Below are 288358 nucleotides of genomic sequence, written 5' to 3' on the forward strand. Positions count from 1 at the left end.
AGCAAGGAACTAAGAAAATTATTATTTTTGTGAAATGAGGAATTTATAGTTATGGTTTAATGGAAAAAGACAATTTGTAATTTTGAGGTAGCTCGATGGGGCTCGAGCTCTGTGAGGGGAGGGTTATGTCGCGGGTTGAAATTTTGCAGGGTTGTTGAAATCAAATTTAGGGACTTTACTGACGGGACTCTGGGCTGGCTGCTCTGTTCACTCGTCAGCGCAAGTGGCGTGACCATGTAATTGGGGCACGGGGCCGGCGCGGCGCGCTGCGGGCTTGCAGAATTTTGTTTGTTTGTTTGGCCGCGCGCTGGCGCAGCCACGGGCCGCAGTTACTGGGGCGCGCTGTCGTAACAAGCCGCGCGGTGTGGCCTGCACATCGGGGTAGAGGGGGGTAGCCTTCCCAGATGTTCTAGTTAGTTGTTTAGTAAATTTGACTTCAATAACGAGCTTTTGTTATGGTAGGCGCGGCAGGGCGCGCGAATTTAAGCGCAAGTGAGTGGTGACTCGGGGCTCACTCAGGCGGAGGCTATGCGTCTCACCTGTGGTCACGAGTTGTTAGTTCGTTCGTGATGTAGGAATTCAGGCTCACTCAGGCGGAGGCTATGCGTCTCACCTGTGGTCACGAGTTGTTAGTTCGTTCGTGATGTAGGAATTCAAGCTTTCGGGCAGAAGCTATGGCCGACGCCAGAGGCCACGAGTCGTTTAATTTAAGTTAGGTCATAATGTAGTCATCTTCAAGCTTTCGGGCGGAGGCAATGGCCTTCGTCACTAGTCGTTTAGTTATAATTTTTAAAATGTAATGTTCGTTCGGATTTTAAGGGCAGGAGAGGCCCCTACGTTAGTTTTAAGTAATCGATCAAGAAAGGCTTTTCGGAAAATGTGAGTATGGACTTATCTTTGTTTTAATTTTAAGTATTAATTATGATTTGAGGTATTCGGAAGGACTAGGGAAGTGTTTAGTGAAGTTCTCTCATTCTCTCTCTTGTAAGGTCGTTCAATCGTTAAGGAAGTAAAGAGATTATTGTTTTAAATTGTAATCCCGCTATTTAAATGTTCTTTAAAATGATGTTGAGTATTTGACTTTAAGAATAAAATAATTTTAATTAAGTATTATGTTATTTTGCAAAATCTCCTTAGTTCAGCTCTCACCAGACATCCTGTACGGGATGACGAACCTATGATCCTAGGTACAGTAAAGTATTTTATGAAGTTAAGACTAGTTGATGCCAAGCGAGTTGTTTCTATGTAAAGAGCTACGATTCTCTCCCCCCTCTGAAGGTGGATCGTGACAATATCAAAGAAAACTTGCGGTGGTTTTCTCCGTGTGCTCCTGATTATTCTTGTCAATATTATGGTGGATTTCTCCGTGTGCTCCCGTTTATTCTTGACAATATTATGATGGTTTTCTCTGGGTGCTTCTGATTATTCCTGACTAGACATCTGATGGTTTTCTCCGAGTGCTTCTGGTTACTGATGAGGAATTGATCTCTGCATGAAGAATTTTTTACTTAATGAGTCATGTCATTTTTTTATTCAAGGTTGCATTTAATTATTGAAATTCTGTCAATAAATCAGCACTTGTAATATTTTTATCAGGTGGAAATTTAAAAAAAAAAAAATATCATTACTCAGTCAAATAATCTCTGAGAAATCTAAGAAGCACTAACAGGATGGACGAACTTCCTTCTCCTTGGAGTCTAGCGAAGCCATCCTTCTTTTGCGATCGTTAGTGAGCATCCCGCATCCCGCATAAAAGAACTAAATATTATTTACCTGCAAGTAACATGTGGCGACATCTGTTGTTGAAAAGCAGAACTACTTGCAACAAGTACCTTTGAATGAGATAAATTAATTCTCGCTGATGAAATAATTAAAAAATTCTATTTAAGTAATATATCTAATTTAAAACTCTTAGTTTGCATCTGGCATTAGTCTCAATAACTAATATGAATCCTGAAACGGGATTTGTTGCTGTATCAAAACGTCATCACTGTAGATACTGTAGCAAGGTGTTTACCTTGAGAAAGAATGCTAAACGACATGAGAGAAGCGAGTGTAATTTGGGTCCTTGTCAAAAACCATTTCATTGCAGTCAGTGTCAGAAATCCTTTGGTAGAAGATATTACTTGGATAGACATTACAAGACCTGTACAATTAAGATGAATAAAGATAACGAAGACTGGGCTACAACATCGCTGAAGAGGAACGAAGGCGAAAAAGCTAATGCTAAAATTACTGATCTAGATCAAGATAATAATTTAAAATTTAAAACAAACGAAGGAAGTTGTAACCACATTAGAAATGAAAATATATTTACTCCAATATCTAGTCGTCTCCATGAAAATGTGAAAGATGGAGAACCACCTGAAGCTTACAAGGTCGAAGACTTTGATGAATCATCTGAGGCTGGCATGATTGAAGATTGTGGTGACACATCTGAGGCTGACATGATTGAGTACTGTACTGAAACACCTAAAGCAGGCAAGATCGAAGACTGTGATGGCAGTCTGAGACCAAAACGATGGAAACGACGTAATAAAATAAATTATCCTGATCAAGTTTGTGGTGCTGACATGATTGAAGACTGTGGTGACACATCAGAAGCTGGCATGATTGAGTACTGTACTGAAGCACCAAAAGCATGCAAGAGCGAAGACTGTGATGGTGGTTTGAGACCAAAACGATGGAAACGACGTAATAAAATAAATTATCCTGATCAAGCTTGTGATAATCACTGGCAAGATGACGAAAGTGACCTTGTGGTTGGTGTTAAAACGATAGACACCAAAGATAATATTTATTATAAACATGCAAGGATGATGAAGGCAGCAGAAGAGATTGATTATACCTCATGGGAAGATCCTAACATATTGGTTAACAGGCTACGACTACTACATGGATCGCTTTGTGCAGGAAACTATTCGAACATTAAAGAAATATCCTTCATACTCAAAGAACTGAGGGAAGCTGGCTACATACAATAATGGATTAAATTAAATGTATGTGTATAAACTTGAAGATAAATTAATATATTTTTTTTCCAGATGGAAGCTATCATTTATCGAAATCTGATTTCTAAATAAAACTTATAACTTAAAGGTGTAAAAAACGTTACCACTGCCAGTCAAAATGTATACTGATAAAGACATGTTAGTAATCATGCCAAGTTCGATAAAAGTAATAGGAATCAGTTGGAACCAATTGAAGATGGAGCTCTTGGAGCAATTGGAGCCTTTTGAAGCATTTGGAGTCTTTTGGAGCTGTTGGAGCCATTTGGAGCATTTGGAGCCTTTTGAAGCATTTGGAGCTGCCAAGCATTTGGAGCCATTTGGAGCTGTGTTAAGCATTTGGAGGCTGTTGGAGCATTTGGAGCCTTTTTTTTGGAGCTGTTGGAGCATTTGGAGCTGCTGGAGACATTTGGAGCTGTCAAGCATTTGGAGGCCGTTTGGAGCATTTAGAGCCATTTGGAGCTGTGTTAAGCATTTGGAGGCTGTTGGAGCATTTGGAGCCTTTTTTTGGAGCTGTTGGAGCATTTGGAGTCTTTTGGAGCTGTTGGAGTCATTTGGAGCATTTGGAGCCTTTTGAAGCATTTGGAGCTGTCAAGAATTTGGAGCATTTGGAGCTGCTGGAAACATTTGGAGCTGTCAAGCATTTGGAGGCCGTTTGGAGCATTTGGAGCCATTTGGAACTGTGTTAAGCATTTGGAGGCTGTTTGAGCATTTGGAGCCTTTTTTTTTTGGAGCTGTTGGAGCATTTGGAGCCTTTTGGAGTCATTTGGAGCATTTGGAGCCTTTTGAAGCATTTGGAGCTGTCAAGAATTTGGAGCATTTGGAGCTGCTGGAAACATTTGGAGCTGTCAAGCATTTGGAGGCCGTTTGGAGCATTTGGAGCCATTTGGAACTGTGTTAAGCATTTGGAGGCTGTTGGAGCTTTTGGAGCCATTTGGAGGCCGTTTGGAGCATTTGGAGCCATTTGGAGCTAAGAAGTAGTCGTTGTACGTCTATGCAGGGCTAAATTTTTATAAGATTGCTGGCTTTCGCAAGTGATTCTGTAGTAGGATAGAAATTGTGTAATAAATATTATGTTTTTAAAAGACTTTTAGGTGTTTTATTCCTCGAACCTTACACTTTTCTGGTACTTTTTTAAAATTAAAGTTGTTTTGTATCGACAAGGGATCTAACCATGGACCTTAGTCGATCTAATCAGTATATAGATTACAAATTTATTTAATGAGTTTTGAACTTTTTCCCGAATCTCTAGCATTACAATTACGAATTTCCAATATGGTAGTCTTGACGTCTGATAGGATGATGGTAGTAGAGGATTTAAAGTCTCTTTATGAATGTTGAACATGGTTTATTGGAATTATTATTTTTTTTCATAAAATTAAATGTTTTGCATCGATCGAGGATCGAGCCAAGGACTGGAGCGGATCGAATCGATATGTAAGTTAATGAGTGATTTATTTAATGAATTTTGGATGTTTTCCCGCTTTTCTAGCTACATTATTACATGATTTCAAGATGGCGGTCGAATTTCATGATGGCGGGGGCACCTCGGTAATAAATGATTACTGCACTGTAGCGGGTTAGAATAAAATTATCTAGATGGAAATGTACTCTATAATACAAGTACACACACAAGATGGCGTACTCCAGCAGGTGGTATCCTCTGGTAGCATGTACTGAACATAAAATGTCGGATCCATGATGGTCGACAAGGACAAAGTCAAATTTCCAGGACAAAGTCAAATTTCAAGGTCAAGGCCAAATTTCAAGGTCAAGGTCAAAGTTCAAGGTCAATGTTCAATGTCAACAGTTGAGGACACGAGTATAGTGACCAGATAATTATACTACATGGTATCGGCACACTCTAGCTGACGAAAACAAGATGGTGGTCTCCAGCGGATGAAGACAAGATGGCGGACATGATGTCATACCAGTTGATGATATATACCTTGGTACTGGTGGTGGTAGATCAGTCTAGGTAGCTTTCATGGAGGAAGGATCGACCGTTTACTCTCGCCGGGAATCGAACCAAGGACGTACATCGGTATAATCAAACAGAATTCAAATACGTTAATTTTTTGATGAATTTTGGAATTTTTTTCATTAAAATCGGATAATAAATAAAGATTTTCAAGATGGCGTCCAAATTTAAAGATGGCGTACATGACGTCATACTGCCGGATGATATATGCTATGAAAAAAGTGGTGGGAGTCAGTATGCCAGCAGTCACTGTGAGGGAAGGATCGGTCGCCATTTTTTAATTTTTTTGCCCTCACCGGGTTCGAACCGAGGACTCCGAACTCCGTGTCGTAAAAGTTTATTTTTTAAATATTTTTTATTAAAATTTTATTATTTGAATTTTTTTATATTTTTTAAAAAATTTTTCATTAAAATCGGATAATAAATAAAAAAGTTAAAGATGGCGGCCGTAACGAAAAATGCATCGGTGACGACATAATCCAAGATGGCGGTCATGGTATCCTTATTCCTAGAAATGGCTTATAGGCAGCTATCTCTTAGGAATTTTAAGCCAGTTTTAGGAATTAGGGTTCTTTCTAGGGCAAAACGACTTTTGAGGATTTTTCGAAATTCTAATTTTTGGATTGTGGAATTTTTTGAGATTTTTTGGCGGAATTTTTTTCACAGAAATGGAAATTTTGACGAATTTTGAGGAATTTTGGGCAATTTTTGCTCAATTTTGGCGGATTTTGACACATTTTGAAGGTCAAATGTCATGGTCAAAGGTCAAGGTCACAACCATCCAAGATGGCCGCCGTGACGTCACAATCCAAGATGGCGGATAACACCACCGACCACACACCACGCGCCAGCGCCGTGCGCCCGGAAATACTTTCCTATACTACTCTTCACCCCATTTTACGGTACATCTGTTATTAGTGTCAATTGAGAATTTATTTGCATTTTCATAGTTGTTAGGTGCACAAATATAAATATTATATCTTGTATTAATGTACTTTTTAATATTAAAATTTCATTAGTTTTATTATTGAACGAGACTGTGCACGCACTGCACACTGAGCGTACTTTGATGTGGGACAATAACCAAACGACTCGTAACAATTTCGCTTTGCGTCTCTCCTTCAACGCCTTCCCCTGCGCTTCCTCCCCTACATTATTTCCCTTCTTTATCCCTTATTCGTCGTTCCTGCTCCCTCTCCTTTCACAAGCTCCGCCCAAGTGACCGTCATCTGCGATCGGGTTCTGCACACATTGGCCGTAGTGTTGTTCCAGGCGAATTCTGAACTGATACTAAAGTACTTGATAATTGTCAAGTGTACTCGTTTGACGTACATGATACAGGCGCGTATCAATGCCAAAGTAACAAGTTGATACTTTTCGACCCACCTCTAATGCAGGCATCTTTAATATTTTTTTTAAATTTTGTATATCTTAAGAATATTGCAATTAATGAAACAAATTAGTATGGCGAATGCATGTTTGTATCCTAAAAATTGCAACACAATTGTAAATACATAAGCTAGGATAATGCTTTAAACTATATAAGTAAACATCGACATATATAATAAAGCTAGCTAAATAAGAAGCTATGTTCGTTAAGTAATGCGTTTCTAATATCAATAATAATAATAATAATAATAATAATAATAATAATAATAATAATAATAATAATAATAATAGGTTAGTCCTTTAAAATTCAAGTCAACTAACGGTACAGAGGTTTTTTTAAAAAAAAAAACTTCTTAGCAATAAAACAGAAGTATAGGTATCTAAAAGCATTATCTTTAATAGAAATTTATTGTGTTTATTTGTAGTATCTATAGACATACTATTTTTCGAATAGTAACACGTGCTCACGTTTACTATTGTTCATATTTATTTAACTTTGCGTTTACGCGCATGTACCCAAATTTGAGTTACACCCTCACTTTTGGGGAAACTATAGGCCTAATACTTTGTTTCGTTTCCTTTCAATCTTCTATTGTGATTCTGGCAATCATATACCGCACAATTTGGGATTTTTACCTTTCAAGTATTCAAATTCCCGTTAGATACCATACTAATCCAGCGCCAATATCGTCTGCAGTATCTCCAACGTAACGTATGTACGCAGAACGAGAAAAAAATGTCGGCGGTTCTGGCAGACTTGTATATACTGGCCATGTTACGCTGTGAAGAAGATAATATGTGTTCCAGCCTTACGTTTACCGCCAAGGTCATACGGAATGGATGACGAAAAATTAATATCGTTAGTTAAGTCCTGTAGCTGTCTGTACGACAGAAGTAATGCTGACTTTAAGGATGCAAACAAAAGGGATCGAGTGTGGGCGACCATTTCAATGCACATGGGTGTATCAGGTAAGTTGAATCAAAACTTAATTTTGAGTGCCGTAACGTATGTAAACTTTTAGAAATGCCGAGTGCAACGTAAGCATAAACGAATGAACCGGGTTTGTCGGATTGACGCACGTAAACATCGCAAGCGAGCTATCAATGTTTAAATATTTATACAAGACTTAAATTTGATTTAGTTTTGGATTCAGTTGGCTTCCAATTGATTTTTTTATCAGATTCATTGTGTTGCAGCCATATTTTTTTTAAAAATCAGTTTAAACAATTATGCTTGTGCGATGCTAGTTAGGTGTAGCTGATGGATAAATTTTGGGAAATCAGAATTACCTAAATTTTTATTTGCCACTGTTTTTATGAATAATATAATCTTATTGTGGTTCTTATGACTTGATGAAAATCTTTAAAGCCTTGATGGAGAGGTAATTTTTGTATTTTAAAATTTCTTGTTTGTTTCATTGATTTTGTTAGGTACATAGGTTATTTGTGTAATGTCAAAGCATATTTGCTCTTATTACATAAAAAATTTTCTCCAATATATTTCACAATAGAGTTGGAGAGGTAGTATTGGACGGAATATGACTTCCAATTTTTTCTATCAAAATTTGTGGTCAGATAACCTCAAAAATGTTTTTAATCATGTCAATTTATGAGAGTTTATTTTTGGCCAAAGCTATCACAAACTTTTAATTTTAAATTTTAGACAGCCATCAATGAATATAATCATCTGCCCTTGTTTATAACAACTATGAAGAGTAGTTTACAACATGATACTTTAACAATATTTATGATTTTACAATCATGGGGATGCTCAGATCCATACCACACCTAAAAAAAATTTGTATGGGACATGCACAAGAATATGGTGTTTTTTTTTTTTGCCCAGGAGGGGGGGGGGGGGGACCTTCACATGCTAGTTTTGCTCTTCCTGGCTTTATGGCAGTAATAATATAATGTCAATACTACTCTTGTATATATATTTGAGCAAAAATAATTGCCATTATACCATTAAATTAATATAATATAGTCAAACACTAACTATCATTTCCCTCTTCACTACCACAAACACAACCACACTATCTCTAAATTGTAACGGGAGTAAATTATTTCAGTGTAATGAAACAAACTGTCATTTCTCTCTTGACTACTGTATTCATTACTATATATATTCTGTATCCCTAACATTGTAACATAGTCAGTTCTCTGTACTCTTGTCGAACCACTCACTTCAACAAACATATGACTAGGCTATTGTCCTTCAATTAACTATCAATGTTTACACTTAGTGTTACAACTATTTCCATCATTCACTCAAAAGACACATCATAATGAAATTGAAACTTTAACAAAACCGTATTTATTCTGCATCACCTATCCAAGTTTATCCCTTTATCCTTATGGCATGATCGTGTATATTATGATTATGATCCTGTGGTATGTGGCTTGCGGTTTTAAATACGTTGAAAGAACCTGAACACCACATAAACTTTAATATCACAATATAAACTTATGAATATGGTTTTCTTTCATATGCATTTGACAATCATAATTAATTGTTTTATCATTAGGTAGTTTTTGTTTTGTCCAGGATCTTTCAATGTAGGTACTTAATTAAAGCAGCAAGCAACATTTAACATAGGATCAATATATACAGTATCATGCATTTGGATACGTGATACAGAACTTTACAACAAAACGTTTTTTTAACACGTCAATTATTGCATTAAAATATTGTCACCAAAAAAAGTGTGATACAACAATGAATTTTGATTGTAAGTTGAATACAAAAAAATATTTTATAGTTCAATAAACTTTAGATCATAATTCATTGTTATAGACCTATCACAAGTTTTTTTATGTCCAGGATATTTCGACCAACGCACACATAAATTTTGAATTATTAGCAAGCATTTAATATTATTTCATTTAAACATTATATTTGATATAATGTACTCTAAATTCACGCAAATAACCCCAGTGGGTATATCAAGAAGTTTATTATGTACCAAGAATTTATTTTCCTAATGCAGCACAAGGCTGCGTGTCGATCTAAAAAAAATTTAATTTGAGTTGTCAAATATTCCGATGGTGTAAATTATTCTGGCACAAGTGAACAAAGTACATTAATAAACATATTAGCATACATTATGTTGCATAAGCACCTTTAAATGGCCCAAATACTTCTCTGTACATTAAAAATTACATACAGTTTCGTACTCATTTTGGTGTCTTCCTTTAACGAAATTAGATAAACAGGGAATTTAAATAACAAAATATATTGATAAAGTCTGTGACCAGTGCCAAATGATGAGACTAGAAAAGAGGAGTGTTGTTTTATGTTGTGGTGGCAGTGAGTAATGCTAGCACAAGGTGATTGTATCGTATGTTGTGGTGGCAGTGGTAAATGCTAGCTCAAGCTGATTGTATCGTATGTTGTGGTGGAAGTGCTAGTGCAAACTGATTGTATTGTATGTTGTGGTGGCAGTGGGAAATGCTAGCACAAGCTGATTGTATAGTATGTTGTGGTGGCAGTGAGTAATGCTAGTGCAATCTGATTGTATTGTATGTTGTGGTGGCAGTGAGTAATGCTAGTGCAAACCGATTGTATTGTATGTTGTGGTGGCAGTGGGTAATTCTAGCGCAAACTGATTGTATTGTATGTTGTGGTGGCAGTGAGTAATGCTAGCACAAGCTGATTGTATCGTATGTTGTGGTGGCAGTGGGAAATGCTAGCTCAAGCTGATTGTATCGTATGTTGTGGTGGCAGTGAGTAATGCTAGCGCAAGCTGATTGTATTGTATGTTGTGGTGGCAGTGGGAAATGCTAGCTCAAGCTGATTGTATCGTATGTTGTGGTGGAAGTGCTAGTGCAAACTGATTGTATTGTATGTTGTGGTGGCAGTGGGAAATGCTAGCTCAAGCTGATTGTATCGTATGTTGTGGTGGAAGTGCTAGTGCAAACTGATTGTATTGTATGTTGTGGTGGCAGTGGGAAAACCTAGCTCAAGCTGATTGTATCGTATGTTGTGGTGGAAGTGCTAGTGCAAACTGATTGTATTGTATGTTGTGGTGGCAGTGGGAAATGCTAGCTCAAGCTGATTGTATCGTATGTTGTGGTGGAAGTGCTAGTGCAAACTGATTGTATTGTATGTTGTGGTGGCAGTGGGAAATGCTAGCTCAAGCTGATTGTATCGTATGTTGTGGTGGAAGTGCTAGTGCAAACTGATTGTATTGTATGTTGTGGTGGCAGTGGGAAATGCTAGCTCAAGCTGATTGTATCGTATGTTGTGGTGGAAGTGCTAGTGCAAACTGATTGTATTGTATGTTGTGGTGGCAGTGAGTAATGCTAGCGCAAGCTGATTGTATTGTATGTTGTGGTGGCAGTGAGTAATGCTAGCGCAAGCTGATTGTATTGTATGTTGTGGTGGCAGTGGGTAATACTAGCGCAAACCGATTGTATTGTATGTTGTGGTGTCAGTGGGTAATACTAGCTCAAACCGATTGTATTGTTTGTTGTGGTGTCAGTGAGCAATGCTAGCACAAGCTGATTGTATTGTATGTTGTGGTGGCAGTGGGTAATGCTAGCGCAAGCTGATTGTATTGTATGTTGTGGTGGCAGTGGGAAATGCTAGCGCAAGCTGATTGTATCGTATGTTGTAGTGGCAGTGGGAAATGCTAGCTCAAGCTGATTGTATCGTATGTTGTGGTGGAAGTGCTAGTGCAAACTGATTGTATTGTATGTTGTGGTGGCAGTGGGAAAACCTAGCTCAAGCTGATTGTATTGTATGATGTGGTGGCAGTGAGTAATGCTAGCACAAGCTGATTGTATTGTATGTTGTGGTGGCAGTGGGTAATGCTAGCGCAAGCTGATTGTATTGTATGTTGTGGTGGCAGTGAGTAATGCTAGCGCAAGCTGATTGTATTGTTGTTGTGGTGGCAGTGGGTAATGCTAGCACAAGCTGATTGTATTGTATGTTGTGGTGGCAGTGGGAAATCCTAGCTCAAGCTGATTGTATTGTATGTTGTGGTGGAAGGGCTAGTGTAAACTGATTGTATTGTATGTTGTGGTGGCAGTGGGTAATGCTAGTGCAAGCTGATTGTATCGTATGTTGTGGTGGCAGTGGGAAATGCTAGCAAAAGCTGATTGTATTGTATGTTGTTGTGGCAGTGGTTAATGCTAGCACAAGCTGATTGTATCGTATGTTGTGGTGGCAGTGGGAAATGCTAGCTCAAGCTGATTGTATCGTATGTTGTGGTGGAAGTGCTAGTGCAAACTGATTGTATTGTATGTTGTGGTGGCAGTGGGAAAACCTAGCTCAAGCTGATTGTATTGTATGATGTGGTGGCAGTGAGTAATGCTAGCACAAGCTGATTGTATTGTATGTTGTGGTGGCAGTGGGTAATGCTAACGCAAGCTGATTGTATTGTATGTTGTGGTGGCAGTGGGTAATGCTAGTGCAAGCTGATTGTATTGTATGTTGTGGTGTCAGTGGTTAATGCTAGCACAAGCTGATTGTATCGTATGTTGTGGTGGCAGTGGGAAATGCTAGCTCAAGCTGATTGTATCGTATGTTGTGGTGGAAGTGCTAGTGCAAACTGATTGTATTGTATGTTGTGGTGGCAGTGGGTAATGCTAGTGCAAGCTGATTGTATCGTATGTTGTGGTGGCAGTGGGAAATGCTAGCGTAAGCTGATTGTATCGTATGTTGTGGTGGCATTGGGAAATGCTAGCTCAAGCTGATTGTATCGTATGTTGTGGTGGAAGTGCTAGTGAAACTGATTGTATTGTATGTTGTGGTGGCAGTGGGTAATACTAGTGCAAGCTGATTGTATCATATGTTGTGGTGGCAGTGGGAAATGCTAGCACAAGCTGATTGTATTGTATGTTGTGGTGGCAGTGGTTATTGCTAGCAAAAGCTGATTGTATCGTATGTTGTGGTGGCAGTGGGAAATGCTAGCTCAAGCTGATTGTATCGTATGTTGTGGTGGCAGTGGTTATTGCTAGCAAAAGCTGATTGTATCGTATGTTGTGGTGGCAGTGGGAAATGCTAGCTCAAGCTGATTGTATCGTATGTTGTGGTGGAAGTGCTAGTGCAAACTGATTGTATTGTATGTTGTGGTGGCAGTGGGTAATACTAGTGCAAGCTGATTGTATCGTATGTTGTGGTGGCAGTGGTTAATGCTAGCACAAGCTGATTGTATCGTATGTTGTGGTGGCAGTGGGAAATGCTAGCTCAAGCTGATTGTATCGTATGTTGTGGTGGAAGTGCTAGTGCAAACTGATTGTATTGTATGTTGTGGTGGTAGTGGGTAATGCTAGTGCAAGCTGATTGTATTGTATGTTGTGGTGGCAGTGGTTAATGCTAGCACAAGCTGATTGTATCGTATGTTGTGGTGGCAGTGGGAAATGCTAGCTCAAGCTGATTGTATGGTATGTTGTGGTGGAAGTGCTAGTGCAAACTGATTGTATTGTATGTTGTGGTGGCAGTGGGTAATGCTACCACAAGCTGATTGTATCGTATGTTGTGGTAGCAGTGGGAAATGCTAGCGCAAGCTGATTGTATCGTATGTTGTGGTGGAAGTGCTAGTGCAAACTGATTGTATTGTATGTTGTGGCAATGGGTAATGCTAGCACAAGCTGATTGTATCGTATGTTGTGGTGGAAGTGCTAGTGCAAACTGATTGTATTGTATGTTGTGGTGGCAGTGGGTAATGCTAGTGCAAGCTGATTGTATTGTATGTTGTGGTGGCAGTGGTTAATGCTAGCACAAGCTGATTGTATCGTATGTTGTGGTGGCAGTGGGAAATGCTAGCTCAAGCTGATTGTATCATATGTTGTGGTGGAAGTGCTAGTGCAAACTGATTGTATTGTATGTTGTGGTGGTAGTGGGTAATGCTAGTGCAAGCTGATTGTATTGTATGTTTGCTAGCTCAAGCTGATTGTATCATATGTTGTGGTGGAAGTGCTAGTGCAAACTGATTGTATTGTATGTTGTGGTGGCAGTGGGTAATGCTAGCACAAGCTGATTGTATCGTATGTTGTGGTGGCAGTGGGAAATGCTAGCGCAAGCTGATTGTATTGTATGTTGTGGTGGCAGTGGTTAATGCTAGCACAAGCTGATTGTATCGTATGTTGTGGTGGAAGTGCTAGTGCAAACTGATTGTATTGTATGTTGTGGTGTCAGTGGTTAATGCTAGCACAAGCTGATTGTATCGTATGTTGTGGTGGCAGTGGGTAATGCTAGTGCAAGCTGATTGTATTGTATGTTGTGGTGGCAGTGGTTAATGCTAGCACAAGCTGATTGTATTGTATGTTGTGGTGGCAGTGGGAAATCCTAGCTCAAGCTGATTGTATCGTATGTTGTGGTGGAAGTGCTAGTGCAAACTGATTGTATTGTATGTTGTGGTGGCAGTGGGTAATGCTAGTGCAAGCTGATTGTATCGTATGTTGTGGTGGAAGTGGGAAATGCTAGCGCAAGCTGATTGTATCGTTTGTTGTGGTGGCATTGGGAAATGCTAGCTCAAGCTGATTGTATCGTATGTTGTGGTGGAAGTGCTAGTGCAAACTGATTGTATTGTATGTTGTGGTGGCAGTGGGTAATGCTAGCACAAGCTGATTTAATTGTATGTTGTGGTGGCAGTGTGTAATGCTAGCACAAGCTGATTGTATTGTATGTTGTCGTTTCAGTGGGTAATGCTAGTGCAAGCTGATTGTATGGTATGTTGTGGTGGCAGTGAGTAATGCTAGTGCAAGCCGATTGTATTGTATGTTGTGTTGGCAGTGGGTAATCCTAGCGTAAACTGATTGTATTGTATGTTGTGGTGGCAGTGAGTATTGCTAGTGCAAGCCGATTGTATTGTATGTTGTGGTGGCATTGTGTAATGCTAGCACAAGCTGATTGTATTGTATGTTGTGGTGGCAGTGGGTAATGCTAGCGCAAGCTGATTGTATTGTATGTTGTGTTGCAGTGGGTAATGCTAGCGCAAACTGATTGTATTGTATGTTGTGGTGGCAGTGTGTAATGCTAGCACAAGCTGATTGTATTGTATGTTGTGGTGGCAGTGAGTAATGCTAGTGCAAGCTGATTGTATTGTATGTTGTTTTGGCAGTGGGTTAATGCTAGCGCAAACTGATTGTATTGTATGTTGTGGTGGCAGTGAGTATTGCTAGTGCAAGCCGATTGTATTTTATGTTGTGGTGGTAGTGTGTAATGCTAGCACAAGCTGATTGTATTGTATGTTGTGGTGGCAGTGGGTAATGCTAGCGCAAGCTGATTGTATTGTATGTTTTGGTGGCAGCGGACAACTGCCAGTCGCGCTGGCGCATGCTGAGGGAGAAGTACACTCGCGAGAAGAAGAGCGAGTTGAGTAGCTCGCCCGAGGAGATTGCAGCACGTCCTCAGTGGCTCTACATGGAGCAGCTGGCCTTCTTGGAGCCACACATCCGCCACAGGAAGTAAGTTTCCCACCCCACCGGCCCTGCTGTAATGGACCCAGCTCTTGGGTTTTATATAATACTGTGTCCATTTGGGACCTACCCCAAATCCAGGGATACAAGTCATTTTGGCTGACCCTTATACCACGAAGGCCCACAAATTGAGGAGGAGAGTTATATCTTATGAAATAATACCATATAACTTCTGTTGTCATAGTTCTGGATGTTTACTTGAAACTGTCATGATTTTCAAAATAGTTCTGAAAAAAAAAATTGATGTAAAACTGCACAGTTTGCATATTTATGTGACATAACTCTAAAAGACAATGTGTAATTTTTCTGCAATTTATGCTTTTGATCAAACTGACACAGTAATAATAAACTTTTTTGTCATTGAGAAATTTTTACCAGAAGCAGTTATCTAAGCATGAGTTAATGCTTCATGTGTATGTGATGTTAATCTCTACTCGATCACACCAGACATGCTAGGTAGCACGTTGGGTTGAGTTGAGTATCGTTTAGACATTCTGAGGTTTATGAAAGGAGTGTACGTTGAAATGGATTTAGTTTTCTTAAAATTATTTTTTAGTTGTTTAAGATTATGCTGCAATCCATGGGGTGCTGTCGCAAATGTTTTTCTCACAATTTTAATTGGAAACAATAAAGTCTCATGTGGAAACCGTGTACAATCATTTGAAATGTAACTTACTTGCAGGATTACATGCTACACACTTAATACTTCAGAAAGCATTATACTGACAGGAAGATATGAAATAAAACTCACCTTATACATTGCTGTATAGAACATATGGGCATATTTTATAACTACACAAAAAAATCAAACTTAAAGATGTACAACAAAGTCAATACCAGTTTACATTTTACCTGTAATGCTACAAATATAGTGTACAAACATAAGAGGTATTTTTTTATGACATTGTGAACATTATGTATATTTGTATTGTTTACAAACAATTTGTAAAAGAATGGTTGGGAACACTTAGCTTTTCCAGTCATCACACCAAGCTCCATATAAGTTTGAATGTTGGAGAAAGGGTTTGTCAGGTTCTTGCACACTAAAGAGGCCTGTAAACTTGACTTACCACATTAAAAAGTTTTAAACTCTGTTTTCAAGGGGGCAGTTCACACACATTGTCACTTTCCCAAATGTTAATCTTGTGGATATATTATTGCAGAGGGTGTCGAACTCTACTTCCCCCACCCTCGGCTAGTCCGTATGTAGACTGGGTTGGCCATAGAAAACGGTGAGTCGTGAGATGGCTTCCAGACGGCACTCCAATCTCTTGGGACAAGCACGTGTTTAAAATCTCCCCCTCCTTCCTCAGCCACCCCCTGCTGGGCGCAACTTGCTAGAGCGACAGCGTTGGCAGTCGCCCCTTGGTTCCCAGTCGTCACCGAGGCAGCAGGCTGCTCTCTCACCAACCTCAAAGCACGCTCTTATACAACCAAAACAAAACTTTTCTTAATGAATTATAATTTAATATTATTATTTCATCTAAATGTAATAGAAATTTGGGTGTAATTCAATTCATGTAGACATTATTTGTCAGCTATGTAAAATTTCTTAATTGACAAGTTAAAAATTTAAATAATCACAAACATTTAAATTAATACGCGTCTGTTTTCTTTATGCTAGATCCAACTGGAGAAACGTATGTAGTAATTTATATGTATTGCTTAATGGTGTATTAATTCATTATATTAGAGAAATTGATAACGTGAACATTAGTCAAAACTACGTTGTCCATTGGTAATTATAGTGACTAAAAATTTAAAGCATTGATGAACAGTGCTATGTTGATAGCCACAGTACTGGATTTTACAATCAATTTAATGAAAAATATATGCTCAGCATAATTTTTCCGACAGTAATATATGAATTTGGAGAGCATTGAAGCTAATGTTTTGCCACACTGCAGAAAGAAGTTGAATATGAACATATATTTACTGGTGATGAAAGTATAAAAAAATAATATTCTTAAAAGTTTTGTAACTAGCTATCTGGAGCTATATCTAATGTAATTTTCTTTGTCAATAACCCAAAGAAATAAGTGACATGAGTTCTGCAGATGCACCCCAAAAATAAAATACCAATGGTGCTTCTTCTAACTGTATGTACAAAAATAAAATATATATAGAGGATATAATTTCCAAAAAAAATTTATTTTCACCCCTTTTAAAATCATTTGTGTTCATATATGTGGGAATGCTAGTTCGATTGAAGTAAAATGGAAAAACAATTACTGACACACAGTAGGTCTAAAGTATAGTTTCTTAGAAACTAAAGTAATTAAAAAGTTGAAGAATGTTTACATCAGAAGTTTTCAATAACCTTATTTCTCTCACTATAATTAATTATGTTAGACAGTATTTTACGTTGCATGACACTAATCTTTGCAAGAAAAATAAAAAATAATGCAGGATTGAAAACTTTCTTATAATTTAATCTTTTTGTTTACATATATATAAAGTACATTCATAGAGGTAGTTGAGTTGGGTATGCTCAATTCCAGAAACCTTTCCATGACATTATAAAGTCTGTAATAATTATAAGTTTAATGTTTTGAAGCTTTTACTAACGTAATTATAACAATCGAGTACACAGGCCTACGATAAAGTCACGACTCATCAAACAAGCTATTTACTAAAAACTAAATGCATTTCATTCATATAACTTGAATGTTCTCAAAATTTCTAAATTCTTTTAGGCGGTGTCAATTTAAAACTCATTTCTGTTGTAAGTCTTTTCCAAAACATTTGCCATTTATCAAAAACAAATCTTACAAAAAAGACAATGAATTAAAACTAAATTATTAACAACACATTGAGCCTTGTGATAACTGACATGTAACATACAACATTTGCTGTTATGGAGAAAGAAATCATTAATTCCCAAAACTCTCATTTAATTATTTGAATAGTTGAGCACTCAAAAACAAAAAAATGGTATTTTTCAGAGGAAATGCACATTTAAACATTAACTGCTCTGAGACGATGTTACATGAACCATTAACAATGAATTTCCAAAAAAAAAAAAAAATATATATATATATATATTATCATAACAAATGTCTCTGTAGATAACTTGGCAAAAATACTATGATAATTACCAAACATATCTGATACCAAAATATAGAACACTTTCAACATCTTTGGTTGTTACAAAAATGACTTTACAACATTAATTTGTTTTACAGTAACATGACATAACCATGGTCATCTAGTCACGCAGGCCTTGTTTCTCTTTACTCCTTTAAATAACTTGGCTTCAAATCTGATAAGCCGAAAACGTAACATTAAATCTGAGACTGACAAACATGAGCATCAGGAGACAGTGATAACTCATATATACAAGACCTTATCCAGAGTATACTCACAAATGTTCCTTACAAAATATTGAGAAAGTTTCTGTACACTATAAATAACTATGCCTTGCAACATAACATTACATGTGAGGGTATCAACATACCACATTCAATTGACAGCATGTTTGCATACTGTCATGTATATTTCATAGAAATTTGCATGGCACTATGCACATATCTTCTCTTTGAGGCCAATAAAAAGATACAGCTGGTCCTGAAGGGTGGAGAAAAAGAATTTCAGAATCATCATCATCTTCTTCTCTGAAGATAGTTTTTACTATTCTCCGTTCACTCTTACCTGAGTTTTGGAATAAACAAAGCCTCTTGTAAACAAACATTTTCATTGGCTGCCGGCCGCCGCGCACATTATTTGTGCGCAAGAAATAGTCCCTTGGTTACGTACTATTTGTAAGTATTTTTACACTGCCTTTTTTATAACAATTGTTGTTATATAGCATTATAGCATTTCACCATTAATATACAATGCAGTAATGTGTCAGCAAGTATTTACTTACAATTATGTTAGCAGACGCCATGTGTACAGTGTACAGTTGATGCCCGGCCCAACAGTTGTATTTTGGATTTGCGCGCGCACGGTTTGTTATGGCTGACGCCGGACCGAGTTTTGTAAAGCACAGAATGGGAAAGACTTTGAAAAGTGCACAGAAAATTATTGTGTTGAATGTTTTTAAAACATTTTCAGACAAATATCCGGATTTGTCATGTGAACGATATCGTGAGTTTAACTGCAGAATATACGGGTGTTTCGAAGAGCAGTGTGCTTCGTGCAAGGAAATAATTACAGGACACTGGGACATTAAACAACTCCCGGGAAGAAAAAGAAACATGACTATCCTGTTATCAAAACTTGTGATGATTTTGTGAAGACAGCTATTAGGCGTAAAGTGCATAGTTTTTTCTTCGCAAATGAACCATCTACGCTGAACAAAGTGCTACGGTGTGTTAACGATGACCCTGAACTTCCTAATTTCAGACGAACAACATTTTATAAACTGTTAAAACTTATTGGTTTTCAGTATGTAAAGAGAAGCAAAACAAATGTCATAATTGATAGGGACGACATTTCACTATGGCGAAGAAATTATTTTAGCAAAATCCGTGGTTACCGACAAGGACGCAAAATATACTATTTAGATAAAACGTGGGTGAATGAAGGGCATGCTACAAGCAAGTCTTGGAAAGAAGAGAGAAGCTTTTCTCTCTGGACTGTCTACAGGACTAAAAAAATCCAACAGGTATGGGGCAGCACCTTATATTGCTTCATATAGGTAGCGACAGTGGTTTTGTGGAAAACGTTGAGTTAATTTTTCAGTCAAAGAAATCCGGCGATTATCATGAAGAGGTGAATGGCGACGTTTTCCGGGATTGGTTTGAAAAAACATTGCCAAAATTAGAACAGAACAGTGTTGTTATGGACAATGCGTCCTATCACAGTGTAAAGTGTGATCGTGTGCCAAATCATTCGTGGAGAAAACAAAATATTATCGAATGGTTACAGTCAAAAAATATATCCTTCAGTGCAACGTCTGTGAAAGTGGAGTTGCTGAATTTAGTTCATACAGTACGTTCATCTTTTACTGCATATGTGATTGACAACATCGCCGAGAAAGCGGGGCATACTGTACTTAGGCTATTGCCGTATCATTGCAACTTGAATCCAATCGAACTCGGGTGAAGTCATATTAAAGGTTACGTGGCACGTAATAACAGAACATTCAAGCTAAGCGAGGTACGTGATTAGGTAGCCACAGCTTTGTCTCAGATTACTCCAGAGAAGTGGAACGACTGTATTGGGCACGTTGTAGCCGTGTCTTGCACGCTACAACCACAGTGATTCTCTTGTAACAGATGGTTACGGCTCATATATCAGAGCCACAGAGTATAGTGTCCGTTGGCCCGGGGAAAAGAAACCCAATAAACAAAACACCCATATAATTCTCCACTCGCCCTCGGCGACATCTCTTTTATTTTATTTTTAATTAACACTCAAAAGCTCACGCATTCTACAAGGCCTCTCAGATGGGCTAACATGAGGTGATTAAATTATGTTGTCACATCGCAAACATCATCAACGTTATCACAAGGAATGAGCATAATAAAACAATATGGATTACACGACTAAGGCGCGGTGCACACTAGAGCGATACGATAGACGATGCGATAAACGATACGATACGCGTCGCGACGTGAATACGACATGGTTCCATGGAATGTGTGGCAACTATATGGAAGCAACGTAAGTAGGTGCACACTAGCGCGATAGCGATACAATAGCGATACCGATCGGCGTCGTATCGTGGAGGCTACACAGCATGCTGGTCGCGCCAGGCAACAGTAACAAAACATGGCGTGTTCACAGGAGGATGTTGTTACGATGATTGCATTTATCAAACATGTAGAAAACAAGCCTTGTTTGTGGAACTACACCCTCAAAATGTATTCTAGGACACATCTGACTAGTTTGGCATGGAAAAACATAGCAGAAGAAATGAAAGACACAGGTAAATGACCCATCAGGGTCAGGAAAAACAAAAAAAAAAAACCTATTATCTTGCAGCACATCTTTCTTTCCTCCGTCCCTATATGAAGGGAACGACTACGTCAGGGAATGTAACCGTACAAGAAGGGGATCACGACAAGGAATCAGAAAATCGTCATGCATGGCAGATAGACAGTGATTTACAACAATCAACAGATAGTGTCATGGAAGAATCATTGGGTATGCCAGAGGGTACACATTAAGATGTGGATTCTGAAATTCTTCAACAACCCCACGTGTCAAAGAAGAGGAAAGTGGTAACCCCTACACACGACATGGACAAAGCATTTGTTGAATGGCTTGCCTCGAAAAAAGAAGAAAGAACTAGAAAACTGGAAAACGAAAGCGAACGAAATGATTCTGACTGGCTGTTTTTAAGGTCGTTGCTGCATGATTTCAAGAAACTGGATGACAGGCGCAAAATAAATCTTAAAGCGAAATATATTCTACAGCTGAACGAACAGTTGAATGATGCTGAGAGAGAAGCATCAGACATGTTTTCTTCACAATGTGATCTGTCTGCTTACAGTACTCCACATGAGATACATTGTCCTATTCCAACCACTGTACTCTCAGCCAACAACGTTCACACAGTTTCACACAGTGATTGTTTACCCAATAACATCGACAGTTTCATTAACTGTATGGCGTTAACATTTGTGTTATGCAAGTAGTGTTTTTTTCTTTGTTTTGACTATATTGTATTCTCTTCTTTTGCTATACATAATAAATGAATGTATACACTATATACCGCAACTTACTCTGTGACCTCTTAATGGCTAATATAATAACATAGTTTACTTACCTTAATGTAATAAGTAATTTCTCAGCAGGTGAAACAGCAAGCCTGTATTTAGTGTCTTGGCTTCGCAGTTCCTCTGAAACTAGTTACTCCAGAATGTGAAACGTTTCTGTGCTCATCCTATACATTTATGAAATTTTTGTTTTGTTTTGTCGTAGTTCTCGGCCAACCACAGCCGAACTTTGTTTAATTTTCATGACATTATACGGATGTACCCAGTACTTCCTTGCCCTTTTCCACTTACGAATTTTTAGGTACCTGTAAGCCCCTACAACATCCTCGTCAGAAGAACTCATCATTACAAATGAGGCCTTCATCGCTTTCTGTATTGCCTATAGCATTGCTCTGGTGTGTACCTGAGAGTTGACAAAATAAAAGTTGCGTCGCGCAAAGCGATCCCACGCTTATCGCATCGCCTATCGTATTGCTCTGGTGTGCACCGCGCCTAATGAAGGCCTGTAATATGAAATGACTAGGATGCAAATACGCCAGTTACATGTGTACATACAATCTACTACAATATATATATATATATATAGTTACGATTTCCCTGCGGGTTCATAAAGGATAGCCCAATTAAAGATTTTATTACACTACACAGTTTTATTTATTACCACTACTTGTGACTTACAAATAATCTTCTAAATAATTAATTACACTTAAATAAATGTCAATTCCCTGGTCACTCGTTCCGCACACCTCGCTGAGCCGCACCTCTGGCGCAACTCACGCCGCAGCACCCCTCGTGGGTCTCCGCCGCAGGACTCCATCGCCACGCTCCGCCGCCGCTGTCACACCCTTCGCCGAGATCCCACTCGACGCCTCACTCGGAACTTCACTCGGGACTCCGCCGCGCCTGCGACTCTATTGCCCGGAAACTCCGCCTCTGGAAAGCTCCCGACTCCACTGAACTCACTCCCTGCCCTGGAACCTTCGTCCAAGGACTTCGCCACTCTGCCGCACCCGCGGCACTATCGCCCGGAAACTCCGCCGCGGGAGAACTCCCCACTGAACTCCTCCTCGAAGGTCGGCCCAACCTCCTTATATAGCCCTTGGGTTCCCGTCCAGAACAATCGGGCATGTCTCCGAGATATCGCGCGACCTTCGCCGTCAAAATGCCCAGAAACGCATCGTGAGTCCTCGAAGGACGCGGCGGCTGCTCAAAGAACGCCGATAAACGCAACAAGCATCGGGTTCCCACAAAACGCGCCGATAAACATGTCTGAATCCTTTTATTCCGCAGTGCGGCCTCTTTTAAGTAACTCGATCTGAGGCAGGTGCGCGCTGCGACAGTCAGGATGTTGCGAGACAGTATGACACGAGATACCAGGGAGAGGATGCAGGTGGAAGGGGGCGCAGACAGGCCGAACGAGTGCGGCGATGCCAAGCACTGCAGCCAAGCGCGATCGTAACTATATATATATATATATATATATATATATATATATATATATATATATATATATATATATATATATATATATATATCACAGTAAGAAATTACGTTTAGACGTCGCGGCCACGACAATAAATAATCATACATAGACTCTCAAAAGACTCATAAGACATTAAGTACAATAAACATAGACGTGGAAAAGTCAAATAGGCATGAGGCGTGCGGATCCAAATCAAACGACCCTACGAAACAAGCCCGCAATCAAAGAACGTTAAAATTCCCGGAAACCAGAAAAAGACGCAAAAAAAGATATATAAGGCAGACATAATAACGCATAATTACGGAAACATTGCGCAACGGACAACTGCTCATGGTAGCAACCGGCTAAACAGCAAGTAATCAAAAGGGCAAATCAAGAGCATCCCATTATAACCAAACGATATGGCAAAAATACTGCCTTACGAAAACGAAACATGACTTGTCCAAAGTGAATTTCTACAGGTGGCGGCCGAAACGGAATTTAGAAGAGTAGGCACACAACGATACGTCACCTTAAGGCATGGCTAATGGCACGGCCACCTCGTGCGACGACAATCCTAAGAATATACCAAAGCATTACCCCTCAGGCCAGCTACTGCCGAGCTCCGCACACCGCATCCTACTCATACTAACTTGTCTAAGAGCAACTAAATAATGAATGAGACCCAGCGCGCGCAGCCACTTTTAAAACCTCGCAGGTGGCGCTGAGGTTACTAAGGTGCTAGAGGGGAAGGAGGAGTGGGGAAGAGGGGAAGGTCGCCGATCCGATGCATGCGCGAAAGTCAGGGCCAAGCGCCCGCTTCAACGTAATGATAGAAGAGGAAAGAATGTGGGAATTGAATGGTATCAGTGATATTGTCGTTGACAGTGTTATAGTTACTCTCGGTGACAGTGACGACAGTAGTGACGAAGATAGTGGTGGTAGGTCTGATTCAAGTCTGGAAGGGATAGCACCACTGCCTGATAGTGATTAGGTGAGTACCAAATCGTAACACTATCATATTGTCGTCTTAGGTTACGGTGCTATTTTATCGATTATTCAAATAATAAACATTGTTTGCTTTTGTGTCCTGAACGGTAACGGCACCATTTTCCTGTTATATTACGTCTCCATTATTTTACTAGCACCGACTGTACTGAAGTGTGTGTGTTGCAACTAGTGCTTGGCGCGAAAGATGAATTCAGCCTATCACTTGCTGATGCGGCACAGTGATACGGCGGTGTTTGTTTATTTCAAAACTCAGCTAAGAGTGAACAGAAAATAGTCCAAAATATCAGTAGCATCATAATTTGCAGCCACATAGATATTTGAAGATGGCCAGACACAAACCCAATCTGAGAAGTTTGAAAAGAAAAGATTAGTGCAGACTATCAGTGCTCCTAATTTCTAGGTTGTTTGTCTGTAGTGGTTTGAAATTATGAAAATTTCTGTTACCAGGAATATTCCAGGTTGTTGAAAATCGTTTTCCAAGTTTAAGTTGTAGTTATTCAGTATCTTTTTTGTCAATAAAGTGAAAGTGAATGTTTTCAGTGTTCTTTTCTGGTAGCTGTAGGCTTGTTTTCCTTAAAACTCTTTTTACTGTTCCTCCTAGACCATCACATATTGATTCCATGCCTTGTAGCAAAAAATTAGTATTCAGCTTTCATATTGAAGTGCTTCAAATGCTCAGATAGGTTCTTAAAACTATTTATTTTTATATTGACAAGCACAGCCATCAGTGAATAATGGACTGTGTCTATTTATAAATGATTTATTGCCAGCCATTTTGTAATTTCCTTTTGGACATAGTTAACAAATATTATCTTTGAAAGATTTGTGCAATGGGAGTGCATGACTTGATGTAAGCTTTTGGACAAACGCCATTGGTAAGCACATGTATGTCTGTAGAAGAAAATTACAAAAAACCAAAATACAAAAAACACAAATCAAGTTTTTTGTCTTTTGGTTTTTTGTAGTTTTCTTCTACAGACATACATGTGCTTAGCAATGGCATATGTCCAAAAGCTTACATGAAGTCATAGTTAACAAAACTTGTATCATGCTCAAGATCTTCACTTAAAAGACAATGGTTAAAAATCAAAATATTCTCTACATTTCTTAAAAAAAAATGGCTACTGGATGAAGAGTTGTGAGAATTGGTGTGGGACTCATTCAGGGAATTGCCTAGAGTAGGTCACACTCGTGACAGGATGGGTGGTCATGGCCATGACAGGTGCGGTGGTGCAGAACATCGGGTGACGCCATTTGGCATGGTGGTGGAGAGATGAGTGGTTGGTGGGGTTGGAGGGTGACAGGGTGACGGGGGTGGTAATGTGGACTGCCTGCAGGGGCTGGGGTCTGCTGGCGAGACCACTGGAGGAGGTGTCTGTGGTTCGTGCTGGCCACATGTCCGTGTGAGAGACCAATTAATACCGTTTTGCCTTGGAGGGACCTCGTTTAGCAAGGCTAACCTGGCTGTCAACTTTGAAATGAGGATAGTAGTTGGTTGCAGATTTCACTCTGATACGCACCATTTAGTTGGCCTGCCGATAAAATGACGAGATAATTGCATCTGCGAGTGACGTGGGCGAGCCTCGTCAGGGTGTGTGAAATATTCAATGGACTCTGTTCATTGTGAACCCGCGAAGGGAGTGCTGGCCAAAACAAGAACGAAACACAGTCTTACGCTTTTCCTGATTCACATACTATTATAGTGACGAGCCTCAAAGGACTCAAGCTAGTTCATAGTTGCTTGTAAAGAAACAAAGAGGGTTCCATGCAAATAGCTTTATATTTTCTAATAACAGGTCATAACACATGCACATAGAGCACATCTGCACAGCAGACACAAAGAAATTGTACGTACAATTCAAATCTCAGCCCTGGATATTACGAACGTGACTAATAACAATATTAAGAGCTGCAGACATTACAATCCCAAATGATTAATAAACAAAAATTAAGAGTTTCAGAAATTACAGTAATGATTACTAAACCATGAGGCCTCATTAAATACAGGAAATACAAATCATAAATATAGAATGAAAATAATGCAGAGATTAATGATTCATGCTAGGCCCGAGCCTTGCGGCAATGACCCACACAGTTAATTTACAGGTCCCCTTTAGACAGTGCATGTTGAGTCCCACTGAACAGTTCAAAGTGACAGGCCTCTAAGACCTCGCAGCAACTAAGTCAAAATGAAAGCTAGCCTTTCCGGCAACGGACAACTGAGCAGGTGGAGGTTTTTGCATGACTAACGGAAGACTGAAGAAACATGGCCCAGACAGACATTAATTAGAAATGGAATTTAGAAGGACGGTGCCAAACGAAAATTTGTAATATGGCCGCAATCTATTAAGTCAACTTACATGGCACGCCGTCCTCGTGCCCTCAGTCCAACAGGGATCCCCTGCTGCTACCTCCACATGTTGGTCCGTTCCCCGCTCGCTCAAGCTTCACGTTCACAGCTCGGCGAACTAACAGCGCAGGCGCGGAGGGGAAACGTTGCCACGCAACCAAGACACTACACCAGGGGAAGGGGGAACAAGGAGGGGAAACATCTCAGTCGAGGCGTATCTCTAAAGCATTTTCGGCACGCCGTCGATGTCTTTCCTTGGCGACCCCGGCGCCGGCTCAATTGTCAGTCATGTTTGTTAGTGTCTATTTGATACAACAGACATTGATTTCATTGAGAACATCTATAGCCAAATTGTGAATGGATGTTATAGCCCAATTGTGAATGGATGTTTGTATGCCATCCTGACAGGATGTCCTTAGTCTTTTTCTAAGATCCCCTGATACGGGTAGCACATGAAAAGAAAATTCATAGGACAATTTGTTTTAGTAAATGCTCTGGAATAATCATGTTCTTTAAAATTCATAACTATCAAAGCCAAAACAAAGTTTAGTGTGCAGGAAAAACTCTTCAACAAACTTGTAGAGAACTAATAGTAAGGCTTAAAGTTACTTAACACTAATATAAAAATTAGAATACAATCCCCTTAATCTTATAAAATATGTAAAATATTAAGACTATAGTATTATAATAATCCTGTCTGCTATCCCTGCGCGACACTTTGAGTAGACAGGGAGTAAGAGACCATGTTCTCCATAAAAACATACTATGTATATATTTAATTTTGTTAAAAAGTATTATAATTCAAATTTTTAATTTTATTTATATTTTAAATTTAAATTGAATTTAAATTTTTTTTACAAGTTCTTCATGATGAACTGGTAAATAACTTACTGAACAAACAGTGTTAAAGTGACCCCTGCATAGGTGGAGGAATAAATCTCCAGGAAAGAACATTGACCGGTTCACAAGTGCCGGAGCTGATAACATACAGACTTCCGTCATCGTGCAGTTTTGCATTAGGGTAGCGGCTCCGAGGGACTGCGGACCACCCCTTGCTATGGCGTGAGGCATTGATGACGGGAAGAAGGAGGGGGAGGGGTTAGTAGTTGGTCACGTGTCATATAGTTTGCGTGGCACAGTGTCGGTCTGGAGCCTGTAGTAAAGGTCTCTGGTAGATGCTGCTCCCTAGCAGGAAGAGAAGGAGTTGATTGGTACTTAGTACCAGAGAGTGCCACAGTTTGCGCATGCGGGCAGCACGGGTGTGTCCCGGGTGCCCTGGAAGGTAGGGGATGGCCGGAGAGGTGGGACTTCAATGCTCTTGTCCCAGGGTCTCAGAGAGACAGAGGTAAAAAGGGGGGGTGGGGGGTGGTGCTAGTGCAATGCCACGCTGACGGACACTTTAAGGTACGATTCCTAAGGCGCGACTCTAGCCGCGCGGTTATCGTCGCGCGGCTAGAGTCGCGCGGCTCGTGAGGTTGCCCCATTCCTAAGAAGCGGCTGAAAACTATACTTCATGCGGTGCGACCACAGTGCAGTTCCAGTTGTTTGTAGCAATGGATTAACGTAACGTTGTTAAATGGTTACTGCTGGATGAAGAAGAAGATGAAGAACTGATGACGTTGTTACTGAGTCACAACATCAAAAACATTGCTGCACATGTGATTTTTAAAGCAAGACGAGAAGAGGGATTCTACACAATCCTTATTAACAGACACTTAATGAAAGACGACGAGGGAGTTTTTCCGTTTAAATGTAAGGCAGTTCAATTATATTTTGGGACTAGTGGAAGATGACGTCAAATGTAAGTCGTGCAACAAAGTAAGAGAACCAATAACACCTGCAGAGAAACGGGCCATAACATTAAGGTAAACTGTTGAACTTAATTATAAATTAAATATAACAAAAGCACTCATGTCAATATTAATTTTAGATATAAAATTTAATTTCTAAAATAAATATTAGTATCAGGAATTGTAACTTTCAATTGCCATATTAAGTAAAGCGAATAAAATTGCTTAAAGTACAATTATCTTGCATAAAGTAGTATGAGAGAAATATAAAGACAAAGCACGCGGTCAATACAACTGTGGAGATGACACGAATTGATAAGTTTTGTATGTTATGACATATTTAACATATACGTTTCGTTTGTTTCACTGATAATAGGATTGTTGTATTGGAAGGAACCTTGTAACAATGACTGCGATTGGTGTGTTTCGCCACTATTTGTAACATCATCATAGTAATCACTCGCCGAATGACTAGGACATGAAGTGTCCGACAAAGTGGATGAAGATCGTACAGGAGCTCCTAAAGGAGACAGGTTTGTGTGCTGTGCCATCTCAAGTGCTCTTATTTCTAATTCTGACACAACACTGCAGATGCGCATCTTAGCTTGTGCACGTAGAGAGGGTGGTAGCTGTTTCACTGTTAGCGACATACTTCTGAAGAACACATCAGTTGCATCATTTTCACGTTCCGTTATTTTACTTCGATTAAGAGCTTTCAGGATCTCCTCTCGTTCATTGGATCAGCCCACACATTTTCCCGTACATTTTGATCCTTATACTGTGGATGCTTTAAATCATGCAAGCATGGATGCTGGCCAACTAACTCAGCAAGCACTACGTCTTCTGTACTTGAAAATGCCATTTGTATGATGAGCAGCTCGGTCCGCGGCGCGCGACTGAAGCGACTGGACTGGTCCCGCCACCAGTCGGGTCGCGTCGCGCTGCGCAGCCGCGCGCGGCCAAACTACATCATGCTGCGCATGCGCAGATGCTCGTGACGCTCTGCCGCGCGGCTAGAATCGCGTGAGTCGCGCCTTAGGAATCGTACCTTTAGTCGGCGTGCTTTAGGCGCGCCAAACTGGATCCATGCTCATGTCCAAAATCACAGAGCCCAGCCGATAACCAACTGCCATCTTTGACAAGGCGCACTCCTGTAAACTAATTTATGTTTCTCATCATTAATTTTCATTAACTATGTTTTTTTTTTGTTTTCTCGTGTGAAGTTATGTCTTGTCGATGGGTTGTTCTATGTGTAGGCCATTGTTCTATCCTAATGTCCCTAGCTCGGAGCAGCTGTGTTCAGTGTGTCGGTAGCTGTGGTGGCAAGGGGACAGCTCGAGACTGCCCCGTCCGTCCCCCAGCCGCAGGTTCGTGGTGCGCAAGGCGCTGCAGAGCGGCGACGACAAGAAACTGGTGCGGCAGCTGGAGGCGGAGGAGCTGGAGGAGAACATAGAGGTGGTGCCGGTGCTGCCCGAGGAGGACCTGGACGAGGCACCGGCGCTGGATCAGCGGGCGAGTCGCCCCGAGCGCTCCACCACGGCCGTGCTGTGGCGCCTCATCGACGAGCTCAGCTCCGCGCAGGACGACCGCGAGGACCGCGACGAGCTGTTCGGGCGCATGGTGGCGAGCGAGCTGCGCAGTGTGCACGACCCCAGCGTCAAGAAGAGGATGAAGTTTGAGATCCAGACCATCCTGTTCGGGGACCCCGAGTAGCGCACCACGCCGGTGAGGAGCTGGGGTCCAAGAAGGCTGAGCTTGTCTCATTCTGTTTCCACCATATTTATATGCTACTGAGTGGCCATTCAAAATAATAAAAAAAACAATATTTTAATACCAAATTCTTACAGATTGTAGAATTTTATTTTATTATATTTTGATTAGACTCTGCTTTTGTTCATAATAAAATTTACATACTTGTTATCCTTTACTTTTATTCTTTTAGATTCACCAGTTTCGGAATAGATTTGCACTTGAGTATTTATTTTAGTTTTTCTAAGACTAGTATTTGTTGTTGCATTATTAGCTCTCTTAGTAACATACCCTCTTTTATCGCATAATCGTCGCACGCGCGATATGTTCGCACCCATATTTTAGGCCATCAAAATTGGGATAAAAAAACTTCTCGCGTAAACTCGCATGATGTTTTTGGTCCCGCTAGTAGATGCTGAGCGCTTTGTGTAGGTATCTTTTCCGAATAAAACGATGTTTTTTAAAGTATAAATCTAATATTTATTCGGTCATTAACACTTAATTAATTAACGGAAACATATGAAGTTGTCTGACGTGTAAATTTTCTTATAAAGACGTTTTTAAACGTTATTTCCTTTATCTGATCGTCTGCGTCGCCGCGGTGTAGGTATCTTTTTCATATAAAACAATGTATTTTAAAGTATAAATCTAAAATTTAATTTCGGTCATTACCACTTATTAATTTAATTAACGGAAATACAAAGCTGTCTGACGTGTAAATTTTCTTTTAAAGACTTTTTAAACATTATTTCCTTCATCTGATTGTCTGCGTTGCCGTGGCGTACCGCTTATAAAAATGTAGCCAGCGCATCATTCATGCTTGGTTATGTTGCTTCCTGTATAGAGCGCGCACGTAGTCGAATATCGATATCTCGCCAATTGGATGCAACGCGCGCTCTCTGTCAGGTGCCGAGTTAACTACATTTGATAGCCCGCATTCTTTCGTGGCAAGTGTGTACTACGATACGTTAGTTCACATCAGATTCAAGTGGGTTGCGTTCGCATTAGAGTTTTGGTTTTTCTATTTAAAGTTGAAGAAAGGTTTTTGTTTAATGAATTATTAATATAGATTGTTTGGCGTGCTCTTGTATACTCCACCTTAATTTAAATAAACGTACTTTCCATGAATGGGTTTTTGTTTTTATGAATAACTTTACCTAACAAAATTTTTTTCCGCATAATCATCGCACCCCTACTTTTCAAACTTGATTTTAGAATAAAATGTGCGACGATTATGCGAGAAAACACGGTAGTTTAAGTGTATGCTGAAACTGTCCATTTATTGTGCAGTATATCCCACATTGATACTACAGCTCTGTGAGATGGAGTGTAATCCATCTGTACTCAAAAATTCAGTATTTTCCACAGTAAAGTTAATTAAATCCTTCAGAGGTATTAAAATATAAAATCATCTTAAACTATGATTCTATGGTTCAGTAAGTGAAAAATATGTATGCCATACCTGATTTATTTCCTAACTAGCTGAACCCGCCCGCTTCGCTGGACGTGAAATAAGGTAACTGCATTGAAGGCAAATAATAAAGTAATGACTGTTATACGCAAGAACCCATTAAAATTAGTATAGTAGTTGTGTAGAACACCGCGTATAAACAGACAGACGGACAGAAAAAGAACTACTGTTTTATTATAGTAAGATAGATAGATTATTCTTACATGTTCGCTAGGCATGGTCGGGCAGAGAAATTTGACTTCGGGTGGGCTCGGGCGGGTAATTGTCCAAAATTTTCGGGCTCGGGCAATCTCGGTCGGGCATCAAAATCAGTTAATGAAATAAATTTTGAACATAAAATAGTCGTACTTAAGTTTGCATTGACAAACCTGAACTGTTTTTATTTATTTACTATACCGCACTGATATGAAAGTTAAACATTAAACTAAAAAATAGAGTGCATATTAATCTTGGAAATAAAGTGCTTATTAACTAAATTGTGTTTGGGTAGCTGCTTGAAGGTTCATTGTCACTGCTGATTGACCTACACTTCCACTGGTATCCATTTTGGTAAAATAATGACATGAATTAAATAGAAACAATTCACAACCACTTTCTGCAAATGCCACGCAACTACAATGTGTGTAATTAAAGTCAGCTTATAATCCTTCTCGCGCACAGCAAGCAGCTCCACCGGCCTTGAACACTACTTTGTGACTATTGAGCAGTGAGCATCGCCGTGCGTGCGCGCGTGTGTGTGTGTGTGTGAGAGAGAGAGAGAGAGAGAGAGAGAGAGGGGCGGGCGACCAGCTGCATCGTTAGTCAGCCAGCGAGAGTAACGGTAAATGCTGACCTTGACCACTTCCGCTTGCTGCAGGGCTCGCTCTCATATCTGTCTCCCCCTCCCACAAACACACTTGCTGACCGGGCACCTTCTTTATCTTATCTCTCACACACACTCACTTCACCGGCTGGTGCTGGGCCGGCGGCGGCGTGGCATGTTCCTGCAGCTGCCGCGCGTTCCAAAAAAAAGAAGCTTTGTTTACTTGCGCCGTGCGGTATTGCCGTTTTCCAAGGGGCCCGATATTTTCGGGCACTGAAATACCCGCCCGGAATTTCGGGTATACTTGATACCCGAAACACTGCCCGAAATTTCGGGTACCCGACCATCCCTAATGTTCGCATCCATGCAGTATATGAAAAATCTGCATGCATAGCCCTATACCTATAACTATACGTAGCTGCTGCCCACGACTTTTTCCGCATGGAATTTTGTATTGTCTTGCACCATTTAGAAATTTGAACATTATAACATAACAGTTGATACAGTTGTAGTAGTTTTCTTATGTTTACAAATGATAATTTATCTCACCTCCATTTCAGTCTTTGCAATAAAAATATGTTACTACCTAAATTTTGGGTAAATATGTTTCTACTTTCAAATGTAATGTCGGGAAGACACTTCATAAAATTTCTTTGTAAACCACATTTACTGTTTTCCCGTCTTGAGCTAGAATGTAAAGATTGTCTGCATTACTGACCCGCGAGCTAGCCACATACATCTGGCCGTGGGAAAAACAATCAGATCTTAAGTCGACACCAGCTGCCTTAAAGCTCTGACCCTGAGACTTATTTATTGTCATCGCGAAACAAACTGCTATTGGAAACTGTGTGCGCTTGAACCCGAACGGGAAGTTATTCGGGATGATCGGTATGCGTGATATGAAAACAGTTTCACCTGAGCCACATCCAGTGTCGGGTTCCATTGCACAATTTTGGGGGAGTAAGGTTCCTCAGAAGTATTATTGGAACACCGACTTTGAGAACAATTTTGTGAACAGGAAGACCACTTGCAGTGAGAGAACTCAAAAACTCAATTGGATAATTAGTGGTGTCGTCCTGATTAAGGACGCTGTTAAACGATGTGTAAACCACTTCAGCCCCATTCAATTCGTTAAAAAATTTTTCATTGATTGCAGCAGCTTGGTCATTTATTGGAGTGAGTATGGTACGTTCACATAACCACGTATGTTCCTGATGTATGTTTGACAGATCCCCGAATACCGAACGCATGAGTTCGTCTTCCGAATATACGACTCTGCCAAGTATTTCTGGAAGCGTCACCTGACCGTGTTGCTCAGGGAGGGCACCTTCTCCAACTTTTAATAGAACACCGGAAAATTCTTGCGCATGAGAATTACCACCCAGCTGTGCTCTCATGTTAATAGTTAGTTGCAGTTTTTTTATTTAATGCCAGAGGTAAGAATTCTTCAGTGAAGCTTTGATTTCATCAGCTCTAGTCCCTCGACTTGCAACTGGTAGAGTTTGCCAAAAATCTCCAGAAAAGAGTAGTGTGACAGTCCCCATGGGCCTTTCATTGCGCCTAATGTCCCGTAGTGTCCTGTCCACAGCTTCAACTGCTTTTTTATTTGCCATCGTGCATTCATCCCAAACGATTAGAGAGCAATCTTGTAACACTTTTGCCATATCACAATTTCTTGTTATCGACCATGTTGGTGATTCATTAGTGTCTTTATGAGAGCAGATTTTCATGAAATAAATCATTCAACGATAAAAGCTGTTTATTTAATTTAATTAAGCGGATGGGTTCGCCCCAAGGAGAAAATTGACGTGGCGAGACCTCGTGGACATAGAGAAATGACACCCACTCACTATTTATGTGTCTATGAAACATGATTTTTTTCTGCAATTTAAATTTTAATATACAAAAAGGGTATTGAAAATTGAAACAAATATGGCGACACTACAAACTGTCAGGATCTGTATTTTTTTCTTACTCTCTGCTTAGTTCCTTACTATAGCAAAACTTAATGGCTTCTTATAATGATTATATTGTATGTCATAAATTTAAGAATTATTTTCTTTCCTTGAGCCGATTTTGATGAAAAAAGCTTATATTTCTTTTCCTGCTACGCTCAAGTAAACTTGAAAACCCCATTAAAATTCGTATAGTAGTTTTGTAGAACACCGCGTACAAACAGACAGACAGAAAAAAAAAACTACTGTTTTATTATAGTATAGATTGGGGAATGATGCAGTTTTTATTTAAATCAGATAATATTGAGTTTGAACCACTAGTAATGGGTATTCAGAATAAATAAGATCTGTCACATCATTAAGTTCAATATATTAGAAGTTTTTAATAATAAAGCAACTTTTCATGACATACGCAACTTGATTGTCTTTCAGAATGTGATATGATAAGTAAAACCATAAAATGCTAAATATAATAAGAGAGGATACAAGTTGCATTGTTCCTAGGCTCGTCCAGGGTTGTGGTTGAAAGTGCGTGTCCTTGCCAACTCATTCTGAAGCCGTCTCCCATGTGGTGAGTTCCCAGTTACTCGCTCGGGATCCAGCTCCCTGACTGCCTCCACAGTGATTCTTAGGACCTCCCGTCGGACGTCATGTAGTTAAATTTTCATTATTTTCAACGTCTTTTTTTTTAGCAAGGAGTATTTAATGTTTACGTTCCTGCTGAATGCCACAGAATAGGCGTTTAGTATTTTATTATAGACAAGTGATGTGATATTTCAGATTTCGGTTCATTTGAAAATACCAGTGAAAATCGCACAATGTCAGATGTGTGGCAGTATTTCCTTCTTGATAAAACTGACAGGACGAAAGCTGTGTGTGTCTTGTGCGGTGTAAAAATATCACGAGGAAAAACTGGAACTACAAGTGCCATGAAAAAACACTTAAAAATTCATTCTGCACAAATTGCGATCAACCGAAATCGTAACACCGCAACATCAGATCAAGAAGATGATCCCTATCGGGTTGAACCCCAAACAGTTTCAGTGCATAGTGAGGCGGGACCTTCTAGAAAACGCGTGTCAGATTTTTTTCAGCCAACCCTAGCTGAATTTATGAACCAGAAAAGCAAGTTTAATATGAATGATGCAAGAAGCAAAAAAGATTTCACAGATGATATGTCTTGATAATCAGCCATTGAGTATTGTAGAAAATAAAGGCTTCAACAACCTTATCAGTTACTTAGAACCACGTTACAAAATGTTTTGTAGGAAGCAAATAGCAAACAAAGTGATCCCTGACATGTATGCAAGTGAGAAGAGTAAAGTTGGGGAACTTCTTCAGCAAGCAGACTTTATATCCCTTACTGTAGACATGTGGACGTCAACAGCCAATGACGATTTTATGGGTATAACAGCACACTTTGTAAACAGTGACTATGTTGCATGTCATTTTTTTCTCGAAGTTAGACCTTTTCGTGAAGTTTTCCGCAATGCCGAGAACCTTATTAGTTTCATTGAAGAAGTGTGCAGGATATGGAAAATAACTGACAAAATTTTTGTCATAGTACGAGACAATTCTTGTAACTTTACAGCAGCACTTAATTCCTCACATTTTAAACACATACATACCTTGTTTGGCTCATTCGTTGCAGTTGGTCGTGAAAGATGGCATATTTGATTCCCAAACACTGTCTAATTTGTTTTCTTTGTGCCGTCGTGTGGTTGGCCATTATAAGCACTCAACTGCAGATTCCAAGGTGTTGAAGAAATGTCAAACCACACTAGGTGCTAAAAACCATAGGTTAATTCAGGACGAGCCAACTCGATGGAATTCTTCACTGCTAATGGTGAAATGCCTCTTGGAGCAAAAACAGGCTCTGACTTTGGCAGCAACTGAGTTGCCTCGTTCGACAGAAAACATTGCACTACAAGAGTGGGAAAAGTTGCAGAATGTGGCTCAGCTGTTATAAATCTTCTATGATGCAACTTTGACAGTTTCTTCAGCATGTGTTACCATTTCAGAAGTTATCCCTTGTCAATAGCATTTTGCGACACCTCGAAGATCTGACATTGCCTGGCTTCGGTGGTGTGCGTAACAATTTGGTGGCATTACTAAAAAACGGTACAGCACAATGGAAACACTCAAAGTGAGTAACTTATTACTTGAAAGTATTTGTTTGGCCTAAAATTACATCAATTAAGTTTAATATATAAAATTATGTTGTTTATTTTTAGGAATATTCTGTTGCTGTTTTGCTGGACCCTAAAATTAAGGGCAAAGCATTCACCAGTAAAACAAACCTGGAGGCAGCCAAACAGTTTCTCCTGAATGAAATGTCTAACAATGAGGTTGAAGATTCTGAAGTTGCCAAAATGAAACCAAACACAAAACTGCAGTAACTACAACAGTGAGTAACTTAACTTGTTTTTAAATTGCTAATACATAATTACTGATAAAAGATTAGTAAATTAATAAAATTATGCTTGTCTTGTTAAACGTATTCTGTGTTGCACATGTACATTAGGTGCAACTTTTTGTTGTGTATTTTGTATGTATAATGGAGTCCTATAACTGAATTAGTGTATTAAAATTTTTATATGGAAAATTGTTTTTGACAAATCACTCTCAATGTGTATCAAAGTTCATGATGTCAAATAAATAAATAAATATTAACTTCTTTGCAGGCTGAAAATAAAAATCATGGTATGTGGAAGTATTATACAAAATTGCTGGATGCTGAAACTCAGGCTGCCAGAAGTCAGGAAGCCATGTCTGCAAAAGAAGAACTCTTCAGATATTTGGCTTCTACAGCCAGACCAGAGTGTCTTAGGATATTGGAAATCACAACATGCATCATATCCAAGACTCTCTAGGGCTGCAAGGAAGTATCACTCATGTCCTCCAGCCTCTGTATTTTGTGAGCGTCTGTTCAGCATAGCAGGCATCATACAGGACCAGAAACGCAGCAGACTTGATCCACAGAGATTAAATATACTCACCTTTTTAAACAAAAATTTGAACCTAATAAATAGTACATAAGTAACTTTTTTTTTAAATATGTAAATAATTTTATAAATACACATGTGATATTTTTAATACATAGGCCTATGTAATTTTTTAAAGTAAATGTGATATTTTTTAATAACATGTGGTGAAGTTTAGTGTGGGACTGGGATTCGAGATTCGATGACAAACACTGAGGATTCGTATTCGACCAAAATGTAGATTCGTCCCATCCCTAGTTTATTTACATCCTGTTTTATAATAAATTTTTCTTTGCCAAAGTCACTAATCCACAGTTAATAAAATTTTGTTATTTTGGTATAAGTAACTGTTCGTTGTTATTAGTAAACAAAGTAAGTCGATCCTGTATATAATTTATATTTGTTGTTTTGAAAGCTTGGAGTTGTGTAGATTGCACCTGATAACACAGAATTGAGACATTGTTTAGTTCTCCGTTTCCTTTTCTGGCACAAAATTTTTTCCTTACAATTTTTGTGATCGGCAAATACATGGTAATAGCAGTTTTTCAAATATTCTTGCAGCATTAAGGGAACTACTGCAATCTTTATTTGCCGAAGTAATAGCTGTCTGTACCTCTCTTCAATTGTGGAATCAACTAGAACAATTGGCACCTTGCAGGGATGATGTGATTGGTATCCTTTGTAATAGCGCATAGTCTATGTTCTTGTCATATAGTTGACACACTACAATTTCACTTCATATCTACCATATGAAACACCTCACTAAATCCTTAAATATGAACTGGAATCAATATCACTGTTAATGTACAAATAATGTACCCCATGAATTGATTTACTTTTTTTGAAACATTTTTCAACAATGTTTGTTCAATTCTTCTTAAAAGTTCCTTTATAATTTTTCTAGTATTTATGTTGTCTAGATTTGCTTCCTGTTTTCTTTTTTTTTTCTCCTTTTTTTTTTTCATACTTAAATTATATGTGAATTCAATGCATAAAATGAAATGTAGATAGGAAAATTTATAGATGTATACAAATATTGTCATAAATCTATTTTTATCGAATCAACAAACATAGGCGAGAGCTAATAACTTTGATTTCGTAAATAAACTCTATCTAGTATTGTTACTTTTGCATCTCTCAAAGCCTTTGGAACTAAGAAAACCAAGCGTTTATTATGTCAATGTGACAAAAAAGTTTAAATTGCAGATCAACAGCATTAAATGACAGGTAGTTTCTTAAGGTACCTACGTGTTAATATTGGTTTTACACAGGTGGAATGTTGAATCGTTCCTCTGTGACATTCTGAGTTATAATGTTGGTGTTGAGGCCGTGTCTCAGTTCAAGAGTGTGCCCTGTTCCTCTCCCTCCCCCTCTCTAGCTAATGAACTGCAACTTCACAGTCCGCTCTCTGGCTTACACACACAGAGTTGAAACATATTATATTGGGAAAATAGAAAAAAGCTTAGATACACATTTCCCGCAGAATAAATGTTAAGCTCTTGATAAAGAAAACAGTTTTGGAATACTTTATGGTTTATATAATTATAGTTGTTCCAGACTTCGGGAATTAACAAATATGTGTCCAAAGTTGCAGTGAATTGATTTCATAATTATGACACTATAACAATGTGTATGATGATATGTTTATTAATTCACCAAAGTTCAGCCAGAGCTTTCCTATTGTAACCGGTAGACTTAAGTCTCAGGTAACGTAAGTCATATACACGGTGGACGGCCGTGTCCACTTGCGGTTGCTGAAGACGTGCTGGCACCGTACTTTGGCCTCCCTGGCTACCAGCCTCATGAAACCACTACTGTATAGAATGTTCTATCCCTCCAAGTTTGGGCGCGGGCCGCTGTCTTCTGCCCACCGCCGTCGCCGTCTCTACCAATGACATCACTGTGTCCAACTGCTGATCTGGTAAACCTCGGCACATACAGACTTAACCTCTGGAGTGTGAGACGCAGCGTCCGAAGAGTTTAAGTGTTCAAGGTGTTTGGACTTGTGTTGTGCAGCTCATGGAAGAAGCTGTTATACACACGAGTGGGATTTGCTGTGGACTTAGTCATAGTCTAGCGAATATTTATGTATGGGCATATTCTTGTGGTGAGGTTGGCTATTGTGTATGGCAGTGTGCAACATATCAACTGGACATAGAGAGAGAGAGAGAGATTGAGATTGAGACAGAGACAGTGAGAGAGGCGGCCTAGAGAAGACTGACATTACCAAGAATTCTGAGCTTGATGTGCTTTAAGACCACAAGGATCGTGTTTTCAACTGTGGGTGTGTTGGAGTACAGGCTTCCTGTGGACAGAACGAGTTCGTCGTGTATCGTCATGATGGACACCTGCCTGCCTGTCGGTGCTGGAGTACTCGTCGACCGAATACGTGGTGTTCGAAGAAGGAACTACGAGCTGAACGCCTCCATCCACTGGCAACTCATTTCGTGTATCGTCGCACGACCTGCCTCTGCAAGGCGAGTAACTCAGCACTCAGGCGGGGGTTGATTACACAATGTAAAGACTTCTCCAAATAATCATTTATAATAATTTACCTTTTCACCTGTTACAAGAATTTTATAAATAGCAGTACACTTGATGTTTCATAAAGTAATTCATTTTTGTATATGGTGTTACTGTTTTGATATTCTAAATGTTTTTAAATAACATCTTTACTGTTTTTCAATTTAAATGTGAGCCTGAATGGTTAACAAGTGGCCTACTTGTTTTGCAATTCAAGCTATTTAATTGGAGTAATGGTTCTTCTTAATGTTTTTGCTTGGCCAGTTTGCATTTCCCATTTTGGTTCAGCTCGCTCAGTATTTTGGTAATTTTAATTGATTTTAAATTTCTGAGGGCTCTTTGTAATGAATTTTAATGTGAGCATTTCATTATAATTGTTTGTTTATTTGTTCACAGAAAGTATTTGTGCCCTTAGAACTATTAATATTAAGACTTCAAGGAATATTTTGAGCTTGTATATTTTTACCTTGTGTCAAATAAATTTTGTAATCTCGTATGCCACTTCCGACTTGACGCAAATTTTCCGTAACATTAAAAATATTTACCAACTTAAACTTATGGTTCAGAAAACTTAATAAGTACCCTTTATAACAGTGCAGTGTTAGAAATTTAGCGAAAGAGTACTTTTCGACAAATTGAGATTTAGCCTCAAGCTCAGCAACAGCAAGGAAATCTGTAGACAAGTACAAAATCTAATTGTGTACAGAAAAGTTGTAGCTTATTACATTAGAAAATAAAGTATTCATTACAATATAAAATAGGCTTGGGTCTGATTATTTTAAATTTGTGTACTACTACTGTGTGATTTCAAGTCCTAGGTAAAAAAAAAATTACTTGGTGGGTTAGTTTACTGCTTCAAAACATAACCAGTAAACGGAATTTCGCTGCACAATTTTTTTTCCCACAGGGACATAATTTCTTTGTGTGAGCGAGGACTGCGTCAAACGTGTCTTCACCCGCTTGCCTCTTCCCACTGTCATTCTATCTCTCTGCACACCATTCTTCCTCCTTCCCCCAACCTAACCCTACATCCCCCTTCCACCACCTTGCAGCGGCAGCCCGGAGCTCCGCCTGACTACATAGTTCGAGGAAATAACACTCAGCACCACCTCGCAGAGCCAGTCTTTCCAGCAATGAAAGTTTTACATGCAGTGCTAAATCTAGCACTCCAGTGTACATGTTTTGAGTCAGATCGAGTCAAAACCAATAGGATACAAGAATACATACATTACTTAGTGTATTGTCACTGAGTATCGTTTCAATTTTGTTGAAATTCATTTATTAAATACTAGCTGCAATATCCGGCATTGCCTGGGCTGAACACAGGGTGTAGTTAGTAATTGTCTTCTTAATTTGAATGTCAAGTGTGAAAATTAATTTATATCACTTTCAGCCAGTTTATAGTTATTTACCTGGTCTGTATGTAATTTAGACTTTATAAAGCAATATAGAATAAAGCTGAAAAATAAGAGATTACTAATATTGAAAAGATTCCATTATCTAGCTGATGCTCGGCCTGCATTGCAATGCCTCATTCAGTTTTGTTTTGTAATACATATGTTTGAAGTAGTTCCACATATACAAATCATCTATCCATCTATGTATCTCTATCTCTATTTATCTCTTTATATCTACATATATACTTCCCACTATCTCTATCTAATATATAAAATTCTCGTGTCACAGTTTTCGTTGCCATACTCCTCCGAAACGGCTTGACCTATTTTTATGAAATTTTGTATGCATATTCAGTAGGTCTGAGAATCGGCTACTATCTATTTTTCATACCCCTAAGTGATAAGGGTTGTCCACCCCTAACATTTTTTGTTTTATTTTTTGGACAAAATTTTATTATTTTATTATTTTATAATGTGGCATAAAAATATGCATACAACCCTAAATTTTCACCCTTCTATCACCAACCCCTAATTTTTAATAGAATTTTATATTTTTCAACCCCGTTCGATAGCTGATCAATTAACACTTGATCAACTTTCCCCGCCTACAGCGAGCTCATTACCTGGATTAACACATAGACCACATATTAATATGAAATTCCATCCCTAAGGGAGTGAAAAAGTGATAATTTCATTTTATAACAGAAAAAATCATAGGTCATAGATACACAAATAGTGAGTGAGTGTCATTTCTCTGTCTGCCACACAATCATACACATAAGTAGGTCTGGCAAATTCATATTTTTCTCCTTGGTGAGACCAGCCCGCTTAGTGGAGCTCGCAGCGGCTAGCAAAATAAAGGTGCTCATAACAGTTTAGTTCTTAACTTCGTCAATAGATAGAGTTAGTTGCCTTGAATTTTAAACGCATCATCGTTTGATGCGTTTGTGATGTCTTTAATTTTCGTTTGTTTGTGCCGTATGCATTCCTATACCATGCATCCGATTGCTATGAAATTTTGGTGAGTTGTTATGCGCATGCCCGTGAAGGTTTCTGAGATGCTATAACTATTTTGCAATAGTTGGAGCACAAATCGTTTCAAAAAATGTATTTTTTTTTTCATATTATATAGCGGCACTTCGTCTGTTTTTGTTGTTTAAGTACGCATGCTTGAGACAATTTATTTAAATATAAAAGAGAGACAGAGATAGAGTGATATATATAGTGAGATAGAGAGAGAGACAGAGATAAGTTGAGATAGAGCGAGGTATAGAGAATGAAATGGGTTAGATAAAGAGATACATAGATGTATAGAGCTATATAGAGATTTATATATAGAAGAGATAGAGATAGTGTGAGGTATATATGTAAATATGTAGATATAAAGAGATAAATAGTGATAGAGAGATACATAGATATATAAATATGTAGATAGAGATAAATATATGTTTAGAGAGATGGATATATGATTTGTATATGTCTAACTACTTCAAACATATTACAAAACAAAACTGAATGAGGCATTGCAATGCATGCCGAGCATTAGCTAGATAATGGAATCTTTTCAATATTAGTAATCTCTTATTTTTCAGCTTTATTCTATATTGCTTTATAAAGTCTAAATTACATACAGACCAGGTAAATAACTATAAACTGGCTGAAAGTGATATAAATTAATTTTCACACTTGACATTCAAATTAAGAAGACAATTACTAACTACACCCTGTGTTCAGCCCAGGCAATGCCGGATATTGCAGCTAGTATTTAATAAATGAATTTCAACAAAATTGAAACGATACTCAGTTTCAGAATGTAACCAAATGTAAACTCATATCTTAAAGACCCACTGATAAAGCGTTTGATTAAGATTGTAACAACCCCGGTTACTGCCCTAACGACTTGCTACATAGTTTAACAATTTATTGTGTTGTCTCATTATATTTCATATTCTGGTTAGTTTTTCTACTAACATTTAAATATCATACCTCTATTTTTTTAAGAAGTATTCTACTGTTTTCCATTTATTTTATAATCATAATTTACATTGTTTTATGTTTTTTAAGGTGTTTTGACGATTGGTTGACTTTATGGCGAATAGGTCCTGTTTTTACCAGTTTGTATAGATTTATGGGATTTAACATAATTTTTAAGTAGTGTTTGTGTTACTTTGTTCATAAATGTGAGTAATAACGTAATTTTCTTTCGCAAATTTAAGTTCACCATGAGTATTTGTCTGAAGTTAAGCTGATGCAATTGTGTGGCCTGTTGTGGAGAGTAATTACCGAGACACACAGAGTTTGTACCGTGAGAAAAAAACGTTGCTGTTGCCATGCGCCATGATAAGCTGTTAGTTTTTAATAGTAATTTTGTGATTGGTTTGAAATGTCACCAATTCACGTGACGTTTTCTGAATGTAATCAGTGTCAAAAACACTTTGCTACAACCACAGTTGTCGGTAAAGCCCACAAGACTTTAAGCTTTAGTTTTAATGTTACGAAATGCCAAGGCCTTCGGCACTACCGGGTACTGTGAGTTTGTGAGTAACTCAACTACCAACTAAACAAAAATATCCATTCTTCGGTACCAGTGAACAGTAAACTTATTGCCCCAGAGATCAGAAAAGAGGTTATGTATGCACAACGTTCATGTACTTGTCTGGGTGGTCGCAAGATAGCTTCCACAACGACCGTGAAATTTCTACTAATATCTGTTTGTGTCGCAGAGACAATATTTCAGTAACGAATTGACAACAGTAACAATTTCTTTGGAACTAACTTGATTTTCCAGTGCCCAATTTATGAATGTTCACTTCAGGCCGAATTTAGCTAGCCCGGGAGATTTACCATTTGTTCTTAGGCTATATGTCGAAGGTAAACACAGCTGGCACCAAACTAGGGTGTTTAAAGCTAGCCAGCACTGGTTGGCATTACGATTGGTTAGGTTGATGCCTGTATACAGTACGTACAAGAGATATTGACAGCTTGCTGATTGCATTCAACACGCAATATCTCTCTGTCTCATGCCAAGTAAACTATGTTTGATAGGTCACACACTTTCCTGGTTAGTGTGTACTACAACGCTAGTCATCTGTATTCTACATTAGTTCCGCCTCGCATTTGGACGGTTTTTGTTGTCAATATTAAGCTGATACAAAATAATTTTTCCCCCCGTAAAATTTACTAGTTAATGGGCTCAACTAAAATTAATATTCAACGCAAAATTAAAATATTTGTCTGATGTGTAAATTGTCTTTTCAAAACTTTTTAAACATCTCATTTTTCGTAAATTAATTATCTAATATATAAAATTCTCGTGTCACAGTTTTCGTTGCCATACTCCTCCGAAACGGCTTGACCGATTTTTATGAAATTTTGTACGCATATTCAGTAGGTCTGAGAATCGGCTACTATCTATTTTTCATACCCCTAAGTGTTAATGTTGTCCACCCCTAACATTTTTTTTTAAATTTTTTAGACAAAATTTTTATTTTTTTTATAATGTGGCATTAAAAAATACATACAACCCTAAATTTTCACCCTTCTATCACCAACCCCTAATTTTTAATAGATTTTATATTTTTCAATCCCAGTCGATAGCTGATCAATTAACACTTGATCAAACTTCCCCGCCTGCAGCGAGCTCATTACCTGGATTAACATACAGACCACATATTAATATGAAATTCCATCCCTAAGGGAGGGAAAAAGTGATAATTTCATTTTATAACAGAAAAAATCATAGGTCATAGACATACAAATAGTGAGTATCATTTCTCTATGTCTTCCACACGATCATACACATAGTAAGGTCTGGCAAATTCATATTTTTCTCCTTGGTGAGATCAGCCCGCTTAGTGGAGCTCGCAGCGGCTAGCAAAATAAAGGCGCTCATAACAGTTTTGTTCTTAACTTCGTCAATAGATAGAGTTAGTTGCCTTAAATTTTAAACGCACCATCGTTTGATGCGTTTGTCATGTCTTTAATTTTCGTTTGTTTGTGCCGTATGCGTTCCTATACCATTCATCCGATTGCGATGAGATTTTGGTGAGTTGTTATGCGCATGCCCGTGAAGGTTTCTGAGACGGTATAACTATTTTACAATAGTTGGATCACAAATTGTTTCAAAAAATTTGTTTATTTATTATTATATAGCGGTACTTCGTCTGTTTTTGTTGTAGGGCCTATAAGTGCGCACGCATGACACAATTTATTTAAATATTAAAAGAGACAGAGATAGAGTGATATATAGAGTGAGATAGAATCATACAGAGAGATAAGTTGAGATAGAGCGAGGTATAGAGAATGAAATGGGTTAGATAAAGAGATATATAGATGTATAGAGCTATATAAAGATTTATATATAGAAGAGATAGATATAGTGGGAGTTATATATGTATATATAAAGAGATAAATAGAGATAGAGAGATACATAGATATTTATAGATGTATATAGAGATAAATATATATTTAGAGAGATGGATAGATGATTTGTATATGTGTAACTACTTCATGGTTAGTGCAGTCCTCATCACCGTTGAAATTTTGCAAGTACTTTAAATATCAAAAATTGCCCTTTTTTTTCAAGTATATATATTTTACAGACTTGAAACTTCACAGTAATGTTCCTTATGTTACGCAGGATGACATTTTCCGAAAATTAGATCCCATAGCATAGGTGGTTAAAACCAGGCAACAGTGGGTACTTTGTCTGCATGAGAACAGTATTTTGCATTGTTCATGCCTTCTGCGTCTCCATGGCAACAGGCATCGCGCGGCAGTGGCGTACCCACAACGAGGGGCATGTATTATGAGCGGCGCAAGAGTGATCTGCCTGTAGACTGCCGTAGCGAAGTACGGGTACATCAGTTTTATGTTGCGTGCACGAGTCGGGAAACCATCGGTACATTATACAGCATTGTAATAAATTTTCACGGAATTTTTTATTATTTACCATTACTGTAAATGGGAGATGTGGCATAATTCTTTTTCCATTAGTATAGCCGTGCGAAGCCGGGTCGGGCAGCTAGTATCTTCTATATATAAGTCTCTATATAGCTCTATACATCTATAGGTATATCTCTTTATCTAACCCATTTCATTCTCTATACCTCACTCTATCTCAACTTATCTCTCCATCTCTATCTCACAATATGTATATCACTATATCTCTGTCTCTCTTTAATATTTAAATAAATTGTGTCATGCGTGCACACTTATACAACAAAAACAGATAAAGTGCCGCTATATAAAATGAAATAAACACATTTTTTGACACGATTCATGCTCCAACTATTGCAAAATAGTTATACCGTCTCAGTAACCTTCATGGGCATGCGCATAACAAATCACCAAAATTTCATCGCAATTGGATGAATGGTATAGGAACGCATACGGCACAAACAAACGAAAATTAAAGACATGACAAACGCATCAAACGTGGTGCGTTTAAAATTCAAGGCAACTCTATCTATTGACGAAGTTAAGAACAAAACTGTTATTAGCGCCTTTATTTTGCCAGCCTCTGCGAGCTCCACTAAGCGGGCTGGTCTCACCAAGGAGAAAAATATGAATTTGCCAGACCTTACTATGTGTATGAGAAATGACACTCACTCACTATTTGTATGTCTATGACCTATGATTTTTTCTGTTATAAAATGAAATTATCACTTTTTCACTCCCTTAGGAATGGAATTTCGTATTAATATGGGTTCTATGTGTTCATCCAGGTTATAAGTTAGCTGTAGGCCAAATTTCATTCAAATCCATTCAGTAGTTTTTACGTGAAAGAGTAACAAACATCCATCCATCCATACTAACAAACTTTCGCGTTTATAATATTAGTAGGATCTTCTGAAATAGATTAGTAATGAGCCATGGATATTTTCTAAACTTAACTGCAAATTTAACTAGCAAAAAAATTGTTTTATCTGTATCTTGGTTCAAAAATTTATTTGTAAAATCATTACCTTAACTACATTTTCGATTATCATTCTTTAAGTTTTCTCATTTTATTGTAGGTTCGGCAAGAAAATAAATACATTTACAAGGACATAAGTTAATAACTAATATATTTCATAAATAATGTATATTCTTTACTTAAAAAAAAATCAATAAAAATGTTCTGTTCCATTAGTTTTATTGCCATATTGATTAATCTTTGTTTAATCATTTGTCTGTTGAATACTCGCAGTCTAAAAAAAATAATTTTGATTCATTTTTTAAGGTGAAGATTATAATCAGGTCCTAAAAAACCGGAAAAAGTTACAGAATTCCATTTGAGATTTTGTGTGATCACCCTGATTATGTAAAATGAACATTAATAAAACTTGATAAATTGTGGAAAAACATAAAAATGAGGTTTCTCTGTAAAGTGTTTGCAAAATAATGGTATGTGATATCATGCTTATTGCACATGTCAAATATGTATAAAGTTTTAAGAAAAATACTGCAGTCATCCCCTCAAATCCAAAGAATTTAACTTTCAGGCCAATTCGATCTGAAGCTATTTCACTCGACTTGGCTCAAATTTTCAAGTCTCAATTCATCTTCACTTTGTCTTATTGTTTACTGTATTGTGTTCTCTAGGCTGCGTGTAATGAAGTTCGTTTTGTGGGAAGTGATGAATGGTGTGAACAAGTAAATGCTAAACAAGTTATAGAGGCACTTCACAGCAGCATCAGAGGCTGTGCTAGAAGTTTATTTATGGAATGAGTGTATTATTGATCTAGGACTTGAATTTGTAGCAATATTTGTAATAATGCATTTGTTATTATGAAAGTAAGTTTTAGTTATTTTACCAATGGTTTCTTCTTTATTCATATGAACAGCTTTATGCACTGTATTTGTTAATTGTAATTATTCTGTTTCAGGTTTTGGGTGCCAGATAGATGTGTTATGAATGCTTCCCTTGACTGTGCTGAATACAAGAGACTACAGTGTATATTGAGTGTGCAAACCAGTAGACTTGGGTGCAGAAGATCTTAAGCTAAGAGGTGCAGCAGACTCTCCTGTTGCCCATGAAGTGGCCTCAGACACACACAAAGAGTGGCTTTCTTTTTTTAAAGAAGAGCCTTTCTTCAGAAAAATTTGACAATGAAGTGTATATACCATAGACAATGACTGTATCATATAGTAGAACAACCACCCATTTACAGAGTTTAGTCAAACCTCATTTTGGAATTCATAATTGTTTAGTAATAAACTCTTTAAAATGCAAATTACCTACTTCCTCAGCCCTTGTGAAAAACTATGAAACAATTTTTACTGTAAGGAAATTTTTTTCACCAAATATGTTATTTAAAACTGTTTTCAATGATAGTTGTTCAAAAATTGAACAACTGTGAATTTTCAAAAATTCTCAGAGAAAATACACCAAAGAATTTTTTTGTATGTTTGCAAATCCTGAAACGAAGTGGATTTCTTATAAAGCTTGAACTCATAGTAAATTCTTTCAGTAGTAAATAACTACAAAAAGTGATTAATATTTACAAATGAAATTAGGTCATGAATACAAGATTACCACCTGCCAGTCCTCTCAAATGTAAGTTCTATAAGTGAACAAAATTATAACTATTGTTATGTTCAATGACAAGTTTTCCATCAAACCAACTGAAAACAAAATCAGATGTGAATATTCCATGCAACCAAAGTAACCATCAGTTCCCCTGCTTCTAGCAGGATTAAATGCCTTTTTAATTGTATTTTTAATCTGTTATTGAAATACATTATTTCAGTAGAATTACATGTTTTATACAGACACTATTTTTGAGAAAACATTCTTTATTCACTCAGCTCATAATTGCAATGATCCCTTGTTTGCTGTCCGCTTGTTACGTCGAAACTCAAGAGCTCGGCCATCTTGGCGAAGGCTGATTGTACCCGAAGCCACGCAGCCGGACCGAGGAACCAGACTAGTGCTCGACTTCCCTTGCGCCAACTACAAGACTTGTGTAATAAACATTGACTTTCTTCTGAATACGCAAAACATCTTTAAGATCCTCAATACGCTTATGGATTGTTTATAAGTAGTGAAAAATGTAGGGGTGTACTGGAAAGGAAATTTGGTTTGGGTACAAATTCAGTAAGAAAAATCAGATTTCACTCGGGAATCAGGAATATACATTATAAGCCATAGAGCATTCCAGTAAAATTATATTTTTTTAAATGTTTTTACCACTCAGCATTAAGTTCTATAAAAATACAAAACTGGTGAATCACTACATTTATGAACCAAACCTAAAGAAACTATACAAGAAACACCCTTGTGAGCTACATCATCTTGCAATTTGGATATCACTAGCTATTTTAAAAGAATATTGCTGCGGGATTGCTTGCAAACAACCCGGCTTAGACCATGTTTACTTTGCTGTAATTGCCACCGGTAACTGTCTCGCACCCGCCGGAACATTAAAAAAAAATACGCGCTACACTGAAATAAGTGTGGTTACGTGTGCCTTATTAATGTGATTAATATGTGATGGATTAAAACGGCTATTAATGGCACGGCTGCAATATTTTAGCCGTACCATATCCTTACGTGCGGCGCGTAGGGAACCAGCGAGCTGGCAACAGCGCAGTGACTCACCAGTTCTACATCTGCTGCGCTCTGTACTCCCCCCCCCCCCCCCCCCCCGGCAATCTGATGGCCTTCGTGACGTTGAGAAGGAGGAAGGGGAAGGAAACATTTAGAGCGTGAGAATGGCCAAGGGAGGGATTCCAACCAAATGTAAACAGAAAGGGGTTCTGTTCTGTCCAGACACGTAAAACAGGGTACACACTAATTAAAGTTGACGTTTCTTTTACGCTGCGCTGCGTGTCTTACCTCAACAGAAAACAAGACTGATCCACGCCGTGTTGCATTTGTTGACTGCAACTGTTCTTTTATTTTCCGCCACTGACGAACACTTTTTTCGTGCACTTCAAACTCCCTGTTCCCATGCTCTTCAGCATAACCAACAACTCTTAATTTAAACCGCACAGTGAAGGATTTATATTTACCCATTCTGTACTCTACACTACAAAACTCGACGCGAAACTCATGCCTTGAACTTGCGTGCGTGTTGGTCAGCTGTGTTTACCGTTACCGTGCTTTGTTCAGTTCAACGAATTTCCCCACCCTTTCAGGACAGGAGAGAAAGGACAGCTCAAGGTCACGGCTTTGTTTACAGAGCTGTCAACTTTCCATTCGTACTGCGTCCTTTAGGGGTGGTCAAAGTTGTGTTGCCCGCCGTAGACGACTGGTGCGGATATTATGCGAATTTTAAATTTTTTCTTTTAAGGATATATAAATAAAGGGTGCGGACATTATGCGAGGGCGGACATTACGCGAGTGAATACGGTACCACTGCTAACTTGCATAAATTTGGCAATACTATCTCATTTTGTTCCTACCACTTCAGTGGGTTGCCAGTTCTCTCGAATAGCGGCATATTTAAATATGTTGTCACCTGTATTCTGATGAGTACCTACAAGAGATTTTGCAGCTAAATTATCAAATTCATGCCACAAATAGGAGTGGCTGAGTCATTAGTTGATTCAGGTGTTTGTGGTCCTGAAAAATAAAGAAAAAAATTCCCAAAACCTTTAGCAAACATTTGAGATGCTAATTACAAGTAACAAACCAGGTTGCCTATTTATAGTGGAAAATAATAAAGACCATGCTGTAGGCCTATTAACAAATACACTGCTATGTACTGTAGAATACCACATAATAAATATTACACCCAAAGAACATTAAATTTAGCAAAAGATTTTACTGCCATCTCTTGTCAGCGGTAGCATAACTACGCCCCTTAGTAACACATGGGCCAATCGCAGCTTTCCATGATGATTTTCGTTAATTTTTCTTTCTTGATTTTTCAAAAAAAACTATGGCCTTGAATCAAACATAACTATGTATTTCAATTTCATTCAAGTAAACAATAATACAAAAATAAAATTCAATGGAAATAAAGGAGCAAACTATTCAAATTATGTCTCATTCAGCGCTGCATTTCAGGGCCAATTTTTTGCCCGTTTATTTGTAAATTTTGACAATAATCATAATGTGTATCATTTTATGGGAACTATTTTATTGGAGTATGTGAAATTTTTTAAATATTTTCTGTAATAACATTTTTCATAAACATAAGTTGTCTTCTTTTGTTGTAGGCTGTTGTTTTTAGAAGCTCAAATTTTTTTCGTGAGAATCTTTTTTATTCTTGATGATTCCGGGAAAAATATAATTCCCTCCCGACGGGAAATAGTCATGCCCTGCCGAAAGTCGGGATCCTGCACATTCCTAGAAAATGTAAACTCATTCCTCTGCAGGCATAGGCCAAGCCGGTTATACGGTGGCCCCGATCGGATCATTGAATGAGCTGGGAACTTACTTGGTGCTGGGAAAACCATGAGAAACCAGTGAATTTTTAAAGCCATCAAAAATTATTTGTTAGTTGGAAAGAGCTTGGTTAAAAAAACTGCTGGTTGTACCTATAAATACCGGCACTTGTATCATTTTTGAGCACTGTTTACTGGCAAACCTCCATAGCGGATGTGAAGAGTGCGACCATGTTAATGTAATACTATGGGTTGCCAGCGATAAGCCAGAGGGGAGGAAGTTGCTGCTCAATTTATTTTATTCTCCAGTGTTTTTTTTTTTTTTTTTTACATCTGAAGGTTTTCACCAATGGTAATAATAAACAGAAGCCATAACTGAAAACTATTATCTTGAATTATGTAAAAGACTGGAGGCTCTATTGCAGAATAATACCAAAAAAATAGTGTTAAACTTGGAAGAATCTATACTAGTGGATGGTGTCCTAATATCGCACACCCAAAACAATACCGCCACAACTCAAAAATGGTCAATTTCGAGTTATACCAGTTTTCCGTGTCGAAAAGTGGCCTGTTTCCCGGTGAAAAACTGCCACATCTGTATCTGCTCAAATTTCATTGTTTGATGAGATGTGTCAGTTTAGAATTCTTGTGTTTTTGTAGGTTCTGCTAACGAACACTGCCACATTTTGTTTTATGGTTATATTGCACATACACTATTTGTAATAGTAAGGTTGCTCAACACTTCAATACCGCCACATTTTGAAATGTGGCAGTTTTAATTTTTTTTTTTCCTATAATTGTAGCATGCCTCAACTAGTGATGTGGCAGTTTAACAATGTGGAAATATTTAGATGTGTGCCATGTGTCTAAATATGGCAGTTTTAATCTGTGAAGAGAATTTCACTAGATGCCACATTTGATGTTACGTCAGTTTAACACTGTAGTGCACATTTTATTATAAGCCACATATCTACTTGTGGCAGTTTCGCATTGCTGCAGATAATATTGCTGTCTGGATGTCATGTCATTTTATATTCAATTATTTACTTATCTTTGGCAAAGCAGTTGAGATATTTATAGTACGTTTTGTAGTAGTTAGTACCACAGTCGATAGATAGCACTCAGTTGTTTGAATCAGTGTTTTCATACTCAGAATGACTTTTTTCAGAAGTTGGTATTGTGAATTAATAACATTAGTTATATGTTTCTGTTTATTATGTTGTTATGGTGTAGGTACGTATATTATTTTGGTACATCGTTGTGAATGTTATGAAAATAGATTTTTTCACGTAATAATAGGAATATTATGACGTCTCGGGGCAGATACCTCGTGAGCTTGATATTACCCGATGTTAACAACTGTGAAAATGCAGGTAACTTGTTTTATTACAATATTGCTACTACCCCAATTAGCATAACGGCTGTGGAGAGAAGCACATACCATGTTGTTTTAATGTGAGGCTGTGTCTGAATTGAACATTGTTATTATATTACTAATTTTTTACATAGTAGGAGCCTACTTGTGAAAATGTAATACAGTAAAAAGATATTTCAGACCTCATCTGTGTATAAAATCTCAATTAAATAGGTAACAGTTGGCAAACATTTTTATTTTTTACTATAAGGCAATATGAAAAAAAAAATGGCAAACCTGTTGTGTTATATTATTCTGCAATTATTTTTACAAGAAAATAAATTAAAATCTCAAGATTAAGGCAATCTCGGTTGAAAAATTAACATTTTTTCTTTCCCTGGCTCATTATGAATTTATTCATTTGTGACTTGTGTATAATTTACCGTCCATTCATTCTTCTTTGATGGTTATAACAATACAGCGTTTAATAATTTGGTAATTTAATTATATTTCACAAGTTTCGTTAGGTACCTACAAAAATTATGAATCCTGAAGACCATAGTAATTTTTTGTAGACAAAATTATGTCACTAGGAAATTTTTTCAACAGGAGTTATAGATGATGGGCCAAGCACTTCAGTAGCTGGAATAAATGTTTTCAAGAAAGTAATTGATTTCTGTGAAAGTGATTTTGATTATTCGGATGCAGACAAGGACTGGATCCCAGAACCTGATGACTGTGACAGCGAAGAGAACACAGTTATATAAAAAAAGACATAATGTTTTGAAAGCAAAGGCACGTGCAACTAAGGAACATTCAGAAGAAACACAAAATACAGAGGCTGGCACACACGAGAGAGGATAAGTCAAACGAATGTCTAGAAAAAGGAAAATATGTTACGATTCCTGGAAGAGAAACATACTAAAAAGAAAACATAATACTGGAGAAGCATACATCACTCCTAAAGGAAATGAAGTCCAAGAGAAGAAATTACAGCCAGCATGTGGTCCCAAATGTAAGCAACATTGCTCTTCAGATATATCCGAAGAAGAACGCAAAGAAGCACTTCATAGCTACTGGAATATGGGTGACATTACTCTACAGCGTGCTTTCATAGTAAATTGTACTACTGCCATCACACCCAGGTATAAATATGTTCGGGAAGGTTCATCTCGAAAAGACAATAATGCTTATTACCTCATTATTCGTGGGGCTAGGAAGAGAGTATGTAAAAAATTCTTCATGGCAACATTAAACATTGGTGACCGGACCATCAGAACTGCTTTGTTAAAAGGAAACAGAGATCTTCTGTCTGTTGAGGGAGATCTAAGGGGAAAGCATGGAAAACATAAATGTTTGGATCCAGATTTAGTTCAACGAGTGTGCGATCATATTAACTCATTCCCAAAGGTAGAGTCCCACTACTTGAGAAAGAATACCCAAAGGGAATTCTTATCTGGAGAACTCACCATTGCAGAAATATACAGAATGTTTCTGAAAGCTTGTTCAGACCACAATACCAAGCCATGCAAACTAAGCACATACACAAACATTTTTAATGAAAAGTTTAATATTGGCTTCTTTGTTCCGAAGAAGGACCAGTGCACATTGTGCGAAAAATATTAAAACTGCAATGAGGACGAGAAATTGGCAATGCAAAATGAGTTTAATTCTCATAAACGTGAAACTGAACTTTCCAGACAAGAAAAGCAGCATGATAAAGACATTGCTAAGAATAACAAAGATTCAACATGTGTTGCCACCTATGACCTACAGGCTGTCTTGACTACACCTTCACCACAGGTTTCCAACTTTTACTATAGTCGCAAATTTTCGACTTATAATTTAACAATTTATAATATGGGTACTTCTGAAGGACATTGCTATTTGTGGAATGAAGATCAAGCCTACAGAGGACCTAACGAAATTGGTACAAGTGTTTATTTGTTTTTAAAATCTAATTGCATTAGAAAAGAAACCATTTTCTACAGTGATAATTGTAGTGGACAACAGAAGAATAAGTACATGGCTTGCCTGTATCTTTATGCAGTATCTAACCTGGATATTCCTTCTATTACTCATAAATTCTTAATTGTAGGCCATACACAGAATGAAGGCGATGCCATGCATTCTCTAATAGAAAAACAAAACAAAAAAAGAATTTTGAATGGTGGCTCTATTTACTGTCCGCAACAATGGGTGACAGTAATTCAGAATGCCAAAAAGAATGGAAAATCTTTTGTGGTTAATGAGCTTGTATCAGAGGATTTCATAGATGTGAAGAAGCTTGCCCAAAATATTGGAGACAACTTCACAGTAAACACTGATGGCTGCAAAGTTTTGTGGCATGACATTAAAATAATTAAAGTGACTAAACACTTACCCAATTTGCTACAGTACAAAACTTCCTTTGAACAAGAGCATTTCTTGGAAATTAACCTGTCATCAAAAACAAGGATCAAGAACAAGCAAAGATCAACACTCACATTGGAAAAAGCTTTCTCAGAAAGTCCTGGGATACTGGAAGCTAAAAAAAAAGGACCTGGTGCAACTGTGCAAATCAAACCTCATTCCAAAGAGTTATCACATGTTTTACGAACATCTGAAAACCAGGAAGAATGCTACTGTGCCTTATGATTCTGAGTAATTTATTATTGTAACTTGTTAAACTCTGAACTATAATTCAATATGAGAATGTTTTATGTATTTGCGTGTGACTATAATATGCTTTGTGATGTCAGTAAATTGTTACTGATGAGTTTTCTAATTTTTTTTAAACTTATTCTTAAAATGTTATTTTGGACTTTTATTTTGCTTTAGTAGCATAAACTGATTAATTTGGTTGTGTACCAGTCAAAGTTGGACTCCATACTACAAAACATTTGATAAGCATTAATATTGTTTATTTGTTTCCATAATTCATGATGTAGTTTTACTTTGTCTGGTGTTAATTTTTTTGTCTCGTTCATTTGATTTGTTGCTGTTGTTAGTTCCAATTACTGGTTCTTATTGTTGCAGTAATACTTACATCATGTTATTTGGACATTGTTTTTTTAATCTTGAAAAATACAAAGACAATACATCAATATTTTTAATTGTTTAGAAGTTAGAACTAAATTTAATGTTACAGCAGTATGGCCGTATGGCCGTATTTTAAATTGTGGCACTTCTCCGCCCTAAATAGTGCCAAAACAATACAGCCATATTTTGAATTGTGGCGCCTTTTCATTAAAACTTGACATGTAGTGTTAATGCAATAAAGCCATATTTATAATTGTGGCACACTTACTTTGAAAATGTTAATGTAATACTGCCATAATCACAAATGTGGTAGTTTAGCACTTGCATTGTGATACCTTTAACTGCCACAACAATAAAATAAATCCTCTCAATAATGCACCACAAACAATTTTTATTGTACTTATAGCCATTGCAATATTATATACCTGGCGAAAATATTGAGCAATTACATACAAAAATGTACTTAATAGAGCAAATTAAAATTTTCAATTGTGATTATCTCAAAACTGTATTTTTTGAGATGTGGCAGTCTTGTTTTAGGTGTGCGATATGTAGGTTTTTTTAAGGGCTACCCTAAGAAAAGAAAATATTTATATTTATTAAAATATTACCATTACAATTAGTTTATAAATACATTTGTTCTAATGCCAGTATTAAAATGATTTTTAGTGAATAGTAAAACAAAAATAGCATGAACAAGTAGGGAGGTATTTTTAACTCCGAATTCAAAATGTGGGGATTACTCTCATTGAAATATTCTCTATGAAGAATTTAAACCTAGGAACATATTTCTATATTGCTCTACCAACAAAAATATTGGTAAGAATTTTAATTGTTTGTTAATTTATTATTTTAATATGTACACTGTTTTCCTTAATGCCAGCTGCTGAAGTAATTTTAGTTGTGCCCTTGTGGTTTGCTGCATTACCTATTTTTATCAATACCATATTATCATTAGTTTGCTGTTGTCATAGTTTAAACAACATGCAAGAGCTAGTAAATTATATTCAGAAAAAAAACACTTTAATCACAGAAATAATATAGTCTTACCGGAATACAGTTGAAGTGAAACTTCATGCCGAGGTGGTAACAATTCTCGAGCATTACGAAAATTCTGATCGCAGGAGAGGAAATAGTTTGGTATGTGGTGGGGGAACCGGGAGAGGAGGGGAATATTTAAGTATGTGGTAGGGGAATTGACAGAGGAGACAGCAGGGAAAGGTATAAATGACGCAGCATACTGGCGCTCTTGTGCACTTACAAGTGTGCGGTTGTTTCTTGGGGATGGACGTCGCGCTATCCCCACTCCGGGGCCGTTGGTGTGGTCGGTGATCGCTAGAGCAGCCTTGAGCGGGCTCCACGTGGCGGCGTGTGGCTCAGGTTGAACCCTGCCTTGCTGCAGGGATAGGCAGGTCGTGGCGGTAGGGACCCGCCTACACCTGATGCCACCCCGACTTTAGGGAGTATTTGGGCAGAGGGCATCACAACGGGGTTTGAGCTTATTGTTGTGCACCATGTCACGGGCCATGTTCGGACAGAAAATATTGTTCTTTCACATATGTATTATTAATTTAATTACTTGTGTAAATAGTTATTGTTACAAAATGTAATGTGAGTATTGTTTTAGCTGTGTAAGTAAATATTTCTGCTGGTATAATGCTTTTCACACCTTGGTTTGACATGCATAATTATTTGTCACAAATTATTATTTGATAACTAAATCACACACCGCATTATAGTTACGTGCCCATGAGTATGTAAATATGTTAAGTTCAATTAAGAGGTGTGAATATTTCTCGATCGGAGTGTAGCTGTGGGTGACTGTGGCACAACAAAGTACCATTGAGCTTAGGTCGTATTCGTATGCCATGTCACTTTCACATGCCAGATACCTACCTCAGACTACACACGTCCATTGGGACAATTAAGCTGAATAAACTACCTAATTATCTGCAAGCTTCAAGTTTAAGAATTATTTAAAATCAAATTTGTTTTAAATGTCCGAAAAATAAATTTTAGTACTTTTTTTTACTCAAAGAATCTGCAATTTATTTATTTGTATAGAAAAGAGCTATTTTATTTGAGAACATACCCACATCCTTACTATTCTCAATTATTATCCCTTATTCTATTAAAAAAATATTGTTATTTATCTCTAACTATGTATAACTAATAAGCAAGAAGTTTCGCTTCCGTCACACATGGACTCCACATACATATTTTTATTTTACATAATATTAAATGGTTTATTTGTTTTAGTTCTCATGCAACTAACATTATTAGCTCAGTTACATCTATTTTTATTAGGTAGAAGTAAAATTTTATGAATTTTTTTTAGAAAAACCTTAAAAATCCTGGGAAAGAACATGAAATTTGGTTTTGCAAATAGAGTGGCCATTCTGGTTACATACAAGTGAACCGAGGCCAGCCGTCCAAACAGCAGAAGAGAAGTCGGCCAGGAGGGAGAGAGATAGACGTCTGTACAAAAATATTCATCCAGTGTGACAGTAACCATGTGTTTGAAAAGTTGCTCTCTTAATCTTATCGTAAAGACATTTGAAGATGAAAATTCTTTAATTTTAAGTCTAAGACCAGGTTGTTTCATGTGAAATCAACCAATATAAAATCAACCAATTATCTGACTTTGATGTCTTAGATTTCCATGAATTTTGCTACTTACATAATTCCTATGAAGTATATCAAAAATAAGTTTTATTTAAATTTTTTAAGTGAATTTTTTTTTTTTTTTAATTATTTAAAATGATAACATATTGCAATTTAGGGTCAACATTGGTTCAGTAAAATGGCTTTTGATTTATAAAATTTATAAAACAAAAGCTATTTTACTGAACCAATATTTAACTTTATTTAATATTATACCTAGAAATCTCAAATAGGGCTCATTCACAAGCTCTCGAAAATAGCTACAATTTGATATGCTACTGAAGTAAAAAAAATCCTAAACATATATAAAATGGTTATTGAAAAAACTTAAAACAGGGTTCGTAATCAAAACTTAAGGAATTTTTAAGGACCCCTTTAAGGATTTATGATATACATGAATAACTACAAATATTTAAATTAAAAAAAGGTATTATTTTTGAAGTCTCTAGGTAATACCATACAGGAAAACTTACGAATTACAATTTTAGGAAACACATTTAAACTACATCTCATATTGGAGGATAGCCGATAAATAAAATTAAAATACTCGTAAGTAATACACAGCTATCATACAATATAGGTACATTGACCTTATCAACACATGTAAATGAAATAGTAACTAATATATCATTATGATGTTCATTTTCAATACAAATTGCACATATTTTAATGATAGAAAGCAAGGAAAATAATAGGCGAAAAATAAAACATTTTTTCACAAACATTTTAAGTTGCCTAGATATATAACAAAGGTATTAGTTTTTCAATTCTTTCACTTTCTATTCTATTTGTTACACCAGAGATTCAACTGACAATTTTTTATCTGTAGCAGTTTTTCTTAAACCATTAGACTTGCAGCACAGTGTGATTGTTCTTGTAAGTTCTGCTGCTTCGCTCAACTCATCAGCTGACTTGATAAGTTCATTAATGTCTGCTTCTAAACAAATCTTTTTTTTGTGACCTTCCAAGTCATATTGTAATTTTCTCTTTCGTTCACAAATTACAGTGTAAACTCTATATAACGACACTTAACAGACTGAGCATTTTTCGGCGTTATAGAAGTGGTCGTTAAATGGAGAGAAATGAAAGATATAATTTTACTATTCTATAATAATATGTATTTACTAATATAGTACACATTTTACACACGAACATTAATATTCATACAAATAACATTATAGGGTATATAGTCTGTTATTATTTCTTTGTTTTTACATATTGTAGACACGGTAGAGCGGCTGAATCCAAAGCGTCTTCCAACATACTGATCTTTTCTCCCGCCTCTATTGAGCGTATTAATAAATTTTTTTCGTCAATACACAAAGATTTACGTTTACTCGACATGTTTACAGTTCGAAAGTCTGTAAGTAACTGCGATAATGATAACGTGTAACAACTTGACAAAAGTCTAGTGACCTAGGTACACATGTGCAAGTTCATCATACAAAAACAAAAGACAAAATTTCTTAGAATCTCCGGTACGTCAGTCGAAATAAACACATGCTAGATAATACAACAAAAAAAACACCAAACAAAAGAATGTACACAGCTGCAGTTCTTCTCAACTTCGGCAACTTAGAACTGCTTAATGATTTATAATGCAGTATTATTGTCGTTAAATAGAGTGAGCGTGATGCTATATTAAGGTGTATTATTGTATAGAAAACAAGGTAAACCAACCAAAGTCAAGCAATTTCGACGTTTTAAGGAGTTTGTAGTTAAATTGAGTGACGTAATAAAGAGTTTACACTGTACTCCTTTTTTTTTGCATTTACTTCTCGCTGGCAAAATGAGCCATGTACTTTAGTCTAGCACTACTTGCAGATGCAATCAATTCGTTTGAAATTAAAACCTTCGATAGGCCTCCACAAAACTTTATAAAGTCCTTAACAATCCTTAATGAAACACATGAACACTCTTTGAGATGCTCCACTTCCATATTTATATTAACAGAAAATCCTATTTCTACGGTAGCCTGCTCTTGAGATATCAGCAGCATTTTCACTACATACCAAATATCTGCATATCTTTGACAAGTGTCTGTAAAAAAATTCATCAAGCCTACTGCTATTATCTTCAACACAAAAGTTCTGGAAAGTAGTACTTGGACAACTTTCAGTGAACTCCTTGAACTGCAGCAAAAGTGTCTCAGTTCTCTACTTTTACAAGGTTGCAATCAGCCATGTGAGAAAGTACTCTCTTCATTTTTCTTATGCAAGCTCTTTTGTCAGATGTTATTTTCTTCAGATCCAAGCATGAAAGATTCAGTTCAATTGAATATTTCAGTAGAGATTTCTCCAAAATTTTATTTACAAGGGCAAAAATGAAAGACATTCCTTCATACTTCACTTGAAGTAATTATTTTCTTGGATGGCTTTGGTTTTCACCAATTCTTTAAGCATTCTGTCTGCAGTGAAACCTAAACTAAATTTGGAAAGATAATTCTTGACATCATTGCCAAATTCAAATCCTGCTAATTTTACAGCAGTTTTGATACAACTCATTTTTTCTTCCTTTAAGACTGACGTCGTCCGGGCCTGCGGCCCCTTTGAGCCCGATATGACACCGCCCGACCACCATCTCTATTCAAACCTCCCGCTCGTACGTGCGTGTGTGCGTGTGTGTCTAGCCCGGCAAGAGGGCGCTTAGAAGCAGTGCGGCAACCCCCTAATTTGCTAAGTTTTAATGTTATTTGTAAACCTTTTGTTTTCATTCATCTTTGCCCCAGTGTTTGTGCAGTTTACTTGTGTATTCTTTAATTTAAATATGTTACTTGAAAGAACCACAGACGTTGCTCGGGCGGACCCGAATAGGCACGGACTTGGACGAGAGTAGGAATGTTTTTATATAAATTATCATTAACTAAGTAAATATTAACGAACTTTAAATTGCCAGTAATTTTTATATATTTTTTAATGTTAATCTGTAATTTACTTAACTTTCGCCGGGGCACGGAATCACAGAATGTAATAACGGTAATTGTGTTGGCGCGGAGGCGCCATGTTGGTCGAGACGAGCAGAGCTCTCGCCCCAGTCCATCTTCATCACTGACCGAGAGCAGACGCGCCAGCACCCCAGGGACCTCAACCGTTGTGAACCACTGATCAAGTAATTCTGTAGCTTTAATTATTCTTAACTCTCTTTCGTTCGTTATTCCTCGGGGCAGCTCTCGGTCAGCGGGCTGCATTAATAATTAATTGTCTCAGTCGAGTTTTTTAACCATTGTGTAATAAGCATACTTTATAGCATGGCCACGTGTGTGGACCATGCCTTCACTTAAGTCGATTCGTGCCTCAGGCTTTTTAACCGTGTAAAGTGTAACGTGCGTGGAGGGAGGCGTGTTCGTGGAATTAAATCTGGGTATAAGTAAAAACTGAGTATTTTATTTAACCACGTGGTGAGTGAGCCTACTTAGCCTAGGAGTGTGGCGTGCCCGACGCCTAGAGCGGGCCAGGTCTGGATAGATAGGGTAGAAAGGGCTGGTAACTCGTCCCCACTTGGGCTACGTCACGCCCTGAGAGAGAGACTCCGCCGGGTCCACGTGCCCTTCCACGTGGTGGCGCCCATGCATAACATCTTAAAATCACCGGGAACGTGCGCACAGCCCTCAAGACATTGAAAGTTGACAGAACATTTCTAACCAATCATGTCAGATCTGTTGCAATGAAAGGCACTATTGGTTTATCAGACTGATAATAAGTCAAAAAAGACTGCATGATTTTTGCAACACAAAGAAAGAAATTCAATTTCACTGGCATACTTGTCAACTTTCGAAATTCCCAATAAAGTAGAAATATAAGAATGGTTAATTTTAGCGTAAATCAGACACTGCAGTTTGGTTAGTCTATGATTAAACCCGACAACTTACTAAATATTGTACATTTTATATTATATACGGAAGTCAAAATCCTACTAATATTATAAACGTGAAGGTTTGTAAGTATGGATGGATGGATGGATGTTTGTTACTCTTTCACGTAAAAACTACTGAATGGATTTGAATGAAATTTGGCATACAGCTAACTTATAACCTGGATTAACATATAGACCCCATATTAATATGAAATTCCATCCCTAAGGGAGTGAAAAAGTGATAATTTCATTTTATAACAGAAAAAATCATAGGTCATAGACATACAAATAGTGAGTGAGAGTCATTTCTCATACACATAGTAAGGTCTGGCAAATTCATATTTTTCTCCTTGGTGAGACCAGTCCGCTTAGTGGAGCTCGCAGCGGCTAGCAAAATAAAGGCGCTAATAACAGTTTTGTTCTTAACTTCGTCAATAGATAGAGTTGCCTTAAATTTTAAATGCACCATCATTTGATGCGTTGGTCATGTCTTTAATTTTCGTTTCTTTGTGCCGTATGCGTTCCTATACCATTCATCCAATTGCGATGAAATTTTGGTGATTTGTTATGCGCATGCCCATGAAGGTTACTGAGACAAGGTTACTGAGACGGTATAACTATTTTTCAATAGTTGGAGCACGAATCGTGTCAAAAAATGTGTATTTCATTATATATAGCGGCACTTCGTCTGGTTTTGTTGTATAAGTGTGCACACATGATGACACAATTATTTAAATATAAAAGAGAGACAGAGATAGAGATAGTGATTGATATATATATATATATATATATATATATATATATATATATTTTGTGAGATAGAGATGGAGAGATAAGTTGAGATAGAGCGAGGTATAGAGAATGAAAAGGGTTAGATAAAGAGATATACCTATAGATGTATAGAGCTATATAGACACTTATACATAGAAGATATAGAGATAATGGGCAGTATATATATGTAGATATAAAGAGATAAATAGTAGGCTTCTGCGAGCAGAAGATTTTCACTTCGAGTCGAGCTCGAGCGAGTTTGCTAAAATACTCGCGAGTATCGAGTCGAGTTCGAGTTTTTTTTTTTCAGTTTATTGCACATAAATTTACTGTGATGGAGTAATAAAATGTGAGAACTTTTGAGAAAAATATGGAAATAAAAAAAGAAACCATTATCATTGTTAGCCTACTAAATAGATAGACCTACATTAGAGGTCTGCGAGCCTAAGAATTTTACTTTGAGCCAAGCTCGAGCGAGCCTACTTGAAAGTTCTCGAAGCTTGAGCTTTTGTGATACAGTTACACTTTTGGGAAATTATTTTTACCTTAAACTTAGTAGGTATAATGTTTGAATAAAGTATTAAAATGAAGTGGGCTTATTAATTTTGGGTAACTATTTACAGAGTGCTTTTATAATTTGCACTGCTAGGAAAAAAAACATGTTTTCCATTGAATCTAACCTGTTTCCATTGGTTCATTAGTACATAACTGATATAATCCAACTAACATAACCACAGTTTACAAGTACGTATATGTTTGTGTAAATGTAACATAACTTTGGAATAATTTCATCCTTGTCAATTTTTCTGGAGTCCTTACTGAGCTTCAACTAACTGAGCACCAAAAATCATGTTGTTTGAAAAGTACATTCACATTGTTTCAACATTTCCACTTTTCGGCACAAAAATTCTGAGAGAGATTGTCATAGAGTATTAAATTCTGTTCTTCAATCTATCATGCAGAAAAATAATTTGTTCTGCACGTTCAGGAGTTAAATTAGCTCTACGATTGGAGATGGTGTTTACAGCAGATGAGAAGCATCTCTCGCTGGCAACCTGTGTGGCTGGAATGCTTTAGTAAAATTGTTGGTAAATACATATGTAGAGTCGCTGTATATGCGGAAAAAAAATGCTAAAATTCCGAAAATACTTTTATTCTATGCTCTTTCACTTCCTCTTTTCAAATCAACCGGCGGAGATAAGAAATTCCAAATACTTTAGGAATATCGAATTTTTTAATTTTCATCACAATACCTGGGTATTCATGCGGCGATCACCATTGTTTCTGGTTTACGAGTATCTATTATGTTTCTTATTGGACAATTTTGTCACGTGACAGTTCCGTGATTGGCCAGTATTCAAATGAACCAATACGTGATTATTTATTTATTTATTAATCCGTCGGAGGTATCGCGACGTAGGTGAACGACTACATCATTTCCTTCTAATGGCAAAGGAAATGTACCCGCCTCCAACTTAGGTGGGTTTTTAACGTTTCTAATTTTAAAGTCTTATTTTTTATTTTGATATTGTCCGGGTTTGTTAGGTCAGGTCAGTTACATTATAAATACTTTAAAACTAAAGAACCATTGAAATTAATTCACATTATTTTTTATGTCCGCTTAGTTTGAAAGTATTAATAATGTAACTGACCTGACCTAATCGACCATTTTATTTATTACGCATTCACGAACACACGGCAAAATAACAAAAATGGCGTCGGTCTAATGGTTGTACAGGTGTTGTATTGCAAAATTAAAAAATTCTATATCTCCTAAAGTATTTGGAATTTCTTATCTCCGCCGGTTGATTTGAAAAGAGGAAGTGAAAGAGCATAGAATAAAAGTATTTTCGGATTTTTAGCATTTTTTTTCGCATATACCGTTACTCTACATATTTACCAAATTGTTTAACCTCGAAATTAGTGTCAAATATCTGTAACTTGTCATTAAGTTTAATCAATTTAAAGTAATAAAAATAGAAGCATTTTACTTAATTCAATTTACACTTGCAAAAAAAACTTACGCACAATAAACCTACATGGAAATTAAAGTCTTTTTCAATGTCCTGTAGTCTGAAATATGTTTACTCATGTCATCAAATGTAGAGCTGTACTGAAGAAGCCGATTTTGCCAATATTTAGTTGAATCGGCATTTCTGCCAACTTCCAATACTCTTGTTAATTTTCGGCCGATATTACTGAAAAACGAAAGAGACTGCCATAACCTAAAAATCCACTAGTACCCTTTTCACTTTTCGTAGTAGTACTGCATTCTTTCAGATCGCATTATTTCTTAGCAACATGTGCCAACCGTACATATCAAGATTTAACATCCTTTTTTTTTAATATGTCCTAAATAAATACATTACCATCACGGTAAATACACATCTCGGTTATTACGGCAACTATAGTGCAAATGTGGTAACTATCATGCTTCTGCAGTAGTTATGGTATCCACAAAGAATCGTTAGTTCTTTTTATGGTAATTATCTTAAGATAACTATTGGAATTGTACTGTAGTTATGGTACATCATCCATATTTCTTCGTAAGTTGTTGTTCATTTGTCTTTTCTTCATATTTATATTTACGTGCGCCATTACTGGCAGGAACTTTCATAAAAATTTTAAACGGGACTTTATATCACACATTTTATGGCGTAAATGATGAGACCCCGGACAATTTAAACGCTTTTTACAGTAAAATGCGGGAAATGTTTCCGCATAAAGCGGGAAATACTTCCGCATAAAGCAGGAAAGTGATACATTAAAACTATGCGGAAAATTATAGAAGTAAAAAAAATTCATCACGGAAATTCGTAAATCCCGGGTACGTAAAAATGATGTGTTCATGTATACGGTCGATCATGTTACATTATAAAGTAAAGGATAATAGTGTTGTAAGACTTTTATTCCCTTATAATGAGAGTCTTTTTTTTTCTATAGGTAGAGTGCAAGAAAAGCTCGCTCGAATTTCGAGTTGTTGAAAAGCCATGTTCTGCACCTCCCTTTGTTACACTAATAATTCTATCTCTCTCTTTCTTTAATTTATTGTTGAAGTAGGGAGAGAAGGCAGTACAGGGTGGAGGAAAAAAGTGTAGGTACTGTGTTGTTGATACCTTCGTAAACTTAATAATATAACATTGCATAAAAACCTTAGAAACAATGCTCTAACAAATAAACAATAGTAGACGGTAACAACTGACGAATCCAATCTGTAGTTTACTATGGAAATATATAGTATTTTAATTATGGAGTAAGAAATTTGTATATTATGTGGATAGGAAATTGATTATTTAAAGAGTGGTGAAAAATCTGAAGTTTAATAGTTTGAACCATAGATAGTAAACATAACACAGCAACACTTTCAATAACAAACATACACTGACATACATAACCTGAACCTGACTCTTGATACATATGAAAATTAACAATATTATTCAACGATATAATTAGGAATCTTTTGTAAGTTTGAAAATATTATAAGAAATGTATATATTCATCCTTTCCAAGTGTGTATAAGAATTTAAGGTTGGTGGAGTTATAACAATTTTAATACTCAACAATAAAATATGAATTTACTTAAAAATTCTTAATTTATATTGTGACAAATCTTTCCTGGAGATTATTTGCAGTTCAAATGTCTTAGGATGTATGTTGGCACAGATCACACCCAAAAGTTCAAAAGTGATTTAATTAAGTCCAGTAGTTGTTTCAAAATTTATATCGTTCATAAATCAAATGATTTCAAAGTGAGTTAAAAATTAGAGAGTTTAATATCAAATTAAATTCTATTTTAAATAGAATTACACGGCTTTAGTTCAGCGGGAGTACGATTATCTTAAAAGTAGGACTTCTGGGTGTCTAAGTAGAATTACTTCTCTTTATATTATGTTATATACACAATCTAATTGAAGTTCAGTTTTATCAACTTTTGCAACAATATAGTTTGTTTGGCTAGAAATCTCACGTATTTATAAGCATGTAAGCAAATTTATACTGGCCGCTTAAGCCTTGAACAATGGCGACACTGCTTAATTATGGCGTCCCTAGCTAAGCAATTCTTAAATTGGCTTATAATTGACATAACTGCTTTAAATCCAAGTAAATATTACTTACAGTTCGTTAAGATATTTAGTTGTAACAATTTCATTAATGTACACAACCGACGATACCCTAAACTCATATTTTTAATAATTTTAATTGTTCAGGCGTCAGGCCTTAGCCTACACGTAGTAACGCCAAAAATCACACTTTTTTAAGTTACTTCCTGTTCCTGTGTGGCTGAGATACGTGTATACCCAATATATATGGTTCATAACATCCTTTCATGGCCTTTGGTTACAACAATACGGTAAGGAACTAGAATAAAATTAATTGAATTTACAAATTAAACAGATGGTCAGAATAAAAAATAAACGGTAAAAAAATTAACGAAAATTACAACAATGCAGATGAAAGAAAAAAATATTAATATTATTAAAGTTCCACAGATGAAAAGTTTATGGTTGTCATAAGGCGAAATATTTACTAAACATTCATAGCAGATATCTTAATAAACACGAAGATGTCTGTGCTATTACCATGTAATAGTACAGCCACGAGCTCGAGTTCGAGTATTACTAAAAAACTCGACTCGAAACTCGAATTTCGAGTACTCGCAGGTGTCTAATAAATAGAGATAGAGACATACATAGATGTAGATAAATAAATATGTATAGAGAGATGGATAGATGATTTGTATATGTGGAACTACTTTAAACATATTACAAAACAAAACTGAATGAGGCATTGCAATGCAGGCCGAGCATTAGCTAGATAATGGAATCTTTTCAATATTAGTAATCTCTTATTTTTCAGCTTTTTTTCTATATTGCTTTATAAAGTCTAAATTACATACAGACCAGGTAAATAACTATAAACTGGCAGAACAACGTCTGTCGGGATCTGAAAGTGATATAAATTAATTTTCACACTTGACATTCAAATTAAGAAGACAATTACTAACTACACCCTGTGTTCAGCCCGGGCAACTTCGGGTATTGCAGCGAGTATTTCATATACCCTTATACAATATATAGCTATTAACTGACCTGAGAAATCTGCATTGTAAATTGCATAGTTTAACACATTTTCTTATAGTAATTTAAATTTACACAATATTCCTACCATTATCAATTTGTATCAAATTTATTTACAACACTTCTGAACTAGCTTCTTATAGTACTTAACACAAAATTGCACCAATCATCAGTTCATTTCATAAATTTATTTACAACACTTAAACTAGTTATTTTTTTCTCAAGGAAAATGCTTTAGGGATCCTGCAGTTGCTTTCTTAGCTCTTTGAAGAAATTTATCAGAACATTTCTGTGATCATAGCAAAAACCCACTTGTCTGGATTTGATTACAGATATGCTTTCTAGACAGTTATTTGACAACTGAGATCTGAACTGGGTCCGGTTTTTCTTCACCAAACTAAACACCCGCTCACACTCTGTATTACTGTGGAGGATTGTGAGCATGGAAAACATTACTCTAGATAGTCTGTCAAATTTTCGTTTCCCAGTAATGCTTTTCTTGTTTGCAACACAGGCCCATTTTTCAACAATACTGGCACTCTGCGTTAAACAAGAAAGGTCTTCCCGCTGAAGGGAAATGAACCAACCGACTGTGAAGTTCATTCATGCCCATGCTCCTAGTTTCATTGTCTTGCATTGGTAACAATTCAGTAAGTACTCATCAAAAAAGCTGACATTTTCAATGCCATCAATGATTGCAAACTAGCTTTCTTCAAAGGGAACTTATTCACAATAGTCACATGAAGTGATAAAATACTTTTTCACAGATTCATAAAAAAACTTTTTTGTCAGATGCTTTTAGTTCACTTACAGTTTGTGAAGTTTGGAAACCAATCACCATATCAGAGTATCTTACCTATCACCATAACTTACCTATGGTTTTCAACAGCATGATATATAACTTCAAGAACATCCTCATTCATGATAGCAGCAGGCTTCACAAACTTAGAAAATAGCTCTTTCAAAAAGTTGCAGAGCATGTGTCTCAAAATGTGAATTTGTGGTTCTGATGCCTGAAGCATTATGTTTACCTTCTCAAATATTGGTATTACATGCAACAAAAACAAGCAAAAAGCTCTATTTAGTGGCAATGAGAGAAAGAGAAATAGCTTTTCTTCACGACTTAAATTCAGCGTTTGACTTTTCAAAATAATGCTAGAATTGTTTATTGACATGAATGCACGAGCCATTTTCTTGCCATTATCAGCTTTTCTTTTACTCGAATGTTTTCTTTCAAAATTAACAGACTCTATTGTTCCAGATGGCTTGATTGTCATGCCTGAAGGATATGATGGCTTACCGACTGATGTGAGGTTCTCTTTGGGCAACAGCGTAGAACTCTGTGGTTTCTGAATCATGCCTACCGCCTCTCCAGATTTGTTTTCTTCTTTCGGAATCCTGTAAGATGTTAGTGACGAACACTGTGATTTCTGATGACTGACTTCTTTTTTGAAGAAACTCAACAAAGGCTCGCACTGGTCTACAAACCTAGTCAGACTTCTTCCCAATGACAACCACCTGGTGCAAACATGTTTCAATATCTTTTTAGCATCTTTGTTATGTAGATTTGGAAATTCTAAGAGACTTTCTTTTCGTTTGCTACTTTTTTCAAGGTAATAATAATTGTCTATTAAAATTTCGTCAACTTTTACTGCCAAGCTACTTGACCCTTTTTCCGCAGCCAAATTAAACAAATGGCACAAACATCTCATTACAATAAGTCCCTCCTGATTTACAATTAGTCCTCCCTGCCACTGGCTAGACTGAAGTTCATCACGACCTGGTCTGAGGCCAGGCGACATACACACGGATGTAAAAACATTTGGTCCTTTACATTCCACAGCCGCAACTGAACTTGCCATAGCTGATGTTTGTTCAACAGTTGATAGCCTAGTCAGACCTGTGCATGCATCTCTTCCCCCCTCGTATAGCTAACTGTATGCCACTGCACATTTTTTTTTACCAAGTTGAAGTAGACTTCATGGTGTCATGACAGACTTTTTTTTTTTTTGCCTTTGGCAATTTCGCGCTAGCTGAAATTTACAGACTTGCTATTCAAGACCGGGGCAGTAAAATTAACATCATACTAAATGAATTTGCGCAATCTGAAGATGTGCTAAGTGAGGGATTGATGTAATGTGTGTTATACCTGTTCTCTCAAAAGCTATGCTGATGCAGTTTTCATGAGAAATATTAGATTAAATATCTAACCATCAAAAGTATTTTTGTTTAAAATTTTATAACATTCATTTGGAATTCTTATTTGCCACCAAATAATAAATTAATACGCAGTAATAAAACTAAACAGAATGCAAACAATGTCGATAAAGCATTGGAAAACCAGAGCCTATCAATATACATACACTACATATATTTTGTTGTCTAGTGCATACACAAATAAATTATATTTTTACATTTTTTCTTATGAAAAATCAGCTTAAGCATCACATTTCGCCATATATAATCTCAGAAATCATCCCCACTACTCACATCTAGTTCTCGACTGTTCTAGAATATTATGGAAAATTCTTTGTTTTGGTGGCATTGTTTTTTATACTTTAACTTTTCACACTTCACTATTCATTTTTCAGTTTCTACTTATTTTCTTTATTCATACTCTCTTTCCTATGAAAAATCAACTAAAGTGCCACACCCTTATAGCTTAGTGCACGATGGAAGACTCGGGACTACTACCACACACAAACACCATTTGTCTGTTATGTGTAGTTTTGGCTGCAGAGTGAAATATAGATAGATACACAAATGTCCAATTTTTTATATCAACCCTCAACTTTCATTCTTCCCTACTTTTAATATACAATGCTATACTGTCAAGAATCATGTTGTACTTATATTATTCTGTTATTTTTATTTAATAATTATATAAGGGTTATTGTGTTTATATACTATTTTAAATGTTTGTTTGTGTCCTGTTCCTGTGTTTTTTGTTTTTAAATTGTGCACACCCTAGAAGTCTTTTGACTGTTGGTGTGCATGATACAAATGTAAATAAATAATAAAAGTATTTAGTGTGATCTAATGAATCAATTCAAGTATTATAATATTGAAGCACACTTATCTGTATTTTCCATGCTGATTTCTCCCATACTCAGTCAAACTGATATCGCTATCCATGACATGTGTTTGTGCTAATTATGAACATAAATAAATAATCTGTATTCTTGGTATAGCTATATTTACAAATTTCACAATTTTCAAATTCATATTGAATTGACAAAAATGGTAGCATGAAAAGTTTTCTGCATTCCAAACCAAACTGTCGTCCTTAGTACATGCTTTTGGATAATCTGCCATCCACAATATATACAGCTTTATCTTAGTAGCAAACAATATTACACAAAGAGAATCAATACATATTATTGAAACACTTATAAGAGAAACTGCTTTTCTGCAAGATAAACAAAATGAAATTAGCTGTTTCTGTAAGTAACGTAACCTTACAATAGGTATCTCACCTTGAAATGAACTGTACCTGTGTCTTACAGTGATGTGGTGCATCAATATACTGTATATCTATTACAAATGGAAACACTTGGAGGCAAGATATGTTGGTAATGACTTGACACTAAAACACTAAACCAATAAATACAACTGCAAATCAAAGGTCTTAAATGATTTATGTAGGTAGAACAAACAATCAAAACAAAATAGTACAATTTGTACTATCCTACTTGAAACAGTCACACACACTTCCAACTAGCACTGGGACTGATATGAAGTTTGGCTCGCTCAGAAAATACAATACCCAAACAAACAGCAACTGTCTTAAATCAATTATTTAAATCCTCTGTGTCAGTTAGTCGTATGCAAACACCGGTAGTATGGTGGGCCTCTTATTCCAAATGTCTTTATTACGATGTGATATTCAGTATTTAGCTTAAGTTGCACAACACTGTAAGTTCTGTGATAATTTAAAAATGTAGGCAGACTTGAAGTAATTTCAATAAAAAACAGTTTGTATTAGCCATTACAAATATAAATTTACTTTTACGTTTCACTAGTTTTGAATGAACGGCTGGGCATCGTGTTTGACTAATGGAGGCTGTGGTACAGCAGAGCCCACGGTGCTCTCTTCACTCAGGAACACTACAAAACACAATACTGTTTAGTACTGCCCTGTTACACTTCAGTAGCTAAAGGATTCACATATAAGTGATAGGTAGATGAATGCTAACAATTTTCTAACTATTATCCACAAATTATATGGCAATTCTGTATGCAGTGATGCCAGTTTTAGATGAACAGTCTAGAAGAACCTTTTTTAAGCTAATTAATTTCTTAACAAGCATTAGTTTAAAATGGTGAGCCCTGATTGGCTAGTGTGCAGTAGCGATATGGCGCCAAGCGCAATAATCACTAAATCACACATTTCTTAAAACATAAACAGTACTTGTATGTTTACTATTATTAAAACCATTAATTTTGGTGCAGTTTATGTTTTAAATATTATGCCAAATAAAAGTTTAGTTTATTGTCGCAATGAACTCTTACTCATAACGATCATTACACGTCTTAGAATATGACGACTTAAGATAGTTGTTTATATTGTCGGTAGCAATACTGGAGCAGTTCAAAATGTAAATAAATATATTGATTCCACCTATGTGACTGTTTCTTCACATAGCCCTAACTAGTAGTAATTAAGAGAAAATTAAAAATCACAATGGCGTGTGTGACCCCACCTTAAGTCTGCATTAATGCTAACCTGCATGTGGGCTATACTGCAAAAGCATTCTGCTTTATTAAACTGATTTTTTTTAAATTTAATTTATTTAATTACTTGTAAATTCAAAATTATGTTTTCCATGTATTGTCACAACCAATATGCAAAATTACATACTAAATACCGCTAAGTTTACAAGAAATTTTCATTTTGGTTTGTGAATTTGTTACCAATTCTGCACTTACAATATTTTAATCCAGCGGCAAGCAAACAAAACAAAATGCATTGCCTGATTGACTACTATGTCTTAATACAGCTAAGAAATACTTTAACATCAGAGAGACCACCAAAGTCGAGGTCCCTGCACCGCAAGACTTGGCGAAACCTTCCTGATTGTGCAGTCTTGAGAGGATCCTGCTTCCCAAATTATATATATATATATATATATATATATATATATATATATATATATATATGCATACACATCAACATAACACGTGATAAATTCTGTTGGTAAGAAGTGTAACTACTAGGCACATGTTTTGTGGATGAATAAACTCTCGCTGATGAAATATTTGAATGTGCAGGTATAAGAGCTAAACCACCGAGGAACAGTTTTTAGATTGTGAGTGTGTTCGATCTTGGATAGGTAAACTATTTGAATCATGGAAGAAACTAACGATGATTTAACAAGAACACTCACCATGATTCCGAAAGTACCATATGTGTGTTGGTATGGCAACATTTTTTTCACTAAAACAAACAATACTTCATATCATGAGAAAGTCAACTGTTAAAAGAGCCCTTTGCAGGAAATGCTAAGTTGTGTTAAGTACTGTAGTCAATTAAAACAAAGTGATAATTTTAAGAAACACTTCAAGGCTTGTGAAGGTATCCTTTTTCATCTGCAGAGAAAATGTTAATGTTCGAGCTGAATCTCCATGGAATCTACAAAATTCATCATCCTTGGACATCCACAGATGACAATGTAAGGTAATGAGATTGCAACGACAAAGAAAGGAAACATGACATCCTGCACCAGGAATAAAATGTTGTGAGTTTCCTATGATTAAAATTAACCTTTCCTTCAGAATTCAAGAATACTTCTGAAATGCAAACAAGGATTAAATAATTTTTTGTGAAGTTTCAGTGTTTCATCTTGCACTTACACTTCACACATTTACTGTATCATCTACACAAGTCATTCATAAATCCTACATCAAAAGATTATCTTTTAACAGAAACTATAATATTCATGTGGGTAGGTAATCATCACATATCACGCACAGCCACTATATTTATATTTATATTTTATATACATAATCACAGTCCCACACTAATGCTCATAGTACAATTCCCAACACTAAATAATTTTTCAGTCTCAATAAATGGACATCTGGAGACAATCTATTTTGATATCTTTATTAAGAACTTTTCATACATTTAATTAATTTTATTTTTATTACATTCTTACTTATTTTTTATTTTTTTAACTAGTTTTAGATTTTTTTTTACTTTTCCATACTTAAAAAATCAGCAACTCTTTTTCCTATGCCCCTCCCCCACCCCCCTCCACAGGCCAGGTTGCACCTGAAAACACATGGTTAGAGAGAACACACACAGCACACACCACACAGCATTGGGTGACCCTTCCTTTACTTATTCAATATGTATCGCTACCGATTGTTTAGCTGGACGGCCTTCCAGTACAATTCTGAGAACTCCCCTACAAAGAGATGCAGAAACTTTCTTGGCCACACATGTAATAAATAAAATTTACACAAAACAAGAAAATACAATACAACTACTTATATACAAAACATATGATGCATATATAATCACAAAATAAATTGTATCAGGAAGTATTTAAGACAAAAAAAAATGAATTTAAAAAAAAGTACATGTGATACACATAAAACAGCTAGAGATTATATAAAGTATCAGGCTTTCCAGAAATTTTCTTAAAACAATTTTTTTCTCTCCAAATAACCTACAGAAATTTAAAATTTGAAGTTTATTACTTAAACCAAAATAAATCTGGAATCAACAATATGTTTTCCTTTGTAAATCAGTAAACAAAAATAACCTACTTAAATTATTTTAATTCTAAATGTATAACCAAATGTATCCTTTGAAAACCACTTCACAATAAATAACCATATGGCCATAAGTACATATCATTTTCTGACTATAAAAGAAATCTACAGTAACAAAGTGCATATGTGTTTGAATCGAATGCATCAACCAATTGGTGCTGTAAAGGAGAGGAATGATAACTTACAAACTCTTCTAAAGAAATGATGTGCAAGAGGAATATATCTATATCCACAAAGTGTGATATTATGACTCCAAACTTTCAAAGTCTAGAACTTATTGGAAGTGTGATCAAAATTTCTAGTAACAGGTTCCTCACTGATCACCCGAAAACTAGCCTCTGGATCTGCTAGCTTCAGCCCGTGGGTCGGTTTCACTAACGACCCCGTAATAAACTATGCCTGTACATTCAAGATGGTGGCTGAGCATTCATACTTCTCTTCAGCTAAATGATTTTCTTTCAAATTTTCATACTTTAAAGCTAAGTACACCAGTGTAATAGAAGATAGATGGAAAGTAGACGTTTATAAGTGCGCTTGATAAAACTATAAATATCACCAAGATTTATTATCATTCATTACTTTGCAGTGTCACAATTAGATATGCTGAGCAACTAGATGAAGTAATTGTTAATTCTTTAAAATATGCAAGATTGAACGTTAGGTAATAATTCAGGTAACTTGAATAATGCCCAAAGGATGACATAGAATTCCATCAAAGGACACCAACATTTATCTTCCAAATAAACTTCAGTATGCATTGAACTAAAAACTAAATGTGTTTAATAAACTTCTTTATAATAAAGGTTTTTGTACACATTGTTGCACTCATACCATATCTTCTGGCATGTAAGACAATGATTCAATGCACATTCATTCAGTGGCTGTTATTGACCTCAGCACTTCTGAAAGCCTTCCCTTCGAACTGCACAATTTATTCACAGAACACACTGCTGTGAATAACTCGATAGTGTTGAGTTAGTCGATTCCAGAAATATGCCGATGCCAAAGTAGATTCTTATATTTCGATTCCATCAGATTCCATACTCCTTGAGATCATGCTAACCAAATTCCTCCAGACATAAAAAAGGATACAAAAACCTTTTTCGTTATTTTACATATGTAATTAAAAATTCTGGTGTTTATTCATCAATAATTATAAATAAATATTTTATATATAAAAATATATAAAATATTTATTTATAATTTTATAATAGACCACTTAGACAAATAGGGCAAAATAATTTTAAGTATCTTAGGTTCTCAAAATAAAATAACTTGTGTATGCCAGTGCTGTTTTTTTTTTTTTTTGGTATTAACCTCAATCACTTTTTTAAATTTATTTTTAAATTTTTCTTAACTATATTGAGCAAAAAAAGTAAAATAAGTTATGTTGCATACATTTTATATACTTTAATGTACTGTGTGTGACAAAATGCATTTTGTGAATAAACTTAACAAACAGGCTGCAACATTGCTGTAACAATTTTTAAATTAATTGAACTTAATTTTGATGAAAATTGTAATCATAAAAATTTTTAATTGTCAAATATGACAAAGTAGTATTTTTTAATTGGGAAATTAAAGCTTTCGTTCACTTTATTTAATCTGTGTAATTTAATAAGTTCAAACGAAAATAATTTTAACATATGCAATGACAAACTAGGATTAATTGAAAAATATCCGGTATCTGAATGGATTTCCTACTGACAGAAAAAAAAGTTGATCAAAATTCATGATAAATTAACTCCCTCTTTAAAACTTAATCAAAACCCCTTGTTAACAGAAAAAAACTTCTAAATAACTGGTTCAATACATTGATTACTTGGAGAAATAACCAATTAATGGTGGGGAAACAGAATAATCCTAGCTATTGCCACACACCTGATCAGACCAAAATCCTAATTGATCGATACTCTTCAACTGCTCAATTTTGCAACAGGGGAAGAATCAAACCAGTATTCTGAATCCTTTTAAACCACCGGGACTGTCAATCCAAGACTACATACGAGCTACACCCCAGCAGGCTAGAACAGTGCGGTCATTAGTCGCTCGGTGCCGTGTGTGCATGCAAGGTCTTACAATCACCCTTTTAACTCTCTAACCAACACTAAGTATTGTTGCCATATACCGTATTCACTCGCGTAATGTCCGCACCCTTTATTTATATATCCTTAAAAGAAAAAATTTAAAATTCGCATAATGTCCGCACCAGTCGTCTACGGCGGGCAACACAACTTTGGCCACCCCTAAAGGACGCAGTACGAATGGAAAGTTGACGGCTCTGTAAACAAAGCCGTGACCTTGAGCTGTCCTTTCTCTCCTGTCCTGAAAGGGTGGGGAAATTCGTTGAACTGAACAAAGCATGGTAACGGTAAACACAGCTGACCAACACGCACGCAAGTTCAAGGCATGAGTTTCGCGTCGAGTTTTGTAGTGTAGAGTACAGAATGGGTAAATATAAATCCTTCACTGCGCGGTTTAAATTAAGAGTTGTTCGTTATGCTAAAGAGCATGGGAACAGGGCTGCTGAAAGGGAGTGTGAAGTGCACGAAAAAAGTGTTTGTCAGTGGCGGAAAATAAAAGAACAGTTGCAGTCAACAAATGCAACACGGCGTGGATCAGTCTTGTTTTCTGTTGAGGTAAGACACGCAGCGCAGCGTAAAAGAAACGTCAACTTTAATTAGTGTGTACCCTGTTTTACGTGTCAGGACAGAAAAACCCCTCTTTGTTTACATTTGGTTGGAATCCCTCCCTTGGCCATTCTCACGCTCTAAATGTTTCCTTCCCCTTCCTCCTTCTCAACGTCACGAAGGCCATCAGATTGCCGGGGGGGGGGGGGGGGGGGGGGGGGAGTACAGAGCGCAGCAGATGTAGAACTGGTGAGTCACTGCGCTGTTGCCAGCTCGCTGGTTCCCTACGCGCCGCACGTAAGGATATGGTACGGCTAAAATATTGCAGCCGTGCCGTTAATAGCCGTTTTAATCCATCACATATTAATCACATTAATAAGGCACACGTAACCACACTTATTTCAGTGTAGCGCATATTTTTTTTTAATGTTCCGGCGGGTGCGAGACAGTTACCGGTGGCAATTACAGCAAAGTAAACATGGTCTAAGCCGGGTTGTTTGCAAGCGATCCCGCAGCAATATTCTTTTAAAATAGCTAGTGATATCCAAATTGATTTTAGATACGTTTTTTGCCTTTTTAGTAATAATTAAGACACAAAATTTTGTAGTTTTTATTTTTCCTCGCATAATGTCCGCACCCCATTTTTTTGGCCAAAAATGTGGTCAAATTACTGCGGACATTACGCGAGTGATTACGGTAGTTGCTAAAGACAAGATTATATGGTTTTATTATTAGTTGAATTTCTTATTTAAGTGGAAAATGATTTTGTTAGTGGTTTTATTTAATAAATCCTGTATGCCTATGAGCAACTGACACATACTGACACCTTTGTACATTGACTTTTACTCAACAAAAACTATTTAAAACTGTTCATCTATGGGTAAATAAATACTAAAAATTATTACAGTTGGCTGAAAAACTGCAATTTGATTTGTCATGTTGTTTCCAAATACCACGTTCATTCTGTCACGAGTGTGGATAACATTTTTTTTTTACAAATGACAGCAATAAAACGACAACAAATGGGAGGAATAATTTAACTGTAGTAAGATATTACTATATGCAGGTACTCCTTTTGAAATACAGCCTTCTTGAGAAAGTACAAGCACCATTTCCTTCTGATGCATCACCAAACATTATTCTAAAGTTCAACCACTTACCTCTTATCATTCGAATCAATTTCATATCTTGTAAACAGTTATTAAGTAATTGATTGTAAATGTGCATACAAAAGCATAACTTCGATATAACAAATGTAACAATGTATGTGATCAAATCTGAAGTCATGATGTTAAAGCAACATACTGGAGCTACAGGAAGGTTTCTATGCCTGTAATAATCCATTTTACAGTGATTATGTCTTGACCCCAAACATAAGTACAGTAAACTCCCAATTATCCGGGTTAATTGGGACTTACCACTACCCAGATAATTGAAATCCTGAAAAAAAAAGAAGTGACAATCATTTCATGGTAAGGGCTACCCTCGAATTTGGGTCAAACCATATATTTGTCTTCAGTACAATTCTGTAAATAAGTAAGTCTTTGTGTACTGTGTCTTAGCTTATTGGAACGTAAACAATACAGCACTGTGTCACCATACAGTCTGGTCTTTCTCTGTCTGCTGGAGAGGTGACAGCCAACCCCCCCCCCCCCCCCCCCATTTTTGTTATTCTTTTCAGTTCCTTGTCAAACCTGTCAAACATTAAACCTTCCAATCTACACAGAAAAAATTAAAAATAATTTAAATTAAAAAACCACAACAAATGTACAACTAGGCGTGGGCAGTTATATAAATAGCTTGCAATACATCACTACAATTTTAGAAAACAATACTTTCTATGTTTTTTTTCTACACAAATTGTACTGAAAGGCCTTCCTGAATCACTAAATGAACTTCTAGCACTTGGCCCCCCACCCCCCCTGCCCGCGCAGAGCCAACTAGTTGCTGGAAACTGACACATGGAAAAAGTAAACTCTCACAAGTCCTTAAAACCTAAATATAATAACCTGGATACTTAGAACATAGATATCGTCACTTATTTCTCTACCTCACGCAACACTTCCTGAAGCGTAGATATTAAAACGTAGAAAAAGCTGTCCCTTGCAGAACACGCACTCTCTTCAGATCGGAGTGCACTCGCTAGTACGGCATGTAGTATGCCGTTCTAGCGCGGTAGCCTCTGCAACATCAGAAACCATAACATTATGCCCGCGGAGCAGGAAGACACTCCGTCAAATTAAGTCAACCAAAATCATATTAATATAGAGAAGGCAACGAAAAGTGAAAATTCACCAAAAACTTTACCTCATTAATAATAATAATAATAATAATAATAATGATGATGATGATGATGATGATGATGATGATGATGATGTCAGTAAAACACAATTTAGACACTATAATTTCTACAACACTTAGATTATTTATGTGATGACATACTATTAATATTAGTTTTCTTGAAGTATCACAAAAAAAGTTCACAGCAATTTTTAATTTATCATAAACATTGTAATTAATTGAATATTCCAATCACAAAAGAACAGTACGGTGAAAGGCCTTAAATCTGACATGTTCAAAGTTATCAAATTATAAACATAACATAATAAATTATATTTTAAAAATATTCCATTTTAATAAAAGCAAGTAGATATTTATATCCATAAAACCACCCTTCGTTTTGCAAAACATAACCCTCCCACCTACCTCAGCCACTCAGAATACTGGAGTTATTTTCATTTGGTGATTCAGCTTCATAATCTGTGGCTGGGGAAAATGTAACTGACTGGGGTGGAAGTGTTGAGGCAGAAGGGCATATGAAGGACAATAACATCCTATTGGGGAAAGGGGTGGGATTGATGGAAAACAGCCTGCCATCACTAGAGGAATGAGAGGGGCTGTGTACAGTACTGGTCTTGTGGCCTGGGCCCTATTTCATAAAACTTATTAGTCTCATAATTAGGAGTCAGGAGTCATAGAAGTAGCAGCTAATTATAAGTTTGGTTTCATAAAACTAGTAGTGTAAAAAAGTAGCTAGTAGTGTAGGACTCCTAATAATCAGTGATAAAATGAGTTCAAAATCAAGAGTGTTTCATAAACTTCAAACACAAATATATTTCACTGATTATTAGCACTGAAATTTATCAATCTTGGCTTTGTAATAAATCATTTTAAGAGTCATCAATTTTTAGAGAACAGCAGTGGTATCTGTTTGTGAAGTACAAAAATTTAACAATGAAAATGGAATCTTCAGATTCTAGTGGAAGTGAAGATGATGTAATAGTAAGACGTCCAAGACATTTTCAAGAAAGGAAAACCTAAATGTAGTTAGAGGAAACATATGAGTACAATGAACGTTTTAGGTTAACACGTAGTGTTTTTAATTATGTGTTCACAAGGATTTAACCTTTTTTATTCCATCCAACAGCACGGAACCAGGCACTTTCACCTAAGCAACCACTGCAAATAGCACTACACTGGCTTGGTAGTGGTGTGCAATACCACTGCATAGCAGACATGCACAATGTTTCTAAAAAGCTACTGTCTGTAGGTCAATTGGCTTAGTCTTTGTCGTTTGTGACTAAACCGATTGCTACTACATAATCACGAATTTCTGTCTAACATAACTTCTTCACATCTTTTGTTAAAGTGCCAGAAAATGCTCCAAACAGAACATCTCTATTCTCTAAATTTTTTCATATTTCCTGTTTTTAAGTTCTCTTTTAGCCATTTTTACACAATGTTCAAAAATGTAAACATCAAAATATCACCCACCAACATCAGCTGACTATTAAACTAATAAAATTAGTGAACTATTTTAGCAGTCCTTCAACTTTTTTTATGAAACACAAATTTCTACACTAATAACTACTTTTTATTTCACTACTATTTAGGAACTAATATTATTACTGTGTTTATGAAATAGGGCCCTGGAAGGTTTTTACAGCGAGGTCCAGTGGACACAACAAAGGAAGCTTTTATTTTGAATGCTGAATCAGCATGGGGCCTCCAAGATACTGGGTTATCTTGCCTTCCTGCTTGAAGTCAGCTTCTGCAGTACACCAGTGACCACAGTTTATTTTGATCCTCTTTAAAAATGTCTCGTTCCTTATCCAACAGGTTTTAATTCATAACAATATGTTTTCTTCTTCTAGGTAATAATCTGCCATCATGTGCTATAATTTTGGGTATAGCATACGATAATTTGCAACATTGGTTCCATAAAGTGTGCCATAATATCTGACACAATGTACCCTATCTATGGTTCAGAATACTATTGTTATGATACATTTGCATCCATTTGTTTTGATTAAAGAAAAAATTAAATAACTAAAAATTTGCGTATATTCGTGAATAGATACAAACATTTGGGAATAAATTCATTTGCAAAGAAATTTGTGAGTGATTTGCTATTCAAAAACCCATTAAATATATTTAACTTTCATTAAAATACATTTGCTACTGTTCAATAGAGTTTGGTAATTTTTCGCGAATCTGTGAGTCACGATTTTTCCGGGTCTCTATTCATAAGTGGTGTAAAGCTGCATACGTTGAAGGTAATACCTACGGTTAATGAGTATTAGACAACTTTAAATCCTGGTAGTTTCTTTTTTTTTTTAAGTTTTAAATGTATATTGAGTCTGTGTTATTTTTCTATAGGTCTATTTTTGGTTAAAATGATCATCCCTGTCTGCTAGTAAAAAGAGGGATGGAAAAGGTTTGGAATTTCGGCAAAAAGGACTCTGTTTACGTTCTGACACTTCCTGCCGTTATATTTCCATCTGGGCAGCTAGCGGCTGGCTGGCGCAAGTCAAGGAGAAGGAAGGGAAGGGGAGACTTCGCTTTTTTGGTGTTGCCTGCAATTTTTCAAAAATTTACCAACCATTCTCTTCACATGGGGCTTAAAGTGAAGTTAAAAATACGTGTGCGTGTTGGTCGCCGGCAATATACCACGGCATTTAAACAGAAGTCTATTGTAAGTTCACCAGTTAGCCGTTATTCTTTCCACAGTACCAGTACCGAGATTATATTTACGGTTCTCAGTGCTGGTTAAATTGCCGAGAACCAGTGGAACCTACAACCAGGAACAGGAACCGACCCATCACTATTGAATACTAAATACCAACCACTTATCTATATATATAAAAATGTTATGTTGGTTTGTGTACGCTTCAAAAACAAAAAGTTCTGCACCGATCGAGCTGAAATTTTACCATTATATACAACCCGCATCAAGGATTGTTTTTATCTACTTTTCACGTCAGCAACATACTCGCGACCGCGAAAAAGTAACTGCGCCATTTTAGTAATGTGTTTTCTCACCATTAAAAACAAAAAACATGCATTTTCTGTTATGGAAACGTTTCTCCATGCCAAAGGATTTCTCTTAGCAATGGAAAAAACTACGTCAAGTGAAGCGAGCGGAAAATGGCTATATACAATGAGAATGCTTTTATTGTGAGGTGCAATAATTAAAAAATGACTAAGCGTACCGGTATGGGACTAATTATACAATATGAATGAGGTACTTTAGTGTGATCGTGTCTCGATTGAGCTGCGCCGTTATCCAAATCATAAGTAGAGGTTATGTTTTGTATGGGTCTATCACCACTTGATGTGGGATTGCATGTAGATGGTTCTAGGCCAGGGGTCGGCAACCTGCGGCTCGCGAGCCACATGCGGCTCTTTGGATGTGAAGCAGCGGCTCTTTAGTTCCGTACCAGAAATACTGCATCACCAGGTTATTTATACAGAAAATACTTTTTTATTACAAACCAGTAGTAAGCCTGGTTTTTTTTCCATGCTTTTTATAATTATTTTACTAAACAATATGTCATCAAGCAGTTAAATTATCAATTTAAAGTTATCCATCCGCCCGAGGTTTTCGTTTTACTAGTACTTATGGGCCCACCCAACAGATAGCGCCACTTGACGCGCAAACATGGTTTCAGTTTCCAACATATCAGTCGCACTTTTATATCTCCCTCCTTGTTCTGTGGTCCGTTGGAAGCTCTCGAATGACGCCGTCGTCGGATGTTTCTATGTAGGATTTAATTCGTTTCGACGCAAGATAGTTTGGCGTCTTCACCAGTGCTTTGGCTGTGACATATAGTTTGTTGTTTCAAGTAGAAGAGATAGAAGCGAATTATCTTCTCAGAGGTATGTATGTACATATATAATAATAATAATAATAATAATAATAATAATAATAATAATAATACCGAAGTAAAGCTAGGTAACATAATAAGTATTCTATTTTTAATATACATATTATACATATTTTTTTTTTAAATAAGATACCTAACTCCTGTTTTGAAGTCAATAAGAAGTGTCAAAAAAGAAATAAAGTACACTTTTTGATATTACCGCGAAAGTGTTTTTATTAAAATAGTAAATAATTGCAAAACTTGTCATCTGCTGTTTTGGATACCTAAATAATAATTTTAAAAATTCTTTATTACAGCTTCACCGCAAGCATGGTATCTACAAAAAAATAGAAGAACTGAAGAAGAGCATCGAGAATTCAATCGGGATTGGACGGAGTCGTTCGCTTTCATATGCAACTCAGATGGCCTTCCGACCTGTCTCATTTGCCACGAAAAACTCGCACACAATAAGAAATCAAATTTAGAGAGACACTTCACTACAAAACATACTCAGTTTGCTAGTAAATATCCAGCCGGTGAAGAACGAAAAAAAGCTGTTGACGAGCTCCAAAAACAAAAACGGCAATCAAGTTCCACGTTAAGTAACTGGACGCAATCTACAAGTAATGTTAATCTGGCAAGCTTCGCGGTATCACTATAAATCGCAAAAAAAGGCAAACCATTCACAGATGGTGAGTATATCAAAGATTGCTTCATACGTGCATCTGAAGAACTGTTTCGTGATTTCAAAAACAAACCAGAAATCTTGAAAAAAAATAAAAGATTTGCCACTATCCACTAAAACAGTACAAGACAGAATAGCAAAAATGTCTTCAAATGTAACATATTTGCAGGTGGAAGACATTCAACTGGCTTCTGCCTTATCACTTGCTATAGATGAGTCTTGCGACATAAAAGACACGGCACAAATTGCCCTTTTTGTTAGGTATATGTCTTCCCAAGGTCCAAAAGAAGAACTTCTAGGATTGCTACCACTCTCGGGACAAACTAGAGGGGAAGATATAGCGAATGCCGTGCAAAAATGCCTCGAAGATAATAAGATCGATTTAAATAAAATCTTTTCAATAGCAACTGATGGAGCCAGAAGTATGACAGGGAAAAATAAAGGGACAACAACGATTCTTCAGAGCAAAATAAACCACGATATTCTTACGTTTCACTGCATAATACACCAAGAAGCACTTTGTGCCCAAACATTTCCGGCCGAAATAGTTGAGGTCATGAATTTGGTAATCAAGATTGTTAACAGCATCTTGTCAAAAGCACTCTACCATCGTCAGTTTAAATAATTCTTAAACGAAATGGAGACTCAGTATTCCGACCTCCTTCTTCACAATAAAGTGCTATGGCTTTCCAAAGGTAAGGTGTTGAAACATTTGGCTTTGTGCCTGAATGAAATAAATACATTCCTCAATGAAAAAGGCATTAATCACCCTGAATTAGAGGATGGCAAATGGTTGCAAAAATTTTACTTTATGGTGGATATCACAGCGAAATTAAATGAGCTGAATCTAAAACTGCAAGGAAAGGGAAACCCAGCCTATGTTTTGGTAGAAGAATTGGCTAGTTTCCAAGAAAAATTAATTATTTTTGCAGAAGATATTCAGAGCGGTAAATTACTTCATTTTCAATTTCTAAAGCAATATCGCGATAAAACCAGTGCAACTGTTGACACGAAATACTTCAGCACAGTTATAAAAAAATTAAAGATGAATTTGCTGACATTTCAACAATTCAAAACCAACAAAACCACTCTAGCATTCATAGTAAATCCTCTCAACACAAATGGTAACAAAATCCACATTGAGCCATTTGGAGTTGATACTGGATCTCTAGAAATGCAATGGATCGATTTAAAAAGTAAAGCTTTGTGGAGTGGAAAATTTACAGATGAAAAGCAAGTTGGAAGAGTTGGAGGTCCAGAAATGTATGTACGTAACGCAACAAAAGTGGACAGCTTTAAAAGAAATGCCGCTAGTTGAGGCACTTATATTCGACGCATGGAATAGTCTTCCTGATTGCTACAGTGAGGTGAAGAAGTTGGCATTTGGAGTGCTGACTATCTTTGGATCGACATATTCGTGCGAGCAAGCGTTCTCTTGCATGAATATAATTAAAAGTAAAGTAAGAAGCCAACTAACAAATGAAAGTTTAGAGTCGTGTTTGAAACTTAAAACAACCAGTTATGAGCCAACGCTCCGATTGAATGTGTTTGCGCAATTAATTGTTATTGAAGTACAAGTTAGTGCTGTAAGTAAGTGTTTAATTGTTTTTATTTTTTACTAACATAGGTAATAAGTGATTATCTAATAAGACCATATATATATTATCCAATTTGTTGTGAAAAAACACTACTTACATATGAATAAATTTTTCTTATGAATAAATAGATTAGTTTTTTTTATCAAAAAACTTTATTTATGCAAGTACTATTTATTGTTGGCAAGAAAAATTTTTGTGGCTCTTTAAAAACTTTGAAATTTTGTAAATTGTAATTTTGGCTCTTCCGACTCAAAAGGTTGCCAACCCCTGTTCTAGGCTATTCATTTTTTTAACTCCTTAGACCCTATACTTTTTTTTTTATTTAATTAATATGTTCTATCGCCAATAACAACAATTGCATCAATCGTAAGTAGAGGTTATGTTTTGTATGGATCTATCACCACTTGATGTGGGATTGCGTGTAGATGGTTATTGCATCCAAACCAAATTCGCGCATTATTCGCAATTATATTGACCGCTTGCTTTCCTTCATCTCCCACAGACTTATGGGAAAAATATCAATCTTATATGGCTGAGGATATTTTGCATAGAGTACGCCTTGAAAATGCCAATATGACCTTAGAATTAACAGAATGCATTTACAACGAAGCATTGATAAATATTGAAGACAAATAAAGTTCTTAGTCAATTAGTAATGCCAGCACCAACCCAAACTGCGACTGCTGCATTTGATGTAGATTTACGCCGTGAACAGAGTTATAACATTGATGATCTTCAGACATATGTCCAATCGAACATTCCCAAATTAACGCATGAACAGAAAGGCATTTATGATAGCATAATGCAAATGATAAATGACGGAATTGGGGGAACAAGGAAAACATTCCTAATTAGATTGATTCTAGCAACGGTTCAATCAAAAAATGACATAACCTTAGCTCTTGCTTCGTCTGGAATAGCTGCGACATTGTTACCAGGTGGAAGAACCGCGCATTCAGCTCTAAAGTTGCCATTAAACATGCAAATCATCGAGACTCTTACGTGCAATATTTTCAAAGCATCCGGTATGGCACATAAAAAAATTGCTTGGAGCTTTTGATCGATCGTTACGAGATTTTCGTGGAAACGTTCAACCATTCGGGAATGCATTGATATTGCTCGCAGGAGATTTTAGGCAACCATTGCCTGTAATTTCTCGATCAACACCAGCAGACGAAATAAATGCTTGCCTGAAATATTCAACACTATGGCGGCATGTACGTACATTGCAGTTGAGTACGAATATGCGTGTCCAGTTGCAGAATGATCCATCAGCTGAGATATTCTCACGACAGTTACTGGAAATTGGAAACGGACAGCTGCCAGTCCATGAGACGTCTAGACGAATATCATTTCCCGATCATTTTTGTAATTTAGTAACATCGAAAGAAGAACTGATCGAAAAAGTATTTCCTGACATTCAAAAAAATCATAGAAATCACGATTGGCTCAGTGAAAGAGCTATCCTTGCCGCAAAGAATAAAGATTTCTATCAACTTAATAATGTTATTCAATCCAGTATTCAAAGTGTTGAAATTACATATAAGTCGATAGACACCGTTGTGTAAGCAGACAAAGTAGTTAATTATCCAACGGAATTTTTAAACTCACTTGATCTGCCAGGGATACCACCACACATACTTAAATTGAAAATATGTGTGCCAACTATCCTCTTGCGGAATATTTATCAGCCAAAACTCTGCAACGGCACACGACTTTCAGTTAAGAAATTAATGAATAACGTAGTGGAAGCAACAATTTTAATGGGGCCTTTCAAAGGTGAAGATGTCCTCATTCCTCAAATACCCATGATCCCGACCGAAACACCATTTCAATTTAAAAGATTGCAATTCCCAATTCGATTGTCATTTGCAATAACAATCAATAAATCTCAAGGTCAATATTTATAATTGTGTGGTTTTGATTTTGATGCGATTGCTTTTCACATGGACAACTGTATGTTGCGTGTTCCCGAGTCGGAAAACCAGATGGTCTTTTAATCTACGCATACAGTGGAAAAACAAAAAATATTGTATATCCACAAGTATAGCAAAATTAAACTTATATGAAATGTATTCTTCGTTTTGTTTCTCATTTCTCAATTATTCAATCACAATGTGCCACAGCGAAGTGTGGCAGGGTACAGCTAGTATTACATAAAAATAAAAGTATTATTGTAAAGCTTTATTACTTCTATGTTAAAAGTGTTTTTCCTGAACATAATTTAGTAGCTCTTGAATGTTGTTTGACCTATGACTGTAGCAATCAACAGCAAAATATTAAGAAAATACATCACTGGTATACATAATACAGCAAACCGTAAGGGCACAATTAATATTACTTCAAAAGCAACAGTTTACACATGATAATAATATTAAATATAAATAAACTTTATAATTAATATAAATAATATATAATATTTAATATAAATGACTTTGATAGCTAAAATTCTTCATTGAGAACCTTTCATCACAATAATCAGCACATTGTAAATTTTAAGTTGTAAAAGTACCTCTACTTGTTAGTAGGGGTGGACGAATATAGATATTTTCGTTTCAAAGCGAATTTGAAGCAAATTTTTATAAATATTCCCGAATTCGAATCAAATATTGAATACTAGGCCAAATCAAAGAATTTCTTAAATGCAAACACCAACAATGCAACGATCTTATTTATAATTAATGTACAAATCTTAAAACCTACAAGCTAGGTTGAATATAAAAAATACTGTAAATGTAATTCGCAGATGCACAAAATATATGCACATTTAAATACAAGAAATTCAAAATATTAAAGTACATAATAAACTACAAGTTTGGTGACAGAAAATATTTTTCAAAACTTATTTAAATTGTCATGCAAAAATGTTAGCTCCTGCACGTGTTGAGGTGTCAGGGATTGACGACGTGCTGTCACCACGTTTCCGGAGGAACAAAATACCAGCTCACTTGATACACTTGTGGCAGGAATACTTAAATACTTCAGAGCAACATTTGCCAGTTCAGGATATTTAAGTTTTCCTTCATCTCTCCACCAAATGTAAGAATTGCTTTCTCTTGGTATCCTTGGTTCCTTCAGGTAACAATCTACCTTATTATCATTTGTTGATTGTTTATTTGGGATCTGATCAAACGCTGACCATAAACGAAGTCCAGAACTTGAAGGTTAGATTTCCTCAGAAGATCTCTCAGGTTCATTCCGAGGAAGGTTTTTAACTTCTTTAGAAAGGGTAAGTGAAGCAAGTACAGTGTTGAGCAATGCACTTTTGAATCTAGGATCGCAAAGCATTGCTGTGCAATATACAGCATCTGACTGAAACAGGCCGAACCTAGATTTGAGAGACTTCTCTAAACACCGAGCAAATGTAATGGCATCTTTCTTGGCTGCAATGTAGTCAACTAGATGTGTGTTTAAACAATGGAGAATTGGAATTACAAGTGATGATGTTGGATAATTTTCCCTGCTGATATCACTTGTAGCTTCAGCAAGTGGTCCAAGAATTTCAATACATAATTCCTGCCACTTGTTTCATTTCCAACTGTGTCAACATGTCAATATTGTTGTAAGAGTTTGCAAGTTCTGCTGCAACAGCCTTCCTAACTTCATAGAAACGTGACAACATTTGGTATTCACTGCACCATCTGGTATCGACATACTGAATTAATTCCAGCACAGGGAGCTTCATTTCTTCCATCTGGCCATGAAGTCTTTTTCTTGCTTGCGTGCTGCGACTATAATGTCCAACTATTGCTTTGGATTTGCCCAGAAGAATGTTTACACCAGGATATTCAGTTTTGGCATTACTTATAGCCAACTGCAATGAATGGGCGAAACACTGTCGTGAGATGAATAAAGATCCAGCTGCTGCACGGAAATTAGCAGCATTGTCTGTGACGCAGTATATAGGTATACTGCCTTCAAGACTGATACCCCATTCAGAAATACCATGTTGCACGGTTTTCTTCAGATTTTCAGCACAGTGAGCATCATTGAGTGGCAAAGTGTTCATTGTAAATGACACATTCTCGAAATTGGGTCTCGGGTAATGGCATGTCAGACTAATATAGCCATCGTGTGCCCTTGATGTCCATGCATCGGTAGTTAGTGACAAGGAAGCAATCTCCGCAAGATCAGAATTTAAACGTGTCTGTAATGTGCCCTTGATGTCTGTGTACAGTGTTGGTATGTGGTTCCTTGAAAATGCATTTTGACTTGGAACTTTATAGTTGGGCACAGCTACTTTCATAAAATTTAAAAATCCTTTGTTTTCCACAAACTCATAGGGTAAGTAACACATGGGTATCATCTCGGCAATTGCCTCAGTTATCTTCTTCGCTGTTGGATTGTCTGGACTCATTGGTAGAGACCTGAAAAAGTGGGGTTATTTTTTCTCAAAAGTGGTGTTATTTTCCCCAAAATTCGTGATATAAAAGCGAGGTTATTTTATTTAAAATTTATTTTTGATTTGACATCGTGGATGTTTCAAATGAAGTATTCTAAGTATTCTGAAGTATGTCTGATTATTTGATTAAACAAGTGTTATTTTTACTTTTGAATACATATTCTGATAACACACAATTGCATAGAAAATAAAAAATTTAAATCATCATTTAACAAAGTAAGTACTTACTGAATACAAGAAATTTCACTAAAGGAATTTTGTTATAGAGCACTTTTAAAATGGAAAGGCTAGTAAAAGGGTAGGCCTATACCTACGATGCTAAATCATTTTATTGCATTAGGATATATTTTTACATTCATTCTGCATTCCAAGAAACCAAATAAGTTAGTGTCAATGTTTGTGGGGTAAAAAAACATAACCTAACCTAAAATGCTACAGAAAAAGTAAGTTGGGCCTAATTACTCTAATACCACAGTAGAGTGGCCTATTAAACATCAAGGAAACTAATTCACACACTTTTTGTAAAGAAATTGAGATGTCATATTTTTGTACTTTGAGTTTTGCCTACTTCGAAGCAGTAAAAATACTAAGTAAAGTAGGCCTACAAGTTACCAACTTGCCACCATATTTTTACTAAATAGGCTTAAGTTACATTAAGTTACTTTACTAAACACGTGTATATCACAAATATAATAAATATTTGGTGAGTTATTCACCGAAATAATTTTAGGAAACACTTTTAATATTGCAGGTATGTTGTGTACAGATCGAGGCGGTGTTTTCACACATATAAAATGCAAAAAAAAAGAAACGGAGGAGGTTGGGGAATGAGTTGAGTTATACCCGGCTTATCAATGTGTATGGACATTGGCATTATTTTTATTAAAAGAGCGAGTTTCACCGACTCTCCGACATGGTTAGGCCTATGCACTGTAGGACCTAACAATACGTGATTTAATGACCTAGAATTAATAAAAACAGAAGAGCTTAACTCACAATGCAACGGGGAAAAAATCCTACCTTCAACGAACTCATTTAACCATGACTTTAAATGTGGGTCTTCTAATTTCTCCAGCGGTAAATTTGCCTTGGCGAATGCCTCTGTCGTTTTCATTGTCATGTGTTCAATGCCGATTTTACGTTGATTTACGCTGCCGAAATTCTCGACAACAGACGTCTGGATTTTCCTTTCAGAAGAACCATTCGTGTATTTTCTTTAAGAGTTGACATGTTTTTCACTTTTTGTGTGTTTTAAAACGGAATCTTCCCTCTCAAATACCACTCTGCAGTTGCAGTATTTACACATAAGCGTTGACGCATCTGACGCATAAACACCGCCACTTTTGAATTCGTCGGCTCGTTGCCGTACACTGACTGGAAGTTTTGGCATCTTTAAACTTATAATAACGGCATGAAACTTTAGATAAATCACTCGTATGCAACAATCACGTCAAAACCCAAGAAGTGAAATCTGAAATGGCGATCGTTTCGCGTCGCGTGTGGATGTTTTACTCCAAATCGATTAGACGAACTTATTTAGATACAGCGACTTAGAGAACACGTATATCAAAGAAAACGATAAATATCGATGTATTCAATAGGAAATATCGCCAGCTCGTAAATTCGTTAAATGAATCGTGAATTGTTATTTGTTTAAAACAAATTCGCGTTATTGACTCAAAACATAAAAAATCGCGTTTCTACTGTGAAATAAAGAAATTCGTGTTATTTTTCGGGTTTATCGCGATCGCGAATTTTTCAGGTCCCTACTCATTGGTAAATGCTTCTGGAAAGCACATTTCAGGGACAACTGATTTTCTTCTTTTATCACTGTGACAGATTTTTCATGACTTTTTAGTTCATTTAATTGTACAGGATGCTGTTTCATATGATTTTGTAGAGTTGTAGTAGTACCTGTTGGAATTTTATATGTTTTTTGACATGCTTTGCAAGTTGCTTCTTTCCCATTGGCACTCTTGGTAAAAAAACAACCAAATAGGACTTCTTGGTTTTTTGGCAGGCGGCCCCTGATTTAAACCAGAAGTGCTTTCTTCCATTATTTGAATATCAACTACAATTAATGTAAACTGCTAAAAATCTTTCACACACATTTGCTAATACATAACTTAACCATCAACGCAACATTCTCCATTAACTTAGGCCTTTTGAACCATTGAAAAAAACTTAGTCACGTAACATTTGCTATTTGTATACAACTAAATACTGTATGATAATATTTTATACAACCGGCTGAACTTTCTACGTTGTTATCGTATAATAATAATAATAATAATAATAATAATTATTATTATTATTATTATTATTATTATTATTATATTAAACAAGAACGATTGAAGGTAAATATTAACTTTTTTTTTTACTTTTGGCCTTCAGCTTATGCACACAAATGTTTAGAGACAAACTACTTATTGTTTATTACATTCCTTCCAACATAAAAAAAAATATCTTTACTCTTTGCACAAAAGCAGGCCCAGCCTAAGAAGTGTAGAAAGTGTGTGGGTGAAAAACGGAGTGGTTGTATGGTCGCCATCTTTGTTTACGATTATTCACGAAACTCATTTTTTCTACTGTTCCATCCATGGAATATTTTCCCCGTTTATTTATAAATGAATTTTATTCAATAATCTTATTTCATTGTATTCAGTGCCGTAACTGCTGTTTTATAAGTCCGTTGGTGATATTGTATCCCGTTAAATCATTATTGACGTAATTTATGCATGGAAAAAGAGCTGTTGTGAGGGGAGATTAAGACTAATACCGAAGTCGGGAATGAATCTGGCACGTTTCTAAACATGAAAATAATTCATTGGGAGTTGCTATTTGCCATTTTCTCAGCAAAATATGATAATGACAATTATTTTACTCTAAGCCAATTTAAGTTGAACAAAGTATAACGAACATACTTATATTATGGTTGAGGTTAGTTTTAATGATCAGGCATATAGGCTTAGGCTAAGCATGTGTGTTCTTATTAACTTAAGTTAACTCCAAGTTGATGTTATTGAACGTAGGCATTCTTTAACTTTTAGGCAATGTATGTATAGTAAAAGATTAGCTTAAAAACTCTTGAAATGTTTTTTTTATATTTTTCGAACTTGGAATAATTTCATTTTTTCGAGTACGAATTCTCATGTAACAAATGTTTGACTCGAATTCGAACTTTCGAAGCTTCGCCCACCCCTACTTGTTAGTCCTATTTTTTGTTTACTATCAGGAAAAAGCAAATATTTAATGTAGTAACAAATATATCTTGAACTAATTGAAATTAAATAATCTTAATAATACATAAAATACATAATAATACATAAAAAAATTATATTAAGACACTTAATAAAAAAAAAGAATTACGGCACATTCCACTAGTCTAGTTTATTTCACCTTCAACAAAAAAAATTTGGTTTTACACTGCAATAGGACTTCCAGTTGTAATGAAACTGTTATTTATTGAAGGTATTGAATGTGATCCATTTAATAATATTATGAGCTTAAACACTTGAGTATTAACATTACTCTCCAACCCAAATATGTACACAGAAACTACCAATAGTTGATAGGGCTAAAATAATAAGTCAATGAACATATGCTATACAAAGGAAATAGTGTGATAGACTTTAGGTTGACAGTTTTATTAATACAAAACTAAGCAAATTAATGTATCACACACATAAAAAAAAATCTAATGCCATTCAAGATCAACTGAACAATAAACATGTATCACACTACCTAGAGTTGCTTATATGATGGCACACTACTGCAAATGTCTGCAGAATTCTTAATGTTAAAGAGTGAATTCACCACAAAACAATAATATTTAATAGTTTATGTGCTTAAGTATCTCAGAGAATGTTACTTTAACATACTTGATTAGCACAGACGTTTGCAAAAGGGTACCGCTCTAGACCACTGATTTATGTGTAGTTCTACTTGTTATAAAATAAGGAAATGTAGTTTAACGTACATAAATTTACTATTAAAATATGTTTTGAGGTGTTTTCATTAAATTAAAATATGTTTCAATGGTCTCTGTGCAATTTCAGGTTCTTAAAACTTGATGGCATCACTGGAATTTGTAGGTCGGTAAATAAAAAATGGCTTCCGTCTTCATAAACAAGCGCACACATGAATGACTCCATTTAGCAGCAATAAGAATGCAGTAAATCACTGCTGTGATAAACTCCGTAATTTATGGGTCAAAATTCAGCCTCCCCGATACACGGGAGACAATTCCCCAAACCTCTTGACCCAACGCTTGCTCCCTTTTGCCCCAGATCACATCATGCAACAGGCCGGATGCCTCAAAGATTCCACTTAAAGTTTCAAATGACCCGTTGCCAATGCGGCGGCCAATTACATGATGCGACTCAAAAATGCCAGCAACAAAGACATTAAGGCCTGTTTATTATATACGTAATCAGAATCATATAATAAACACACATAGTCAAAAACAAAAATAAATAAATTCCATCGTCCCAAAATAGCTGCAAAACCAAGGAATTTAAAAATGTAAACAAAGTCATGTGCGGCACTAGAGTGGGCTTCCAAACGTAAATAAACAAAAGTTTCAGTGCTTCTGTGAAGGTTTACAAAGGCCTAAAACCCTCTACCCTTACAGAGTCTTTCACATGACAAATCAAAGAAATACAGTCAAACCTCTCTGAAACGACCCCTCACGGTTCCCAGGAATAGGGTCGCAATAAAGGGGGGGTCGTAATAGATGTTTTCCGAAATTTTCAGTTCATTTCAAACCCCCTCCCCCCTTCCCAAACCGCTACTCGCTAAGAAACCAGCCGTATAATAATGGCAGGATGCTGTCACTCACAATGCTAGACAGCTCTGCTTTAAACCCACTTCAACCTTCATGACAAGTCCGTCGCCCTACAGGCCACCTCTAAAGAAAAAATGTCAAAAGACAGTTTATTTTTACTTGTTAGTTTACATGTACGTTTGCTGCTTGCCGTAGTTAAATACACTAGAACCCCGATGTCACGAACCCCGGATTTAACGAAGCAGTGGTTTTACGAATACATTCTCGGGAACCGTCAAAATATTGGACATTATGACCAAAATGTGAAAGTCAGAAAAAAAATTTAAAAAAAAAAAAACCAAATGAAAGATCATTAAAATCTGGTAATTTTAACACACGGCGTATTTTTTTTGTCGGCTTTAATACTTTCAATAATGTTCATGTAAGAATAACAAAAAAAATAGTAATGGGACATTTCCTTTAAAAATATGGCAGCGGTAGGTTCTGCAACGCGAGTGGGCGCACACTAAGCTCGCCCGGCTGGCTGGCGGCAGCGGCTTCATGACGCCCTCCCCTCTGTAACATTCTTCAAGGCTAGCTCACACAAACCATCTAGTGTCCTCCCTTATAACACCCCAACTTCCCTCGCCTTTGAAAAACCTTCAGTGAGAAAATGCTCTTTTCACCCTCCCTTCTCCCGTAAAATTTGGCTATTATGAATGGGGTACTAAAGCGGTGAGGGAGGGGTAAGATCGTTGTAAATATTTTTGGACCCCTCCCTCCACAGCAAACACACTCAAAAAAAAGTATGTCAAAATATGTCACTTTTCACACCAAGTTCGAGTTCCGTCATCTCTGACAAGGAATTTACAAGCTTTCAAACTTAAATATAAATGTATTTTAATAGCAAGGGTCCAATGAAAAGGAATATACCGAATAAAACAAGTTGGACCCCCTGCTGTCACCAAACAAAGCATAAAACTGCCCAATCCGTGGTCGCTTCGTTATTGCTCGCGCGAGAGGCGAGACGTGGAATGTTAGAAGAAAGATAAATGCGGGAGAGACAGACGGCAGCCAGTGTGTTTCCTGCGTGGGGAATAAGAGGCGTAGCCTTTTTTATATGCTGGGTGAAGCGACCTTTTTCTATCAACCCACGGGAAAAGATAATTGCTTGAGCTGTCAAAATAAACATCGCTGCGGCAGTTAAAACGAGTCGAGGCGGGCATGCATCCAGTCGGTCGCTGTGTATATCTACTCGAAAAACATAACATCTCAATTCATAACAAGATTTCTTATAACCTACACGTATTGCCGGATGTTTTTAGCCTGATCCATGCAAGTTCTTTAGCCACGTTTTGAATGAAAACAACTGACGGGCCAGTGTTGTGCCCTGTTTTGCGGACACATAAAGCTTTTATCAATTTGCTGACAGTTTTAATATATTTTTACTCTCCTCGTTAAAATGAAGCAGATAACGTGATTGTTAACAAGTACAAGCAGCATCCGAGATCGGCCGCAGCGCACGGTACGGGGAGAGGGTGAGCAAGGGCGAGCGAGCGGCTGACTACCATGTTCACACGCTGCGGCCGGAGGGTTTTTCCTGCATTGTATTAATAGTAATTAATATTTAATGATATTTTATTTATTAAGTCATAATACACAAAATCGGGGGGAAAAAAAGAAAAAAACTTGCATAAGTCATCAACAATAGTTCACAAATTCAAGCAAGAAAATATACCAAATCGGACTTCAAAAACTAAGCAAACATTGTCAACCAATAGTAATCAAAATCAAGAGAAATCCAGCAGGTAGCTTTGCCTTAACTGCAGACCACACTAGACACTTGCAAAAAGCTAAATGTAAACACATTGCCACAAAAACCTTTATCTGCACCCTGCCGGCAAAGGGACGTGGAATGGGGGTTGTCAAGCGCTGACAGCGGTCGACAGGAAGTGATATCTATTTTTAGATATGCGCTGCCTACGGCAGTACAGCACTCGGCAAGAGAAACGCATAACACGCTACTCACCCCAAGTAACTTATTTTTTGTCCGATTTTCTTCATTTTTTCGGCAATTTTTTCAAGGTTCCTCGAAATCGGGTTGTAATAGAGAGGTGGTCGCAATAAATGGGGTCGCAACAAAAAGGTTTTACTGTATTGTTCAGTGTGGGACTTCTGTTTATCATAACTATCTGTGAAAACCTTCAAATGTAAAAAAAAATTTAAAAAAAAAAAAAAAAACACTATAGATGGAAAGAAATTGAGTGGCTATTTGACTAATCCCACCGCACTCCATAGTGTTATAAAATGTCACATTCCTCAAATCCTCTGTTGAGGTTCACTGGTAAACAGAGCTTAAAAATGTATTAAGGATGCATTTGTAGGCACAATGAGTAGTTTTTCTAATAAGCTCTTTTCAACTTGCTACACAGATAATTCCCAATGGCTTCCAAAAATTGCTTCTCACAGATTTCCAGGCACAAAATAATTCACGGCTAATTCACGGTTTCCCAATCCTCTCTGTCGGGTGGCAACCCGGCTACTTGCAGTTAGACGGCTACTTGCAGTAATATTCTTCCCAATAGCTCTCCTGCCGTTTAAGTTTCTTTCCAAATTTTGTTACTTCTGGAAAAAATAGCATTTAGACTGATATTCCAAAACACAAAAGTAAGGGTTTTGGAGTTGAATATACTGCACCTGTACCCCAACCAAATTCCTAGTGCATGATGGGACTTGGCAAATCCCTTATGTTTAGGCAGCGGATTTTGGTGTCTTATCCGTTGCTGTCTGTTACCCAAATTACATGCACGTGCAGAGCTCACTTTTTCTTTGATTTCGTCCAAATGGCTGAACCGTATCTGGCACCATTAACTCATATATGGTCATTTTTGTGATCGAGGGACATACCAAGCATGTTGGTGTGCCAAATTATAGCAAAACTATCCTGGAATACATCTAATGCTACTTTAAAAGTACTTGAGAAAATTAAAATTACACCATTTAATTTGTGCAATAGTGCTGCTATCCATAGGATATTTAGATAAGCAAATGTATTGATAGTTTCCAAACATGCGCAAGAATGCACTGAAATGAGTTTCTAGCCTCGTGAAGGGCCTGTTTATTAAAATGGTTGCTTTTTCGTAATCTAACATGTAAAAGTTTGGACATGTTCTGGAATACGGTCTCCGAGTTAGGGTACGGCTGTATCCCAACAAGGTAGTGCTTATTCGCTACCTTACTCAAATGTCTTGGAATACCACCCCTAGTAAATTGTGATGATAGATATTTGACCAAAAAACAAATGCAAAACAGCTACAGTGGTAAATTTACAAAATTAAAATAGCACTTAGATAACAGTAATGACAATGAAAACTGAATACCGTATTGGCCCGAATATAAGGCGACCCCGAATATAAGGCGACCTGCAGTTTCAGGAGGCCAAACAAATGTAAAAATAATTTTTGGTAGAAATTAATGTGAAAATTCATTAGACATACATTTTGTGTTGATAAATCGTTTTTGCATTTATGTATAACAATTAATTTATATTTATCACTTTACTTATTTAAAATAAGTTTGAATGGCCTACCCTAAAAGTCAAAAGAAAACAATTAGAAAATATTTACACTTTTAAATATTACACTAGAAATTTTTTCGTGTTTACTCTAATGAAGCTGCATAATTGTCATCTTCAGAGCTGTTTATTTGTCTAGAGCTCGTTCCCCGCCGTTCCACCGATGTGTGATTGTTGATTTTTCACAGTTTACTGTATCTACGAATTTAAAATTTTTACAGCATTTAACTTTCCGTTTGACTTAAGCTACGTATTACCACAGAACAAGGTGTATTACTATTTAGTAGTGTGTTTAACGTAAAAAAAGCAAACAAATAATGCATCTTGCCGGAACAAAACAAGTGGCTAGCTGACATGATGAAGCATACGGCCATGAATAACTTCGGTTACGTGACCGCGTATATTTGTCCATATTACTCTCTGACAGAGAGAGTCTGTTCTATGAATTTGAAAGAATAATCTATTATAATTATGAAAGGTTTTTACATAAATAAAGAGTGGATTATTAAAATAGCTTTTGAAGCAACGTACCAAATTCCTGTTAATATGGCGTCTTCGAGCGTGTTCGGCAATGTTCGTTTTACAACAAAGAAATATTGTGGAAAGACAGTTGGCAGCCGTGAATTTCCATACATTACATCCGAAATGTTTGTAAACGTAAACAATCGTTCTGAAAATAACTGTGATATTTTAGTACAAATATTTCAGTTAAAAATCTGAAGATAAATTACCGTAAATGTTAACACGCGATTGTACACAAAGTACAAATATGAATTGTGAAATAAAAGGTTGCCATTTTGAGATGCTTCAACATTCACGTTTTTACTCAAGAACAAATATTTTAATTTTCAACTTCAAACAATTGTAAATTACTGCAATATTAGGTGGATTTATTGTTTTTACCGTGTGAGGTAACAAAGTTTTAGTTAATATAAAAAATCGTGAACGTTTTGTTAAACAATGTTTCTACTGTAGCTTTCAGCTTGGAACTAATGTTTGCGGTTCTGACGTCTTGGGTGCGAAAATAAGGCGACTTCCAATTTTTGCATCTCTCGTTTATGTAAAAATGGTCGCCTTATATTCGGACCAATACGGTAACCATTATGGCATGTGAAACAGAACAAAAATCAAGCATCATCTATTGGTCGAAATAAAAAACACATTGACACGAGTCAGATCGATCAGGCTAAAGACAATGTAAGAGTCACAGTAAAAGTTTCCTAACACCTGAACAATGGAGCAGAAGCAAAATTTTGAATTTGGAAGTCAGGTTTACACACCAATTTCATAAAAACACAGATCCCAAAACTTTTAAATTTTACTAACCACTTGAATATGATAGTCAAAAATATTCTAGCAGTCCTGGGGGAAAAATTTTTTCATCCCAACCATGAAAGAACTTCGAAATGGAGGGTGGGGGAACCAAACTTACAGAGATGCCTGTAGTCAACTGTAGTGCTACATCGTAAGACATATGCTAGAAATTACACCAGACATCACACGTACAGTAGAACCCTGTTATAATGTTCCTGCATATAATGTTTTCCTGCTTATAATGTCATATTTTTAAAGTCCCAATATTTCCCCCATAAGGACAATGTATTTATTTCCTGCATATAACGTTTATAAATAGTGTAATTTCCTGCTTATAATGTTTGCTTTCTAACATTCAATAAATGGGGAAAAAATGTTTTAAAACCAAATTATTCCAACACTTACGATAAAAAGTTTCCTTTATGTATGTTTATGTTTACAATCACTGCCATAAAATACATGAAGTTTGTTCAAATACAATTTTATGCAATATACTGAAGGTACACAATGTTCATAGTTACGTGTCAGTTGGCACCCTTAGTCAACTCTTCTCTTCCTTGCCATTCCAGTGGGTATTCAGATGCACGTACATAGTCCTACGATATTTAAGTTGCCAACCATTGAGCGAGGGCATAACTAAAAGTGTTTTCTATTGCTTACAAATAATTTTTTTTTTTCATTCATACGTAGGAATCCCAAAATTAAACATTTTCAGGTGGCGAAGGAGTAGACGTTCTCACTCTTAATGTTGTCATCATGAATCGTGAGACAATTTTACAAAAAATGTGGCAGTGTATCTTTAAAGACAAACAAAATTTAACCAGGGAACAAGACGAAGTTGAAAAATTGTTGGCTTGTTTCAGAAAATTTATGTATCAAGTATACTATCTTTGGTTTTAACATTGAAGTTGTCTACATAGCTTGGTGAGTCCATTGGTACCAAGCTCGAACATTGTTAAGTGCCAAATGAAGATTTCCTGCTTATAACGTTTTCCTGCTTATAATGTTTTTTTCTTGTGCTCCCTTGAAAAACATTATAACAGGGTTCTACTGTATTTCCTTTCACAAGTAACAGCTGGCATTAATAACCACCAGCACCAGAACAAATACTGCAGTTAATTTCAAAAAGTAACAAACATTAGTGTTTTTAAAAAATTATCCAATAGTAAAAAACAATATTCACTATTTTCAACTATATGACCTAAAAGGTTTCATAGTATTTTACATTTACATACATTATTGCATTTATAACAATAATTACCAAATTATGTAATTATCATTGCATAACCTACACACCCTCACCAGAATAATACTGTTACAAAATATTTACACCTAAATTGCAATAAATTACTTTTTGAATACACAATGTTAATAGACAGCCACAGGGAAAACCAAATTTGAGTACACAATGGCAATACACTGACATACGAGGCTGTTTTAGCAATGAACAGGTGTATTCAGAGAAATATCCATAACACATCTTCCTCTACTTACTCCCACAGATACGTGGTGTCGCTGCTCCTAACCACAGCCAGAGCAGTACATCCCCAGCGCGTCATTTCTTCCACCAGTCACCACGTTTGCATTATAAACATTTATAAGGTGTTAGTTTCTAAACATGTCCATAGCCACGCACTGCCCGACATAGTGAAGAAGTGTGGCCTAGTAAAAGCTGAGTGCGTACCTTCCTCTTCTGACGGGTCGGTAGCCGAAGTAGAAGGCTCCCCTGGTGCCTCGACCCCCGCGGTAGCCTCGGCCCCGCGGCGGCCGGTTGGTCATGCTCAAGCCCGGTCTGTTGGTTCGCTTCGGCATCACCTGCGACACACGACACTCTGCACCTGCTACGGAGGCTCCCAGCACCCACCAGTGTTGCTTTACATGCAGGGTGGCAAATATACATGTGTGCTTTAAGTAACAGTACAACCCTGTTATAATGTTACCACCTATGGTTTCCCGTTAATAGCATTGTAGTTATCTTTAAAAGATTTGTGCAATGGGAGTGCATGACTTGATGTAAGTTTTTGGACATACGCCATTGCTAAGAACTTTTTCTGTTGAAGAAAAACTAATAAATAAAATAAATAAATAAAAATAAAAATACTCAAAAAAAGATACAAAAAACACACAAAATTAAGCAAACAATTGCTGTTGTCAACAAGGATATGAACACCACAAAATATTCCGAAACAGGAATATGGTCAGCAAACAAAGAAAAAACAAAGAAAAATGTACTAAGAGAACGAAAAAATCCCCACAAATGATGACAACACAAAAATATTGAAACCCAAAATAATTCAGCACAACAGTTGAAGCGAGACAAAAAACATGACAAAACGAAAAAACAAACAAATACAATAGTTTTACCTAAACAGAAACAAGCGACGTTTCGGGAACTGCTATCTGCTCCCGTCCTCAGGCAGAGACGCACATGGTACGGAAACACAGTCGCACCTGTGTTTCCGTACCATGTGCGTCTCTGCCTGAGGACGGGAGCAGATAGCAGTTCCCGAAACGTCGCTTGTTTCTGTTTAGGTAAAACTATTGTATTTGTTTGTTTTTTCGTTTTGTCATGTTTTTTGTCTCGCTTCAACTGTTGTGCTGAATTATTTTGGGTTTCAATATTTTTGTGTTGTCATCATTTATGGGGATTTTTTCGTTCTCTTAGTACATTTTTCTTTGTTTTTTCTTTGTTTGCTGACCATATTCCTGTTTCGGAATATTTTGTGGTGTTCATATCCTTGTTGACAACAGCAATTGTTTGCTTAATTTTGTGTGTTTTTTGTATCTTTTTTTGAGTATTTTTATTTTTATTTATTTATTTTATTTATTAGTTTTTCTTCAACAGAAAAAGTTCTTAGCAATGGCGTATGTCCAAAAACTTACATCAAGTAATAGCATTGTAGATTTCAAGTCTTGACATTTTCTCTATAAGGTCAATGTATTTACATCCTGTTTATGTTTCACAAATTACGAATTTCCTGCCAATAACATTTGCTTTCTAAAATTCAATAAAAGCAAAAAGATACTTCAAAAACTTAACTGCTCCAACACTTATCCCAGTTGTGAAGTCAATTAAATATATTACACCATTAATTTATTCTAAACGTATTTTTTTGTTTATAACCACTGTGATAACATAGGTGTAGACTGTTCAAATAGTATGCAAAAACAAAACATAAGTGTGTCAGAAAACTAACGCTACATGTTAGAGCTGGTTAACACTGTGTATTCAAAATATTGAAGGTACATATGTTCGCAGTTAGGTACATGTCTAGTGGTACTTTCGTCTTGGAAAACAAAGTAACAAATCATTCCATTGCCATTCTGGTGTGTTTTCAGAAGTACATACATAATTCAATAATAATGTTACGAAGCAATTTTTTTTAATTATAATTAGTCAGGAATTTATTTTTCTTCATCTTCTTTTTATTTATTTCTATTTTTCTATCTAAATCTATTTTATTTCTATCAATATATTTCTCAGATCTATAATTTCTTTTTGGAAATGTTTCTATTTAATGTAGCTGGAATAAACCGTAGTTGAGGTAAGATAGGCTTGGTCACACTGGTATCATGGGTTCTGACGGTTGACGGTTTCTTTTGTTTGTGTTCGATCAGTTATGAAATTGTTATGTGCCAGACAGCATGCAGGCAGTGTACTTGCGAGCAAGAGCGAGAGAGAGAGAGAGAGAGCAGGCATTATGCTGAAACACAGGACTGCATAATGGAGCGAGTCGTGCACCAAGGCGGGAAGAAAATGAGGATTGATGCTGGCCTCGCAAAGGGTCGGCAATATATCAGATACTGCGCTGGGAATGACTCAAGGAAACAGCCGAACAAAGATTAAGTGGGAGGTTACAGTGAGCGGAAACAACCCGAGGTTGTCGCGGACGTTGCCATGATTCAAAAGAATAGAAAATATAATAATGTATGATTAACGAAACATGACTACTTCTACGAGGTACGCAGACTGACTAAATACTAATTACTTGAGTTGTAGGGATCACATCCCTTGCCTAGCTGATTACATCTTTAAACAACGACCGGAGTGAAGTCTTGATGCCGACGATGTGGTGTGGTCAGTCTGCTGTCGCGGCGCGCAGTACCTTTGAGGCAGCAGCAACCCGTGATTAAAAGACGACGTCAATCAAAAGGGGGAGGCTTCGGTTTCGGGACAGAAAGGTTCCGAAGATTACTGAGGGGCTTGTCGAGAAATACTGACTTCCATATCTCGAAGTTGGTGGTACTGGCCGATGTCAGTGCAGCCTACTGACTGACACAGGGCGACTGCTAAAGCATTGGGCTTATGGAGAGGACTAGTCCAGCGCTGTGGTAGCCTGGGAATGAACTACGGGGTACTGGTTACTGCGGGAGACGCCAGGGGGCAGGTGTTTAGCAGGCGTTCAAACACCCAGGGGAAATAATTCGCAACTCTGCCGCTAGAGGCCATAGGCAGTACTTAATGAGACTGGAGTCGTGGCCTTGGTACAGGCCGATCCTGGCCGGGGTTAGTGGCCGGTCAGTGCTCTGGGCAGTGTTCCCAGGAAAGACTAGAGACGGGGTGGGGTGGAAACTGCGATGACAGTGGGAACGAGGCGTGACTGGACGTTGGTGAAAATAACTCGAGATCATGCCATGGAGTGCTCACGTCAGCAAGGTCTTAGAAACAGCCTGCCCTGATAGCTTGCAGGACATAGCACTTCTTGTCACGACTCTGAGGCGAATTTCAGGGGAACGTATGTGCACCAAAGCAGGGCTAAAACGATAGACCTTGAAGGGTCATTAGATGGTTGGCAAATTAGATTTATGCTGGGAAAGAATGGGGAGACAGGTCTGACAAAGATAAAACTTAATTGTACAGGATGCAGAAAAAGTTCTTGCAGCAAAAAAAATAAAATGACTGGTGACAGAATTTTTCAAAAATTAAAATTTAGACTTGTGCCAAAAATACTAGTTGGTGGCACACCGGGATACTCCTCCCCCTCCCTCAGGTGGGAGGTGGCACAACAAGCCAGTGCGACTACCTGCTTTCAGCCTACTAGCAGTTAGGTATTGGTCCTCTAGGAGAGAGACGATCGACACACCCTCCACCTTCGAAGGCACTCGCGCAACCGAGTGCCCAGCGGCACCACTCCGAGTCTATACAGTGCTCTTATCCGTTATTTGCTATAGTGAGTGATGTTTCAGTTTGAAGTAATTCTTAAGTGGAAACGATTTTTTGACCTCTTGAACAGCCTTAAAAAGCCCGTCTAGTTAGGGGTGTATGTGTGAGGCGGGATGATAAGCACGACGCTCGCTGAAGCTTCTAGCACGGTGTCGTCTCTAAGCGCAAGATTGTGAACTGATGCGCAGTCTTCTCGTCCTCCATAGGACGACTGTGAAATCTGTGCGGCACAGAAATGAAGGTAAAGAGGTGTAATGCAAGTCCCTTCAGTGCTTTCAAGAATTTTACCAATTATTTTATGCCTAAAAATTACACTGAAAACTTTGCCGTTGCACTTCGTAACGTTGCATGTACTCAACCTGTTTTCATGATTTTTTTTTTTTTTTTTTTTGCAAACTGGACATCGTGCAGGCTCAATTTTGTGAATAATGAAAATAATTACTCTGTTATGTAATTTTTTGTATTTTAATCATATCTAAATGCAAATTGTGAGAAATGTGAAACTTATTTGTAATCTAAAGTGAAGTGCTTCAAGAGAAATTACATGAAAATTGTTGGACCCGTTTCCGAGATTCAGATTATTTATTTATACACACTCACACAAGAATTGCTCGTTTAAATATATATATATATAGTATTCAGGGGGTTACGGGGGCGATAAATTGTTCTAGCTAGGATTCATTTTTAGAAAATGTCGTTTTATTCGTGTTTTCAATAATCAACTTTATCGATAATCAACTTAAACATAAATGACTCTTCCTGACATCTATTGGCAAGTAATAATATCATTTTTTTTTTAATTGGGAGCAACTAACTGACTGGAAAACGATACAGAGTCAAATGTATGGCTTTTACCAGTATTGCTTCCATATTATTGCCTAATGGATGTACTTCTCATAAAACTTTTAGACTCTAAGTACCACTGACACCAGATTCAGTCTCAAGTATTAAACCTAACTCTTCTAAAGCGAAAAAATTAGCAGAAATAGATATTTTTCTTATGGATGAAGCTCCAATGCTTCCAAAATATGGTTTGCAGAACATTGATAAACTTTTACGATCCATAGGAAATTCGGATCTCCCTTTCGGTGGAAAAGTAATAGTACTAGGCGGAGATTTTCGCCAATGTCTGCCTGTACAGCCACGTGCAAATAAAACTGAGTTATTAGATCTTTCTATCAAGCGATGCTCCTTATGATCAGTTTTTAAGACTTTTAAACTAGAAGAAAATATGCGCGTTGATATAGAGCAACGACAATTTGCTGATTATTTACTAAAATTAGGCAACGGCGAACTGACCCTAAATACTATGGAAGAAATTGAATTTCCACAGAATATCATTTCAAGCAACAATCTTATTGATGAAGTATTTGGTAACTGCTTAGCCAATGGAAATTATGAGGGGATGAAAGACAGAGCAATACTCGCACCTCTTAACAAAGATGTTGAAAAAATTAATGATGATATAGTTGCCAAACTTCCCGGAGAGTACAAAATCTACTATAGCCATGACTCAATGAAAGATCCACCTGAAGGAGCAGTTGAATTTACAACAAAATTTCTCAATAGTGTTAACATTTCAGACTTGCCACCACAAGAACAAAAATAGAAAAAAAAATGTGTTAATAGTGTTGTTGCGTAATTTAGACGTATCAGAAGGACTATGCAATAGTGTAAGACTCATGGTAACAAGTCTGTGTAATCACATAATAAAGGCAAAAATTGTTACTGGTGAACAATCCGTCAAAGTAGTACATATACCAAGGATAACCCTTGACTCATCAAAATGACTACTGGGATGCACCACGCAGCGTCACCAATTTCCCATTAGATCTGCATTTGCCATGACTGTCCACAAATCCCAAGGGCAAACTTTCGAATCTGTTGGGGTTGACCTAAAGTCAAGTCCGGTCTTCATGCATGGCATGTTATATGTGGCATTTTCTAGAGTTAAGCGACCAACTACATTAAAAGTCCATCTTCCAAATGAAAATCCTCGACATACTCGCAATATAGTATGGAAGAAAGTATTAAATTAAGACCCGATTTCAAAATTAAAACTGTGATGACAAAAAAAATATATAAATATATATATACTTACGTAGTTGATTAATTAACTGTAAAAACTTAAGTATTTGTTTCTAACAAAATATTTAACTAATTGCACTCGTGACTTTTTATTTAAATACCTAACCAGTTCACTCACACACACACACACATATATATATGATTAATTTAAAAGACTTTATGAAGGACAAACTTTTTTTAAAAAGCTAATATTTAATTACCTTAAACTTTTTCACTTACTTTAGCTGAGATTTATTATTGATCATTTTGGTACTAAACCTGTATTGTTTAATTTTTGTTCACCAAGATTAAACATCTTGAGATGACTTACTTTGCCCTTTCTTCTTCCTTGTCGGTCAGCCATTATGTGAACATCGCACTATACTTGTAACTGTTTAAATCCGCTGGATTATGCTGTGATTTGATTACCGCTTACCGCCTTTTGGCGGTCCTTGTGGGTGGCGTGAGACATCTGGGCCATGCTTGGTGTAGTCCTATAAGTACGGCACGGGAGTGAGCCTTCTCCTCCTCTATTGGCACCAGGACGCAGCCTACTATTTCAGGAAAGTGTTTTCTTTCCTCAATTCTTTTTGGCTTCCAGCATGTTTTGGCATGAATGTTAATCTGCTTTTGGACATATCTATCATCGTGTCGAAAAATATTAAATAAATCTAGTGAAAGGAACTTTTCTTATTTTAACTATCAAATTAAGTAAAAAAATGAAAATTTTATTAGTAATCTTTAAAATATTTTAAACTAGCTGCTATACCCGGAGTTGCCCAGGCTGAACACAGGGTGTAGTTAGTAATTGTCTTCTTAATTTGAATGTCAAGTGTGAAAATTAATTTATATCACTTTCAGATCCCGACAGACGTTCTACCAGTTTATAGTTATTTACTTGGTCTGTATGTAATTTAGACTTTATAAAGCAATATAGAAAAAAGCTGAAAAATAAGAGATTACTAATATTGAAAAGATTCCATTATCTAGCTAATGCTCGGCCTGCATTGCAATGCCTCATTCAGTTTTGTTTTGTAATATGTTTGAAGTACCTAGTTCCACACATACAAATCATCTATCCATCTCTCTATACATATTTATTTATCTACATCTATGTATGTCTCTATCTCTATTTATCTCTTTATATCTACATATATATATACTGCCCACTATCTCTATATCTTCTATATATAATTCTCTATATATGTAGCTCTATACATCTATAGGTATATATCTCTTTATCTAACCCATTTTATTCTCTATACCTCGCTCTATCTCAACTTATCTCTCCATCTCTATCTCACTATATATATATATATATATATATATATATATATATATATATATATATATATATATATATATATATATATATATATATATATATCTTTTATATTTAAATAAATTGTGTCCTGCGTGCGTACTTATACAACAAAAACAGACGAAGTGCCGCTATATAAAATGAAATAAACACATTTTTTGACATGATTCGTGCTCCAACTATTGAAAAATAGTTATACGGTCTCAGTAACCTTCATGGGCATGCGCATAACAAATCACCAAAATTTCATCGCAATCGGATGAATGGTATAGGAACGCATACGGCACAAACAAACGAAAATTAAAGACATGACAAACGCATCAAACGATGGTGCGTTTAAAATTTAAGGCAACTCTATCTATTGACGAAGTTAAGAACAAAACTGTTATTAGCGCCTTTATTTTGCTAGCCGCTGCGAGCTCCACTAAGCGGACTGGTCTCATCTCGGAGAAAAATATGAATTTGCCAGACTTTACTATGTGTATGATCGTGTGTCAGACATAGAGAAATGACACTCACTCACTGTTTGTATGTCTATGACCTATCATTTTTTCTGTTATAAAATGAAATTATCAATTTTTCACTCCCTTAGGGATGGAATTTCATATTAATATGGGGTCTATGTGTTAATCCAGGTTATAAGATAGCTGTAGGCCAAATTTCATTCAAATCCATTCAGTGGTTTTTTACGTGAAAGAGTAACAAACATCCATCCATCCATACTTACAAACTTTCGTGTTTATAATATTAGTAGGATGTTCATCTTGTTATTGTAATCGCCATTGGTGTAACTAGCCATGTGTTTATTTTTTAAAAATTTTTTTTTCTTGCGGTAATTTTACGAACTTTTGTTAAACATAATACTCTCTTGATATTTGTAAGTTAAGTATGTGCATTATTTTATTTAAAATAAATCAAGGCTTGAACTGAAGTATATATGTAATTTTTTTCATATAAAATCAGATCCTTTCATTAAGTAATCTTTATCTTAGTAAGATCTGTGGGTCGTAAGAGCCAAGTGATGAGCCAGTCGGCACATGTTTGTTCTGCTTATATTTTTCTCTTCACATACAAGGCAGTGTCATTGAGCCTCAGGTCCTGGGGCCTCCCTGTTGTGTCGCCCCACGAGGTTAACCTAGCCGACTGAGGTGGATATGGCAGAAAACATGCCTTTTAGCCATTTTAACTCCTAAAAATACAGTTTCAAAACATAATCCAAAATCAAAAGTACTTTTTGGCCCTCAGAAAATTCTTAAATGCTTAAGTAGTTTTGAAATTGCGTTGTTTTTCCTGAGGCTCTGCACACAGTGTGTGCTTCTGAGCAGACTGCACTTTTAATCAATAAACTTGAAAAAGAAAAAAAAACAGACAGGAGCACACTATGAATCATTATTAAACAGGCTGGATTGCAAAAATTGCAGAAAAACTGCCACATTTGCTGAAAAAAATTTTGTTTCAGCGGTTGCCATGAAACTCTAAGAACTGCGGTTTGAACTGCTTGACCGCCCTCCTTACTCAAGATCCAGCCCCAAGTTACTTTTTTTTATTCCCTAAGCTAAAAGTTATGCTCAGAGGACAGAGATTTTTCATTGACTGAGAAGGCCATCACCTACGGAAACAACTACCGTATTTACTCGCATATAGGTCGCCATCGCATATAGGTCGCACCCATAATTTGAGGTCTTCAATTTGGTATTTAAGATTCCCCCCATATAGGTCGCACCGGTAATTTAATGACGCGAACGGCCGGCACGCCGTGCACTAAAGAGTTAACGGGTACTGTAAATCTCCGCTACGAGAGCTGATAATGGCGTGATAAATTGTTTTAACAAGTACTCGTAATAACCGAATATAGAAAATTGAAGTCAAGTTAGATTCCTGATTTCTTAAAATGTCTTAATTGTAGACTATAACTCGAAAACAGTGCTTTGTATTGAAAAAATGCACAGAATAAAAGTTGCAGTAAATTTAATTACGAATAAAAAAGGCCTGTTATGATTTTTTATATCTACAGCGGTTTTCGTTATGGGTTCCGATAAATACTCACGTTAAGTGAATTCACGTCACGCAAGTTCGGCTATGCTAGCCGACTGGTTGTTATTTTCGTTCAAAATGTGGCGAAGGAACTTGTGTGGATCAGGTAGAAAACATTCGGCTATAAACTAAAGATATAAGAACAATGCTATCCTGAAATGCTATGACATGTTTTTGGAGTAGATAATCACAGCGACAGACCGACAGGATGCGCTCCCGCCCTTGCCGTCAGCGATGTTAATTTTGACAGCTCAAGCAATTATCTTTTCCACGACCCTTCACAGCGTAAAAAAAAAGAGAAAAAAACATGTTCGAATGCAGATGGAAAAGTAACTATGCAGTAAAATACTCGCAGAAGCTACCACAGTGGCTTTTCGTGTGGGCGGGTAAGATAACATGACAGCTGAGACGGCTTTTCGTGCGATAGTGGACCCGCCAAGCTCGGCTAGACACTGCCGCGTGGACAGTCTAGAAGGGTGGTATCTATTTTTAGCCGTCTTTTGTATGCCTGCCTGCTTACAGTACAGCTCTCGCCAAGATAAACGTGAACACACAGCGCCCAACAAGGTGTAACAGACTTGTTTTTCAGTCAATTTTACTCAAATTTTCGACTTTCTCTGCTCAATTTTTTCACGGTTTCTCATAAAACGGTTGTATAAATGGAAAGGACGCATCAGAGGGGGGTCGCATCGGCGGGATTCTACTGTATTGCAAAAAAAATTCCTCAAAAATTTAAAAAAATTTTTTTTCACATATAGGTCGCACTTCATTTTTTTCTCATCTAATCTGGTAAAATTGCTGCGACCTATATGCGAGTAAATACGGTATTTTGCTGAGAAAGATGCCAAATACTATTTGGACGGGCTGAAGAGATGGGAGATTATGTTGAAAAATAAAAATTATTTTGAAGAAAAATTTTTAGGTTGCAAACTTTTCAGACAAGCATTGTATGTATTGTATGAGTCTAAGAGTTTTCCACCTCAATTTACACTTTTCTCTTTCGTTTACCACAAAAATGTAAATAATGGGTTTTGCTGTATATAAACTGGCCAGTTCTGCAACAACCTGGTAAAACCCCTTATTATTTTATTAAACTCCTTTATAATGTACCTCTCTATAATGAAGCCTATTCACTGTATTCACCAGTTTTTAGCATGCAAGACGAGGACAGCTTCTCAGTAACGAAAACTGGATAGTAAATCTGTACTCCATGGAAGCTGTGAGGCCACTTGGTCTTGAGTTACCATGTGTGATTTTTTAAAAGCAAAATGAGATTTTTTATTCTGAAATCAAGAAATTTTTAATACAATATCAGTAAATTTTATTTACTAAAAACATGGGTCTATAATTATATGTAATAATTGTTGTGATCATCTTTCAACTATAGCTACATTTGTTATTCTTACTGTTACTTTTTATTAGAGTTGGGACGATACCACACTTTCGATACTCGATTCTGTATTGTTTTTTCAGTTCGATACTTTCGATACTCCAGGGAAAAATATTTTCCCATTAAGTAACAATTATTACAAATAACATAAATTAGTTTTAAACATTATAAATTCCCTCTTTATTACAAAAATACAAACTGCAAACAACTTTAAATACTTGAGTATAAAAAATAGAAGTGAAATACAAACTATCTTCACGAGAGTTGGCCCTTTATTTTCCAGTACACTTTTTTTTACCGCGAACAAATGTAAATAAAAAGAAAATCAGAAATTTTTTCTTGTTTGTTTCATTTTACAAACAACTTTAAGCAACAGAACAATTTTAAAAAAAATTTTAACGTGAGAAAAGTAAAATACAAAACAATCCGATCGTACGAAAACAATAACAAACGGGTATATTCAGTTCAAAGATTAATGAATGCACAAAATATGAGATCCGTGCCTTGGTAAAGCGCGTGCACCATTTTCATAATCATTGCTAGTTTGCGCCACTAGTCTCGCTTAGTGCTGGCCATAGATGCTACTAGCGAAGTGCACAGTCTTCCTGATACTATCCATATCTATGGTGCGATAAAGTTATTTTTCTACGTTTGAAAATGTAAACAATGAACTTTTTCAAAATAAAAGTATTAAAACATAGTTTATTAGGAGGAACATAACAAAAAATTTTGTGAATTTTAGGACTTTTCCGCTTCGTAAAAACGTATGAAATGGGAAATTAATTATTTTATAAGTGTATGTTCCGGGAAAGTAAACCATTGTAAATATAGCACTTTCGGCAGGACCAAAATTAATCGGCGTATGACACAGGAAAATGTATGAAACGGGAACGTATAATCAAGGTACTGTAGTTGTATTTTGTACGATGGCGACTCATAACTTAATTCGATACAAATGAACAAGCATTCCGGTATCGAAAAAATGTATCAAACTTACAGTTTCGATACTCGATTCTTTGCGATACCGTCAAGTATCGAAGGTATCGAGGTATCAAAGTATCAAAAATCCCATCACTACTTTTTATTCACAATGGCAGTTAGTTAACTTGCTAAATGTTTCCCACATTACTGACATTAAGTGTGCAATATCCGGGATTTGCTGACTACACTACTATGCAAGTACTTAAGGTTGTATCTATGGAATTTTCTTCATGTAGCAACATGTTTAAGTGATTTTTAAGACTTACATCTTCATCTTCAACTTGATTCAAATTGCAAAAATGTTCTTTGCAAACCTATACTATTTATTCTGAAACTGGATCTTTGATATATATACACACACACACACACTTCTTATGATTTTATATATATATATATATATATATATATATATATATATATATATATAGAGAGAGAGAGAGAGAGAGAGAGAGAGAGAGAGAGAGAGAGAGTCGCGGCCGGGGGGTTGTTTGGACGGCTTTAAGGCGGCGTGTTAGTGGGCGCCACCACGTGGTGAGGCATGTGGACCCGGTGAGACTCCTAACTCGGGGCGTGACGTCGCCCGTGTGAGGACATGACTCGTTTCCCCCACGTGCTGCTTATAGAATAACCTGACTTCAGCCCGCTCTCAGCGTCGGGCACGCTATGCTTACGCAGTGGGCTCTTAGGGCGTCCCACACGCCTGCCGATGAGGGTACACACGTGGTCAATTAAAAGAACAACACGAGTTCGGAGCTTTTGTGGTTTATTAGCCCCTGTAGGAACAGGGGGCTCGTACAACACGTTACATCTACTCACGAAAGAAAGCTGTTCAAAAGCCTTGCGGCGCGATCAGTTTAGATGAGGGCCGGCCACCACGCGTTTATTCAAAGTCGCGCAAACGGGGTTAATATATTATTTAATTAAACAGTCAGCCCCCGAGGTAGGCTCCGAGGACGAACGAAAGTGATTACGATGTAAAATTACACACAAAGAATTACCAAATCAGCGGAAGCAGAGTCAAAGTCCCCGGAGTGCTGGAAACATCCTACCTCGGGCAGCGATGAGAAGAGACTGGGCGAAAAATGGCCGCCGTGGCAGCAAGACAGTGGCGCTGTGCGCCGAAACGCACAGTACCGTTATTCCAACTAGACCACGCCGTGGCCGATTTAAGAAATACATAAAACGTACAAACACCTCTTCACATTTAAAAGTAAAGCTACATGCACTGCAATTACATAAAAGTTCAGTTAATCAAATATTAAGTATAAAAGATAATATTGCAAAATGGCCTTCGGCAAGTCTGGGTCTATAGCGGCCAGCTAATATTTAGGTGGAACAAAATTGAAGGGAATACTGTTATTAAAAGCTACATTTACTTAATGACTCTACTGCGCCCTTTTCCTGTAGTCCATGGCGCTCTCTCACACGCACACACACACCCGTGACGTCGATGGGCGGTTCAAATGCTGAGGAAGGAAGGAGGGTGGTTAGGGAGGTGGTGGCATATCGAGTTAGGACGCAGCCCCGAACAATGTCAATATAATAAGAAATGTGTGCATTAACGATTGAAAATGTGAGATGGTTTGTTTACCTGGTACCAAATGAAATGTGTGTGCTGCACCGACCTTTATCTGGCGACCACGGAACAGGGACTCGTCCATCGCCATGGCCGTCTGAACGGAGTCTCGCTCTGCAAACTCGATGTAGGCGAAGCCCTTGGGATGGCCGTCAAACTTGTTGCAGAGGATAGTGACACGGTTGATGGAGCCACAGCCGTGGAAGTGCTGCTCCAGCTCCTCTGCAGTCGCCCCGTAGTCCACCTGCGACACAGCAACATCTAGTGGGGTCCAAGGGAAGTATTACGCAACGGGAATTAAAAAAAAAATTAATGAATACTCTGAAAACCTAACGTGCACGTGATACATATGCCTCGTATCAACAATACCGATGCTGGTGTCAATTATTTTCTCAATTCCCACCATGACGCGGGTTCTTGATCAATGGTTCACAAAATTTGTGATTTTAGGGTTAGTATGCAATATTTCATGTGTCATATGACAGCTGAGGAAGTGAAGTTATTCTCACAAATAGTGTGCCGGAAATTAGGAATTTCGGCACTTATTTTTAATTGTTATTATATTTTTAAATAATTTTTGGAAATTTTATTTTCTATATAATTTGGGTACAATAGGGTGATTTAATCTTTGTTCGGCTGGTGTACTCTACGTAGTTAAACTTTGCAGCAGTAGCCTGAGGCACCTTTTCTCAGGGATCTATCTGATCTTTTGCAAATCTAAGACATCGTTGGCAGACCGTTTGACATTTCTCTCGCTTGCAGTCACGTTCTCGGCCCATAACATTATGTCCCTGCATGACTAAAACTGCATACAACAGCTCTGGAAGTGTTGTTACCACTTCTCAGAGATGAGCTTACTATAGCCTTTCCCGTCACTAATACGTCTTAGGTTCACTCCTCGAAAGTCACGGCTAGGACGCTCGTTCCCAGCGTCGTTGCGTTATTGTCCCCCCCCCCCTTCCCCTACCAGCTCCCTCTTGATTCTAAGAATTTAGCCCAGGATCATTGTCCTGCCGTGAACCCCAACAGGCAGGACATATTGCCAAGGAAAAATATGTGCAAAGACGGACCACCCACGACATCTAGCGGCGGACATAGTAACTTCTTCTCTCGTCGCAAGCTAGTGGACCTGACCCCCGCGAAATCTGGTGGCAACTTTGCTAACCTCACAGCTACCTTCCCCTGTAGGCCACCAGAGTGCACCACCCGATTTAGGCTTTAGCCCCAGGCTAAATCAAAAGTCTCGGGCGAGTCGATTATTTTTTATTTTAGACACCCCTCAACAGGTAGCGCTAAAATCGGCCAGTGTTACCAACTTCGAGACATCAAAGTCAAAGTTTTTTTATGATGCCCACCTGGGGAACATTGGAACCTGTCGGTCCGGACGCCCCAGTTTCCCCCTCCACTTTTGATTGAACATTTACTTTTAATTACGAGACGCGGCTCCTCGGCAGACACTTCGCGTCGCGATCCCAGACGAACTGTTTGTGATTCTCGGCGGATCAACGTACTGCAAGACTTCCATCCGGCCGCAACCGACGATGTAGTCGATTAGACAAGGGATGCTATCCCTGTAAATTTATTTATGTAGTTTAGACTGTCTGTACAGTAATCAACATAGTAGTTATTTTCTTTTAATTAATTTCTTTTTGAAATGGTGGAAACGTCCGCGCCAGCCACGTATTCGCGAGCACCAGATCCGGATTGGCGACGCCTCAGAAAATAGAAGCCAACTTCCCTGTCTTGTGAGTTGCTATCAGCGACATTCCCCAACCTCCCCTTACCTTTTGCGGGCACTTTCTACCCATTTTGCTAACTGTCTGTGTACTAGTTCTGATCAGGTTTGATTCGGACTGTTCACAGACAGGGTCCAAGAGCTGGACGCCGAATTGGCATTTTCACCACCCTTCCTCAACAACGAACAGGCTCCCTGGCATCATGTTCACTACTGGTCTCCGGAAGTGAAGCACCGACCTCCGTGCTACCGTTTTTAAAAACTTTTTCTTTTGGAACATTCTTTAAATTCCGACGTTTGAAGAAAATAATTATATAAGTATCTGTTTTGGACTTTAAGAATATAAACTGGTATAGTTTAAACATATTTGTATTTTTTTATTGGTTTATGTATTTTTTTTAATGAAGCCTTTTTATAATCTAATTTAGGGCGGCCCATATTTTTTTCTTTCTTAATATTCCTGAGAGCTCTTTAAGTACGTTATTGATAATGTATGTTAATATTTTTTTAATAACTATTATAAGTTTCCTAAGCATGGAGTAATTATATTCAGATGGAATCACACCTTGTTTGTGTTCATTCTTTTTAACCTTGTGAAACCTTAAAGATCCCCAGCACAATAGCTATAAAATAAATAATCCAAAGACTATAGAGTTTTTAGTACATAATGCCTTATTTAATACTATTTTGTGGCTTATTATGTATTCACAAATGTAAATAACTACTAAAAATAGATTTTGCTAATTTATAAAATAATTTAAATTTCCATGAATGGGTGTAACACGGTGGCCATCTCCTGGCAGTATCAAATTCCAGGTGTTTTAAAAGTTTTTCACTGCTGTCTCAATTGATGTTCAGACTTAGCAAAACTTACTTCATCAATCCTTACATTGTTACAAATTACAATGTTATATTTTTATAGTCAAAATATAATGAAATAGTTTTCCTGAAAATAATTTAATAGCTTCAACACGGTGCCTTAAACATGAAAACAATTAAAATAATAATTTAACAGAAGTCACACACAATCACTGGTTTATTCCAAGCCTGTCAGTTGTATTAAACTTATCACCGACTCCAGTTCACAGGCGTCACACTTACGACTGCCATGGGCATAGATCCTAGGGGGGCAGGGTCTTCTCCCCCCCCCCCCCGGAATTAAGAAGGCCCTCCCAGAGGGGGCCCACTTGCACTTGCAAAAGCACGAGTGTGAAACTGATTTGATGTCAAAACAATGTTTTATGGAAAAATTTCTGTATGTTTTGAAGTTTTCTGCTTATTGCTTGTAGGGCAAAATATGGGCAGTATACAACATACAAGCACAGTATTCAGAGATGTCTTGTGTCGTTTAATAACACATGAAAAACTCTCTATCCGCACGTCCCTTCCTGGATATTTCCGTGGGTCTCCCTTGCGAATCCTACAGAATTGCGCCCCTGGTCACTGCTTCAAATACCATCTTGAACACAGTTTTATTTAGCTTTCGGCAGGATCAATGTTTTCTAATATCTGCTAAAAGAGAGGGGTGTGCTTCTTGAGTGCATGCCTACTGCTCTAAAAGATATGACTAGCTTTAAGTCCATCACATATTTCAGGTACCGGTACAACAGGAAAAAAAAGGATAAAACAATTCTTTTAACAGCTGTGATCTGGGCTACGTCAATGTGGAAACTTTTTTTTTGGACATTTTATTTAAAACTGGTGTAAGCCATCAACCAGACAAACTTGAATAGTTCTTGTTGTCGTTCCAAGGACAGAGTCCTATGCTTGTACCGTGAGTTTGTGTGTAACCACGGAACTTTAATCAGTGATAAACAAACTTTTCATTAAACATTTCAATATCATTTATAAATAAATTCCCAGGATGCTAAAAGGGTCATTGACAATGGCCTGAGGCGGGACGGTGCAAGGGAGGAGGTAATCCGGCCAGGCACTCGTGGCATGCCTCACGTCAGTGGACAGCGCGTGACGTCAGTGGCCATGCAGAGCCACCGCCAGCTCCGAACCTGTCTGCCTTCATAACAATACCATGACCAACTTAAACAAAATTACTGTTTTATGATCAAAAAAATCTAATTTTCTTATAAACAATGAAATCTCCTTTTTAAGCACTCATGTTAGGCAAGCCTCCACCCTACTTTTTGCTAGTTTTGATTTACTATTTAATTGTCAAAACTGTACAGTTGGATATTTTACGAGAGCATGCAAAAATTGCAAATAAAATTGTTATTCATTACAAGAAAAGTCTAAATTTTGCCAGACTTAATACAATTTTTAACTATAAAGATTTCAATTCATCAAAATTTTATTATATGCCAATTTATGAAATAAATTAATTCATGAAATATGTTACAAATATTAACCCTTTCACAACTGTCAATACTATAATTGACATGAATGCACTGACAGAATTCTAAATCATGATCATTCAGATAGCAGAATCAAGCACACACCATAATGTATGTATGTATGTATGTATGTATGTAACACTTACATTGCCAACGTATATGGAGCGGTTATCCACTTCTATCTTCTCTTCCAGTGACATGTTCAAGGGACTGGCTGCAAGGAAGATTAAATACATTACATTAATTGTGATCAAAACACATAATTAAACATTCAGTACAATTTATGCAATCGACAGCCACAAACAGTACTTGATGCAAATTTGTTACATTTTTCTCAAAACGTACTTACAAAATTTATTTTCCAACAAGTATCAGTTACTAATGAAATTGGCTTCTGATTTCTTGAATAAAAATGGAAGGGAAGAGAACATAGTTTACTCTACGTGTTGTAAATATTTTTTATTATAACCATGTTCAAGTTTACAAATAATCCACTATAGAAACCACACCAAACATGCTCTTAAGACTAAGGATTCATAAAGCTTAAACCCTGCACACAAAGTGATAGGAAATCCTATAAGACAAAGTAAGCAAGGCAATCATCAGTAATAATCAACAAGGAAGGGTTGACAGTGAATCTGTCCTTACCCCCACCAGCTTTCCTTCCGGAAGGAACAACCATGGTGTCATAGGAGAAGGAAAGCCAACACGGATGATTATACATTAAGTTAGTTTTGAGGTTAAATAATGTAATTATTTTGCAATTGTTATATTGGAGCAAAATGTTTTCGTCAGTGAATTATAATAGAAGTTTGTGAGAGGCAAGCCCTGATTGGCTGCAAATTTTATAGACTCTGAAAAAGTTATTGTGGTGCATCAGACTACTGGGTTAAGAGGCAGCGTCATGGAAAGACTGTTTCTCTGGCCTAGATGTTGTTGAATTGTTTAATTTTTATACTGAATAGTTAAAAATGAGTCTGGAGGATCACAAAAGCCCGCATCTTGGAAGCTTGTCATATGCCGAGTCAGGCTGGTCAAAGAAAGGTCAGTGCACAGTGAAACCTCATTATAAAGTACCTCACTGTAAAGGATTTCTGATTTTAATGTAGTTATTTTCATGTCCCACAAGATGTTTTACATTTACTAAATTTCAGTATAAAGTACTTACATTATTATTAATTACTAAAATAGTGCTGTTTATTATTTATGAGATTCACTGTAGCAATCATTAAATCCAAAGCTATGCACATACTAAATCAATTATAATCGGCAGCAACAACACAACACAAACTAATTTTTATTTAAATTTGCCTTGCAGTAAAATGCTTCAAGTACATTATAACTACATAAATAGGAGAAGTTACATAAAACATCTTACTAAAAGTCACACAATAAAAAATTGTCATGCTTTCATGGTAGTTCCACAGGAATTTGTCAATTTAAAAAGATAAATGCTGTTTTTTTTTTTTGTAAAAGTTGGGCAAACAATTACTTTACTCTAATCTGCAATTCACATTATATTGTAGCCATTTGTATTGTCGGAGTGAAGGAACTGTACAGATTGCTGCGGTTGAATAAGTTGCCAAATTATATTACACTAGCAAACCCGGCGAACTCCGTTTCGCCACCAAATGGCTTCGTTTTATGTAACATTTCGTTTGGTGATTAAAAGATGAATAAAATTTTTTTTTTGTTTTATATTTGAAAATGAAAAATTTTATTTCATTTCACAACAGTAATGAATTCATTTCGATTACAAAAATGAAGTGTTATTTAGTTGAACTTCTCTAAGGGCCGATATTATGACCTCCGGCTAAATCCTCAGGTTAGCTAGCCTCCAGGTAAAGCTAGCCTCCGGTTAACGAACGAGGGGTGTATTATGACCCATACTTAGCCTGCGGTTGGCTAACCGGAACCTGACGAAGCGTGTGGTGTAATAATGGTTGTGTTGGTAATGAAATAAAACAGAATTTGGTAACTTTTGTTGCAAGACAGTTATTTTTTCTGGTAGAATGTTAGTCAGCTGTTTGTTTGTATTGTGATTCGGAATGTTTACAGCTGCAGTAAAGAAATATGCCGCGAACTTTATCTTGCAACAGATATAATTAAATTAACCAAAAATTACTTTGACGTCAAACCTGCTTTGTATTAAACCATAAAATTACAATTTACGCTTCAAAACCGTGTGTTTTCAACTTTACTCTTGTATTGAAACACATGATTTTGTTAGGTTATATATTAAGCCAAAACTAACGAAGTAATTCTATACCAACAAATAAATAGGGATGACATTTTTGCTAGAGAACACTTATTTCTTTCATAAATTTATTTCATAATCAAATAATATAGACCCCGTTTCGGGAAAATACTTGTCAATTTTCATTTCACTGGTGTAGGTTTCATTTTTGTACTAATAGTTTCGTATCACATATCCAAATTAATCCGATCCTGATGGAATTAGTTTGTGGTATAGGATGCTTGCTGTTTTAATTTAGTAGGCCAAGAGATCCTAGATATATTCACTGGGGAAATAATTATGATTGTAAAATGTATACGAATGAAATATATTTTTACAAGACCTGACATAATTTGTTTGCATCGTGATATGTTAGGTATTTTGTGTTATGTACAGGATTTTTCAACATTCTAAATTAAAACAGCAAGTATAATGTAAAACAAGACCAACATATAAAGGGTCATGCCGATAGGATCAAGGGATAAACTTGGATACGGTAAACAGAATAATTCCAGTGCTGTTTTCGTTTTGCACTTGCGTGGCAGGTAGATAATAAGTACCTAATGGTTTGTAAGATAGGGAAGGGATAATTGGGTAACATTTATTTTCACATTCAATTGTATTCATTGAATTAGAACCACGTCTGAAGTCGTATGAAGTGCATTTCATTCCCGGCATATGTCCACTGTATTACGAATAAAAATTCACAGATACAACTTCCACGAAAACACGCATTTTATAGGTAATAATAACCCTCGTTTTGCAATTATAAAATTCACTTATTTACACATATTCTTAAGCAGGAACATTTAAGTTTATATACATAGCATACGTTTATGTACTTCGTGATCAATTAAAGTCAAATAATAATACACGACTCGACGAAAATAGAAAAGCGTGACTACACTTTCATGCCATGTAATTTTTAATAAAACTTTGACGAATACGGCGAAGCATTTTACATTTAGTAATAAATTATTCCATCGCATCCTGTAAATATTCAATAGAATTCCTCAAATAGTCATCATCACTATCAACAACTAACCTCGCCTGATACATCGCCATTTTATTTTGTTGCTTAGCCTCCGGTTAAGCAGCTAGCGGCCGGTTCATCCACCCGCTAGGTTAGCCGGAACTTTAACTGGAAGGTAGACGTTAACATGGAGTCATAAAACCGAAATAAGAGCTAGCCTGCGGTTAAATTTTTGGCCGGAACTTTAGCCGGAGGTCATAAAACCGGCCCTAAGTAAATGAAAGTGAATCCAAAGTAAATACTGAATCGAAGCGTTATACGTGTCCGCAAATTATCCGTTTCATTGAAGTGCTCTTTGGTAAACCACATTTTTTGTTTTTTGGTCTGACGTTAACACAAACAAAGCGGATGGTTTCCCAACTCGTGAACACGCAACGTATAACTGCCCATGTGAAAAACAATGATTTTCTAAATTTATTCCGCAAACACTAAGCGATTGGCCTTGCGACTTGTTAATTGTCATTGCGAACGCAAGGCGAACTGGAAATTGCAATCGTTTGAAGTCAAACGGAAGATCAGTCGGAATCATTGGTATTCGAGGAATACATACATATTCACCTGCGTACTTTCCGTTAATAATGGTTGCCTCAATCAAATTTGGCATAAGTCTTTTTACCGAAAGTCGAGTACCGTTGCAAAGTCGCGGTGGATTCAAATTAAGCAATATCATAATAACTGTACCAACTTTGAGTAGCAAGTTATGTGGTGGAAATCCTGGTAACTCCAGAGAGTTCAAAAACTCAGTTGGATAATTTACTACATCATCGGGATTTGTTATGGAATCAACGGATTTGTATGTCACCAAATCGCCAGAAATTTTTGATTGAATGGTGAAATTCAGTGCGTGTACATCATTATTCTTTGCGGCAAGAATTGCTCGTTGACTTAACCAAGCATAATTCTGATAATTCTCACTAATGTTTGGGAAAACATTTTCAATAAGAGCTAATTGAGAGTCTACAAATCGGCAAAAGTCGTTGGTAAGAGTAATTAATCCAGATGTCGCATCAACTGGGACTTTTCCATTTCCAACATCTAACAATTGTTTGGAAAATTGTGCAGCACTTTGATCATTTTGAAGTTGAACTCTCATATTAGTGGTTAGCGATAATGTTTTTACGTTATTCCATAAAGGTGATGCCTTCAGGCAAGCATTCAATTCATCTGCAGGCGTTCCACGGGGAATTACTGGCAACGTCTGCCTGAAATCACCTGCCAACAATATCATCAAGCCGCCAAAGATGTTGTTATTTCGCCGAAGATCCTTCAGTGTGAAGTTAAGTGCTTCAAGTGATTTCTTATGTGCCATTGTGCACTCATCCCAAACAATGAGCTTGCATTGCATCAACAATTTTCCCATTGCACTGGATCGGGAAATATTGCATGTTGGAGTATCAATTGTGTTTAAATTGAGTGGCAACTTAAGCGCAGAATGTGCAGTACGACCGCCATCTAGAAGAGTCGCCGCAATTCCAGATGATGCTAACGCCAAAGCTATGTCACATCTTGATCGAATAGTGGCCAAAATCAATGAAATGACAAATGTTTTCCCTGTTCCTCCAGGCGCGTCCAGGAAGAATAGACCACCAGTATTATTGTCCACCGCTTGCATTAATGTTTCGTATACTTGTTTTTGCTGTTCATTCAGCAACGGCACATTATTTCGAACGAATTCCTGCAATGTATCAACATTGTATTGCAGCTCTCGATTTAATTCTTGGTTGAATGCATCGTGCATCAATCGATTTGGCGCAATCATTCCTACTTCAATCAGTAGCTTGTTTGCAATAGTCAAGCATTGATCCTCAATCAGAATCAATCCTTCATTGTAGATTTCATCGGTTATTTGGATGTCAGGATTATTCGTTTGAATGCGCAAGCGATGCAAGATATCTTCACATATGTCGTCTTTGTATTTGTTCCATAACTGAATTGGTTGTGAAGGAAAACATGTGGTGATGATAATTGCGAACAGAGTTCGTATTTGGTACGCATTTGATGAAACAACTGAATCCGCAAGTGTTAAATCCCAATGAGAATCGTTCTCCAGCAAACCCAATAGTTGACATGCTTCTCGATATGGTTTGTCCTGAATTTTCTTTGCTATAAACCTCACGGAGCCCGAGACCTTTCCAACGACTGCAAAACCGTGGAAATCGGTTCGTGCGTTCTGGAGTTATAGCGTCAGGAAGGAAAACCCGACTTATTTTTATATAGTAGATTATGAAATTTATTTTTTCATATTTGCATTCTACATTAGGAATTTTTTTTTAAAGAGACCACATCAATAGCTTATTTTGTGTTACTTTCACTCCATCATGTCCTACGCCATTGTTTTGGAGGAAATTTATCAATTTAAGATAGCCAAAAAAGTTTATTTAAAAATTTTTTTAGAAAAAAAAATTGGCAAGAAGCCTTACAAATCTTGCAGACAATTTTTTAAAAGTTCTAAAATCTTACAGTTAGCATGTGAATACATCTTCTCTTTGTAATATCAAATTTTAGGTTTTTTAATGTTTATGAATGTTCACAACTACCGTATAAACCAAGGATACTGCGACTGAATATAATGCGACCCCAAACTTTTTGATTGAGAGTCTAGGAAAAAGAATGTTTGGAGAGGAGATAACAGTTAAAATACAAAATTATGGAAAGGAAATCACAGTTATAAGACAAAGAATTTTTTTTTTTAATTAAATATGTAATAATATTTAAATAGTTAAACTTACCTATGCCATTATAAATTTGAGTTTGTCACAACATTAAACACTTATTTTACATAGATATATTAAGAGAGTTTGTTCTGATGCTGGTAAGAATAATCGTGCACTGACAGTGTTTGCAATGCTAGTGCTGCTACGGCTAATGCTGACATTGCCTTTATCTTCATCTTGCCAGCACAGATCGTCTTCAGTGCCATTCATGGCATTTGAAATGCAACACTTCTTAAAGCCGCGGACGATGGATTCTGAAGTTATCCTTTGCCAGGCTGTAGAAATCCATGTTACTAGCTGAAGAACTGTGGTTTCTTAATTTTCCCAGTTGGTGTCAGAGAATAGTCACCAGTAAGCAGCCAATCATGATACTGTTGCCGAAGGTGGTCTTTAAATGGCTTGTTTACAACAACATCGAAAACTTGTAGCTGGCTTCTTATTCCAGCTGGTAAAACAACCAAGTCTGTGTTGAAATTATTTATTGTGGCTTTAATCCCACGTGTCAGATGTCCCCGAAACACATCAAGGACAAACATGCCCCTTTTCTTCAGAAGTGCACCCGGGCTCAATTCCACACCAGTCGTAACCATTCTTGCATTAAATCACTCATCATTCAGCCTTTTTCTTGACAACGAATGATTACGTAAGATAATGAAGGGTGGCAGTATCCTGCAGTATGCCAAAACTCACAACATCACCGTGACTCCCGACAGTCGTAACGCCTTTTGTTTCCATGGTAGTGTTGCTGGGCATGTCGTAATACACTGCCATTTCATCAGCTTTCCAATTTGGATGTACAAATAAGCATGTTGTTTACGCAAACCAATCCCATGGCCCTGAAATTTAATTAATTTCTCTTGGTAATATTTTGGCAATTTTTGCTCTAAGTTAGTTGTGTTCTGTACTGCAAACAAAAATTACAACGGCGATCATTCTTGCATACTAACCAGTACGCTACTTGCCTTGAAGCTAGTCCGCGGGATGTTCAATTCACAAGCAATATCTTGGGCTTTTAATTTTATTACGTCTCAAATTGGAATTGTCTCCTCTCTTCTCTTTGATGAAATTTACCACGCAGATTTCAATATCACAGAACCATCCCTTTTTAGGCCCTCTGAATGGCAGTGAAACCGATATTACTGTCCGAATATTTGCAATTTAATTTTTCAAAAATTTAAGTGCTTATATGTGTACCACCACTTGGTTCACATCAATCCTGTCAGGCCCGTGATTTTTTTTTTTCATTGCATCATTAATTTAACAATCTTTTCCATGTGAATTCATGAGTTCATTTCTGTTCCAGTATTTAATGTCAAATATATTCCCGCTAGTACAATCAACAGCATCAGACTTATATAAACATTTGATAGTCCTTATTTTGTATGATTGTGCGCACAGTTGACGTGCTTAAAAATAAAGTTCGACCAACATATGTGTGCCTTCATGACATTCTGCACGCCATAATACTTCTAGTTTTATCTCAAATACTTGAACCCGATGCATAATGCCCTCACTTGAAAGCCATGATTCCACTATACTTCCAACTGTAGGTGCTTGCGCACGTACAGTTAGGGCAGACGAATGGGCAGACATTGCTTTGTGTTTGTGTGTGCGAGTTCCCTGCCACTGGCTAGACTGAAGTTCATCACGACCTGGTCTGAGGCCAGGCGACATACACACGGATGTAAAAACATTTGGTCCTTTACACTCCATAGCCACAACTGAACTTGCCATAGCTGATGTTTGTTCAACAGTTGATAGTGTAGTCAGACCTGTGCATGCATCTCTTCTCCCCTCGTAGTATAGCTAACAGTATGCCACTGCACATCTGTTTTTTTACCAAGTTGAAGTAGACTTTTTTTTTCCTGTGGCGATTTTGTGTTAGCTGAAATTTACAGACGTGCCATTCAAGACTGGGACAGTAAAATTAACATTGCACTAAATGAATTTGCGCAATCTGAAGATGTACTAAGTGTGATTGGTGTATTTGAGAATTTAGTTTTAAGTGCATCTTTTCTCTGCTTTTTTTATTTCTACACGTAGAGACCGGCGACTTACTACAGAGACAGTGCCATTTAGAAGCTAAGAGGAGATTTGTTCATTTGATCTGTTTTCATTGTATTTTTGTATACTTGATTTGTTCAGTATCTTTGTACAACTCACACACTCAAATACAATCTAATGAATGAAATACATTTTTAAAAAACCTAAGTGAAAATATGTTCTTTGTTTTTGTTGTATGGTAACCGTATTAATTGGACATCTTAACCCGTCATCGGTCACGCTATGAGCATTTTTCTTACATTAAAAAATAATATAGTTTTATTTTGAATGATGAGCCAGAGCAGCCTTGTCTTCAAATTTCATTGCCCAACAGCCAAATTGGTTGTGACGAATAATGTCTTATTGACCTTACTTGATGGCATGCATAGTATGTGTAAATTTTTCTCATTGCGTGACAAGCAGCATTTGTGAAACCAAAGGAGAAAGTTGCGAATATTATCACTGTAGGTGACACCGCAGATTCAATTTACAGTAAAACCCTGTTAGAATGTTCCTGCTTATAACATCATATTTTTTGAGTCCCAAAATTTTCCCCATAAGGCAGTGTATTTATTTCCTGCATATAATGATTCCTGTTTATAATGTTAGCTTTATAAATTTCAATAAATGCAAAAAAAATTAACAACCTATTCCAACACTTATACCATCTGTGAAGTTTAACATGTTACAAAGTTTACTTTATACTTAACGTTTTTGTTTATAAACACTGCTATACCATAGATGTAGATTGTTTAAATAGGACGGTATGGAAAAACTAAATGAATGTGTGTCAGAACACTAGGGATACATGTTAGTGCTGGCTAACACTGTGTATTTAATATACTGAAGGTATACAGTTATGTGTATGTTGGCACCCTTGTCCTGAAAAAAAAATTACAAAATCTTCCATCCCTTGCCATTCTAGTGTATTTTCCCATGTACATACATATATTTTAGTTTGCTAACTATTTCACAATGACAAGAATAAAAAACAAAGTGTTTTCTATTGCTGATAAAGAGTTTAATTTACCGGTATTTTATTGTCATCTTCACAAGTTTTGAATCATTTTACAGAAATGTGGCTGGCAGTGTGTCTTTAAAGACAAATAAAATAGAAGCTGGAAGCATGATGAAGTTGTAAAACTGTTGGCTAGGTTAAGCATCAAGTGTATTTATCAGTGGTTTTAAATTTAAATTTGTTTATATAGCTCAATTAGTAAAAATTAGTAAAAAATTCAAACACTGACAAATGCTAAATTGTTATTTCCTGCTAGTTTTTTTTTTTCCTTATGACTGCTTGAAAAAAATTATACAAGGGTTCTACTGAATTTTTTTTTGCAGTAATGATGGAACATATTTCCAAAAAATGAGAGTTGTTCTTGCAAAAAAAAAATTGTGTGTGCAACATGTGAGGCACCCATCTGCCTAGAAATTACTACTTATACTTACTGGCCTAACCTATGAATATAAAAACTGTGTGACTAAAAAAATTCACTTATAATTATAGTTAATCATTCTGTTTAATCTAAAGTTCTGTTCACAGGCTACAATCAATACTTAGGTATAATTCATGAAAGCAAAAAGGAAACATATTTAAATTGTTTTTGTTGTTTTTAAACACTTATGTTCATAAAATGTAATATCAAAATAATTTTAGGGCACAAAATATACAGAATAAACAACAAAGTAGTCAGTATGTCATATTTTATTTCCTCTGATATGTTTTTATAGCAAAATAAGCAAAAGTGAGAAAAATTCTCAGGTATGATCAATGGTGTAACATTGTAACACGCAACTAATAACGGGTTAATATGAATGACAACTATTCTTTATCAGGCCAACTTGCCTATTTTACTATTTAAAAAACTGAAAATTTTCAAAAGAAAAAAATAATTTGTTTTCATTTAAAGTTTAATGTTGATTTTTTTTTGTGTTAGAAACAATTTGTTTCTCAAAAAGTACTACGTTTAACATGGTTCTGAGATGCTAGCTTGCATTCCTTCCACTTTGTTAAGACTGTGGTCTGGCCCTCTGGCCAGTCATGTGGCTATGCCGAGCGATGTAGCAATGTGTTGGCATCAGTAGATGCTCGGCTCTCTTTGGATTTATATCTGACGGTTTCACGCTTCAGCAGGGGTGGCTAGTGACATTTCAGAGTCAGTTAGGCTTTACCTCTTTTTACCCCTAGTTTACCTAAACAACATGTGTGGTTCCAACCTCCACACAAACACTCGAAATCATTCTTGCACATTCATCCATTCAGGACACGGCCAGAGCAGTGAAGGTGTTTAGGGGAGATTCCAGTTACGAATTACAATTTTGGTAAAGATTTTAACACTTTAGATGTCACATTGCCCATTAGGCCAAGGGCTGTCATTTGCATGACTCACTAGCCATGAGTAGAGTCAAGATTTTGTGGTGTTATTTTAAGACAAATTTCGGTGTAAAGAAATAAATATTTCGGTGTTATATGGTTTTATTTTTTTGCTCAAAATACCCACTGCAAAATTTTCTTGCTTTTCTGTACGACATGCAAATTTATTAAAACAAATATTTATAAACACTAAAACCTCATGATATAATTACAATTAAGTTCATTTGCAAATTCATAGATAATTAAGTTCATTTGCAAATTCATAAATTCAAACTTTTAAATAACTACTAAAAATTTCACGACTTAATTACAATCACATACACTACAAAATTACACAATTAAGCACTTCCAAAGTTACTATTAGGACGGTTTTATTGAAATGCTATCATAGTTAAATTTTTCGCATTTTCTGGAGTGAGACGTTGTCTTCTGTCACTAACTACCAGTGAGTACCTGGAAAATGAACGTTCTGCATCAACATTTGATGTTGGGAACCAGATTGCCCTTAAAATGGCTTGAGCAAATTCACTGTAGTCCCCTTTAAGGAAGCAAAGTACCTTTGCAACATCAATTTGGCTTGTTTCTGGCAATTAAAGTTCATCCTCAATTATTTTTTTTAAAGCAACATAGCCATGTATGAATGTATCAATGGGAAGATGGGAAACAGAACGCAAGTTATGCAGAGACTTCTGTAGGTTTGCATCTTCTATGCTAACCCTACTCACATTTCTTGGGTTGAACAGCAAATTAATGGCATTAAAGACTCTTAGACAAGGATGTCGTTTAACAGATGAGTTTTGCCTCAAACGCTTATGTTTCTCACTCGCGACATGTTTCACGAGCGTATCGCGTCTCTCGTAGTCTAGCCTGCAGTTACAGAATTTGCACATTAAAATTTTATCACTGAAATAAAATCCTTCGCTGGAAAATTCTTTCGATCGGTCACTTGCAGAAACCTTCGTTTTAGGCATTATCAAAAAATTTTTATCACTTAGGAAGAATTTAACCTCTTAATACGCAAAAACTTGCCGTGCTAGAAAGATCAAAACAATGGAGAATATATGCAAATACAAACGCATACCGAATACCAACATACGTACGTGCAAATTAAAACCGACATTAACATGGAGGTACTATTTATTATTTACAATTGTTACGTTGAGCAGGGTTAATTTTATTTTCGTACCCTACGTACTTTATTTTAAATAAACAGTAAAAGAAATGCGCTTTAGTGTGTAGTATTTTAATGATTAAAAACGTAATCTTAGAAAAACATATTTTGAACGTTTGTTATTTTTTGTATTTACAGAAAGTGAACGGCGGCCATTGTATCATAGTTATCAACATCTTAAATTATTATGGTACACAAGATTACTGTTTAAAGAAAATATTACGTTAATTCCGAGACTTCATTTTAAAATCTATATGGCTGCTAGTAACTGTCAGATATTTGATTGTTCTGAAGAAAGTGAATTGTCTTTACAGAATGGAAAAAAAAAAACGTAAATAATCAGGATAGACGAAATTTCGTGACATATCGTGGATTTCGTACAATTTTGTTTTATTTCGTGTTTTCAAGCGGTTTTCGGTGTTAGTATTTCGTTTTATCGCGCATTACCATATAATCGTGCCTCTAGCCATGAGTATGCAGTTGAGCACTTGGCCTTAAGGCTGATCATGCACATTTAAGTTTAATGTAGATCAAGTTACTTGTCACGTCTATAATGGTAATGATTCAGTGACTGTATTGAAGAGCATAAAGACCAGCACAAGCTTGTATGAACGCGTGTAACAGGGTGTAAGGACGGGGACGGAAACTCACTGATGCCGGGCGGGCTGCCCATGTTCATCTGCTTGTCCACCTCCGACTGCAGCTGCTTGAGCTTCTCCGCCTCCTCCTCCATCTCGCGCAGCCGCACCTTGATGGCCTCCAGCTCCTGCGCACACGCTCGCCGCTCACTCTCGCTCTCCTTCCCCCCTATCGCCCTCCCCTCACCCCTCACCCACCCAGCGGCCTCCTCCATCTCGCGCAGCCACACCTTGATGGCCTCCAGCTCCTGCGCACACGCTCGCCGCTCACCCTCGCTCACCCCCTCGCCCGCTGTTTCATATAGCTTATATCCGTGTCAGCAAATAAACTACTACGATAATTGCAATGCCTTCCCAAAGAATTATCTGGTATTTATTATAAAAATGAGAACCAAATCAAATTTTTAGAATTAGTTTTTAGCATAAAGCCACACTGATCCATAATCATTACAAAATTACTGCACCTGTGTCTGTGTGTGTGCATGTGTCTGTGCGCATGGGTATATGTGTATGTGTGTGTGTGAAGGCAAGGTAAGTTTTATTAAAATTTTAAATAATAGTACAATTCTGCAACAGAGGCGAATATTCCATGAAGTCAAGGAAACCACTGGTTCCCCTACTTTAAGAGAGATTCAAGTTCTATTGAGTTATTGATTGGTTATTCGATATACTACTTCATAATCGTTAATAATTTTCAAACAAGCACAATAAATATTTACTACATCATTCTTCACTCTGCTCCTAATGTCGCGATCCATTGTCTGTTGTCCGCTTCTTATGCTGAAGCTCAGAGCTTTTGTCTCAGCGGATGATGCAGTTCTACCATGTGAGCCACAAACCATCAATTGGTAAGTGTAATTTTGAGTTAAGCAGTTATGAATCAAAAGTATTTCCATTTTAAGAAGTTTTCCCTGTTAAGAATTTTTTAGCATCCAGCCCCTTGAAAATTATCTTAGGTAACAGGGTTTTACTGTATTATAATCAAAATGAATAATTATTAAAATCATTATAATTGTTATTTAAAATACTCACAATATCAATATTACTAATTATAATCCACTATTACTATTATTAATTTATATATTATATTAATTGTATTAAAATTATTTTTTCAAGAAAAGCAGCTTTAGTCTTCAATTTTTTTAACAATGAAGCCATTATCAATTAAAATTTCTATTTTTTTCTGTGATTATAACACTACTATCTATTCATGGAATTGATTTTGAAATTTTAAAATCATATGTGCTTTTTGAAAAAAATTAAATTTAAATTCAACATTTTTTTTATCTTAACCCATATAGTGTTGCATATTATAGGAAATGGCATTCAAAATGCTGTAAAATGTCACCAAACCCAGGTCTGTAGCTCAATTAGGAAAGCTTGTACAGCAAATCAAAATATTGGTGATCCTTTTTTTTGGATCCATTTATGACTACTTTACAGCCCTGGAATTCAAAAACCAGTTGACATATCAAAGTAAAATTTCATATATTTCCAAGTCTGTACCAATAGTACACCTGTGCCAAATTTCAAGAAAATCTGAGATGGTGATGTTCAGACCCTGTGTTGAATTGATGTGGAATAACCCAGTAGCAAGATGGATGCCATCCAGATATGTTGCCTATCTGTATTTTGTTTGAAAAAAAAAATTACAGAAAAAAAGTCTATGTCATCGGTGGTTCCGTGCAGCCCTATCAATCAGACTTGTGGTACTTGTAGCATTTTCCATTTAAAATTTATTGATCACAAACATTTGATTTTTTCATACTATCATGTATCACATTGTCAGTTTCTCAACTTCAATAATTAATCTATTCTACATCACACAGTGAGAAAATGAAACTCGTTTCACAAGCATGAGTACTGAATCTGTTGTGACTGAGAACAAACTTCATATATTATACATACATTGTTTACATTGTTTGCATGATGTTGATATCCATGACTTTCTTTGTCGGTTGTTTTTTCCATGGTGATAATATGTTTTGTTCGTATGAATTATGTACCATTAAAGAGTAAGTAAACTTGAGTTAACTAATTTGGTTCTATATCATTATACCTTGCTTTCACAATAGGTTATGGGCCCAGAAACATGAAATTATGATATATATTATGAAATTATGATATAGACGTAAGAAAACATGGTATTAGATATGGCAGCAGGACAAGCTCATAGCTCATTGCCGACGATCGAAAAGTTGGTCGGACGGGAAAACTATAATACTTGGCAGTTTGCAATGAGAACTTATCTGGAACATGAAGAATTGTGGCAGTGTGTCACAGGTGAAGAAAAGGATGACAAGAAGATTATACGCGCTCGGGCAAAGATTATTTTGTCAATCAGCTCTGTAAATTATGTACATGTTCAAGACACTTGTACAGCAAAGGAGGCATGGGACAAGTTGAAGAATGCTTTTCAGGATTCAGGGTTAACAAGAAGAGTAGGATTGTTAAAGTCTCTAATTACGACTAGGTTAGAAAGCTGTACTTCTGTAGAAGAGTATGTCAATAGTATTATAACTACTGCACACAAACTCAGAGGCATTAATTTTGAGGTTAGTGAAGAGTGGATTGGAACATTATTGTTAGCCGGGTTGCCAGATGATTATAGGCCAATGATAATGGGACTAGAAAGTTCAGGAGCGCCTATTACTGGAGATTCTATTAAGACCAAACTATTGCAAGAAGTCCAAGTAACTGCAAGAAAACCAGGAGTTCCTGAACAAGAGTCTGCCTTCTACAGCTCCAAGGCGAGGAGGGATTTCAACAATGGTCCCAAGTGTTTTGACTGCAATGGGTATGGCCACATAGCACGTCATTACCCCCAACGATTTGAACGTGCAAGATATTCAGAGCACAAGGGCACAGAAAATAAAGGCGCCGGTCACCGTGCTTTTCTGAATGTTGTCCTCACTACAGGAAATGCTGATACTGAGGAATGGTACATTGATTCGGGGGCAACTGCACATATTACAAGAAAACTCAGATGGCTATCAGGCACTCGTGAAGATACAAATGATCAAATCATGATGGCGGATAACAATAGACTGCCAGCTAGAAGCAAAGGAGATGTACACTTGAAGGTATCTGTAGCTGGAAAGGTAGATACTGTTAAGGCAGAGGAAGTTTTGTATGTACCTGATGTTTCAACTAATCTGCTGTCTGTGAGTAGAATTGTCAAGCATGGCCACACTGTGTTGTTCTCTGATAAGGGTTGTTGCATTTATGATACTAACTGGGAGCTAGTGGCTACAGGCTCTTTAGTGAACAATATGTACAAGCTGGACCAATCTGAAGAAAGAGTCAATTGTACCAGATCGGTTTCTGGCAGTGCTCTGTGGCACAGAAGGCTAGGTCATTTGAACCGATGGGGTATGAAACAGTTGCGGGATGGATCCGCGTCGGGGCTGAATTTTTCGAACGTGGACAGTGCTACATGTACTACTTGTGTAAAAGGCAAACAGCAAAGACTCCCATTCAAGCATCAAGGAACAAGGGCACTTGACACATTGCAGTTAGTGCATTCTGACATTTGTGGTCCAATGGAAGAGTTGTCGATTGGAGGTTCCCGCTATTTCTTCACTCTCATAGATGATTACTCTAGAAAGGTATTCGTCTATTTTTTAAAATCTAAAAGTGAAGTCACAGATACATTCAAGGATTTTCGATCCATGATTGAGAGACAAACAAATAAGCAAGTCAAAATATTGCGTACAGACAATGGGGGTGAATATGTCAACAGTGGACTATCGATGATCTTGAAGGAACTTGGAATCCAACATCAGACCACTTGCCCCTACACACCTGAGCAGAACGGTCTAGCAGAGCGACTGAACCGCACTCTTGTGGAGAAGGCACGTTGTTTGCTCATCGAGGCAGGGCTGGATTACTCTTTTTGGGCTGAAGCAGTGAACACAGCGGCTTACTTGCACAATCGTTCCCCTTCTAGAGTGTTAGCTGGAAAAACACCAGAGGAGGTCTGGAGTGGGCACAAGCCAGACTTGCGACATCTGCGAGTTTTTGGGTGCAAAGCCTTTGCACACGTTCCCAAGCAAAGACGTAGACGATTTAGTGAAAAGGGTGAAGAATGCATCTTTGTAGGCTACTGTGAGAACTCCAAAGGATATTGACTTCTCAAACAGGGAACTACAAGAGTTATCAAGAGTCGTGATGTAGTGTTCATTGAGAATGAAGGAATTCACAGAGTTCACAGTGAGGCTGAAAAGGATGTGTTTAAACCTATTCCAACTGCATCTCTCCAGTTAAAGGAAGACATTCCCATCATGGTACCAGATGATGTTGAAGACAATTCATGCCATGAAACAGATAGTTTGAATGAATTTAAGGGTTTTGAGGCTCAAGAAGGCTTCAGTCAAGTGGGAGACTGTGCAATTGAAGACTATGTATGTAGCGAGGAACGAATTAGTGATGATACACAAGATCAGCGGCTCCGACGTTCTGGTAGAGCCCAGAAACCAAAACAAATGAAGGACTTCATCATGTACAAGGTTAATGTTGACTCTGCTGATCCTCAGACTCTGGAGGAAGCTCTAGCATGCTCTGCGAGAAAACATTGGATTCATGCCATGAAGGAAGAAATTGACTCATTAAGACAGAATAACGCATGGGAAATCGTAAACCTACCAGCTGACAGAAAACCCATCGACTGCAAATGGGTATTCAAAACCAAAAGGAACACAGAAGGAGGAATAGAACGTTATAAGGCCAGGCTGGTTGCAAAGGGTTGTGCTCAAAAAAGAGGAATTGATTATGAAGAGACATTTGCTCCTGTAGTTCGTCACTCGTCAATAAGGATAATTTTAGCATTGGCTGCAAAGTATGACCTAGACATTGATCACATGGATGCTGTGATAGCCTTCCTACATGGAGATCTTTCGGAAGATATATATATGACTCAGCCAAAAGGTTTTGAAGAAGGTGAAGAGAAGGTTTGCAAACTTTCAAAGGCAATATATGGTCTTAAACAAGGTAGTCGAGCATGGAATCAGAAGCTAAATAGAGCTTTGGAAGAGATTGGGCTCTCTCATTCAATGATAGATCAGTGTATATATTTTAAGGTAGAAAGTGGGAGCATCGTAATTGTAGCTGTCTATGTTGATGATTTACTCATTGCCTACAACAACAGCAAAACCAAAAATGCCATTAAAAATGGATTGATGGAGAGATTCAAGATGAAAGATTTGGGAGAGGTCAAATGCATTCTGGGAATAAGAGTTACACGGGACCGTACTGCAGGGAAGATCTGGATTGATCAAGAAGGTTATATCAAGGAGGTGCTGTCCAAGTTTAACTTGGAAGAATGCAATCCAGCAGTCTGCCCTAGTGACATCAACCAAAGGCTGTCGAAGAATATGGGATTGCAATCACAAGAATCTGAAGAGTTCAGCAACGTACCTTACCAAGAGGCTATTGGAAGTTTGATGTATGTTTATCAGGGAACCAGGCCCGATATTGGATTTGCATTAAATGCAGTTAGTAGATTCAGTAGTAACCCCTGTAAGGCTCACTGGGTGGCTGTAAAAAGAATCATGCGTTATTTGAAGGGTACAGCAGATGTCAAGCTTGAATTCAGTAGTAGTGAATCCAGTGACATTACAGGACATTGTGATGCAGACTGGGCAAATGATATCGATGATCGACGTTCCACTACTGGCTACGTTTTCACTTTGCAAGGAGGTGCCATTACCTGGAGTAGCAAGAAGCAGAGAACTGTAGCGCTGTCAACAGCAGAAGCCGAGTACATGGCACTCTCCGCAGCATGTCAAGAGGTACTTTGGCTTAGAGGATTGATAGGCGAGTTAGACAATATTTGTTCACATGGAGCAATAAACATTTTGTGTGATAGTAAAAGTGCAATTGATTTGGCGACATCACCTGGTTATAGAGCAAGAACCAAGCACATTGACACAAAACATCATTTCATACGTCAGCTTGTAGAAGACAAGGTGATCAACGTGATTCATCAAGGTTCTGTTGGCATGATTGCTGATGTGCTGACCAAAGGCCTGCCAGTCACCAACACCGTTTCTGTGTTCAAGGAATGGGACTCAAATCAGTGACCTAATACATTCACAAAGTATGTTCTAGTGGGAGTGTTGTGACTGAGAACAAACTTCATATATTATACTTACATTGTTTACATTGTTTGCATGATGTTGATATCCATGACTTTCTTTGTCGGTTGTTTTTTCCATGGTGATAATATGTTTTGTTCGTATGAATTATGTACCATTAAAGAGTAAGTAAACTTGAGTTAACTAATTTGGTTCTATATCATTATACCTTGCTTTCACAATAGAATCGACTGCCTCGAACAACACAACTGCGGACAAACTGCTTATCTGTTTCAGCTACAGGTTTCTGTAATCCAAAAAGTGAGCCAAGTTTCCAATCATTACCTAAGAGGACGTGGAGATACTTCAAACGGTAGTTTACCAGTACCGGTAACTGACCATTTAAAACATTGGTTAAGTTAGGTGAATTAAAAATAGTTTAACATTATGAGTTTAGTTGGTTATGTACAAGGTTAGTTACTTTAAAAATATATTTTAATATTGGTCCTTATTGTATATCCAGTTGTATTTTAACATTAAACATTAAAATAAAGAAAGGAATTGGATGTTTTGTGATGCAAAGCTGGATAATTAATAAAAAATTTATTTTTAAAATAATTTGAACCTTATTCCTGGAAGCAATTGTACTATGCAACATATGCAACTGCATTTTAAAGAAAAAACAAAGAAGTCAGTTGAATATGTTTATGATCTGAAACTGTACAATTACCAAAATTTTGAAGATAAACATTATAAAGTTATGACAAACTAGATACACTTTGTCCTCAGCAGCAATTGTTCCATGTAATGCATTCAATTGTACTTAAATCAACTATTAAATAAAGTATGCAGTTCAATGTGTTTGTAATGCAAGACTATGCTACCTATAACCAAAATTAATTTTGTTTTGAAGATTTAAATCATATAACTTTGATATAAAATAGAATTGCAACATATAAGGAACCTTTACTGTGTGGACAGTTTCTTTATGATCGGTTAGCATCATTAAAAATAATTTAAAGGTTAGTTACATTAAAAATACTATAAAATAGGAAGAATGTTTGGTTATGTTAAGTTAGCTGCATTTAAATTTGAACTGGAAACAAATCACGATGAATAACTATCTTGGCTTTGGCTAATGTACTGACATTAAAAATCCCTGATACTATCAGAATTTGCCCCAAAATGTTCTGAATCTAAAAAAATTCTCTCACTAAATTATTAAAAAAATATTAGCAGCCCTTTAAAAAACAATTTGATGATTTTTTTTTTCTTCTGAATATCTACTAAAATTCAAAATCTTCACTTCACTTAAATAAACCTTCTAAATAACAAAACAGACTCATTGCCATACTCACTGGGTCACCAACACCCCCTCCGACCAAGGTTCCTTCCCCATCACCACTGTCTCCGACATCTGCTTCTTGTCCATTTTCCATTCCGTCAAGTACAACCATATGATCAACACCTGACAAACTTATATCTTCGTTCTCTGCCATTCCACTATTCACAAAACAAACAATAGATTTAACCTCAATTAGACATTAAACAAATATAAATATTTAATATAATATTCACTAACCGAAACTCTTTTAAACAGGAAAACAAACGCATTAAAATTTAACGCTATTTTAATTATATTTCTAAACTGACACTGTTAATCAAAAAAATATTATAGCAACTAGCACATGATAAAATACAAAACACCATTAATACTTAAGATTTATGAAAAAACCGCAAATTGCAAAACTACTGAATTTAAGACTTAAATTTCCTAAGAAAACTTTTAAACAATCTATAACTATTATCAATTCTTACCTCTGCCGGCCTTTTCACAAAGTTCCAAATTATTCAACTGCAAAGATACTAATGTGAACGAAAATGATTATCAAAAGACCACAATCGTGATGTTTCTCTCAAAATAACCAAACTGCCCGAAACTACCCTCAGCAACTCCGCTACGTTTCTCTCAACAGGATCTGAAATCCCAACAGTAAATACATCGTAATTTTTTATTATTAATAATTATATGGTCAACCGATTTATGTCAATGACCAGAAAATCAATCATTCAACAATCTTTATAATGTCTTATGATATTTTCTTTCTTAATTTATACCTATTCTTTACCCCAGAAACGAAAATACGGGTGGTATTCATATTATGTCTTGGGCAATTAAGAAATTCTTATATTCATTCTTACTTAAATGTTTGTGTATCATAGACGTTGCTTGAGATAGTCTCAAGTGAACCAAACAAGACACATTTGATGAAGACAATATTGTAATAGTCCCATTGTTCTTATTTCTGAAAGGACATTCACCAATATCATTGTCGTTGCTTGAGAAAACAATCGCAGAAGCATGTTTCATAGTCGCTGATGCCATGCTTAAGAACACAAATAAGACAATTAGGCAACTATGTGTCAAGCAATTGCATGTTCAGATCGCAGTGTAGAAAATAGCCGATTCTCGTATACCTCGAATTTTTAAACTTATATAAATACTGTAGGTAATAAGTCTGAAGCAATTAAATATGGTTTTAAATTAGATAATTTTTTGGGACCAGTGGTTACATTTTCAAATGCTAAACAGACTCATTTATGTACATATCGATTGCAGAATGGATATGGAAGATGAAGTGTTTAATGATAGTTAATTATTTATATATCACGGTCAAAAAAAACTAAATATATATTCGTGACACCCAGATTACAGTGAAAAAAAATTCTAAAACTGTGGCATTACATAACAAAATATTATCACCTTCATTACTTCATCAGAAACTCGGTAAAGGTTAGCATGTGCGGTAAAGATGTGGTTCGAATCTCCTTATTGAAAAATATTATTTTTTAAAATTACAGATTACAGAATTATACAAATAGCTTTAAGAAAAAAAATAATTTTAATTTTATTCATCTAATTACTATAATATCTTTGAATGCATAGCTCAGTCCATTGGTTTGGTTATTTCATACTCGGTATGCCTTGTGACATATACAGTTGTCATTATGTTTTAAGAATAACTTATATTATCACAAGTATACTAACAAAAAAATAAACCTATATAACCTATATTATATTAAGAAATGAATGTCATTTATTATTGATTAAGTAACGAACACTTCAAAAGAACTTAACTAAAATGCTGTACATACTAAAACAAGTGTATGTTATGTTTCTTTTTTCCGGAATTTTATTAATTATAACTGAATAAACAGTACCTATTTTGCTTTGAAATGGAATCCATATCTATGAAACCGCGAACTCAGTGGATATTCTTTTTCAAATGTTAACACAATGCCCAGACCCCTCTTAGGACTATTGATCGTGTTATTTGGAAAAGTGGAATAGTTAAATATTATGAAATGTTTACGTCGACCCAAGTGTCTCCCCTGCTCATAAAATCCGTTATGCTGCGCCAACTCCTGAACCACCCCTGCCCGTGCAGTGTGACACTTTAATTTGCATATTAAGAACGTACTTTTATATTTAATAATGGGTCATGTATTATTTTTATGTATTATTTTTCCGTAATTTTTGAAATTTCATTATAATTATGTTTTTCTAAAGTATTATGTTAATTGCTGTCACCGGGCGACGAAGCCGAGGCCAACACCCGGAATCTCTCCGAGCGCTGCACATGTCGCGGAGTGGAGGGAAGTCGGGTGGAGAGGCAGACGCGCGGCAGGAACAACGGAGTTGGCATCTAGCGGCTAGACGAGGCGGTCGCACGGTGAGACACAGAGCCAAGAGCACCGATGGGTGAGATTGTGTCAAGGGGAATTGCGACTTCACGACCACGTGTGTTACGCAGCTTATCGTTTTTGTAAATAGTTAAATTGTATATAAGGGCTTTTCTTGTTTCTGTGAATTCAGACATTGCGCGTATTGGCGGACACTGGCGTACCGCAACGAGACGGTCTCCACATCTCCGGCGCTGGCATTCAGACTGACTTTGTTTTTTCGCTATCATTCAGGAGGGGCATAATAAGTTCTTCAAATGCACGTATCGCGAGACCACGGGGGCAGCCCACACTTGGCGCCTGCCCACCGAAACACGTGTATCCGAGCTTCACTCTGCGGAGAGAACGGGTGTTGAGCCATGCGTAGCCCATGTAAAGTGAGTGTGTAAAAGACTAAGTAAAATGTTGTATCACAAACTGACGAACTTTCATTGTAGCACGGGTAGTGATAATTTCCCCCTGCCACAAGGCCTGAACCCCGACTCGAGAGTAGGACATAACCAGTTAAATTACGGGGGGGTGATATCCGTGGCTACGTCAAGTGGCGCCCAATGTGTGTGGCCAATTTCTTAAGAAATTCATGCTGAACATTTTTACGAACTTTTTATTAAATTCTGAGTGGGCCAGGCAGAGACGCGGCGCGGCAGGGCTTAGCATGGGAGACGCAGCTGCGTGCGGAAGCCGGCGCGATAGGGCGGCGCGATAAAGCGGCGCGACAAGATAGTAGCGGATCGTGTTGCGACGCGTCCCACGGCGCAGGCGCGTAACAGAAGCCGTGCGGCGACACCGAGAAGATAGCGACGGGAAGATAGCGGATGTCGACGGGACTGATAGTGACGGGAAGATAGTGTGTACGAGTGGTGCGGATTACCGTGAGACAAGACGAATTGGAGTCGAGCGTGGAACGGGATCCTTCCCGCGCCTGAGAGAGATGCCCGAGTCGTCGCTGAGATCGGTCTGCCGCGACCACGACACAGAGTACGCACATCGCTACAAACATGAACGACTTCCAAGAGGCGTATGAATCCTGGGCCGACGCGGACTTTCCAGAGCCGGGCGAGAGTTGCGATCAATTGTCAAATTATGAATATGGCGCGGACTTTTCCGAGCTGGGCGAGAGTTGCGTTCACTTCTCAAAGTATGAATGTGGATTTTGTTTCGAATACAGGGCGTATGGCATTACAATGTGCGGTGCGCATTCATGCCCCGGCGGGACACCTGATGGGTGGTTCTGCAAGAAGTGCGGCTATCTATGGCACGAGGAGTGTTTACAGCCGATCGCTCGAGAAGAGGCGTGGATGTTTGGGTTTACGTGTGACCGGTGCCAAGCGAAGCTGTGTGTAGACGCTGCCGCAATCGTCACAATGACCATGAAGGCCGAGTGGTCACACTGTGCGGACGCCGACACATTGCTCACAATGCCACTGCTTGAGACGACAATACTCCCGATGCCGCTGCAACCGATGCCGCAGACGCCTCAGTCGCCGCCCCCGACACAGCCACAACCACCTACCATGCACGTCATCGAGGGCGTGCCACAACCACCTGCCACGCACATCATCGAGGGCATGCCACAACCACCTGCATGCACGTCATCGAGGGTGTGACACTCGCTCCAGCTACGCACGTCACCAAGAGCATGATACTCGCGACAGCCACGCACATCACCAAGGGTGTGATACTCGTGCCAGCTATGCACATCACCAAGGGCGTGATACTCGCGCCAGCCACGCCCATCGCCAAGGGCGTGGCACTCGCACCAGCCACGCATGTCACCAAGGGCGTGACACACGCACCAGCCATGCACGTCACCAAGAGAATGACACTCGCACCAGCCACGCATATCACCAAGGGCGTGCCACTCACGTCCATAGCGCACGTCACCAAGGGTGTGCCACTCACGTCCACAGCGCACGTCACCAAGGGTATGCCATTCACGCATACCACCAAAGGCGTGCCACCTCCACGCACGCCACTGTGGGCGCACCACCTATGCACATCATGCGCGCCGCCGAAGGCGACACGCCACCACCAGCCATGGAGGGTGCGCCACTGCCACCCATCACACATGCCGCTGAAGGCACTGCCACAGCACCGTCGCCCGTCAACGTGCCACCTGGGACACACCGCCGCCTGCCGCTGAAGGTGCCGCAACGTCGCCGTCGCCCACCTCGGCTGCCCCAGAGTGACAGGTACGGTCTGCACGACGTCACCGGACACACCAGGTTAGTGCTCCAGTGCGATTGCCCCAGTGCATCACGTCCATGCGGGTAAAGGAGGGGAATTTGCGCACATAACAGCCTCGTTGAGGGGGGCGGCATTTGACGTCGACCCAAGTGTCTCCCCTGCTCATAAAGTCCATTATTCTGCGCCAACTCCTGAACCACCCCTGCCCGTGCAGTGAGACACTTTAATTTGCATATTAAGAACGTACTTTTATATTTAATAATGGGTCATGTATTATTTTTATGTATTATTCCTATGTATTATTTTTCCGTAATTTTTGTAATTTCACTATAATTATATGTTTTTCTAAAGTATTATGTTAATTGCTGTCACCGGGCGACGAAGCCGAGGCCAACACCCGGAATCTCTCCGAGCGCTGCACGTGTCGCGGAGTGGAGGGAGGTCGGGCGGCGAGGCAGACGTGCGGCAGGAACGACGGAGTTGGCATCTGGCGGCTGGATGAGGCGGTCGCACGGTGAGACGCAGAGCCAAGAGCACCGACGGGTGAGATCGTGTCAAGGGGAATTGCGACTTCGCGACCACGTGTGTTACGCAGCTTATCGTTTTTGTAAATAGTTAAATTGTATATAAGGGCTTTTCTTGTTTCCATGAATTCAGACATTGCACGTATCGGCGGACACTGGCGTACCGCAACGAGACGGTCTCCACGTATCCAGCGCTGGCATTCAGACTGACTTTGTTTTTTTGCTATCATTCAGGAGGGGCATAATAAGTTCTTCAAACGCACGTATCGCGAGACCACGGGGGCAGCCCGCACTTGGCGCCTGCCCACCGAAACACGTGTAGCCGAGCTTCACTCTGCGGAGAGAACAGGTGTTGAGCCGCGCGTAGCCCATGTAAAGGGAGTGTGTGAAAGACTAAGTAAAATGTTGTATCACAAACTGACGAACTTTCATTGTAGCACGGGTAGTGATAATTTCCCCCTGCCACAAGGCCTGAACCCCGACCCGAGAGTAGGACATAACCAGTTAAATTACGGAGGGTGATATCCGTTGCTACGTCAATGTAACACTTTAATTATGCTTTAATTTTAAATCTGTATTATTTTATAAATTATCTCATCTTTTTTGAAAGTTTAAATTGTTATATTGATTTGGGAAAATGTTTAATCTCACTGTTTTCCAGCTAATCAGGAAGTGGCATTTTGTTAATTTAAGAACCTTTTAAATTATTAAAAAAATAATGTTTTAGCATTCAATATGTAGTAGTGCTACAGTATTACGTGGTGATGAATCCACTGAATTTTATGTGCAAACAAGGTTTTTGACTACTAAAACAATAGCGAAGTGTTTTAGTAAAGTAGTTAAGTGTGACGTCGACCCAAGTGTCTCCCCTGCTCATAAAGACAGTTATGCTGCGCCAACCCCTGATCCACCCCTGCCGCATGCAGTGTGTTGAGTGTTATTGTGTTTTATTTGTTTAATAAAACGTTACGACGGGACAACATGAACATACCTATATGTAATAAACTCTAGTGTTATTTATGTAATATTTTGTTTGCAGTAATAATAATTAGATGTTTTTCATAAATATGTCAAATATTTTTACAACATTGTCCACCAGGCGATGAAGCCAAGGCCAACACCCGGAAGCACCCGAGCGCTGCGGGTGTCGCGGGGTGGGGGGAGGCCGGGCGGACGAGGGGCGACGCGTGGCAGTGGGGCAGTGGGCGTCTGGCGAAAGGACGACGCGGACGTGCGCAGAGGACCGGGTCGGAGAGCAGAGACGGGTGAGACCAAGCGTGAAAAGTGGGGAGTACAGCGAACTACTTAGCACAATCAGGGATCTATTTGTCAGGCCCAAGTGACGAGTGGCTTCTGAGACTAGTTGAGAACATGCGAGACGTACGTGAGTAGACTGTGCCGAGGGCGACGTAGAGTCAGGATTACATGTTGTACATCGCGAATAATATCTGTAAATATTTATAATTGTAAATAAGGGTTTCAGTGTTAAGACATTGTGTGTATCATCGGGTGTGTCACCACAGCAGCGGGACGGACATAACGCCTCAGTCGCCAATGTCTTAACGTAAATTCATCCCGACTATCAATGAGAGGGGGCAATAGCTAGTCTATCTTACGAACATATCACTAGACCATGGGGGTAGCCCGCACTAGGCACATGCCCACCGAAATACGTGCAGCCGAGCATCACTCTTCAGGTAGCCCCATGTAAAGAGACTGTGTGAGGAGTTAATTAAAAAACTTTACCCGAACCCGTAAACTTTTACTAGTAGTACGGATAGGAGTTCCCCCCCCCCCCCACGTCACAAGGCCTGAACCCCGACCCTAGTACAGAGCTCGGACAAGCATCGCATGGGGGGGTGATATTCGCGACTACGACAAGTGTTTTGATATATAAAACATTGTGATTGTCTGTGATAGGGTAAAGTGAGCGGCCATGCCCGTGAGTACATTGTTCTGCACATTTATCCTCACTTATTTAATTAAATAAACCAAATTGCTTGTGTATGATCATGCAATGATCATAAAACACTTTTAAAATGTGACTATCATAAATAAGACTTATATAATACATATATTTATGAGTGAAACAACCAATTTTGAAACTGAACTTAATATATATATTTTTTTTCTTACACACACTCAGTGGTCCTATTGAAAGTTTATTGCGGCTAACATTGAGCCTGAACTAGCCGAAGCGAACCTCATGTTCAGGCAAATGGGAGCCAGTGTAGGTGTACGTCAATTTCGGTGGAGTGAAATATTTTTTTTTTTATCTAATTAAGAAGACAGTCTAGGGTGGAGACTGTTGTGGTGCATGTACTTTAACATTGTTGGCAGCTGCATGAATAAAGGCTGTGCAGGCGTAAGGAGTGGAAGTGCGTGAAAGACAAAGCTCAGTGGCAATTATGTGAGCAACTAGATTAAGGATGTGTGGGAGGGTGAAATGTAAGGGTTGCGGGAAAGTGTGGAGGAGAGGAATAGTAGCATCCAATGTGATACTTCCGACGAGTGGTTTCACGTTTTTTTGTGGAGGTGTGATGGAAGAGGTAAAAGGTCTCGAGAATAAAGACTGGACTTGCAAGAAGTGTGGCTTAGCAAAGAAAAGGTCGAATGCCGAATGCCGAATGTGCGAATGATTGGGGAGGCAATTGCAGGTGATGGAAAGGGAGTCAAGACAGTCGGGTGTAGCCCAGGGGAAGGAATGGTTGTGGAATATGTTCTCTTAGACGTTAGTTGAAGGAGAGAAGATGCAGAAAGAGGATGAAGAGAGAGAAACGAAACGGAGGGAGGAAATCTTACCGCAGGTGGAGCAGAAAGAAAATGACAGATTGAGAAGGTTAGAAGAGTATAGGACAGATAGAAAAGTCATAGACCAACTTAATAAATTTGAAGAGGAAGTTAACCAAAAAAGGGCCCTAGCTGAAATGGAGGGCATATATACAAAGAAGCAAAAGTGTAGGTGTCCGAGGAAATAAAATAGACGGGGAGGTGGTGAGAGGAGCAGACAAGAATGGGTACCTACAAAACGAAAAAAAAGAAAACAAAAAAAAAAGAAATAGACAAGTTAAGAGCAACTGTGAAGGCGATAAAAATGAGAGCAATTGCTAGGTTGAGGGAGCATATGGATATGGTGAGCAGACTAGAGGAAGATATCAGCAGATTAATGAGATTAAATGGCACTTTAGAAGTTGAGGTGATGGTATGGAATAATAGTGAGAAGGAGGGGGGGGGGCGAAAAAGAGCAATAGCAGGGAAGTAAGGGTAGAAGAGACAGAAATCCGGAGTAGAGTGAGATAAAGTGGAAGGAAACAAGGAAAGTTGGGCTGAGGTGGCTAGTAAGGGGAGTGTAGACAGGTGGAAAGGAAATGACAGGGTATAAGAAGAGACCAAAAAAGGGGACAGAACTGGCAGGGAGACAGTAGCCATGTTTGAGGACTCAATGTTCCGGTACGTGAATGTTCATGGGGCCTATAAGGCAGTCAGAAGTGGAGAGACGATTGCAATGTACAAGAAAGGGTAAAGGAGTGCAATCTGGAAGGTGTGAAAAAGGTGGTGGTGCATTTAGGTTCAAATGACCTCAATAGGGACGAAGGGCCACAAAAATTTGAAAATGATATAACAGAAATGCTACGCGAAATAAGGGGAAAAACCAGTGGAACCACTGTAGTGGTCAGAGTGTTGTCCAGAAGAGGAATTGATCTGGGAAAACTGAATGCTGTGGATGTCATCATGAGGAGAAAGTGCCATATATGGGGAGCACATTTTGTGAATGCCAGGAGCAAGATAAGTAGGTGGCATATGGTAAGATACCAAGTCCATCTAAACAGAGAAGGTGTGGGGATATTAACACTGGTACTCGAGGAGTGGCTGAGATTAAGAAGTGCTGGGCAGGGAAACTGGCAAGGGGGGTTAACACAGGCAGGATACAGATGAGAGTAGAGTCGGAGGGGTTTAAAGAGGAGGAGGCAGGGGGAATGGTAGTAATCAGATGGATTGATGGGAGAGAGTATGATATTTGGTAGAGAAAGTGAACAGGGTAGAAGAGGGGCCGATGAAGGCATGATTACGTGAGAAAGGATCATGTAAAGGTTGAAAAGTAAGAGTCGCAAAGGGGAAAATACAACAATGTGAAAGAAGCAACGATAAATTGTAGGAGTATATAAAGAATGGTTAGAATGTTCTGGAGTAAGGTAGAGGCCTATGGGGCTGATATTGTTGTAGTGGTTGAGACATGGTTGGACGAAGAAATTAGGGGTGGTGAACTGTGGAGTGCTGATTATGAGATATTTAGAAGAGACAGAAATAGCAATGGGGAAAGGTATTGGTATGTGTGTGGGAGGGACTGATTAGAAGGGGTGAGGAAGTAGAAGTATTGTAATTACGAATATGAGGCTGGGAGTGACAAGTAAGTTTACTTGCAGTGTACAGAACACTGGGGCAAGATGATGAAGCCATCGAAATGTTAAAAGATAGGTGGAACTTGCTAGGGGAGGATAGGTGGGTGATGGTGGCAGGTGATCTTAACATGCCAGGGGTGGTGCTGGAAAAGGGACCAGAGGAGATGAGGAAGAAAGAGCAAAGTTGGGCATCCCAGCTGGTAAACTGTGGATTGGGGCAGGTGGTGGGTAATGGTAGAGACGAGGATGAGAGTGGAAATCTGCCCCACTGGTGCTTGTGAGACCTGTGGATGCGGTGGTAGGTATTATGGTGATGGCAGGAATCAGCAACCACAGGATAACGGTGGTATAGATTGGGATGGGATAGCGGGATAGAGAGGAAAGACTAAAGAAAATGTTGAAAGTGTGGGGTAGAACAGACAGAGGAAGGGCGGAGTCATTCTTAATGGCAGAGTATCATAGGTAGGTAACAATTGAGGGGTTAGACGAAAAATAAGTGGCCTTCTGAAAAATACTAGGGTGGATGGTGGAGTGTTTTGTGCTGGAAAAAAGAATTGGAAAAGGGGGAAACTCTCTGTACTATGGGGAGAGATAAGGGACATCAAGCGGAGATACAGGACGCTGTATCATAGGCACAAGAAGCTAGGAGGGGGAAGGCTAAAAGTAGCGATGAAAGAGATGGGGAAGGAAATGGGAAAAAAGACCAAAGAGGCAAGGTTTTCCTAAATGGAAAGGCTGATGGTTGAAGGGTGTATGGGGAAATAGGGCGGATCTGTATCGCTATGTCAGAAGAGTAAAGGAGGAAGAAGGGCTACCAGCAATGAGAGGAAGAGGTGGGCTGGAATGTGTGGGGAATCTGGAAAAGGCGAACTAACTACAAGAGCAATACCTGTCTGTTTTTGTGGTATGGTATGGTATGGAGCACAGGGAAAGAAGCCAAGGGGAGAGAGAGACTTGGAAATAAGATAGAGGAGGGGATAAGGGAGGTGGGTAGGCTGAAGGAGGGAAAGGCAGCTGGTCCCGATGGGATAGGAAACAGCTATGTCTAATAGATGGGGGGGAAGCAGGTTTGTAGATACTTGCATATACTATACACACAGTCGCTGGAGGAGGGATAGCTACCAAGGCAATGGAAGGAGGAAGTGATGGTGCCTATTTTCATGGGAGGTGGGGACAAGGCAAAAGCAGAATGTTATAGGCCTGTGAGCCTATCTTCGAGTGCAAGGAAGGTGATGGATAAACTGATAGTTAGGTGTATGGTGTAACCAGTCATATGGTTTACAGTTTTTGTTTTATTATTTATTATTGTTCTTAACTAATTTGCAAAATTTTGTGATTTGTATGTTAGGAGGACAACCAATTTTGACCATTATATAAGACAACAGTACATGAATACCTATTTAATTTCAGGATCTTCTGAATTATTAATCCTTGAAATTTTATTCATTTAGCCATGGCTTTGCACACACACACATTGATTTTATTCTTTATTGATTTAACTTTCAACTACTCACCATTGAGGAAGGACTGGGAAATCTTAACACTTCTTTGGTTGCTGTTAGCAATCAAATTCAACAGCATTGTTAATTAGAAGGGAGAAAGGAAGAGATGCCGTCACCATTACAGAAGGAAGACATTGCTTGAGCTGTGGCTAGCCAATTCTTTGGTTGCCCGCTCGAGGAACAGAAGATGCGCATCGTCCGCGATCTAATTGAATAGATTCTTCTTCTGAAAGTTTGTGAATAGTATTTTCTGGCTCTGCACATCAGGAAATAAGAATTTTAACATCTTAGTGAGATGCTTCATTGTCTTTTGTTTTCGAACATTTTGTGTTTCACGACGGAGTTTGAAGCATTCTACAACGAACGTTTACGATGTTTGGTGAAACCGAATTTAACTAGAGACTTAACAAGAACAGAGGGACGCCGATCTTCGCTACAGTTCCTGATAGCATCGTCATCGCTGTAGTTTGCAATATCAGTAAAGCCTTTCCGTTTCCAATGTTGCTGCATACCACCTAGAGGTCCAGAGAGAAGAGAAGAAGATTGGCTCCCGACTACAGCAGCTAGTTCCGGCAATATTTTATTGTGTGTCCTCCCACATTTCTCAGATTAAAATGTTATGAACTATAGTTGTCCTCTAGCATATCAAGGTCTAGAATATATATACACATGGTAATGATCTTTGCATTAATCGCATTAAGAATGTTCAGTTAATACTAATATTTAAATAAAATTAATATATCATTATCATTTGTTTATTCTCGAAGTACAGATTTAACCGTATTGAAATAATATGTAGGTAACGTTTATGCAGAGATACCAGGAACACACAATAAACACAACATTCAATAGTAACAATTTCACTTTTTCTCTCACACATTCAGTGGAGTGCTAGCTGGGATAACCGGTTGGTAAGTGCATTTATGACAAAATGCAATAAATTTCCCACAGTTTGGCACAATGCATAAACTGATTTCCCACAGTTAGGCACAACGCATAAACTGAGATTCCTTACAATGGTAGGAAAAATTGGAGAGCTGTAATGTATGGATGAGAGGAAACATAGCTATAGAAAGGGTTTCTCACGTGACTCGCAGGTGGCTGGACTGGTGGAGGCAGTGGGAAATGGCAAACAGGCAGATGCAATCTTTATTGATTTTGAGAAGGCATTAGATAGGATACCAAACAAGAAGGTGATGGAGAAGGTTGATAGTCTGACAGAGGATAGTAAGGTGTTGAATTGGATAGGGGACTTCCTGAAGGATAGGAAACAGCTGTTGAAGGTGGTAATGGAATGGTCTGAAGAGGGGACCGGACATCAGGGGAACCGCAGAGAAGCATTATAGGGCACCTGCTATTCCTAATTATGATGAACGATGTGGGGGAGGAATCGGATAGCAAACTGAGACTGTTCGATGATGACTGCATTATCTATGAAACTGTGTGGGAAGCAGAACAGATGCAGGAAGACTTTAAGAAGCTGGAAGTTTGGTCAAGGGCAAATGGACTTGGGATAAAAATGAGCAAAATTATTGTGGTCAGATTGACAAGGAAAATAACAATTACTAAGCAAATATATAGTGGGAATGGGCAAGAGATTCAGGAGGTAGAGGAAAACAAGTACCTGGAAGTAACCCTATAGAATGACCTAGGTTGTGGAAAGCAGGTGAAGTGGATGGAAAAGAAGGGAAGGAGAGGGCTGAGGCTGATTGCTAGGACACTGAAGGGGTTAGAATGGAGATTAAAGGGCAAGGCGTATTCAATTTTGGTAATGACAAAGCTTGAATATGCAGCAGCAATTTGGGACCTATATCTATGGGTATAAGTTAAGGTACTAGAAAGGGTAAAAATGTAAAGAGGCTAGATGGGTAATGAATATGTGTAGGAAGAGGGAAGGGACAAAGTACAAGATGCATAGGCCATCAGTGATGATGATGGAGCTGGGGAGGGGCACACTACACAGGAGGAAATGAGAGAGATTGGTGAGTTTTTTTTAGGATGACAAGGGGCGAGAGAGACAGGAGACAGGTTTACATTGGGGCATATAGAGGGAGGAGGGATCAAGGGTGGACGATTCAGGGGCAAGTATTTCTGGTGAGGATGGGGAGGGAGACTATTTTAAATGTGTCCGACCTATATCCAGCATTTTTTATTCAAAAGTAGTCATTCAGCCATAAATTAATTCTTTTTTTAGGTATTGTGTATAAAGTTAATATTTAAAATTTATTGCATTGAAAGAAACTTACATAATGTGTTTGGAAGATATCTTTAGTAATATTTTTTTACATTAACTGATGTGTATGTTTTGTCGTGGTTCCAGAGGGTGTGAATCGTCAAATGTCGTGAATTTGGGCGCCAAAGTATGACGAGGGCACATGGACATGGCAGAGACTCATCTCAGGACCTGCGTGGGGGACGAGATTAGGTCCCTCCTTGCCTGCAATTATTGCACAGACCTGGCTGGCTCTCAGCATCGGGCATGCTTACACATGATGAAGATAGTTGCACACTCCAGTGGCCTTTTAAAGATGACCCACACACCTGATACCTGGGAGAGCTGGCACATGGTCAGTAAATAACACTGTGTTTTATATACTTTGACATCAGGTTAAACAGTACCCACTGCACTAACTGAGCTAGGAGAGAGTCAGCCCATACAGTGGTCGAACAAGTTGATATCGCTTAGCTGTCTGGCAAAGTCCCGCTAAGGGTGAAAAAAAATACCGAATTGAACAGTCCGTCGGCCGAGGCGCGTCCCGAGGAAAATAATAAATTAATTCAGATTGAACTACATTAACAGATCTAAGTAAAGCTCGGCAATGCAAAAGGATGAAGTCCCTGGGGTGCGTATGTGTCTCACCTCGACCGTTACTAGTTACAGCCTGGGCCAGAAGGGCGTGCTCCCACCGGCAACATGGCATCTTCTGCCGAACCACAGAACCGTTAAACTAGTTTAGTTTGTTGCTGCGGGTAAACAAGAAAAGCACTCTTAAAATACTAACATTAAAAATACATTCCCTCTTGTTACTTAGCTACATGCGAACATACAGTTATTACTAAACTAACATATAAATAGGATCCAGGCGCTGTTTTTGTACCAAAGCACTGAGTTTAAAACGCCATCTTCTGGTAGTTCGTGGCTACGTACTATGGTAATTTCATGCCAGTGTAGTTAAAGAAACTTTATCCATGGTTATGAAAATTCTGGAAGCTGCATCAAGTGGGTGAAACAGTAACTACTGTATACTCAGAGGACACAAGGGAGCAACAAAAAATATTAGTTAGTTCTCACAAAGGGAACTAGGAAGGAGGATCGTACTTGAAGTGAAAAACAAATATGTTTGCTTAAAGTTTACCCTTTTTATTTGTTAATTAAAATTTGCATTATCTTATTTTGATGTTCTTTGAAATTACAAAATTACAATTATTGGAATTAATAATTAATTATTTTAAAGGTGGCCCGGGCCATTTGAAGTCATTAATTACAATTTTATGATACATTTTATAAATGAGACTATGAAAATAACCATAATAAATTTAACATTAATTGTTCTGATTGGTGCTGGAGTACATATTCAACATGTTCCATAGCGGACTGTTCACTGGTGGAGCATAAATAGGAGGTTCTAGGCTTCAATCTCCGAAGGATCGGCGTAAATTTCACAGACTAAGTCTTGAAAGGACACATCACCCGAGTCTTTAAACGCTTCCTGAACCAAGTATTCAACCCCAAGATCTGGGGTTGGAGTGAAGAGAAGTGAAGTGAAGTGAAGTGCAGTGAAGTCAATCCCCGAGGGGAGGCGGCGTGGGTGGTCATGGTGAACCGTCGCGAGACATTATACGAAATTGCTACTTGGCTAAACTAATGGCAAATAGCCAACCAGAAAAATAAAAAAATAAATGTTAGGGAACACTCCCGAACTTGAGAGATTACATCTCTTAACTAGGTTGTGGCGGCTGAATATGTAAAAGGCGCGGGAGATGAAGCTTCGGCGCGAGATTCTATCGTGATGACCGCCGACGGAAGAATCTCTCCCTCTTCCAGGTGACATGTGGTTACGTTCGAGCGAAGGGCCCGGAGTGTTAGAGAGTGGGAGAAATGGCCTCTGATTGGCTAGAATAAGCCCGGCGAAGTACTTGCTCCGCCCTCCAAAAAAAAGATATGAAGAGGGCTAATTGCCTAACTTAAAGGGGCCTCAGAGGTGCAAAGCAGAGCGCTCTGTTGGGGACAACAGGAACTGACTGTGTTGGTACGCGAGAGTCCTGTGGTTGGTGGGGGGGGTGGGGGGGGGGAACTAGCTAAAGCTTGTACCCTATGGAGCCCACTGGTGCGAGCTCTGTCGGGGAGGAAAGGAGCTTACATTAAGTTGGGTCGCGGCCGCCAGAGCGCTCGCTCCGACGTCTAAAAGAAAGTAATTTAGTTCGCAGTGCCGCCCGGAGATGGTGCAATCTGCTTGTTCGCCGGCCTGGGGTCTGTTATAGAGACCGGGAGAGAGTTTATCCAGATGGAAGGATCTGGAATGGATAGAGGGGAAAAGGGAAGGGGATTAGTGCTGCCTAGTGGGAAAGGCTGCCTACAGGACTCCCGAGGCGTGTCGGGACCGACCGTAACCTGTGCCGGCGAACCTGACCAAAGTTGCTTCGGCCAACTGTAGCTGAGCTATGGGTGTGCCTAAGAGAGCTGACGGAAGTTAAGGTAGCGTGTGGCAGGACGTGCACGGGGCACTGAAGGGGCGCGAAATTTCACTCGCGTACGTGCAGAGGAGCGAGGAGACATCAGGTGCCTGCTTAATCAGGACCTGAGTGGTGTGGGAGCCCGTGGATGAAACGGCCGGAGACAAAATTAAGTAGGAGAGTACAATACTGGGATAAAATTTTGATAGGCTGTAACAGGCTACAGAAAAAACACTTAAAATATTAATTTAAATTATGCTAAGTCTAAAGATGAGCCAGGAGAATATGAAAATTTATGGCTCAGAACGGGTGAAGGTCAAGATAGGGAGTTTAGTCCAACCATGCTTATGGGGCGAAGCCCTGGTTTATATCATCTCCCCCCATGTAGTAACATGGTCTGATAATGCTACCTTCAGTTGGTGAAGAGGGCGTGTCTGTTTCTGTAGTGTCACCCTGATCCTGACTTGTTATGTTGCAACAGCTAGGCTCCACGGGTTATTTACGTGGTCTAAGATTGTATCAGAGCCCAGGTATCTGTGCGTTATGAGCCACATTATCCATGTTTCCTTGCTCTGAGTCGGAATCCGAAGGTTCCTCGACAATCATGTGAAACGACAAACCCTCTAGCGAGTAATATAGTGGCCTCAGTGGTTCGTCAGGTTGTGACCATGTATGGTCACGAGACATTAATTTAAGATTCTACACACACAAAAATTAATGATATGAAGAAGCTTACCTTTCATGTTAGCGGGTAGGAATAAACAAACATCTTGTGACATCACGAATCATAGATAGGCTACTGCTGTGTGCGGCAAAAGACAGTGCACTTTCAAACAAAAACAATAGACAAAGTGGAGACTTCATTCCAACACAACATCGAATTCAGTGTTTTCAACTCCGGATTTAGCAACAAGAAGAATAAATCCCTGAAATCGGTTTTTTATCGATTATGTGAACTGGTATGATGATCCTTCTAGAACATTCGAGAATCATCTTTATTGAACCAGTGATTTTTTTTTGGGTGGGGGGGAGGGGGGTAAATAGGGTTTTGACCAGTTAGGCATGGAGCAGCAGGACCATCACCATCAACATCATGAGGCATGAGAGAGAGAGAGAGAGAGAGAGAGAGAGAGAGAGAGAGAGAGATTGACAGCAGGAAAGGTGTTTTGGTGAGCTAAGTATGAGTAGTGTTGTAATTATTTGTTATGAAATGGCCAGTAGAGTTTGAATTTTTGATGATGATAATAACTTTTAGATGTTTGTATAGTATCTGTTGGACTTTCTTTTGTGAATATGATGCACCTGTTTAAACTTAAAGTGTTGTTTAGGTGCTCATAATGTGGATTGGCACTTGTTCCATTTTTCTGCACCTCCTGTGCATTTTCTTGTTTGGCGGCCATATTGCTTTCAATAACTTGAATTACAACTCCAAAGACCTTGCCTATGAGTTGGTTAATAGTTTGTTAATAATTTTTGTTGGTAAAGATATGAAGCATACAAAATACCTTATAAAGGTTGGCTTAATACCAAAAAAACCATAGTCAGATATAGTATTTATTGTGTGTAAATTATAATATTTGTTGTTTGAGATATGTCTAGTCATCACAAGATATAACTATTTGTGTACTGAAGTTATTTATGAGATATGTTAAAGATTAACAATAAATGTTGGAACTAATTTGATGTGTTCGGTCAATGTTCTGCCACCTTACATTTTTCAGGAGAGGTTTTGTCCCTTTGATTTTTTTTTTTAAATTTAATATGCAGGTTAGGCCCCATCTGAGCAAGTGTTTACCTTGTGGAAGGTAATAGGTGTTTATGCTTGCAGTGGGAGTTGGGACTCTGATGGGGCCCGGCCTCATTTCCTGCGCACTCTGCTTACCTTTGCTCTTTCTCATTTGAAAGTGTGGAATAACATTGGGAAAGTGGTGATAATTGTTAACTTGTGTTTGGAAAAGTTGCTGGGTGTTTGCCATAATGTCTACAGGACCTCGTACTGCATCAATCCAGTCCCTTAGCAAGGCTTCCCTGATCGTGTTACTCACAGATGCCGGGATAACATGCCAAGAGAGCGACTCCATAGACAGTCTCCGAAGCGTGGCCCGCTTGTTAGTCAGAAAAGACGATGAGGCAGTTAGTGAACCGGGTGAGTCGATTCTAAAAAAGTTAAAGTCTCTCCCCAGTAGTGTGGTAGAAAGGGTTCCTCTGCTTCAAAGTTTTGGGTTGTCTTTGGTAGTAACATTTCTGGTAGAGATTCTGAAAGTAAGCAAACTTGGAATATGCAGTGATAAAGTAGTGTTTGCTGCGGCATTGTTAAAAGTTCCCGAGTTACTTAAGCCTATTTTCAGTGAAGCTATTCACAAGAACTGGGATTTTGAAAAATTAATTCAGGAAGTTTTGAGGAATGTGGGATCTAGTGTGTCGATTCAGAAAATCCGAATGCAGATTCTGGATAGGAGTCAAAGTCCCGATGAATCCATGCATTCATTTGTTTATGAAACAATGTGTCTAGTGGAAGTGTTAGGTTTTCCCTGTGAAGAAAGTTATTTAGTTGAATTTGTGTTTCATAATCTGGCCACAGGTTACAGTCGTTTCTTCGTTTTCTCTAAGAAACCAGCCACATTATCTGAGTTGCTTATATTGGTCACCCAAGTAGAATTAACCGTTGCTGACAGTAGTTTAAGTATTGCTCCTAAACCTAAGGTTTCAACACTTCAGAAGTGTGAATTTTGCCATAGAACCAATCATATCACAGAGAACAGTTTTCGGCTTCGAAATTCTAAGCAGGTTAAAACCGAGAAAGGGAAAGTTTTTAATGTTAGCAGACTAACATTTCTGAAGAGTCGAGCTCCCAGGCAGAGGTTCAGGCATAATAGAAATGTTCAAATATCTAGTTTAGATGAGTTTCAGGACCAGGAGATTGAAAATCTCAAAAAGGAATTTTCATACGTACTTATTTCAAGTTTGGGGTACTGTAACAAATATCCTATAGTTTTGAAATTGAAGGATGATAATCCAGTAGCTTCAGTCCCCTACAGGGTAAGTCCCCCTAAGGTAAAAATATTTAAGAAAATAATTTCTGATTTCAAAACCGAGGGTGTCATAGAGGATTCAAATAGTGTTTATGCTGGCCATGCATTCTTAGTACCTAAAAGGTCTCCAGGAGAATACCGTTTAGTTTGCGATTTCCGGAAAATTAACGAGAAGATTGTTTGGACCCATATCCCATTCCATTGATAGATTCAGTGTTTCAGTATGATGGGCAGGCCAAGTACTTTTCTATATTTGATTTAAATTCTGCTTTTCATCAGTGTGAACTCCATCCAGATTCTCGTGAACCTTTAGCTTTTTGTACCCCATAGGGTCTGTATCAGTGAACTAGGCTGCCTATGGGAGTAAATTGTGGGCCTCAAGCTATGTCCAGAATCTTGTATAAAGTGTTAGGAAAGTATGTGCATGATTTTGTTTTCACTTATATTGATGATGTATGCATCTATAGTTTAACTTTTGAAGATCACATGAATCATATTCGTCTGGTACTAGAAGCATTACAGGAAGCAGGACTGACTGTAAATCCCAATAAGGTTGTTTGGGCAGAGAACCATGTGCGCTATTTGGGATTTATTATTTCCAATGGAGAATTGAGGACTGATCCGGACAAGATGAGGTCGGTTTTAGCTTTCCCTACTCCTAAAAATTTGAAAGGGATTAGGCGTTTCCTAGGGATGGCTGCTTTTTATGCCAAATATATTCCAAATTTCGCTCAGCTAGCAGAACCCTTGAACTATTTGAAGATAAAAAACAAAGATTTCGTTTGGGGAGCCCCACAACAACAGGCTTTTGTTAAATTAAAGGAAGCTCTTAGTCAACCTCCTGTACTACAACTTCCTGATTTTGAAAATGGTTTCGAATTGCATGTAGATGCTAGCTCCATTGCTTTAGGCGCCGTGTTAAGTCAAAGAATAAAAGGTCATCTTGCACAAGTTGCTTTTGCGAGTCGTCTTTTGACTCAGGCTGAAAGGAAGTACACCGCCTATGAGAAGGAGTGTTTGGCGTGCCTGTTCGGGATGGAACATTTTTCTGACAATCTGGAATTTGGCACCTTTAAATTGTACACCGACAATCAAGCATTGAGTTGGCTTCTTGCATCAAAGAAAACTGTTGGTATGCTAGCTCGGTGGTTAGTTAGGTTGTCCGCATTTAGTTACGAAGTTCATCATGTGCGTGGGACTGAGAATGCTGTCGCTGATGCACTTTCAAGGATGTATTGTGAGGATGAATTTATACAGTCCACAATCCCTGTAAACATTCAACCTGAATCAGCTGTTAATACTGTTTGTAGAAAATTCTGTATCTGTAATACAGCAATTTCCAAGATTGTTTGTCAATATTAAGGAATATCAGGAGAAGGATAAAGAGTGTCAGGAGATACTGGGTAGTATTTCTAAAGGAACATTAGATTATTGTTTAAATAAGGGACAAGTACGGTTAACTACCAAAAAGGGAAAATTTCGCATTTTTGCACCAGAGGAGGTTCGTAGTATGATATACGACTATTATCATAATTAATTTTTTAGTGGCCATGTAAGGTGTGATAAAACAATAGTTCGGATCAATGAGTTGTTTATTTGGCCAGGTTTGTGTAAGGAGATAGAACAGAAAGTTAAGGCTTGCGTAAGCTGCCAAAAGGCAAAATCGCATAATAAAAAAGGTGAGGGTAAATATGCCACTGATGTCGCCAGTTATCCTTGGGAACATTTGTATCTAGATGTAGTAGGTCCTTTGCCACGAACCACATCAGGTTATACGGCTATCTTGGTAGGTGTTGATAGTTTTACCAAATATTGTTTCTTTTTCCCTCTGAGAAATATTAAAGCTAGTGAGATATGTCGACATCTGGGAAATATCTTTTCCCTAATTTTGGGTCCCCAGTTTCCATAGTTTGTGATAATGCCACCTACTTTTCATCGGTAGAAATGAAAAATTTGTTGTTCGATTGCGGGAATGAAGTTGGTGCACACTTCCTCCTACCATCCCCAAGGGAATATTGTGGAAAGGTACAACAGGACCTTAAAAGTAGCTCTTCGAGCTCTTACAGAGGATTCACAGCACAAGTGGAATGAATCCATGTTCTACCTGGCCATGTGCTTCAATAATGTAATTAATGATGCTCTTAAGCATACCCCCTCTCAACTTTTCTTAGGGAGATCATTGTTTCATCCTCTGATTAATATGTGGTCATTGAATCCCTTTGTTTGGGAATCAGATAATAAAAAGAATGATGATGTTTGGGCTGATGTGGTTAAAATTTTAACTCACTACCACCAAAAGTTGGCAGAGAAATATGATAAGACTAAATCGGATGTTTCATTTAAAGTGGGAGATTTGGTATTGTTAGAATCTCATTTTCTTAGTTCCAAGATTGATTATTTTTCAGCTAAGCTGGCCCCTCTGTGGTTGGGTCCATATAAAATAATTAAATTCACAACAGATGTGTCAGTTGTATTGGAGGAACTAAATCAGCCAATGAAAAGGTTCAAAGCCCATGTGGGGCAATTGAAACACTTTAATTCTTAGAATGTAATGTGATCTCTCTCTCTCTCTCGATTAAGACTTTTTAACTAAGAGTTTAATGTTATTATATAGAAATTAACTTATTTAAGCTAAGTAATTGTTGTTGATTCTTTTTGATATTATGATTGTTAAATATGATATGTTCAAAATCTCCAGGCTCCTTTTGAGAATGTATACACTTACTAATTATGTGTTTTTTGTATGAAATGTTTAAAATATGTTATCAGTCGAGCTTTGATCTGTGATATAGTTTGTAGGTTGTAAGATGAGTCTGTTTTTAACAAGATGATTAGTGTCCTTGGAGATCTCTCTCTCTCTCTCTCTCTCTCTGTTTTGTTTTTCTTGGGGAAGGGTTTGAATTATGGAAGACTCTCCTTTTCTCCTCTTGCTCCCTCTTTTTCTGGGATTACCTCGACACCGAGTACATCGACTGCTGCACGAGAACTTCGAGAACTTTCCAAGACCATCTTCAGTTCAGCATCCGACAGCAGAAGCACGCCTGCCCCCCGCTACTACATCACCCACCAGTTCCAGTATCAGTTACAACATCAGCTCTGATGGCGGCTCGGGCACCAGCAGCTACTTTCGTCAGCTTCCTTGATTACTTCGGCTTCTAGACCTGTGGAAAACTGACAGGTGAAGATCTGACTTGAGACTGGCCATCCCAAGACTTTTCATCACGTGGAAGAAGATATCCTCCTGCAGTGAAGTTTTAGGGGAGGAGGATGTGACTGTGTATAGTCACGAGACGTTAATTTAAGATTCTACACACAAACATTTAAAGATATGAAGAAGCTTACCTTTCATGTTAGCGGGTAGGAATAAACAAACATCTTGTGACATCACGACTCATAGATAGACTAAGGCTGTGTGCGGCAAAAGACAGTGCACTTTCAAACAAAAATCATAGACAAAGTGGAGACTTCATTCCAACACATCAAATTCAGTGATACCAACTCCGGATTTAGCAACAAGAAGAATAAATCCCGGAAATCGGTTATTTATCGATTATGTGAACTGGTATGAAGATTCTTTTAGAACATTCGAGAATCATCTTTATTAAACCAGAGAATTGGAGGGGCAATAGGAGAGAAGGGGGGGGGGGGGAGAAAATGGGTATATAAGCTCGGTATTTTGACCAGTTAGAGCATTAGAGAGAGAGAGAGATTGACAGCGGGAAAGGTGTTTTGGAGAGCTATGTATGAGAAGTGTGTAATTCCCCCTGTTTAGCACACAATTTACTGTCACAGTAAATTAACCCTGTTACAGTTACAGATTAATAAATTCTCCCTTTCATGCACTTTTGGATCCTTAATGGGCGCCAGTACCCGTAGGTACCCAACTTAATTATTTACTAGTTAGAAAATAAATTTAATAATAATTATAATACTTTTATTGTGTTTGGTAAAAAAAATATCATGACAAAGACGGCTGCTTACACATTCGAATAAAAGAAAATAACATATTAAGTAACTAATAAAATTACGTTGGGCACAACAGATACAAAAGTTCATTTGTTAGGAGATAAAAATAATTTTAGCTAGTTCAGTATTCTTCAGATCGCATGAAATTCCTATACTTCAAGACTTCTGAGTGAAGTCGTACAACATATTAATCGTGCCCCAATTCCAAGAAACCAGAGGCTTTAGTATTACTCAAAGGCGATAGATTTGAAACAATTATGATATTCAAACAGCAGATGATCGCTACTTCAAATAGTGCTATGATTCGGTGACGCGACTGCTCAGGATTCAACATAGCACATAGTCATACCAGAAAACTTGATGATATATGGTTTCAGATAACACACCAATAAAACCATTACTCTCTGAGCTTCACCGAAGCTCGGGCGTATTTTCCTTGCCAATTTGAGAGACGTATCAATGCTGTATATTAATTAAAATATCACGTCGGCAAGGCCCGACGTGACAATCCACACAAACCACAAGATGGCCCTTTTTCTTCTCCTCTTACCAATTCATAGCGTCTATAACCAACAATGTCTTTAAAAAGTCTGCCGATCTATCGGCCAATCACGGGCCTTGAATTAAGCATTTTAAAAATATATTACATTTAACATTATTAACATAGAGAAATGTTGCGAAATTCAAAGCAATTATCCAAAACAAATCTAGGAGTTAATTAACCTGAAAGATATATAAATTTGTGACAAATAAAATTGTAAACAAATATTGAAAAACATAAATAAATTATTTTAAATTAAAGTTTCATTGTTCTGTGATCTGATGTAATATCACAGATGCCGCTCTCGGCCTTAATTAACACAAAATTGCACAAAATTTGGTTTAATTCAGGTCGTACCAAAAATTTCAATTTAAACACTGAAACTTGACAACATCAAACGTTGGTAGCACTGTGTAGACGCGACAACTGAAGAACTGTAACGACTCTCGCCATCTTTATTTCCGTCTTCGGAACAGGCAGCTGCTAGAGGTGGGTTGTTACAGCAATTTTCGGTATGTGTTCCAACCTGATACTGATACAGTAATGTACCTAGTTACAAGTCTCTGATACTTTTGTATCAGACGGTCCCAGGAAGCAACAAAGCTCCGCATACACAGACCGTGCGACCGGAAGGAGAATCTGATACATTATTTATCACGCCCGGTAATTCTCTACCTCTGTTACTCTCATGCCCGCCTGATACAGCCAGTATCAATCAGTTCAACATTCACTGCAGTTCGTCCTGGCCGTGTATCACCATGTACATTGTTGCGGGCTGTCATGCTTTGTAGTTAGTATCTTTATAGTGAAATAAGGAATGGATAAGTGCACGAAAAAGACTTCATTTGTGTGGAATTTTTTTACGGAAAATAATGAGTTTGCTAATTGTAATTTGTGTAAACAAAAACTGAGTTATAAATCATCATCGATTAATCTGAAGAAACATTTGAAACGTAAACATTGATATAGTATGCTCACTAATGTACGTATTTTTTTTTTTTTAATTTTTAATTTTTTATAAAATCGTAATCTGTTAATGTATGAAAACACTAGTTACTAATTGTTTTCGGAATAAAAAGTCCTAATGTTCCAAACGACTCGTAACAATTTCGCTTTGCGCCTCTCCTTCAACGCCTTCCCCTGAGCTTCCTCCCCTACATTATTTCCCTTCTTTATCCCTTGTTCGTCGTTCCTGCTCCCTCCCCTTTCACAAGCTCCGCCCAAGTGACCGTCATCTGCGATCGGGTTCTGCGCACACTGGCCGTGGTGTTGTTCCAGGCGAATTCTGAACTGATACTAAAGTACCTAATACTTTTCAAGTGTATTCGTTTGCCGTTCCTGATACAGGCGCGTATCAGTACCAAAGTATCTGGTTGATACTTTTCGACCCACCTCTAGCAGCTGCTCGCTCGTGACGTCGGGGAAACAGACACCTGCTGATGATATGGGAGGTATCAGTTACCTCGTTGAAGGTCTCGGGAGCGAAGAAAAGGATCAGCTGCGCCGCAGGATACAAGGTATGAGTTGGTTCTGTAGGCAAATTCTAAGCTGTGAACAAGTGTAGTGTGGCGGTCATGCAACAATACCACTCGTGTGCAGATACGCGTCTCCGCTGGACGCTGCTGGACGGTACTGGACGTAACGTCATCCGTGACGTTAGTGGCCCCGGATGTCCCGTCATGGACATCAGTAACCTTGGACAGCTGGATGGGCAGCAATCAATTCCGGACAACAAATGCCCTGAAGCTGCCTCGCGGCAGCTCCACCCCAGGCCTGCGGTGGGACTTCATGCTCACGGCTTGACAGACGTGGTGGACGCTGTCACTGCTGCTCAACTGCCCCATGCAGTAGATGAGGATGAAGAAGACGTCATCACGGTCCGTAGTTCGTCCGCGCACTCGCGTACACACTAGACATTTCTTTACACATTAGCCTCTAAAATCACCCGCGCTCTTTAACTATAAGCGTCCAAGTGAAATACCTCGTACAGTCTATTGATAATCGCTGCAAACACTGGAACAGAAACAACCTCTTCTTTTCTTGCTACCCTAACTAACTTTAAATAAAATGTAAGCAACCGTCTTTTAAAAATTAACAATGTAACTTAAAAATAATATCTCCTTAAAATTTTATACATAACTCATTAACCTATAAACAACAACAATAGCAGTTTATAATTGTTTTGATATAATATGTTTGCAATTTATGTTTGTTTACAAACATTATAGCAAACATTATATTATTGAACCTGGCAGAAATAATATATTCTTGGTTCTGCCCACAATAATATTTTAAATATAAACATTATATTATTTAACCTGGCAGAAATAATATATTCTTGGCTCTGCCTGTAATAATATTTTGAATATATTACTGTTTGATCTGATTCACATTCTTATACACACAACAAAATAATTACATTGTTGTTCACAATAAATACAGTAATATTTACAACACATTTATGTTAATTACTAAGAGCGGTAGCCATTTATAGTTTCCTTGAGCGGACATTTCTGTAAACAAAAGCGATTTTAAACTTCTAATTAAGCGTTCAACGACCGAGGTCTTCAGCTAGCTGTTGGAGGAATAATGGTTAATTACGTGTTCTTTCATCAATGTCTGAAATCTTCTGTTACAAAATTCGGTACCGCAGTCTGAGTGCACATGAGTGAAACCTCGAGAGTCCTTTAGAATACGTTTCATAGCTAAAGCCACAAGCTCCGCAGTTTTTTTCAGTACCGGAACCGCGTAAGCCCGCTTGGAGTAAACATCAATATCAACCAATATATATCTGAATCCTTTGTTCGCACGGTGATAATGTTGCATTTCCACCAAATCAATTTGTAAAAGATCGCCGAGACCATGAGTGATTACACGTCTCAGAGGAAAAACTTTGCGTGCGCTTTTGTGAAGTTCAAGCGCAATACCACGTCGGGCAGTCATTATTTTAAAATGTTTTTTACTTATTTTTTTTAATGTTGCCAGATTCTATGACTTCTTCTAGTATGGCCAATACTTCATTTGAATGGCTCGTGTTCCCGGATTGTTGCGATGCATGTAATAATCTAAGCCGATCACATAATTCATTTACCGAGTTCCAGTAAACATATTCCTTTCGACGATTTAAATCTAGTTTTTCAACTAAACCACTGCCTTCATGGGAAGCAATGGCAGGACAAATATCCTTAATGAGCCCGAACTTTTCATGATCAGTGTTTTATAACGTTTGGATGACGCATCATTTCTTTTAAAACACGCGCTAGTAGACTGCAGCATGCGTGTGTATTGATGCAATGCAGATTCTGAATACATCTTAAGTTCTTTCAAAAACAATAGCTCATATAATCCAGGCGACGGTTGTATTAGTTCACCATCTATGCGAAGTAAATTATTAGGTAGGAAACAAGTTCCTTATTTCCCAAGAACCAGCGATTGTTGTGTTTGTAAATTCCATAGTTCGTATCATTTATCTTAGAATTTAATGCAGTTAGGTAGGACCGGGCCTCCTCACCCAATGGCTCACGTGACGCAGCCGAGCATTTACCGGAATGCGCAATCAGTGGTAAATCATCTTCGTCTTCACCTTCGCTAGAGAAAGCCTTAATCTGAGGTTTAGCGATAGGTGTAGCGGATTCTTTTTTCACCTCAACCGATAAATTATCTGCGGTAGCAGAAGAACTCTCGAGACGTGACGTAATCGGTTTGAATACCTGTTCATTAACTGCATCCCGTGCCAGGTGCGCGCGTTTGGCTAGCAAATATTTTTCACGAACGTTTTGTATGACGTGATGGAGCTTTCTTGCTTCTGAATCCATGACTGACTCATGCGAGCGTGAATAGAGGCTTTTATACATTAAGAGTGCCTTTTAAGCACAGTAGTGGTAATGGGTATAATGGGAAGCTGCACCGGTATGTTAATGCTTGGAAGCGGAGTTGAGGATGGTCTTACACCAGACAAATTTACCGATGGACCTCTTAAAACCGGAAGCGATACAGATGGTGACCGTGCTGGCTGGTTCTCAGGTCTGGCCGCTAGCTTCGTTCCCAACACATTATACAATAGGTCTAGACGATTTCTCATTGCATTCAAGCTTTGATTAAATATATGTGGTAACTGAGAACATGAAGTAGCTCCACTAATGAGACTATCAACTTTATCCTCAATACTCGATAGAGACTCCTTAATAAATTTAGCATTATCTTCGCGTAGAGAACTCATCAAAGTATTAAATTGAAATTCCATACCGGACAATATTTCCTTACTTACAAGCTTCGGTTGCTCGCCCACGAGTGTTAAAAGCTCTGTAAATGTCGCGCGATCCGAGGCATCAACCTGTCTTAGGTATGCAGTCCTATCAGAATGTTTTTCGTTTGTAGAGACCAAAGCATTTTTGATTGCTTCAAAGTGTTGTTTGTGTATATATAAAGCCTCATTGTGTTTAGTCAGAAAAATATTCCTTAGCTTACTAAAGTTCCTATTGCAACCGTCAGTTGACAGAGCCTTCAACAGCTCTAGAATCTTGGCCAATGACTCGCGCGTATTGCTATCCGCCTGACGCAAGTAACTTCCCAATCCCTGTTGCAAGTCACGTGACGAGCTAACGAGATCCTTCACATCCGTAAAAATCACTTTCAGCTCATCACTACTGACAGATACCAGATTTTTCAACTCATGTAAAACTTCCTTCTCGGGTAAATTTTCCAGAATTTTATCGAAAATATCTGTACTCTTCTTTTTAAACTGATGTATATACGTTAGCAAATTGTTATTAAGATCCTGTGCGTTGGAGAGGCTGTTTTTAGTAGACACAAGTCTTTTTCTAAATTATTCGCCATTGTACTAATTCCATGTGAGGTGGCACCGGAAGCCTCATCTACGCAATTCTTTGTGGCAGCATCCGCCGCGTCACGAGGTTCGCCTACACTGTGCAAACGTTTCCTGCCAACCTGACGGTGCCCATCTTCCGTAAGAGTAAGACATGACTTTTGCTGACGTTTATTCCCGCCGCTCCCAAATTTGGAGATGCCCAAGTTCATTATTCACGAAGGTAACACTATGAAGTGATCGAATCCACAGCGATAACGACCTTTTTGTAGAGGAAAATCCTTACCTATTACTAGGAAACCGTAACCATCATTGCTATTCCAACAGCGAGCACAAATATCTTTAAATTTATCGAATGAAATGTCGGTTGTGATGTGCTCGTGGTAAACATGTTTAAGATTTATAAGATCCATTTTAAATGAAATTATCAAATTAGCATTATCCTGAACCAACTGTTTTCGGGTTTGACTATACGTTTGATTTAAATAAAAACAGTCGCACGAGACATACCGCCCCATGGAAAAATACTGTTGAACTATTGCCTGTTTTTCACACCCGATGTCATTGAAAATTATATTCGAATTTGGTAGCACTTTGCTTGGCGGCACTACCTCTTCATTTTCACGAAATTGTAAAAATTTAATACTTTGCACATGAGACAACACTTGCGCCAAACGTTTATATTTTGGTTGTTCTAGGCTCTTGCTATACAAATAAATATTCTCGAAACGCACTCCGTAAGGATGTTGTATAAGCGAAAGTAAAATACATGTTTTCCCGCTATTTGAACGTCCGGCAATTATAAATCTTATGGTATTCGGAAACAGAGGTCCGTGGCGTTGTTCTCGTTTGCTTATCAAATCATCATGAATAATTTCGATCGGAAGACTGGCATGTTGGGGGATTACTTTCATCATTACAACTGAAGCGCAAAAAGTATAAAATTGTCTTATTTATACCCCCCAAAGTCATTACGCTGATATGCGTCGTGCTGGAAGGAGGATGAAGAGTAAAGGACTTATTAACTCTGCCATAAATAAATTACCTTTCGAGCTACATTTGCCAACTTATCAGTACTGTGGGCCCGGTACAAAACTTGAAAAACGTTTAGCACGCGGAGACCCAGGCAAAAATCAATTAGATAGAGCGTGAAAAGAACACGATATTTCATATGCAAAGAGTAACGATTTGAACAGACATCAAGCGGACCGTATTTTAGCACTTAAAGCTAAACAAATTGCACAGAACCCTCAAACTAAGCTAGGTGAAAAGATCGCGGCTTGGAGCGTAAGTAAAATAATGAGTGTTAAGCGTAAACTAGGAGCCGGCATAAGAGTCGCAAATAAAAAAAAAAATAAAAATAAACGTGAAAAAAGGGCAGTGTTCTACCATTTCTATTTCCAGCTCTGGCAGCACTTGGTTCTTTGATCGGAGGCGCAGCCGGAATCGCAAAGAGCGTGACAACCGCTAATAATAAGACAAAACTGTTACATCAAAATGCACAGCATCACAGATGTATTCAAGCCTTAACAAATCCTTCCAAAAATGGTGCGGGACTTTTTTTAAGACCCTACAAGGCCGTGGGAGGTGGCGTCCTCCGCCGCCGACGAAAAAGGAAGGGTGGACAGAGGAGGGGGGGATGCTTTTAACCCTGCCAGATGGCCTAACGTGGTGTAGGGGCGCGCTCGGCGCAGCGACAAAGAAAGCAGTAAAAAAATGAGGAAAGGGTAATTTTAGCCTTACCTCACAGACCGCTAACGACAACGGCCTTAGAAACTGCTGTATTCGAGTTGAAAATCAAAAATTTCCGAGGCGTTTTCATGAGAGATAACTTACCTTTAAAACCAAAACCGTACGAGTGTGGGATAATTAATGTAGACGTATCTACAGGAAAAGGAACACACTGGGTTGCATATAAAAAGTCTGGCAGCACTGCGCTGTATTATGACAGCTATGGCGACCTCATACCGCCTCCTGAAGTAAGAAAATACCTGAAAGGCACGAGTTTAGGTTACAATTACGATAGACAACAGACAATCAAATCGTGGAATTGCGGTCATTTATGTTTAAGATTTCTAGTGCCCGTGTATAAGAAGCAAAATAAATAATTTCAAACATCACAGATACACTAGCCATTGAGGCATCCAGTCTATACCAGAGTGCAACCTACCATGGTGATCCATACTGTAGTGCAAGCTAACCTGAAATGTCAATTTCACTTATATTAACGGGAAAAAATTCCGAATTGCGGTCCATATATTTCCCACCCCTGGACCTAACGAATGGAGAGTGGCAGATAGGGCTCATTGACTTTCAAACATTCCATTCCATTCCGAACATTGACGAAAAAAACAACAAATTCAGTTTTTCGAAAAACAATGGTCCTGTGTCTCAAATTATTCTTCCCATCGGAAGTTATGAAATTTCAGATTTGGAAAGTTACATCAGAGAACAGTTACCACATGATGTGACATTTATTTTGAGAGGCAACCCTTATACCTTGCAATGTAACATGCATTGTAATTACGATATCAATTTTACAGAAAGCATTACAATCGGAAAAATGCTCGGTTTTGAACGTAAAATTTACGTGACAGGTCGAATGCATGAGTCAACACAACTGGTCAATATTTTCCCTGTATCGGTCTAACGAATAGATACAAATATCGTGGGCTCCAGCTATTTAAACGTACAACCTAGCTTGAGTATACACGAGTTTTATCCCAGCGTCACGTCTGGTTATAAGGCCATCGAAGTACCTAAATCTGTCATTTACGTTTTGGTTATCGTTAAACGAATACACGAGTTGTCTGTGAATATAGTCGACCAAAACAGGAAGCTCATAGATTTTAGAGGCGAAGAAATAATGTTACGTCTGCATTTAAAAAAAATATGGGAGTGAAATACTTTGGCATTCATAAAGGTTCTGGTGGTGTCGAAGGCAGACCCAGTAGTCAGCGAGACGCCAAGCGGTTAACACGTAAAAATATACGTTTTCTCAAAAAACTAGGATTTAAAGTATTCCAAAATGGATTCCAGCATTCTCCAAGTCGACCAGCCAATTCAATTTGAAAATGATATCATGAAAACGGAAATACATAGCTACCGCCCATTCATTTCGGGTCCTTATGATTTAAATTCCGAGATACGTATTGCAATCCATAATTCTGATATTTATTGTCTGCCATGCAAAAGTCTGTTAAGAATCCGCGTAAAATTCGTCAAACCGGATGGCCAGGCCACTACATACGCAAAAATTGTTAGAAATGGAATTTTACACATGTTTAACAGAATTGCGTACGAGGTAAATAATTTACTGATAGATAAATGTCGCGATGTTGGATTAGTGACTACAATTAAAAACTATCTTTCACTAATTCCAGTGAAAAAGCTGTTTCCAAGATGGCTGGCTGGGGCTTGTCTGACGACTAAAGTGTACCCATTAATGCAAACGGCGAGTTTGAAATATGCGTGCCATTGAGTCATCTCATGGGATTTTTCGAAGATTATAAGCACGTTTTAGTTAACGTTCGACAAGAATTAGTGTTACTGGTGTCAAACTCTCAGAACAACACTGTGTTAGACACGGCAGTGTAACCGTTGCCTGTGAAACTAACACTCATGAGCATCGACTGGCTAATGCCTCATGTAACCGTTTCCACCGCATTGAGGATTCGTTTGCTTAAAATGGTTGAAAAAGGAAAAAAAAAAATATAGACATTGCTTTCCGATCCTGGAGCCTCGAAACATATCCGGCCCTGCCGCAATCTCAATCGGTACATTGGTATCGGTCCGTGAAAACGTCCCTTAATACGGAAAAGCCTAGATATATAATAGTAGCATTTCAAAAGGGTAGGCAAAACAACGTCGCTGGTGATAAATCAAAGTTTGATCATGTTGACATTAAGAATGTGAAAGTTTTTTTGAATTCGGAATCCTATCCGTACACAAACCTGGATAGTAATTTTCCTAATGATAGCTATCTGCTAGCGTACAATATGTTTGCGGAATTTCAAGACTCATATTACGGCCGTCAATCATCACCACTTCTTGACCCGGAGAAATGTAAAGCTATGGCTCCTCTCTTTGTGTTTGATGTGTCTAAACAGATTGATAAAGATGATTGGAGGTGTCGTGGATTGTAGAATAGAAATTAACACAACGAGAAATATTCCCATTGGCACTCAAGCATTCGCACTAATTCTGCATGATCGATTGGTTTCTTATAACCCGAGAGACAAATCTATTAAAATTATAATGTAATGTAAGTGATAATGCAGTCTTCCCTGGGACGTCATGCTGTATGCCAACCTCCAGGGATGTTACTCTCAGCACTGTTTCGTCTTAAAAGAGATAAGCCTGGCTAATGACGAAGGGGAGATAATTACGAGAACATTTCAGCCGCCATACTCGTGGAAATACCACCACAGAAATTAACAGAAAACCAATTCTTGGTTAATGAGATGACGGTAGTAGTATAGCATAGTATGTCCGAGATCAGGCCTCAGGCGGTGGATTGAAGATTGTCGACCGCCATCTTGGATTTGTGACGTCACGGCGGCAAAAATTCCTCAAAATTCCTCAAAAATGACTCAAAATGACTCAAAATTTCCCGTTTTTGAGGGAAAAATTCCCGTTTCGAGGGAAAATTTCCCGTTTTATTCCTTAAAAATCCCAGCGGCTGAAAATTCCTAAAACTGGCTTAAGCATCCTTAACTCAAGCCAACGTTAAGCCATTTATAGGATTATGACGTCACCGCTGCAGTTTCCGTTACGCCCGCCATCTTTAAATTTACTATTCAATTTTAATGAAATAGAAATTTTTTTAAAATTTATAAAAAATTTATAAAAAATTCAATTAATAAAATTTTAATAAAAAATATTTAAAAAACATACGTTAACGACACGGAGCTCGGAGTCCTCGGTTCGAACCCGGTGAGGGCGAAAAAAAAAATAAAAATGGCGACCGATCCTTCCACCACGGAAGTCACCTACAGACTAACCTCCCACCACCAATAACAAGGTCAACTAGTATGATGTCATGTCCGCCATCTTGTCTTCGTCTGCTGGTAGCCATCATCATCTTGTTATCGTCGGCGAGAGTGCGCTGACGCCATGTTAGTTTAATTCTTATCCGCTAGAGTGCAGTAATCATTTATTATTGCTGTGTCACCCGCCATCTTGTCATTTGGCCGCCATCTTGAAATCATGTAATAATGTAGCTAGAAAAGCGGGAAAAAATCCAAAATTCATCAAAAAAATCACTCATTAATTTACACATCGATTAGATCCGCTCCAGTCCTTGGTTCGATCCTCGATCGTTGCAATAATGTTTAATTTTATGAAAAAATAACTTCAATAAGCCACGTTCAACATTCTTAAAGAGACTTTAAAACCTCTACTACCATCATCCTATAAGCCATCAAGACCACCATATTGAAAATTCGTAATTGTAATGCTAGAGATTCGGGAAAAAGTTCAGAAACCATTAAATAAATTTCCAATCAATGTACTGATTAATTAGATCGACTTAGGTCCTTGGTACGATTCTGAACAATGAAAAAAAAAATAACAATTTAACATAATAGTGACAGGTTCGAGAAAAAAACAAAAACAACACAAGTTCTTTCACAAACATAATATTTATTACATAATATATATTCTACTACAGGATCACTTACGAAAGCCAGCAATCTTATAATCATTTAGTTCCGCAGCGGTGTGAAATGACTAATTCTTAGCTCCAATCGGTTTATACTAGACAGAGTCCAGCCAGAACCTTTACAGACATAGTCCACCTCTTCTTGACAGAGTTTCTGGATACCGTTTTTAACAGTTTGCTTCACATCGTTAGAACTGTAAATTACTGCAGCCGATGTCTTGAATGCACACTTCTTCACTTTGTCATCGAACGGATATGGCTTTCCATATATACAGTCCAACCACAAGTTATATTTCAAAGGTCCGTTTATTGCTACATCATCAGTAAGCTGATTGATTATCTTCTGTCTGATATCGTCAAGAAAATTACAAATGTCCTTCGACTCACCGAACGTATTTAGATAATAGTAGTCTTTCAACGTTCCACGAAATGCAGACTGCGCCAAGTAGAAGACATTATCGTTCACTTGTAATGCTCCGAACACACAGTCTTAGGTTTAGTTCCATGTTCAGACATCATAACAATCGGTTGCTGGACATCTGTTTTTTTTGGTTATACGCTTTCGTGTCTCCAATCTAAAGCGAGGAGTCGAAATGTCGGCAGGTAGTTCAGCAGTAGGAGCACAGACTCCACCTTTACATTTTTTTTCGCATGATGTCGCAAACTGTCAATTCGAGTAAACCATTTAAGGCACTCATCACATCGAAACTTCATGCGAGAAGGATTCTTCGTGCATTTGCTCCGCTCATGTCTTCGTACATCATGGGAAAAAGCGAACGACGTATCACAGTAGCTGCAAGGATACCGTGGTGATGAAGACGATCCTTTCAGACCCGATCCAGATACAGGCGTTGCAACAGTAGTACCATTTCCAGGCATTCTCTTATGCACATCGATGCATCGTTGTTGCGACGAAACCTTTACTTTCTGCCGCACAGCAGGACCTTTGCATGCCTTCATGTGCGTTTTCATATTATCTTTTCTGGCAAACTGCTTATGACATTTCTCACAAACAGACATTTTACGATATAGGTTCTTGACACATTCGCTCCTCGCGTGTCGCCGAGCATTGCTGTTGTTTGAGAAAATCTTGTCGCAGTAACAGCACCGATGTTCGCTAGTTGTCATATCAGCATCCATTGAAGTCTCCATCGAGGTCGTATCGTCGATCGTCGTGGTTTCCTGCACATCCAGCTCAGTAGTCATTAAGTTATCTTCTGCTGGTGGTATCACATCTGTTGAAATCTCCTCCAATGTTGACGTCGTCGTCGTTGCCAACGAGATCTGCTCCACCATTGTCGTCGCTGACTTCAAGGTTCCCGTAGACGATGATACAACGTCCATCGAGTTCGGCGTTAAAGTCGGTAAAGATGCCATCGAGTTCTCAAGAACAGGTAATTACGCGACTTATGTACCAGATGAAATAATCTAGGTGATCCTTACACCGTGGTTGACAGTAACAAACTGAGCGACCTGCTGTCTAGGACTCGCTTATATACATGCACCGGATGGAATAATACGCTAGTCAAATCAAGAATCATTTACAATAATACTAGAGTCAAAACAACATTAAAAATAGAAGGACCATCAACGAAAAGGCAGCACATTTGGAAGCACCGACAACGAAAAGGCAGCACATTTGGAAGCACCGACAAAGAAAAGGCAGCACCGTCATCGTAAAGGCACGAACCACAAGACCGGGTCATGTCAATATCAGACATATAGACCATGAACTCAGTACACACAGGAAAAAGGAACGTACACGTAGGAAAACGGAACGTACACACTGGAAAACGGAATATACACACAGGAAAACGGAATTTACACTCAGGAAAACGGAACGTACACGCAGGAAAAACGAAATGTACGCGCAGGAAAACGGAAGGTACACGCAGTAAAACGGAATGTACACGCAGGAAAAACGGAACGTACACGCAGGAAAAACGGAACGTACACGCAGGAAAAACGGAACGTACACGCAGGAAAACGGAAGGTACACGCAGAAAAACGGAAGGTACACGCAGGAAAACGGAAGGTACACGCAGTAAAACGGAACGTACACGCAGGAAAAACGGAAGGTACACGCAGGAAAACGGAACATACACGCAGGAAAACGGAATTTACACGCAGGAAAACAGATCGTACACGCAGGAAAACGGAACGTACACGCAGGAAAAACGGAACGTACACGCAGGAAAAACGGAACGTACACGCAGGAAAACGGAAGGTACACGCAGGAAAACAGAACGTACACGCAGGAAAACGGAACGTAAACGCAGGAAAACGGAATGTACACGCAGGAAAACGGAACGTACACACAGGAAAACAGATCGTACACGCAGGAAAACGGAACGTATACGCAGGAAAACGGAATTTACACGCAGGAAAACAGAAAGTACATGCAGGAAAACGGAACGTACACGCAGGAAAACGGAACGTACACGCAGGAAAAACGGAACGTACACACAGGAAACGGAACGTACACGCAGGAAACGGAACGTACACACAGGCTCCAATATTCATTGGCTTCAATATTCATTGGCTCCATCAGTCATTGTCACCAACAGTCTTTTGGTTCCAAAACTCTTTTGGCTCTAAATATATTTGGCTAGAATTCTTCGAGTCTAAGAGACTATGAGGCCACATGGCTACGAGTCTAAAATGATCTAGATATTTTACGAGTTATACACGGCTTGCGAGGCTAGAGCTACGAAGCTTCTAGTTCACAAGTTTACGTGACTGCGAGGATACAGAACTACTAGTCTACATGAGTACTTGACTACGAAGCTACTCGTCTACAAGGCTCCAATTGCAGCATCTGTCTTCGTCAGAATTTTCTCTCTTGCTCCAACTGCACCGCCACCATTATGTTATAAGATTACATGGATACTTGCTTACGTAGCTTCAAGTCTACGAGACTCCATTACATCATGTCTACGCGACTACGAGCCATGAGATTACGAGACTACGTGACTACGAATCTTCAAGTTGACGAGACTGCGAGGCTACAGATCTACGAAGCCTCTAGAAAACGAGTTTACGTGTCTGCATGGATACAGGAATACAAGTCTGCATGAGTTCTTGACTACGAAGCTACTCGTCTACAAGGCTACAATTACTACATTTGTCTTCGACGGAATTTTCTCTTTTACTACATCTGCTCCATCACCATTATGTTATAAGATTACAAGGCTACTTGCTTACGTAGCTTCAAGTCTACGAGGCTCCAATGCATCATGACTACGAGACTACGTGCCATGAGGTTACGAAACTATGCGATTGCAAGTCTTCAAGGTTACGTTATCCTGAGGCTATAGGACTACCAAGCTTCCAGAACGTACGGTTACGAGACTGCATGACTAATTGGCGGCGCGGCTACGAAACTTCATGTCTCTAACTGACTACAATAGCACTATTCAGTGGTGAGAGTTAATTTATCTCATGCAAAGGTACTTGCTGCAAGTAGTTCCGCTTTTCAACATCAGATGGCGTCACGTGTTGCTTGCAGGTAAATAATATTTATTTCTTATATGCGGGATGCTCACTATCGATCGCATAAGAAGGATGGCTTCGTTAGTCTCCAAGGAGAAGGAAGTTCGTCCTTCCTGCTAGTGCTTCTCAGATTTCTCACGGTCCACCATCTTGGATTGCGACGTTACGGCGACCATCTTTGATGGGTGTGACCTTGACCTTTGACCGAAACCGCAGGAATGATCGCAAGCACTCGGATTAATCATCAAAATATTGATAAGAATAATCAGGAGCACACGGAGAAAACCATCACAATATTGATAAGAATAATCAGAAGCACACGGAGAAAAACGACACATGTTTTCTTTGATATCATAAAATTACAGGGAAAAAAAATTTAAAAATAAAAATAAATTAATAAAAAATTTAAAAAAATTAAAAAATACATAAAATTCTGGCTTGTACTAAAACTCTATCTTTGCTCAACAATGATAAGTTTACAAGCTATCAGAATCAGTTTATGTATTTTTTAATTTTTTTAAATTTTTTATTAATTTATTTTTATTTTTAAATTTTTTTTCCCTGTAATTTTATGATATCAAAGAAAACATGTGTCGTTTTTCTCCGTGTGCTTCTGATTATTCTTATCAATATTGTGATGGTTTTCTCCGTGTGCTCCTGATTATTCTTATCAATATTTTGATGATTAATCCGAGTGCTTGCGATCATTCCTGCGGTTTCGGTCAAAGGTCAAGGTCACACCCATCAAAGATGGTCGCCGTAACGTCGCAATCCAAGATGGTGGACCGTGAGAAATCTGAGAAGCACTAGCAGGAAGGACGAACTTCCTTCTCCTTGGAGACTAACGAAGCCATCCTTCTTATGCGATCGATAGTGAGCATCCCGCATATAAGAAATAAATATTATTTACCTGCAAGCAACACGTGACGCCATCTGATGTTGAAAAGCGGAACTACTTGCAGCAAGTACCTTTGCATGAGATAAATTAACTCTCACCACTGAATAGTGCTATTGTAGTCAGTTAGAGACATGAAGTTTCGTAGCCGCGCCGCCAATTAGTCATGCAGTCTCGTAACCGTACGTTCTGGAAGCTTGGTAGTCCTATAGCCTCAGGATCACGTAACCTTGAAGACTTGCAATCGCATAGTCTCGTAACCTCATGGCACGTAGTCTCGTAGTCATGATGCATTGGAGCCTCGTAGACTTGAAGCTACGTAAGCAAGTAGCCTTTTAATCTTATAACATAATGGTGATGGAGCAGATGTAGTAAAAGAGAAAATTCCGTCGAAGACAAATGTAGTAATTGTAGCCTTGTAGACGAGTAGCTTCATAGTCAAGAACTCATGCAGACTTGTATTCCTGTATCCATGCAGACACGTAAACTCGTTTTCTAGAGGCTTCGTAGATCTGTAGCCTCGCAGTCTCGTCAACTTGAAGATTCGTAGTCACGTAGTCTCGTAACCACATGGCTCGTAGTCGCGTAGACATGATGTAATGGAGTCTTGTAGACTTGAAGCTACGTAAGCAAGTATCCATGTAATCTTATAACATAATGGTGGCGGTGCAGTTGGAGCAAGAGAGAAAATTCTGACGAAGACAGATGCTGCAATTGGAGCCTTGTAGACGAGTAGCTTCGTAGTCAAGTACTCATGTAGACTAGTAGTTCTGTATCCTCGCAGTCACGTAAACTTGTGAACTAGAAGCTTCGTAGCTCTAGCCTCGCAAGCCGTGTATAACTCGTAAAATATCTAGATCATTTTAGACTCGTAGCCATGTGGCCTCATAGTCTCTTAGACTCGAAGAATTCTAGCCAAATATATTTAGAGCCAAAAGACTTTTGGAACCAAAAGACTGTTGGTGACAATGACTGATAGAGCCAATGAATATTGAAGCCAATGAATATTGGAGTCTGTGTGTACGTTCCGTTTCCTGCGCGAACGTTCCGTTTCCTGCGTGTACGTTCCGTTTCCTGTGTGTACGTTCCGTTTTTCCTGCGTGTACGTTCCGTTTTCCTGCGTGTACATTCCGTTTTCCTGCGTGTACTTTCTGTTTTCCTGCGTGTAAATTCCGTTTTCCTGCGTATACGTTCCGTTTTCCTGCGTGTACGATCTGTTTTCCTGCGTGTACGTTCCGTTTTCCTGCGTGTACATTCCGTTTTCCTGTGTGTACGTTCCGTTTTCCTGCGTGTACGTTCTGTTTTCCTGCGTGTACCTTCCGTTTTCCTGCGTGTACGTTCCGTTTTTCCTGCGTGTACGTTCCGTTTTTCCTGCGTGTACGTTCCGTTTTCCTGCGTCTACGTTCCGTTTTCCTACGTGTACGTTCCGTTTTACTGCGTGTACCTTCCGTTTTCCTGCGTGTACCTTCCGTTTTCCTGCGTGTACGTTCCGTTTTTCCTGCGTGTACGTTTCGTTTTTCCTGCGTGTACGTTCCGTTTTCCTGCCTGTAAATTCCGTTTTACTGCGTGTACATTCCATTTTCCTGCGTGTAAATTCCGTTTTCCTGCGTGTACGTTCCGTTTTCCTGCGTGTGCCTTCCGTTTTTCCTGCGTATACGTTCTGTTTTCCTGCGTGTACCTTCCGTTTTCCTGCGTGTACCTTCCGTTTTCCTGCATGTACCTTCCGTTTTCCTGCGTGTACCTTCCGTTTTCCTGCGTGTACCTTCCGTTTTTCCTGCATGTACATTCCGTTTTACTGCGTGTACCTTCCGTTTTCCTGTGTGTACCTTCCGTTTTCCTGTGTGTACGTTCCGTTTTTCCTGCGTGTACGTTCCAATTTTCCTGCGTGTACGTTCCGTTTTCTTGCATGTAAATTCCGTTTTCCTGCGTGTACATTCCGTTTTCCTGCGTGTAAATTCCATTTTCCTGCGTGTATGTTCCGTTTTCCTGCGTTTACCTTCCGTTTTTCCTGCGTGTACGTTCCTTTTCCTGCGTGTACCTTCCGTTTTCCTGCGTGTACGTTCCGTTTTCCTGCGTGTACCTTCCGTTTTTCCTGCGTGTACGTTCCGTTTTACTGCGTGTACCTTCCGTTTTCCTGCGTGTACCTTCCGTTTTCCTGCGTGTACCTTCCGTTTTCCTGCGTGTACGTTCCATTTTTCCTGCGTGTACGTTCCGTTTTTCCTGCATGTACGTTCCGTTTTTCCTGCGTGTACATTCCGTTTTACTGCGTGTACCTTCCGTTTTCCTGCGCGTACATTTCGTTTTTCCTGCGTGTACGTTCCGTTTTCCTGAGTGTAAATTCCGTTTTCCTGTGTGTATATTCCGTTTTCCAGTGTGTACGTTCCGTTTTCCTACGTGTACGTTCCTTTTTCCTGTGTGTACTGAGTTCATGGTCTATATGTCTGATATTGACATGACCCGGTCTTGCGGTTCGTGCCTTTACGATGACGGTGCTGCCTTTTCTTTGTCGGTGCTTCCAAATGTGCTGCCTTTTCGTTGTCGGTGCTGCCTTTTCGTTGTCGGTGCTTCCAAATGTGTTGCCTTTTCGTTGATGGTCCTTCTATTTTTAATGTTGTTTTGACTCTAGTATTATTGTAAATGATTCTTGATTTGACTAGCGTATTATTCCATCCGGTGCATGTATATAAGCGAGTCCTAGACAGCAGGTCGCTCAGTTTGTTACTGTCAACCACGGTGTAAGGATCACCTAGATTATTTCATCTGGTACATAAGTCGCGTAATTACCTGTTCTTGAGAACTCGATGGCATCTTTACCGACTTTAACGCCGAACTCGATGGACGTTGTATCATCGTCTACGGGAACCTTGAAGTCAGCGACGACAATGGTGGAGCAGATCTCGTTGGCAACGACGACGACGTCAACATTGGAGGAGATTTCAACAGATGTGATACCACCAGCAGAAGATAGCTTAATGACTACTGAGCTGGATGTGCAGGAAACCACGACGATCGACGATACGACCTCGATGGAGACTTCAATGGATGCTGATATGACAACTAGCGAACATCGGTGCTGTTACTGCGACAAGATTTTCTCAAACAACAGCAATGCTCGGCGACACGCGAGGAGCGAATGTGTCAAGAACCTATATCGTAAAATGTCTGTTTGTGAGAAATGTCATAAGCAGTTTGCCAGAAAAGATAATATGAAAACGCACATGAAGGCATGCAAAGGTCCTGCTGTGCGGCAGAAAGTAAAGGTTTCGTCGCAACAACGATGCATCGATGTGCATAAGAGAATGCCTGGAAATGGTACTACTGTTGCAATGCCTGTATCTGGATCGGGTCTGAAAGGATCGTCTTCATCACCACGGTATCCTTGCAGCTACTGTGATACGTCGTTCGCTTTTTCCCATGATGTACGAAGACATGAGCGGAGCAAATGCACGAAGAATCCTTCTCGCATGAAGTTTCGATGTGATGAGTGCCTTAAATGGTTTACTCGAATTGACAGTTTGCGACATCATGCAAAAAAAAACGTAAAGGTGGAGTCTGTGCTCCTACTGCTGAACTACCTGCCGACATTTCGACTCCTCGCTTTAGATTGGAGACACGAAAGCGTATAACCAAAAAAAAACAGATGTCCAGCAACCGATTGTTATGACGTCTGAACATGGAACTAAACCTAAGACTGTGTGTTCGGAGCATTACAAGTGAACGATAATGTCTTCTACTTGGCGCAGTCTGCATTTCGTGGAACGTTGAAAGACTACTATTATCTAAATACGTTCGGTGAGTCGAAGGACATTTGTAATTTTCTTGACGATATCAGACAGAAGATAATCAATCAGCTTACTGATGATGTAGCAATAAACGGACCTTTGAAATATAACTTGTGGTTGGACTGTATATATGGAAAGCCATATCCGTTCGATGACAAAGTGAAGAAGTGTGCATTCAAGACATCGGCTGCAGTAATTTACAGTTCTAACGATGTGAAGCAAACTGTTAAATACGGTATCCAGAAACTCTGTCAAGAAGAGGTGGACTATGTCTGTAAAGGTTCTGGCTGGACTCTGTCTAGTATAAACCGATTGGAGCTAAGAATTAGTCATTTCACACCGCTGCGGAACTAAATAATTTTAAGATTGCTGGATTTCGTAAGTGATCCTGTAGTAGAATATATATTATGTAATAAATATTATGTTTGTGAAAGAACTTGTGTTGTTTTTGTTTTTTTTCTCGAACCTGTCACTATTATGTTAAATTGTTATTTTTTTTTCATTGTCCAGAATCGTACCAAGGACCTAAGTCGATCTAATTAATCAGTACGTTGATTGGAAATTTATTTAATGATTTCTGAACTTTTTCCCGAATCTCTAGCATTACAATTACGAATTTTCAATATGGTGGTCTTGATGGCTTATAGGATGATGGTAGTAGAGGTTTTAAAGTCTCTTTAAGAATGTTGAACGTGGCTTATTGAAGTTATTTTTTCATAAAATTAAACATTATTGCAACGATCGAGGATCGAACCAAGGACTGGAGCGGATCTAATCGATGTGTAAATTAATGAGTGATTTTTTTGATGAATTTTGGATTTTTTTCCGCTTTTCTAGCTACATTATTACATGATTTCAAGATGGCGGCCAAATGACAAGATGGCGGGTGACACAGCAATAATAAATGATTACTGCACTCTAGCGGATAAGAATTAAACTAACATGGCGTCAGCGCACTCTCGCCGACGATAACAAGATGATGATGGCTACCAGCAGACGAAGACAAGATGGCGGACATGACATCATACTAGTTGACCATGTTATTGGTGGTGGGAGGTTAGTCTGTAGGTGACTTCCGTGGTGGAAGGATCGGTCGCCATTTTTATTTTTTTTTTTCGCCCTCACCGGGTTCGAACCGAGGACTCCGAGCTCCGTGTCGTTAACGTATGTTTTTTAAATATTTTTTATTAAAATTTTATTAATTGAATTTTTTTATAAATTTTAAAAAAATTTCTATTTCATTAAAATTGAATAGTAAATTTAAAGATGGCGGGCGTAACGGAAACTGCAGCGGTGACGTCATAATCCTATAAATGGCTTAACGTTGGCTTGAGTTAAGGATGCTTAAGCCAGTTTTAGGAATTTTCAGCCGCTGGGATTTTTAAGGAATAAAACGGGAAATTTTCCCTCGAAACGGGAATTTTTCCCTCAAAAACGGGAATTTATTTCTTAAAACGGGAAATTTTGAGTCATTTTGAGTCATTTTTGAGGAATTTTGAGGAATGTTTGCCGCCGTGACGTCACAAATCCAAGATGGCGGTCGACAATCTTTAATCCACCGCCTGAGGCCTGATCTCGGACATACTATGCTATACTACTGACGGTCTGTTTCCGTATACTTCGTTGCAAAACATCCTGACAGGACATACTAGCGGAACTGTAATGTTGGCAGGTGTAGAGCAAAAAAGGTGGCTTGCAAAGTTATGCAAAACATGTTAATATTAAGGATGTGCAGACCAAGCTCGGATGTCCATCACTGAAAGAATTGAGTACAATGTATACGCAAGATAATAGCCATGCACAGCCCGTTACCTCACGACATAACGCCGCGCTGCTTAGGGCTTGGGCGTTGGAGCATTGCCAAGCGACGCCAGACCCTGGTGGGTCCTCCGGTGCTATAAATGGAATGCGTCGCTCGTAGGGAGCCTAGTCACTCTCCAAGCAACTCTCCAAGCCAGTCTTCAAGTCCCGATGCAATTTAATCAGGCCACATTGTATTGGGATGTGTCGCTCGGCTACGGTCGAGTGAGCTTCGAGACGGCGGACGGTCGGCAATGGTTGCACATCTGCACATCGTTGGGACACCTGGTTCGCGAAGATGCAGGCGAAGACCACCTAGAGCTGCCTTGCACTCAGCAAAACTGCAGTGTAAGCCTCCTATGGTCGGACACACGCCTCCCATTTTCCCTGGCAGCTCTGCTCGTCGAGGCCGCATATGAGGTGGTACAGGTGTGGCCCGATCAGGAGCACGGTTTTGTTGAGTGCGAGCTGTGTCAACCCAACGACACGTTGGCTGCCTGGAGTGAATCGTGTGATTCGTTCATACATTCATCCTTCCTTGACGGGGGCAACCACTCGTGGCGTGTGACGTGCAACACGTAAATCTGCGACCTGCACACCGCGGACGGCTCCGACGAGGAGGAGGACGCCGAGGACGCCAACGAGGTTGCCCACCTGTGGTGCCACCGCTGGCGCAGCTAAACATCAGCCACCAGTTGCCAGCTGCCACCCGCCAGTCTTCGCGGTAACAGCTCTGGTGAGTGACGTGCGCCATGTTTCCACCCATCTGGGGTAGGGACCCCATCAAGACCAAGAGGGAAAAGACTAGACACATCCGCGGGCCATATCCCGCAGGCTTAAGACTAGCTTCTGGTTAACATCTGGACGTTCCCATGCCGCTGTTCGAGGATGTTCGTTATTTAGATACTAACCCAGAACAATTTTCAGATGATGGTTTTAGTGATAAGCAACACGTCCGAAATTTCTATGACATTCCTATTTCTTTAGATTGGTGCCGATGGCGAGAAAAAGCGAAGAAACACAGAATAGCAGATCTTAAGTTAACTGACACTTTACCGCAGATAATGTACGACTGTCAAGAAAGTAGATACCTTTACGTGCATTCTAGCCTGCACTGTGTCGAATACCGTGTTAGATATTATGACATTGCGAAGGATTGTGAATGTCTGCCTGTATACTTTGAATCGTGTCACGATAATATCCATTATCGCATGTGCTTGGATAAATCATTCCCATATACTAGCATGAGACTGTTAACATCGTTTCACTTTGAAGATAAGAACTGTTATGTGCAATTATGCTGGCTAAACATCCAACAACCGTTGATGAACTCAGGACATCTAGGGTTTAAATTATGAAACTTTTATAGAGCGCTGTACCGGAACCGATCATTGTCGGAAGAAATCTTACGATGTTTTGTTGCGAGACGATGACGACCTGAACACTCCACGTGTAGGGCACCTATGTTCTATTTACTGTGCAAAAGTAATAAAAGAGTCAAACTTTTCAGTGTCTAAAGCATTACCTCTTGTGCCATATGTCGGCTTCAAGCTATCGACGAAACGTAAACTTTTCTAAAAAAAAACATGGACTGTTGTGAGTCAGCAATAGGTAACACTCCTACGTGTGGTAACACTCCTACGTGTTATAACACTCCTATATGTTGTGACACCCTCTGTGAATACATTGCAAGTTTATTTATGGAATTTATACTTATAATTGCTCAAAGACATTCAGAGTCTCAGCTCAGTGTGGTCTGAGCCTCGGTCGAGTAAACATGTTGTTTAAACCAGGTAACCAGTATGAAAACCTGTCTCGTGGTTTATCTATGGTGGAGTACTCAATCTGGAATAATGGCCTCCTGAAGAACTATGTTGAGAGTTTTGATGGTCACTTTCACACTGTTCAGATTATAAACCCGGACACTAACGATCAATCCATGGAAGTTATTCAGTGCAATTCATACGGACGTTGTGCAGTTAATTGCATGCGAAAAGACACCCCATTACCTTGCAGTGTCAATGAAGTCTACAATCACGCCTTGCAATTGTCAGACTGCATTCACCCGACTGTGCATCAGCAATCATCGAGCCTGCGAAACCAGCGTGCAAGAAATGTCAGTGGAGAGACTCCGCAACGTATGCACCGCACAAGACTCGAGCCCGAGACCTCAGCCATCTGGGACCCATCAGTCAAGATGGTGATTACAACGTTCAGCAGAACCAGGATGAAAGAGACTTAAACAATGCCAAAATAGCCCTATGTACTGTACTCATCGAAATGTTAAACAAACTGTTTTATTATTATAACATAACTTTTTTCGTTTAATACATCGTTTGTGAAAAAAAATATCTTCATATATAATATTTGTTTCTAATTTAAAAAAACACGTAAGTGTGGTTATTTATCACAGCATTCTATGTAAATATATGTGTGTAATTATGTTTTGGGGACTCTGAGTAAAGAGTCTTTTTTCCCATTAATGTTTAACATAAATCTGTGTTATATCTGATGACTTGTGTTTTTTTTATTTATTACATCGTTTGTGAAAAATGTCTTCATATATAATATTTGTTTTTAATTTAAAACACACATAAGTGTGGTCGAGTATCACAGCATTCTACGTAAATATATATTAGTGTAATTATTTTTTGTGTGTATTTGATTTCTTTATTAACTAATTATTGTATGAGGAGTGGTTTGAAGAGTGACTTTCGAATAAAAACTGTATATAATCGAATTTCTATATATTATTTGAATACTAGCCTGATCATTGTGTTTGAGTTTCTGTGGTGACATCCGTCTGGAGGGAGGGGTGGTAAGTTGTAAAAATAACCAGATGCGACGTGCTGCGGCATGAGCGCTCGCAGAGTAAAAATAAAAAAATACGCTGGCAGCCATTTTTAAAATGTGTTCATATATACGGGGCACAGACTGTGAGCAAACACAGTCTCTGTTCAGTCGCCTGGCTGCTGCATCCGCCTGATCTGACTGCGCCTCACGTGTTCTCTAGCTAAGGTAAGATAATGTTACTGTAAATTTATTTATTAAGCTGTTTGTAATGTTAGGATGATATTATTATCATTTTGAATGGAAATATTCTTTTTTTATTTTACAAGAAAATAATATTAAACTTAAACATTCTTCACATTTTAGTAACACACTTTTTTCGCGAAACCTCTATACATCTACCGTCTATAATTTATTGTCTCATATTCATTACGTAAAAATTTTTTTTTAGAAAATATTGCCATCTAGAGATTTTCTTGTTTACTTTTTTTAATATCTTGCAAACGGATGGGAGAGAGCTATAATTCAGTTTTGTATACAATCTAACTTTGTTTTTGAAGCAAAAATAATAATTTTAAATAATGACAAACCAATACTCCATACATACGTCTACTAAATTTTATTCTTTTCTTTTTGTTTTAGCTTTGTGCTCACTGTTGAATGTAATTTCCAGTCTCTCTTTCTTTCTCTCTTCTCTCTTACTATGTCTTCCCGTTCTTCATCCCCCGAGGCAAAACGACTCCGTCTTAATGAAGCTGAGCCTTCTATCTCTGCCTCTCGAGATGGTGGGCGGGGCTCAGGGGTGGTGTTGGCGCAGTGGCTCGACGTCTTGCCTCGCCTGGAGGGTGTTACCTTGAACACTGCATTTTCTAACAAGATAGTGGACTTTCGAATTGGAAATGACATTGACAATGTCGATCCGTACTTGGACCGGTTTCTACAGAGATGTAGGGTTCCCTTTCTGGACTTAACTTGACGTCGACCCAAGTGCCTACCTAGCTCCCTACAGGCCGTTATGACGAGGCAACGCCTCTCCTGCCAGTTAGGCATAATGATATACCAGTGTGTGTTGTTTTTTTTCAGCGGACTGTAATCTTTTATATTTTTGAAGGGTATTGTTGTGTTTGTACACCGGGCGACTGAGGTCCCGCCCTGCCTGCGAAACGTCATGTGCTCCGTGGGAGACGTCGAGGGGAGGGAGAGATGCGCCGGGAGGGGAAGCGCCGCGCGCGGAGCGCTCAGTCGAGTCAGTCGCGAGGGAGACACGGTCGCGAGTAGTCGCACAGTCGCTGGGCAGACGGCCCCGAGGAGTAGTCGCGGAGTAGTCGCTGGGCAGACGGCCCCGAGTAGTAGTCGCGGAGTAGTCGCTGGGCAGACGGTCCCGAGGAGTAGTCGCGGAGCAGTCGCTGGGCAGACGGCCCCGAGGAGTAGTCGCGGAGTAGTCGCTGGGCAGACGGCCCCGAGGAGTAGTCGCGGAGTAGTCGCTGGGCAGACGGCCCCGAGGAGTAGTCGCGGAGTAGTCGCTGGGCAGACGGCCCCGAGGAGTAGTCGCGGAGCAGTCGCTGGGCAGACGGCCCCGAGGAGTAGTCGCGGAGTAGTCGCTGGGCAGACGGTCCCGAGGAGTAGTCGCGGAGTAGTCGCTGGGCAGACGGCCCCGAGGAGTAGTCGCGGAGTAGTCGCTGGGCAGACGGCCCCGAGGAGTAGTCGCGGAGTAGTCGCTGGGCAGACGGCCCCGAGGAGTAGTCGCGGAGTAGTCGCTGGGCAGACGGCCCCGAGGAGTAGTCGCGGAGTAGTCGCTGGGCAGACGGCCCCGAGGAGTAGTCGCGGAGTAGTCGCTGGGCAGACGGCCCCGAGGAGTAGTCGCGGAGTAGTCGCTGGGCAGACGGCCCCGAGGAGTAGTCGCGGAGTAGTCGCTGGGCAGACGGCCCCGAGGAGTAGTCGCGGAGTAGTCGCTGGGCAGACGGCCCCGAGTAGTAGTCGCGGAGTAGTCGCTGGGCAGACGGCCCCGAGGAGTAGTCGCGGAGCAGTCGCTGGGCAGACGGCCCCGAGGAGTAGTCGCGGAGCAGTCGCTGGGCAGACGGCCCCGAGGAGTAGTCGCGGAGCAGTCGCTGGGCAGACGGCCCCGAGGAGTAGTCGCGGAGCAGTCGCTGGGCAGACGGCCCCGAGGAGTAGTCGCGGAGTAGTCGCTGGGCAGACGGCCCCGAGGAGTAGTCGCGGAGTAGTCGCTGGGCAGACGGCCCCGAGGAGTAGTCGCGGAGTAGTCGCTGGGCAGACGGCCCCGAGGAGTAGTCGCGGAGCAGTCGCTGGGCAGACGGCCCCGAGGAGTAGTCGCGGAGCAGTCGCTGGGCAAACGGCCCCGAGGAGTAGTCGCGGAGTAGTCGCTGGGCAGACGGCCCCGAGGAGTAGTCGCGGAGTAGTCGCTGGGCAGACGGCCCCGAGGAGTAGTCGCGGAGTAGTCGCTGGGCAGACGGCCCCGAGGAGTAGTCGCGGAGTAGTCGCTGGGCAGACGGTCCCGAGGAGTAGTCGCGGAGTAGTCGCTGGGCAGACGGCCCCGAGGAGTAGTCGCGGAGTAGTCGCTGGGCAGACGGCCCCGAGGAGTAGTCGCGGAGTAGTCGCTGGGCAGACGGCCCCGAGTAGTAGTCGCGGAGTAGTCGCTGGGCAGACGGCCCCGAGGAGTAGTCGCGGAGTAGTCGCTGGGCAGACGGCCCCGAGGAGTAGTCGCGGAGTAGTCGCTGGGCAGACGGCCCCGAGGAGTAGTCGCGGAGCAGTCGCTGGGCAGACGGCCCCGAGGAGTAGTCGCGGAGCAGTCGCTGGGCAGACGGCCCCGAGGAGTAGTCGCGGAGCAGTCGCTGGGCAGACGGCCCCGAGGAGTAGTCGCGGAGTAGTCGCTGGGCAGACGGCCCCGAGGAGTAGTCGCGGAGTAGTCGCTGGGCAGACGGCCCCGAGGAGTAGTCGCGGAGTAGTCGCTGGGCAGACGGCCCCGAGGAGTAGTCGCGGAGTAGTCGCTGGGCAGACGGCCCCGAGGAGTAGTCGCGGAGTAGTCGCTGGGCAGACGGTCCCGAGGAGTAGTCGCGGAGTAGTCGCTGGGCAGACGGCCCTGAGGAGTAGTCGCGGAGTAGTCGCTGGGCAGACGGCCCCGAGGAGTAGTCGCGGAGTAGTCGCTGGGCAGACGGCCCCGAGGAGTAGTCGCGGAGTAGTCGCTGGGCAGACGGCCCCGAGGAGTAGTCGCGGAGCAGTCGCTGGGCAGACGGCCCCGAGGAGTAGTCGCGGAGCAGTCGCTGGGCAGACGGCCCCGAGGAGTAGTCGCGGAGTAGTCGCTGGGCAGACGGCCCCGAGGAGTAGTCGCGGAGTAGTCGCTGGGCAGACGGCCCCGAGGAGTAGTCGCGGAGTAGTCGCTGGGCAGACGGTCCCGAGGAGTAGTCGCGGAGTAGTCGCTGGGCAGACGGCCCCGAGGAGTAGTCGCGGAGTAGTCGCTGGGCAGACGGCCCCGAGGAGTAGTCGCGGAGTAGTCGCTGGGCAGACGGCCCCGAGGAGTAGTCGCGGAGTAGTCGCTGGGCAGACGGCCCCGAGGAGTAGTCGCGGAGTAGTCGCTGGGCAGACGGCCCCGAGGAGTAGTCGCGGAGTAGTCGCTGGGCAGACGGCCCCGAGGAGTAGTCGCGGAGTAGTCGCTGGGCAGACGGCCCCGAGGAGTAGTCGCGGAGTAGTCGCTGGGCAGACGGCCCCGAGGAGTAGTCGCGGAGTAGTCGCTGGGCAGACGGCCCCGAGGAGTAGTCGCGGAGTAGTCGCTGGGCAGACGGCCCCGAGGAGTAGTCGCGGAGTAGTCGCTGGGCAGACGGCCCCGAGGAGTAGTCGCGGAGTAGTCGCTGGGCAGACGGCCCCGAGGAGTAGTCGCGGAGTAGTCGCTGGGCAGACGGCCCCGAGGAGTAGTCGCGGAGTAGTCGCTGGGCAGACGGCCCCGAGGAGTAGTCGCGGAGTAGTCGCTGGGCAGACGGCCCCGAGGAGTAGTCGCGGAGTAGTCGCTGGGCAGACGGCCCCGAGGAGTAGTCGCGGAGTAGTCGCTGGGCAGACGGCCCCGAGGAGTAGTCGCGGAGTAGTCGCTGGGCAGACGGCCCCGAGGAGTAGTCGCGGAGTAGTCGCTGGGCAGACGGCCCCGAGGAGTAGTCGCGGAGCAGTCGCTGGGCAGACGGCCCCGAGGAGTAGTCGCGGAGCAGTTGCTGGGCAGACGGCCCCGAGGAGTAGTCGCGGAGTAGTCGCTGGGCAGACGGCCCCGAGGAGTAGTCGCGGAGTAGTCGCTGGGCAGACGGCCCCGAGGAGTAGTCGCGGAGTAGTCGCTGGGCAGACGGTCCCGAGGAGTAGTCGCGGAGTAGTCGCTGGGCAGACGGCCCCGAGGAGTAGTCGCGGAGTAGTCGCTGGGCAGACGGTCCCGAGGAGTAGTCGCGGAGTAGTCGCTGGGCAGACGGCCCCGAGGAGTAGTCGCGGAGTAGTCGCTGGGCAGACGGCCCCGAGGAGTAGTCGCGGAGTAGTCGCTGGGCAGACGGTCCCGAGGAGTAGTCGCGGAGTAGTCGCTGGGCAGGCGGCCCCGAGGAGTAGTCGCGGAGAGTCGCGTGAATCGCGGGAGATTCTCGTGGCGCGGTTGCCTAACAAGCGGTCACGATTGAGACGCGGGAGAAGGCTTGCAACCTACAGAGACTTAAAACCTATCCTGAACATCGGGAAGTTAATAGTTATCGTGTCAGTGCCAGCATCGCACGGACTTTCGGTGCGGTACGGAACGGCGTGGCACAGCCCACGGAGCCGGGCTTCACCCCAGACGGACGCAGGCAGAAACGGGGCCAGCCCCAAGTATTCCGTGTTAGTGGGCTAATAAATCATGAGTCGATCGTTGAATTTGGTATTAGTCATTTCGGGCACCAGGTTGACGTTCCCCGGAGGCCACGAGGCCTGAACCCACTCTACCACGAGCAGCCGGGCAGCTGCACTTTTCCTGGGGAAAAACCTGGGCGACGACAAGTGGTGCTCAACTTGTGTGGCTACGAACTTTACACAGGGCAACGAACAGTAGTGAGTAATTTCAGTGACGTGCAGAGTCGTAGGACGGGCCGTGAAAGTACGCAGGGAAGCAAGAGGCATGGGGAGCGGAAGCAGGCGCGCCAGTGCGGCGCGACAGCGGGCGAAAGCACGTCGCGTCTCACGCCGGGATCAGATCGCGCGGCGAGATAGTGAGCTGCGGACGATAGCACGTCGCGTCTCACGCAGGGATCAGATCGCGCGGCGAGATAGCGAGCTGCGAGTGAAGTGTCGCACGGCGGTGTTGAGTGTCGGCGCGTATTCGCTTACAAAGCTTATCGCGCGAGCGATAATGGACGGGCCTGCCGGTTCAGCCTGGTCGGAGTGACGCAGTGGCGGCATGGACTCCGACGCAACAAAGATGGAAGGGGGAGATAGGTGCGCGTGGTGCGGGCTAGTTTTTACCGCGAAACTGGGCGGCGTAAAAACGGAGGACAGTGAAGTGTGCACCTGTCCGTGGAACAAGACAGGGAATCCGGGAGTGACGCGGGAGAGTGACGGACAGAATCACGGACATTCACCTATAGTGATGCGAGTGACAGAGGTCGCCGTCGTGTTGCCGGAGTTTTCGGGAGAATTACACGAATGTCCCCGGGCCTTCCTAGCCGCATGCCGGGACAGATTGGCGAGTGTGCCGAGGGACAGTTGGGTGCCCAAGGTCAGCGGGCAGCTACGGGGCCGTGCACGAACCTGGTGGACGGACACCGGCGATTACCTCACAGGATGGGAGGAGTTTGTGTGGACATTCGAGAGGCGCTTCAACGGGCCACAGGCGCGGGCCAGCTGTCATCGGCAGCTGTACTGCACGACGCAGGCGGACAGTGAAAGCGTCGAGGCATTTGTGCACATGAAATTGCGACTCTATCGCTGTTTGGACACTGGGAGGCCGACGAGCGAGATCCTCCCACTCATCTGCGAGCAGCTGTCACCGGACTTGAGACCATTCATGCGGGGCGCGACCGATTTGGAGCTGTCCGAGTTTGTCGAGCGGGCAAGGGAGGTGGAAGGCGACTTGCGTGCCAACCGGGAGGAGAGGACGCCGTTGCGCCCGAGGCGCGAGACTCGTGTTCAGGGACAGGTGGCGCCAGGGGACGCTATGGCCTTGGTGCCCTATGGGGCCCAGCCTCCCCCACGTCACTCAAGACCGCAACTCGAGGCTAGACCGGAACAAGCAGCCAGGCGGGACGGGCGGTATGCGGACAGAAGGGCGAGTGGCAGCAGGCCACCGCGGTGTCAATATTGCACCTCTGAGCAATACCACTGGCACATGGATTGTCCGACACGGGAACAAGTGTGGCGGAAGATGGAGGCCGAGGGACGCCGGCTGGGAAACTTCCAGTAGGGGGCAGCGATTTAGTCGGCCACTGTCCCCAACGCACCCGCCCGACGATCACGAATCAGTCACTGTCGGCGGACAGAGAGAGGGGTCGCCGACAGGAATCTTCAGCCAGATTCACGGGGAACAGGACGAACGGGCAAACGTCATCAGAGGTCGCGACGTCATCCGCAGCACATCAGGGTGTACCAACACAGCTGGCACCACCAGACGTCAGCGGCGGGCCGATACCAGCAGTCGCCGGCATCACGTCATCGGCCGGCGCGGCCTAACCCACCCGGCCGCCAGTCGCCCCGGCAGCCCCCACAGCGAACTGGGCTGCACCTGTCTGCCTGGGACGGCTGGGGGAAGACGAGGCTGCTCTGCTCCGAGTCCCGGTGCTCCTGAACGGGCACCCCGTCCATGCTCTGGTGGACACGGCGGCGAGCCACTCTTACGTCGCTGCCCACCTGGTGCCGGAGGGGGAACTGGAGCAGAACAAGGGGACCGTCCTACTGGCCACCGAGGGGACCAGCGCGCCCACCTCTGGGCGCGCCCAGGTAACCATCGGCATACGTGACCAGTCTAGTCAGACGAGCACCCTGGTCGTCCAAGGACTCCGAGATGACCTGATCCTGGGCCTACCCTGGTTGGTCCAGGAGGACGCCACCATCGACATCAGACAAGGTAGGCTGCACGTGGGTCGACGGGGCCGTCGCACGGTGTACGGCGTGGGTCGAGCAGTTCCCGCCCCGCCAGCCAACCTAGTCCGACTGGCGGACATTGCCAATGACGTGCCCCCTGAGTACGTCTCCCTGTTCGAGGACATGTTGTCACAGCACCCCCAAGTCTTCGCAGCCACGGACATGCTAAGGCGCACGACAATGGCAGAACATTCTATACCTACCAGGCCCCACCAACCTATTTTTTAAAGCCCCGCGGTTTTGGACCAGTCGAGCGGGGAGCCATACAGAAACAGATTACAGAAATGCTCAGGGACGGGGTGATCGAGCCGAGCGAGTCCCCATACAATAGTCAAGTGGTTATGGCAAGCATGAAGGATGGGTCTCTTCGTTTTTGTGTGAACTTTAAGCCAGTGAACTCAGTAACAATCCCTGCACCCCCACCCCTCATAAACATTGCAGATTCCCTAGCGGGATTGGGGGACGCCACTATTTTCACATCACTAGACTTAAAGAGCGGGTACTGGCAGGTCCCTGTCAAACCCGAGGACCGCCCCAAAACAGCCTTTACCGCCCCGGATGGTCGCCGATTCCAGTTCTGCGCCATGCCGTTCGGGCTGATGGACGCCCCCACGACGTTTCAGACCATGATGGTCCGCGTCCTGGATGGGTTCGTGGGCGAATTCGTCACGGCCTACCTGGACGACGTGATCGTCTGGTCCAGATCGTGGGAGGACCATGCACGACATCTTGCTTTGGTCCTCGAACGGTTGGCCAGGCACGGCCTCACCTGCGCACCACATAAGTGTCACATCGGGGCGGCGGAGCTCGAATACCTGGGGCATATGGTGGATGCCGCGGGTTGCCGACCTCTACCGAAGCACTTAGACCTCATAGAAACTAAGTCAGCACCACGCACGAGGAAGGAGTTGCAGCGCTTAATGGGCCTCTTAAATTGGCTACGCTCCTTCGTTCCGGATTTCGCGACGGTGACTGCTCCTATCACCGACTTGCTCTCGCCCAAGACAAAGTACAGGTGGACAGCCGAGGCAGACTGCGCCCTGGAGGCCGTCAAGCGCCTGTTCCGGAGAAGTCATGTCCTCGCCCGTATGGCACCAGGGGAGCCCCTGTACCTGCAGACGGATGCCAGCAAGGTGGGTATGGGGGCGGTGCTATACCAGGTCGGCCCCGACAGCGAGCGGAGAGTGTTGGAGTATGCCAGCTCCAAATTCGGGCCGGCCACGAGGAACTATGACGTAAATGAGCAGGAATGCTTGGCGGTAGTGTGGGCGGTTAGTCGCTACCGGCACTACCTTGAGGGCAAAGAGTTCACTCTTAGGACAGACAGTCAATGCCTCAAATGGCTAAACACGATGCAGGGCCGCAAGTCTAAATTTACCAGGTGGGCCATGACGCTACAGAACTATGCCTTCCAAGTCGAGCATGTGCCGGGGAAAGCGAACCAGCTCGCGGACGAGCTTTCCCGGCACCCTGACCCGGCAAACGTCTACGAGGACGGAGGATCCTGGGAGGACCTGCTTCCTCCACAGGGTAACTCCTCAGCTATAGGGGAGTCATCCGGGCGTGCCGCCCTGTACGCTGTGACTCACCAGCCCCAGAGACTCGGTCGCGAGTCTGTAGACACACTAGCCGACCTCATCAATGCTGTCCAGCAGGTACAGCTGGGAGACGCCGCCGCCAGGGCCGCTGTCGAGGCGTGTGGCGCCCAGGTGACACCTTACCAGAGGGTGGTAGACGGGGTCCTGCAGAGTAGGGCACCTGGGGATATGGAGTCATGGCGAATTTACGCCCCGGAGGGAGCCCGATCCGCCATCCTCACCTACTTCCATGACCACCGGCTCGCGGGTCACCCCGGCGCAGAGCAGACGGCGGAGGCGCTGCGCACCACGTTTCACTGGCCGGGGGTGGCCCGGGACGTCCGGGAGTATGTGAGGAATTGTCTCCGCTGTCAACACTGCAAGGCGAGGAGGACAGATGGTGAGGAGCAGCAGCGACCGAGGCGGCCCCAACACCCCTTCCACACCATAGCGCTAGACATCATGGGTCCTTATCCTCGGAGCAGCAAGGGAAGGAGGTTCCTCGTGGTAGTCACAGACTTGTTCACCAGGTGGGTGGAGGCCTACCCTGTCTCCAACGTCCGTTCGGGTACACTAATCGCCCTGTTGGACGGGGAGGTTTTTCCCCGGTTTGGATACCCGGCAGTAGTTTTGAGTGATAATGTATGCCAGTTCACGGGTGCCAGATGGAAGCAGGCATGTCGAAGATGGGGGGTGGACCATCATACTACCCCCACATACCACCCAAGGGCCAACCCAACCGAGAGACGGAACCAGGAAATTAAGGCGCAGCTCCGTCTCCGGTTGGGCGAGGACCACAGCAAGTGGGACTTGCATATTCCGGCTCTCCTGTACAGTCTGAGACGAAGGACGAATGCGGTTACGGGGTACACACTGGCAGAACTAGTCCAGGGGCAGAACTTGGCGCTGCCAGGCGAGTGCTGCGTGGCGGCGGCCGCTACAGCAGGGGAGTGGGGCGAGTCGCTGCGGGCAGAGCTGTCGGAGAAACGGGAGCAGGCAAGGCAACATCAGGAAACCTACCTCCGCAAGCACACGCCACAGACGGATAGGCCACCGCCCGTGCTAGCGCCGGGGGAGCAGGTGTTTGTGCGCCAACACCACCTGTCATCCGGAGCCAAAAAGTTCTGCGCTGGGTTAGCGCCAAAATGGGCGGGGCCCCGGCCCATTCTACGTCAGGCAGGACCAACGTCGTACATAGTACGGACGCCCAATGGAGGGCGTACCAAAATTCATAGGGACGACCTCAGACGTGCAACGGACGTGGAAACGGACACAGAGCAGCCCGGGAGTCCGGATTGGCCGCCAGCATTGCCGGCGAACACGCCCCAGGGAGCGTCCCGGACGTCAGAGCCACGTGGTCCGATAGGCCCCCAGGCCCCGGGGGAGGCAAGGGAAAATGTGCCAGACGTTACTCCCACAGACATCACTCCAGCACCAACGTCCACGGACATACTGGAGACAAGGCCAACAGACGCGACAGAGGACGTGATCCCGGATGACGAGACACGAGACATGACTTCCGCGGCTGCGGGAGACAGGACACCAGGCAGGGCTGAAGGGGAGGAGGCAGAGCAGTGGCCTTATAGCCGGGAGCTGTGGCAGTACCTGGAGACAACGTTGGACTCTCTGGAGAGGGGTTGGAAGGGGTGGCCCGCCCTTGACACGGGGCGGCAGGCGTACCGGGACGGGTCACGGGAAATTGTCACGGAACCAGAGTCGGATGATGAAGGGGAGGGGGTCAGTGAGGAGCAGGGCCTTCCCCGCCAAATCTCTGGGGGCGGTTGCGACATTTCTGAGTGTCTGGGAACAGATGTTGAGGCAAACACAGGGGACGAGGAGGAGCGCCGCCTGCGCCAACAGATGCAGTGGACCGGGGGTGAGTGCCGTTCAGATGACCCGACCCCCACCCTGTTCGACCTGTTTCCACAGGCTGCATCCACACCTAAGGAGAGTCCGCACGCAGATTTTCCCCCTCAGGCAGGCCCCGCCGTGCTCGTAGTAAGCAAACCCGCTACACCATCTCGTCCCTCCAGGACCCGCAGGGCCCCTGAATATCTGAAAGATTACGTGTGCCCCACTCTGACCATGCCAGTGCGCCGCGACGTACCCATACCCAGGTGCAGCGTGATGAGCCTGTTACCCTCCTGGGAGCAGTGCGAGGTTGACCCCCAGTGTGACCACACAGTGTTTGAATTATCCCCAAGTGCGTCGAGTGATACCTAACTGAGAGACGTTGCCGCGCATAGCGGCCTCGTGGGAGGGGGGGCATTTGACGTCGACCCAAGTGCCTACCTAGCTCCCTACAGGCCGTTATGACGAGGCAACGCCTCTCCTGCCAGTTAGGCATAATGATATACCAGTGTGTGTTGTTTTTTTTTTTCAGCGGACTGTAATCTTTTATATTTTTGAAGGGTATTGTTGTGTTTGTACACCGGGCGACTGAGGTCCCGCCCTGCCTGCGAAACGTCATGTGCTCCGTGGGAGACGTCGAGGGGAGGGAGAGACGCGCCGGGAGGGGAAGCGCCGCGCGCGGAGCGCTCAGTCGAGTCAGTCGCGAGGGAGACACGGTCGCGAGTAGTCGCACAGTCGCTGGGCAGACGGCCCCGAGGAGTAGTCGCGGAGTAGTCGCTGGGCAGACGGCCCCGAGGAGTAGTCGCGGAGCAGTCGCTGGGCAGACGGCCCCGAGGAGTAGTCGCGGAGTAGTCGCTGGGCAGACGGCCCCCAGTAGTAGTCGCGGAGTAGTCGCTGGGCAGACGGCCCCGAGGAGTAGTCGCGGAGTAGTCGCTGGGCAGACGGCCCCGAGGAGTAGTCGCGGAGTAGTCGCTGGGCAGACGGCCCCGAGGAGTAGTCGCGGAGTAGTCGCTGGGCAGACGGCCCCGAGGAGTAGTCGCGGAGCAGTCGCTGGGCAGACGGCCCCGAGTAGTAGTCGCGGAGTAGTCGCTGGGCAGACGGCCCCGAGGAGTAGTCGCGGAGTAGTCGCTGGGCAGACGGCCCCGAGGAGTAGTCGCGGAGTAGTCGCTGGGCAGACGGCCCCGAGGAGTAGTCGCACAGTCGCTGGGCAGACGGCCCCGAGGAGTAGTCGCGGAGTAGTCGCTGGGCAGACGGTCCCGAGGAGTAGTCGCGGAGTAGTCGCTGGGCAGACGGCCCCGAGGAGTAGTCGCGGAGTAGTCGCTGGGCAGACGGCCCCGAGTAGTAGTCGCGGAGTAGTCGCTGGGCAGGCGGCCCCGAGGAGTAGTCGCGGAGTAGTCGCTGGGCAGACGGCCCCGAGGAGTAGTCGCGGAGTAGTCGCTGGGCAGACGGCCCCGAGGAGTAGTCGCGGAGTAGTCGCTGGGCAGACGGCCCCGAGGAGTAGTCGCGGAGTAGTCGCTGGGCAGACGGCCCCGAGGAGTAGTCGCGGAGTAGTCGCTGGGCAGACGGCCCCGAGGAGTAGTCGCGGAGTAGTCGCTGGGCAGACGGCCCCGAGGAGTAGTCGCGGAGTAGTCGCTGGGCAGACGGCCCCGAGTAGTAGTCGCGGAGCAGTCGCTGGGCAGACGGCCCCGAGTAGTAGTCGCGGAGTAGTCGCTGGGCAGACGGCCCCGAGGAGTAGTCGCGGAGCAGTCGCTGGGCAGACGGCCCCGAGGAGTAGTCGCGGAGCAGTCGCTGGGCAGACGGCCCCGAGGAGTAGTCGCGGAGTAGTCGCTGGGCAGACGGCCCCGAGTAGTAGTCGCGGAGTAGTCGCTGGGCAGACGGCCCCGAGTAGTAGTCGCGGAGTAGTCGCTGGGCAGACGGCCCCGAGTAGTAGTCGCGGAGTAGTCGCTGGGCAGACGGCCCCGAGGAGTAGTCGCGGAGTAGTCGCTGGGCAGACGGCCCCGAGGAGTAGTCGCGGAGTAGTCGCTGGGCAGACGGCCCCGAGGAGTAGTCGCGGAGCAGTCGCTGGGCAGACGGCCCCGAGGAGTAGTCGCGGAGTAGTCGCTGGGCAGACGGCCCCGAGGAGTAGTCGCGGAGCAGTCGCTGGGCAGACGGCCCCGAGGAGTAGTCGCGGAGTAGTCGCTGGGCAGACGGCCCCGAGGAGTAGTCGCGGAGTAGTCGCTGGGCAGACGGCCCCGAGGAGTAGTCGCGGAGCAGTCGCTGGGCAGACGGCCCCGAGGAGTAGTCGCGGAGTAGTCGCTGGGCAGACGGCCCCGAGGAGTAGTCGCGGAGCAGTCGCTGGGCAGACGGCCCCGAGGAGTAGTCGCGGAGTAGTCGCTGGGCAGACGGCCCCGAGGAGTAGTCGCGGAGCAGTCGCTGGGCAGACGGCCCCGAGGAGTAGTCGCGGAGTAGTCGCTGGGCAGACGGCCCCGAGGAGTAGTCGCGGAGCAGTCGCTGGGCAGACGGCCCCGAGGAGTAGTCGCGGAGTAGTCGCTGGGCAGACGGCCCCGAGGAGTAGTCGCGGAGCAGTCGCTGGGCAGACGGCCCCGAGGAGTAGTCGCGGAGTAGTCGCTGGGCAGACGGCCCCGAGGAGTAGTCGCGGAGCAGTCGCTGGGCAGACGGCCCCGAGGAGTAGTCGCGGAGTAGTCGCTGGGCAGACGGCCCCGAGGAGTAGTCGCGGAGCAGTCGCTGGGCAGGCGGCCCCGAGGAGTAGTCGCGGAGTAGTCGCTGGGCAGACGGCCCCGAGGAGTAGTCGCGGAGTAGTCGCTGGGCAGACGGCCCCGAGGAGTAGTCGCGGAGTAGTCGCTGGGCAGACGGTCCCGAGGAGTAGTCGCGGAGTAGTCGCTGGGCAGACGGTCCCGAGGAGTAGTCGCGGAGCAGTCGCTGGGCAGACGGCCCCGAGGAGTAGTCGCGGAGTAGTCGCTGGGCAGACGGCCCCGAGGAGTAGTCGCGGAGTAGTCGCTGGGCAGACGGCCCCGAGGAGTAGTCGCGGAGTAGTCGCTGGGCAGACGGCCCCGAGGAGTAGTCGCGGAGTAGTCGCTGGGCAGACGGCCCCGAGGAGTAGTCGCGGAGTAGTCGCTGGGCAGACGGCCCCGAGGAGTAGTCGCGGAGTAGTCGCTGGGCAGACGGCCCCGAGGAGTAGTCGCGGAGTAGTCGCTGGGCAGACGGCCCCGAGGAGTAGTCGCGGAGTAGTCGCTGGGCAGACGGCCCCGAGGAGTAGTCGCACAGTCGCTGGGCAGACGGCCCCGAGTAGTAGTCGCGGAGTAGTCGCTGGGCAGACGGCCCCGAGGAGTAGTCGCGGAGTAGTCGCTGGGCAGACGGCCCCGAGGAGTAGTCGCGGAGTAGTCGCTGGGCAGACGGCCCCGAGGAGTAGTCGCGGAGTAGTCGCTGGGCAGACGGCCCCGAGGAGTAGTCGCGGAGCAGTCGCTGGGCAGGCGGCCCCGAGGAGTAGTCGCGGAGTAGTCGCTGGGCAGACGGCCCCGAGGAGTAGTCGCGGAGTAGTCGCTGGGCAGACGGCCCCGAGGAGTAGTCGCGGAGTAGTCGCTGGGCAGACGGCCCCGAGGAGTAGTCGCGGAGTAGTCGCTGGGCAGACGGCCCCGAGGAGTAGTCGCGGAGTAGTCGCTGGGCAGACGGCCCCGAGGAGTAGTCGCGGAGTAGTCGCTGGGCAGACGGCCCCGAGGAGTAGTCGCGGAGTAGTCGCTGGGCAGACGGCCCCGAGGAGTAGTCGCGGAGTAGTCGCTGGGCAGACGGCCCCGAGGAGTAGTCGCGGAGTAGTCGCTGGGCAGACGGCCCCGAGGAGTAGTCGCACAGTCGCTGGGCAGACGGCCCCGAGTAGTAGTCGCGGAGTAGTCGCTGGGCAGACGGCCCCGAGGAGTAGTCGCGGAGTAGTCGCTGGGCAGACGGCCCCGAGGAGTAGTCGCGGAGTAGTCGCTGGGCAGACGGCCCCGAGGAGTAGTCGCGGAGTAGTCGCTGGGCAGACGGCCCCGAGGAGTAGTCGCGGAGTAGTCGCTGGGCAGACGGCCCCGAGGAGTAGTCGCACAGTCGCTGGGCAGACGGCCCCGAGGAGTAGTCGCGGAGTAGTCGCTGGGCAGACGGCCCCGAGGAGTAGTCGCGGAGCAGTCGCTGGGCAGGCGGCCCCGAGGAGTAGTCGCGGAGTAGTCGCTGGGCAGACGGCCCCGAGGAGTAGTCGCGGAGTAGTCGCTGGGCAGACGGCCCCGAGGAGTAGTCGCGGAGTAGTCGCTGGGCAGACGGTCCCGAGGAGTAGTCGCGGAGTAGTCGCTGGGCAGACGGTCCCGAGGAGTAGTCGCGGAGCAGTCGCTGGGCAGACGGCCCCGAGGAGTAGTCGCGGAGCAGTCGCTGGGCAGGCGGCCCCGAGGAGTAGTCGCGGAGTAGTCGCTGGGCAGACGGCCCCGAGGAGTAGTCGCGGAGTAGTCGCTGGGCAGACGGCCCCGAGGAGTAGTCGCGGAGTAGTCGCTGGGCAGACGGTCCCGAGGAGTAGTCGCGGAGTAGTCGCTGGGCAGACGGCCCCGAGGAGTAGTCGCGGAGTAGTCGCTGGGCAGACGGCCCCGAGGAGTAGTCGCGGAGTAGTCGCTGGGCAGACGGCCCCGAGGAGTAGTCGCGGAGTAGTCGCTGGGCAGACGGCCCCGAGGAGTAGTCGCGGAGTAGTCGCTGGGCAGACGGCCCCGAGGAGTAGTCGCGGAGTAGTCGCTGGGCAGACGGCCCCGAGGAGTAGTCGCGGAGAGTCGCGTGAATCGCGGGAGATTCTCGTGGCGCGGTTGCCTAACAAGCGGTCACGATTGAGACGCGGGAGAAGGCTTGCAACCTACAGAGACTTAAAACCTATCCTGAACATCGGGAAGTTAATAGTTATCGTGTCAGTGCCAGCGTCGCATGACTTTCGGTGCGGTACGGAACGGCGTGGCACAGCCCACGGATCCGGGCTTCACCCCAGACGGACGCAGGCAGGAACGGGGCCAGCCCCAAGTATTCCGTGTTAGTGGGCTAATAAATCATGAGTCGATCGTTGAATTTGGTATGTCATTTCGGGCACCAGGTTGACGTTCCCCGGAGGCCACGAGGCCTGAACCCCCTCTACCACGAGCAGCCGGGCAGCTGCACTTTTCCTGGGGAAAAACCTGGGCGACGACAAACTAACGAATTAATTTGCCCCTTTAAAGTTTATGTTTCACTCTCGGCTTCATTTGTTAAAGAATCTGCAGAGGGAAACGAGAGTGAAACTTTTCATTTCACAACTCACTCAACCGCGATACTGCACTCTGATGAGATAGGGTAAATCTACGATTCAAAATTCATTCCGGAAATCAATAAACACGTTAGTGATTTCGCAACACATGGCAATGGCTGGGCTCTAAAAAGATTGATTAACATGAATGTACATGTTTCAAGCTATAGCGTTTTCACGGTTGGCCCAGCGCACACGAAATTGTCGGTGTTTTTGTCCAATAGAGGGGCTTTTGTTAACATTGAGTGTCCTGAGCAGCACTGTTTCCTGTATGTCGTCATGGCAGGTGTGTCGACGGTGGAAGGCAACGCTAGTCGAGCCACTTCGTATCCAAATCCACTCGTGTATTTTAATACGAATGTGTTGACGTTTCCCTCCACTCTGCATCAGATTAAAACATTTGAGAGGAACAATGATATTTCCATTACTGTTTATGCTTGCATAGATTCTAAGGGGAATATCGTTGACGAATGTTTTAGTGGCAAATCTGAATCCTCGATCCAGCCTCTTTGTGTATCCTCTGAGCGAAGAGAGAGACATGTAATTATTTTGACGATTCGTTCGTGTGATGCGACAGAGCACCTACATTTTTTTTACATTAAATCAATGTCCAGATTATTGCATTCACAATTGTCCAAGACACATCGTAAGAAATGGATTTGCGAGCACTGTCTTCAGTATTTTAGAAGCGAAGACAGATTAAATTCACACACTGTTCACTGCAGCCAGCATCAAGCAGTGCCAACCTGTTTCCCTACAGAAGAGAAGAAGTATTTGCAATTTACAAACATTGCAAAACAGGACCGGCTAGGCTTTATTGCGTACTGTGACACTGAGTGTTACCTTAGGCCTTTCTCCACCTGTTTGCCCGGTGATGAGTCTTCTAGCACTACACGGGTAAACGAACACGTGCCTTATGCATGTAACATTTTGTTAGTGTGTGGGTATGATAGCTCTTTGACCAAGTATGTGCAATTCGAGGGTGATAATTGTATTGCTGAAATGGTCGCAGAATTAGTTTCAATGTCAAATTGGGTTTGCGATATTTATTCAAAGGCCATAGCTGTTAAGACCCCGACCCCGGCCGTCTCTGCAAGGCTTGCGAGTCAAACACATTACCATATCTGTCAGAAGGTATTGGCTGGGCAGACGGTGCTCGATCACTGTCACCTGTCTGGTAAAATACGTGGCTATGCCAATTATAAATGCAACATGGCTTTCAGAATGCAAAATAATCAACTCGTAGCGGTTTTTCATAATTTGCAAAATTATGATGCCCACTTTTTAATGCAACATTTAATTTCGCGGCGGATTACACAGCCGGACGGTTCCTTCGTTGTGGAGAACCCCAGCGAAGTCAAAGTCATTGGGGTTACAATGGAGAGCTACAAGTGTATTACAAAATACATACCCATTTCAGGTAATGTGCAAGGAGGCATGCGCACTGTGCGTCTTAGGTTCATAGATTCACTTAACTTTTTTAATTCATCTCTGGAAACTCTCGCTGGCAATCTCACGCCAGACAAATTGAAAGTCATCCGTTCAATGTTTCCAGATGATGCACAGTTTCAGTTAGCTACGCGTAAAGGTGTGTTTCCCTATGATAAATCTAATGAACAATTGCAGACTGACTCACTACCCCCTAAGGAAGCATTCCATAACATAATGAGTGGCATGGACATGAGTGATCTGGACTATACTCATGCTCAAAATGCTTGGGACATCTTCCATTGTGTTACATTGAAAGAGTACGCACTTAGTTATCTTAAGGTGGATAATTGTTTGCTGGCCGACATATTCGAGTCGTTTCATTTCGATTGCTTACAGTATTATTCATTATATCCTGCTCATTACATTACTGCTCCCTTGCTCGCATGGGATGCACTTTTAATAAAAACCGGTGCGCGTCTTGAGCTGATAACTGACCCGGATATATATCTCTTCCTACAGTCAGCCGTTCGTAAAGGTATAACCAACGTAAGTCAACGTCACGCGAAAGCCAATAATGTTTACATGTCCACTCACGACCCGAACCTTCCGCCATCTTACATCTGCTATTTCGATGTAAACACTTTGTATGCTCACATAATGTTAGATAAACTTCCTGTGGGCAAATTTGAGTGGGTTCCCAGGGATGAGTATGCGAGTTGGGATTTCAACGCCATTGACATATATGGCGATACGTCATATTTCGTGGAAGTGGATTTGAACTTTCCCGGTGATTGTCACGACCACCTATCATAACTGCCTCTGGCCCCTGTGAATGGTGTACTGCCAAATGGGCGAATGAGTAAATTATTTTTAACTCTCGCACAGCGTAATAATTATGTTGTCCAAGCTAAAACACTGCGGCACTAAGTTCAATATGGGGCAGTCATCAGCCAGGTTCACCGCATGCTTTGGTTTGAGCAGGCGGCCTGGATGAATGAATACATATCCTTTAATGCTGAGTGTCGTTCCCAGGCTGCGAATCCCTTCGAAAAATCGGTTTTTAAGTTACTTTCTAACTCTGGTACAGTAAAACTTTAGAAAATTCACGAAAACACAGAGATATTCGCATTGCTTCACGTTACGATTCTGTTTATGGGTCAGCCGAGCTGATTGTTCGTCCAACATTCAAGGCTCGGCAAATCATCGATGAAAATTTAATTCTCATAGAGTTGCAGAAAGGTTCGTTTACCTTCGATAAACCTTTGTACACAGGTGTTGACATTTTAGATTTGTCAAAATTGCTTTTATACGATTTTCATTATAACTATATGCAAAAAAAATTCCCTCCCCAGTATCTGCATCTCTTGTACTCGGACACTGATTCGTTGATTTACCATGCAGTGTGATAAAATTTATGATTCAATACGACCCAACTTAGCTTCACGTTTCGACACATCAAATTATGTGCCAGGTAATGATCAACGCTTCCCCTTAGTCAACAAGGGTGTAACAGGGGTGATGAAAGATGAGGCCACTGGCAAGGTATTTACGGCATACGTGGGTCTTTGCCCGAAACTCTACACATACAAGATGGAGGATGGTTCTTGTATGCGTAAAGCGAAAGGAGTTAAGGCCAACATAATCCAATCACTTCTTTTCCCTCAATACCTGGATTGCTTGCGTAAAAAATTCCCGGATTCTAGGCAGTCAATTCCATTTCCGTTCGCGAGGCCATGCCATGTTTACGGAGAAAATGAACAAGATAGCACTGTCTTCAGGAGACGATAAGCATTGGTTTTCTGAAGACGGTGCAGCATATTACCTTGGGGGCATAAAGATCTGTGTCCTTCTAAAACTCGTTCCTCGCCCGATCCCTTCTAATAATTGTATATACTTCCATTTTTCCCTCTGATTATGTTCACCAGTGAGACGAACACTGCTGATGTAACCTCCAAGCAGTGGTTGAAGGAACACAACAGCACTCACCACTCCTCCCCTGCTCGGAGGGCTTCAAGTGTATCTGTGTGTGTCTCAGGGGATGGGATGGGGTTGAAGGCACACAACAGAGCTTCTTCTGCCTGCCCCCACAAAAAAATATCCTGAGGGGCTGTGTTCACCCCCCTCGCGCCGTGCCATGTCATGCCAACTAACCCTTTCCATTATGCATGTGGAGGAAAAAACCGTCGGTATATTAAAGAAAATGTGTAGAGATGTTTGCAAAATATTCCCTGTTACCATGATAGCTTGCATCCTCAATTATATTAATTTACATGCTATACTGATTTAAAGTAACGTAAAAAAAATACTAGCTTGTTTCAAGTTGCCTTGATAGCCTCTCAAAGTATATTCATGCTTTCCTCATTTAAAGTAATGTAAAAAAAAACTAGCTTGTTTCAAGTTGTCTTGATAACATCTCAAAGTATATTTATTCTATCCTGATTTAAAGTAACGTAAAAAACACTAGATTGTTATTTTTTAGTATATAAATCGTCCTCTTGATAGGATGCCTGAAATTTGTGTGACATTCTACAGGTCTCCCCACCCTTATGGAGAGGGTTCCATTAGAGTTGGCAGCCTCTTTCTTTGAGGAAGAGGTTTGAGAAGGGGGAGGGTATTCCACTCGACATTGCGGCGGCCTTCTTCGCTGAAGACCTGCAGGAGGGGCCGTCGTCTCCCTCTCCTCCTCAGCCGGCCACTACTTTGCTGCTTCTGTTTGTGGCCGGCCCCTCTTGAACATGTCCCTAGGGTCCGCCACTAACAGCTGACGAATCCAGGGGGTACCGGATACCTGCTTCACAGCAGCAGGTGCCGGCTCTGCCTAGCAGAAAGGTTGTATCCTGGCTGATGGCGGCCGACTAGCAGCCAATGCGGCTAGTTTACATTTACCGCATACCACTATAAAAAATATAAACATGGCGGCCGACTAGCAGCCGTCAATATATTTTTAATTTCCCGCTTACCACTATAAAATATATAACCATGGTGACAGACTAGCAGCCGACAATATATTTTAAATTTCCCAGTTACCACTATAAAAAATATAAACATGGATGCCGACTAGCAGCCAACAATATATTTTTAATTTCCCGCCAGCACTATAAAAATATAAACATGGCGGCCGATGCGGCTCGTTGAAATTTCCCGCCTAGCACTATAAAAAATATAAACATGGCGGCCGATGCAGCATGTTTAAATTTCCCGCCTAGCACTATAACAAATAAACATGGCGGACTACATACATTTTCCAAAGGTTGACGGATCGATTCACTGCAGCCACAAAACATCCCATTTTTGTACTTGTAAAAATAATTCCGGCATGCGCGACACTAGTGCTCCTTAGCTCCTTAATTAAGAACCACCACCCCAGCCTCCACGTGATGTAAACAACCACCTCAAGATTCCCTCCACGTGGCTCCCGGCACCACCCACCCAGACACGTGGTGCCACGCCCATCTCCTGCCACGCCCACCCGGACACGCGCACAGACAACTACCCATTTGATTGTTGACACTGTCCTGGAACCAGCCTGGTCCCCTTACTACTACTCTTGGTAGATAATTTGGACATAATTGATACACAATATTACACGACACTACTCTTGATTAATTATGATTGTCTCTCTCTAAGGCAGTCCGTTAGAGGGGGGAGTTCGTTCGTTGTCCTGGAGTCGGCCAGGTCTGTAAAGTGACTGACCTTAAGGCGGCCCTGTAGCCCGTGGCCTTAAGGCAGGAATTATGAAGGCCGGGTTAGGCCTTCACCATAAAAGCCAACCTGGGGTCGCGTGGGGAGTATGTTACAAAGGATTTGGTTCATGACTATATTTACCAGAGTGAAAATTTGGTGAGTTAATAAATTGAAGGTTCCCCACGGAACGAACACACGAACGCATCCACCCCGGGCCGCGAGCTTATCTGGACTGCCGGAGGGGGCTGTCGCGCGGGGGGAAACAGTTCCGCAGAGCGCCAAACCACGAGTGAAGAAAAGAAATTACCGTTATTCGGTTTTTAATTGAAAACTTACTTGTTAATTGTACATGACCTTTGTTTGAATATTAATGCTGACATTAGATGTATTATGAAATATTGATTAAAGTTTTAGTTTAAAAAATTGAACAAATATTATTTAAAATGATAAGTCAACTTAAAGACTACTGACTAGTTGGTAAGAACCACTGGTTATGTTTATGTTTGTGGGTTTGTTCTGGATATTGATGCAGGACATTGTTTCTTACTTAAATTAAGGATCCAGGCCGCGATGAGAATTAAGGGCGTTCATTAAACGCTGTGCCCAGAGGGGGCTAAAACTCGTGCTCTATGATGCACATTTCTTATCACGTGTTAATTTAAGGGGATGGCTTAATGAACTTACTCCGTGATTATTATCGGATGTTTGCATCAGGTGCAGTTCCGTGACAAAATTTATACACTGGGAGTACTTGCGTATATACTCCACGTTTGACCCGGGTTGAGTTTGCGAGGGTAGTTTACGTCCCCTCGCCCTTTGGTCCCTAGGTCCCTGTCGTAGAATGTCCTGAAACTCGCCCCAATTGCCCGCGTAGCTCCAGTCGGAGAGATAGTGGAGTTCAGGCCAACGTGGCCGAGACCAGAAAGCGTAGGACCGGGAGGGGTTATGGTAGAGATTGGAGGTTCTGGTGGAGGTAGTACGGAAAGCACTTAATATCCATTTCCACGAGCTGGTTTATTTTGCTGAAGGCCTATCGCAGCCTGGCCGACACGTTGCAGGACGAACGTTCTTCCTTTGATGCGACCCGAACTCCCGAATTACAAAATAATGAAGACGCGATCTTGTTGATGAGATTTATTACTGGAATGCCTGTCACAGCCTAAACGACCACGTCGTGTGACGGACGTTTCATCCACACTGCGACCCGGACTCCATAACGTGTTACTTCTCGCGGAGCGGAGCGAAGCAGGTCTGCTCCGCGTGGCAGCCAGACAGAAACAAACACTCTGCCCACCCGCACACACCGCTATGCGCAGGCTTTGGAGGAGGGGAAGGGGAAACAGGCCGGCGTGGGAGAGACGCGACCTCACAGGGGGCCAGGTTGCAGTTCTACATGTTACACAAGCACTGAAATAACATTAATTACATAAAAATACAAATACAAATACAAATGAATGACACATTACAATACACAACATGATACAAAATACGTGGTCATTCGTGGGCGGTCAATGGCGCATTCGGGTGCATTCCTGAACAAAAACACTATCACTGCACCACTAAAGCAAGAGATGGTGCTGACGAGGCATAACGGCCTGAAGGAGCCTGGGAGACACTTGGGTCGACATAAAATGCCCCCCACCCCTCCGACAAGCCCGTTATGTCCATCAGCGCCTGTCATTTACCCGCATGGACGTGATGCACTGGGCCGTTGCACTGGAGTACTAACCTGGTGTGTCCAGCGCCATCGTGGTGTCAGTGCGGACCATACCTGTCACCATGGGGGCGGTCGAGGTGGGCGGCGGTGGCGTGCCCAAAGTGGCATGCGTGGCAGGTGAAGTTGACATGGTGCTTTTAGCGATGTGTGTGGTGGGTGGCAGTGGCGTGCCCTCCGTGGCAGGCCGTGGCATGACGCCTACAGCGGCGCGCATGATGTTCGTAGGTTGTGCGCCAAGAGTGGCATGCGTGGCAGCGGCGCGCCCTTGGTAACATGCGTGAGTGGCACACCCTTGGTAACGTGCACTGCGGACATGAGTGGCACACCCTTGGTGACATGCATGGCAGGCGATTGTGGCACGCCCTAGGTGACGGGCATGGCAGGCGATTGTGGCATGTCCTCGGTGACGTGCGTGACAGGCGGTAGTGGCATGCCCTTGGTGATTTGCGTGGCTGAAGCGAGTAGCACGCCCTCGTTGATGTGCATGGTGGGCGATTGTGGCACGCCCTCGGTGATGGGTGTGGCAGGCAGTTGCGGTAGCATGGCTGGTTCGCACAGCGTCAAACCCCCCGTGAGCCCCTATGGCAGTTGGGGGCGGCGACGTCAGGGCGGTGTGTTTGAGTTGGCCTGCTGTATCCACCCGGATGCCGCGAGCCAATTGTACCACAGAAGCTGGACGGGTGCGGCTTCCTCCGTCTGCGGCGATGTCTTTAAGCTCGGCGTCTCCACCCCATATGGCAGGGGCGGCGTCGGAGGCGGCGTCTTTGGTTGCAGTGGCATCGGGAGTATCGTCATCTCAAGCCTAGAAAATGTGATCAACGTGTCGTCGTCCGCACAGTGTTACCACTCGGCTCTCGTGGCCATTCGCCCCCAGGAGTTGTGGATGTGTGATATTCAGGGGGCGGCATCATGACTATTGCAGCAACACCTAGGCACAGCTTCGCTTGGCACTGGTCACATGTGAATCCAAACATACACGCCTCTTCTCGAGCGATCGGATGTGACCACTCCTTGTGCTATAGATTCCGGCACTTCTCGCAGATCCACTCATCAAATGTCCCGCCGAGGCATGAATCCGCACAGCACAACGTTATGCCATAGGTCCGGTATTCAAAACAAAATCCACATTCATAATTTGAGAAGTGCTCGAAACTCTCGCCGGGCTCTGGAAAGTCCGCGTTGGCCCAGGACTCGTACGCTTCCTGGAAGTCGTTCTTGTTTATCAGGAAGTAATCTTAGCTGATCGGTAGCACAGTCCGCGCCATCCCGCGGCGTTATCTCGCGCCGAAGATGCTTGCTGCATCGCCGTCTCAGGTTCGTGGCGCTCCCACGTCGCATTATCTCGCGTCAATAATCCTTGCCACGCCGCCCGCCGTCTCTGGTTCTTGCCGCTCCCACGTCGCGTTAACTCGCGCCGACGTCTCTGGTTCGCGTCGTTCCCGCGCCGCGTTATCTCGTGCCGCTCCCACGCCACACGGCAGCACCTGCTTCCGTCCATGCCTGAGCGTGAGAGACCAGGCCCGGCCCATTCACGTGCGTTTACATGTGTTTATTTTCTGGCCACACTAGTTGGGCGTCATATGACGTCCCCTCGCCCTTTGGTCCCTAGGTCCCCGTCGTAGAATGTCCTGAAACTCGTCCCAATCGCCCACATAGCTCCAGTCGGAGAGATAGTGGAGTTCAGGCCAACGTGGCCGGGACCGGAAAGCGTAGGACCGGGAGGGGTTATGGTAGAGGTTGGAGGTTCTGGTGGAGGTAGTACGGTATAACACTTCATGTCCGTTTCCACCAGCGGGTTTATTTTGCTGAAGCCCTATCGCAGCCTGGCCGACACGTTGCAGGACAAACGTTCTTCCTTTGATGCGACCCGGACTCCCGAATTACAAAATAATGAAGACGCGATCTTGTTGACGAGATTTATTACTGGAATGCCTGTCACAGCCTGGACGACCACGAGGTGTGACGGATGTTTCATCCACTCTACAACCGGGACTCCGTAACGTGTTACTTCTCGCGGAGCGGAGCGAAGCAGGTCTGCTCCGCGTGGCAGCCAGACAGCAACTGACACTCCGCCCACCCACGCGCACCGCTATGCGCGGGCTGCGGAGGAGGGGAAGGGGAAACAGGCTGGCGTGGGAGAGACGCGACCTCACAGGGGGCCAGGTTTGCGGTTCTACGTGTTACATAAGCACTGAAATAACATTACTATCATAAAAATACAAATACAAATACAAATGAATGACACATTACAATACACAACATGATACAAAATACGTGGCCATTCGTGCACAGTCCAGGGCGTACGCGGGTGCATCCCTGATCAAAAACACTATCACTGCACCACTAAAGCAAGCAAGGACACTGACGAGGCATAACGGACTGAAGGAGCCGGGGAGACACTTGGGTCGACGTAAGTGTGTTCCACCAGCGGGAGCCAATAATGGTGGGTCGAGGCCAGCCTTAATGGCCTCCGGTTAGTTTGACATCACATGAAACTCCAACACTTTACTTAAAGCATAGATGTCATCGTGTTGACTGTGCACGTGTTGTGCAGTACTATACCAACATGGCGGATGTCTCCACTACATGCTTGTTTGCATGCGAAGGTGTTGTTTCAGCATGGCATGGAGGCTGCCCACTTCTGTGAGCTTCCGATTGTGACTGCCTGTCTCCCAAACAATGGACCGGAGGGAGATGCTACCTACAGCCAAAAAGCGCAGAGTGCTGGAAAACCGATGTGATTAGATTTACAATATAGAAGCACGTTGAACAATTTGTATTTGTCAGAAAATTAATTGAAAGCTGTTACAATTTTCAGTTTGTACCTGAAAATAAATACATAAAAACCTTTTGCTTAGTTCGGTGGAAGTGTTTTGCACTCCCACCAAAGTGTGGTCAGTAGCGGTGCTATCTTTGTAGTATTAAAGTGCTGCTCACACCTGCACTACTCTGTGCGCATGGACGCGTTCGTCGGACAAGCTTCTGGGCAGGTGTTGATGATGCTTAATGGATTTGCGACAAGAGGAGCACTGATGGATGGCATCAGTTACATCCATATATACTGCCGTCACCCGCGGTCTCGTGATCGAGACCCGGGGCGGACCTAGTGGTTTTCAGTGTCTCTATAGGAAATATCCTGTGGGCGCCAGGTTAATTCGAGGATTAACCGAGGTGGTCGTGGGTTTTTACCCCTACGTGTTACACTAGGATCAACGGCGGTTGAAATTGGGGGGGGGGGGGGGTCTGCTTCTAATACGCACTGGCCCTAAACAGTATAGAGGACTGTTTCCTAATTGTTCAGGAGGCGTTTACGAAATAAAGAAAACTGTATTTAGGTGCTGGTTTTTTAATTCCACATCTCACATAGTGTGGATGGGCACAAGTTACACAATTACACTTGACAAAAATACGTTGGCACTACATACACTATACTGATAATTAATTACGTGTTACATTGCGGAACTTGCAAACAAGATCCCTACATTGGTTTGTGGGTCGATGTAGAGTTTGAGTGGATTAACGGCCACTCCCGTGATGAACTGCTGGTAGCTTCGTGCCTGGGCTCACCTGTGTGAGTCGCAGGCCCACGAAGATAATATTAAGGGGCAAAGTCTCTAAGTTTGTAGTCGGCTGTCGTATGTTCGATGAATTACATTAACTTCTGTTCGCGGGAGTCGGCCCGGACCGTAAAGTGACTGCGTCGCGAACAGTTGTTCTGCGACGAGCAAATATTAAAGCGGCCGGGTTAAGCCCTGCACCGGAAAAGGGCACGGTGTTACACGGGGAGAGGAAAAGGAGGTTTTAATGAATTTTGATATTTACCAGTATGAAGAATCAGGAGTACAAAAGTTGAAGTCTCCCGCGGGAGAACATGTCCGCCCTGGCCCGTGAGTAAAACTCTACTGCCGCTTTGTGCTGGCTTTGGAGGGGAGGAAGCGTCATGACTCGCCGAACTTTTTAATGTGCCGTTATTCCAATTTTATAATTATAATTAGTCATTATTATTTCTAGAACCCTCGTTTCTTAATGACATCTGTCTGAATTAGTTGGCGGAAGGCCTATAATAATATTACATAATAAAATTGAGATTAATAATATTTGAAAATAGAAAGTCAAGCTGGAGACTGTTTGTCAATTGTTAACTACTCCAGTGGCTAATTGCAAGTAAAAACAGGGAGGTGAATTAGGTTGATTAAAACTGTGGTTAATCATTGGCGGAAGGCCGCAAGGGACGTTCCGGACATTTATTTATTGCTGTTTCCCACGGGGAAAACCGCTGCACCTCTACGACGCACTTTCATTATTAAGTGTTGTTCTGTTAATTAAAAATCGCTTAATTACTCACAGTAATTAATGATGCATAAAAACTGTTTGGTGGTGTTAGCATATGGACGTAATCTGTGAAGGCACTCACCGGCATCGACGGCTTGCTTGACTCGCGTGACATGGGCTAGAGGTGCGTTCCGTTAGCGGGGTTTATACTGGCAGGTGGAGGCCGAGCTTTATGGCCTTCGAAGGGACGACGACAATCGCCCTCCCTGGAGAAGCCCGGCCTAGCCCGTGATAGACACCGCTGCGGTTTGGCACGCCTAGCTCCGGCAGCCGGTGTGTGTAGGTGTCGCCTCGTTACAGCGGCTGCAGTATGGCCGAGGTGATGCATCATGGCGCCTGTGGAGGCTGGAGGGCACGCCTCCTCAGCGGCGTGCATGACGAGCATAGATGGCGTGCTGACCGTGGCGTGCGTGGCGGGCGGCAGTGGCGCACCCGCTGTGGTGGGCAGCAGTGGTGCACCCTGGCTGGCGGGCGGGAGTGGTACACCCTCCGTGGCAGGCGGGAGTGGCGTGGCGCCTTCAGCAGCGCAGATGACATGCGTAGGTGGCGTGCCCACAGCGGCGTGAAGGGCAGTAGTGATGCGGCGCCTTTGGGGGCCAGAGTGCGCGCCTCCTCGGCGGCTGTGGTGGCAGGCTGCTGAGGAGCGGCATCGTGGCGCCTGTGGAGGCCGGAGTGCACATCGCCTGGGCGGCTGCTGTGGCAGTCTGTACGAGGGGCGGCATCGTGGCGCCTGTGGAGGCCGGAGTGCGCGTCGCCTGGGCGGCTGCTGTGGCAGGCTGGCAGAGGGGCGGCAGCGTGGAGCCTGTGGAGGGCAGCGTGTGCCCCTGTCTCGTTCTGTCTTTGTCAACCGACTGTGCTTCGAAGCCAGGCGGGCATCGTGAAGCAAATCCAGGTGGCAGGGCCTCACTCAGGCGTCTCGGCATCAGAGCCCTGGACATTGCGTCATACAGCTCCTGTTTGTGACTGCGCACTCGGGCGGTAGTAACGACGGCAGAACGACGTCAAGGCCAGGTGGTGGCGACAATGTGGCGCGATGTGTCGGCGTCGAGTCTGGCTGCAACCAGGACGAGTCGTGTGACTGAGACGACACAGGTTGTGTTGGAATGGACCTTCGCGGCATCGTGACAGCGTTCAGATGCAGTGGCGATGTCATTCCGTCGTCGGGAGGTATCTCCGACACAAGGCGGATGCCAGACGGCATGGCAGACTGCGGCAAGACGGTTGGCGTCGTGCATCTCTCTGTTGGCCTCCGCGGGTCCAGCGTCATTACCGTCGGGATGAGCGGCGTCAGGTCGACGAAACATGGTTTCGCTGGTGTTTGTGTGTTCGGGCTTGTGTCAGTAGGCTCTAGGTCTACAAGAGGTGCTGAGACTGGTGGCTCCGGGACAGGAGGTGGCGGGAGCGGGATTGCGGGCGTAAGGATGATGAGTGTCGGTGTCGGGACGGTAGGCGTCGGAAACATTACACTTGACGGTGCGAGTGTCGTCGGGACGTTCCTTCGTGCGGAGTCTTCTCGATGCTCTGCGGATTTCATTCCGGCAATGGATGGCGCCCTTGGCACATGATGCATCGGCGTGAGTGGCGTATGGATGTCGTGAAGCATTGTGGCGTATCGTAGGTGGAGTAATTGTTAGCGTCGCTGCCGGATACGGCACCTGGGTGGCTCGCTGGGCGGTACATCGCGCGCACGTGTTGGTGAAGGACTCGCCCCCTTAAAGTCCCTTCATGCTCGCTGGTACAGCCACGATGCCATAGGCGGTCACATTCGTAGCAGTGGTAGCCCACGCTACTTCCTCTGGGACATGACAGGTTTCCACACATCGTCAACCCGTATATGCGGTACTCTTCACAATAGCCGCACTCGTACCCAGCGGTGGTCCTGCCATATAAGAACCAACTCGGGCAGGGGTGCTAACACCTGATTCATTCGTCCGCATACATCTCTACGCACTTGGTGCTTCTGTTATCATGCGTGTTCTAGGCCTGAAATTAGGCATTTCGACACCTTTTTTTAAATTTGTACTATAATTTTAACTTAATTTTGGAAATTCTATTTTTCTTTTTATCTGGTTGTTAAGGGGGTGATTTACTTTTTGTTAGGCCGGTGTACACCACGTATTTAAAACTTTGTGCCAGTGGACCGAAGCCCCTTCCCAGGAGGCCAATCTGATATTTTTCTGTCTAATGTGGACGCTGGCAGCCCGGTTGATATCTCTCTCGCCTGCGGTCACGTCCCGAGTTTGTAATATTATTTGTCTTCATGACCAAAATTGCATAGAGCAGCTTCTGGGCTGCAAGGTGCTACTTCTTAGAGGCCTGCTGAGAATAGCAAGTCTCGTCACGAATGGGTCTCCAGTGGACCTGCGTTCCCAGTGGAGTGGTGTTTTCTGTCCCCCTTCCTCTCTCTACACCTCACCTTAGTTCTGAGAAATCAAGCCAGGAGCAGTGACCTGACGTGTACCTAGCCAAGACGATGGCCTGCCGCAAGGACGTTCCCCCGGGTCCGACAGAGACCTCCACGATATCTAGCAGCAGAAAAAAAAACCGCGGGCCTGGTCACCAGCATGCAGAGCTCACCCTCATGACACCTGGTTCCAAGTCAGTTCACCGCCTCAGTTAGTTCCTCTTTACGCCACTAGAGAGCAGCGCCGCAGCGCCATAAGGGCCTATGCTTCCTTCTCGCGGCCTGTAGAAGTCGATTCTTTGTAGCTTCCTGTAACCGCCGGTGGAGAGCGCGCAGGTCGTGTTGTTGTCACGCCCGCCTCGGGCTCCTTCAGAAATTTTCGGCTTAGAACCGAACCTTCCCCCTCCTCCCTAGGGCTTTAGCACCCATTTTAATTAGAAGCCTTGTCTGCCATCGCGGGACTCAGTACTCTGACCTCAGCTACTGACCACGTCTTCTCGGCGTCCTCTCCACTAAGAGGTTTTTAGAGGGAACAGCGATTTTCGGTTGCTTAAAAGATGTAGTCAGTTGCTTAAGGAAGTGATCCCATTTGTACAGTAGCCCGGCAGATGTAGTTTTTAGAAAAAGGCCTTGTGTATTTAAATTTTTCTTTTTTTTTATTCTTGAAAATTTGGTTTCCTTCGCGCGTCCGCGATTTCTCGGTGCGCGTCATCCTGATGTCGGCGCGAGACACCTCGGAAGCCCTGTTATCCACACCCTGTTTGGTGAGTAATCTGGCCTTTTGTTTTTTCCCCCAAATTCCCATTTGTTGGCCTTTCGCGCCGACTGGGTATGACTGTCTGGACGCAGGTCTAATTCGTTTTGAATTTGACTTGTGTTTCAGACAGGGTCCAAGTTTCGGGGGAGAGAAATTCCTCCCCGCATGATCTTCGGGTCATCCAGCTGATTTTCCCCTTTAGAAGAGTTTTCCTCTCGGTCCGACATCATCCTGGGAAGACTCGGGTGATATGAGCTATATATATTTTCTGCTTGCATAGAAGGAACTAAATTCATTAAAAAGATACCAGTTGGCAGTGCTTTAAGAACGTAATCCTCAAGAACATGTAAAATCAAGGAAACTAATAAATATGTAATCATTGGGAGAATCTAATTTTGGTGCTATACTTGAAATTTTTGTTAATGTATTCATTAGTTTGTTAAGGTGTAATATGTATTGTTTTAAATAATGTAGGGGCGCTCCCTTAACTTTGATAATTACTAAGATCTTTATTATCATGTCGAAATAATGCTAAAACAAAACCTCTTAAAAATAAACCAGGAAAACCTATAGACCAAGTTATTTATATAGTGTATTTATTTATCATATACCTTCTTATACATAACGATCCACGAACTCCCAAGTTACTAGTGTGCAGGGAGTGTAAATTTTGTCCTGTTCACCGCCTCGTGTCCCCTTTGGTAATTAACTTTAATTTTCTTAATATTTTGCCCAGCAGTTTCCAAGGTGTTTTTAATTAATTTAAAATAATATAACTTTTGGGCACGAGGGGCGTTACAATTGGTAGCAGAGCGTAGTTTAGTCTATAGGCATATCTAAAATAAAATATAAAAATTTTAATTAAAAAAAAAAAAATAATTAATTTTTTTGTGAAAACGATTTTGTATTTCTAACATTGTAAACTGATCGCTGGTACATCCTGTAGTTATATTGCTCTTTTTCTATCTTATAATTTATATTGTGTTTTAAAGTCCCATGGGGATTTAGTCTGCGCACGGTTCGAGACGTCGCTGTCGTCCGGCCGCGCAGCGAGCCCGGGCCGGCAGTGCGATGTGTCATCTTGAGTGTCAGCTGGACCCCCCCCCCCCCCCCCCCCTTTGTTTCCCGAACGACGGTCGCTGCACCGCCGCGCCAGACGTCCGCTGTTATCATATCATATGCGTGCGTGACCGCACGAGACAAGGCTGCCAACTCCCCCTCCTCCATAAGTCACAGAGGTCGCTTACCTCTACGGGACACAGACAGACATACCAACTTATACGTCTGCCGTTTTAATAATAAACAGAGCACGTTGTGTGTTCGGCGAGTATTTTGTTTACTAATAAGTCCCCAAAAATTACTATAATGTCCTTTCGGACCGGCGTGTTTTGTTTGTATTTTTTCTCTCGGCGCCGGCGCGCGCCGCCATGTTATCTCTCCTCATGACACGGCCGCCAACCACGCGGAACCCCCTCTCCTCTTCTGTGTGCTCCACCCACAGGCCACGTATTTTGTAAACAAACTACCCATGCTATGTATGTCCTAATAATATAATTTTTATGTCACAAGACAGGCACTATAAATAATCTCTACTTACTACTTTAAATCTAGCAGCAAGGTATTTTCTTAATCTAGGGGAACTTAAAACATAACATAATAATTTTATATATAACTTATAATAATATTAACAATACAAATAATATGCTAATATAAACTATTTTGTTTTAGCTAATGCTAAGAAACTGCCATTGTTTACATTTTGCTAAGTATCTTAAAATTTAAGATTAAGTTTTTTAATAATACATAAAATAAATCTAAAAAAAAGGGTCCATTCATGACGTAAAATCAAATAAGAATAGGCTCTTAAGTAATATTAAAAAGTACTCTAATCCTATTGCATCGTTCACAAGCAACGTGAGTATACTTCGGCGTAGCATTTCATTGTGTCACCACACACATCCATGTGCCTAGCTTTTGTTTAGATTTATTTCGTGATCACCCAACAAGAGGTGCAATCAGGGCCGCTGAGAGAATTTGTGGGCCCCTGGGCAGCTGGGGTAGTAGGCCCCCTTCCTTTTTTTTGCATACCACTACTGCGTAGGCCTATACTATAAATATATATGGTATCGTAAAATTGCATACATCATTTGAACATACATAACGATTTCCTAGTTACGCAAAAAAAAGAGAGCATTTGCATGTATTATCTCAGTGCACTTTTACATTGTTAATCCCATTAAAATACAAATAATAAATAATTTTGATGTATATGTTGCTAAAGAAAAAAAATATCTTAAATGGTAATCAGAAATCGCATTATTATATGAGTGTTAAAATACATAAGTATAATAATTTATTCTGAAAGTAAATATTATTAAAATAATGTAAAGTAATTATCAATTTTATTACTTCGAAAACATCAAACACACTGAACCACGTTCATTACATTGAAAAATTTGTAATACATATTAATTATTTATAATGTTCCAGGGACGTCGGAACGTTTTCATTAGTGGGGGGGCCAAATAGATGTATGACACTTACCTCAGTCATAGAGCGGGGGGTCCGGGGGCCCTCCCCCGGAAAAATGTGGAATTTTATATGCAAAATGGTGCTATTTAATGAGTTTCCGAAGCAAAATATTAAATATACCATTCCAAGAATTTGATGACGTAGTATGTATTAAATACTACTCTGACAGTAGATGTAGTACAATTTAAATAAAATACCATCTAGGAATTTGCAATCATTTTACAGTATATTGACAATCATATATTTGATTTTCTAATCAATGTGATCAATAATGCAACATTTGTAACTACAGGTTGAGAAAAATACTACTACGACCAAACATTTATTCTGAGAAAAGGAGGGGGGCGAAATGCTACTCTCGTCCCCCCATGCATAACAGCACGGGGGCGACTCGCCCCTGCTGTCCCCCCTGTTCCGACGTCCCTGTAACGTTCCCATTTCTGCTACTAAGCAAGTATTTTGGTGGGTGTGAACTGAATGTTACAAGTACCTACTGCTCGGTTAGGTTATTGGTTATCGACTGTAGTTTTAGGAACACACAAAACAATTATATATATATATATATATATATATATATATATATATATATATATATATATATATATATATATATATATAGTACAAGATGTTTTAATAGCAGGGGGAAAATGTTTTTCCAGCCATTTTTTTTCCACTTCCCAGCCGGGCGCTTGGGCCCCTAAGGCTACCGGGCCCCTGGTGTTTTGCCCCTTTTGCCCCCCCCCCCCCCCTCTAGGCGGCCCTGGGTGCAATCACTCATACCTTTAAGGAAAGGTTACAGAATTAAATTGTTTATATACACGGGTTGAATCCCCAATACTTTTTACGCTAGCCATGAGGTGAGGAATTTATTGTAAGATAGAGTACTATACCTTTTTTTAACATCGAGTTTTCTATAAGAAATTTACCAACTAATCTAAGAATGCAAGGCAAAGGATAAATAATATTTTTGTGATTATGATTTTTGAGTAAACGATTTATTAACTTTTATATATTTTTTGCATCGGTTTAATTTCTTTTTTTAAGGTGGTGAACAGCTACGTATTTAAAACTGAGCACAGTAGTTCGTGCATCACGGTACACATTGATTGTTTTCTTGCTCTCTACCAAATATTATTAGTTTGATGTTCATTATGATTTCACAGTGTTTTGCAACTGTGACTTCCAAGGTGGCATTAAGGTTTAATTTTGTGTATTTCTTAAGTCGAGCTAGGTCAAGCTAGTCACAGTGCAGCAATAAATTCAGGCGTTAAATCGCGAGAGGTCCTCTTAGCCAATGAGCCATGACCTGGTCCTCTAGGTGAAATATCCTATGACCACCGAGTGTCACTGGGTTAGATCCCCAGCACTCACGCTTTGGACGACCTATGTTCAAACCCCCTCTTAGGCAGTGTGAACTTTTGTGCCCGCTGTAGTTTCACATAAAGTCCTTTAATAACTACTAAGGTAGTTGTCAACAATACACGACTACATAGACGGATAATTAGAAACACTGTTTAGTTACAGATAAAACATTATACAGTACTGCCTCGTGTCTGTCGTCCATTATTGCGCTAGTTCACTGTCGCCAACCTAGGAAACCCAACTTATCCACGACATCTCCCTTTTTCTGCTTCTTGGGCCTAGGTTTCGAATGTAATGGTCAGGAGTTTAACCTGACCTGACTTAACTAATTCACAAATTAAGTTTCTCAGGTGAAAGTACTCTTCTCCCACTGTGTGTTTTGGTTGTCACTGGTGTGGTTGGGTGTTTTTCTGTCACTGTTGGAAAGTCCTCATTGTCGAATCCCCGAAACTCTGGAGATCCGTCACTTTGATGGGTGGTCGCTGACGCTGGTGTGGAAAGTATTGACTGTAGGTCCTCTTGGTGCTTAGCTGTTGGCGAGACAGGCTCTGGCTGGTGCGGGGTGTGGGGCCGCTCGGGCTGTGCTACCGGAGGCTTCTTGGGCTTGAGAAACCATGAATTCCTGCGATATTGTCCCCTGGGCGTGTCAAATATATACGATCTCGCGTTGGGTATGTGTGTCAATACTTTTGCGGGTACCCGATGTTTGTGCGCCTCACGGTATAGGACCTCATCAGTTGCCTTGAGTTGGTGCGGCAACCGTTTGTTTTTATTGAATTGATCCGTTTGGGGTTTTCTTATCGCCGTCAGATGCTCTTGAACTTTTTCCACTAATTCCGGCTGCAAAAGTTCTTCGGAGGATGGTAAGGTCGTTTTTGTCCTGCGTCCCATGAGTCTTTGCACAGGGGAGCCAAGTTTTCCTCTTGGTGTATTTCGATGATGTAACAATGCTAGCCATATGTCTGATGTGTCCTCAGCACATTTTGCAATAAGATTCTTTGCTTCCTGCACATACCTTTCTGCCAGTCCATTAGAGCATGGAAAGTGAGGGCTTGATAGTCTGTGTTTAAAGTTCCAGTCTTTGCAAAATTTTTGGAACTGATAGGATGTATACTGCGGGCCTCCGTCAGTGCGAAGCTCTTCTGGGATTCCATGTTGAGAAAACCAAATTTTTAACTTCGTGATGATTTCATCGCTAGTGGTTGAACTCAACATCACAAAGTCAAAATAGCCAGAGTACGAGTCAACAACAAGGAGATATTCTTTCCCTTTATACTGGAACATGTCTGAGGCGACATATTGCCAGGGTCGGAATGGAACGTCTTCACTGCTAAGAAGCTCCTGTGGTGAATCATTTTGAATTTTTTGGCATGTAGCACATTGTTGAACGTACCTGGTGATGTCTTGAGCCATACCTGGCCAGAACACATGTTCTCGTGCCAATGCCAGTGTGCCTTGAGTTCCTTTGTGGGATAGGTGGAGTTGTGACAAAACTAATGATTTCCAACCCGGGGGTATTACTATTTTGTTGCCCTTGAAGATTATGTCTTCATACACTGCTAAATCTTCACGGAAGGTCCAGTATTTTTGCAGGTTGGCTGGTGCTTGATTTCTTGTGTCTGGCCAACCTTGCAATATCATCTGACGAAGATCCGACAGTTCTGCGCTTTCCTGGATGCAGTCCTTCAGTTGTAGTGCCCGTGAGGGTGACAACGGTATAGTCACGTGTACTTCAAACATGGGATGTGGGTCTGGCTCTGGCACGTTGTTACAGTCTCGGCTCAATGTATCTGCTATGTGCAGTTCCGTTCCTTTCTTGTAGATGATGGTTGGGTTGTATAGTAGTATTTCAAACTGTATTCTGTGGAGTCTTGCTGGGCTGTCTTGGAGGGGTTTCTTGAAAATTGCCTCTAACGGCTTGTGGTCCGTTTCTATAGTCAAATGCTGGTTTCCCCAGATGTATTCATGAAATTTTTTACAAGCCGACAATATGGCATAGGCTTCTTTTTCTATTTGGCTATAGTTCTGTTGGGACTTAGAGTGTGCCTTAGACACATACATAATAGGCTGTCCCTCTTGAATGAGCACTGAAGCTACAGAGTGGCTACTGGCATCTACTGAGAGTGTTACCGGCGTAGTGTGGTCATAGTATTTCAGAAGAGGTGGAGATTTTAACGATTCTTTAAGTGCTGCAAATGCAGTTTTTTGTTCTGCGTCCCAGTGCCATGCGACGTTTTTTTCCAGTAGTTTTCTTAGTGGCGCTGACAGTTCTGCAACTCTGGGAATGAATTTGGATAAGTAATTCACCATTCCCAGAAATCGTTGAAGTTCTATGACCGATGATGGTTCCTTCAATCTTTCAACTGCTTCTGTTTTCGCCGGATCTGGAAGGATTCCCATGTCAGACAGTATGTGTCCTAAGAATTTTATTTGTTTTTGTGAAAACACGCACTTGCTTGGGTTAAGCGTTAGCCCTGCTTCTTTCAGTTTGCTGATCGCCAGGTTGGTGATTTCCTCTAATTCTTCCTTGCTTTCTGCATGTATAAGGATGTCGTCCATCGAACATTCGGCATGTGGTACATCTCGCAGTGTGTGACTCATTACCTGCTGAAAAACTTCGGGTGCAGAAGCTAGTCCAAACGGCATCCTTTTGCATTTGTACCTGCCCCATGGTGTGGCAAACGTCAGGTACTGGGACGTTCTATCGGTCACTTTGAGCTGCCAGAATCCCTTTTTGCAATCAAGGAGTGTGAAATATTTGGATCCCTTTAGTCGAGCTGTTATTTCCTCTACAGTCTGTAAGGGATAGTGTCGTCTCTTTAGGTTTTTGTTTACATCAGATGGGTCCATACAGATTCTAACTTTGCCATTTTTTCTCACCACTACCATGGGAGATACTGCCGGCATAGGTTCGTTCACGCGTTCGATGATTCCATTAGTGACCATGTAATCCAATTCTTCTTTAACTTGATCTCGAATGGCATAAGGTACTTTCCTTGGTGGTTAGATGGTGAATTTTGGTTCTTCTACCAGGTCGATGTCATATGCAAACCCTTTTAAACATCCTATCCCTTCGAATAGCTCACCATCTGCAACCGCTGTTTCCACTCGTTTGATAAACCCCAATGATTCACAGGCCTGCCTCCCTAAGATGCACAGTAGACCCTCGTTCACCACATGGAACGTGAGCATGTGTGTGGTTTTCTTGTTTGTAGACACACTGACTGTTGTCTCCCCTAATACTGGAACACTGTGTTGGGTGAACGACAGGAGTACTCTTGTTCTGGAAGGGGTCACATGTAGCAAGCTTTTACTTGCGACGCTACTATTTAACACGTTACACTGTGCGCCTGTGTCCAGTTTGAATGTAACCTTCTGGTTGTTGGGTAGCACCAGTTTTTCTGTCCAATCCAGTTCACCCTGGTGTATGTTTATGGTTGACACATAGAACGTGGCAGCGTCTTCCTTTTGTAAGTATTGGTCCTGGGGTCTGCTAGTAATTGTGTGCACTTGTTTTGACCTACATACCTGAGCAAAATGATTTAATTTCCTGCACTTTTGCATTCTTTTCCCAGAGCTGGGCATGGGCGTTGTTAATGGATATAACCGCACCTGTGACAGTTAGTTTTTGTGTGTGTTTGTTGATCGCTAGTTGCAAGGGTGGGGTTTTTACGACTTAGAGTATGTACTGCTGGTAAAGGTGCATCAGCTTGCATAGCCTGGACTTGTTGTTTAGTTACTTCCCATGCCCTGCATATTTTCACTGTTTGGTTAAATGTGAGATCTTCTTCTGCTAACAGTTTTCCCCGAACTTTGTCACTGGTAATTCCTACCACCAACTTGTCACGAAGTAAGCTATCATATAACTCTCCAAATTCGCACCTTTTTCATTGGTTGATAATTGAGGTTAGGAATTCGTCAAATGGTTGGCTTTCTTCTTGCTTCATTTTGTTGAAGATGTATCTTTCGTATGTAATGTTCGTTTTTGGTGCGAAGTGTGCATCAAATTTGGTTTTGATGACGCTAATGTCCGTACTTTCCTTTTGAGTGAGTGTGAATGTGTTGTAAATGTTCGCTGCATCAGGTCCAATCGCGGTCATGAATGTCGCGACTTGGATTTCAGGAGCCTTTTTCTCGAGATTGGTTGCTGTTGCGTACCAGTTAAATTGTTGCAGCCACGATTTCCAGAGTGCTGGCATTCCATCTTCTGATACCGATAAATATTTTGGCGGTTTCAAGCTAACCCCCGATTCTGCCATTGTTTGCTATTTATTCACCAATTAGTTCGCACGCACTCCCGGGTTTCGGCACCATGTAGTTTCACATAAAGTCCTTTAATAACTACTAAGGTAGTTGTCAGCAATACACGACTACATAGACGGATAATTAGAAACACTGATTAGTTACAGATAAAACATTATACACTACTGCCTCGTGTCTGTCGTCCATTATTGCGCTAGTTCACTGTCGCCAACCTAGGAAACCCAACTTATCCACGACACCCGCCATGGAAGATCCGACAGCGAAATTATAATTAATTTAAAATTAGCTTTTTTTAGGATATAGTATATCACTTTACGATTTTATTTATAGTTTTTTTTATTTATTTAATTTGAGTGCAAGAATTATGATTAATTAAAATTATATAATGACTACGATATTAAATCTGTCAGTTTCTTATAATCTAAATTTCCTTTACATTATCCAGTTTTCATCCAAATTCGTTGATCTTTCGGGTTTCGAACCCGAACTTACTCAGGGGTGGAATTCCCTCGTAGGTCTCTCTGCTTCAGCCTGCTGGTCTGATCAACCGTCAGAGCTTGAACATATTGAGCCTGCGTGAGTTAATAAATGTAGGTATCCGGGACCGAGGTGTACTTCGCTTTTTAAGCAAGTATTAAATTCATTCATTTCGTCTGATCCATCGTCAGATTGTGCAGAGCTATGACTCAATGCCTTCGACTTCTTATAGACGGAGAAAGAAACATGTACAGAGATTATATTTCCAAATTTAGTGTGTAAGTTACGGGTTACCATACCCATTTACAGGCGTTACAGTCCCCATTTGTCAATGAGTGCTCAAGGACGCATTTCCCTTGTTTCGGCCTCAGTGCTTTTCGGCCTCCCTCATAGCGCCCATTTTGTGTTCCTACATGATATCCAATATCTGAGATCAACGGGATGAATTTCATTTCATTAATATAGCAATTACATAAATAGTTGTAAGCTAACAGGTTGTACTTTAAATTTAAGCTTTGAATTTGATTTTTTTATTTATTAAATGATTTTAAGGATTTATTTTAAATAACTCAAACCAAGTTTAAATGGACTCTATTTAATTATAAATCTGGAGTTTGACTCATAAAGTGTTACAGTCAAAGGTCAAGGAATTAATTCTGCTTCTATTACAAGTAGTAGGGCAACAGGAATCTTTTTTATTTCTTTTCTTTTCGCTCACATATAATAATAAAATCAAGCATATCAAAATATGTATTCCCCCCAAATTAAGCAGCTACGAGGTGACTAGTCTCATTTTAATATTTATGGTAATCACTGAGAGTGGTGAAATACCTTCAACCCCCAATGAGAGGTCCACTGAATTAATTTGGGTATGTTTAAGCATCCCGTGTCTAGGCTAGCACATTCTAGACAATTTAAGATAATTTAATTTTTAATTGTTACTTACGTAAGTTCAGTCCTTAACAAGCTACTTGACACAAATAGTTTTAATTTTTATTACTTAGTAATACCTCTCTGATGGGTTTTGTTTTTTGAATCTTCATGAATTTTGTTCCACGATTTTATCTATTTAATTTCTGATTACGTTCATTTTTTGTTAATGATCATAATTCGTAAAGTAAGAAAGAATAATGTTTGTAGTGTTTTTTTTTGTACTGATGTTCCGTTAATACTTTTACATGTTTATTTTTTTAGTTTCCTTGTACGTAAATGTGATTTACAGTGACGTACATAGAGTCTGAGCACTGAAGCTGTCACATCTAGCCATTTTTCTTTTTTCTTTTGCATTCTACCCCAAGGTTGTATTTCTTTTACATCGTTATCGATGAGATGCTTTATTTTAGTAAGAGCTACATGACTTCCAGATGGCAAACTGGTTTCTTTTATGTGTTTTTCTAAAATAGGAGCTAGGTCAAGCTAGCCACCGAGCGGCGCAAAAGTAAGGGTCCTCTGAGCCAACGAGCCATGACCGGGTCCTCTGAGTGAAATATCTCATGACCGTTTTCGAGTGTTCTTTGGGTTACATTCCCACCACTCATCTTTGGACGGCCTATGTTCAAACCCCCTCTCAGGCAGTGCGAAGCCTATCAGCAGTCATGGAAGATCTAACCGCTCCATTATAATTTATCCCCTTCTTGATTTATAATTGTTGGTTTATTGCATTTTACATTTCTTTAAATAATTTAAATTTGAGTGCGAAGAGTGGTTAATTTATCGTTTTGTTTGCAGAAAACTTATATAATAAATATTAGTTTATTATATTGAACATCAGAGTGGTAGGCGCTGAAATTTCTTAATTTCTCGAATTTTTAATATTTTTAAAATCATTCTTTCCTACAGATTGTTGATCTTTTGGGGTTATCATCCCCAATTGTTTAAAATTCTGCCAAGGGAATTCCACCCTTAGGTCCTGTGTCACTCTGGGACTGAGGTTCTGTTTCGCCTTCGGGCGAGCAGGAAATTCGACAGTCTTCTCCATCGCCTGACTGTGCAGGGCTGAGTCCCAATGCCTTTGGCTTCTTATGGAAAGACTATTTTCAGGGGTACACAAATCCCCACCTTTCATAACTGGCACCCGAAGGACCAAGTTTCGGTTCCGGCCCAGTGTTTCGGCCCACCTCACACCGCCCAGACATAAGGTTATGTCACGTGACACCATTCCCAACATCTGAGTTCAACTGTCCTCGTTACATCATTCACCGTTAAGGGTAATTTAAATAATTATAATACACCTTCGATTTGATCAATATATATTTTTTTGTAAGTAGTAGGATACAGGTGAACCTGGTTACTCGCCCAACTAAAGAATATCATTGTTGCAGGGTTTTTTTCCTCTATGCTCCGCATTCAAGCGGGGGAGTATGTGCCGGAAATTAGGCATTTCGACACCTTATTTTAAATTTGTACTACAATTTTAACTTAATTTTGGAATTTCTATTTTTCTTTTTATCTGGTTGTTAAGGGGGTGATTTACTTTATGTTAGGCCGGTGTACGCCACATATTTAAAACTTTGTGCCAGTGGACCGAAGCCCCTTCCTAGGGGGCCAATCTGATATTTTGCTGTCTAATGTGGACGTGGGCAGCCCGGTTGATATTTCTCTCGCCTGCGGTCACGTCCCGAGTTTTTAATATTATTTCTCTTCATGACCAAAATTGCATAGAGCAGCTTCTGGGCTGCAAGGTGCTACTTCTTAGAGGCCTGCTGAGAATAGCAAGTCTCGTCACGAATGGGTCTCCAGTGAACCTGCGTTCCCAGCGGAGTGGCGTTTTCTGTCCCCCCTTCCTCTCTCTCCACCTCACCTTAGTTCTGAGAAATCAAGCCAGGAGCAGTGACCTGTTGTGTACCTAGCCAAGACGATGGCCTGCCGCAAGGACGTTCCCCCGGGTCCGACAGAGACCTCCACGATATCTAGCGGCAGAAAAAGTAACCGCGGGCCTGGTCGCCAGCATGCAGAGCTCACCCTCGTGACACCTGGTGGCAAGTCAGTTCACCGCCTCAGTTAGTTCCTCTTTACGCCACTAGCGAGCAGCGCCGCGATGCCATAAGGGCCTATGCTTCCTTCTCGCGGCCTGTAGAAGTCGATTCTTTGTAGCTTCCTGTTACCGCCGATGGAGAGCGCGCAGGTCGTGTTGTTGTCACGCCCGCCTCGGATTCCTTCGGAAATTTTCGGTTTAGAACCGAACCTTCCCCCTCCTCCCTAGGGCTTTAGCACCCGTTTTAATTAGAAGCCTTGTCCGCTCTCGCGGGACTCAGTACTCTGACCTCAGCTACTAACCACGTCTTCTCGGCGTCCTCTGCGCTAAGAGGCTTTTAGCGGGAACAGCGATTTTCGGTTGTTTAAAAGATGTAGTCAGTTGCTTAAGGGATGTGATCTCATTTGTACAGTAGCCAGCCAGATGTAGTTTTTAGAAAAAGGCCTTGTGTAGTTAAATTTTTCTTTCTTTTTATTCTTGAAAATTTGGTTTCCTTCGCGCGTCCGCGATTTCTCGGTGCGCATCATCCTGATGTCGGCGCGAGACACCTCGGAAGCCCTGTTATCCACACCCTGTTTGGTGAGTAATCTGGCCTTTTTTTTTCCCCCCCCAAATTCCCATTTGTTGGCCTTTCGCGCCGACTGGGTATGACTGTCTGAACGCAGGTCTAATTCGTTTTGAATTTGACTTGTGTTTCAGACAGGGTCCAAGTTTCGGGGGAGAGAAATTGCTCCCCGCATAATCTTCGGGACCTCCAGCTGATTTCCTCCTTTAGAAGAGTTTTCCTCTCGGTCCGACATCATCCTGGGAAGACTCGGGTGATATGAGCTATATATATTTTCTGCTTGCATAGAAGGAACTAAATTCATTAAAAAGATACCAGTGAGCAGTGCTTTAAGAACGTAATCCTCAAGAACATGTAAAATCAAGGAAACTAATATATCTGTAATCATTGGGAGAATCTAATTTTGGTGCTATACTTGAAATTTTTGTTAATGTAATCATTAGTTTGTTAAGGTGTAATATGTATTGTTTTAAATAATGTAGGGGCGACCCCTTAACTTTGTTAATTACTAAGATCTTTATTATCATGTCGAAATAATGCTAAAAGAAAACCTCTTAAAAATAAACCAGGAAAACCTATAGACCAAGTTATTTATATAGTGTATTTATTTATCATATACCTTCTTATACATAACGATCCACGAACTCCCAAGCTACTAGTGTGCAGGGAGTGTAAATTTTGTCTTGTTCACCGCCTCGTGCCCCCTCTGGTAATTAACTTTAATTTTCTTAATATTTTGCCCAGCAGTTTCCAAGGTGTTTTTAATTAATTAAAAATAATATAACTTTTGGGCACAGGGGCATTACAGTTCTGTTGTGTTGATTTGGTTTTCCATTCGTAGCGTTGTGTGCGTGGGTTCGCGCTCGTCGGCTGGGCAGGTGCCCGGATTGCCGCACAAAGCGGAGGACGGAAAAAGGGCGTGGTGGAGGCGGGGGCGTGCGGATGTCAGCGAGCGCCCGTACAATCGCTCAAAGGGGAGAGCGGGAGGATGCGAAAGTGGAGAGGGGTTGGGGGTGGGCGCTGTGCTGTGACGTCATGTGTCCGCGCGTCCCTTGTTCCGCCGGCTTGCCTTTGTCCAAGATGAGGAAGGGGACTCTTTGTCTGCTACTCTGGCCGCGCCTGCCTGTCTGACCCCAATTACTTGTTGGCCGCTTCTTGCCCACGCCATGGTCCGTTTGTAGAAAATGGTTATAACTGTTGAAAAAGTCGGGTTTTCGCCACACGCAAAGGGTGCCAAATGTCGTCACCCGCTGTCTCGTGATCGAGACCCGGGGAAGACCTAGTGGTTTTCAGTGGCTCTATAGGTAATATCCGGGGGCTCCAGGATAATTCGGGGATTAACCGAGGTGGTCGTGGGTTTTTTCCCCTGCGTGTTCCACTAGGATTGACGGCGGTTGTGGGTTGGGGGGGGGGGGGTGCCTGCTTCTAATACGCACTGGCCCTAAACAGTATAGAGGACTGTTTCCTAATTGTTCAGGAGGCATTTACGAAATAAAGAAAACTGTATTTAGGTGCTGGTTTTTTAATTCTGCATCTCACATAGTGTGGATGGGCACAAGTTACACAATTACACTTGACAAAAATACGTTGGCACTACACACATTCGCACTGATAATTAATTATGTTTTACGTTGCGGCACTCGCAAACAAGATCCCTACATTGGTTTGTGGGTCGATGAAGAGTTTGAGTGGATTAACGGCCACTCCCGTGATGAAATGTAGATAGCTTCGTGCCCGGGCTCACCTGTGTGAGTCGCGGGCCCACGAAGATAATACTAAGGAGCAAAGTCTCTAAGTTTGTAGTCGGCTGTCGTATGTTCGACGAATTACATTAACTTCTGTACGCGGGAGTCGGCCCGGACCGTAAAGTGACTGCGTCGCGAACCGTTGTTCCGCGACAAGCAAGAATTAAAGCGGGTGGGTTAAGCCCTGCACCGGAAAAGGGCACGGGGGCAAGCGGAGAGAGGAAAAGGAGGTTTTAATGAATTATGATATTTACCAGTATGAAGAATCAGGAGTACAAAAGTTGAAGTCTCCCCGCGGGAACACACGTCTGCCCCGGCCCGTGAGTAAAACTCTACTGCCGCTTTGTGCCGACTTGGTAGGGGAGGAAGCGTCATGATGCGCCGAACTTTTTAATGTGCCGTTATTCCAATTTTATAATTATAATTAGTCATTATTATTTCTAGAACCCTCGTATCTTAATGACATCTGTCTGAATTAGTTGGCGGAAGGCCTATAATAATAATACATAATAAAATTGAGATTAATAATATTTGAAAATAGAAAGTCAAGCTGGAGACTGTCTTTCACTTGTTGACTACTCCAGTGGCTAATTGCAAGTAAAAACAGGGAGGTGAATTAGGTTGATTAAAACTGTGGTTAATTATTGGCGGAAGGCCGCAAGGGACGTTCCGGACGTTTATTTATTGCGGTTTCCCACGGGGAAAACCGCTGCACCTCTACGACGCACTTTCATTATTAAGGGTTGTTCTGTTAATTAAAAATCGCTTAATTACTCACAGTAATTATTGATGCATAAGAACTGTTTGGTGGTGTTAGCATATGGACGTAATCTGTGAAGGCACTCACCGGCGTCGACAGCTCGCTTGACTCATGTGACATGGGCTAGAGGTGAGTTCCGTTAGCGGGGTTCAATACTGGCGGGTGGAGGCCGGGCTTTATGGCCTTCGGAGGGACGACGACAATAACTAGTACCACACTGGTTGGGCTAACGAATGTTTAACCTTAACATATGCTAGTTAAATTATTTATGTTAGTTATTGTGATAGCTTAATAATGCCAAAGGAAAATGATAGATTTATATTACAGGTTAAATTAATAATCTTTTTTTATTGATAAATTTAACAGCCTGGGTACCAATTAATTGAAATCTGTGAATTCTCATAATTCTTGAAACTACTAAAAGAAAATAATGAAAATCATAATGAATATTAAAAAGGGTAAGCTTTAAACAAACCTCTTCTTTTTTATTTATTTCTTAAAATACTATCCATATTCTACTTCCTATTGTGAGATGTAAGTTTCGTTTTTTTTTTTTAATGTTTCTACCTTTTGTACCTTAGATTATACTGAAGTATCTGCCACTCATTAAAAGCAGCTTCCAGGGCTTTTATAACAAAATTATTATATATTTTTATTTAACTACACAATCGCAGTAATGCTCCACCCGAAATCAATGCGGACAGAAATGTTCAAGTTCCCCACTTGTTTAGTTGGTTCTATCTACCCGATCAACTCTTTTTCCTGGATCATCCTTTGTTGTCCTGTATTGAACGTGTCTGTATTTAATGCATATTTCGCATATTGTATGAAAGTGTTCAGTGTTTTACCTGGGTCCAACTTAACTAATATTGATCTTATGTTTTAAGATAGGAGGATTATTCATGGCACCAAACGCTGCCATGGTTGGCCAATTCTATACCAAACACACGATGCATGCTACTCTTTCTGCAAGGCTTAAATCCAACATGATTAGGCGTAAAGGCTTCGGCCAGGGACGCATTTAGAGTCTTCCCTAACCCAGATTCTGCCAAACTAATAAACCAGGTTAAAGTTGGGAAGCCTAAGATGTATATCAAGCTCTGTCCCTGCCCGAACACACCCGAATATTCACCTTCGACCAACCTTGGGTTTATTTATATGTATTTATATTTCTCTGTTTATTTTAATGTTGCTATGCTAACCTAACTAACAGTCCATAGTGTTTAAAGTGTGTTAATGTAGCTAACCTAACCGACCACTTTTAATATTTAATTCTTTTTTCCTGCTCAAAAATAAAAAAATCCCGAGGTTGGCCGAAGGTGAATATTCGGGCGTGTTCGGGCAGGGACAGAACTTGATGTACATTTTAGGCTCCTGGTTAAAATTTACGTTTAAAAAAAAATAGTTGACTGGAAAGTTTGATCACATTATACTGTAAATTTACTCTACGTCATTGGCTCTACTCTAATGTTGACAAACCAGTAAGACTTTTTCATGTTGGTTTAAGGAGAGTGGTTATGTATTTGAATTTTGACAACAATGTTGCGGTCAACAATTGTAAGTTTAAGCCTGTTCTAAAATAACATGTTTTACGGGTCTTGTAAATCGTTACTTTGTGATTATACGTACTTGTCTTCGACTTTCCCAAAATAATGAAATAAAACTTTTATTGTGTAGTTGTCTTAAAACTGCTCTGATTTAACACACTGAAGGAAAATTGGTGAATGTTGAAAGAAACCACGCATTTTTTAAAAATTTTCTTGATATGTAGAATTAATACTTAATTTAAGATATTTTCTAGTTGTTGAACGCCTACCATAGGTTTTTTTTTTCTTGTGATAAGTTTGATTTTAAGTTTGTTTTCATTATGGTTTATTACGTTACGTTTACGTTACAGTTTGTCAGAGTTGTGTTACATTTCGATACTATTTTGGTACATGTTCTCGAAAATACTTAATTAGCAAGTTTGGTAATACTCAGACAGGGCGGCTTTTTAGAATGGAAAGAAAGAAATCGAAAAAAAAAAAAATGGTTTTCACACACTACACATGTCCCTAAATTTACCCGGAAGGGATGGTTTCTTAATTCCTAATAGTTTAAGTAAAATAATAGTTTATAGCTTACATTACTATACCAGCATCGGAATTCGCGACTTCAGGGAACGAAAAATAAATAAAAACAGAAAATATGTTTTCAAGGTACTAGAGACATCCCTAAATTTGCCCTGAAAACATTATTTTTTAATTCCATACTGGTTCGTGAAAAATAACAGTTTAAAGCTTACATTAAAATACCTATGTTTTTACACTGCCAGTCAGTCATTGTTTACCAGTGATCGTGTATCTCTTTGTTTAACACAACTGTAGCTAGAGGTGGGTCGAAAAGTATCAACCTTATACTTTGGCACTGATACGCGCCTGTATCAGGAACGGCAAACGAGTACACTTGAAAAGTATCAGAGACTTTAGTATCAGTTCAGAATTCAGCTGGAACAACACCACGGCCAATGAATACAGTTCCCGATCGCAGATGACGGTCACTTGGACGGAGCTTGTGAAAGGGGAGGGAGCAGGAACGACGAATAAGGGATAAAGAAGGGAAAGAATGTAGGGGAGGAAGCGCAGGGGAAGGCGTTGAAGCCTTGAAGGAGAGGCGCAAATGATATTGTTACAAGCAGGGCTGCCACTCATGGGTTTTTCCACCCAGATCTGGGTTTTTCCAATGGTGTTTGGGTTTCTGGGTTTTTAAATAATGAATTCCAACAATTCTAGGTTTTTTATAATTTTAATTATTTTTATACCTAAAACAATAATAAAGGTAGTAGCTACTGTATCTGTTGCAATATCTGTTTGATAAATGCAAACAAGTCTATGTGTTTCACACACAAAAATACATATAAACACAAAACTAGTTTTCAAGAAGCTAAGTCGAATATTAAATTAGACACATTCTTCAAAGAGGCTTGCAGAACACAAAACCAATGCAACAATTAACCTTCAAACCAATCTTGTAGAATCAGACTCTGAATAAAGACTAACGTACATGATGCAGTTTTATAAAAACAATTACCGGTTTAAAGGATGCAGTGATGGTGTTTGTTTTGTCATGTATATATTTGAAAGTTTTTTTATGATATGTACTGGTCCAAGAATTACTTATACAGCCATTTTGCTGCAGTGTAATTTTCTTGTATTGGTTGTATTTAACCGTTTTCAGTCTTGTAAGGTAATTAATTGTTTTATATTAAAACCAGTTATGTTTATATTTTTGAATTAGTACGCAAACATTTTCAACGATATCATTTTAGACGCATCTGGGTTTTTTACCCATGTGTCTGGGTTTTTTTGTAGGTTATCTAGGTTTTTCATGAATATCAGAGTGGCAGCCCTGGTTACAAGTCATTTTGTTTATTGTCCTACTTCAAAGTAAGCTCAGTGCGCAGTGCGTGCACCGTCTCGTTCAATAATAAAACTAATGAAATTTTAATATTAAAAAGTACATTAATACAAGATATAATATTTATATTTGTGCACCTAACAGCTATGAAAATGCAAATAAATTCTCAGTTGACACTAATAACAGATGTAATCAACATATGGACTTTCTTTTTTTCGAAAACAATTAGTAACTAGTGTTTTTATACATTAAAAATTCACGATTTTATCAAAAATAAAAAATAAAAAAACAGATAGGTACATTAGTGAGCATACTATATCAATGTTTACGTTTCAAATGTTTCTTCAGATTAGTCGATGATGATTTATAACTCAGTTTTTGTTTACACAAATTACAATTAGCAAACTCATTATTTTCCGTGAAAAAATTCCACACAAATGAAGTCTTTTTCGTGCACTTATCCATTCCTTATTTCACTATAAATATACTAACTACAAAGCATGACAGCCCGCAACAATGTACATGGTGATACACGGCCAGGACGAACTGCAGTGAATGTTGAACTGATTGATACTGGCTGTATCAGGCGGGCATGAGAGTAACAGAGGTAGAGAATTACCGGGCGTGATAAATAATGTATCAGATTCTCCTTCCGGTCGCACGATCTGCGTACGCGGAGCTTTGTTGCCTCCTGGGACCGTCTGATACAGAAGTATCAGAGACTTGTACCTAGGTACATTACTGTATCAGTATCAGGTTGGGACTGATACCGAAAATTGCTGTCCCAACCCACCTCTAACTGTAGCCAACTATGGATAATTAAAAATACACCAATTTTTCTTTCATACATTGAAGTTTATACCTGGATCCTGAAGGCTTAATCCTGTTGGCACGATCCTGTTGGCTTGATCTTATGCTTGCTGTTTTAATTCAGTAGGTACGTCGAAAGATCCTGATGTCTTGTTCCTGTGGTATATGATGATTGCTGTTTTAAATCAGTACGTTGGAAGATCCTGTACATAAAAAAGAATGTCATATAATAATGAATTATTATTGTAAGTTGAATAAAAAGGATTTTTTTTTTTTCAACTTAAAATTGTAATTATTTCTTATTTTGCAATTTCTTTTCAGTGCAGGATCTTCCGATGTACTGAACTAAAACAGCAAGCATCATGTACTACAGGAAGATCAAGTTAACAGGATCATGCCATCAGAATCAAGCCTTCAGGATCCAGGGATAAACTTCAATAAATGAAAGAAAAGAATTAGCAGATTGGCTACAATTGTGCTAAACAAAGAGACACATCACGGTAAACAATGAATGGCAGTGTGAAAACACAGGTATTGATTATAATGTAAGCTTCAAACTGATATTTTTAATGAACCAATAAGAATTAAGAAACCAGGTTTTCAGGGTAAATTTAGGGACGCATCTATTACTCGTGAAACATATTTTATGTTTTTATTTAATTTTCGTTCCACGAAGCCGCAATGTCCGATTCTGATGTAGTAAGGTAAACTATAAATTATTATTATTATTAGGTATTAAGAAACCATCGCTTCAGGGTAAATACATTGAAGTGTGTAGTGTGTGAAAACCATGTTTTCAGGTATATTTTCTTTCCATTCTAAAAACCCACTCTGACAGAGTATTATCAGAAGTTTAATACTTAACAATGATGCCACTGTTTGTAATAGATTATGGAACTTTAAAAAAGATAACATTTTCACCAAATTCTGACCAAACGTTTCACTATTGTGTTTGCAAAAGTGAAGGTTTTTTACGCGCTAGCTAGGTTATGGCATTGCAGGCCACTGCCCTCCTCTACTTTATTAGGACATGATGTTTTCCAGTATGGAGTATATCAGTTGATTATATAGTTGAAGGTATAGTTTTTTAATTTTTGTATTTTTTGTCAATAATATTTTGTGTTAGGTACAGATATTTAAATCTTTTTGGTAATTTTCTTAACTTCACAGCTTTTCCGTAAATAAAATAATAAACTTCCGAAAGTGGTGTTTTACAGTACTACAGATGTTCCTTGTTTGACCCTGAAAACAAGGTTGTTAAATTCCTATTGGTTTCTGAGATATTTAGGTTTATAGGTTATAGGTCTGCACTTCGCACCTCCGTACTGCTAAAAAAAAATCCTTGTCATAGGTTGAAGCTTGGGTTTAGATGCACAGTAGGGACTCATGTAATTTTTTTTCAAGTTATTATTTATGTTACATTGCAGTACAATATCCATATCAAAAATATACATTTTCTTATGCATGGATAACCATAGGATTGACAACACAATTAAAGCACAACATGGTAGTAGCTGCTTCACTGCATAGGCTATCAAATGTGAACTATAAACAGTAATTTCTCATAAACCGGTAGGAATTAAGAAACTCTGTATACGAGGTAAATAGAGGAATGTCATTAGTTTTCGTAAAAGGTATTTACCAAATGTTATTATTTTATTTACGGAAAAGCCGCAACGCAAGAAAATTTCCAAAAAAGAAAAAAAAAAAATTGTGTTACCATTTTAAGGTTTTGTGTAATTATTACAAATATAGTGAGAATGGTTGGTTAGGTTCGGTTAGCTATATTTAAAAAAAAAATTAAAATTGTGTCCCTGAAACTAAGGGGAAGATATAGGCTGACATGTACTTGTTGTCGTGAATGCTACGTGCACACGGCACACGGCTCTCGTCTCTGCGCTGGCACCATGATGGTGCACAGTCCGTGCTGTCAGTGGTGTGCTCCTGTGACTCTAGAATTACACTGTCTATCAAGGGCTGTCCAAAAACAAACCTATCACGGGTAAGGGTAATAGCTCTTAAATGCTATTTGCAATCAGACTTTATATTTAATCTCGAATGGTTTGTGAATCTCGCCCAGAGCTGTGCATGCTGATTGGGGCTGGCCACATTAGGTTTGCTACACAATCACACGTAGACGATATATAATTGTATATTTATATGTGTGCCTATATATGGTTACGATTTACCGCGGTTTTGTAAAGGATAGCCAAATTAAAGATTTTATTATACTACACAGTTTTATTGATGGCCTTTACTTATGTCACTTACAAATAATCTTCTAAAATGGCAAATAATCAATTGCACTTAAAAATGTTGCCTCCCCAGTCACTCGTTTTCACACACCGCACACCTCGCTGAGCCACACTTCTGGCGCAACTCTCGCCGCAACACCCCTCGTGGGTCTCCGCCGCCGCCGACGCACTTGCCTTCGCCCAGGATCCGCTCGACGCCTCGCTCGAAACTTCGCTCGGGACTCCGCCGCGCCCGCGACACTTATTGCCCGGAACTGAACTCTTCGCCCTGAAACCTTTGTCCAGGGACTTCGCCGCTCTATCGCCCGGAAACTCTGCCGCGGGAAAACTCCTGACTTCACTTTCCACTCACTAGGCCGGCGTCCCCCGGCTTTTAAATCAGCCCAGACACCTTCCAGAACTCCCGAGCGCGGCTGGGGCCAGTCGTGTCATTCCGCGCCGACCTGACGGCAGAAATCTCTCGAAACACATGTCGGCGGCTCGCGTAACTTCACAGCTGAGTTAACAGTTGTAAATACATACAGTAAATATAGGGTCAAGCTGCTTATATGCATTTTGAAGTCATGATTTTGTTTTGAATGAAACCATAGAATTATAGTTATTAACTAAATAGCAATATTTAACAATTACACATAGAAGATGAAATAAATTTGAAAACAAGGTGAACCAAAAGCTGTGTATTTTAGACACTTGCATAATACAAGTATGTGGGTTTTAATTTATGTGAACAATGTATTTTCAGGAAATACATGAGAGTGATGGCTCCTTTGTCAAAATCGAAGATGAATGTGGCAGCCAACCACATGAACCTTGCGACATAACTTTCCCTAAAATAAAAGAAGAAATACAGGTAACCTTTATACTAAAAAAAAACTTAATATCTACTTAAATCAGCATGGAAATTATTTCAGGATGGAAAAGTCTAAAAATTGTAAATGTATGTTAGATATTGATATCATGTAAAAGGGGCGTCAGTTGTGATAGTCAAAAGACTGACTCGCATGGAGTTGGCAGTTGTTACCCTCTCGTGCCACCTGGAAAGCTGAAATTTGGAGTAGGATATAGAGACTTACAAAGAGCTGGCTTTGGGGTGCCTGGTACCTCGGTGGGCGTGGCTGTTGGGTGCACTGATAAGCCATGGTTTGGAGCATGAGTGAGTCATGGCTGGCTGAAAGTTGGAGTGCGATGTAGAGTTGTTGCATGAGCTGGCTTTGGTATTCCTGATACACCAGTAGGAGACATCCTGGAGCATGTGGCGAGGTTGTGGCTGCACTTGTAAGACATGAGCTGGGAGTATGAGTGTCTCGTGTCAGGCCTGTTGTTGGAGTGGAATATAGAGGTGTTGCTGGTGCTGGCTTTGGCATTTGGCTGCAATGATAAGCAATTAGCTGGGAGCATGAGTGTCTTATGACATAATAGAACCCAGTAAAGTTGAGCATCTAGTTTGTCAGTGCTCTGATACATCCTATGGTGATTCACGAGTCTGTTGGCTTCACTGATTGGCTATGAAAAGACGTTTTTTGCATGTGACCGAAGGGAGTTATAAAGGATTTGGCCTTGTTTTAAAACTGTACAGCAATGGGAAATTTTTTGAGCTGTTTTTTCCACAAGGGGATCTCAGGTTAATGGGATACTGGTTTTTGCAGTGGGACCTAGAAGAGTTGCAGTATCTTGCTTTTGCTTGCACCTGTACGTAAATGAGAGACATTCTGAAAGGAGTTGGCATAGCTGTTGCCTACACTGATTGGTCATAAGCTGGGAGTGTGGGGCTTCATGGCAGACAGGTTGTTTCAGTGTGACTCAGAAGAATTGCTGGAGCTGGCTTTGGTATAGCATTGAGAGACATCCTGGAGAAGTAGCACTGCTGTTAGCTGAACTGATTGTTTATGAATTATGCATGCAAGTTCTCTATGGCAGATGGATTGCTTCTTTAAGACCCATAGGAGTTCGAAAGTGGTCTTTGTCATGACCAGGTAGGGCAGTGGAAGACATATTGGTGCAAGTTGCATTTCTGTTGGCTGCACTTTTTGGTAATTGGGTGGTAGGCCAGAGCTTCATTCCAGACTGGTTGTTGCAGTGGGATCCAGTGGAGTTACAAGAGCTGGCTTTGTCTTGCTCCAGCAACAGCTGGATCGAGACATTTTGTTCGGAGTCAAGCGAGGTGGTCGACTTGACTACGGACAATCTGACTGACTGTGAGGCCGCACCTCTCTACTCCAGGACCACTGCCACACACAGTATGTTTTTAAAAGTTACTTTTAGTGTTTTTTTTATTCATACATTAAAACTATTAATAATTTCAGACGTTTTCTTCTTTCGGCTACTACACTTGGCAGCATGTAGTATTATAGTTAGAGGAAAGCTTTAGTTGACAAGTATAGACTGCAGACTGTCAAATACTCTCCATGGTAGCTATTAACTGTTATACTACTTACAGATTTTATTAATGTAATTAAATATTGTCAGATATGATAAAAATGGTTCTGTGTAGGCAGATGTTAATTATGTATCAGTTTAAAAATTCAAAGTTGGCTTTAACAGAGTCAAAGTATAGCATAAGGCTGTAAGGACAATTACATTTGGTTTCTGTAATAAGTCATTGCTCACATATGTAGGAATTGTTGAATTTAAAAGATTTAAGAAGTATTTGAGCAGCCTTACACATCATATATACTATATTATAGTTGCAATGGGTATCTGAGAATCTTCGTTTTTGTGTGATAAATTGTAGTTCTGAAGTATTAGGAAGAATTCTGTGACAAGAATATATTTGCTGTTATTTTACTACAATTCTCAAGTACAAAATACACTTACAAATTCAAGTGTTTCAAATGAACCGTATGAATGTTTTATGTGAAATCATTTTACAATTGACTGACACAACTATAGAAGAGGTCACAATTAGTACAAAAACATATAATTGAATATTGGAAGAGATCATGATGAAGCAGAGGGTCCACATCTAGGTACTGCCACCCCCCACAGAGGAACCATGGTGTGCTGTGAATACCAGCAGGCTGCAGTAGAAGGTAAACTACAAGATCTCGCTGTTCGATGTTGATAATTAGACTACGGAATCCATACACTCAAGAGGAGGCATGAACTCGAACTACGTACCTTCTACTAACTTGAGTTCCACCCATACCAAGTGAAGTATACTTGTAGATTTTAGAGTTAGTTTCTGTGATAGTTCATGTATGTTTAAATTTGTTTATTCTTGTTTACTGCTAATCACATTTTTCATTTAATGCAAGTTGCTCAGTCTCCTAAATAATTAAATTTCAACCAATTGATAAATAAATAGTTTGTGGTTATATACTTCTCAGTATTATAGAGCTTTTAAGAGTCAAAATTCTATGAACTAGTTAAATCATTAATTTCTTTAATCCAATCATTTGTAGCCTGCTACCCCGTGCCGGGGCGAGCAGCCCACGTCCGTCCCTACCAGGACAGCCAGTTACAATCATTCTGTTTGAACCCAGCTGACTTTGACTTCACCATGGCTAGTCGCGTAGACACGGTAGAGACGCAAAACTAAAATTAAACACTTGATTATGGGTTGAGTTGATTATTGCAGGGTTCATACTAATTACTTCGTAAGCAAACATTTAAATTTATTCTGACACATAAAAAAAGGATAAATAATAATACACGTAATACTGACAAGTGGGATTTTAGACATAAAAATTACAATCCTTACGTGACGCCCAGCCGTAGCGATCACGTTACCTACAACACCAAGGCCTTACCTTCTCATAAGTCTAAGTCCGTACTTGAAGGACAGAGTAGGGGGGAGTCCACACCATTGCTTACACACCTTCCCAAACCAACTTCTTCTTCCACCAATAACAAATTTAAGTTTTACTTACAATAATTCTCGCAGTGTAGTAGAAATTTACCAAAACTGTAGCGCACGCAGCACCTCCGGGTACCCACGGTGTAGACTCGGCGTAGGTGACACATGTAGCACAGTCAAATGGCAGCGGTCTTCACACTTCGGGGCGAGGTGCATTAACACTCGCGACTCACGAGAAGTTTAAGGTCGCTTACGGTAAATACGTTGCTGTTCCTTCCAAATTATAAAAAAACTCAGCTGATGCAGGCCGCGGCAACGATGGCACCGCGTAGCACTCTCCAGGGTTAATAGTTAACAACGACCGTGTGGGTCGCGTCCCTACTCCCGTGCATGGAGCTACACCGACACCCCATATTCACAGCTGTTCCGCCGTCGATCAACGCCCGCAAGCCACTCTCTCCCCCAGAGTCCAAACAGTCTCTCCCCTGCATACTCACACTCCCGTGACGTCATCCACCTCCCTCCGCTAATTCCCCTCTTTCATACGTGGACAAGTCCATTCAACAGAGGTAAATGGCCGCATGGAAAACCAATGTCTTTGAATAATTTTAACTGAGACTTTTGAAGACGTAAATAAAAATAAATATGAAAGCATTAACTAAAAAAATTACGTTAACATTAAAATTAAACATAATTAAACATTAAACATAATAACATGAGACACCAGAAGTGTCTCACATTTAAATAGGTTTCCTGTTCAGAATCATAACATAAAATCATAAAATAATTTTTTTTCAAGCTATATAATTGATTAGAAATAAGAATTGTAATATTATAGAGTCATATTTTGATTTTACTCATGATGTATACTTCTTGGTAATAGCAAAGTGTCATAATGAGGAACATGTACAGCAAGTAATATCTGGCATCATAAGGGTTTACATTTGAACATTGGTCTCCCAAGTGAACGAATACTTAAAGACTTGTGTCTTGTGGCCTTAAGAAACGAAAAATAATACAAAATGGATAAGTAATATGATAACCTATGTTTCTTGAGAAATGGATAGAGCAAATGTATTTTGAGTGAGACAGTGTGGTCTTAACCAATACGGTTGTTTGACACAAAAAGCTCACTCATTCTAGAGTGATTAAAATTAAAATAGCAGACTGCATAATTATATTTTAAAAATATTATAAACTGTATGAATCTCAACAGGTATAAATACCTGAAAGTCCAAGCAAGAACTAAACAAAAATATACCAGAGGATAAAGGTTTAAAATAACCAAACGTTTTCAATAAATGTAAATATATTTTGTATAAATCTGTACGGAATGGGCAGGCTACTTGGATCACTAGTACAACAAAATACTACTTACCTTGTTCACAAGAAAGATTATTTACAAAAATGAGGGTGAGCCTTTAAAAGAATGTTACATTAAGTAGATGGCAGCACCAAATTATGCAGTCCAAACTAATAATAAAAAAGGCACTTGCCACAAAAAGTATAACTTTACAGTTTAAAAAAAAAATTGTATCATTTTGTGCACCCATGAATTAAAGTTAAGGAACAAATTAATATTTAAAAATACTTTTGCAGAAATACAAATTGTTAACAGTTAAATACTGGGTTATACAAATACACCAAAACAAATTATTTATATTTTCACAGAAATAAGCTCTCTTCCAACTTCTATAGTCATGGCATGAGTTCCACACTGCCATCATACGTGGGCATGAGGTAACAGATCAGTTCGTAGCATTTACTTTACAGAAACTGCAGTCAATACATCTACGGAAGTTTCAGTATCTTGCAGAAAAAGATATTTCAAAAGTTCTTAGCAGACAAAGATCTGATGTCCAACAGATTTATTTAGCCTCGATAAAATGTAATACTTAACTCAGTCCACTAAAGTGTTGTGTGTTGATATAAGGCAAACGTATATACTGATGTCAACTGGTGCTTCACCCCACGAGCATGCTGCGAATCAGCTTCCTTTCAGGCTCGTTGTATCGCAGACATATGTGACCGTGTGTTTGGATAGCGTGCCACCACAAGAGGGTGCCGTAGAAGCAGTGCCTCGTTTGAACAATAATATTGTAAACATTTTCTTTTTGCCCCAAGTGTTTGTGTTTAGCTGACGGACGTAAAGTGTCATGTTTTATTGTTTTGAGTAAATTGTGTTCTTTCACAAAGACGTTGCCGGGTGAACTCGAGTTGACCCGAACTTGGCCGAACCTGAAACTGTATTTTAATATTAAATAATAAATAATTTTTTTTTAATAACGATGGTGTGGGGAGACGTGCCGTATTTTTTACAAGTGCTTTGTGTATTTATCTCAAACAACCTATGGCACATAATCAAATAATTGTAACGGTCGCTTTGTCCGGCACGAAGACGCCATGATTGATAAAATCGTCGTCCTTCAAAATATTTTCCACCGAAGTTATAGTCCGAAGATGAATGGTGTCTTAAGCTTGTAAACAAGTTAAATACTACCGCCTCATTCTATAAAATACATCACAAATATTATTTATTTATTTTATTTATAAATTGTGACATGCACACCAACACTCTGAGGAGAGATTACAGGGGTGTGCACGATACAAAACAAACAAACACAATACACAAGAGACACCACAGACAAAGGACACAAAACAAAAAAAAATTAATAAACAAAAAAAATATTAATAAATTCAAAAATACAGAAAATTAGTGGATTAAGAATACACAGTTAATTGAATTGGCTGCAAGTGCTACTAAAATAATTTACTAATTGGTTAAGAGTCAGTAACACTACCCAGGTAAACTCCGAAGCGTGGCTGTATGGCTGGCTGGGTGGCGGGACTGGAATGTGACAGGGTGGTAGGGGGTGGTGGGGACCTAGTTTGCAGACTTGCTTCTTCTGTTTCTTTCTCTCCAATTCTTCCTTGACCAGCCATCCTCAAACCGGTTTTCTACCCCTACAAACTTGAGTGGCCATTATGAATGACAGTTGTCGTCCTGCCGGGCGCTCGGGGCAGGGGCTGGACACAGCGTGAGACATTGATGAAGGGATTTATATACCGAGAGAGATGTCGCAACGGTAACACATTTGACTCGCATTTAGGGAGACTCGGGTTTGATTCTCAGTCTAGCCATCCTGCTTTAGGTTTTCCATGGTTTCCATAAATTACTCTAGACAAATGTTGGGTTGCTTCCTTAACACAAGCCGTGGCCGATTATTTTTCCAAACCCTGTTCTTGTTTAAAGTTGTGCGTAACCATATATAATCACCTCGCCGTCAACGAGACTACGTAAAGCCTACTCATAAAAATTGCTCTTATTTTATGATTTGCTAAACGTTAAATCTAAACTGACAAAACTTTAAATTTTCATAAATTGCTAGTCCTTTTTTATTTTATGATGGAATGTTATGCTTATTTATTTAAAAATTCCATAATATGTGACTAAAAATTAGTGATGTACACAATTTTTTTCTATAAGCAATGCTATTTTCTTATGATATTGATTTTATTTTTAATAATTTTTATTGTAGCTTACATGGCGCTATGTAAATCAGCGTTCTTTGAGTTTGGTGTGGTATGTGTTGTTATTAATAAACGTCTGAATAACTTCGTCGTTGAGGTATGTGTTTTTCAATAATAAAGCAGTGTGTGCAAAAGAAAACCTTGATAGATTGTAAGACTATATTGATTTTTAGAGTAGCAATGCTTTATTATAGTTTTTGAGATTTTGAAAACCAGCTTTTAACCCAGTTCACGCCATGAGCTTATGCACCTTATCTAACTGAAAGGATCTCTGGGAGAATTCTAAAAACTTCTAGCCCTCATTAGCTTAATTGAAAACATTTTTTAAATTTTATTTATTTCCAGCTTTACGCCAATAAACTTTACTTCATTGACTGCCTTTTTTTACGTTCACCTTCGTCATTTAATTGTATCATAAATTATTTTATAAAGAATTATTTGGATAAAGAGTACGGACTAAGAATACCATATTAAAAAAAGAGGGTAGGAATTGGCTATCTAAGTAGCCTATACATAAAAACATGTTAACACATTTGCAAAAAAAAATCATTTTCTGTATTGATATAAAGTACTAAGTATTAATTTAGCCTAACAATAAAAAAACAAGTCAGCATATCCATTTTCATATAAATTCCCAAAAAAACTGCCAAACATTACATAGGTACCTTACCCTATTTTGACAGTAAACAAATCTTGAAGTCATAATATAGTTAATTCATAGATCAAATATTTAAACTGTACACAGTAAAACAAAGACATATCATTGTTAGAATAACCACATCTTGTAGTAAAGTTGGCAAATTCGTAAATCCTTTGTAATAGTTAGATACTAGGAGTAAGAAATGTGTATGACACAACCAAAATAAACGGGGAAAAAATCTTATAAATGTAGGAGTCATAAAAAGCAATGTCACAAACAAAACACAAATAAAATATGTCCAATACGAGTACTGTTAGTTTTCAGCATAATGAACGTTCTCGTAGACAAAAATAGCAAAATTTCTGTTATATAAAACAGGTAATTTTGAGTACCATAACCATACATATACTAATATTATAAAGAGAAAAGATTTGTTTGTTTGTTTGTATTGAATAGGCTCCGAAACTACTGGACCGATTTGAAAAATTCTTTTTCCATTAGAAGCCGACATTATCCCTGATGAACATAGGCTACTTTTTACCGCGTTATTTATTAACCACATTATTTAAGCAACAAATTTAATTTTTTCTCTCCCTGATGAACATAGGCTACTTTTTACCGCGTTATTTATTAATCACATTATTTAAGCAACATATTTTAATTTTTCTATCTTTGTAATTCAGTAACTAGCAACTGTCCGTCGTCGTGTCTCTCTTGACGCCCGCGTTCCCACCACCGCCTGCCTCTGCTCCCGCGCCCCGCCCACACCCCGCTCGGCTAGCTAGGCAGCAGCATTTCACCTAAGCGTCACTGCAGTGCGGGAGGGGAATGAATGTCACAAAATAAAGTGCCGCGCGGCTCACTCACGCGGTCGGTCGGGTCCCTACGCAACGGTTGTGTGCGATAAGGTATATTTTTCCTTGAAAATATTTTGAATTTTTTATAATTTTTCAATTACCACTTCATATAGGCCTACAGGCTAATTCCTGTTCAACACTTCGTCTGTTTTTGTTGTATAAGTGCGCACGCATGACACAATTTATTTAAATATAAAAAATAGACAGAGATAGAGTGATTATATATATGTATATATATATATGAGTTAGATAGAGAGAGACAGAGATAAGTTGAGATAGAGCGAGGTATAGAGAATGAAATGGGTTAGATAAAGAGATATATAGATGTATAGAGCTATATAGAGATTTATATATAGAAGAGATAGAGATAGTGTGAGGTATATATGTATATATGTAGATATGTCTATATAAAGATATAAATAGCGATAGAGATACATAGATATATAAAGATGTAGATAGAGATAAATATATGTTTAGAGAGATGGATAGATGATTTGTATATGTGAAACTACTTCAAACATATACAAAACAATACTGATTGAGGCATTGCAATGCATGCCGAGCATTAGCTAGATAATGGAATCTTTTCAATATTAGTAATTTCTTATTTTTCAGCTTTTTTCTATAGTGCTTTAGAGTCTAGATTACATACAGATTATATACAATTAAATTATACACTGGCAGAACAACGTCTGTCGGGATCTAAAAGTGATATAAATTATTTTGCACACTAGACATTCAAATTAAGAAGACAATTACTAACTACATCTGATTTCGAAAAAGGTCCCCTTCACCCTGTGTTCAGCCCCGGCAACGCCGGGTACTGCAGCTAGTAATTAATATCTTAATAGACAAATAAATTGGTCGCTTTGCTTCCAGCACTTGGAAAAAGTTTAAATTAAAAGTATTAAGCTATGTCAATTTTACAAGCATATAACACACAATGAGAAAACAAATACTATTCTACATCAGTTAACCGCAACAATACTACAACTACTAATAATAATTATTTATTCCTAGTGCATAATAACAATAACTGACATAAAAAAAAACTGAAATGCGTTTGTGTGGCTATACACACAAGTCGTTGTTCATATAATGCATTAAAAAGTAATGCAGAATACAGTAGTGTTTGATGAGCACATTTTATTTATTATTTTTTTATTTAATTAAAGTAAGCTAATTTCATATTTAAAATGAAATGAAACAAAATCACGTGGCTTCTACAAATACATTTGATTTTCATTATTTTTTACTTGCAGTTTTGGCCAAAAGATTTCTCTGTGCTTCCTCGATACTCTTGGGATTCCTAATTGGCATTGAGTGTGGAAAGCGGGGATCAACAATCTCGGGGAGAAGGCATTCCATGTAAAATGTACGAAGTTTTTCTTTCATTTCGTTCTCCCAGAAATTGTCATCACGTTCTACGCGAATGGTGTGCAGCCCGAGAGGAGTCCAAATGGAAAGAATACAATAATCTTTTTTTGTGATCTGAAGTTGTCCTTGAACTTGATAGTAATAGTTATGTTATTGGTTCATACTGTAATTTCCTTCCAAAAATTTCACAGCTTTAAATTTTCCCGCCATTATGGCATCGGTAGGGTGCGCAGACATTATACCATACGGACACTTCACTTCTACTATTCCTGAACTGTTGTCCAGTAATCCGTCGGGTGTGGCTCTTAGGAATGTAATATCAGCATGTACAAAAAGTCCACTCTGACTTATTTTCAGCCCGGTTTCATTTTCTACCTCCCTGAGTGCACGTTCTTCGTTAACCTTCCCATGCTGTATAGGAGGTGTATTGGGCGAATAGCCATACAACATTTGTTTCACTAGACGCTCACAACTTGTCTGACAACTTGCAGATACTACAGTCTCCATCTGCAATTACTTTGGCATATATGCATCCGTACATGTCCATACTAGAAAGGAACCCCTCGGCGATAATTGCTGCCTCCATGCTACTAGAACTCTGGTCAGAATTCCAGTTTTTGAAACAGGTATGTTCCTTTGGTGTTTCACTGCGCACCTTTGCACGGTGACAGAATGAGCAATAATTATTTTTGACACCTATAAATATTACTTTTTTGGTGTAAAAACCCACGAAAGCTGCCTGAAAAATCAAAAGAAGAAAAATAGTTATGTTTATTTTTAGCAGAATGCCCTGTACTTGATAATAATAGTTAGGATTTATGAAACATATGTTATCTCGAATGGTAATCAAAGTATCTTCAAAAATGAAACCATAAGTATACTTGTAGACTGTTAAGTACATAAGAAAATCATAAAACGCATGATATAACTCTTATGTGACTATTTATAGATATATGTGAAAGAATTGCCGGAAACTTCAATACGAATATATTTTATAATAAAGAAATATCAAATGCATAAGAATACTGAAACAAAACATATTATTTGCATATTATATTTCATTGATACGAGACCATAAACATTTTAACATTAGTCTGAGGCAAGAGCATATGAGTGCTGAGCATTGAGTTGGTAATTGTAGTGCTCAATTAAATATTTTATTAGAGCAACAATGTATGTATTCGTTTCATCATATACAAACGCATATTTAGTACGCTTAATGAAACCTTTCTCTCAGTGTGCATTTCACACCGGTATCCAATTACTTGCATTATGTTTTTATTAGATGTAAAGTTTCAACAATGAACTTTGCAGAAAAATATGTCTACAGTTGGTACCGCAACAACCATACTTCATATAGCTTTATCATAACTTTAATACATAGGTTCAATAACAACTTCGTAGTTTTGTCATAATACTCTAGAGTGAAGATGTTTGGGTATGTTTTGATATCTAAGGTCTTGAAAACCCATATAGGTGAAATTAGGTGTTAATAAAGCAGCTCCAAAATAAATGGGAAAAAATGTATGCGAAAATCTCCAAGAAAACACGCCAATCAGCGGCGGCGTCTGAAATACACTGAAGTCGAGACTAAAATACTGAAATGAGAATGTAAAGACGTAATTTGATATAACTTACCATTCCTGAAAGAGAGTTGTAGTTAGTGCGATATGAACGTTTGGGCCAACTACCGTCAACAACCACCGTCAACAGTGGAATTCCATTTTCATCAACATGTCCTCTTTTGATGGCTTCTTGTATTTCTAGCTTGGCAGCTTCTGCATCTCGTGATGCGCAGTCTTTTCCCAACCAAAGTACTAATAGTCATTTAAGAGGAAAATATTGCAAATGAAATTGGAATTAGTTTTTATTTTTTATTATTATAAACAGTGGTACATTTCTCCGATAATTATTTGTTAATGATTTTATAAATAATTCAGAATATTTACAGTCATATAAAAATAGTACTAATAGTCATTTAAGAGGAAAATATTCCAAATGAAATTGGAATTAGTTTTTTATTATTTATTATTATTTTTATTATGAAGCATACAGGTACTGTATTATAAAAAGTGGTACATTTCTCCGCTAATTATTATTTGTTAATGATCTAATAAATCTCCTCTACCCAAATTTGCTTTAAAACTCCGCCTAGTAATTAGAATTTACAAAATCTTTCGCATCACGGAGTCAAGTGGTCAGCACGCTGATCTGAAACTAAAGGGGTGATGCTTTTTATTACAAGTGGTATTTTTGCGTATTATGATGAAAGTATCTTTATGCTAGTTCGACACCTTGAAAACTTGTAAGTGCAGACCTGCCAACTCTCACGATTTTGGTGTGAGGCTCACGATTTTAAGGTCTATCTCACGCCCTCACGCCAAAATAGTGTTTCCTCACGATTTTTCGGGGCCCCAAGATTTTGTTTGTAAAAGTTACAAAACAAGTTTTACGAAAGCTTACAGTAACGAGTTTCCATCAATACTCGAGCCACGTAAAGGAACCAATTTTGCGTTTTGTAGCGTGTGCCGTACTGCCGTGCTGATTTTTCTATCTCGCATAGTGGAAGAGGAGACATTGTGAAACATGTCTCTACAAAAAAACACAACTAACATGTGAAGTGTATTGCTTCCAATAAAAAAATTAATTTTGCTGTGAACAGTGATAATAGTGTTACACGAGCAGAATGTTATTTTACATCTTTTTTAGTTGCGGCCCTGCATGATCACTACACGACAGCGCTAAATTATGTTGAACTAAATTAAATCTGCAACCTATAATTTGTTGAAATAAATTTTGAAGCAGAGACCATGTAACATATGTACAGGTATGTCACTTAAATTTAAAGATTCTCATGTGTTGTTTTTTTATATCTAACCTGTATTTATGGGCCTGAACATTTTTATCGAGGACCTCATGATTTTTTAAATTTGAATGTTGCCAGGTCTGTAAGTGTACCAAGACACTGGCACATCTAACGCCAATGATTTCACCCTTTACTGCTACCTGGAAAGGCCTCTAGCCTCCCTCCCCTTCAAAGCTGACAGCTATTATTGTCCTGTCTCTGTGCCCTCTTCCTCTTTCCCCCGCCCCCAACCACCCTGTCTGACCAGCGCTCAGGAATGCGGACGGAGAGTAGCCCACAAACATCAGCATGACACTAGAGGTGGTGTTGAACTTTACTCCTTCCATCATTACGACTTAACAAAAAAAATTTAAGAGTTCCAGTTAAGTAATTCATTATTTAAAATTCACTGACTTTGCTCTTTGTTTGGCAAAATTTATCTACCAGTTTCAGAAGTGCAAAAATATTGTACTCAAAATTGTCGATTTAAGGGAACTTTATTAATTTTTTCAAAGCACAATTTAAAAAAAAATATTTTTTTTTTTCAAAATGGAAGTGTTTATTGGACATGCATGCACACACACAAAAAATTATACAATTTCAGGTAGCTTCGTTTTTCTGTTATTATGGAAGTTACATCACCTCTCGCATAACTTCTTCCCCAGGGGTATTACTGACTCTTAAGCTTGTTACTATTGGGTCTAAACTATTATAATTGCTTATTAATCTAAAAATAATATCATTTTTTCTCTTGATTGTACAGAAAGTAGACGTAAGTCGACTATGATACTGAGGGACTCTTAAACCAGTATTATCTAAGATGTATTTACAATTGATTTTAGAAGAATAACAATTGGAAATAAAAAGATGGTCAGAAATTATATTGCTGCTAACAATGTATTTTGCTCAACGGAAAAATATCTCCAGGTTTGAAGATAGGTGGAAACCAGTAGTTCCAAAAACCACTATTTCTGACATTATCTTTTAAGCTCACAATAACTGGGGCCATATCGGTTCAAAGAAACTAAACATTAAGTAGGCAGATATTATGTCCAAGTTTACTTAAAATCATTACTAAGGTAACCTCATCCTGTGATGTTTGTCAAAAGGTAAAACACACACGTAAAAAACTGGTGGGTGAATTTCAGACTCTTATCCTAAAAGGGCCTTTACCACTGGTGTTGGTGGATCTGTTTGGACCGCTACCTAGTTCTGTAGCAGGAGTCAAATATTTATTCATGATGATTGATGATGGACATATTTTTTAAGTTATAAAACTGTACCCTATAATTAATGCTACTGGTAAATGTGTGGTAAGGAAAGTAGTTGAATTTATTAAAGACAACCAGCCACAATGATCTCGGACAGTGGAACTCAGTTCTAGGAGGGACTTGGCAGGAGGGCTTAAGAAAACTAAATATCACAGCCACCACGTCTTCAATAAAACACCCTCAAAGCAATCTCGTGTAGCGATTAATGAGAACGTTAGGAAATACTCTATAAATTCTTGTCACAATACTCAACAGAGCTAGAGAAACAAGATACCTGTTATTAAATGCTTATGCAATTATACTGTGCACAGCTCTTCAGGCATCTCGCCATCAGAAATCTTAATAGGACAGTGGTTGACGGTAATTCTGACTTCTCTACTACTGAAACCTGATGAAGAGACTACATCAGAAGAAAAACAAGATTTAGGACTCATTCTGAAAGAAATAGAGGAAATTTTAACAGCTAGGTTTATTCAGTCAGCGAACATCAGGAATAAACAACAGAAGTCCACCAACATGACTAAGTTGAAGTGTGGAGAACTGGTATTGAAAATGATGTATCCTGTCAGTTGTTTCTGGGAATATATTACCAAAAAATTGTTCCTTCTGTATGATGGTCTTTATGTAGTAACCAATAATGTAAAAGAAAACTGTTATTGTAGTACTGAGCAAGTTATGGGAAACTACAATATTACACAACTAAAATGATACAATGCCCTAGAATAACTTACAGGAATTAGTATACTTAAAAATAGTTTGTTGTTACACATGTTAGCCCACATTTTACAAAAGGAATAGTTGGGTCTAGTGTTTTGAGTATTCATTTTTTTTTTTTTTACAAGGAATAGGTGAGGTTAATGTTTTGTATTTAGTTCATTAGAGTTCTTAGTCGAGTTGTGATGAATGACAATATTTTTTGATTTTTAATATGTGATTATTTTTAATTATAGTTGTGTCTAGTTGTAAGTAATAAATTTATTTTAAGTGATATTAATTGTGTTCAAACATTTTGAGAATGTTTTTTCAAGAACAACCTATTTTGTTCCATGTTTGATTTATTTGGAATTGTGCATGATATTAATGTTATATATGTTTTGTAATGTTTTGTTTTGTGTTTACACAAATTTTATGTGAAATGCCCATCAGACATATCGTAGCTATGTAACCAAAGAACATTTCAGGTGGGGCTAATCTATAAAGGGCATAAATTACTCCTATTATTAAATGGCAGTATGTTTGTAGAGAAAATTTGTAAATCGCAACAAAGACTAATGAGAAATGTGATTGGTCCGACCACTTTTAGTTACTGATTATTTGACATGATCTCGCTGTTTAGTAAACAGATGACTAATTTGAGACCCATGACAATAGGAAAAATGTTCTGGAATGTTAAGAAGTATTCTTTTGGTCCTGATAACCGACATATGTTCATATAAGAAGAGCTCCTGAAATTAATATTTATCGTCGAGCAAGAAGACTATAAAGGCTGGAATAATTTATAGATGATTTATTGTATACATATGCCAGTTAATGATTTATACCACGACAAGTCTGAGTCAACATTTCTAACATACGGACGAACTTCAAGAGAGTTGATAGCTATTGGAGAGAAGTTATCCAGTGAGTATACAACGGTATCAACGAGTTCCAGATGAGAATTAGTTCTGGAAGTAATTTGAAGGACCTGAACACTATCCTGTAGTGAATTCTACGTTCGTTGACGAGACAGAGCTTTCCAGCCATCGACGATGACTGCAGCAGCCGACTACCAATGATGGATGACTTTGTTTTCCCGGGCCAGAAGTTGTTTCCGAGAGCTCACCAGCACGACGCTCCACAGAAGGAATGGACGCCATCGACACCACGGAGTGCTGCCAGGACCCGGTGTAGCCGTGCTGTAGTTCAGAGCACACTAGAGACTTCCCGGGCCCCTGACGACGCTTTGGGAACCAATTTAGAGGCCTGTTGATAAGTGACAATTATTTTTGTTTGTTCAAGACTAGATTGGAATAACTGAATTACACTTTAAACTGACTATTATTTCATCACAAAGCAAGGACTAAATCATATTTGCCTAAACTTCCGCAGCAACATTTTATGTTGAATCCCATCTTTGTTGTAACTAAAATTAGTTCCGACCAATCTTAGATGTAACGTAATGTTAACTTCATTTGAACTACGTATTGGAAATACTTGCTAACAGTTGATATATTTTGTCCAGAGGTCTAGCTTTAGTTGAGCCCATGCCGTGGTATAACTTTTATGCTGTAGAGAAGTGTTTTAAATTTCCTTTGACTTGCTGTGAAACACCTTTGTATCTTGCTTGAGTACAACTGTTAACTGAATTGTGATAGCGGTCACTGTCTGTCAGAACTTTGTAACGTTCGGATAAACACTACCCTACCAACATATATGTACAAGTAACATAATAGTACATAGGTTTTATGTTATCATTGAGGTACTGAAGTGCACGTGTGATGTTTCAAGTTTTATCATTTTCAGTCCAGAGAACTATACATGAGTGCTGTAATTTTGTGATTCTTACCTTTGTTCCTTGGCAAGTTAATGAAAGTGGCACCCTTAGGTGTTACACATTATTAAGTTATTTAAGTAGTTGGCTATGAAGTTTTGAAGTAAGTTATTTACTGGTTAGGATAGCCACTATTTTTGAGACAGTTCCACAGACATTATTAAACATTTTCATTTCAGAACGAAATAATTTTATTTTACGCACATTCAATAAATGGATTTACAAGTTATTTGTCCAATGTGTCTACCAATCTGCACATGTGCTAGGGACAAAATCAGTGGCTCAAAAACAAGTGTTAAATATCAACATTCTTCTGGCATTCTATTAAAATGTATTGCTATCAAGGCATTGAATGTTTGGGTTATTTTTGACAAAAAGAAATAGTATCACAAGGAAGCCTAATGTTAGCCATAAACATTGAATAAAGTTTTTTAGAGTAGATTATAAATGTAAAAAAGTTTTTTTCATCGTTCAACCAAGTGATTTAAAAATACTATAACATTTCTGTTTACATAAAAGAAACTAAGTAAGACATTTTCTTGGTCAGTTTATTAATATGAATATGTTGTCAGATTTTTAACGTAGTTCGCCATTTTCTAACCTAGGAACGATTGGTGTAGTACAAATACCATAATGAACTAACATCGGTGACAGAGGTTAGGTGTCAACCTAGGACTCACCAAATCTCAGGAAACAAATGCAAAATAAATTACATTATTTTATATGATAGAGGCTTTGTATGAACACAAAAATCATAATTTTTACACCATAAACCAATACTCTTCTTTTATACTGCTTTTAATCTCCATTTTATGTTGCATGATTCTTTTTGCTGGAATTGCAGTACCTACTTATTTTGTGTAAGCTTTTGCTTTTCCTTTGTCTAATTGTAGCACTGATAATGGGTGGTTGTAGTGAAAACTTTTGCTAATACAACCTCTTCTGGTCACCAGAGTTAAACACAGAATGTTGGGACTAATTTGTATATAATGAGTAAAAATGGTCAACGCCAGGTCTGGAAAACCCTGAAAAATTAAGGCATTTCAAGATTTCAAGTTGTCCACTTAATTTTTTTTAACATTCTGAAAGTTGAAGTATTGTATGAACTTTTTTTTTGCAGAAACTGGAACTACAAATTCAAACCCAGAAAAGAGTTGTGAATATGCGCCAATTTTTGAGGAAAAAGACTCTTTCATCACAAAAAATGATTCCTTTTCTGGGCAGACGATGCAGCACATGGAAGGCAAGTGTCATAGTTCGCGCAGAAAGCGGTTCCACCCGGGGAAGGGCGGGAGACACGGCACTAAGAAGAGGATAGTTTCACAAGAAATACTCGGTTGGGAAGACAAGCCCTGCTCCTGCAGCAGGGTCGCAGAGTCGTGCGCCCTTCACCCCGACAGGAAGAAACACTTCTGTGCTCTGTGCGGAGCGATGTTCCTGTGGAAGGAGTACCTGGACCTGCACACGGCCTCCCACGCGCAGGAGATGCCCTACTCGTGCTCGCGGTGCCGGGCGCAGTTCCGCCTGCTGGAGAGCCTGGAGAAGCACATGCGCTTCCACGGGGCCAGGCCGGGCCCCTCGGCCTCCGTCGTCTCCGTCGCCTGCGAGAGGACCGGCCCCTCTCGTCTCTCGGCGCGCGAGTAGGGGTGTGGTGTGGCTGCTTCTGCAACACTCAACCAAGAACCACTCCAAACCACTCTCACTGTGCAAAATTTATTTATTATTCCTGTATTATTATTTTACTTAAGTAATTAACAGATGCATTGCAATATCCTGCTTCCAGACAAAGAATAATGGCTTGTAGTACATAAGAAAAATACGTGAATTCATATTAAAACATTTAAAACTTACCCACCGGGGAAAAAAATGGTAAAAATAACATTATGTGACTTGAACAAATTAAATAAACTGTTATAAATACATGAACGAATGTACATATGAGCATAAAAACACATTCCTTACCTCTAAAATTGACAACAAACCTAACCAAGTATTGAATCTGATCATAATACATTACAAGACTTTGAAATAAGAGTTATAATTCGATAGGATAAGGCCTTGCACCGTTAATAGTTGCCGTAGCAAGCTATTGCATTGCTGCTGTCATATGACTTGAGTCAGGGACTTCCGTATTGCTTGTTTTAATGTAAGTTTTTGAGTAGATTATTAAATTTTTTATATACTTTTTATAATATATTTTATATTTATTTATAGAAGTTTTGGCACAGAAAATGTGTAATAATTTGTCTTTTTTTGTATACCACCAAATGAAAAATGTGTGCCAATATTATTCGTGGTACCTTCTTTCTCATCTTAGCAGGATTTTTGCTAAACGTTTTATGGCAAACAAGATTCTCCCTGCCTACCAGTTGTAGGATGTGTGACATTAAGAACTTTATGTTGATCATCAACATTCCTTGTCGACAAGCATTCAACATGTCATGCAATTGATAGCTTGAAAAATATTTACATCCACTTGTTCCATGTGACGCTCAAGCCCACCGCACACGGTACAATATTTTCTACTAGTTTGCTTACTAGAATACTTACTGGTTTCTGTACTGTGTAGGCTACAAGCTGAAACACTAGGTGCGCTACAAGTTTCTGCTGCACACGATTCTAGCTGCCTTACTAGTTTTGTTAAGAGAATATTCTCCACAACAAATTTTTATTATTATAATTCACATTTTTTACTGCATACAAACAAGGCTCTTCTTTGTATCCATTTATTAAAACGAGGAGTTGGTCACTATTCCACTTATTTCCATCCATGTTTATCACGACATGCGCGCTTAAAAGTGTAAACAACTCCTCGTGCTGTTTTCGTGAGTTCTGATTGGCCACTCCTTAAATATTGGAACACAGCAAGCAACGAAAATAGGACGCAGTCTATTACGCAAAACCAGTAGCCCAGCTAGTACAGCTACTAGTATCCACCTTGAATTCGAGTGAAGAAACTAGTAGTAGAGCCAGTACGACTCCTAGCTTACAATATTGTAAGGAATATTGTACCGTCTGCGGCGGGCTTCAGTCGAAAATTCTCAGATGCTTTTCAAGCGAGAAAAAAAGAAGTTGGAAGATGAAAATGAAAACACTTGATAGCTAATGTAATGACTGGTCAGTGAAGTTATTGTTCCTGGACTGAGCGGGGCGGGACATGTGGTCCAGGAGCTTCCTGAGCTCTCGGGCTGCGGGCCTGCGTAGTCTTTGATCAGTGGCAATTATTTATGATATTTGGTTCACATTGTTAAAAGCAGTTTCGGGGGTGCCACCCAACTGGAGAAATTCATAAACCTTGAGTCAGCTTTTTTTTTTTTTGTGTGGGAAAATCCCTAAAAGACATGTGAATTTTTTAAAGTTACTAGGAATTAACTGTTGGTCTAGCAAGTTAAAATGCTTAAATAAAAAACTACATGCCGTGCCTACAAACTGCTACGTTTATACCATTTATGAGCGCTGTTTACTTGCGAACCTCCGCAGCGTATGTGACTAATGTAACATGTGAAAAGATAACTTAGGGGTGGCAGGAGGGACTGCTCAGTCTATTTCTTTCTTGTGTTTCTTTTTTTTTTTATCTCTGAAGATTTTCGCTGATGGTAATAATACACAGAAGCCAAGACCAAAAACTAATACTATGATTTGACACAGGAAAAATAAATTGAATAAAATAATTTTGAACATGGAATAAACTAGACTAGCAGATGGTGTCATAATTCATTTTTCTCATTAGGTGTCTTGATAAATAATTTTTTTAAGGCTACTCTAACAAAAGAACACACACATATATATATGTTAATATATTACTATTACAATTAGTTTTTAGCCATATTTGTTCTTCAACAAGTATAAAAGTTATTTTGTAATAGTAACTAGTAAAACAAAAATAGGATGGACTAGTATGGAGGTACTTATTTATAATGTGCAGATTACTCTAACAGATAGGTTCTCTTTGAAGAATTTAAAGCTAGGAAAATGTTTTATCATGCTCCAATAACATAAATACTGGTGAGAATGTTATTTAATTTTATTAATTATAGTCATGTATAAACCATTATATCCCCAGTTGCTGTTCAAGTAATTTTAGTTTTGACCTTATGCTTTGCTGAATTATTTTTATATATGCTGTCTTTTCTTAAAAATTTGCTGTTGATTGGTACCATCATAGTTAAAACAGTTTAAACAATAAATAAGAGGTAATAATTAAAAAAAAAACTATTATCACAGAAATACAGTAAACTCTCAATTATCCGAGCCAGACTAACTAGTTTTCGAGTTATCTGTACTTAAATTTAGTAAAAATTATTATTTTTTTGTGTTCTTAAACTTTTTGCGGCCTCGTCTCTGATGAAGATGTGGAGACGGGGTGGACATCGCTCGGTCGTTCGGTAGTCGTGATGTTTGCCCGGCGCCAGCTCTTGGGTAGAGCAGCCTCACACTCTGAGGCGGGAGTGGACCGTTCGGCCCAGTGCAGCTGACCGAGGACGTGCTTGCGCGGAACGGGCCTTCGGGGACGATTGTTGCTCACCACGCTCGGCGTCGCCCTGGATTAAGAGAGTGTATAGGTGGGGGTGAAAACCCCCGGGGTTGCAGTGCGCCTAGGCGTCACTGCCGAAGAGCTCCTGCAGGTGTGCTGCCAGTCGGGCAGAGATTGGTTGAGGCCATGGGTCCTGCAGCTGATTCCCTGTGGTGCAGGTCATCAGTGGCTTGCGTGGGGAGGGCGAGGGGAGGGTGAGGGGAATGAGGCGGGGGTAGGATGCCTTGACAAGGGAGGTTGGCTCAGGGGGGTGAGGGAAGAGTTGCTCGGCAGTCGGGAGGCGATCTGGGGAGTAGGGGACAGGGGAGAACTGGTAGGAATGGAGGGGACTGTAGGCCGGGCTTGGCTCCCCCTGGCCTGTGGCTGCCGTGGAGTATCCCCGCAGGTATGCTGCCTGAGGCTCCCAGGTAGGCTGGGTTGGGCCTGATGTGGGTACCTCGACGAGTAGAGTTGCGTTCCGCCGGGTGCAGTGGCAGCCGGAACGCTTCCTCATCCAACTCAACGGGAGGTAGAAGGAGGAAGGTGCCCGTGGTCTCGCCAGGAGTTGCTAGCGGAAGGTTAGAAGTAGGAGAGAGGAATGCCCGCGGTCTCACGAAGAGTCGCTAGCGGATGGGTACAAGAGAGAGGGAGAGAGAGAAGGGAAGCCCGCGGTCTCACTAGGAGTCGCTAGCGGAGAAGGAGGAGAGAGAGAGAGAGAGTAGTAAGTCAATAATACCACTATTTATCGTATTGGTCTTTATTCTCCCAGATTGGCTGGGAGAGAGGAGAGCTCCCTAGGCTTGTTAGCCCCTATACTTTATACAGTTCTTTTCTACATTTGTTTGTGTTAAAACTTTACATATTGTTATCCCTTTGGATGTTTTGCATTTACACTGTTACAAGGCTACGAAACATACTTACACTACACACTTAATAGTCCTCATAAATATTTACAATCACAACATGTATTAAAGTAACTATACTACATTGTCTGTTAATATTCACAAATGCCATCTGGTTACGAGTAGTGGCACTACAATGGCCATGGCCGGAATGTTGCACCGCAGACAGGACTGTGACCCGGGTTTTAGTTTAAATAAATATAAGGTACTACGTCAAACTGAAAAAAAAAATGGCATCACTCTGGTGCACTACTTTACTTGACCATTGAATATTTTTAACCACCCAATTTTCGTGTCAGAAAGCTGATAGGTCTGACCCTTCGTGTTTCCCGCCCCCTTAGCTGTCAAATTTGTCATACTTAAAACCCGAGAACGACGCCTTGACTGCTGCTTCACGTCTCCATCTGGTTTGTTTCATGCACCATTATGTCCACTCATCGGCCCAGCAGTTAACGTGGCTTGCTGGCAGAAGAGACCCAAGAAAAACTAGTCAGAATTTTGTGTATGCACGGTTTGCACGATCTTATCTTGAGAAAATTTGTGTTAACTTTCCCTCTTCACCCGTTATGAATGACCGTGAACCAGCAGTGTACTTGAAGGCAATTTTCACATATGTATCAAGTTAGGGTTTTCATGACGCATGCGCTCCTTGTCGAAACGTGTAGCATGTCACAAACGCAATTCCACTGAATCTACAGTTTCCCGGTCAACAAGGATGTCTTTACAGACTATTGCGGCTGCAGCTTATATCGTGATTGCAAATGTTTGCAGGAGGAAACGGCCCCGGTGGTGGAGGTGCGAATTATTCTTTAGACCATAAGAGAGACAAAACGAATTTTATGACAAATTGTGTGCTGACGACAACACACACTACAGAAATTTTGTGAGGATGAGTCAGGAAGACTTCGACATTTTGCTACAGAAGATTATGCCCATTATAACAAAGTGTAACACCAACTTCCGTGAAGCAATTCCAACAAAAGTGCGATTAATGATAACACTCAGATTTCTCGCAAGTGGGGACAGTTACGCGTCTCTGATGTACTTGTTTCGTGTTTCGGAACACAGCATCTCACGAATCGTACCAGAAGTCTGCCGGGCTCTTACAGAGGTGTTGAAACATTTTGTGAAGGTAAGAAAACAAAAATATACGCGTTAGTTTACATTACCATTTATACATATCAATTTGTATTTCTGCGATTAAAGTGACAAATGTATTATTCACTATCACATTATACACAAGAACACATATGAATAACTGAAAATAATTTATGGACAGTCAAGAGTAAAGAGTAAACTAACATATCGCACAAACACACTTATGTAAAGGAAAAAGGTGACTTGTCCCAGGCTTCTGAGGGGGACCCTGGAGTGGTTCAGGTGGGGGTAAAAACCCCCGATGAGTGACGCGATCAGGCGTCTGGGCCGAAAAGCTCTTGCAGACGTGCAGCAAGTCTGGCCGAGATGGGCTGCGGCCGCGGGTCCCTAGGGCTGTCACCGGCCGTATAGGGCTTCGGGGGGCGGCGGTCGGGGAGAGGAGGAACTTCGATGGGGGTGAGGGGAGGAGCGGGAGAGCCGGTGGGTGAGACTGGGGTAGGGGGATGAGGGAACAGGAATTGAGCAGAGGGCGAGTGCCCTGGGGAGTAGGGAACAGGGGAGTATTGTCCAAGGGATTTGGGATGGTAGGTAGGGCTGGGTTCCGCCAGCCCAGTGAAGTAGCCCAGCTGGTACGTCTTCAGACGTCCTCCGATGTCTCCTTCCGGGGTCGTCCCTGCTGGCGAGAGCACTTGCGGCCGGTCCTTTTTGGCATGGAGGGGCAGAGGGGAGGAGCAGGAGCGATCCCCGAGCAGGGGTCGCTGCCCAAGAGCAGGGAGAGGTAAGAGCAGTCACCCCAGAGAGGTCGCTGCCTACCAGAGGAGGTAGTAGGAGGAGCGGTCCTCCAGGGAGGTCGCTACCTAAATAATACTGTTCAAGTTTTTTTTTTTTTTTTACAAAGGGGACTCCCACTGAAGGGAGTCACCCACCAAAAAATCCATCATTTAATAAAAAAGGGGGGGTACAAGGTACAATAAAAGATTGGTACATGGGCACAAGGCCTGCAAGGCTACAAAAGTCTTTATTCAACAAAGCAGAGCTACCCCGACGAGGTCGTCCTTGATGCTCAGCTACTTCTTGATGGGCGAGTTCTTCATGGCTGCTGGGGGCCCGCAGGGCTCGGACGGCGCTGCGCCGTTGATGGGCCGGCGCGGAACAGCGGAGAGATGATCACCATGACGGCGCCGAGGAGGAGGGGGTTCCCACAGTGCTACCAGTCGATGTGGAGGCCCCAGGGTCATCTGTCTGGTCCACCGGCCGCGTCGTCGTCGTCCGGCTGTCCTTCGTCAAGTAAGTGATCGTAACTGAAGAGCGAACGTCGGGGGTGCGTCGGGCGGCGGCTCTGCCAGCTGTCGAATGTACGGATTAGCGCTACGTCGGCAACGTCGGAGGAAAGTGTCGGTCGTCTGACAGAGCAGGTGGTGGGGTTGCGGAAGTCCCGTCCTGTCCAATAGAGTCTGGCCGAGCGTGGCACGAGGGAGGCCGAGGAGAAGGCGGGCACCAAGGAAATATGAGCGCGTGACAGGGCGAAGGTTGGAACGAGATGAGTGAACCCAGACCGGGCATGCGTAGATGAAATGTGAGATGACATATGAGCGATATCCGGTGAGGCGAACAGGGAGTGGAACGGTGGAGGACGGTCTGAGTACGGTGGCCAGATGGGCCAAGACGGCACGGGACTTGGAGCAGATGGATTCCAGGTGCGGAAGAAAAGTGAACGATCGGTCGAGGGTGACCCCAAGATAGCGGAGGGTGGGCGACCAGGGGATGACTACGGTGGATATGCGTGGGGGGGGGGGGTGGTCCTGGTGAGGATGATGACGGGAGAAAATGATAGAGCGTGACTTGGAGTGATTCAAGCCAATGCCGTGCGCAAGGAACTGGGTGTTGAGTGAGGTGAGTCCGCGGGCAAGGCGGCCGCCAAGCAGCCGCTCGGAGACGGAGGAGGCGAGGAGACAGGTATCGTCGGCGTACTGCACCAAATAGGTCCCAGGCGGGGGCTGCAAGTCGGAAATGTGGAGGGCGAACAGGAGAGGCGAGAGAATGGCGCCCTGGGGGACGCCGGCGAGAATGGGCCGGGGTGCGGAAAGAGTCCCCTCCACTCGAACCCGGAAGGTGCGACCCCCCAGGAACGAGCAGAGGAGACGGACCAGGTGCGGCGGAAGACCGATGGCTGTAAGGCGAGAGATGAGTTGGGAATGCGAAACGGAGTCGAATGCACGGGCCAGGTCCAAGAGCACCATGCCCGTGTGTTGCCTCCTGGCGAACCCCTGCACCACCAGGAGCTCCACACGAGCAATGGCGTGGGTGGTGGAATAACGGGGGCAGAAACCGAACTGGTGATGGGGGAGCAGGTGAAGGGTGTTGACCTGAAGAAGAAGGCGCCGGTGGATGACTCTCTCTACGATCTTGGAGATGATGGGGAGAAGAGAGATAGGACGGTAGGAGGAAGGTAAGGAAGCAGGCTTGCCTGGCTTGGGGATGGGCGAGACTATGGCGAGTTTCCAAGGAGACGGAAAATTACAGAGGATGAACATGGCGTTAATGATGCGAGTGAGAAAAACAGTGGCTTTACGGGGAAGATGGCGTAGAACGGAGGTGGGTATGGAGTCGGTGCCGGGGGCCGAACGGAACTTGAGACGGGAGAGCAGAGAGGTGACTTCAGAAGGTGTGGCAAGCGGGAAGGGCAGGGCATCAGGGAGGAGAGGGAGAGACGTGACGGGACAAGGGAGAAGGAGCATCATCATTGTCCGAGGACCCCGACGACAAGTTGGGGTGGGGGGCGGAGGCGAAGGTGGTGGCGAGGTAGGCGGCGACCGCCTCGGATCGCTCCAAAGCCGCCTCCGCCACCCCGACAGGAAGAGTGAGGGGAGGGATAGAGGAGGGGACGGAACGAAGGCGACAGATGTAAGACCACAGAGAGCCAGAGGTAGCGGTGAGGGAGCCGAGGCGCCGCGCCTCCAGTCGGGCCCTCCACTCCGCGATCAACCGGCGGCACCACCCCCAGAGCACCAGGTAAACCCTGCGATGCAGCGGGGAGCGGCTCGCCTGCCAGCGACCACGGAAGCGGTTGCGCAAGGAGACGGCATCACGGAGATACGGCGGGAAAGGGATGATGAGAGGGCATGGAGGCGTGAGCGGAATGTGAGAAGAAGCGGCCGAAGAGATGGCGTCGGAAAAGTAGAGGACTCGGTCGTCGAGCTGAGCAGGAGTGGCGAAGGGAAGCGTGAGGTCCAGAGCATCGGAGAGTGAATCCTGGAAGCCATACCAGTCGGCGTGGAGGAAGTCGTACCGGGGGAGGTGGGGGTTGGAGTGAGGAAAGAAGTGGAGCGAGCAGAGGACAGGCAAGTGGTCGGATCTACCGGTGGTGATGGTGCGAAGGTGAGAAAGGACAGGAAGGGGTGATGAGAGGGCGAGGTCGATGACACTGGGGCGACGATGGTGCTGGGCCTGATAGAAAATCGGAGTGGGTGGTGCATGAAGAGAAAGGTGAGTACGCCGGAGGAATTGACGGAGGGAGCTGCCCCGCCGGCTCGTGGCAGCGCAGCCCCAAAAAGTATGGGTCGCATTGTAGTCCCCGGCCAGCACGATGTGGGCGTCGAGCCGCCCGAGGGCCACAATGTCGTCGGTAGGGAAGAGGAATTGGGGCGGGAGATAGAGGGAGACCAAAGTCAGGGAGTACGGAAAACCATGCAAACACACGGCGACCGCCTCGGTCGCGGGGGAAGATGGAACGAGGCGATGATGGTGGGACAAGGTAGCGCGGACGAGTAACGCCACCCCTCCGCCCCGACCATCACGATCGGCGCGGTGAACGGCGTACCCTGGAACATGGAGAGGTGTGGGGGGGTCGAGCCAGGTCTCGGCGAGGAACACGACATCGGGAGAATGCACCCGGAGAAGGTGGAGAAGATCGTGGAGTTTGGGAGGAAGGGAGAAGGTGTTCCAGATAAGGATACTAAGGGGCGGGGCGGGATTCATCGAAGAAATTTAGGAGGGCTTGGAGGAGCACCTCAAATTTCTCCGATGGGGTCTGGGCAAGGGAAAGCGCCGTCAGGACCTGGCGGATGAGTGGCAGGTAGTGGCGGATGAGCGTGATGAGTTCCCTCAGCATGGATGTCAGTGAAGTGACGTCTGAGTCGGCGTCGGCGGGGCGAGTGGAAGTGGATGACGTGGTGGGAGGCCGCAGCGAAGAAGATGAGGTGAGGTGAGCATGAAGTGGTGCCTGGGAAGAGGAGGAAGGTGGGTCGCGGCCCTGCCAAGCAGGAGTCCGCAGAGCCGGGAAAGTCCGAACGTCAGAAGGGAGCGGAGCAGACGGGCGTGGAGCGTCGGATGTCATCGTCGGGACAGCAGGTCGCGGCGGGTGTCGTCGGATGTACGCCTGTATGACACGGCAGTCCGTCGAGGTAGCAAAGTGCGGTCCGTCGCAATTGACGCACTTTTTAGTCGTGGAAGTGCAGTCTCTCGACCAGTGGTGCCCAGCGCATCTAAAACACCTGGGGTCCCGCTCGCAGCGTGTCGACGGATGTCCAGTGGACTGGCACCGATAGCACTGGGGCACCCTCCCAGAGCCCCGGTAGCGCTCCACAGACACCACCCAGCAGCCGAGCGTCTTCAGTTTGAGGAACTGCGTCGCCTCCCCTAGTCCGTTGGTGCAGACGAGGAAGGGCCGGGTCGTCGAGTCGGCGGAGGTGCGGAGCGTCATGACGGTGCCCACTGGGAGGCCGAGGTCCAGGAGAGCCTCCTTGACCTCGTCCGCGGTGGTGGAGGAGGGCAGCCGCTTGACCACTACACGGTCGGTGCGTTCGTCGGGACGCAGGTGGGTGTAGGTCTGGTAACCATGTCTCTTGAGGTGGTCGAAGAGGAACTGATGGTCGTGAGGATTAGCGGTGTAGAAAGACGTACGGTCGTTAATGGAGGTGGCGGTGAGTGGACCGGTGAGCAAGGACTGCAGGTGTTTGACGTGGAGGAAAGGTTGAGCGGTCGGCGAGGAGCGAATGCCAATGGGTGGCATGCGAGGCGGCTTAGGTGCAGACGGAGCAGAGGCGGCAGGCCGCTGAGACGTGGATGGCTGAGGTTGCGGAGGGGAGACAGACGTAGAAGGTTGAGGCTGGGACGGCGTGGCAATAGTCTTATGTCTCTTCGGGTGTTGGGTACGACGAGGCTTGGCGGTGAGAGAAGGAGCAGATGAGGCAGCAGCATCGTGGTCAGTGTCCGGCCCCCCGACACGGAAGAGGCCACCACACCAGGCGTGGTCGGCATCGTCGTAGATGGTTGCGAAGATGCAGTCGCTTTCGCCTGTCGTCCATAATCTTTCGTCGGCGTTGGTCGGCCGAAGGCCTCGGACCGAGATCGCCTCCGCCCAGGTTCGGCGTCGTCGGGTGGGGTTCCATTCCAGACCCCCCCCCCCCCACCCCCCGACCCCCCCCCCCCACCCCCCTCGACCTCTCCTATAGGCTACGATTCGGTAGCACACACACTTGGTAAGAGGATCTAGTACTAGTTTCTAGATCCACAACAAGGGCACTACTGGTGACGATTGCAGGAACTAGCAGCAGCAGGTGTTGGTGGCTCGTCAACATCGCTGAAAATAAATCAGTTAGTAAATGGCCAAGAGTGCTCGGATTTACTTCAAATGCTTCCGAAAAATTCCCCTTAATGAATCAAAGCTTCTAAAGGGAAACCAGAACACTCCATCTACCCAGAAATTACTGGGAAGAGCTTTCTGCTTGGCTTAGCTCAGCCAGAGTAAATATGCAATGCATGTACATATTCATCAGGGTGAGCACACATGTACCATTCCTGTGCATACATAGTAGAATTACAATAATATTGACATTCACTTGTATAATTCAAATGCTTCTTGTTACAACACTGGGTATTTACATATTTGTCCTGAATTATGCTGGGCAGGTTGACAAAGTTTCCTTAATTAACATTATCCTTTGTCTGCCATCTAGGGGTGGGTGGCGAACTAACTTTCCTCCCCAGAGATTATGTAGGATGGGTGGCGCACTTGGGGCTTGTACTATCATTACAGCCGAGGCCAAACTGGTGGGCATGATAATTCGCCTCCCTCCCTCTGTGGCCTTGGCTGGGATCGTTGCACATGCCAGGAGTCAGCACGCTGGGCTTCAGTCCCAGGGCTGGCTCCTCTACACTGGCCACTACACTTCGCTTTATGACAACCTGTACCGTGCCGGTTTGGTGAGGCGGTCCCGTGGTCGTAGCCTCTGGCATGGACTGGACTATCTTCTTGGAGTGGTGTTTTCTTCTTGCCGAGAGTCCTGGGGTCCTGATGATGTTGTCCCTAATGATGGGGATTTGGGGAGGTTATCTGGGCCTGGGTTATGTTTTCCAGTGGAATCCCTTAGTGGGGATTTTCGTAGGTCCTTTTGGTGGACCTTGATAGTCTTCTGAGGATTCATTTCTAGGTCAAGAACTTGCCCACATCTCCCCACGATTGGGTAGGGTCCCTGTCACCTAGGGGAGAGGCTGGTGCAGAAGTTATCCTCCTGTGAGGACATTGGGTGTGTCCGCCAGTAGGCCCAGTCCCCTACTTGGAGTGTTGATTCTTGTACTCCTTCAGGAGGAGCAGGTTGAACCCTTTGGTGGTATTGAGACTGATGTTCTCTGGCGGCTTGTTGTCGGGCTTCGGCTTCGGCTCCGGTGTGCGGAATTTTCTCCTGTGCTGCTTCGACTTTTTGGGGTTGGGTAGTGGGTAACTCCCATTCTCCAGGTCGGGGAAGTTCGTTTCCCAGCAGCAACAGGCCGGGGCTGCAGCCGAGCACTTCATTGTATCTGTTCCGAAGGGAGAATAATATCGATGGGATATGTGAGTCCCATTGGCAGTGGTCTTCCCCAAGCCGAATCCGTATTCCCTTTTTAATTTCTTGATTCCTTCGCTCTGTGGGGTTCCTCCTGGGATGGTACAGTGCGGTGGTCCATCGGTTCACTCGCCATCGCTTGCAGGCTTTGTCCCATTGTTCTCCGGTGAATTGCTTCCCATTGTCTGTAAGGATCTGTTTGGGATATCCCCAGCGTGAGAAGACTTCATTCTCCAAGGTTTGTATTAACGTTGGTGTTTTAGAGGTTCTCAAGGGAAATGCCTCCACCCATCGGGAGAAAAGGTCGGTAACTACTAATAGGAATCGATTTCCCCGGGCACTCTTGGGGTATGGCCCCATGAGGTCGGCTGCTACTGTTTCCCAGAGTATATCTGGGCGGCGAGGATGAAGGTGGTCGGGGCCCCGCAGGTCGGTGTGCTTTGGCCGTGTTGCACCGATAGCATTGCCCTACATACTCTTCCACATCCCTCTTTATCCCGTCCCAGGTATATCCCTTTTGGATTACCCTCAAGGTTTCCGCCATGCCGGGGTCGCCGGCGAGATCCGCATCATGGTATTCCCTTACTACCTTTTTCCTTAAGGTTCGGGGAACTAATAGTTGTGGGTTGGCCCCCTTGTCAGGCCATCTCACTAGGCCAGCGGGGTGGATGCGGTGGGTGCGAGCAAACTGTTGATCAGCGAGCGATTGCTCAGAAGGTGGGGTATTATGTATGCACTGCAAGCGCTGCACCATAATACAAATGCCTGGGTTTGCTTGTTGGCCCTGTGTTACGGCTTGGCAGAGACTTTCTCCTGGGATTTCCGTTTGCTGTAGGCTCATCCCTTCCTTTGCTGTTGGGGGGAGTGGGTTTGGGTCTGCGACCATCCTGTCGTAGTCTTGGAAGTCATCTTCCAGTGGTGGCCCTGTGGGTGCTCGGGACAAGGCATCTGCGAACTCATTGTCCTTCCCGGCACAATGTTCAATGGTGAAATCGAACTCCTGTAGCATCAATGCCCAGCGGGCAAGTTTCGCCTTACTGTCCTTCATGGATCCCAGCCACGTAAGTGCCCTGTTGTCAGTGCGCAACGTGAAATGCTGGTCTTCCAGGTATGGCCGAAATCGCTTGATGGTCCACATGATGGCCAAGCACTCCAGCTCATTGCTGTGGTATTTTTGTTCTGCCAGTGATAGCTTGGTGCTGGCATAGGAGATGATCCATCGGTTTCCCGGAGTCGGTTCCTGGTATAGTACAGCTCCTAGTCCCTTTTGGCTGGCATCTATTTGTAGAGTGACTGGCTGGGTTGGGTCAGGTAGGCCTAGCCTCTTGATCTGGGAGAATGTCTTGCGGAGGTCTGCCAGGGCATGTGCTTGTTCGGCCCCCCAGTGAAAGCGCACTTGGGGGCTCAGCAGATCGATAATGGGTTGGCAGATACTAGAGAAATGTGGTACAAATTCCCTGACCCAATTGCAGAGACCCAATAGCTTCCGGACTTGATGTACCGATCTAGGCACTTCAGCTTCCATGATGGCCTGTATTTTCTCGGGATTAGCTTCGTTTCCATATGCGATGTGTCCCAGGTACTCCAATTAGCTCTTTCCAAAGTGGCATTTTTTTAGATGACAAGTTAGATGGTGTAACTGACACCGTTCCAGTACTTGTGCTAGATGGGTTAGGTGCTCCTCCCAAGAGTTGGAAAAAATAATAATGTCATCAAGGTAGGCAAAGCAGCATTGCCCAATGAGGTTGGGTAATACATCCTGTGACATCATTTGCTGGAACATACTAGGGGTGTTCAAGCCAAAGGGCATGACTTTGAACTGATAATGCTCCCCTGTCGGAGTGGTGAAGGCAGTCAAATGTTTGGAGTCTTGTTGCATGGGGATCTGTCAGTACCCTGATTTAAGATCCAGGGTGGAAAATACCCGTGCCGTCCCAATGGCTTTAAGCGTTTCGTTGATATTTACTGCCGGGGGCACTGCACTGACTGTCGCCTCATTCAGCGGCTGGAAGTTAATGCAAAAGCGTGGTGTCTTGTCCTTTTGTGTTACTATGACAATTTTCGAGTTGTATGGAGACCGGCTGGGCTCTATGATATCCGCCTCCTGCCTTTCAGCCACCTGTTCTGCAAACAACTTCCGCTTGTGGTGTGGGGGATCCCCTGGCCTACATTAGATGGGACGGTTGTCTTTCAGCGTGATTTGGTGACATGCACTTGAAGTCCGTGGCAGGTTTCCATTGGGCATGAAGACAACTCTATAGGACTGGAGCATATCAACCAATTGTTGTTGAAGAGACTCAGGGATGGCTTGTTGCAGGTCTGCCAATGATAGTTCCGGTAGTGATGTCTCAGTTACTCGCCGGGCTACCCAGTAGAGGGTTTGGCATGGAGATCTTCCAAATCATATCCGCTCTGCTTCGAAATCCATAACAGCCTTTTGTTCAATAAGCCAGTATTGCCTCAGTATCATGTCTTCATGGAGGTCCTCGGCTACCCAGCAGGAAACTGGCACTTCCCTGTCTCCAATGTGGCATTTCAAGGAGGCCCTGCCTTGGAGCATAATACAGGTATTTTGTTGTGCCAGTTGGGCATACTGTACTTGTGGGGTCATGGCGGCTCCAGTCTGCTGAACCAACTCGGCTTTTACGTAACTGGTAGTGGCTGCCGAATCCAGTAATGCATAGATTTTGTGATGGCCCAGCTGTACGGAAAGGCGGGGTAGGACCTGAGGGTGGTCCTGCTGGATGCTCGTCACTTGCCCAGCTCCCTCTGGTTCTCTTGATATGGCAAGTGGGTTCTTGTATTCCTCCATTCCCTTGGGGAAGGTTCCGAAGGTAGGTTTCCTTCCCCTTAGGCATTTCCCTGCTAGGGCTTCTTGTCCTGGGTGTCCCGCTGTTGGCGTCAGACTGGGCATTCTGCGTTGAAGTGTCTCTCAGGGCAGTACCAGCATTTTGGTACCTCCTGGCGGCTGACGGGTTTCTCCTCCCGAATGGGGAAGGCATTCACTTTTCCCGTGGGACCGCTCCGGGTCTCTTGACAGTCCCGTTGTACTGCAGTTGCTCGGAGATGTAGTTCTGCACAATCCTTGGGAGGTGGGTGTCTGAGTAATGGCCGTAGGTTGGGTCTGACCAATTCCAGGGCCGTAGGAAGGAATTCCTTCACATTTATATCAGGGTAGAGGCGTTCATATAGTTTCTTCTTGCAGGCGAGGAAACTCTCTATTTCCTCGCTGTCCTTCTGCTTGCGGCTGAACAACTGGGCAGTAAGTTCCGCGATTCGTGGCAGGCTGCTGAACTGGTTGGCGAAACTTGAGGCAAAATCTTCCCAGGTGTCGTAAAGTCCTTCATGACTCTTCCACCATCCAGTAGCTTCTCCCATTAGTAGTCCTCCGACATGGTCAATCCATTCGCCCTGGGAAATCCCCTGGGTCTGTAGGGCCTGCTCCCAGTGCTGGAGCTGTTTGACAGGATCCTCATGGTCTTGTCCCCGGAAGGGCCTCGGTGTCATCTTCGTTTCGGTGCCACTGGGAATTTCTGGGGTGTTCCTACATATCCCGCACTTGAAAAAAGTTCAGCGAGGTTCAGTGGGGTGTCATCCCAGCCTAGGCATGATAGATGGTACTCCCGATAGCAGCTCTTGCAGGTGGTAAGCACTAGGGCAGTCCGTGGGCAGTCTCGGGCGAAGCATCGGCGTGGTACAACTGACGTTGGCTTCTGGTCCCGCAATTGTTCTCGGCAGGTTTGGCATATGTGGATGAAGTCTTGGGGATCGATGTCTCGATTATTGCATCTCAGACACTGCAAGTGGAATAATGTCCTGCAACCCACACAGGGGGTTTGGGGTCCATCCTGGGTACGGCAATCTGGGGCGGCACACAGTGAAGACTCCATTGCAGTATTTCTGTTGGGCGCCACCAGGTGTTGTCTTCACTCCTGGAAGTGGATGTTTGCTCCGGCTGTGCTGATAGTTCTCGTAGAGGCAGGGCGTGGTCCTCAGATTGTCAAAGCTGACTGGCCCCATGTTGGGCGCCAAATTGACTTGTACCGGGCTTCTGCGGGGGACCCTGGAGTGGTTCAGGTGGGGGTAAATACCCCCGATGAGTGACGCGATCAGGCATCTGGGCCGAAGAGCTCCTGCAGCCGTGCAGCAAGTCTGGCCGAGATGGGCTGCGGCCGCGGGTCCCGAGGGCTGTCACCGGCCGTATAATGCTTCGGGGCGCGGCGGTCAGGGAGAGGAGCGGGAGAGCTGGTGGGTGAGACTGGGGTAGGGGGATGAGGGAACAGGAATTGAGCAGAGGGCGAGTGCCCTGGGGAGTAGGGAACAGGGGAGTATTAAGGGATTCGGGGTGGTAGGTAGGGCTGGGTTCCGCCGGCCCAGTGAAGTAGCCCAGCTGGTACGGCTTCCGGGGTCGTCCCTGCTGGCGAGAGCGCTTGCGGCCGGCCCTTTTTGGCAGGGAGGGGCAGAGGGGAGGAGCGGGAGCGGTCCCCGAGCAGGGGTCGCTGCCCAAGAGCAGGGAGAGATAGGAGCGGTCCCCCTAGAGAGGTCGCTGCCTACCAGAGGAGGTAGGAGTAGGAGTGGTCCTTCAGAAAGGTTGCTGCCTATTAAGGGAGGTGGGAGTAGGAGCGGTCCTCCAGGGTGGTCGCTGCCTAAATAATATTGTTCAAGTATTATGCCAATTTTATTTCTCCAGAAATTACTGGGAAGAGCTTTCTGCCTGGCTTAGCTCAGCCAGAGCAAATATACAATGCATGTACATATTCATCAGGGTGGGCACACCTGTACATTTCCTGTGCATACATAGTAGAATTACAATAATATTGACATTCACTTGTATAATTCAAAGGCTTCTTGTTACAATACTGGGTATTTACATATTTGTCCTGAATTATCCTGGGCAGGTTGACAAAGTTTCCTTAATTTACATTATCCTTTGTCTGCCATATAGGGGTGGGTGGCGAACTATCTTTCCTCCCCATAGATTATGTAGGATGGGTGGCGCACTTGGGGCTTGTGTTATCATAACAGCTGAGGCCAAACTGGTGGGCATGACAAGATGAAGATGAATGCGTTGAATAAGCGATGTTACATGCTGAAGTTGATGGTATATAGTTGCAACCGCCTGTAAAGGCGGAAGGTTTTAAATCGTAATTGCCAATTGTTGCCTCAAACAATATGTTGTTTATGTTGTGTTTTTCTATTGTCTGCGTTCTTGGTGCTAATATGCGTAATTCGTTTGCCACATGTTCTACATATAGTGAGCAGTCATCTCTCTTAAGAGATGCCTTTAAAATTGTGTATGCTTCTTCCCTCCTTTCCTCTTCCAGTGAAATTTTCCTTTTCTTGTACGCGCCTTTTTCATTATCTTTCTGCTCATTTGGCTGAGATGGAAGTTTATATTGAGTCATGTTTACCAGTCTCATTCCATCGTTCATAGACATAGCTCTCGATTCCTGACTTGCAGCACTTTGTTCACTATATATCACCACTGTGTCATCCTGAAACAAATAATGTGTGGTAGCTTACAGATAGATAACACACACACGTTTAGTCTATTCGTGGTAACGGCCAAAGTGAGCCCATAAGGTGCCTCTAATTGTAACACTGTACACCATAATGGCATTACGTTTCCTGTTCACAGAAACATGTATTAACCTGTTTTCTGGGGGAGGGGGGGGGGGGAAGTATTTGTGAGTGCGGCGTCCTCTCTAATTTCCCACGTGGGGCGATGTATGTAATTCGCTCTCTATTCGCTTTTATAAAAGGTATCGTTATAATATAAGAGAATAGGAAATGTTTACAAAACATTTATTATGAATAGAAGTAAACCTGTAAACTGTACATGAAGGGAGCTGACATTACAATAAAGTAAATATCTGCATATATGACTTACTCTTCCAAATATTTTTTGTTACGAATGTGTTTGATTACTGTTTTCCATATTCCAAACAGTCCTGAAGATTGGAAAAGTTTAGCACAAGAATTCCACACTGCATGAAACTATCCGTACTGCATAGGCGCAGTGGATGGCAAACATGTACTGATTCGTTGCCCAAACAACACTGGCAGTCAGTTTTATAATTATAAGGGAACCTTCAGCATAGTTTTAATGGCAGTTGCCGATGCCACATATATATATATATATATATATGCAAACATCGGATGTCAGGGTAGGATATCAGACGGTGTTTTTTCTGACAAACTGATTTCTAAAAGAATCTTTCCAAGAACGTATTGTCTCTTCCACTTCCTGTGGCTCTTCCAGGTAGGACAAAACCATCACCCTATGTCCTCGTTACTGACGATGCATTTCCCTTGGAAGTGCACATTATGAAACCATATGCTGGTTGCCACGACAAAGGTTCACCCCAAAGAATCTACAATTACAGACATTGGTGTGCACGTCGGATAGTAGAAAACTGCTTTGGATTGATGTCGAGTGTTTTCCGAGTATTTCGAAAGCCAATGGAGATAAGTGTTGAAAATGTAGTTACTGTAACCACGACCTGTATACATCTGCACAACTTTCTTCGGAATATTGAAACCTCAAAACACCTTTACTCACCTCAGGGAACCTTCGACATCGATACTCAAGATGGTTGCACCATTCCATGTTTGTGGCGCAGTGTAATCAAAGGCAATACAGGAATGACGTCTGTGAAAAACACACCACGACGGAATACTCAAGAGGCAAAAGCCATTAGGGATCAGTTCATGGAGTACTTCATGTTAAAGGAACACGTGTGTGGACGCCATCACAATAAGAAGTAATCATAAATGTTATAATTGTGGTTTGTTTTCTTTTTTGTTTTGCATATAATCCTTTCAAAAACGTGTGCTCTGTATCGACAATTTCGGGCCGCACCATAGCCCCCAATGTACTTATGTGAAACATAGCCCATGCCTTGAAGCATTGTTGTACATATTTACGCATAATAATACTGCACAATTACTGACCAAATATGTTTACTGTGTTTCAGTTCTTTCATTCATTAACATTCTCAGAAAAATAACCCAAGGTTATGTACAGATATCTGCATTTATTTTTTCACACCATAGAGCCGGCGGTACTTCGGTTATGTGAAATGTGTTCCGTGCATTGTTGCATGTTCATGTTCACCCAGCCTTAGCTATTTAAAATATTTAGGGCTTCTTTCAATAAGCTTCGAACACAGTCACTTTACAACGGTGGTAGTGTTGGCCTCACAAAACATTAAACATATTAATACTAGACAATTAAGGTACATTTCCTTATAGAAAATACTGTGTTTAGGTTACGACATCTGCTGAAATAGCCCATTTTTAAAACCTGGAAAGTTACATATTTTTTGGGGGGAGGGGGGTGAGTGCCACGACTTAAGTATCTTCCTTATTTTTATCTTTTAAAGGAGAGGTCTCTGTTATGCATATATTCCCAGGTTAAAACCCCTCTCCGCATGCACAACTCCTGGCTACGCCAATGTAACTCTACACTACTGGCTAGAGGAAGACATTTGCAACATCTTTATCTCAGGCTCTGCACAGTCACATGCCGTGGATATGGTTTGTTTTGGAACATCGGTGTCGAGAAGAAAGGTGAGCAGATCATACCCGAACCACACTTTTCCTTGCACTGGTGATGCACCACTTCCCTTTTGCAGTCTTTTGCGCTCTCGATGGAAGGCTGAACGCATGATTTAAATCTTCTTTTTCACTTCCTCAACTCTGCACTCGTACTGATTTACAAACCGCTTAAAAGTATCCATTTTCAGTTTATTGTTTTTGTTTTCTCCTAAAGTTACATTCCATAGTTCAGGGGCATTACGATAGTCTTCTATAAACTGCATGGTTTTTTCGTTGGGCCATTCCATCTGCTCGCCCGATCTACACACTGCCGGATCGAGGGCTACACTGTTCGACAACCTGATTTTTGTGGCATGCGGCAATATTGTCGGCCCGACAGGTGGCGACATGTGGCATGCATCACTGTCGCATTGAAACCCGCCTTCCGGTCAAATTGGAAGGGAGGTCCCGTCCCCGACTCACCCTGGGTAACTATCAATACAAAAATAGGGAAAACCAAAAAAAGGTAATTCGCTCCAAAAAGTCGCACCCGGGCGGTCGAGCTATGAAATGCAGAAAAACTACGAACGTATACAGCAAGACTTTGGCTCATTTCAACAATAAAACAGATTAAGGCTACTCAAAATTTTATTATTAATATCATTTGCAAAAGATCCAAAATACCTATATAATCAGAAAATACAAATACTATAAACATACTATATACTAAAAACAATTAATTATAAAAGTTCCAAAAAGAGTCCTACCAGGAGCCCGATTTATACACGTGCACGATCATGAATATTTGCACGTTTTGCTTCCAAGAATCAAACAGCTGATAATCGTGACCTTCAGAAAATGCGTAGAAATATTTCAGTCAAATGCGCTATGCAAAATATCACTCAGTCGCAATGAGGCGGCTGCACTAAAAATGTTTTTAGTTCTGAGGGCAAATCTCGCAGGTAAACATAATTTAAATAATAAATATCTTCAGGGCATAGCAGCAATTTCTACACTCCACATTTATCATAGTCCAGCAAAGTAGCATTGACCCATTTTATAGAACGGGAAGGTCTAATCCATAAGCTTGCACAGTTATACGCAGTTCATATAAAAGTTCGCCTCGCAAAACTATGCTTCTTTGCAATAATAAATCTTGATCCACAACCCGCTACTGCCAAAGCTATGTGTCGCCTCTTTACCTTAGCGTAGATTTCGAATATCTTGCCGCTGAAGACGCCTCAGGGTAAGGCAAGGCCCCATCTCAGCAGGTCCCGGCGAGGACTGGCCGGTGCGAAGTCGAAAAGCCGTTTTTCTTGCCTCGCGACACACGTCCGGTCGTGGCGACTCCAAAAAACCAACAGACCGCGGTAAGACATGAATGCGCTTTCGTAGGCAGGCCAAATAATTTGGGCGATTTGAACCAATGGGCTATTAAGGTAGATAATATTGTTTATGCTAAGAAAGAATATGAGAAAATTAAGGGTGTTGTACGTTGCAATCCTGATTTGTATAAAAACAGTACGGATAGAAAAGTTGATATTAATTGTTTTAAATGTGGAAGAGAAGGACATTAGGCTAGGAATTGTAGCAGCGGGAAGAGCGCTGTTTTTCACTGTAATTTTTGTGGAAAGAAAGGGCATTTAGAAGCCTTTTGTTTTAAAAAGAAAGGGAATGAACGCAGTCGTGTGTGTGGGTATTGCAATAAAAGAGGACACCTGAGTAAAAGGTGTAGATTCAAAAAAGAGGTTAGAAAGTTTCGATTTAATAATAAGCACACTTTGGCAGTGGCGAGAGTGACCCAAGGCCTCTGTGTTAAAGTTCTGTTGTATGATGAGGAAATACAAGGGCTAATAGATACTGAGGCTAGTTGTAGTTTTGTACAGCAAGAGTTTTTAGCCGATTTAGTACGCGCTAATAAACATTTAAAATACAAAATAGAATGTTATGATGAAATGGTAGTACAATTGGCCAATGACGCGGAGCATAAGGTTAAAGTGAGAGTAGCACTGCATTTTAAAGTGGAGAATTTATCTTGGACGCGTAAATTTTGGATAATTCCTGGCTTAGTGCACAAAATGATTTTGGGTATGGATTTTTTGATGGAAAGCCAAGCCATTGTTAACTGTAGGAGAAAGGTACTCCAGTTTGGGTTTAATGAAAAAATTAGAATAGCATTATGCGAAAATAGGCGAAGAGGGAAGGTGGTTTGTGGAGGTATGGAAGGTTTGAAAGAAAGGTTAAATGGGGAGCAGGTGCTACAAATACAACGACTAAGTGAAGAATTTAATGATTTCATTACCACCAAAATTGGTGAGTGCACCTTAATGTCTTATAAAATTGTCATGATGGATGAAACCCCCATCAAATGTACTCCATACCAATGTGCGCCTCCTAAAATGCAAGCATTTCGTGGAATAATAAGTGATTTGCTTAATGATGGTATTATCACTCCTTCTAAATCAAATTTTGCTTCGCCAGCCTTTTTAGTGGATAAAAAGGAGAAGGGAAAATACAGTTTAGTTTTGGATTACCGCTTACTTAATGCGAGAGTAAAATTTGATCCGTTTCCCATGCCTAAAGTAGAGATCATTCTGCAATATTTGGGTAAAGCAAAATTCTTTACGGTGCTTGATTTAAATTCTGCCTTCCATCAATGTGTTCTGGACAGGGATAGTCGGAAATTTACGGGCTTTGTTACCCCATGGGGGCATTTTGAATGGAAAAGAGTTCCTTTTGGTGTAAATTTTGGGGCCCAATGTCTATCACGTATATTAGGTAACATTTTACAGGAGTTCCAATATGATTTCGTTATCAGTTTCCTAGATGATATTTGCATTTTTTCGGACTCCTTCGTCAAACATCTAGAACACATTAGAAAAGTGCTTGAAAAATTAAGGGAAGCTGGTTTTACTGTCAACCCAGAAAAAATTTGTTGGAGTCGAAGCGAAATAAAATTTTTGGGGTATATCATCAAAGAAGGAGAATTAATGATGGATAGGAATAAAATAGCTCCTATAGTTAATTTTCCTCCTCGTAATGTAAAGGGAGTGATGCGATTTTTGGGGATGTTGGGTTATTTTTCTCGTTTTATACCTAATTATGCTAACTTGTGCGCACCATTAAATAATTTAAAGAAAAAAGACGTGGAATTTAGCTGGGGGGAAAAGAGGATCAAGCCTTTAGAGATTTAAGAAAAGCCATTGCTCAACCCCCCGAAATGATATTGCCTGATTTTGAACAGAAATTTATTGTCCAAGTAGATGCCTCAGGAGTAGGGTTAGGAGCTGTGTTATTGCAAGAACGTGATGGAGGTCTGAAGCCTGTTATGTATGCCAGCAAATCCTTAAACCGCCACGAGCTAAAGTATAGTGTATACGAGAAAGAGGCCCTCGTCTGTATTTTTGCTTTAGAGCGTTTTGAAAGTTTTTTGGAGCATGATCGCTTTGAATTATTGACAGATAACCAGGCTTTGACGTGGCTTTTTTCCCACCCACGTCAATTGGGCAAAATAGGGCGCTGGATAATGCGGCTGACTCGTTTTCACTTAGACATCAAACATATAAAGGGAAATGACAATGTGGTAGCGGACGCATTATCGCGTATGTTCGACGAACAAGAATACCTACAGGAAGAGGAACTGCGGTGTGAGGAGAAGGTGGAATGTAATGTTTTAAGGGAATTTCCCCAAGGTTTTATAAATATGCAAGAATTATAAGCGGATGATCAGGAAGTGAAAGATTTAATTTCTCATTTAGGGGAAAAAGGGACAAAAAACCTGGATATGAGAGACGGTGTGTTATATTGGGTAAAAAATGAGGAGAAGAAAGTGTTTGTACCCCGGGGAGTGAGAAAAATGATAATAAGATATTATCATGACTCGAATGTGGGAGCCCATGGAGGGGTAGAGAAAACCGTAGAGAAAATTTCAAAGGAATTTTTTTGGCCTAACATGAAAAAGGAAATAAAAGATTATTTGCAAAGCTGTGAGGGCTGTCAGTTAGCCAAACAAGCTAGGAATAGTAATGTAGGATGGTATTCTGTGGAGGCTTTAACACGACCATGGGAGAGAGTATATTTAGATATTTTTGGGCCTTTACCCAGGTCCTTAAATGGTAACAGTTATTTGCTCATCTTGGTCGATGGTTTTTCGAAATTTTGTTTATTTCTTCCTTTGCGTAGTATGAAAAGTGAAAATATTATAAAAGCTTTGGAAAGCAAGGTATGGGGATTGTTTGGTAGCCCAGAGCAGATTGTGTCCGATAATGCTACGTATTTTATTAGTAAAATTTTTAAAGTTATGTGCATCGATTGGGGTATTAAACATATTACTACCAGTCCTTATTACCCGAATCCTAATTTAGTGGAAAGGATGAATAAAAATATTAAGGTAGCTCTTACCATTTTCCATCAGCGTAATCAGCGTAAGTGGGATAGCAGTATCCATATTTTAAATTTAGCATTTAACATGACTGTGCATAGCCGTACAAAATTCACTCCGTCAGAAATATTTTTAGGGAGAAACGTACCGCATCCCTTACTTAACTGCTGGGGTTTGCATCCAAAATGTTTGAGTACTCAAAGTCCTCGTCTGTTGGAAAAAATGTGGGGTGAAGCAGCTGAAAATTTGCAAAAAGCTAGAAATAAAATGAGTAAATATTATAATAAAGGACGGGTAGAAAATGAATTTAAAGTGGGAGATGAAGTTTTGTGTAAGCAATTTGTGTTAAGTGATAAGGCTATGTACAAAACCGCAAAATTAGAAAATACTTATGATGGACCTTTCAGAATTGTTAAGTTTTTGGGACCCGTAACCGCATTGTTGGAGGATGTCGAAAGGCCAAATAAGGTAAAAAAAAAGGCCCATTTAAGCCATTTGAAGAAATTTGTGAGGCGGGACTTAAACATTTAAATTTTTTTTTTTTGAATTTTTGAATGGATCGAAGTGTCTAAGTAATTTTATCGATCCGGAACTGTTTGGACTAGAACTTGTTTGAACATATTGTTTTTGGTTTGAAATGCTAAAATTTGTTTTTTTTTGTCTTACCTTTTAAGATTTACCTGCTGTAAAGTAGATATTTGTAGTGCTATCTAGTCATAACTTTTTGTCTTTTGTGATTTTAGGATTTTCAACTCTTTTATCTTTCTTATTCTTAACCTTTTTCTATTTGTATTACCTTTTTCTAGGTCTCGTGAGCTAAGCCTAAGATAATTTTAGTTGCTAAATTTCTTCTAACGTAATTTTTTGTGTCACCTGTGATTATGGTGACGATCTTTAGCAAATTGTTGTTTTAGCCAAGGTTTTTTTTTTTTTGTGAGGGGTGGTTGTGGCCCCCAGGCCACATTTATGTTATTTATTTATTTTAGTTATTATTGATTTTACGAATTATTTCCATTTTAAATGATTTATTTTTGTTAAATCTTATTTAATGTTATTTTGGTTAATTATTTAATTATTGTGATTGTTTCCTTTTATAGTTTTATTCTGATTTGGTGTCATTCTAGTTTTATTGTTTTTCAATATATATATCGATTGTGTTTTCATGGCCGGCTACTGGGAGCGCGGGTTCGTTTCGCCAATGACGTCATGAGCGCTCGAGTGCCGGCGAGCCCGGACTGAACTGTGGGCCGCGGTCTGTTGGTTTCTTGGAGTCGCCGCGACCGGACGTGTGTTGCGAGGCAAGCAAAAACGGCTTTTCGACTTCGCACCGGCCAGTCCTCGCCGGGACCTGCTGAGATGGGGCCTTGCCTTACCCTGAGGCGTCTTCAGCGGCAAGATATTCGAAATCTACGCTAAGGTAAAGAGGCGACACATAGCTTTGGCAGTAGCGGGTTGTGGATCAAGATTTATTATTAAAAAGGAGCATAGTTTTGCGAGGCGAACTTTTGTATGAACTGTGTATAACTGTGCAAGCTTATGGATTAGACCTTCCCGTTCTATAAAATGGGTCAATGCTACTTTGCTGAACTATGATAAATGTGGAGTGTAGAAATTGCTGCTATGCCCTGAATAGATTTATTATTTAAATTATGTTTACCTGCGAGATTAGCCCTCAGAACTAAAAACATTTTTAGTGCAGCCGCCTCATTGCGACTGAGTGATATTTTGCATGGCGCATTTGACTGAACTATATCTACGCATTTTCTGAAGGTCACGGTGATCAGCTGTTTGATTCTTGGAAGCAAGACGTGCAAATATTCATGATCGTGCACATGTATAAATCCGGCTCCCAGTAGGACTCTTTTTGGAACTTTTATAATTAATTGTTTTTAGTATATAGTATTTTTATAGTATTTGTATTTTCTGATTATAAAGGTATTTTGGATCTTTTGAAAATGATGTTAATAATAAATTTTTGAGTAGCCTTAATCTGTTTGATTGTTGAAATGAGCCAAAGTCTTGCTGTATCCGTTCGTAGTTTTTCTGCCTTTCATAGCTCGACCGCCCGGGTGCGACTTTTTGGAGCGAATTACCTTTTTTTTTGGTTTTCCCTGTTTTTGTATTGATAGTTACCCAGGGTGAGTCGGGTACGGGACCTCCCTTCCAATTTGACCGGAAGGCGGGTTTCAGCATGCCACATCATGACGCACTGTGTTACCTCAGTTGAAAGCCAACAGCCTGTGCATCATTGTCGTATGTCGCATGTCGCCCAAAATGTTGCCTCAGTGGAATTGATGCTTAACAAAGTAAGTGCAGTGTGTGCGGTTACACATGATTCTGTAGTCAAAGTCTTCTAAATAGAAAGGCCGTAGTGATACTTCAACCCGAATATGAATCGCAAAGTATGTACCGAGTTTGATTGACAAAATAAAAATTCTATATCTATATATATAAAAGAAAGTCGTGTAACTAACACGACTTTCTTTTATATATATAGATTTATAACTCAAGTACGGCTGAACCGATTTGGCTGAAAATTGGTAGGGAGGTAGCTTAGAACCAGGAGACGGGCATAGGATACTTTTTATCCTGTTCCCGGGGAAAAAATAAATAATGGTTTAAAAAAACTAAAAAATACGCTTCATATATAAAACCAAACTAAAAAATAGAAAATCTAGAAAGTATATTGTTCACAATAATCATAAGCCACTCTCACTTTTCATTTAATTAAATGTCACAATATTTAGTTGACTTTGTTTATATCGCGCCAAAGACAAACTGAAAGAAAAGAGTTCGCACATGAGCGAAATGGTATTCTTTACAATGTACGAACTCTTTTCTTTCAGTTTGTCTTTGGCGCAATATAAACAAAGCGTAATAAATATTGTGAAATTATATAAATTGACGAAAATCTTATTTTGTAAATTGAATAATGGAATAATCTTATCAAATTAGTGTTTTGTCGTCAGTCCTCGATAAATCTACAAAGTTTGAATGAAATCTGGCCGTTTAAAGTGAGTCAAAATCGCACCCAAAGGAGTCGGTTACAAAAATAAAAACAAACAAACATACAGGTGAAGCTAATATAAAGCGTGTAAAAAAAGTGGTATAACAAAACGCAAGTGAAAGCAAAAACGAAAAATTTATCAGTCAAAACATCAGTCTAGCCGTTCATTTGTTAAAAATGGTATAGCAAAACGCAACTGACATGGAATAACAAAACACAACTGACAGCTAAACGTAATGTTGTATATGGTTAAGTATGGTTGAAATTTTGACAATTAACAAAACACAACTGACAGCTCAACGTAATGTTGTCTATGGTTAAGTATGGTTGAAAATTTGACAATGTAAAATTTTAAAGTTGACCGGTTGAAGTGTTTTTTTTTTTTTTTTTGAGTTTCTATTGGCTTATCGTGCCGATATTATCATTAACAATACCATGCCGTGACCAAGACGATCAAATCTTTCCCGACAAGGCCGTAATGCAACTAGGATTCGAAACATAGCGAATGAAAGGACTGAGGAAGAACAATAAATTGCACGTGGAGAGCGCCGAGTTAGTATGGCTCGACTTCGTGCTTCTCTATCACAAGAGCAAAGCGAGGCAGCCCGAAACGGCTCGGTTGGCAATGCGAAATCGTCGAGCAAACCTCAGAGATCAACAACTAGATAATTTTCGACGCACAAGAAAAAATTTATCAAGTACAAGGTGCTTCAATGAAGAGTGCAACCCATGCACCAAAATACATGGCCAATAAAGAATCATTAAAATACTTGATTTTTTATTTATATTTATTATATTAATAAAAAATTGAATTTAATAAAATCCAAAATCTGCTCATTTATTGCCTCTAAGGCGGAACAAAGTTCGCCGGGTCAGCTAGTTTACTTATAGATAGCGTGTATTTTGCAGTAGGCCGCAGATACGGGAAAAACAATTCTAGCATTTGTACAATAAAAAATAAAGAATCGTCTATCGTGTCCAGTGGGATAACTTTATTATCCATGCTTACAGTAAATTATAATTGGTCACTTGTGGGAAACAAAAATTGAGCCAAATTAATTTTAGCGCAATCAGTGGTGCCGTATTAAAAGGTCTGTTAAAATTTGTCTTTACTTATTCCACCAAACGCTGTGTCGAGTTGCTGAGTGTGTGTGGCTCGGATCGGCAAGTGTTATATTCCCCTGTTAAAAAATAAAAAGAAGTCATAGTTTGTGTAAGCGCTCCACACTAAATGGGAAAATTCTGGAGTGGAATTTTAAACACCGAACTAGGTACCTGATTTTGCCTTGTATGCAGCGATGCTGCTCAGTCAAGTGACTCATGCTCTTCCTGTGTGCTGCGTGAACACATCCCCTCCCCCACCCCTCCCCCTCACCATGTTTCTGCCCGCTCCAATCTCTACCTCTCTTTATGCCTTATCTTTCCCTCCCACCTCTTCCCTCTCCGACAGTATACTTCAACTACCCCGCCTCACCCACTGCTATACAGAATACCGCAGCCTCTCCTGTCAATACAGCACAGCATGGGATGGGTCAGACGGTAAATAAAAAAAACTGCCCTCAAATTTACATTTAAAGCGTGGAGCGTTTACACAATCACTAAAATATATTTATGTACCTATTTCATATATGTATATGTACCTATTATTTTCTTTTAAAATAATAGGACATTTTTGTTTGGCGTACTAATGCAGTGCGTTTCTGGTCTGCATAATGCTTTAAGTTTGCCAGGTGAAGCAACGGGACATGATTGGGCTCACTCTGTCTTTCCAACCACAATATGACTTGATCAATGTTGTTGATTACTTGTCTTACACTTGGCACTTCCGTTCCGTCCACTTCACTTTCACATTCTTCATTACCATCATTCTCATCCCACACAGCTGCAATGTCTAGTTCGTCGACGGTCTCTGACACAGGATCACTACTGTCGCATTCAGCCCAATTCATTCACTAGGTCATCCAAAGATAGGTTGGCGTCAACAATATTACGTGCAGACTGTACATCGTTGTCACCAAATCCTAGGAATGGCTCATCACTGAAGTTCTTTGTTTCGCTGATGGAAAAAGAACTCTTTTTCCAACAATGCTGAATGGTTGCTTGGGAAACACTTTGCCTCGCTAGTCCCACGGAATATGCTACCACCTTGAGGTTAATCAATTTTAGGTAAGCCTCCATGTCATCGTCAGAACTTACAATTGCGCTGAGAAGTTCTCGTCGATAGTGAGCTTTAAATGCTCTTATAATACCCTGGTCGAGGGATTGGATCAGAGCATTGGTATTTTTCGGCAAAAACATAACTTTTATTTTTCCATCTCGTTACTGCACCAAATCAGCATATTGGTGTGCTGGGCAGTGGTCAAGTGTCAATATAGCTTTTTCTTCTAGGTTCGGTGATCACAGATGGCTTCTCACAGACAGAACAAACTCTTCATTGAACTACTTGGAAAATATCTCGGCCGTCACCCATGCATTTTTTGTGTGTACGTACGTAACAGGCAACGACTTCATGTTTACATGCTTGAAGCATCTTGGACTTCGACTTTTTCCGAAACAGAGTGGTTTGAGTTTGTGGCTGCCTGATTTGTTTACGGCAAAAAGAAGAGTAACTCTATCCTTATTCTGTTTTAATCCAGACCTATTTGTTGAATTTCTGAGGTCTAGAGATTTTTTCTGAAGTAGTCGAAAATACAAAGCTGTTTTGTCACAGTTATACACTTGATCATCTGTCAAATTTTCGTCACTCATTAACTTGAGCAGTTGTTTAGGAAATTTTGTTGCAGACACACAGTCAGAAGATCGGGCTTCGCCTTCGATGCTTACCTGCTGTATTCCCTGACGAACTTTCCATTGCAAAAAACACCCTTCTGAAACTTTGAAGTCCGTCTTTCCATGCAAATCGTTATGAAACTTCACAGCTTGAGCATCCAAAATAGGTCCTGATAATGGTACACCTTCACTTCGTTTAATTAAAAACCACCTGTAAAGGCATTCATACAGTTCACTGTCTTCACCTAACTTGATTGTTTTTCTTTGCAACCCTACATCACTTTAAATAACATCCACAAAATTTCTCAGTTTCTGTTCCTCTTTCATCCACCCTCTGATTATACCTTCTGGGATACCGCACTCACATGATATTCGCTTTCGTCTCACCTTTTTTCACACACTCAATGATTTTCAGTTTATCTGCTATAGAATGAGTTTTTCGTTTCTGTGACATCGTACCAAGCGCTAACAAGACTGACTGTAAAAACACGGCTTCAATAACACACGGTCAACAATGACTTGTCTCCGCTTGTCAAAACACGTGACCACGAGAAGTGTGCAGATGGGAAATGAGTGAACTACTCAAGGTCACCAGACTTCCCCCCTTTCGGTTTACTCATTGCCCCTCTCATCACTAGCGCTTATATTCCACCCCTCCCGTCTACCCGGGTGTCTTGGTTGCATATTCTCGGCTCGCCTCTCCCCTCCCAGCCGCGGCGCCTCTCCCCTCCCAGCCGCGGCGCCTCTCCCCTCCCAGCGCTTGCAGTCAACCAAGCCTATCCAACATCAATCCTCAGCCGAGTCACGCTGGGTAATGTCGCTGGACAGTGGGCTTTATCGGGTCCCCTGTCCGATGTTTCATTTGTGAGATAAAGCGACATTAAGAACTAGTGTTTCAGAAAATAACACTGGGCTGGATTGGACCATAATTTGAAAATCCTACAAGATAGAATGTATGGAGATATCTTGTTTAGAATTTCACTGTGGATATTTTCTGCCCGATGCTTAGTTTGTGAGTTACAATGCAAAATTATCCTAATTGGCTGTCAACCATTTATTCTATTATTATTATTATTCATTTCTGATTGGGGGACATGGTTTGACCCGCGATATACCTGATTCCGCGATCAATCGGGGCGCGATATACCGGGAGTTTACAGTTACCTGTGACGAAACCTGAGGAGTACCAAGTTTTAACAGGACATTGAGAAGTTTGTGCGAGCCCAATGAATATCAGCTGCAGAGTTAAGGAAGAAGCAGTAACCACCATCATGTGTTAAGAACTTTAAAATAGGAGATTTGGTATTGAGATGAACCTCACCAACAAGTAAGTTATGGGAGAAAGGGCTATTTATTATGTATGATGGACCACACAAAGTCTGTCGAGTGATCAATAACAACTGCTTTTCTTTGGAATCAATTGAAGATATCCACTTTGTAGGAAATTACAACCTTAATCAGTTGCGAGAGGAGAAACTACCCGGAGTTTTACCTCAAGAATAAGTTATAATAGTTAATATATAGAGCCCTATAATATGTAGGATAGTTAAATAATTATAGGATATCATAAATTCAAAGATAATCTATTATTTCTGCAGCATAATTATTACAGCATAAAATGAGCTCTTAGGTATGGATTAACCAGTAGTTTATAGTGAGACTATTTTGGTTTTATTATTGTGTGTAAACTAGTTCAGCAAACTGTTGATAGTTGATTTAGGTGAGCAGTGTCTCACTAATTTTGGCATGGCTATCTATTTTGAACTTATATTCAATGAGCCAGAGTAGGTTTTGGACTAGGTTGAATAACTTGCTTGTTATAGCATGAGGGTTAACCATGTTTGAGGTATCGTGTATGTACCATCCACCCAGCTCTGTTCATCCAGACACTTTTTTTTTTTCAATTTGTGTGGGACAATGTGGAAGTCATTGTTAATACCATAGATATCTCAATTACTCTCCATGCTAAGGGCAGTATCCGCTGTGTAACTCCAGCTGTTACTGTGTCTTCAAGAGTTTGTACCGTTCCAAGAGCAAGCACTGTAGGAAAATTTGGTGTGATTCCAATAACATTTAATCTCTCAGGTTGGAATGGTTTTATGGAGCAGCTCATGTCCTCGAAACACTACTCAACGTCACTCATGGTTTTCTTTCCATTCATCAATGCCCCTACCAGTAACTATGACACTATCTATACCACACTTATCTCAGCAGTTGAAAAATGCAAGGTCCTCAACGAAAATGTCTGTTTTGTCACATTTGACCAGCCTCTCTATCTAAAGGCATGTGAGATAGTGTCATCTTCCCTTCCTGATTCTGAATTGAACATATTTATTATACTTTGGGGGGGGGGGGGGGGTGTTCATCTTTTAATGTCATATCTGGGAACCATAGTCTACATCGTGAATGGAAGTGGGCTGCAAGAGCTTTTCAGCATTGCCTATGCCCAGGCATCAACAGAAAAAAAATTATGGCTGGGCATGTTTATTCAAGGTCAGTTTGTGCACATCAACGAGCATTACTCCTACGGAAAGAGTGGTAACTTCCATGTTAAATGCGTGTCGCAATAAGCCGACTGCTATGGAGCGACCGCAGCGATACCATGTGTGTCGTGGCAAAACCTGAACTAACGAGCGTGCGGCTCATGCACATTAGGAGCCCCCTTTTTTTAGCTGTCACGTGCTTGTTTTTCCCGCCATACAGAAAATTAACTATTTGTTTGTAAACAAAGATGCAGAGAAGCAATACTTTATTCACAAAGGATGTAATATTTTTATTATTTTCGAAACTAGATTGGTCAATTACTTTGATATTTCCTTATAAAACACTTGTAATTAATTTCTCGGCAAATAATTATGTACTAAATCTAAACAGCTGTAACTCGGACCAACGAGCATTACTCGTGCACATACCCTCTGCAATTTGGCTCTTGCAAATGTCATCATCACCAAAATGAGAGGTAATGAGGACTCAGAAGAACTTTCCTGTTCAAAGACTCGCTTGGAAGAACTTGAACACAAAAGTTTGAAGCAGATGTTCACTCAGAAACTCGAAGAACTAGAGGATAATGCTCCCACTGTTAATCTATGGTTATTCTACTTCAAAATGACCACCCTCATAAAGCAGTTCATACAGGCAGGCAGGAGTGGTGACTGGGAGCTGCATCTGAAAACTGTGAAGAATATGTTGCCATATTTCCATGCAAGTGGGAAATTTTTGTATACTGAATCAGCGCAGCTTTTTCTTTAAAACATGATGGGCTTTCAAGAGAAACTATCCCAAAAAGAGTATGAGAGGTTTTGTGCTGAATGGGTGGTTTACAATCAGATGATCTGATAAATTTTGGAGTGGGATTTGGTCTGACATGACCACCATTGAGAAGACTTTAATACGCTCATTAAAAAGTAGTGGGGGATCAGTCATGGTCATGATATTATAGTTAGTACTCTCAGTGGATGGGCAGTCACCATGCCAATAGTTATAACAGTGGCACAACAGGTCGAGGATTTCAGCAGGGCTTCACTTACCACCTCAGAGCAGCATGTTGATGACAGATGTGCTAGAGTCCAGCGTGATTAGAGGTGGGTCGCAAAGTATCAACCTGATACTTTGTAACTGATACGTGCCTGTATCAGGAACGGAAAACGAGTACACTATTCAAGTATCAAGTACTTTAGTATCAGTTCAGAATTCGCCTTGAACAACACCACGGCCAATGTGCGCAGAACCCGATCGCAGATGACGGTCACTTGGGCGGAGCTTGTGAAAGGGGAGGGAGCGGCACGACGAATAAGGGATAAAGAAGGGAAAGAATGTAGGGGAGGAAGTGCAGGGGAAGGCGTTGAAGGAGAGGTGCAGAGCGAAATTTTTACGAGTCGTTTTGTTTATTGTTCCACATCAAAGTACGCTCAGTGCGCAGTGCATGCACCGTCTCGTTCAATAATAAAACTAATGAAAATTTAATATTAAAAAGTACATTAATACAAGATATAATATTTATATTTGTGCACCTTACAGCTATGAAAATGGAAATAAATTCTTAGTTGACACTAACAACAGATGTAATCAACATATGGACTTTCTTTTTTTCGAAAACAATTAGTAACTAGTGTTTTCATACATTAAAAGATTACGATTTTATCAAAAATTAAAAATAAAAAAACAGATAGGTACATTAGTGAGCATACTATATCAATGTTTACGTTCAAATATTTCTTCAGATTAGTCGATGATGGTTTATAACACAGTTTTTGTTTACACAAATTACAATTAGCAAACTCATTATTTTCCGTGCAAAAATTCCACTCAAATGAAGTATTTTTCCTGCACTTATCCATTCCTTATTATACTATAAAGATACTAACTACAAAGCATGACAGCCCGCACCAAAGTACATGGTAATACACGGCCAGGACGAACTGCAGTGAATGTTGAACTGATTGATACTGGCTGTATTAGGCGGGCATGAGAGTAACAGAGGTAGAGAATTACCGGGCGTGATAAATAATGTATCAGAAACACCGATACCTTTTTACGCTGGTGATGACGGCACGGAGGATGTGTAACCTGTAACGAGAATGCTGATACCT

The 288358-nt window shown here is 40.8% G+C and overlaps 2 protein-coding genes and 1 long non-coding RNA gene across 7 annotated transcripts; 1 reads left to right on the plus strand and 2 right to left on the minus strand.

Annotated features, from left to right (window-relative positions):
• The first annotated feature begins 6858 nt into the window (after positions 1-6858).
• LOC134540390 (transcription factor Adf-1-like) lies at positions 6859-48184 on the plus strand. Of its 4 annotated transcripts, none has more exons than XM_063383092.1 (4): positions 6946-7347; positions 14637-14793; positions 29448-29811; positions 39348-39519. In XM_063383092.1, exons 1-3 carry the CDS (start codon positions 7215-7217, stop codon positions 29797-29799), a joined length of 642 nt encoding a protein of 213 aa, XP_063239162.1. In that variant the 5' UTR covers positions 6946-7214; the 3' UTR covers positions 29800-29811; positions 39348-39519. The 4 variants fall into 4 exon arrangements, with proteins under 4 accessions (XP_063239163.1, XP_063239162.1, XP_063239160.1 ...); XM_063383090.1 differs by lacking the exon at positions 39348-39519 and adding an exon at positions 38889-39230; XM_063383091.1 differs by lacking the exon at positions 39348-39519 and adding an exon at positions 47837-48184 and having other exon boundaries at positions 6951-7347.
• A 1404-nt stretch (positions 48185-49588) lies between these two features.
• Positions 49589-67533, minus strand: LOC134540391 (uncharacterized). The gene is made up of 3 exons (XR_010076440.1): positions 67063-67533; positions 56921-57098; positions 49589-50517 (listed from the first exon to the last, which is right to left on the minus strand). It is a non-coding gene; the product is annotated as an uncharacterized LOC134540391 (long non-coding RNA).
• Positions 67534-74109: 6576 nt separating this feature from the next.
• Positions 74110-138733, minus strand: LOC134540453 (polyadenylate-binding protein 2). 2 transcript variants are annotated; one of them, XM_063383215.1, is made up of 7 exons: positions 138636-138733; positions 138176-138320; positions 130757-130871; positions 118681-118748; positions 114501-114695; positions 101603-101733; positions 74110-79616 (listed from the first exon to the last, which is right to left on the minus strand). In XM_063383215.1, the coding sequence occupies exons 2-7, from the start codon at positions 138314-138316 to the stop codon at positions 79577-79579; spliced, it is 690 nt and encodes a 229-aa protein (XP_063239285.1). In that variant the 5' UTR covers positions 138317-138320; positions 138636-138733; the 3' UTR covers positions 74110-79576. The 2 variants fall into 2 exon arrangements, with proteins under 2 accessions (XP_063239285.1, XP_063239286.1); XM_063383216.1 differs by having other exon boundaries at positions 138400-138637.
• Between the last annotated feature and the right edge of the window lie 149625 nt (positions 138734-288358).

Source organism: Bacillus rossius, chromosome 16 (genome assembly GCF_032445375.1).
Source record: "Bacillus rossius redtenbacheri isolate Brsri chromosome 16, Brsri_v3, whole genome shotgun sequence".
Taxonomy (NCBI): domain Eukaryota; kingdom Metazoa; phylum Arthropoda; class Insecta; order Phasmatodea; family Bacillidae; genus Bacillus; species Bacillus rossius.

Bases quoted from the DNA above. Each gene is read 5' to 3' on its own strand.
- LOC134540390 (XM_063383093.1), top strand. From the start codon at position 7,215: ATGGATGACGAAAAATTAATATCGTTAGTTAAGTCCTGTAGCTGTCTG. The intron at 7,348-14,636 runs GTAAGTTGAATC...TTTTGGTGGCAG, and splicing joins AATGCACATGGGTGTATCAG to CGGACAACTGCCAGTCGCGC. The intron at 14,794-29,447 runs GTAAGTTTCCCA...TCCGTCCCCCAG, and splicing joins CCACACATCCGCCACAGGAA to CCGCAGGTTCGTGGTGCGCA.
- LOC134540453 (XM_063383216.1), bottom strand. From the start codon at position 138,431: ATGCGTTTGTTTTCCTGTTTAAAAGAGTTTCG. The intron at 101,734-114,500 runs GTCGGTGCAGCA...CGTGTGTCGCAG, and splicing joins TCCGTGGTCGCCAGATAAAG to GTGATGCCGAAGCGAACCAA. The intron at 79,617-101,602 runs GTACGCACTCAG...CTGATGTTGCAG, and splicing joins CGACCCGTCAGAAGAGGAAG to AGGCTACCGCGCTAGAACGG.